The sequence below is a fragment of the Lontra canadensis genome, unplaced genomic scaffold, assembly GCF_010015895.1.
Source record: "Lontra canadensis isolate GAN:19392208 unplaced genomic scaffold, GSC_riverotter_1.0 scaffold2, whole genome shotgun sequence".
NCBI lineage: Eukaryota > Metazoa > Chordata > Mammalia > Carnivora > Mustelidae > Lontra > Lontra canadensis.
The window spans coordinates 63,505,724-63,794,081 of record NW_022630996.1 but is presented as its reverse complement, the minus strand read 5'-3'; the positions used below and the strand labels follow the sequence as shown (position 1 = coordinate 63,794,081).

At 36.7% G+C, this 288,358-nt stretch overlaps 3 protein-coding genes across 11 annotated transcripts; 1 reads left to right on the top strand and 2 right to left on the bottom strand.

The window, feature by feature from the left end:
* Positions 1–51,253: 51,253 nt before the first annotated feature.
* MTERF1 (mitochondrial transcription termination factor 1) lies at positions 51,254–57,998 on the bottom strand. 2 transcript variants are annotated; one of them, XM_032875488.1, is made up of 4 exons: positions 57,976–57,998; positions 57,337–57,400; positions 51,593–52,784; positions 51,254–51,364 (listed from the first exon to the last, which is right to left on the bottom strand). In XM_032875488.1, the coding sequence occupies exons 2-3, from the start codon at positions 57,366–57,368 to the stop codon at positions 51,617–51,619; spliced, it is 1,200 nt and encodes a 399-aa protein (XP_032731379.1). In that variant the 5' UTR covers positions 57,369–57,400; positions 57,976–57,998; the 3' UTR covers positions 51,254–51,364; positions 51,593–51,616. The 2 variants fall into 2 exon arrangements, with proteins under 2 accessions (XP_032731379.1, XP_032731371.1); XM_032875480.1 differs by lacking the exon at positions 57,976–57,998 and adding an exon at positions 57,929–57,974 and having other exon boundaries at positions 57,337–57,398.
* A 1,372-nt stretch (positions 57,999–59,370) lies between these two features.
* AKAP9 (A-kinase anchoring protein 9) lies at positions 59,371–257,210 on the top strand. Of its 7 annotated transcripts, none has more exons than XM_032875423.1 (52): positions 59,371–59,389; positions 98,770–98,834; positions 120,540–120,770; positions 123,818–123,862; positions 134,503–134,556; positions 134,923–135,093; positions 135,812–135,967; positions 136,837–137,034; positions 142,778–145,162; positions 149,145–149,358; positions 151,439–151,518; positions 154,609–154,747; positions 155,655–155,740; positions 160,554–160,665; positions 161,132–161,330; positions 168,437–168,533; positions 169,719–169,811; positions 177,762–178,100; positions 179,348–179,572; positions 180,640–180,780; positions 181,265–181,368; positions 183,857–184,062; positions 190,760–190,992; positions 207,537–207,699; positions 208,937–209,149; positions 210,114–210,152; positions 211,548–211,780; positions 212,704–212,823; positions 215,843–216,019; positions 216,663–216,767; positions 221,795–221,947; positions 222,305–222,484; positions 223,289–224,368; positions 225,712–225,852; positions 226,336–226,824; positions 227,236–227,299; positions 227,637–227,758; positions 228,321–228,509; positions 228,777–228,965; positions 233,765–233,909; positions 237,477–237,696; positions 238,412–238,562; positions 239,964–240,632; positions 241,047–241,255; positions 241,552–241,657; positions 244,130–244,312; positions 245,295–245,495; positions 246,404–246,636; positions 249,140–249,225; positions 250,433–250,562; positions 251,892–252,031; positions 256,672–257,210. In XM_032875423.1, the coding sequence occupies exons 2-52, from the start codon at positions 98,787–98,789 to the stop codon at positions 256,704–256,706; spliced, it is 11,721 nt and encodes a 3,906-aa protein (XP_032731314.1). In that variant the 5' UTR covers positions 59,371–59,389; positions 98,770–98,786; the 3' UTR covers positions 256,707–257,210. The 7 variants fall into 7 exon arrangements, with proteins under 7 accessions (XP_032731314.1, XP_032731326.1, XP_032731323.1 ...); XM_032875435.1 differs by lacking the exon at positions 59,371–59,389 and adding an exon at positions 97,958–97,976; XM_032875432.1 differs by lacking the exon at positions 59,371–59,389 and adding an exon at positions 98,063–98,125.
* A 3,939-nt stretch (positions 257,211–261,149) lies between these two features.
* Positions 261,150–281,834, bottom strand: LOC116878181 (lanosterol 14-alpha demethylase). Of its 2 annotated transcripts, none has more exons than XM_032875401.1 (10): positions 281,500–281,834; positions 279,746–279,844; positions 275,632–275,808; positions 274,315–274,441; positions 272,592–272,766; positions 270,647–270,766; positions 269,810–270,005; positions 268,501–268,596; positions 267,172–267,340; positions 261,150–261,408 (listed from the first exon to the last, which is right to left on the bottom strand). In XM_032875401.1, the coding sequence occupies exons 1-10, from the start codon at positions 281,671–281,673 to the stop codon at positions 261,230–261,232; spliced, it is 1,512 nt and encodes a 503-aa protein (XP_032731292.1). In that variant the 5' UTR covers positions 281,674–281,834; the 3' UTR covers positions 261,150–261,229. The 2 variants fall into 2 exon arrangements, with proteins under 2 accessions (XP_032731292.1, XP_032731300.1); XM_032875409.1 differs by lacking the exon at positions 281,500–281,834 and adding an exon at positions 281,476–281,494.
* Between the last annotated feature and the right edge of the window lie 6,524 nt (positions 281,835–288,358).

Sequence of the window (288,358 nt, the reverse complement as noted above, 5' to 3'; positions counted from 1 at the left end):
TTGATCTTGAGGGGTGTTCTCTCTGCCTGTAGGACATGAATGCTTGTTTCATTCCCAAGATTAGGGAAGTTCTCAGCTAGGATTTGCCCAAATATATCTTCTAGTCCTCTCTCTCCACCCGCCTCAGGAATCCCAGTAATTCTGACATTGGAACATTTCATGGTATCATTTATTTCTCTCATTCTGTTTTCATGAATTCTAAGCTGTTTGTTCTAGGCTTCCTCCTGATCCTTCTTTCCTATCAGTTTGTCTTCCAGATCACTAATGCATTCTTCTGCCTCATTTACCCTAGCTGTTAGAGTATCTAGATTAGATTGGATCTGAATGATAGCATTTTTAAGTTCTGCCAGATCAGCCCTCACCTCTGCCCTTAGAGAATCTATGTTGACATTAATGGTTTTCTCCAACCTAGGTATTGCCTGCATAACTGTTACCCTGAAGTCTATTTCTGACATCTTGCTTATATCCATATACATTAGTTCTGTGGCAGAGGTCACAGTGTCTGAATTTTTCCTGTGTTCCTGGTTCCTTCTCCTATTCATTCTGGTGAGGGGTGGTTGAGGGAATGTATGGAGTCCAAACTATTGACCACAACCCTATCAAGATGCACCTGTTTTGTAGGGATGTTAGGGTTGTCAGCCTCTTGTTCTTCCAGTCTGTCTTATGGGGAAGGGGCCTGCCATGCTACTACTCAGGCAACCCTGTTTGGGCAGAGTTGCCCTGCCCCCTGTGGGGTGGGGGGATGGGCTCAGTGAAAACCAGTTTGGGGGGGCTTTTGTTCTCTGGCGGCTTTCCCTGGTGGCTTTCTGCATCTCTTCTGAGATTTGGAGCAGAAGTGACCATATCCAAACTTCTGTCTCAGAACAGGGAGATCATGGTCTGTTCTCAAGAAAGCCCTCCAGGCCACACTAACTCCGCTTTTGTCTGTGCTGCTAAAAACCTCAGCATCCTGAGTTGTGCACCCCACAGCCGCACTGCCAGCCCTCACTTCCAGGTCCAGGCACATCAGTGCCTTTCATCCTTCTAAAACTACCAGCTTCCCCTAGTTCACACACACATGCCCACAGCTCCAGGTTTCAGTCTGGGGGACTTCCCTAAAGTCCTTTCCCTGTGGCTACCAGCATGTGAGTCTGCGCCCAGTCCCGAGCACAGGAGGCTTTTGTGCTCCTGTGTTATTTCACCTTCCTGGTGCCAGCACTTATGGCACCTCCCTCCCCATTCCATTCATCTTCCAATATCTGCTGGAATTGTGGCTCCCTGCTTCATACATTGAAACCAGCCACTGGAGATATTCTGTTGGTATAGACCTGGATATATCTTCTTGCATCTCAAGCTGATTTCATGGGTGTCCAGAGTGGTCTGGTAGACATCCAGCTTTATTCAGGGGACTGGTTGAAATAGGGGCCCCTACTCATCCACCATCTTGGGCCCCCCTCCCCCCTGCTTATTTGTTCTTCTTGTCTGATTGCTGTGCTTGGACTTCCAGTACTATGTTGAATAAAAGTAGTGAGAGTGAACATCTTTACGTTGCTCCTGGTGTGAGGGGAAAAAACTCTCAGTTCTTCACCATTGAGTATGTTAGTTGTGGGTTTTATATATAAAGGCCATATGGCCTTTATTATGTTGAGGTATGTTTCCTCTAAACCTATTTTGTTGAGGGTTTTTATCATGAATGGATATTGTACTTTGTCAGATGCTTTTTCTGCATATATTGAGATGATCATATGGTTCTTACCCTTTTTCTTATTGATGTGATGTATTACATTGATTAGTTTGAGAATATTGAACTACGCTTGCAGCCCAGGTATAAATTCCATTGATCATGGTGAATGATTTCTTTAACATATTACTGGATTCAGTGTGCTAGTATTTTGTTGAGAATTTTTGCATCTATGTTCATCAGAGATAATGGCCTGTAATTCTCTTTTTTAGTGGTGTTTTTATGTGATTTTGTTATCGGGTTAATGTTGGCCTCATAGAATGAATTTGGAAGTTTTCCTTCTTCTATTTTTTGGAAGAGTTTGAGAAAAATAGGTATTAACTCTTTTTAAATGTTTGGTAGAATTCCCCTTTGAAGCCTCTGGTCCTGCACTTTTGTTTGTTGAGAGTTTTTTGATTACTGATTCAATTTCCTTGCTGGTAATTTGTCTGTTCAAAATTTATTTCTTTAAAAAAATTTTTCTATTTCTTCCTGCTTCAGTTTTGGTAGATTATGTTTCTGGGAATTTATCCATTTCTTCTAGGTTGTCCATTTTGTTGGCATACATTTTTTTCCATTATATTCTCTTATAATTGTTGTATTTCTAGGGTGTTGGTTGTTATTTCCTTTCTCTCACTTAGGACTTTGTTTGATTCCTTTGTCTTTTTTTCTTGATGAGGGTAGCTAGAAGTTTATCAGTTTTGTTGATACTTTCAAAGAACCAGCTCCTGGTTTCACTGATCTGTTCTGTTGTATTTGTGGTGTTTCCCAATTTTTTCTTGTGGTTGATTTCTAGATTTGTAGAATTGTGGTTGCAAAAGATGCATGCTTTGACTTCAGTCCTTTTGAATTTGTTGAGATTTGTTTTGTGGACCCATATGTGGTGTATTCTGGAGAATGTTCCATGCACACTTAAAAAGATGTGCATTCTGCTGTTTTAGGATAGAATGTTTTGAATATATCTGTTAGATCCATCTGGTCCCATATGTCATTCAAAGCCTCTATTTCCTTATTGATTTTCTGTTTGGATGATCTATCCATGTAAGTTAAGTGTTAATGTCTCCTACTATTATTGTATTACTATGGATTACTTCCTTTATATTTGTTATTAGTTGCTTTGTGTATTTGAGTGTTCCCATGTTGGGTGCACACATTTTTTTAAATTAAAATTCAGTTAGCCAACATATAGTACATCATAGTTTCAGACGTGGTGTTCAATAATTCATCAGTTGTGTATAATGCTCATCACAGTTACAATGATCATATCTTCTTATTGGATTGTTCCATTTATGATTATGTAGTGTCCTTCTTTGTCTTTTGTTACAGTCTTTGTTTTAAAGTCTATTTTGTCTAATATAAGTACTGCTACCCAGCTTTCTTTTTACTTCCATTTGTTTGGTAATGCTTTCTCATCCTTTCACTTTCAATCTGCATGTATCTTTAAGTCTGAAATGAGTTTCTTGTAGGCAGCATATAGACAGGTCTTTCCTCCTCCTCCTCCTCCTCCTTCTTCTTCTTCTTCTTCTTCTTCTTCTTCTTCTTCTTCTACTTCTACTTCTCCTCCTCCTCCTCCTCCTCCTCCTCCTCCTCCTCCTCCTTCTTCTTCTCCTTCTTCTTCTTCTTCTTCTTCTTCTTCTTCTTCTTCTTCTTCTTCTTCTTCTTCTTCTTCTTTTTCCCCATCCCTCACATTATGTCTCTTAATCAGAGCATTTAGTCCATTTATGTTTAGAGTAATTGTTGATAGGTATGTACTTGATGCCATTTTGTTACTTGTTTTATGGTTATGTTTGTAGTTCTCTGTTCCTTTCTTCTCTTCCTCTCTTCTCTCATGGTTTGCTGGCTTTCTTTAGCAAAATATTTGGATTTCTTTATTTTTCACATATCTATTACTGGTTTTTGATTTGTGTTTATCATTAGGTTTGTATATAACATCCTAGGCATTTAGCAGTCTATGTTAAGATGATGGTCACTTAAGTTTGAACTCCTTCTTTACCTTTCTGCCCCCACATTTTATTTATTGGTATCATACTTCACATCCTTTCATTATGTAAATCTGGACTGATTTTTATAGATACACTAAATTTTACTGCTTTTGTGCCTCCTACTTTTCTTACTCCTAGTTATGGTCTTTCCTTTCCATTGAAAGAGTCCTTTTTAACATTTCTTGCTGGGCTGGTTTAGTGGTCATGAATTCCTTTAACTTTTGTTTGTCTGGGAAACTCTTTATCTCTCTTTCTGTTCTGAATGATAGCCTTTCTGGATAAAACATACTTACCTGCAGGGCTTTCCCCCTCTCTCCGCCCCACCCAACATTTTCAATATGTCATACATACCCTTCTGGCCTGCAAAGTTCTTGCTGAAAAATCAGCTAATAGCCTTATGGGGTTTCCTTTGTATGTAATTGTTTTCTTTTCTCCTGATGCTTTTAAAATTATCTTTGACTACTTGTTGCCATTTTAATTACTATGTGTCTTAGTGTGGTCCTCCTTGAATTGATTTTGTTGGGATCTCCCTGTGCCTCCTGGATCTAGATTTTGGTTTCCTCCCCCAGATTCAGGAAGTTTTCAGCTATTATTTCTTAAAATAGATTTTCTGCCTCCTTTTCTCTCTCTTCTCCTTCTGAGATCCCTATAATGCGAATATTATTATGCTTGATGGAGTCACTGAGTTCCCTAAATCTATTTTCATTTTTCTCTCTCCTGTTCAGCTTGATTGCTTTTCATTATTCTGTCCTCCATGTCACTGGTCTGTCCTTCTGCTCCTCTAGTCTACTATTTATTCCATCTCATATATTTTTAACTTCAGTTATTGAATTCTTCATCTCTGATTGGTTCTTTATGTTTTCTATCTCTTTAAGGCTCTCACTGAGGTCTTCCACTCTTTTCTCAAGTCCAGTGATTATCATTTTTTTTAAGATTTTATTTATTTATTCAACAGAGAGAGATCACAAGTAGGCAGAGAGGCAGGCAGAGAGAGAGAGGAGGCAGCAGGCTCCCCACCAAGGAGAGAGCCCAATGAAGGGCTGGATCCCAGGACCCGGGATCATGACCCAAGCTGAAAGCATAGGCTTTAACCCTCTGAGCCACCCAGGCGCCCCCAGTGATTATCTTTATGACCATTACTTTATATGGTCTATCAGGCATGTTACTTATCTCCATTTCATTTAGCTTTCTTACTGTGATTTTTGTCTTGTTCTTTCATTTGGGATATATTCTACTGTCTCCTCATTTTGTCTAATTCTCTGTGTCTGTTTCTCTGTGTTAGGAAAGTCAGCTATCTCTTCTGCTTTTGAAAGTAGCGGCCTTAGGAAGAAGAGTTCCTTTGGTGCCCTGAAGGGCAATGTTCCCTGTTCACCAGAATCTGGCACTTCAGGGGTACCTCCTATGTGTGTTGTGTCACCCCCCTACTACTGTGGCTGAACTGTGTTAGCCTTCAGTCCAGTCATCTACAATGACTATCTTTGCTTTTTGTGGGCTTGAGTTGAGTCAGACCAGGCATTTTCCAGAAATTCAGTAGCACCAAACTGCAGTGTGCTTTCCCTGTGTCATCCTCTGAGATGGGACTGGGGCTGCAGTCAGACTGGTATGTGTGGTTATCTTCTCTCCCCATGGCAGGAGTCACTTTGGAGTAGCAATGACCCCTTTTGGAGCTGCTATCACTCTTTGCCAAGCTTATGGCACCTCTTTGGATGGATTCTGGCCAAGGGCTTCTTTGAGGAGGCAGGTCCACAGGAGAATGTGGGGGTAGTGCACACAGTGTTAGCAAGGTTTGCATGAGTCTTCTGTGGGGGGGAGATGTGGAACCAGTGCTAGAGGGGCATATCTACAAAAGAATGCAGGGGCAGGATACACTGTTAGCAAGTTAGGTAGTGAGTGTTGGTAGAGCACTAGTTCCCATAGGTGTTCATATGTCTAGGCTGGGGGATAAGGAAGGAAGTGGAAGAGGGAAGTGGTACCTGCCAGCTCCTTTATTCCTGGAGAAGTCTCCCAATGATCCCTGTCCCTCTAGCAACACTCTGAAATTAGTAAACAAATCTCCTTCCTGTATACCCCAGGCATTTTTCAAGCTATTGTTCCTATGTTGTATTTCAGTGGGACTGCTTCTTGTGCCATCTCTTTAAGGGCAGGGACACCATTTCCTCTAACTCTCTAGCTCTCCCAGAGCTGAGCCTACTGATTTTTAAAGTTCCAGGTGTTAAGTTCCACTGATTGTAAGAACTCAAGAAATTAGGCCCCTCTGGTTTTCAAAACCAAATGTTACAGGGATTTGCCTTCCTTATACTGATTCCCCATGTGTGGGTGCCTGGTGTGAAGGTCTGTTGCTCTCCCTTCTCTACACCCATTGCATCCTTCTCTCCTGCAGGCCATCCTGTGGATCAAGTTAGCTCTTGACCATGTCTATGACCTTCCTATCTTCTTTGATGTGGCATTTTCTCTACATTTAGCTGTGGAGAATCTGTTCTACTAGTCATCAGGTTGTTTTGGGGTTATTTACAAAAAAAAAAAAAAAAACAGGGTGTTACCTAGGTGTATCTGTGGGATGCGCTGAGCTTATGATTCCCCGTTCCTCCATCCTGGAAGTTCCTATGACTTCTTTGCACATATGGCTATACATGCCCCACTCTAGTTTCCTTGGGTCTCGTTTTGGTGCCCTTTGCTCTAATCTCCTTTCTTTCATCTTAGGTATCTACTATTTCTGAACATCCTGTGCAAATTAGTTTCTGGATAGCTTCTGACAATTATCTCAATTTATAACAAGAATTGAAAACAAATTCCACAACTGAAACATAAAACCATGCCTTAATTTATGGTTTTGAAAGGTCTTGAGATGTTTTCTCATTGTGCCACGAATAGAATTTCCTTCTCAAGTCTGAACTGTTTTTTAATATTAGTTGAAGCCTTTAAAAGTTTTGAGATTCTTCCTGTTTGTGGAAGGTTTTTATTGGCTGTAAGTTATGATTGAAATCATTTCCTTGCTGTTCAGTTTAGCTGAATAGGCTAAAATAGGCTGCCTCAGGCTTTTTAGTGCTATCTAGAATAATGATATTAAAAACTGTACAACTGTATTTTGGGAAACAAAAAACAAGGTCAGAAAAAAATGGCTCAAGTTACCCCCCAAGAATTTTGTTAATAAGCCCTTCTATGTTTCTGTCATCTATATTGTCCCCTTGCCTTTCAACCCTAGTATCTATTGTCCCTGAATATGGAGTTTCCAGGTGTGGTTAAGGAATTCTGGCACTTCTGTGTATGTATCTGTGTGTGTGTGTGTGTGTGTGTGTGTGTGTGTGTGTGTGTGTGTGTATAACTTACATATAACATATATATGAGTTGGTGGCACATGAGACCTATCATACCTCCTTCAAACTTCAGTGAAGAACAAAAATATATATATTTCAGAGAAACAAACTGATATTTGTGTATAGATAGATACTGATACATTGAACTCCCAGCTACTGTTCCTTTCATCCTCCTGAGTCCCTGTAGCAAAGGTATACCCAGCACTACAGACTATTTTTTCTCCATCTCAGAAATTCTGAGTTTCCACATGTGAAAACTGAAGGATATCATGAGTTTACAATGTAAAAACCTTCATGTGTAGGAAAATGCAGTATTCATTATTGTCATCAGAAGAACTGAAGAGTCACATAGGAGAGGACATTTAAGAAAAACTATGATAAAGTATTGACTGAGATTAAATGACCCAATCTGGTATTTCTGTAGTATCTAATTCAAAGGGACAAGGTGTCATTCCAGCAAATCAACTTGAAAGAAAATAGGCTTATTTTGATAATCCATCTTTTCCTCAGTAAGTTTGGTTTCCATAGCTACAGGCTTATCAGCCAGCTGGTTTGGTTAATGATGACCCTGGGGAAGCAACATTGTGGGTCTCCATTTCTCCATCTCTATTTGCAAAACACAGCCAAATTGGTTCTAAAAGTTGTCTGAGAAGGAAACTCTTATCCCAGACAGAGATAATACTTGACTCTCTGATCAGCAACATCTTCAATAAAACAGGAAGATAGCAATTCTTGGGTTTTTCTACAATTGAATACCCTCTTAGGGAGCAGTAATAGTGTCATGAAATTCCCCTCAGTCTGAGGATAAGGGAAAACAAATCCATTGCCCTATCATATAATTCAGATATTTTTTCATTAATACTCAGAAGTCCCCTGGTTTCTTTCTGAACCTCAGCTGTCTTATCTATAAATAGAGAGGTTTGCTCAGTCCCTTCTGTTCCAAGATGCTGAGATTTTGTTTTCTGGCCAAATAATTTCTGTTCTACCATAAATACTTCTCATGATCCTTTCTCTCCCATTTCTTTTTTCCAGTGCTGCTATAATACCAACCTCTAGTATCCAGTAGGACACCCTTCCAGTTTATTAAGCCAAACGCCATATGATTTCTCCACCTTTGTAACTCACTCTGTTAGATAAGGTAATTAGGATAAGTCCTAATCCAAGTTGACTAGTGTCATCTAGTCATCCAAAATGCCACATGGAGACAGAGACACACAGAGAGAACACCATGAGACAATGGAATAAGAGACAGAAGTACTGCGATTACAAGCCAAGGAACACCTGGGCTTACTAGAAGTTGGAAAGAGCCAGGAAGTATCCTGTATTAAAAGCTTTGAAGGGAGCATGATTTCACGCTTTTGGCCCCCAGAACTGTGAGAAAATAAATTTCTACACAGTTGCTTTTTTTTAACCCAAGTAATAAAATTTACTTCTACACCGCTAAGATTTCCCCAATACTGTCCATCTCATTCCTATTCATCCTTCAGTCATAGCTCAGCTCTCATTTCTATAAAGCCTTTTGTCTTCACTACAATGTATGATTCTATTTCACCAACATATACCTAGTACCTACTATATCTGATACATTATGCTAGCTAGTACAGATAAAAGTATTTATCGTAATCTTTTTTTAATCAAAATATATCTGACATGCAGTATCCTATTCATTTCAGGGGTACATCATAGTGATTTAATAATTTTGTACATTACAAAATGATACCCATGATAAGATCTGATGGAATCCAATAAAAATGACTAGAACTAATACATAAGTTCAGTAAAGTTGCATGTATTTCTACACAGTAGTAATGAGCAAACCAAAAGTTGAATTAAAGAAAAAATTCCATTTACAATATTAGCATAAAGTAAAATACTTAAGAATAAATTTAACAAAAGGAATATGAAACTTCTACTGTGAAAACTATGTAATATTGTTGAAGAAATTTAAAGAAGGCCTAAATCAAATGAAAATACATCAATGTTCATGGACTAAAAGACTTAAGATGGCTTTAGTACCCGCAATGATACATAGATTCAACAAAATCTCTATCTAAATACAAGCTGGCTTCTTTGCAGAAATTGACTAAATTTCATGGGGAAATTAAAGGAACCCAGAATAGCCAAAACAATCTTGAAAAAGAACATTGAAGATTCACAGTTCCCAATTTCAAAGTTTACTTTGAAGCTACAGAATCAAGACAAGATGGTTCCGGCATAGGATGGATATGTGAATCAATGGGATAGAACTGATAGTCTAGAAATAAATCTTCACTTTTATAGTCCACTGACTTTGATATATGCACCACAGCAAATAACATGGAATGAAAAACCTTTCAACAAATTGTGCTGGGAGGGACAACTGGATATTCATATGCAAAAGGATAAAGTTGGACCCTTACCTCACATCATATACAAAAATTAATTCAAAATGGATCATAGACCTAAATGTAAGAGAGAAAATTATGTCTTTTAGAAAAATATGGGAATAAATCTGACCCTGGATTAGGCAATGATTTCTTAGATGTGACACCTGTAAGTACAAGAAACACAACAAAATTAGATAAATTGAACTTCACCAAAACTAAAAAATTTTGTGCCTCAAAGGGCACCATTAAGAAAGTAAAAAAGATGGATGCCTGGGTAGCCCAGTTGGTTAAGAATCTGCTTTCGGATCATGTCACAATCCCAGGGTCCAATCTTGCATCAGACTCCTTGCTTAGCAGAGAGCATGCTTCTCCCTCTGCCTGCTGCCTCCCCTGCTTGTGCACTTGCTCTCTCTCCCTCTGACAAATAAATAAATAAAATCTTTTTTAAAAAGAAAGTAAAAAAGAAAACCATAGAACAGAAAAATATCATAAATCACATATCTGATAAAGGACTTGAATTTAGAATATATAAAGAATGCTTACAACTCAATAATATAAAGACAAATAACCCAATTTTTAAATGGACAAAGAATCTGAGTAGACATATCTCCAAAGAAGATATACAAATGCCTAATAAAACATCAAAAGATGATTGGCATCATTAGCCATCGTGGATGTGGAAAAGCTAGAATGCTCATACATGGATGGTGGAATGTAAAATGATGCAGCCACTATGGAAAATAATTTAGCCACTCCTCAAATTGTTAAATATGAAGTTACCATATAAACCCAGCAATTCTACTACAAGTTATATACCCAAGAATTTAAAACATATGTCCATACAAAAACTTGTACACAAATGTTCATAGCCACATTATTCATAATAACTAAAAACTGGAAACCACCCAAATGTCCATCAACTGATGAATAAATAAATAAAATATAGTATATCCATACAATGGGACATTATTCAGCAAAACAAAGTAATGGAGTTCTGATGGATGTGACGAGTGAATGAACCTTGAAAACATTATGCTAAGTAAAAGAAAGCAATTTTAAAAGACCATGTATTCTATGATTCCATTTATATGAAATGTCCAGAATAGGCAAATCCACAGGGACCAAAAGTAGAATTGCCTAGGGTTGAGGAGGTTAGAAGAAATGGAAAGTGGCTATTTCTTTTTGAGATGATAAATGTATTTTTAAATTGATTGTGGTAATGGTTACACAATTTAAAAATATACCAAGAACAAATGAGTTGTATACTTTAAGAGGGTGAATTGAATGGTATATGAATTATATCTCTATAAAGCTGTTATATTTTATGAAATTGATTGATTGAGCCTAAGTCATGGGCCTACATTGTAGCTGCAAAGGAAACGGGGAAAATGACTATCTGGCTTTTCTTTCTTCCTCCTACCAAAACACCTATGGTAAGAATTCTCCAAAATCTGGGAGGATAATTCAGAAGCTAGACAGCCCCCAGAAAATTGGTAGGTATTTCCTAAGGCAGCTAAGAGTGTAGTAAGTGCTATATGAGTAATACCAAGTGCAAAAGAAATGAAGTCTCCTGGGGGGTGGAATTTTTTCAGAAAAGGAAAGTATTGGTAGTGCCCCTTCCCTAAGCTCATTCATTAAATGTTGTATTCTGTCTTCTGGGATGTGTGTGAGTCTTACCTCCTCTAAGAAGTTACAAGCTCCTTGAGATCACTTGAAATTATATATAGACTCCTTGAGATCTACTTTTCATGCAGACCTCAGCCAAATCTAGCAAGTGTTTAATGATCAGTAATTGATTTAAATAGTGGTAATGTCCTACATCTGCACTACAACTGTCAGTTTTATTATGAGTTTAAGGTTTTTCTTTTCAGGTAAGTTCTTTGCCCAATGTGGGACATGAATTCACAGCCCCAAAATCAAGAGTCACATGCTGTACTGATTGAGCCAGCCAGGCGCCCTAGTGTAGTTATTTTTCATCTAGCTTTTTCTTTTATTATATATCAATTGAAAATTTTTGGCCCTTTTAAATATTGAGGGGGCTCTCGTCTGTAATTGGTTGATTAGGTTGCCATATGCCTTTCAAAATATAACTAAAATTGACTTTTTAGTAACAACCTTCTTTGTGACTTTTGCTTACAGAAATGTTTTCAGGGGCACCTGGGTGGCTCAGTGGGTTAAGCCTCTGCCTTTGGCTCAGGTCAAGATCTCAGGGTCCTGGAATCGAGCCCCACCTCGGGCTTTCTGCTTGGAGGGGAGCCTGCTTCCCCCTTGTTCTCTGCCTGCCTCTCTGCCTACTTGTGATCTCTCTTTCTCAGTCAAATAAATTAATAAAATATTTTTTTAAAAAAGAATTTTTCAATTCTTAATTAGTTGATTTATAATGGATTTATAATAATAATAATTGAAAAGAAGTTTTCAATTAATGAGTTAGCTAGTTTGGCTCTTTTCAAAACATCATATCTTCTTAACTTGATAAAGCTCTAGGACCAAAGATTCCTATATAGACTGAAAATAAAAATCATGTAAATTCCTCCACAGTTTGAGCAATGGGGAGAAAACCCAGAACATTGTGATTTGTAATTTTGAGGAAATCCAAACAAGTGTGCTTTTTTTTTTTTTTGAAGTATTTTATTTATTTAACAGAGAGAGAAAAAGAGACCACAAGCAGGGTGAGCAGCAGGCAGAGGGAAAGGGAGAAGCAGACACCCAGCTGAGCAGGGAGAATCCTAGGACCCTGGCATTATGACCGGAGCCGAAGGCAGCCACTCAACCCACTGAGCCACTCAGGTACCCCAAAACAAATGTGTTTTCATATGACCCTAATTTATCTTAAAAAAAATACATACTTCTAATACTGATGGAAGAGGACATAAAGATTCCTGACATGTGTCCCTGTTTAATTTCCCAAACCACGGTAAATGGATTATCTGAACTCTCTATTAAAATACACAGACTTACAGTAGTTGTTTAAGCCAGTTTAATTGAATTTTCTCACATATTTCTATGCCTATAACATTCACACATAACACACATTTCAGCCTATAACAAAACAAAAAATTTGTTAAGTGTTTGAATTTTAGAAACTATAGAACAACAATGTTGTGGGCTTGCCCTTTCTTTAAGTTTGTATTTAAGTCACTTTTAATTTCTTCAAAATAATCGCATAATTAACTTGCTATTTAACCACTTACAGGCGTTGAAGTGTCATTTTTTTTTTCCACATCATCTATACCTAGAAAGTCTTAAGGGAAATAACAATAAACAAAAAAGGCAGGTGTCTTCAAATCCTCATTCCAACTTCACTTATAGGATCCTTATACAACCTGATACAGTTTCTATTCAAGCAGCCTAATGTTATAAAATTCCAAATGTTGGCATTTTAATCTGTATTAAGAAAAAGCGCTAAATAATTTATGTTTACACTTCTTTCAAGTTTTATGTGCTTAGACTCTATTAGTCTCCTTCAAAAGCAACAGAGAAACAGCATGATTTTGTCAATGAGATGAGTGCTTCAGTGGCAAGAATTTAGTTAGGAATCTTGTGTTTTGATTTTCCTGTAACCATTGCTGTGCTATCATTCACAAGTGTTCTCCTGCTACACAGCCAGTGCCTGCAACAATGGAATCTATAAATTGTGATTTGCATTTGTTCATTGAATATTTCCAACTGAACAGTGGCTATTTTGTGTCCTTGATTTCAGTCCTCCTTAGTTTTCAGTATGGTTGGGTTTTTTGACTAGGATAAAACAAATAATCTTGGGAAGATAGATTATACTGGGTTGCAGTTTCTTTTCTTAATGAACTCTACAAACTGAGTAGCTAAACCACGTCAGCCATTGTGGACAACTTCTGCTAGTGCTCTGAAAGCTCGCATATATGGGGTGCGGGTGGGGGGGATGTACAAAGAATGGCATGGCTCAGAGGGACCCAACTGCAGAACATTTTTCTTTGGTATTTTGGTATTTTCATTCCACACTTGAGAAAGATAGCCTTCTCAACATACCATATATGAAACCCCATTCAGTCATGATCGTAAATTGGGGCATATTATTCTCTGGCCAGCAGCTCACTCTGTCCCATGACCAGCAATCCTGCAGCGTGACACTTTCAGTCCAGTGACCCTACCACACTTGCATTGTCCTTGCCCCTCAGGCACTCACTTCTCTCCTTACACAGCCTACATTCTAGAGTCAATCACCAAATCACTGCCATGCATGACCCTCAATTCCCTTTCCCCACCCTCCTCTTAGTCACTTGACAAAACCTCAAACCTCATTAAATCCTACTCTGCCTGCTCCACGTGGCTGACTGATCTCACTTTAAATTCATGACTATTAACCCCAAGTGGGCCCACAACACTATGTGGTAATCACACTATATTTTCCTAATCAAATCACTGTCCCACTCTCCTAGACAACCACATCATAATCTCTTCCAGCACCTTCCCCTTTATCCTCACCCCCAGCTGATGACTTTGATTCCTATTTCACTGAAGGAGACCTTGCCATTGTTTTAAAACATAAATCAGATAGTGTTATTTCTCTGCTCAGAATCCTCCAGTAGCTCCCCTTCTCCCTCACAGTAAATACCAAAGTCCTTACAATGACTCACAAACAAGATCATGTCTCCCTGTGCCCTCTACTGCACTACTGCTCCTGTCTTACTAGGCTTCTTGTTGAGCGAACACATCAAGCCCTCTCCCACATGGCACTTGCAGTTTCCTCTGCCTATAACACTCTTCCCCGGATGGATTTCGATGGCTCACTCCTTTGCCACCTTTGTCTTTGTTCTCAGTGAGGTCTTCTCTGGCTAGTTTATTTAAATTTGAATTCCCCTCCTTAAACCTGGAAACTCCCTCTACCCTTTTCCTCATTTATGTTTCTCCACAGAACTTACCTCATCTGCACACTGCGTTTTACTTCTTTCGTTTATTGTCTACGTCCATCCACTAGAATATAAGCTTGGGCCTATGGGCCAGGATGGTGGCCTATTTTGTCCACTGTTGAAACCCCAGCACCTAGAACAGTACTTGATATATAGTGGGATAGATAGTGGGTGCTTGATAAATATTCACAGGGAGGATTGAATGAATGAATGAATGAAGCATCTTATTAAAGGAGGTGTGTCTAACCATTACCTATCAACTTGCTAGTTTATGTCAGGTTGTTGCTTCTGTGATCATTAGCAAAGAACACTTAAATCCAAATTTGTATTTGATTGGGAAAAAAAAGATAAGTTGGAGAATCACAAAAATAATCTTACCCTGCTGGGGCAGAGCAGCTGTGACCAGTGCTGTGCCTAGCAGGAGCATCTGTGTACTGTTTCCTTTGCCCGGAAAAGAGGACCTGCTGTAGCCCATTCTCAGCAGATAACTCGGAAATAATGGCTTATAATTCAAAGCTGCTTTTTCTTTCTTTCTTTTTTTTTTTTTTTTTTAGAAAATCATAAGACTCAAAAAAATTATATAAGGGGCCATGAAATTTGCATAAGTCCCACTCACAGTCATCAGTACTACTTACCTTGCTACAGGAGTGTTTCTTAAGTAACCAAAGTTTGCCTTCATGTTAGTCAACATTAATGGCATGTCTAAGCAATGCAAAATAAATACATAAATAAATAAGATATTTTACCAATATATAAATATACTAAATTTTATTATATCATAAATCACTCAAAGTGTTCTCTGATAACTATTTTTAAAGAGAGCATCAAATTATGTAGGTCTAAGTCATTAATATGGTACCAGCTGGGTTGTTGGGTTGGAGATTTTAATTGAGTAGTGGTTTGGGAATTTTTTTGAAGGGAAAAAAAAAGCAAGATCAATTTTTTCCTTGCAGACTTTAGTAGGTAATATGAATGTCACAGATATTACCACTTTATAAATCATTTTTTAAGTTCCTTCTTCCATCTGAGCACTCAGAACAGCAACCCAGCAAAGCACTGAAAAACTGTTCAAATTTAAACCATTAAATGAAATCTGTCTCTGAATGTGTGAAAGGATTTACTGTAAAAATGTCAGTCTGAGATTAAGTCAATAAAATTAATCATGACCTTGAAAGAGGAAAATGGGAGGGACAGGGGGCCCTAGAAAACACTACACACTTTAACAATGCTATAAAGGAAGGGACTTGGGGTTGCTATTAATTCACCATAGCTAAATTCAAATACAAGCTTTTCTTTATATATTCAGTTTGTCGTGTCATTTTTTTCATCATCAAAATTAACCAAAAAATAGCCATGAGAATTTTTTTATTTGAAAAAATTAGCTACATAAGCTTCCTGAAATCTATATAAAAGTTTTAAGACAAATTAGTGATTTGAATGCCAATGAGAGTGACAGGGCCAGCTTTTTTTTTTCTTCTTTTCTGTAAAGCTGCTGTGTTGCAGTTGATAACCATGGATATGAAAAACAGCTAATTGGTTGCTCCTTCTACATCAACAATTGTCTATTGTTTGCAAAACATGCAGAACTAAGTAGGGAAGGCATAGAGTACTGAGTGCCCTTTCTGCCTTGTTGTAGCAGAACAGAACTTGTGGATGGAGCCCTGGGGCACTCGGTTGAGCCACTGCCTGCCATTCCTCTCTGTCTTGTGGGTGTGTCCCATCTCCCTTAGTGAGAGGGCACCTAGAGCAGTACTGGGACTTTTCTCTCTCCCCTGCTGAAGTTCCTTAAGGTTAGGACGATATCTGATTCACCTTTCTAAACCTCACAAAACTAGTTTCATTAAATAATAAGCCCTTAAAAGAATAAAAATCCAGTCTGATTAATCTTTCATTGCTTAGCACAGTGCCCTAAACCTGGTTGGCACTGAATAAACAAACAAACAAATAAATAAATAAATGTTGGCTCGATGTTGAATGAATGATGGAATAATGAATGAGTGAATATCAAATACTCTCCAACGTCAGAGAATAAGCAGAGCGGTTTTGTGGTCCAAGCCTCCTATCCCAGCTGCCTGCTTCAGAAATGGGGAAAGCAGAACTATCTGTGCCACAGTAACTTCAACGTGGCTGAGGCGATTCCCATTAGAATTTACAATAACATGCAACATTTATGGTCTCAGAGCTAGTCCCTCAAGCTGGTTACATAGAAAATCAAATTCCCTAGTATTTTTTAACAAAACCTAGTTAAAATTATTTTGGCCACTAGATGGCACTTGTATTAGCCATGTTTGGAAATTTTGGAAAGGGGCCCTGTTCCAAAAGTCCTTTGCTAAGTAGTATGTAGCTTGAAACTGTAAAAGCATTCATAAAAAAAAAGAAAACAAAAAGACATTATGGAGTGCCTGGGTGGCCTAGTCAGTTGAGCAGACAGCCCTTCATTGAGGTTCATGTCACGATCTCTGGGTCATTGGATGGAGGCCTACACATCAGGCTCTGCATTCAGTGTGGCATCAGCTTGAGATTCTCTCCCCTCTCCCTCTGCCATGTGTTCTCTCTCTCTAAAATAAATACATAAAATCTTTGAAAATAAATTAATAAAAGTACATTAAAATAAAATATCTTTAGAAAACTTACAAATCATAACTAAATTTTTGGTATGCCAACAGTACTGTAATTTATTACTACTGTATATTTTTAAAATTTTTTATTTAAATTCAATTTAATCAACATATAGTGTATTATTAGTTTCAGAGGTAGAATTTAGTGATTTATCAGTTGCATATAACACCCAGTGCCCATTACATCAAGTGCCTTCCTTGATGCCTATCACCCAATTACCCCATCCTCCACCCACCTCTCCTCCAGCAACCCTCAGTTGTTTCCTATGATTAAGAGTCTTTTATGGCTTGTCTCCCTGTCTTTTTTTGGTCTTATTTTCCCTGTCCTTCCCCTGTGTTCATCTTTTTTGTTTCTTAAATTCCACCTATGAATGAAATCAGATGATATTTATCTTTCTCTGACTGGCTTATTTCACTTAGCATAATACCCTCTAGTTCCATCCATGTCATTGCAAATGGCAAGATTTCATTCTTTTGGATGACTGAGTAATATTCCATTGTATCTTCTTTATCCATTTATCTGTCCATGAACATCTGGGCTCTTTCTATACTTCGGCTATGATAGACATTGCTGCTATAAATATTGGGATACCTATGCTCCTTTGAATCACTATGTTTGTATCCTCTGGATAAATATCTAGTAGTGTAATTGCTGGGTCCTAGGGTAGCTCTATTTTTAACTTTGAGGAACTTCCATATTGTCTTCCAGAGTGGCTGCACCAGCTTGCATTCCCACCAAACCGTAAGAGGGCTCCCCTTTCCCTGCATTCTCACCAACATCTGTTGTTTTCTGAATTGCTTATTTTAGCCATTCTGACCGGTGTGAGGTGGTATCTCACTGTGGTTTTGATTTGTATTTCCCTGATGTCCAGTGATGATGAGCATTTTTTCATGTGTCTGTTGGCTATTTGGATATCTTCTTTGGAGAAATGTCTGCTCATGCCTTCTGTCTACTTTTTTACTGGATTTTTTTTTTTTTTGGTTTTTGGGTTTTGAGTTTGATGAGTTCTTTATAGATTTTGGATACTAGCCCTTTATCTGATAAGACATTTGCAAATATCTTCTCCTATTCTGTAGGTTGCCTTTTAGTTCTGTTGACTGTTTCCTTAGCTGTGCAAAAGCTTTTTATCTTGGTGAGGTCCCAAAAGTTCATTTTTGCTTTTGTTTCTCTTGCCTTTGAAGACGTGCCTAGCAAGAAGTTGCTGCAGCCAAGGTCAAAGAGGCTGCTGCCTGTGTTATCTTCTAGGATTTTGATGGATTCCTATCTCACATTTAGATCATTCACCCATTTCGATTTTATTTTAGTGTATAGTGTAAGAAAGTGGTCCAGTTTCATTCTTCTGCATGTGGCTGTCCAATTTTCTCAACACCATTTGTTGAAGAGACTGTTTTCCATTGGATAGTCTTTCCTGCGTTGTTGCACATTAGTTGACCATCTATTTTTTTTTAAATCAACCCTATCGATATAAAAATTTATCCAATATTTTGCTTTCCAATGTATAGATTCATACATTAAAAATAGTAGTTCGGGGGTGGGGTTATTATGGACATTGGGGAGGGTATATGCTATGGTGAGTGCGGTGAAGTGTGTAAACCTGGCAATTCACAGACCTGTACCCCTGGGGGAAAAAATATGTTTATAAAAAATAAAATTAAAAAATATATATATATATATATAAAATAAAATAAAAATAAAATAAAAATAGTAGTTGAAGTTAGAATATCTGTTAATACTTCCCTTAATAAAAGTGGAAAATGGCTTAGGTTAGTTATTTTAGAAGAAAATTCAGTAGATATTTTAGAAATGTAGATATTAGTAGATGTTTTAGAAACTATTTAGTTTTAGTAAATTTTTACATATTTTTATAATTTATATAAAATATATATTATAAATTTATATATTTTTATATCTTTATAATTTATATATTTTTCCAGAAATCTGCATTTTAAATATGCTTTTTAAGTGAGTAGTATAAACTGGAGATTACTCAGCATTGCTTCAGTGTGAGAAGAAATGTACAGGGGTACCGAATCAAGGGAGATGAACAAGGACATGAAGGGGGCAATATGCTGTGGCATTTGGATCTTATCCTGGAGGTAATGGAGATTTAAGATAGGCAGCAACATAAATTAACTGGATTCATTTGTGTTACTTTTATAAATTATTTGTGGAGTTAATTTCACCATCAAGAAAGATGGGTGAGGCTAAATAGACATAGGGTTGTGTTCTTACATAAAATTATTTTGAAGGATATCAGATATATATGATTTATTCCTCACTATCCTGGTATTAATGGCTCCAAATATTTTACTTGTGAATGACAAGCCATGTAAACTATTATTTCTACTTGTGATTCATATAAAAATTAATGTATGGAAAAAGAAACTCAGGAATCAAAATGATAATATTAATAATATACATTTATAATTATAAAATCATTGATAACTATAAATGCCATCATTATGCTGATAAAATGGGAAACTTTCCTGAAGCACTTGGCTTAAGGCTGGTATACTCTTTTTTTTTTAAGATTTTATTTATTTTTTGAAAGAGCAATAGCAAGAGAGAGAAAGAGCAGGAGCAGGGGAGAGAGGAAGAAGTAGGCTCCCCACTGAGCAGGGAAACATACAAGAGGCTGGATCCCAAGACTCTGGGATCAGGACCTGAGCCAAAGGCAGATGCTTAACCGACTGAACCACCCAGGTACCCCAAGGCTGGTATGCTTTTTATAGAGTCCATTTGTGTAGCAATTTGTATCGATTTGAGTATATTTGCAATTATAAGTTATCTGCCTCCTGCATTAATAAAAAATTTTGGTAGTTAAGTTAGTCTCCTGAAATAAATAACCCAAAACATGGCTCAACACAATAAAAAGATTATTTCTCACTCATGTCACAGCTAATGCAGGGTGTCAAGCATAGATTGGAGCTTTGTACCATGCAGAGATCCAGGCCTCAGTCAATCTTCATCTTTCAGTCTTTCCATCTTCAAAGGCCTTGAAATGTGGTCTGTGTCCAGTATTCAGACAAGGTACAGAAAGAGCGTGGAGAGTTGCATATGCTCTTAACCACCTCACTGGAGGTGACATACATCATCCCCTCTCCCAAATGCCCCTGGTGAGAATCAGTCATGGTTCCATTCAGCTGCATGCATCTGGGAGCTGTGGTCTGATCCTTCATTGAGAAAGAAGAGAACAGAGCCAGTTTCTGCCACAACAGACCATTCTTACAGATCATTCAATACCAGAGATATATACTAGTGAGTAGGAACTGCTCAAATAAATAAGTTAACATACTATAGGTATTTCCTAACTTATGTATGTTCCCTATAGTCAGGCATTCATTGAGGGCAACTACCTTTTTAGGTCGCCCAAAGAAGTCTTTATCAAACTTTCTAGACTGTACTTCAATAAGGAATATATTTTACATGGTGACTCATTACCAATATATAGGTACTGAATCAAAAATTTCATATCTATTGTTAAGAAAATAATAATTACTCTTACTATATGTGGTGTACTCTGGGATTTGCTGTACTGTTTTCTAAAGTTTCATTCTATTCTTGTCTACCTCAACACTAGGCCTCTCTGTAATACTGGGAGGCTCCCTTCCATCTCTAGCAGTCTCTACTCCTGAGGGGAGATGCCCAGAAGAGTTTGAGTCTGGGTTTCCTGGTATGTAGATGATTCTCACTGCAGTCTTTTAAACACCCCAAAGACCATTATCACTTGTGATCATTTGTGTGTTTTCTTTCCCCTTACAGCTAAGGTTTGGGATTTCTCAAATAAACATATAGAATGTTCAATGAAATCTGAAGTTCGGACAATGAATAATTTTTTTGGTATAATGATATCTCGTGCAATATTTGGGACATACTTACATTACAAAAATTATTTGCTGAAATTTAAATTAACTGGGTATCCTATATTTTATCTGGAAATCCTGCCTACAGTGAATGACACAATGCAATGGGATTTCTTTTTAGCTGCTATTTATTTCTCTTGGTTGCTGATAATAAGGAAATCAGGCAGGCATTAGATACAGACTTTGGGGGTAGGAGAGGAGAGGTTGTGAGTTTGGGGCCGGTTTTGTAGTGAGACAGGAAGAAAAGAGAAATTGTAGTCAGTCAGTGGAAGGTAGCAGAGAAATGGGTAGCTGGGGATGGGGTCACACTGACCCATACGAGGGAAGGGACTGGCAAGAAAATGAGTGTGTGCCAGGAGTGTTCCTATAGTCTTTTAGTGACAGGAGGTCCTGGCCCCCCAATGCCTTTATCCCTTTCTGTAACTTGAAAGCTTGTCCTTCCTCAATTTCCCTTACTGTCACTTGAGCTTTGTTGGAGGCTCTCTCCCAGATGCAAACCACCAACAGGAACTTGGAAGATATGGGGTGGGATATCTCTAATGCAGTAAGAAGGTGCTTTAGTTAGCGTTGGAGAAGGAGAGGGAGGATTTATTCTTCGAATCCTTAGTTGAAATCCTTAGTTGAAATGAATGTGGTCTTAAATGGTGGTATTTTCTATGGAAACCATTCTGTAAGAGATTCTCTGGAAGCTTACTAAAATGCAGATTTCTGTGCCCCTTGCAAAAATTTGGACTTAGTAGTTCTGTGATGTAGATTCCAAATATATAATGTATATACATATATAATTTTCAAGTGTTTATTTAAATTCCAGTTAGTTAACATACAGTGTAACATTAGTTTCAGGTGTACAGTATAGTGATTCATCACTTCCATTTAACACCTGGTGCTCATCACAAGAAGTGCGCTCCTTAACCCCCTCCATATTTATTTTTTACAAGTGCCAGGAACATCAGTTTGGAAAATATTGTAATGAAGTATAGTATAGCATGGTCTAGTCTAGTCTAGCATAGTTTAGTATTATATAAGAATATATAATGTTATGAAAAAATGCTCAATAATACTTAGTTCCCAGAATAGGTACTTTTAGTGAACTTTGGAAACATAAACTTAAATTTTCATTCTCCACTTCTCTTCAGTTCACTGTGAGACTTTTTGCCAATTACTCCCTTTTCCTTTTACACTCTTCATCTGTAAAATAGGACTAACATTTGCCAGTAACCTTAATGTTGAGGGGGAAAAAATACCATAATCATGTCTCTGTCAAAATTGAGATTCTAGGAAATAAATCACTGGATATAAATGCAAAATGTAATTATCCTGAAAGTTTTCCCTGTTGCAGTATTGGTAGAGTATATATTGTAAATGTAAATATTGAAAAAGATCATTCCCATGATTAACATTAATAAATATTTATTAAGGTACCTATAGGGTATTTGGCAATGTACTAGTCAGTCATCTTACATCAAATCTGAAATAGATTCACATTGCAAAGAAATATATAACCTAAATTAGAATTCCACAAATTGGAAACTGGCCAGTTTCTCCCCTGGAGAAAAAAGGGATTCAAATGCAAGAAGAATGGACTGGGCACATGAGAATTGGACACAAATCTCAACCACTGAGTGAAGCCACTTTCTCAGATGCCAATCTTATAAGCATCACTTTCGGATTTTTTTCTATAAAGAGATCCAACTTTAATCCCCAGAAGACCTGAAGGAGTACCTCATCTGAAGCATAGTACTTCCTTCTCTCAAGTCTGTGAACCACATCTGCTCTTCTCCACAGCCTCCCAAGCATGGTGGCCCAGAGGAATCTCAGTTTCAATAAAACCTCAAGACTTCCCACAGAGGATTCTCTAGTTAGAATTCTAGACTTGGCTTCTTAGATTAAGAATCTTTTTTAACCAATTTGTAGAGCTTTAGTCAAGACGGGAAATAACATGTTGCTGAGCAATTAAGCCAAGAACTCTGTGGCAAAGGTTCAAAACCTCATTCCACCTTTGACTCACCCAGGGACTTGTGAAGGTGACTTCACTTCTCTGGAACTCCTTTTTTCTCATCTAGAAAATGGAAAGATGAAAAGTAACCTGCTTTGATCAGAGGCTTGTATATTGGGGGGAAGTGCATTTGTAAAGGTCTTTGGAAAATACAAAGAGCTGTAGAGAGGTTAGATAATGAAGGTTTTGTCTAAGCAAGACTGGAATGGCTACCTCTCTTCATTTCTACCCTCTGTTAAACTCACCTTTCTCTGCAGGCTATAAAAGAAGGAATCCTATATTTCTTCCCTAAGGACTTTTTTTTCACATAAATTTTTAAATGCCTTTTGTATTCGTGTTTCAAGTTCTCCTGGAATTGGCTTTTTCTCCTCCAGCATTATGTATCCAAGATAATGAGGAATTCAGAAGAACCACCTGCTGATTAAAAAAAAAAAAAAAATCCACAGGCTGGCCTGATGCCCAACAAAGATGAGTCCAATCCATGAGCAACCAGAGAAATCTGCCTCTTTTCTATACAAGTAGTTGGGTCCCTCATCTTTTACCACACCTTTAAGGCCCTATGACCCTTCATCAAATTCTCATGGAATAGGAGAGCCTCTCCCAAGGGGTCTGAATTTTGAATAGGTTGAATTTCTCACCAGCTTGAAGGTTTTCTTTCTCCAGTTAACTTTCTAAAAATACTCCACTTCCTTCTATTATACAGCTTACAAAGCACTTCTGCACATTCTGAGAGTAAACTGAAATTCAGTGGAATCTAAGGACATGCCCTTGTCTGCTTCGTAATAAGTAGTAGAGCTAAAAGTCAAAACTATGAGTGGACTTTCTGTACTGCACAGTGCTGCTTGCCTTGGTTATTCTAGAAAGAGTAGAAAATAAGATCGTAAAGGCAGGCAGGGGTCAGATCGTGGAGGGTCTTGAATGCCAGGCAATACCAAATCACTCAAGGATGGTTGTTGGGTTTTTTGGGGGGGGGGCAGTGTTGATTTGTGTCTTAAATAAGAGTTGAGCTGTTAGAAGACTAATCTGGGAAATGTATGTGTAATAGATTAAAGAAAGGATAATATATCAGTCTGGTGTAATTAGAAGTTAGAAACCATACAATAAATTGAATAGGAGAAGTTTAGTGTTAAAAAATCATTTAACTATGATAGAGAAGTAATTATAATGATGAAAGAGAACTCTAAAGAGAGCATTATGGTTGGTGGAAATTATGTAAGGAAGAAGAAATTTGGACAGAGGGCCTCCTCCCCAAGGCTGGGGTAAAAATCTCATTGGAGAAGGTATGGCTGTAGCCCACTCAACAGTGGAGCTGTTTGCCAAACTGGACAGGCCACAGTCACTGGACAGCCAGAAATAACCCTCTAGGGAGTAGGCAAGTCAAGGCTCTGGGTGAGTTTAGAGAAGGAATCAGGGTATTACTGCTGGTACAAGGCCTGGAGCACATGGTATCTATAGTGAGACAGTTACAAGAAACAACCTTCTGGAGTAAAGCAAGCAAGGAAAACACATGAAAGAAATCAGGTTCCACAGCCAGCCAGCATTAGACCTGAGCACACAAGTGTCCACTTTGGGAGGGCGGAAGCAAGATAGTCACTGGGTCCAACCCAGGCCTGTAAGGTTACCAAGGGACCCCATATTCTGGGGCATATTTGGAGTAGAGCACCAGTAGATGGCCCATAAACACACACCACTGGCAGACCTCAAAGCAGGAGCAAAGAAAAGCCAAATGCAGCACATGGGACCAGGAAGAGAAGCTCTTGTCTTCCTGCAGTGTCCCACAGGCAAGCTCTATTGACAAAGCTTAATGTTGTGTTTGTTCACTGGGACAGAAAAATGTTTAAGAGTCTAATCTATTATCCCAAGCATATGTTGAAAAGTAAATTTGGAGCTCAGAAACAGTAAATCGATAATTGACACAGACAGTTTGGAAGTCTTCCCCCTTCTTACCTGAACAAAGTAATGACAACAGAAATTGTCTTTGATTGGAACCATGATTGAGTAAGGGCCCCCCTACTCATTTCCCCGGCAATTCTATTTGAGCTCTTACAACCATGACCTTTATGTGGTTCCTTAAAAATATTCTCCTATTGGATCTTTAATGATAATTCTAATATAATTCTAGCTTTTCAAAAGCTTTCTACATCTTCCTTTTTGGGGAGAAGGCAATTAAAAAAAAAAAAAAGAAGAGAAAGATGGCATCTGGGGAAGTGGAGATTTTTGTTCCAGCTTTCTTCCATGGACCACTAAAACTGACCATGGTAGTAAGATCAATTTGAAAGCAACTGGAACTCACTTAAGAACAGTACCAGTGACTGATTCTCTTGCCTGCTCCAAAACACTTCTTGCTTAAGTTAGGGGGATCAAAGCCCATTTCCCATTGATCTCTTCAAGCTAGTCACAACCCCTCAGGGAATGAAACAGACCAAAAGGAACAGGGGAATTAAGGTGGATAGTACTTATTAAGCAAACATTACAAAAAGTACATTCTTGCTCATGGATTTGTAAATAAGGGAATGTCTGGTGCGAACTTCTCCACCCAGAATATATGTAAGTGGATTTTTGGAAGCTCTTTAATGTTTACTATTCTAAAAGTCTCTAATGGGGGAGGAAAATCCAAAAGGGGAAGGACAAAACAAAATAATGGAAAACTCTGAGTTATTCCATCTTCCATCTTCCAGAAATGCACTGCTTTTTCACAGGCCATCAAACCATTTACTTTCTTTTTCTTTTTGATAGTTATATAACAGTGATTCATCTTTTACTGTAAGTGCATCTCTCAAAAATTCTAATATACATAATCATAATTTAATTCACCAGGTTCTTTAATGAAGGAATTCCATTTGATGTATTGACCCTTAATTTCTTCTAGTAGCTTCCATAAAACAGTGTTCTCCTAATTTTCCTCCTACATCTCCATAAAGCATGGAATTTCTTGGGATTCTTCTGTGGGCCTCTTTTTCCCTCATTCTACTCATTCATCTCCTCAGTCATCAATTCCATGATTTCAATTACTACCTACATGGAAATGACTAAATTTATTTCTGCAGCTGTGATCTGTCTCCTAAGCAACAGATCTGTATATCTAACCACCTCAAAACACAAGGCTTCCCAAGCACCTCAAAACAACATGTACAATACTAAAGTCATCACATTGTCTCCAAACCTTTTCTGGCTCCTTTATTCTTTACATCAGTGAATGGTATCATCATATACCCAGTTATCCAAACTGGAAACCTAGAAGCCATTCTTGATGATTCTTCCTTCACCCTCAACTCCCACAGAAAATTCTACTTCCTAAGTATTTCTGAAATCTATCCACCTCTGTCCATCCCCTTGACAACTCCCCCAATTTGTGGCACTATCATCTGATGCCCTCTTAGTCAAGGTTTTTTCATCCAACCCATTCTTCACACAGCAGCCAAGGACATTCTTTACAAATCAGAAAATCACATAATATAACTCCATGATGAGAAGGGCTTAAAAGCCTTCAGTCACTCTTAGGATAAAATCCAAACTTAACATGACTTTAAATAAAAGTCCTTATATCGCCCTGCCTACTTCTCCACACTCATTTTTCCTTCCTCCTCCTTCACCAACATTTCCAAAGTTCCTTGTTTTCTCTTGCCTCTGAGCCTCTGCTGCTGACTCTGTTGAACCTCCTTCCCTTCCACCTAACTCTGTGCACTTGGCCTATTCATAGTCATGCTGAGAGCCAGTGGTTCATCCCATGAAAAGTCCCCTCAGACTCTGCTGGATGGTGAGGTGACCTATATTGTGCTCCCAGAACACCCCTTGTTTTTCTCAATCCAAGCATGTATCACACATCATTTTTCTTTTTTAAAACTTAGCTTAGTTTAGGTATAATCTATACACAAATTAGACAATTTAACTGTATAATTTAACACATTTTGACAAATATATCAATCATGTTACAAACACTACAATCAAAATATAGAATATTTCTATCTACCCAAGTAGTTTCATTGTTAATCGTTCCCCCACCCCCACCTCCCCCACCTCCCCACCCGCTTCAGATTAACTACCGATCTCCTCTGTCACTGTAGTTTTGCCTTTTCCATAATATCACATAAATAGAATCATATGTGCACTCATAGGCAGTCATTTGTAGCTGGCTTCTTTCACTTAATGGAAGCCTTCTGAAATTTATCCTTGTTGCATGTAAGTGCAGTTCATTCCTTTTTTTTTTTTTTTTTTAATTGCTGTGCAGCATTCTTTTGCATGGTTGTAACAGTTTGTTTATTTATTACCCTGTTTCCAAAATGTTTGCTTCTGGTTTGGAGACATTAGGAATAAAGATGCTATGAATATTCACTTACAAGTCTTTGTCTGGACATATATTTTCATTTTTCTTAGGCAAAGACCTCCAAGTAGGATTGCTGGGTCATATGATAAATATGTGTTTAACTTTACAGGAAACTGCCAAATTACTTTCCAAAGTGGTTATTTCAGTTTGCATTCCCACCAATATTTGAGCGTCCCAGTTGCTCTGTCTTCTTGACAACACTTGGTATGGTCAGTCATTCTAATTTTAGCCATTCAAGTGGCTGCATAGTGGTTTCACACTGTGGTTTTAATTTGCATTTCCCTAATAACTAATGATGTTGAACGTCTTTTCATATACTCCTATGACATTCATATATCTTTGTTAGTAAAGTATCTGTTCAAATATTTTTCCCACTTTTGTATTGGGTTGACTATTTTTGAGTTACAGTGTTCTCTCTATATTCTGATACAATCCTTTATTAAATATATGTTTTGAAAATATTTTCTCCCAGACTAAGGCTTATCTTTTCACTTTCTTAGTAGTGTCTTTTGAAAGCAAAAGATTTCAATTTTTATGGGGCCCCACTTACCCATTTTTCTTTCATGTGACCCCCTATTTTAATGGCTTTATTAATTGCCTATCTTTCCTACTACAGAATAAGCTCAGTGAGGGAAGACTACATGTTTCTCTTGCTTACTGTTTACTGCACCTAACATGTAAGCACTCAATACCTGCACATGAAGCACTCAAATCAATTAATTATAATTAGTAAAAATATAGCCTTCTGTACTAGACAAACCAATCCTATTACCTACCATACCCACAGCCTGTTAGGCTGCTGCGTTTTATACCATGTGGTTCTGTTCTTTCTACTTCCCTTCTTCTTGGCTACGAATCATTAGGTTAGAGAGAAAGAAGGGCATTCAATCTGCAAGCTAACTGTACAGGGCCCTGATGTGAGAAATCCATTCAAACAGAAATAAACTAGACCAATGATTCTTAGAACGAAGTTGTATGTGGCTAATAGAAACTTGAATTGAAGTATACAGAGAGGGGCGCCTGGCTGGCTCAGTGGGTTAAAGCCTCTGCCTTTGGCTCAGGTCATGATCCCAGGGTCCTGGGATTGAGCCCCGAATCAGGCTCTCTGCTCAGCGAAGAGCCTGCTTCCTCCCCTCTCTCTCTGCCTGCCTCTCTGCCTACTTGTGATCTCTGTCTGTGAAATAAATAAGTAAAATCTTAAAAAAAATACAGAGAAATAGGCTGTTAGTATGAAATATAGAAATATATAATATATTAGAAATATGAAACTGAAATGATGCAGAAAAGCAGGCCATGAAATAGAGCAGAAGCCATGAACAAGATGACATTCTGAAGATGTACCTGTAAAGTAGCTAAAAGAAAGCAAGTATACATGGTAGTGGTCAACCTGACCACATAGCTAGATAACTTGAGAAACTTAAAAACTCAGTCATCTGCGTCCCAGCCCATAGACTGTTGTTTACTCAATACACACTTTTTGAAAAGTGCCAAGCACTGTTCTAGGCATAGGATAAAATAAATAAAACCATTATTTTTATTCAGTCTGTATTCTAAATTAGAATCTACAGGTATAGGATTAGATGTATATATTTGCTACAGATTAAATGCCTTTCTCACCCTGCCCAAGATTTCTCTTTTGAAATATTAACCTTCGAGGTGATGGAATTAGAAGGTGAGGACATTGGGAGGTGATTAAGTCATGAGAGCAGAGCCCTCATGAATGGGATTAATGCCCTTATAAAAAGGCAGAAAAGAATCCTTGCCAGAACTTGGTCATGCTGGCACCCTGATCTTGGACTTCAAGCCTCCAGAACTATGAGAAATAAATTCCGGTTGTTTGTGAGCCATGGATTTTGTTTGCTTTGTTAGAGCAACCCAAATTAAGATAATTTTTAAAGCTCCACGGGTGAGTCTAACTCAGACTCAAGAACTATTAAAGAAAAGGAGCAAGTTAGAAATGGGGAAAGGGAGAGAACATCAAAAAAAAGAAGCACAGAGAATTGCTTAGTTATATCAAAGTCAGAGACCTGGTCTAAAGATCTGTGAACTCCATGTACTGAGATCCAAAGAGCCACCTGAGATTTCTATTTCAGCTTCATTGAGACTCAGTGGTAGTATGGTTTCTGCTTTCTCTTGAGGCTTAGGTCATCTCACAGACTCCTATGAGGCCTGCCCACTCGGCTGAAATTCTTGTCTGGCTTACCTCCTTCCACTTTATTTGAAGTACCTTGAGACCTTCTTTTCCTTAGAAGGACAATGAGTGAATTAAACCCACATGTTAAGCTCAGGTCCCTTCTTGCCCTAATGGAAGGGAGATGGCTGACAGCAACATCCCTAGCCTCTTCCAGGCCTTCTAGTCTATTCCCCTAGACACTGACTGAGGACCAATAACAACTTAAGGTAGTTCCAAGTAGGTAAACTAGGATACAAGTTCTGTGTGTGAGTAGCCCATATGAATATGACTAAGACATACCCACTGCCCCACAGACTCCTATTGCCTTTTCTTAACTCACCAGAACAAACCTCTTAGACAACAGTTGAGATCGAATCTGAGTCATCACTCTACTTTGGATACTGTATTTTGACTGTTGAGCACTAGTCTTGGGGTTTTCAGATAGTCTGACCTTGAGCTCAGACCACGCCCAGACCCAGCTTAGTCCCCTGCCCCCAAGATATTTCCCTCCAAGTTATGATTAATTCAACTTTTATTAAGTCCCTGATATGTGTCAGACACTAGATCCTCATGGATCTCACAGTTTAACTAGAGAGAAAAAAGTACACAGAATAATTCTCAATATGATGAATTATAAAAACAAAGAATTAAAAATAGAAAAAAATTAAAACAGGGAAACCAACTTTAAATAAGTTGTTTAGGGACTATATTATGAAGAGATGACATTTTCCTAGCATGAGGAAGAGGCCCTGAAGCAGGATAAACATGGCTCATTTGAAGAACTGGAAGAGCTCCCAATTGAGAGGAGTTAGGAGGACATCAATATAATTAACTGATTCAATCTGAGTCTTTAAAAAAGTCTTTGTTTCTCTCTATAGTCATTTCCAGGAGATCTGCCTTTTTTTTCCCCCAGAGCAATAATGATGTAGGCCTGATCAAATGAGTGAACATTCCATCTTGACTGACCACTTAACTAATGCAGCAAATGCAATTCACCTTTCAGTGGGAATAGGGAAAGGGAAAGCTACTGAGGCTTTTAAGCCGTAGGTGCTGAGACCTGATGGTTTTACCTACCTCGTATTGACCAAAGCAAGCCCCAGTCAAGCTCAGATTCAAGGGTGGGGGGGTAGTCTCCACCTCTGCATGGAAAAAGCTTCAGAGTCACACAGAAGTCTGCGGGCACAGGAAGGCCATTAATTTTGCCATTGGTATATTCAGTCCACACTGAGGGTGCCATGCTCTATCAGCTACCACCTGTTGTGCACAAACTCTTGACTTGCTCTGCTTCCTCATTGGAGACTGCTTCTGCAGCCTTAGTCTCTGCAGCTTGATCACTCCTCTCCACACCTGTCCTGCCTTCCATACAGACTCTTCTACTGGAGCCACTTCCCTCATTCTATTTCCTATTGCCCTGAACAGACCACCAGGCCTCTCACTCTAGTTCAGCTGAGTTGTCAGAGACTTACAATCTTGAAGCCCAGCCTCTGCCCTGAGAACAAACTGGGGCTGCCTTTGGAGCAGACGGGTAAGAAAGTAAAAGACCAACCTATCACCAGCAGACATCAAAACATGTGAGTAGGCCCCAACAAGGTCAGCAGAGCCACCTACCCAGCCCGTAGCTGTGGTCAATTACGGGCTGGGTAGGTGGCTCTGCTGACCACAGCCTCACAAAGGAGCCCAGCGGAGACCAGAACTACCTGACCGCTCCATAAACTCCTCAGCAGTTATAAACAGAAGCCAAAGCAGAAGTGCAGGCTTGTTGGACTAGCCCACACTGGGGGAACGCGGGAGAAAGGAGAACAACAACTTAGTGGCAACGTGGGACTCAGTAGCAGCAATCCCCCAAGAGAAACTGGTGAGAGGATTTCAGGGAGTAGTTCAGGTAACAATTTAAGATGCTGAATCTGGGCAGAGATTGGAATGTGATTCTGGATGTTTGATGCAGATGGTAGAGATGTTCGACAGCAGTTGGAAATGCAGGCCTGGAGCCTGGATGATCGTTGGGAGTAGATGAGCTTGCCAAAAGAGTAGAGGAGGAAAAGAAAGCTGAGGCCTTAGTTTTGGGTAATGACCAAATTAGAGAATATAAAAAAGGTAAGTCAGTTCTAAAAAGAAGAAAAAGGGCAAAATAAACAAAAAGAGAGCCAGGACAATGTAGTCATAGAAGACACGAACGCAGAGCGTTTCAAGAAGGAGGCATTAAACAATGTCCAAAGCTGCGGCAACATGAAGGAGAGTAAGAACTGAACAATCCTGTCTGGAGCTCAGTGATTGAGAACGAATATTTTAAGACTGACTCACAATGAAAAGCATCAGTAAAGTAAGGGCTTTAATTAACAATTTGGAAATATTTAACAAAGTTTTCTAAAGGTCACACAAGCCCAGAATAAACAAAATATAATAGATTGGGGGGGGGGAGGGAAGTGACCAGGAAGTAAGTGAAGCAGCCAGTGCAGGGGCCTCAAGAAGAAAGGCATTTATCAAGAAAATATAACCACTATTTTTCTGTAATTCCTGCTATTGCTTGTAAAAACCACAATACTCCTTGAAGTTGGGAAACATTTTGAATATGCTTCACTTTGTGGATTTGGAAACAGTACCCTAGAGAGAACTCAGTTTGAAGGAAAAGGAGCCTCCTGCAAGAATGGATTGCATAAGAAGCCAAGTATAATTTTTCTTTGATGGTCCTCACTGGGTGTTCTCTGAATTTACAATCAGGGGCTTCTAATTGATAAAGCTTTGATAGCACGAAAGGTCATCATGGATTACTCAGTCCTGCTTTGCAACATACTGTGCTCCCCACAAACATTAGCAATTAACCGCGATAAATAATGGCATGATTCATCCGTTTCAAACACAGGACAGCATCCTGAAATCCCTTACCTGCAGTAAACACCAAGTAGGAACTGCCCTTTTATGTAAACGCTTTCCATACCACAGTTGAATTTGTCTCTAAAATTTGTCTGATACTTTTTTCCATTTAATATACATTTATATGGGATCTAAATCTATTTCCCCACATAACAAAAATCATATTTTTAAAATACTCTGTATCACAAGTGATATATGTATGAACCTGCCATTTAAAAAAAACTTTTTAATTAAATTATTCCTTCATTTAACCAAGAACCCTTTATTGTCCTAATGATTTATTATTTTAATTCAGTCCAAGTGGCAAGAAGAAATTTGGTACCATTCTGTTGTAACCTGTCACATTCCCATTCCAATTTTGTTTGCAATAAATGTGTTACAGTTCTTCCGCTGGCAGTCAAGGAAACTTCATACAAAAGCAGCATTTACTTGCAGTTATAACAGAGCCAAGTAATACATATGCTGTTCGACCGTTTGGAGTATCTGTTTTCCCGCATTCATCTGGAGCTGTTATTGGAACCATTAAAATTATTTTTTTATAGTTTTTAAAGGCCCAAGACATATTAATTTGTCCTGATGGATGGTATAATGTGTTCATGTAAAAGAAAAACTCGTGTTACGTAAACCATGACTAAATTGTCAACCACCTCCTCTTTTACCTCACTTTTGACTCCACATATTTAATTTATTTTCCATTGAAAATGGCAACCAATAAAAAAAAAAACCCTCTTTTTTATTTACTTTTTACTTGATGATACTCACACCCTTTATTACAATGAACCATGCCATTTTTGACCCAAAATAAGAATGAAACTTTTGCCTTCAGATGAAAGTAAACACAGATGGTTTGGTAATATTACAGAACTTTGTACAAAATGTTTCATTTAAAGCAGGCCCATTTAATGCCACATTTCATTAAATATGGCCTGTCTTAAATCAGACAGGCTCTCCTACAAAGAACCAATCTTTATCTTTATTTAAATTCAGAGTAGGTGGCTTATCTGTCACTATAAAAGACTTTGCCTTCTTTGTACAGGGATAGACATTAAAGCTGAGAAGCAGGGTGAGCCTCTTTAACCCAGCCAGGCCAATCCAATTTGCAAACAGATTGCAAGCAAAGGTTCTTTTGTCAGTCTATTGTGGGATTTTAAAAGCATTTTACCATAGAAACAATGGTACACTCAGTGGTTAGGTTCTTAGGAAAGGCCATAAAAGCCTGTTTAACCCACCATATGGTTGTGTTAACAGTTAAACCCAACCAAAATGCACCTGTGCTAAATAATACTATAGAACGATGCATAGTATTTCAATGAGAAAATTCATGGAGAGTTCCACGTTTTTGGCCTGTAATACAGTTTCAGTAACAACACCCTCTTTCATTCCCTTTGCAGACCTCCTTCCTTGTTGGGCAATAGGACGTGGACTTCTTTGCCCTAGTTACAAGCCACCAGTGCTGGCCAGTATTATTTGGAGTCAGGGTTCCAGCACAGTAGATGAATCACATACAGGAGGTAAAGACAGAGACTGGGGATAAGGGGTAAATGTCTGGGATGGCCTAATAGGTAAAGAAGGGACAAAGTCTCTTGCCAGCATACACCTCAGGCCCCACTCTTTGATCTAGCCTGTGCAACATCATTCCTTTCTCTTGCCATGAGCATTATACTGTCTAATTCACCTTTGATTGCTACTACCTATTGCTCCTATCAAGGTTTCTTTCTTCCTCCTGGTCTACTGCACTTCAGAATAGCAGTCTTGATTTTTTTCCTTTGTTCCTATGTGTCCTTTTGAAGTTTCCTAAAGACTGGTAGAGCTGCTAGCAAAGGAAGTCAAAGGATAAAAGAGTGCTCCTAGGGACGCCTGGGTGGCTCAGTTGGTTGTACGACTGCCTTCAGCTCAGGTCATGGTCCCGGAATCCCGGGATCGAGTCCCACATCGGGCTCCCAGCTCCATGGGGAGTCTGCTTCTCCCTCTGACCTTCTCCTCGCTCATGCTCTCTCTCACTGTCTCGCTCTCAAATAAATAAATAAAATCTTTAAAAAAGAGTGCTCCTAAATTTACTTTCCACATCTTTTTTTTTTTTTAATTTAGATTAAGCTGAGAAAGACAGAAGTATAGCTGGATGATAACAATAAGTTCTAGAGACCAAAACAAGGTATGAATTTGTTCTATAACATTCAAGAGTAAGATAGATCACATTAATGGATATGCACCACTTGGAAGCAAATCTTGCTCAGCCCCCACCAGCCAGAGGTATCAGGATATTCCGGCTCACATTTGGAAGACTGCCTTTTCCTCCTCAGCTCTCCCAGAATTGGTGGGGCAGGGTGGTGCCCTGAGAAGAGGGTAAATCTCTCCTGATCCTCAGGCCATCATGGTCATACACGAAGTGCTTATTGCTTAAGCCCACCAGTTCATCCAAAGATTGGCCACACCATTATTCTCTGCCAGAGATCTCATAAGTCAGCTTTTAAAAATTATTACTAAGTTTTACACCCCCCATAGGGCTCAAACTCATGACCCTGAGAGCAAGAGTCACATGCTCTACCAACTGAGCCAGGCAGATGCCCTTAAATCGGTACTTAAAGAGTCATAAATTTTCACCATCAACATGCCCCACTTTAACTCCCCATCTAAAGACCTTACTAGGAGAGCAAGGAGGACAGGTTCCCAGTATTCATAAGACAGGCATGCTACCCCAATCTCTGAAAGCTAATCTACACTCTTGTCAGTTCTGTATCCTCTGCTCTCCTCAACAACCCCCTGCCACTTTGTGCCCCCACTGCCACTCTCCTCCTACATCTATATCCCAAAACAAAAACTTGAGTAGTGAGGTTTTATTCCAAGTAGCAAGAAACTCCCATTTTCATCCATGTTCTTTTTTTTTGGACCTTCCATATAAAGGCTGTTTCTGGTATCCTGAAGCTAGAAAGCCCAGAATCAGAACATAACAGCTTCTGGGGATGGTGGAAAAAATTAAAAAATTATGACAATATATTATCCTCCCAAATATATTTCAGAGGGACTCTCAGACTCAGTTTTTTCTGTTTCTTTTTTTTCCCATAATAGGTTGGCTGTGAACCAAGCAAGAGATATAAATGATACAGTGAGAAAATCTAACAATTTTGTAGTTAGAGTTGCACAGGAAGGGATGGACTAAAGAGGGCAGAAAGAAAATTTGAAGAGATAATGTCTGATTATTTTCCAAATTGAAGAACCATATTAAGATACAGAATCAATATAAATTTTAAGTAGGGTAAAGAAAAAAGAAGACCACACTTAGGCACAGCTACCAGAAATCATTAATTTTTTTTAGGTGTGATGATGGTTTTGGGATGATGGATAGATTGATAAAGTTAATAATAAAAATTTTTAGAAGTCCTTGTCTCTGGGATATACTCAGATTTATGGATGAAATTATATGATGTCAAAATAACCAAGGATGCAGGAGAAGGTAGGGACATAGATTAAACAGGAATAAACTGTTAATCTTGTCATGAGTTGATCATTGTTGTTTGGGTGATGGGTAAGTCAATATAAAAACTAAACGAGAAAGTCACCTGTTTTGAGGCTTTTTTTAATTACAGTAAAACACACATGCATACTTTTTTACCATCTTAACCAGTTTTAAGTGTGCAGTTCGGTAGTGTTAGGTATATTTACCTTGTTGTGCAATAGATCTTTACAACTGTTTATAATTCTGCAAACTGAAACTCTATACCTCTTAAACAACTCCCTATTTCTCCCTCCCCACTCCCAGGCCCTGGTAACTACCATTTCTACTTTCTGTTTCTATAAATTTGACTACCTTAATGCCTCATATAAGTGGAATTATATAATATTTGTCTTTTGTGACTGGCTTATTTCACATCACATATTGTTCTCAAGGTCTATGCATGTTGTTGTGTATGACAGGATTTTCTTCCTTTTTAAAGCAGAATAATATTCCATTGTGTATATAGGCCACATTTTGTGGATCCATTCCCCCATCAGTGGACATTTGGGTTGCCTCCACCTCTTGAGGCTACTGTGAATAACACTGCTATAAATGTGGGTGGGCAAATATCTCTTCAAAGTCCTGCTTTCAATTCTTTTAGACATATATGTAGTAGAATTGGTAATTTATGTTTAATTTTTTGAGGAATCACCATACTGTTTTCTATAATACTGGCACCATTTTACACTCCGACCAATAGTGCACAAGGGTTCTGATTTCTCCACGTCCTCATTAGTGCTGTCATTTTTCAGCTTATTAATAGTAGCCATTTTAATGGGTGTACAGTGATAGCTCACTGTGGTTTTGATTTGCATTTCTCTAATGATTAGTAAAGCCATCTAGCTTTCTAAGGTAGACCTGATGAGTTTATGAGAGTTGTTCGGCTGGAAACATGAGGGTCACAGTTAAAGGTCAATACTGTAGTTTGCCTCAACTGCTGCTTAGAGTGCTGTTGATAAGTATGTGTTTGTATGAGACAAAGTGAATGCATTTGGTTCTAATTTCTTCAGATTAATCAGAGTGGCCAGTAGAGTGGCATATTCTTAGGGAAAATCTCTAGAAGCCAAGATGGTGTAGAAACAAAGAATGGATATTGTTGGAAAATAATTCTTCATAGGTCTCTCACATTTCTACACTCTTGCAAGCGGTAAGGCACTAACTTCCTTTGTCCTAGACTATCTATTGAAGGATGTTTGTATAGTGAATAGCCTTGGAAAGATCTTGGAATACCTCCCTTTGAACATATTCTCATGTGTCTATTGGCTATCTGTATGTCTTTTTTTTAAGATTTTATTTATTTATTTGACAGAGATCACAAGTTGGCAGAGAGGCAGGCAGTTGGGGGAGGGCAGTAGGCTTCCTGCTGAGCAGAGAGCCCGATGTTGGGCTCGATCCCAGGACCCTGAGATCATGACCCAAGCCAAAGGCAGAGGCTTAACCCACTGAGCCACCCAGGCGCCCCTATCTGTATGTCTTTGAAGAAATGTCTGTTCATGTCTTTTTAATAAGCTTTTTTTTTTTAAGATTTGTTTTATTTGTTTTAGAGGGAGAGCATGTGTGCAGGGGTGGGGAGGGGCAGAGGGAAAGTAAGAATCTCAAGCAGATTCCCTCTTGAGCATGGAGCCCCACTCGGGGCTCTGTCTCATGATACATGAGATCATGACCTGGCCCAAAACCAAGAGTTGGCCACTTAACTGAATCAGCCACCCAGGTGCCCCGTCCATGTATTTTTAATTGGATTATGTGGGTTTTTGGCATAAGTTGTATAAGTTCTTTATATATTTGGATACTAACCCCTTATTGGATATATCGTTTGCAAATATCTTTGGTTATGAGAAATTTTAAAATATATATTTGGCTTGTATTTGTGGCTCATTATATTTCTATTGAACAGTGCTTCTATAGTGTATCCATCAACATCTCCTTAATCTACTTAATCTACCACCTTATCCCAAGTCACTATCATTTCTTGCCTAAACTACTACAATGGTATCTTTATTGATTTTCATACTTCCTCAATTGTCCCATTCTAATTGATTCTCCTCACAAATTACAGATTTTTTAAATATAAATCTCATTATATTTTTACTTGCGTAATATCTCTCAGTGGCTATTTTTCATTATCCTTAAAGTCCAAGCTTGCTATCATGGCCTACATATGATATGACTCCAGTCCCAAACATCCCTGCCCATCACTATCTCCTCCTCTAAAGTCACTCAGTAGACACTATTCTCTAGCAGCATGTGACATCCTTCAGACATATAAAGGGTATAAGACATATACCCACTTGGCCCTGTGTAAGGAATGTTCTTCCTGGCTCTTTGGCTGTCTCCTTCTCATCCTTCAAGTCTCAGTTTATACATTAGTTCCCTAAGAGGTCCTCCCTGATCAGCCAGTGTAAGGGTTTGTGCCCTTTAATCCCCATCCTAGAAACAGTTTCCTTGAAACATGTTTTCTCAATTTATAGTGAGATACTTATTGGTATGTTTAACTTTGTCTTTCTTCCTCTGCTAGACTGTAAGTGCTGTGATAAGGAGAGACCACTGTGCACAGCCTACCAGTACAGACCCAGTTTGGGTAAAGAAAATTACTTTAAGGGCACTGCATAGAATATTTAAGAATAGGGATTGGTTAAAGAGTAAAAAGAATGAATCTGGAATTGCCTAGAGAAGAATATGTCAGAATTAAAGTTAATTGATACTAGAAAAAAGCTTTAAATTTGAATTATCTTTGTGAAAATTAAATTAAAATATGTGATCCAGAAACATTGGCCAAGAATCCAGTTTTTTTTTAAGATTTTATTTATTTATTTGACAGACAAATATCACAAGTAGGAGGAGAGGCAGGCAGAGAGAGAGGAAGGGAAGCAGGCTCCCTGCTGAGCAGAGAGCCCAACGCGGGGCTCGATCCCAGGACCCTGGGATCATGAGCCAAAGGCAGAGGCTTTAACCCACTGAGCCACCTAGGCGCCCCAAGAATCCAGTTTTTTAAATTAGAATATTAATTCAATGTGTGATTTGGAGATGAGTCTCAAGTTACAACTCCCCAAGTACTCCTCCTGCTTTCCTGTTCTTGATATTCATTCCAGGAACTTCTATCCTGCTGTGTGGAAACAAGATAGGATTCCCGGACCAAGCTCTAAGTACAATACCACATGGTGACCTGATAAGCCCTTCTGGGAGGGCAGTCCTCTTCCCTATAGTTCTCAAATGACACATTCTCTTAACCACAGTGTACCAGGGCTGTCAAGTCCCAAATTTATCTAAAAACAGGTCATAAATGGTGTGTGATGTGGGAAAATGCTCATAGAATATTTATTAAAATGAGTTTAAAACAGTTACTATGTAATAATCTGTTGTCAGACACAGTAGTGCATAGTAGGTATTCAACAAATATATTTTGAATAAATCATTAATTTAAGCTAGAAAAGATACTGTATTTATTTCTCATACATAATATATTCATAAGAAAAAAAGACTAGAAAGTTATACAACCGTATGTTAACAAGTACGATTTCTAGGGTATTGGGATTATAGAAACTTTTTGTATGTGTTTTTCTGTATTTTCCAATGTTGTGAAATTACAATGATTGTTTTGCAATCAGGAAAAAAATATTATTTTTATAAACCAATAAACTATCAAAACTAGTCCTCTAGGCCCTCTGTGGTCTCAATTTGAGTCACCACAGTGACTCAAACTGTGATGATTACATAAATATCATTTTGATTGGGAAATGAGAGAGGAGTGAACTTAGGTTTTCTGAAGAATCTAGTTGGTCACACAAGCCATTACCAAGGTGACTTCTTTGCTCACTGACTCTAAGGAAGAAAGTCAAGGAAAACAAAGCAAACCTTATTGAAGTAGGTACTAATTTCTTCTTGAGAGGATGGGCAGCGGCTGAGGGAGAAGGGACCTTCTCTATCTAATGACAATTCTGTTCTAGAGTTTGTTCTCAAGTTTTCAGATGTCGGGTAGAATGTGAACCAGAATTCAGCTCAATGGAGGTATGATGCAGACAGTAAAGATATGATAAGACATGCTTTACCTATAGAGGTTTCAACCTCTTTTGTGGCTATCATAACCTCTGGTGCATACATTATACACACAGTGCTTTATACTGAAGGTATTTTATATTTATTTCCAATTCTGTTATCCTCCCTTACATACTGATTCTCAGATCAAGAATTGTTCACCCGATCATAGTTAAATGGGCAACGTCATTAAAGCTGCTGTATTAGATGCCCAAGAGCACATGCATGCATATTTGAATATCTTCCAAACAATAAACCAAGGACAGTTTATAATTTGTCTATTTGATATAAAACTATTCTCCCAACAAATTCTGATTTCCTCATTTCAGATGACATCATTAAGATCTTAATTTTCTAAAAAAAAATCCTCCTCAGGGAGTGCCTGGGTAGCTCAGTCATTAAGCGCCTGCCTTCAGCTCAGGTCATGATCCCAGGGTCTGGGATTGAGCCCCACGTCAGATCCCTGCTTAGTAGGAAGCCTGCTTCTCCCTCTCTCACTCCCCCTGCTTGTGCTCCCTCACTTGCTGTGTGTGTCTCTCTCTTTGTCAAATAAATAAATAAAATCTTTAAAAAAAATCAATAAAAAATAAAAATAAATAAATATTTGAAAATCCTCCTCAAGCCACCATATGAAGGAAAAAGTTAACAAAGTAATTAGATCAACTGCAATGATGTGGAGACCACACTGTTTTATGATGGGGTTTGTGTACAGACACAACCAAAGATTGCTTTACATATAAAAATGAAGTCAAGGAGAGGATCTGGCGGTGGTAACTGAATAAGTGCAAAGATATTGCTACAGAATATTTTTAAGCACTAAGTTTGTATAACAGACAAGAGGAAAGTTTCAACCTAAGTAGAAATGCAAAAAGTACCCTAATTGTATCGTTTCAGAACTGTCTGAGACAATTAAACAGTGGTATCTGTTTAAAAGGAATGCATAACCATTCAAGTAAACTGCTTTTGCATTCTTTAAACAGACATTAAATGAGCAAGGGGACAAACTGTATATAAGAGTTACCGGTTTCTTTTCTTTCCAGCTTGAGGCTGACAGAACCTCCAGATAAAACGGTACCCTACAAATTCTTTTTTGGTTTTTAAAGGAGTCTTTATTTAGTTTGAATTATCAGCCAGACTTACACCTAGCTGACTTCAGGAAACCGTGTAACCAAACCTCTGTCTGCAGTTCCCCCTGTAGTTCATGAAGTTCTGTGCACAAGTAAACACAGGGTGATTAGGACCAAATGGTAATTCTTTTACCAGTTATTAATTACTTTGACTTATTACTTAGCCATGTAATTTACACAGTTTTAATTGTTTATCAGTTATTCATCATATACATTAAGTTAAACTTTCATTCTGTGAGTCCTTTATCACATTTAGCTAAATCAGTAAGCTGCCACTGTGTGTACTGTCCTTCCATGAAGTGCAGTCCTGTAGCTTTGGTCAGGCTACACGGGCATTCTAAAGAAGCTGAACAGGTCTGAGAGATACATTTAAACGTGCAGGGTGGGATAATGCTGATCTAAGTGCACTGATTTTGCTATAGATACTTCAGTAAATATTCAAAGTGCCACATGACAATCAGTATCCCTCGACTGCAGGAAAGCAAAAAGGAAGGAATGCCTCTCACTTGGGTGCATGCACCCCATTTTCCTTAGAAAATGAGGCTGTGTGTGGCTGCCAAGAGAGTAAACGCAATCAGGTTAGTAATCAAAGAAACACAGCACTTCTCCAGGGGCCATAGGACTTCATCAGAGGCCTGGCTCTTGTGGAAAAAAGCTGATATCTAGGGGTGCCTGGGTGGCTCAGTGGGTTAAAGCCTCTGTCTTCGGCTCAGGTCATGATCTCAGGGTCCTGGGATCGAGCCTGGCATCGGGCTCTCTGCTCAGCGGGGAGCCTGCTTCCCCCTCTCTCTCTGCCTGCCTCTCTGCCTACTTTTGATCTCTGTCTGTCAAATAAATAAATAGAATCTGAAAAAAAAAAAAAAAGCTGATGTCTAACTTTATCTGTACCCATGGAAGAGCAAGAAAAAACAGGGGCAGCTGCCCTCTTGATAAATTCTAGCCCTGGGGGAGGGGGTTCCCAGGAAGCCCTCTAGAATTAAAAAAAAATGCTGATATTATATGACAGATGGTAGCTACACTTGCAGTGAGCAGTCGAATCACTATGTTGTATACCTGAAACTAATATAGCATTGTGTGTCAACTATACTCCAATTAAAAAAAAAAAAAAAAAGATGCTGATATTAGTGCCAGAGCCTAACATTTGCCATAGCCCAACTTGAGTATCGGTCATTAGGTGGTAGGCCAAAGCAGGGGTTGAGTGGTGCAGGGCTCATTACTGCTCTGCTTGAAGTTTATCCTGGTGTGTGAGAATAAATCCATTCGTATTTTTTTTCAGGTGGCTTCCCAGGTCTGTCAATGCCTTTACTAAAAAGAGATGCTGTTTAATTCTTTTGTTTGTTTTGGGAGAATTTTTGTTTGTTTTTAAATCATCTTTATGCTCAACATGGGGCTCAAACTCACAACCCCAAGATCAAGAGTCACAAGCTCTACGGACTGAGGCAGCCAGGCACCCCTGATTCTTGATATCAGTATAGAAATATAAAGTCAAATACATTTGTTCAATAGAATTGAAGAGTATCTAAATAAGCACACATATTCAGACACCGAATTTAGTATTAGATAAAGATTGCACTTCAAGTCAATGTTGAATGGATAAATCATTCAACTTTACTGAAGAATAATTGAAGTATACTAAACTGCACACACTTAAAATATACAGTTTGATACATTTTCACATATGTAAACACACAAAACCATCACTATTATGAAAATAATTGATATATACATCACCCCCAAAGGTCTTTGCCCCTTGGTAATGCCTCCTTCATGGTTCTCCCCACTCTACCCTACTGCCATCCCAGACAACAAAGGATCTACTTTCTGTCACTACAGAGGAGTGAGCATTTTCTACAATTTTACATAAATGTAATCAAACATATTGCACATGTGTGTATTTGTGTCTGGCTTCTTTTTTTTAAACACAGGAACACGGGGCTCAAGCTCACAATTCTGAGATCAAGACCACAGATGAGATCAAGAGTTGGACACTCAACCGACTCAACCACCCGGGTGCCTCTCTGGCTTCTTTCATCCCATGTAACTGAGATCCACTCAGGTTGTTGCATGTATTAAGAGTTAATTTTTTTGTGTGTTGCTGAGTAGTATTTCACTGCATGAATATATCATAATTTATTTTTCCATTCACTGTTGATGGATATTGGATTGCTTCCAGGTTTTGCTTAAGAACACGTATGTACAAAGTCTTTTTATAGACAGAAAGCAGGCAATGTTACTATCAATGTAGAATTCAAACCAAAACAGGGGCGCCTGGGTGGCTCAGTCAATTAAGTGTCTGCTTTGGCTCAGGTTGTGATCTCAGGGCCTTAGGATCAAGCCCCCATATCGGACTCCCTGCTCACTGGGGAGCCTGCTTCTCCATTTCCCTCTGCCTCTCCCCCTGCTTGTGCTCTTGCTCTGTATCTCAAATAAATAAAATCTTAAAAAAAAAAAAGAACTCAAAGCAAAATGCATTAACCAGGACAAGCAAGAACTTTATACTGATATTTACAAAAAGATAATGGTAAAAAAACCTTTAGATAAGCCTTCACAGCAACTTTCCGTTGTTGTCAAGGATCTATCATGAACAAGATACCAGTCCTAGCTGATTTTACAGGCAAGTTCTGCCAGTCATTAGGGGATAGGAAGTGCCCACCATTTTCAAATGGTTCCAAAGCATAGGCAAAAAAAAAAAAAAAGTAATAATCTTCCAAATTAATTTTATGAGGCTGGCACAATCCTGATCCAAAAACCTGACAAAATGTTGATCTCCCTCCCCCTAAAACACAAAGAAACTACCCATGGAACTTCCTTAATAAGGTGAGAGGGACAGGAAACCTGTAGACCACTTCCCCCTTGTGAATACTAATGAAAATTCCTAAGTCAAGTATCAATAAATTGAATATGACATAGGTTTTATTTCCATAAAACAAAGGATAACATGAAGAAATCAACTGATGGGGGCGCCTGGGTGGCTCAGTGGGTTAAGCCGCTGCCTTCGGCTCAGGTCATGATCTCAGGTTCCTGGGATCGAGTCCCGCATCGGGCTCTCTGCTCAGCAGGGAGCCTGCTTCCCTCTCTCTCTCTCTGCCTGCCTCTCTGTCTAGTTGTGATCTCTCTCTGTCAAATAAATAAATAAATAAATCTTTTAAAAAAAAAAAAAGGAAGAGCATGTAAAAAAAAAAGAAATCAACTGATGTCATTCATAAATGGATTGAAGAGGTGATTTTTAAAATTTTTTTCAAGAATTATCATTTATCTCTGATTTAAAAAAAAAAAAAACCTCTTTGTGGACTAAGAAGAAAAGGATATTTCCTCAACTGCATGATAAATAGGCTAGGTGGGACTTTGTTTCAGTGTACTGTTTGAAGGCTTTTATAATGATTCTATATTTTCAGAGAACAAATTTATTTCCATTGTAAAATAAAAAGAAGGTAATGACTGTAGGCATAAATTGAAGGTTACTTGACAGATGTGAAGGTGGCACAGATATTAAAAATGGACATGGAAGAACTATCATATGATCATATTAGAATTTTTCACAATTAACATAAAGTAGTTCATGAACATAAGCTCATTAATCTTCACACAATATTGCTATTAAGGAAAAACAAATTCCAAATATCTGTCTGATTAATAGTGAAACTGAGACAAAAAATGGGATTCTATCAAATATTTTCTCTCTACCAAATTCCACTCAGAAATTAGTTAAAAGGCTAAAAAAGAAATTCTATACACAATTTGGGGTTTTTTTTCCTTTTATTTAAAACCCTTGTGAATGGAGAGAGAAAAGTGTGAAATCAAAAAGGTAGACATCAGCTATCTTCAAAAGACCAGAGGAAAGTGAAGATGCAAGACTGTCATTAGGGGGATACTAGAAACATGAAAATAAGTAAGAAGATACAGATGGCTTGATATAACATTCATCATGAGTGCCTTCCTCAACACCCCAAAACTGATCCTACTGCAGCTGTCCTGTCTCGGGTTCCTGAGTCAACAGGGAATAAACTAAGGAATGAATGAACAGCCTCAGTCCAAAAACCTCTTGACTAATTTAGAGCACCCATCTCCCAAGCAACAGGGGGCCAATCAAACCCCAGACCTCGTCCCTCCAGAGATGATCCCTTGAGGACTATGATGAGTGAGTCACAGCTCAACTCTTCCCTCCCCAGTGTTGGGCAACCAGGCTTCTGCTTTGATCTCTTCCCAAAATCCAATAAACAGTCCTGCTATCCTACCTTGTTTGCCCCAAGTTCTTCCTGAACTGTGTAACAGCTTATTAGTAAAGTCTATGGCTAGAATTCTGCCATCTCCACTAAATCATACTGTTGGTATAATGTGTGGAATATTATGGTGCACAGGGAAGGAGCCAATAGTCTGGTTTATCACATGAAAGCCATACTATTAGATCTTTAGCCGCAGACCATGTACCCACAGAGGCCTTAGAAGCATATGGTTTAAGGAGAGAAATAATTGGTATAACAATGATGAACTCTTACAAATAATACTGATTTTTTATTCCTTCCTGCTACATTCATGATGAAAAACTAATTTTTCTTTAATCTTTGCTATGGTCCTGATTCCTGCAGTTATGTGAAAGTCCTCATGTTTACACCATTAATTTAGAATCCACAAATAATTTCTATTTAAAAAATGAAGTTTTGTGATTCACTTACTTTGAAAGACCAACAACATCAGTTATGGATCAACTAATCAAATAATGTGTATCAAATAATCTCAGAAGATGGTTTGATTGTGCTGACAACTTCAGAAAGTTAAGAATATTCAGGTTTCTTGTTGTTGTTATTGTTTTGGGAGTTTGGGGAGTTTGTTTGCTTTTTTTTTAAATAAAGAAGTTACCAGAAGGAAAAAAAAATGAAGTTTTGCAGACACATCTGATATTTGGAGAACAGCAAAGTGCAGCATTCTTTTTTTTTTTTTTAATTTTTATTTATTTATTTTTTTTAATTTGTCAGAGAGAGAGAGAGAGAGTGAGCACAGGCAGACAGAGAGGCAGGCAGAGTCAGAGGGAGAAGCAGGCTCCCTGCCGAGCAAGGGGCCCGATGTGGGACTCGATCCCAGGACGCTGGGATCATGACCTGAACCGAAGGCAGCTGCTTAACCAACTGAGCCATCCAGGCGTCCAAAGTGCAGCATTCTTAACATTCACATTTTCAAGAGCAAAATCTCAACTTATGAAGTATACCAATGGTAAAATGAAAATGATATTATATATAATACTGTGGAATACTAAACTAATTTGGGCCTTTTCAAAAAATTAGTAATGTACTAAAAATTACTCACTCTGTTTAATAGTAGGAGATTGACTAGAGAAATTCTAGTTTATCCAAATGACAGAATTTCATGCAAACATTAAAATTTGTTATAGGTGGGGCGCCTGGGTGGCTCAGTGGGTTGGGCCACTGCCTTCGGCTCAGGTCATGATCTCGGGGTCCTGGGATCAAGCCCCGCATCGGGCTCTCTGCTCGGCGGGGAGCCTGCTTCCCCCCTCTCTCTGCCTGCCTCTCTGCCTACTTGTGATCTCTCTCTCTGTCAAATAAATAAATAAAAATCTTTAAAAAAAAAAAAAAAAAAAAAATTTGTTATAGGTGAATACTTAATTAACTCTGTAATTAATTGATTACTAAAAATACTTAATACATTCAGGAGTTATTAGTTTTTTTAAAAAGCAACTTATAAAATACATAGGTTAGTCTTAATTTGAATATATATGCCACATACCTACTCACTTTACATCCATGGACAGATATATTCTGGGAAACACACACACACACACACACACACGCACGAGAAAAGTCACAAAATGCTAATCAGTTATCTCTGGGAGATAAGGTTATAGTTCTTCTTTTTTGTGATTCATTTATTTTTCATTTTTCCCGATTATAAACATGGATTTTATTTTTACTCATGAAAAAATATTACTTAAAATTTTACTTAAAAATTTTTTTTAAAGATTTTATTTATTTATTTGACAGAGATCTCAAGTAGGCAGAGAGGCAGGCAGAGAGAGAGGGGGAAGCAGGCTCCCTGCTGAGCAGAGAGCCCGATGCTGGGCTCGATTCCAGGACCCTGGGATCATGACCTGAGCCAAAAGCAGAGGCTTTAATCCACTGAGCCACCCAGGCGCCCCAAAATTTTACTTAAAATTTTGTAAAATTTTATGATTTTTAAAATTCATATAACTTTTATAAAGTTTTAAAAGAAGAATTGACTGTCCCTCAGACTCAAACCTCGTAAACCTAAAAACCTTAGTCTTGCCTGATAGGCATTATCCATGTTGTTACAAAGGAGGTGTCCCTCCTCAACCTTCCAAAGATGTGCAGTGTTGTACTGCTGTGCATCCAACTTTTCATTGGCCACAACTGCTGTTCTATCACCTACTGCCATCTCAGGTATAATCATGGCCAATTAAGGACCAACATATAGATATGTATACCCCCTCTATAAATGCCTAGGGTCCCCTCTTTTTCAATGTTCTTTTGTATTTACTGTAAACTTGAAGAGAATAGAGCAAATACTAGAGAAGGGATTTTTAATAATTTTTGGATGTAAAGCTTAAAACTTAAAATTATACTTACTCCCCCCATCCACCCCAACTCAACAGATACTGTTTAATTTCATATATGCTGATCCTAGAGATATATCCTCTATATGCTTATATATAGATAGAGAGGAGGGGTATATAGAGAGGTATATCAGCATATACAGGTATAATCCTCATGACAAATAACCCCTTTTTCCTCTCCATCAATACTGTTTATTAAGTTGAAGTATAAATAACATACAATGTTATATTTGATGTACAAGGATTCAACAGATCTATACATTACTCAGTGTTCACCATGGTAAGTGTGGTCATCATACAATGTTAGAAATTATTACTGACTATATTCCCCATGGTATATTTTTCATCTCTATGACTTCTCTATTTTATAACTAGAAGTTTATACCTCTTAATCCCTTTTATGTATTTTATGTCCCCACCCAACTCAACTCCCCTCTTACAACCACCAGTTTGTTCTCTGTATTTAAGAGTCATTTGGTTTTATTTGGTTAAGATTCCATATACAAATGAAACCATATGATATTTCTCTTTGACTTATTTCACTTAGTATAATATCCTCTAGGTCCCTCCATGTTATCATAAATGACAAGATCTCATTTTTATCCATTTATCTATCAATGGATACTTGGGTTGCTTCTGTATCTTGGCTATTGTAAATAATGCTGCAGTAAACATAGGGGTGCATATATCTTTTCAAATTAGTGTTTTCATCTTCTTTGGGTAAATACCCAGTAGTGGAATTACCAGATCATATCGTATCTCTAATTTTCTGAGGAAACTCCACACTGTTTTCCACAGCGGTTACATCAATTTATAGTCCCACCAAAAATGCACAAAGATTCCCTTTTCTTCACATCCTCACCAACACTTGCCTTTTTGATACCAGCCATTCTGACTGGTGTGAGGTGTTATCTCATTGTGGTCTTAATTTGCATTTCTCTAATGATTAGTGATGTTGAGCATCTTTGCATGTATCTGTTGGCAATCTGTAGGTCTTCTTTGGAAAAATGTCTATTCAGGTGATCTGCCCATTTTTAATGGGATTGTTTTAATTTTGGGGTGTTGAGTTGTATTAAGATCTTTATATGTTTTGAATATTAACCCCTTATCAGATCTATCACTTGCAAATCTCTCCCCCATCCACTAGGTTCTCTTTTTGCTTTGTTCGTTTCCTTTGCTGTGCAAAAGCTTTTTATTTGGGTGTAGTCCCAATAGTTTATTTTTGCTTTTGTTTTCCATGCCTGAAGAGATATATCCATAAATATGGTGCTAAGGCTGATACCAAGAGATTACTGCTTATGTTTTCTTCCAGGAGTTAATGGTTTCAGATCTCACACTTAAGTCTTTAATCTATTTTGAGTTTATTCTTGTTTATGGTGTAAGAAAGTGGTCCAGTTTCATTCTTTTGCATGTGACTGTCTAGTATTAAGCCGAATAATCTTTTATCTCCTCTGCTACCCACCTCCCTCAAATTCCTTATAAACTTCTTAGATTCCAAAGAAATGACTCAGAAAATGGCTCTCATAAAATTCAGAATATGAAGGGAATTAATACTTGGTTAACAATAACAATATTTACTCCCATTAATGCCACTGTACCCATACAATGGACTATTATTTGGGAATAAAAAGTAATGAAATACTGGTATGTGCTACATGGACAAAACTTGAAAACATCATGCTAAGTAAAAGAAGACTGTCACAAAAAAACATATTGTATGATTCCATTTATTTGAAATGTCCAGAATAAGCAAATTTAGAGAAAGAAAAAGTAGATCATTGATTGCTTAGGCCTAGGGAAGGGAAGGTAATGGGAATTTACCACAAATGGGCAAATGATTTCTTTTAGGGAGCAAACACATATCCTAATTTAATTGTGATTATTACACAGCTCTATGAATTAAATATATATATACATATATTGAATAATTTGGTGAGTTATATGTGAATTATATATCAATAAAGCTGTTTTGTAGAATATTGTAACTTTATCATACTGTCACTGAACAGTTACTACCTACAAAAACACTTAGAGACTCTATGTCATCTGATTTTTGCCAACTCTTCAAGGTCAATTTTTAATGTTAAAGAAGAGAAAAGAAGTTCAGTGAAATTGAAATATTTACACATACAGAGCTAATCAGGAATGATGCCCAGATATTAAAGAAGTATCTCTCTAAAGCCCATGTTTTCTTAACCCTGCCATGCTTGCCATCAGATAGTGTACTGGCAATAATTTTAATATCATTGACGTCAAATGGACTTCAAAAAACAGGCATTTTGTTTCTATAGGTGGCAGGAAAAAGCTTTTTTGAAGCATCATTTAGGAAATAAGGCTTCAAAGGTTTAGCACTATTGTTATTTAATTCAAAATCTACATTTGGAAAACAAATGTCTCTGGAAAACACCTGGAAGTAATTAAGGTCATATAATTTGTCACTTGTTTTTCAATTTATATCAGAGCAAGGTTGTGAATGTCTTCAAAATACAGACATCACCTGATTTGTCATTTTTTAAGTCGGTGCATCTAAAATTCCTTGTTCTTTATTTACATTAGATAAAATGCACATCAAATATAAAAATATAGAAACTACAACCATTTCTTTAAGCTACATTAAGTAAAAATACTTCTTTATTTAGATTTTATTACTTACATTTCATTTTTTATACAGACATTTAGAGGTCTTTAAAAACAACAATTTGCTAGTCACTCCAGAAAGATATGTGGATAAAACAGGTAATTACAAGAGGAAGAAACACACTAAAAGAACCACATGATTGTGACTCCTCCCCCTATATTCATCTATTTGCTGCTATAACAAATTATCACATACTCAATGGCTTAAAAACAACACAAATTTATTATCTAAGGGTTCTGTTGGTCAGAAGTTTGACAACAAGTCTCGTGGGCTAAATTCAAAGTCCCAGCAGGGCTGTGTGCCTTTCTGGCGGCACCAGGGGGAGAATGTTTCCTTGCCTTTTCCATTTTCTCAGAGGCCACCTGCATTCCTTGGCTCATGGTAATGAGCCTTCTTCAAAGCCAGTAATACGGTCAAGTCCTTATGTCATATCCCTCTTCCATTTTAAGAACCCATATGGTAACACTGGCCCCACACAGACAATTTGGAATCATCTCCCTATCTTAAGGTCCTTAACTGCATCTGCAAAATTCTTTTCCAGTGTAACAGAACAGATTCAGATTCTGGGAGTTCAGACACTGACATCTTTGGGTGGCCATTTTTCTGCCCATAATAGTTGCTGTTGTCGTTAAAGAAATCAAGATATTCCCACAGTAAATTAACCCTACCTTGGAGGGAAAGGGGAACATACTAATGGTTTAAATGAAGAATGCAGAACTTGAGATGAAAAGCCCTCCTTTTTGGTTTGTCAAATTTTTACTGACATTCTTTTTGAAGGTGAACCACAATTAGATATGTGGCAATAACAAGAAAAATCAAGTGCAATTCAAAACCCTGAGAGGAAACAGAACTATCCAAATGAATCTGTTGATTTTTTTAATCTGAACAGAAACCAAAAAAAGCTTATTTTGTACTTTCTATCTTTCTACATATTGTTCCACCCTGGCACTCAGGAACTACCATTCATATGACAGCCAAAAGCCTATAGCATATAACCAGATGTTGTATTAATTCGAACTAGAAAAAGGTAGCTGGGAAGACTATACTAGAGCATAATGACCATGAGTTTTTATGAACCTTTAAAATAAAATATCCAGGGGCGCCTGGGTGGCTCAGTGGGTTAAAGCCTCTGCCTTCGGCTCAGGTCATGATCCCAGGGTCCTGGGATCGAGCCCCACATTGGGCTCTCTGCTCACCAGGGAACCTGTTTCCTCCTTTCTCTCTCTGCCTACCTCTCTGCCTACTTGTGATCTCTGTCAAATAAATAAAAATCTTAAAATAAAATAAAATAAAATATCCAAAGAATCATTATGTATGTATCTATGGTTAAGAAACCAAAGCTCTCCTTTTTGAAAGGCCCAAATTCAAAATGAAGTATCACTACATTGTTAAGACTGACACTTTTTATTTTTTTTTTAAGATTTTATTTATTTATTTGACAGAGAGAGAGATCACAAGTAGCCAGAGAGGCAGGCAGAGTGAGAGGGGGCAAGCAGGCTCACCGCTGAGCAGAGAGCCCGATGTGGGGCTCGATCCCAGGACCCTGGGATCATGGCCCAAGCTGAAGGCAGAGGCTTTAATCCAGAGGCTTTAATCCACTGAGCTACCCAGGCGCCCCAAGACTGACACTTTTTAATTTTCCAGAACAATGTTCTATTCAATGTTTAATTTTTTCAGTTTAGCTTTATATCTTTTTTGACTCCAAGATAACAGAGCGATGTTTGATGTACTTAAGTTATAGCCAGCATTTACCAATTCTCTGATTCGACTTTTTAAAGTATTTATGCTTGAATCCAAAATCCGAGGATTTTCAATTATTTGTGATATGCTGAGTTTTTCTTCTATGAGGCAGTCTAATTTATCATTGAATTTTTTCTCTCCCAAGAAGATCACATCTGGATAGCGTAAGATAAACTTGTGTATCTCTTCTTCAGTACACCCAAGAAAAAACAGCTTCTCTTTGATATTTGTGTAGTTTCTGTTGACATAGTCATTGGAAAGGTCTAGAATTTTAGCTCCTGGACCACAGAGCAGAATAAGCAGCTTCTCATTGTTCAAGCTGAAAGTTGACTGTAAAAACTCAATGTTAGTTTTTACCCGTTTGGTACTCTGAATTAAGATGAAAGGGTTTTTTAAAATTATCTTCCTAACAAAATCTCTGGGCTTATTGTAACCCAAAGACAAAGAGACTTCTTGCAAAAACTCAATCATCTGTTTATTCAGATCTAGACTGTTGGAGAAGGTACGTGGGGCATTGGTCAATAATCGAGAAAGGCATTTATGGGTCAATCCAACCGAATAGAAGAACTTTATATTATTCTCTAAGTTTAGGTTATTACTAGACCGAAAAAAAGATTCGGGAGAACGTTCCAAAATATTTATAATTTCAAGGTCTGATGTCATAATTTTTCTCCATAGATCCCACCGTTCTGAAAGACTTTCAGGTGTGCGTGTTATGGCTCGTGGATATCTTGATATAACGCTAGCAATCACTTCTTTGCTAGCTCCTTTGGACAGAAGGAACATCTTCAGCTCCTGCTCTTTAGTTCCCGTCCTATTAAAAACTCCAGGCTGTCGTTTTTTCGCCATGTCAACATCTACTCCCATTGTAAGTAAGTTATTCAGTAATTTTTCATTCTCCAAAGGCTCGCTGTCTGCATTACCACACTTCACACTAAAAAGTCTAAATGAAACTGATTTGAGGAGGATTTCTGCTGAAAATCGGATCATCCAACATCTTGAAGCAAAGAGAAAGTTACTTCTTGTACACAGTAAGTTTCTTGGTGGCATAATGGTCAGGTATCCCAAACCTTTTGGAATGCTGTGTAAAACAACATACATAATATTATGCAAATGCATATGTTAAAAAGCTAAAAAGCCTTATTAAAGTCCTGTAAGCATCATGGCCATGTCCATGAGAAAGTATGTGTAGCTCCAGCTCTCTTGTGCTGCAGTAACAACTCAGCCGCCGCACTTCCACTCTCCAGTTTATGCCTTCTGATTATCGTGGGCCTGGGGCTGCTTCCATTCTTAATGTGAAGAAAAGCAATAGAAGCATCATCACTGTCCTCCAACTATTCCTGCCTTTAATTTGCTCTTTATATTTGGACTTGCCTGTTTGCTACCAAAACCAGTTGCCCCTCCCTACCTCTGCTTTATCCTCCTAGCTTTCAAACCTTTGGCTTATTCCTATTAACCAATGCTTTCAATTCTGCCTTGTCTTCCAACTTCCCGATCTTTGGCCTTGCTTCCACCCAGATACCAGACTACTTTGCCCCTGTTCCCCCTTCCTGGTTCCTCAAACTCTAAATATAGCCTTTAAAATCAACACTTCAGACTACCTAATTTCCACCTTAAACACCTTTTTCTAGACTCATGGTTCTCTTTAAACTCATGCTATCATTAGTCTTATTTCTTAGCTTTATATAGACCTCTGGTCGACAGTTCCCAATCTCAATCTCCATGTCCTTCAGTTTACCCTATTGCCCTGGGTTGTAACCAACTACTCCAAACCAATTTTTATCTTCAAAATGATTTAGCTGAACTTTTTAATCTACATAGTTGAACTGTGCTGAGAGCCCATAAACTTTGAAAAGTTACTTTTACCATCCTCTACTACCCTGCCACATTATAAAAGATGAACCCAGGGCTCTCTGCATCTGTATCAGAACACATAACTTCAGGCAAGTGACTAAAACCTCAATAACTCATTTTCCTAATCACTTAGAAATGGGGAACAAAATGTATGAATTTATATATGATAATATCCATAGGTACCTACTAAAACAACTCTCTGCATTTATAGGAGATACTTTATCAGGAAAGCAACAGAAAAATTTTCATCGGTTACTCAATTTGTCAAATGATTTGTGTTCTTAAGCTAACTGTGGTCTGAGTCATAAAACAACATATATATATTTAATTGTACTTCTTCCTTTTTGACTATATAGCTGTGACAAACTTAGCTCTTAATTTCTAATTACTAACAACAGGCTCTTATCACTTAAAGGACACACGTCGCTTCTCACCTCTCCTAATCAAACATAAAATAGGGGCATCTGGGTGGCTTAATCAGTTAAGTGTCTGCCTTTGGCTCTGGTCATGGTCCCGGAGTCTGGGACCGAGCCCCACATCATCAGGCTCCCTGCTTAGCAGCAAGCCTGCTTCTCCCTGTGCCTGCCGCTCTCCCTGCTTGTGCTCTCTGTCAAATAAATGAATAAAATCTTAAAAAATAAAAAAAATAGAAATAGATGGCTCCAACTCACCACTAATATCTCTGGACTTGAGATACTGTTTTCAAGATTGGTATTAAAGAAAGCCTCTCTGTGTCTGCCCTTTTAATTACACTATTTTTTAAAAATACTTTATTTTTAAGTAATCTTTACACCCAACGTGGGTCTCAAACTCACAACCCCCAGATCAAGAGTCTCACACTGCACTGAATGAGCCAGCCACCCATCCCTCAGTTGTATCAATGTAACAAGAACTTAAGAGTATGCCTAGAGGCAGGGAACTCCCTGATACCTCAGGCAATCTACAGATCTTCAAAGAATTAGAAAAAGATTCCCAAACTACAGAATCAAGTAACATTCAAACAAAAATTCAGGACCCTCACAAAATAAACATCAAACAGCCTCACATTTTAGATTGCCCTATACTGTGAGTTCACTATTATTTCTCTATAATACCACATACTACTCTTTTAACTACATATTCTTCCAGAAATGCATGAATTTAGAATTTTAAAAGATCTTCATTCTAACTAAAGAATGAAGGCTCTACTTGTACAGCTCAACATCTGTTCTCTCTTCCAGATGCGCAAGGGTGACCTCTACTGGATAATGGTACAGAACACTGACAGTGGTAGGTAAGACCTGTGCTTTGGGAAGAGGGGTGAAAGATGATCCAATGAGATATAGGAAGCAAGCTGTGAAACTCCAATTTATATCTGTCTTAGCCATTTAAAAATTCCATTTTATACGTGTTTTATATATACAATGTAATAGTACTGTAAAACATGTATATAATTAGTAAATATACATACATTGGAAGTACATTATAAAACCTATTTTACTGAGAATGTACGCAATCAAAAGTCTGAAGACAACTACTCTAGACAACAAACTCTTGAAATGACTGACAGGCTGAGCATGCCACAGAAAGTTCAAAATGAACTGGATTAATAACAGACTAACAGTGAAAATATATGCCAGATTTCTTAACAAAGGAGTCATAAAATCTATTAAGGTTTCTCCTGAATCTATGTCTTGTGAATAATTCACTCTCTGCGGAAATATCTTTCACATGAATTAACATGTCTAAAACCAAACTGAACATCTTTCCCAGCCCCCAAACTAGCCCTCTTCTGTTAGTGGAATCACTACCACTATCCTAATAGTCACTCATGAGAAAAATCTAAAAGCGATTATTTTCTTCTTCTTCCTCAACCCCAGTCATTGAATCATGTAAATTCAGCATCTTCAATAGCATCTCTCATCTTTGCTGTTCTCCCTCACCCAGGGTGTAACAGCCACCTAACCTGCTGCTTCTCTAACATCAGTCATGCAAAACTGCCACCACAGGATACCTTTGAAACTAAGAAGTGAGTACATCCCTTACTCCCTGATTAAAGGCCTTTGTAGCTCTCCCTAGAAAGCAAAATCTTCACAAACACCTTCAAAACTCTCACCACACCATTCCAACTACCTTCCTAGCTATCTGTTCTATTCTACAACCTCACAACCAGGCATTATTGTCTCTTAGACCTCAAATTCTAAACATTCTTGCCCATTTTTGTCTCCTTGCCTTTGGGGAAGCTTTTCTTTCAAAAAAAGCCCATCCTCCCATATCTATCCATAGTTCAAGGTCTCATTCAAATACTACCTTCCCACGAGAATATTTAACTTAACAAATACTGCTGAAGTGAATCATTTGTTTTGTAACTTATTACTAAAGAATCTGAAACGTACGGGTGCCAGGGTGGCTCGGTCAGTTAAGCACCTGCCTTTGGCTCAGGTCATGATCCCAGGTTCCTGGGATCAAGCCCTGCCATTAGGTTCTCTGCTCAGTGGAGAGTCTGCTTCTGATCAAGCCCTGCGTAGGGCTCCTGCTCAGTGGGATGTCTGCTTCTCACTCTCCCTCTGCCCCTGCCCCCACCTTGTGCATGTGAGAAAATGCAGAAAATTCTCAAATGCCCCAGCTGGGGATTTGGCACCATCCACCATATCCTTTAACCCAGCATTTTCACTTCTTTAAGATTATCCAAAGAAATAAAAGGACAATACACATTTCTTATTAAAAAGGGTGACTTGGGGCGCCTGGGTGGTTCAGTGATTAAAGCCTCTGCCTTCGGCTCAGGTCATGATCTCAGGGTCCTGGGATCGAGTCCCACATCGGGCTCTCTGCTCGGCAGAGAGCCTGCCTCCTCCTCCTCTCTCTGCCTGCCTCTCTGCCTAGTTGTGATCTGTCAAATAAAAAATAAATAAATAAATAAATAAATAAATAAAAAGGGTGACTATCCTAAATATTTACTTTGGCAGAAAAGAAGAAACCCACCAAGAGAAAGATTCATAAATTGTGATACATCTATGTAACATAATACTGTACAACCTGATTTCTTTATAAAGAGGCATAACTAACACAATGGAAAGATATCCAAGATATTCTAAGTGGCAAATCACATAACCGTAGAGATAAAATAGTTAACACTTATATAAAGAGGGGGCATTAATGTATGCAAAGAGGTTAAAAAGGTAGTAAGAGTTATCTCTGAGAGATTAATGGGGGCTATGTACTGTTCCTGAAATACTGTGACACTATTTAATAAATATGTTATTTTGCAACCAGATAAATTAAGAACAAATTAAATTGGCTTAGGCGTGAAAAAAGTACTGGGATATATGTTATTACCTTTATCAGTTTTTCAGTTTTCAATACAAAAAAGTTAAACCTGAAAAATACTGTTTTACTTTTAGCACCTGATCCACATTCAAAACATTCCTGTAACATCTAGCATGGTAATAAATACATAAGCGGCCTAATGCAAAAAGTTATCAACTGTCTCAAACTACAAATTTCAAAAATAATTAATATTCCAAAATTTATTTGTCTCTCAATTCGCTCTTTAATTAACTAAAGCCATTATTCCAAGGACTAAAGTACAAAATTAACAAATACACCGAAAACCTCTGTACTCAAAACTTGTAAGGCCTAAGGAATAAAGGAGGATTTCCTTGTTCTCTGCTGCACAATTCGCTTGATAAAGAAACTTTAATGGAGATGGCTAATCACTGCCCCAGGGGACTACATTCCAATTGGTCTTCTTTTGATAAAACAAGAGAAGTTTGGAGATCTTACAGCAATCCATTTCTCACCTAATTTGTCTTAAAGAGAGAGGATGTTGCATTTCTCCTGAAGAGCTGGAAAAGAGTTGTCCCTAAAAATGGCCAAAAAAAAAAAAAAAAAAGGTGGGGGGGGACACAATATCGTCAGCACTTCCTGATACAGAATAAAGAAATCGTTCCCAGCTAACACTGAATAACGTTCTTGTGAGAAGCGTCACCTCTCATGTACCAAGCATCTCTCAGAGGTACCGAAAGGAAAACAGCAAGAACACGCCCCTAAGTATTAATGGGAAAAGGCAGCGTAATCACGCATTTGATTTGTAAAACCAGAGCTAAGTGCTTCCCATATTTTGTCTTACTTGAACCCCACAACTTAAAAGGCAGGGATTATTCCTAAAATTAGAAAATCGGGAAAAAGGCCGAGCTCTGTGACAAGTTTACATTAGTTCACTGAAGCTAATACAGATATTCCACGGGTTCCATTACTTGGGTTCTCCCCATCCTTCTTCCTTCCCAAAACTGACTCGCCAAGGCGCTGCGCGGGAAGGGAACTCCACCAAACAACAAAATCACCCAGACCCACTTCTAAAAAGAAAAAGCACAAGTGCAACGAGCCACAGACCTCAACCGGCACTGTATTAATAGTCCAGAGATGCCTTTACCTCCGCTCCGCCTCTACGGCCTGGGGCGGGACCGAGAGGCGGAAATGAACAAGACCAACTTCCGGTCGCGTACAGGTGACGTAGCCTTCTTTGCGCCCCCCGGCGGCGGCGCGACAGTCCTCTGCAAGCCCGACCCGAAGAGGCCAGCAGGGGGCAGCAATAGACCATGGTGAACGCTGGTAACGGGCCGGCTGGGGCTGGTTTTGGAGCAAGGCAGGACTCTGGGCTTCTCCGACGCACGGACTTGCTGCGGAGGTCTCTTGCCCGGTGGCAACGTGCGGTAGGAAAGTTGCTATTATATACATGAATTTTCCAGCCTGATAGGGTAATAATGCTTATTAATATGGGTAACATGCCGGTAAACTCCTCGGCGTTTGGTGTCGGAAGACGCGTGCAACCTGGGACTCTTCTAAAGAGTCCCAAATTCTCTTTCCTGAACTCCTGTGGAAATCCTGGAGTGTGGCTGCTAGTCCGATTTCAGCTTTCAGCATTCAGGCTAGGAAGCAATTCTGATAAACTTCGATTTAACTGCTTGCATCATGAATTACTTATGCTCCTGAAGTTGTGACGAGCCTAGGCTATTTAAAGTTTCAACAGAAACTTAATCTCCACAGCAGAAGCATTTTTGTCACCCTTGAAGGCGTCGTTTATTTAAACTTTCCTGGTCCTGTCAATCTCGCTTGACTGGGGGTATTAGCAATGGAGATTAAACTTGAAAGCAATTCCGTTACCTCCAAAAGAAAGATTATACATAAATTAATGAAATAACCACCAAGCTGCCAGGTTATCTTCCGGAGGAAGTGATTTGGTCTTTAGAAGAACAAAAAGTCGGGGAGAGGTTGATCCTGAATTCTACTGCAAGGAAGAATTTCCTGCTTTACCCTACTCCATGTAGGAGCATATGACAAATTTTTCTTTATCTCATTTCTGCACCGATTAATGTTTTCTCTTAGCTCTGTCCCTTAGACTACGAGCTAGCTGGTATATTGTCACTTTGTTTTGAATTAATGTTCTGTTTGATTGGCTTATAAGGGTAAAGAGTTACCTTTAAATTTCCAATAATCAGTCTTTCTGTTAAGTGAAATTACTCACTGCTGTCCCTCCAGGTAAAAAGTAGTCCTGAAATGTTAGAAATGGTCTTTGTGAATTTCTAAAATCTATTTCTGCATGGAATGAGCTCCTATATGAGATTGAATTTACTGTTATATTTAAATATATAAACTTATATGCATAAATATATAAATATTATATTTATAAGCTACATTATAATCAATGTAAAACAATAAAATTTATTTTAGGAATCATTGAACTTCAGACTGGAGAAGACCTTTGAGATTGTGAATCCCTCATTATGAATGAGACATTGAAACCCCTACATTAGAAGTCAGCAAGAGAATACATATGCTGTATCTCCTTAACCAGTAAGTCTTCTATGATTTATACCACATGCACTCACATAGATTATCAAAGGTTAGTTCAGACTTTCTTAGGTGACATCACTTAAGTTTGTTTTTAGTGGTAAGTGTAGGTAAAGGAGATTGGTTCTTGTGAAAATAAGTGCCATATTTCCTATCCAAATTTTCTGATTACAAATAAATTTTAAATGCCTATTATAAAACACTGAGAAGAATAGCAACAAAGGTATAATGATGGTTAGGTTAACATGGTGAATTAGCAATTTTTTCCTTCTCCTCTTTGTGCAAAGAGGTTTAATATTTAATGATTTGTATAATATCATTACCACCAGTAAGGCAGTGACTACTACCTCATTGTCATTAGTGTCTTACAGTATAACCTATATATACCTTGCCTGTATTTTATTCATTGTTTCAGTGAATATTTATGAAACACCTGTACATTCCAGGCCTCGTTTTTAGGATCAGGGGGTATAGTGGGAAAAAAGCCACAGCCCCTGCCCTCCTTGACCTTATTTCCAGTGATAGGTCTCACTCAGCTTGAGTATCTGCTGCTCTGCATAGACATCTTACATCCCCAAGACCATAGCTGATCCATGTTCTACTAAGCTGATGTAATTAAGAAGTATGATTGGAAACATTGGAGGGCTGTGTGTGGTAGAAGACCAGAGGCAGGGAGTAAGCAATGATGATGAAACAGAGAAGAAAAGGGATATGTAGTTGCAACATGGTGGAGGGAAGTTTTTCCTACTGTTACCCACTTGGTCTTTGGGCTCTCTAAACAATAGGAATTGATTAGAGGCCAAAAGGGAGTTCCAGGCAAGGCTTTTATTGGGGCTTATTCTGGAGCACAAGGGAGATAGCACAAAGGAAAGAGTACTTCAGACTCAATCAATCCCCTAATATAGGCCAGGGAAAGTTTTTAAGGGGACTAAGAAGAGAAAGGAGTGATGTTGAGACATATAGAGTTGGGGATTTCTTGGCACCTACACACTTACATTTTTTGCTCCTTCACATGTTGCAAGTCCATTTAGCATGTTAAATCTCTACTCATGTGCCTGGTTTTTAGTATTATAATGAAGGGTATAGTTGGTGAAAAGCCAGGGCCAGGGGTCCACCTGGGTACAGACTAGTTTGGTTCAGACTTCACCTGTCTTTGTAGTTTAGTCCCTCCTTGAGGTAATCATCCTGCTTCCATATTCCTGCAAGATATGCTACTCAAGATGCATAAAGTTTCAGCTGTCCAGAAAGGCTAGATTTCCCAGTCAGGGTTGAGGAGACCCAAGTCCAGTCCGTGCCATGTCTCACTAGAAGCTGTTCTAAATTTGTCTTCTTTCAAAGTTTTTTAGAAAATATAAAGTAACTCAGTTTTTAAGTTAAATTTGTTTTCTTACATATCTGTGTTACAGTTTTCTTTTCTGAAACCATGGTAATATTAGATGGCATATGCATTTTTAAATGACTTTACTTGAGAAAAGAAAAAGTTGCCAAGTCTGTATTGGAGCATCTTCTCACTCTTCTTTTCATCCAAAAGCCTTTGCAGGGGAAAGTGGGACTCTAGTACCCTCCCTCCCCAAGTGGGACTTAAGACACTGGTGGGCGGTGAGCTGAAAGTCAAGTCGGAGTGCAGAATCTGTGCTATATTCAGAAGCACCGCTGCCATTTTATAATTATGGTTTTTGTTTTTACTGTATCGAAAGTGCCTACCTGACTTCCTCTGCCCAGGAAGTATCCTTAGTTTTCCATGCAAATAGACTTTTGGCACACCCCAGCCCCTTGGTTGACCACTCATGTTTGAATCTCAGCAGAACCAATTAAGGTCAGAAAGGAAGTAGCCCTCTAGTTCCCCACCCTCTACCCACTATAGCAATACCCAGACTCCTGGACTCAATAGACAAATGCAACCCCCACTGCACAGCAGCTTCCTAGACAGTCCTACCAGCTTCCTACCAGCATAGTTTGAAGGCCCTCAGAGGAACATCATGTCTCCTCCCATTCTCTTCCCTGAGGTTATCTTGTGTGCTTATGAAAACACAGGGAAAGGCTACAAATTGCTTATTGCTGAGTAAACCAGTAGATACAGTTATGCTGATAATCACAGGTTAACAATCCTTCTGTTTGCAAACAACCAAAAAAAAAAAACCCAAAACAAACAAACAAAAATACTTAGCTTAATCTCCCCCCTTTTTAAAAACAATTGCTTTTTATCCTTGGATTTCTTTTGAAATCTGAAGATTTGCTAGTGGCAACTTTCTTTCTCTGAAATATTCCTGACTGGGGTCTAGAGAGATTTCTTTTAGCCTTCCCACTCCCACACTCATTACCACAAGGGTCTGTGGCAAGAACTGAGTACTTAGTCTGGCAAATTTGCTGATTCCAGACCTGGTTTGATCCGGGATTCCCACAGTAGTTTGGATAACCAACAACAGCATGACAAAGTAGGCCAAGAGAAACACAATAATCATTTGAGATCCATTCAGCCTTGATCCCATTCAGCCTGGTGAGTTTTTTAAGTACCTTTTGGGTTGTTTGATCCTACAGTACCACGCTTTCAATTACTGTGAAGCCATTCTTAATCACTGGTAGAAAAAAGTGATCTTACCACGGAGCCAGGGGAACAAATATTCACAAAATAGAATAAAATCTTTCTTGTCCCAAAACTATCTCCCCTATTTATAGTATTTCTTGAAATTCCACCCTTAGAAATTTATTCCTTGGTACTTATAGCATGGTGGTTTTAAATCCTAAACATATTTGAAAGGGGAAACAAATTAAGCCAACAAACTTTTTCTATAAAGGGCCAGAGAGTATGTAGTCCACAAAGCCTAAAGTATTTTCTATCTCTTTTGCACCTTCTTCTTTTTTCTTTCTTTCTTTTTTCACAACCCTTTAAAAATGTAAAAACTGTTAGCTCATAGAGCACCTGGCCACTGGTCATAGTCTGCAGACACCTGCATTAAACTAAAGTGAGCTACTGTATGCCTGTAACATAGCTTCTTGACTCAAAGCATCCATAGAATAGGCATTTTGAGGAAAATGACATAAAAGAGAAATATGTTAATATTTGAAAACATCATGGACACCTGGGTGGCTCAGTCGTTGGGTGTCTGCCTTCAGCTCAGGTCGTCCTGATCCCGGGGTCCTGCATCGGGCTCCCTGCTCAGTGGGGAACCTGCTTCTCCTTCTCCCACTCCCCCTGCTTGTATTCTCTCTCTGGCTATCTCTCTCTGTCAAATAAATAAATAAAATCTTAAAAAAAAAATAATAATAATAGTAATATTTGAAAACATCATATAACACTATCTGGCAGGTACTGTTCTAATCACATCACCTATATTAATCCATTTACATCTGTGATGGAAATAATATGATCTCCATTTTATGAATGAGGAAACTGAAGTAGAGGCTAAGTAACCTGCCCACGCTCATACAGCCAATAAGCAACTGGAACGTAAGAAGTCCAGTTCTAGAGTGTGTGATCATAACTGTGATGCTATGCTGACACAGAAAATAATATTTTAAATCACTGTAGAAACTATAAAAATATAAATATTTTTCTATAGAAAATAGAAAAAGAGGGCACAAAAAATTCACCCATAATTTCATCTGCTAGAAATAATCACTATTTATATTTTGCTTATATTCTTCCAGAATATTCCTATACATAAAATTCTTTACTCAACATGAGGTAGGTATAATTTTACAGATGGGGAAACTGAGGCTTGGAAGGGTTAAGTGACTTTTTTAAGAACATAAAGCTGACATGTGTGTGGAACCAGGATTTCAACCCAGGTTGTTGCTTCCAGAACCTGTGCTCTTAACCCCTGCTCTATACTGTATTTGAGTTTATACTTACTCCCTCTCTCTTTGCCTCCACGCTCCACCCCCCTCTCATGTACTTGCTTTCTTTCTCAAATAAATAAATAAAATCTTTTTTTTTAAATGAAGGTAAATTGGGCAAACAAAAACATATCTGTCTAATACTACAATTGGTGAGCCAGAATTGGAGTTGAGATCTTTGATCTCTCATTCCAATCCTTTTCTCATTCCTCTATTTATTCATTTAGCACATGTTTACTGACCACTCTATCAGGATTGTATTTAGCTGCACCCAACAGTGGTAGTTTACATAGCAAAATGTCTAGAGACGGAAGTGCGGTTTTGGCATTGTTTGCTAATACCAGGTAGTCTCGCAGTTTCCTAAGCAGAGCTCTGCCCTTCTTCACCTCTGATCCTTTGCTCACTCCTCTGCTCACCATATACCCCTTGTGAGGCACTCTCTTTGTGCAAGTTTATTAGGTCTGTGATAACATAAACTCCACAGACTAGCTTGTTTAAACAACAGACATTTATTTGTCACAGTTCTGGAACCTAGGGAGTCCAGATCAAGGTGGCAGCAGATCTGGTGTTTGGTGAAGTCCCACTTCCTGGTAGTTGACTGTCCTCTCAGTATGTACTCACATAGCAGAAAGGCCTAGGAGAGCTCTTTGTGGTTTCTTTCATAAGGGCACTAATCCTCTTCACAAGGGCTTTGGCCCCAAAACCTAATTACCTCCCAAGACCCCACTGCCTAATATCATTGCGTTGGATGTTAGGATTTCAACATATACATTTTGGGGGGAACATAAACATTCAGTCCATAACAGTCACTTAACCTGGAAGGGGTGATACCATTTCTCCCTGAACCTTTTCCAAACCCCTAATCAGAGGAAGTCTTTCCTATTTCCATATTTCTGTAGCACTTTGTGCAATCAGTATAACCCCAAATTTCTTCTACCTTGTGTTTAAATTAACATGGTGCATACAGTCTCTGCTGTTATATATGATTAAGAAATCATGATTTATTAAGGGCTCAGACTGTGTCTCATTCCTCTTCGTGGATCCCAGATGCCAACTGTTCTCCCATCCTCTGACGACGCCAGGCATACATCCTCCCTGCTTTGAGTTCTGCCAAAGTAAACCATATCACCTGAAAACATTAGTGAGCAAAGTGGACTTCACTGCAGGTTTTGTCATGGAGATGACATACCACATTACACAGAAAAACAGCTCTCAGATCTCATTAGAACCAGTGGCTCACATTTTCTTCCTTTTGGATTGTCCTCCTGACTTCAAACTCCTCTCCGCATTATTTTGCCTAAATTCAGAGGTGCTCCAGCCCTAGTCCCATTGGCACACCCAAACCCAGCATGAAGCTCAGCAAAATAAAGTCCAATGTAGGTAACAGGTCCCACTCTTCTCAGTAGTGGGGGTTCAAAACAGCAGATAATATTAAATAATGCTAAAAATAGTTAACATTTAATGAGTATTTATTTTGCGTAAAGTACTGCCATCCCTGCAAGGCATATTTTATTATTCCCATTTTACAGTTGAGAAAAGGGAGGAATGAAGAGGTTAAATAAATAAATATCACACAGTCAAAAAGTAGGAACCAGAAATCCAACCCAGGCACTTTGAATCAGGAACCTGGGCCCTTAATGATGAAACTCCACTAATGTTTATAGCACCTAACACAGTGCCTTCCCTAATAAGGACATCAAGGTGTTGGTTGGATTCAATTTACTTGTATTTCTAAGGTCATCAGAAATATTCAGTTTCTTATGTTTCTTTCCACCTGCAGACATTAATTTTTGTTTATGAAATACCAAATATCCACTGTAAGAAAAAAACACATTATTTATTATGTAAAAGCAAACATTTATTATGTTAAAGCAAAAATTATGAGTATGTTTCAACTTTTTGCTAGTTTTATTTTTCTTAGCTTTATTGAGGTATGATTGACAAATAAAAGTTGTGTAATATTTAAGTTGTACAACATGATGATTTGATATACATTGTGAAATGATTACCACAGGTGATTACAAACAAATTAACACATCCATCATCTCACATAGTTACCATTATTTTATGGTGTGCTAAGGATACTTAAATATTCTCTGCAAATTTCAAATATACAATATAGTATTAACTATAGTGGCTGTGCTATACATTCATCCTTATGGATATCTAAAGCTTTCTGTTTGTACTGGTATTAAGTGAATGAATGAACAGACTGATTTACTGACTATGCAACTCCGCTTCCTCATCTGAAAAATTGTTGAGTTTGTCATTTAATATTTATGCATAGAGAAACAGTGAAGCACAAGAAACACGCCTTGCCTTTAACAGTTCTGTGGAGATATTCACAGTCCAGGAGAGAAGTGTTGAACCAGATAATATTCAAGGTCCCTTCCAGCTCTAAAATTCTGTGATTCTGTTGAGTGGGAGGTTTGCTCTCCTTGTACAGAGGTGGTGGATTGCTGTCATTGTCAAGCCATTGGGAAGTGGAGATGGAGGGGGTCTCTTCAAATGATCGCTGAGGAGAGAATTTCAGGCTGCCCCCGAACCAAATAACAAGGAACAGGAAGCCTTGCCTACTGCCCACTGACCTTCCTCACTGCACCCCTAACTCCACTACCTGCTCAGATATCTGGTGTCCTCCTGCTGCCCTCTGAGTCCTCCAAATCCCGTTTTGACACTGGTTAAGCTGACTGAACATGTGTGTTCCCTACTCAGAGCTGCCTGTAGAGCTTCCCTCTTCCCTTTTCTCCAGGAGCTGGACACTTAATCTTTTCACTCTGTCACTCTCATAACCTGCTGTTTTGAGCCTGCACATTACCCTGGGAGCTCTTTACATAAGCTGAAGCCCAACACTCCACCTCTGGGGATTCTGATTTAATTGGTTTGACATGAGGCCCAGATACTGGTGTAGTTTTTTCTTTTTGTTTTATAAATCTACAGTAGATGAGGGTTGCCTGGGTGGCTCAGGTCGTGATTCCAGAGTCCTGGGATCAAGTCTCACATCAGGCTCCTTGCTCAGCGGGGAGCCTGATTCTCCCCTTGCCTCTGCCTGCTGGAAGTTCTCCCTGCTTGTGTTCTTTATCTCTCTCTGACAAAAAAAAATTATTAAAATATTTTTTTAAAAATCCTCAGCAGATGATTCTAATGTATAGCCAGAATTGATAACTACTATACTTCAGACGCTGGAGTTACTCAATTGTCCTTTGCTAGTTAAAGCCTCACTTTGGATTCTGGGACCAGGGAAAACTAAGGCTAGCAGCTCAGCAGGCTCAGCAGCTCAGGGCTTAATCCCACTGTGGCCTGGACTCCCAGTTCCAGCAATTAAAGTCGCTTGTTATTCCTTGTGATTAAGCTCCTACCCCAAAGGAATAGGGAGAGTAAAAGAAGGCGAAACAGTCGCTGGGGAGGCAAAACAGCAGGTATTTACTCTAATGCCCTCCCACTCCTTCTGCCTCTCCCACCATTCCCTGCTTAAACCTCAGTAATGAAGTTGTCCTGAGTAGAATGCCTCTTTGGTGATAGGCATGAATAGGAAATCATCTGACCTAACATCTCTGAGCCATACGTATGTCAACCTAGATGTTTCTCTTTATTTGACTACATACACCTCTGTTGGTGATAACTTAGTAATCTCTTTCCCAGAGACAGTTTGTCTTTAATCTCCTTTCCTTTCTTCTCCCTCTTTTAACTTGCATTTAGCTAATTCCAGAGTCTTCTCCTCTCTCTTGATCCATTTTTACAAACCTCCTTCATGCCTAAGCATAAGACTAATACCAGAGTAAAGGGAAGGCATTTTTTAAAGTACAGTTTTGATGTGAAAAGGAAAACAACCTCTAGAGTTCATGAAAGTGCTAATAAAACTCTTCACAATTCCCACAAAAATCTATACTTTATTCAAAAACCAACATTCAACATAAAAGTTATTTTTTTTTTAAGAGAGAGAGAGGTGGCGGAAGGGCAGGGGGAGAGGTAGGGAGAGAATGTTAAGCAGGCTTCATGCCCAGCATGGAATCTGATGTGGGGCTCAATCTCAGGACCGTGAGAGCATAACTTGAGCCGAAATCAAGAGTCACACATTTAACCAACTGAGCCATCGAGGCGCCCCATCATAAATGCTATTTTTAATCAGTTTGTTGTTTCCACTTTGATACTTGTTTTGCAAGGTGTTTTTTTTTTTTTAAGATTTTATTTATTTATTTGACAGACAGAGATCACAAGTAGGCAGAGAGGGGCAGGGAGAAGGCTCCCTGCTGAGCAGAGAGTCTGATGTGGGGCCTGATCCCAGGACCCTGAGACCATGACCCGAGCCAAAGGCAGAGGCTTTAACCCACTAAGCCACCCAGGCATCCCTCAAGTTTTGTTTTTTTAATATTTTTTTCCTACTACTATTTCTTATAACACTTCATTTTGTGGATTACAGTAGTCCCCCCGCCCCCCTTATCCTTAGGGGATATGTTCCAACACCTCCAGTGGATGCCTACAACTGTGGCTGTCCCTGAACGCTATATATACTATTGCTTTTTTCCTATACATTCTTACCTATGATAAAGTTTAATTTATAAATTAGGCACAGTAAGTGATTAACATCAATAACTAATAATAAAAGCAGTTATGACAAAACACATAAAAGTTATGTGAATATGTTCACTCTCAAAATATCTTTTTTTTAACGATTTTATTTATTTATTTGACAGAAAGAGACACAGCAAGAGAGTGAACACAAGCAGAGGAAGTGGGAGATGGAGAAGCAGGCTTTTTGCAGAGCAGGGAGCCCAATGTGGGGCTCGATCCCAGGACCCTGGGGTCATGACCTGAGCCGAAGGTAGATGCTTAACTGACTGAGCCACCCAGGCACCCCCTCTCAAAATATCTGACTGTACTCACCCTTTTTCTTCTTCTTGTGATGATGTCAGTTGATAAAATGCGTACATGAAGAGATGAAGTGAGATGAATGATGTAGGCATGGTGACATAGTCTTTGGCTACTGTTGACTTCCTACTGAATCGTCAGAAGGAGGATCATCTGCTTCCGGACAGTGGTTGACCATAGGAAATTGAAACCACAGATAAGGGGGGCCTACTGTATTCTTAGAAGATTAGCACCACCTATCACATTGTCCTAATTGAAAATTCCATTTGAGTACCAAAGTTTTGAAACCCACCTGAAGGGTTCCATTGAGGACTGCATGCAGATATCTAGGTACTCCCTTAATTAAGAAGTCTGCTTTTCCAGTGTCACAGGGGCTATTCTTAAGGTTTCCCAAAGGAAAGGAATGAATATGAAGGAAGATTCTAATGACATCCATTTCTTTTGATAACTCTGATGACTTCCCAGCTATCAGTGAGACGGCAGGAGTTACTCTCTTCTTTGGCCCTGGAGAATCTGCTGTATATATGATTTTCCTAATGTCAAGACAGTATCATGACACAGTACCCCTTGCACCCATTTAATTACTATGGCAATATGGAGAAGCAGTCCTTGTAATGTCTACAACTATTCTCAGAAAAGTGCTTTTACAAATCAAACATATGTCTAATTAAAGATATGTTCTAAAATGTGTTCATATTTCTTGACAGTAACTATAAATCTTAGTTTGATTGTTCTCTGTTTTGACCAGGTACTGTGATTCTTTGTGAACATTAGCAAAAGACAAAAAAGGAGAAAAAGAGGAAGAGCGAGAATTTTTAAATGTTTTTAAACATATAAAACAAAAATTTTTTTTCTGTTACATAATGAAGTATGTGTTCTGTGTTGCTTGAGAGTATCACAATTATGATTTACGATCCTGATGTATTTTGGTACATATTTAGATTAGTCATTGTGAGTCAGATATCCTAAGATCATTTAATTAATTACTTGTATTATCTAACCCCTACTTAAGTTTCTTTTCTAGACATATTACTCCTACAGACTAAATTATTCATCTCACCAAACTTTCTAAGCTGAAAAAGCTAGCTGAAGTGCCATTGTGAAAGCAAGTCTCCGCTCAACAAATACTTTTTCTTTTATTAAAAGATAAAAGCAAAGAACTAGAATGTCTAAAAATAGGCACTTGGAGCTTAAAATCTGTCAGACCATAAGTTGTACAACTCCAAGATCCAGGAAACAAAGACATCTTTCTCCTGGGGGTATGTATTTTCACTCATTCTAGGGAATCAGGTGCCAGTCCATGTGTATGACTATACAGTCATTTAAACATCATTAGAAGAGAAACAGATTATTAATTCCTGGGGATGGTGAAGGGAAAATATTAGTCAGTTGGCACTAATCTGATCTGCACGTATTTGTCCTTGTGTTATGAGAATGCATGTGACAGTGTGATTTTTTTCCCCCCAATGTCCTTGAAATTTCTTTTAAGGAAATTACTTTTCTTGTTTCTCTTTTGCAGTCAATGGAATGACCACAAAATATAAGGTTTGAGGCAATCTTTACCTATAAGCAAGATAGCATTTTATAAACTGTTAGATAATCTTTATAATTCTTTTTCTGTATTGAAATTTAACCTTTTTTTTCCTTGTGGATATGTCATTTTATTGTCTTAAAGTTTAAAAACTTTTAAAACCGAAATAAGTTTTCTAACCTTGCTGCCATTAATATCTAACTATGTTTTACATATGTGCTCTACATTCTGTAACATTTAGTATATTTTATATGGTGTAAACTCAACAATCTTCAGAAATTCAATTATAGTCTGATGCTAGAATATCATTCTCAGACTGTGTACATTATTACATTGAAGCAATGTGGCAGTTACGAAGTTCGGACCACAAACAATTCCAGCCTCCAGAGGGGATTCTTCTCTGCCTTTATAACTGTCAGATCTCCATTCTATTTAGATTGCAGAAACCCAACAACATTGGCATATTTACAAAGCCAAACACTTAAAATGTTAAGGGTAAGAGGTTCAACTGCTTTCTAATGACTTGGCAATGATTTCACAGGCTAGTTGTAAAGGTAGAAATGTCTATTCTTTGTCAACTAACAAAAGAACCTCAGCCCTCTTCAAGTGATGAAAGGGGAAGGAGGAAATGAAAAGTACTATCAGGCAGTGTATTTCTTCTGGGACATGAGACTATATTTCAGTTTTTAGAAATATTTGTGTGTACATATATGTATATGTAAAGAAGAGTGTATACACATGATCTAAAGATACAAAAGAATATATGATATAAACCTAAATCTCTCTTCTTTCCTCACTTACCCAGTTCCCCTCTCTGGAGGCAAACACTGATTTGGGTAGTCTCTTGAAGAGTCTTCCAACGATAATTCATGCATTTGCTAACATACACATATAAGTCCCCTTTCTCTCTTCCTCTTTCTTCACTCTAAGGGTAGGATACCATAGACCTTTCTCTGTTCCTTGAGTTTTCATTCTTAAAGATTATTTCAGGGGCGCCTGGGTAGCTCAGTCAGTTAAGCATACAAATCTTGGTTTTGGCTCTGGTCATGATCTCAGGGTCGTGAGATTGACCCCTGCCTCAGGCTCCATGCTCTGGGCAGAGTGCTGGAGATTCTATCCCTTTTCCTCTTTCTCCCTCTCTGCCCCTCTCCCCACTCAGGAGCATTCTCTCTCTCTCAAATAAATAAATAAATAAAATCTTTAAACAATAGATTGTTCCAAATCAGTATATATAAAAGTCATTATTTGTATACTGTCTATATAATAATCCACTGTATAAATGTACCATAATTCAACTAAACAGTCCATAATAGCATGTACTGTTTCTCATCATTTACTATTACAAATAGGCTGCAAAAAAAAATTTCATTTGCACATATTTTGTGTTGCACATATGCAAGATTATAGAATAAAAACCTAGGAGTTGAAATTATTGAGCCAAAGAGTATGAGCATTTTGAATTTTGACAAATAGAACCAAGATGTCCTCCATGAACATTGTACCAATTTTCACTCCTAATAGCAATGTATAAGAAAGAAGCAATGTTTTTGTTGTTGTTGTTGTTGTTGTTGTTGTTGTTGTTTTTAAGCAGCAATGTTTTTGACTAGGACCCACTTCATACGTACACTTCCAAAAGAATAAAAGCATAATGTTTTTTAACATGTTATAAATGTCAGGAAACTCTAGCATTTGGGAAATAATAACATGTAAAGTAAGAGATAGCAAGCTGACAGAATATAGTACCCATTTCATAGTTTGTTAATAAGCAGGAAAACTACCGTCATGTTACAAGAGAGAATTCTGAATTATATTTTTCAAAACCATGAAAACTGTTAAATCTTTCTAATTTTATGATAGTGCTATTATTAAAAGTAATACAGTTATTGCCAATAATAATGATAACAAAAGAGGAAATATTGTATAGAATATATAAAACTGTCATGACACATAACACAAATATACAATTGGACTGTGACTTTTTAAAAAATCTGTATTGCAATAATAGGTATCACAATATTCTAAGACTCAAATTAGCCCTCAAATTTACTAGTGGTTATTCTGGAAATACATCTTAAAATAATTTGGGGGGGAAAAAGGCCCTTGTTAGATATGTTTGGTTGTGCCATAAAACTTCTTGACCAAAAGGCCAGATACCATTTTATTCACAAAGTGAAAAAAGTTTTATAAACTTATAAAAATAGTAGAAATGGTACAGAAGAATCTAAGTGCATAGCTTTGGAGGTAAGAGCCTTAAGGAATATGAATATAAAAACTTTTCTCCCTTGGTAAGGTTTTTTTTAAGTACCAGGTAACTGTTCCATAAAAAGGAGAGTAAGTATGCATTGGCACCAGCTCAGATTGTCACTTCTAAATTTTTGTGATGTAAATAAGTAAAATGTATGAATTTATAAAGAATTAATGAATTTTATAATTAGAGCAATCAGTTGTATAAAATTTCATAATATGAATTATAATTTAAGACATTAGAAATAAAATTCAAGTCCCCTTTATTAAAAAAAGATTCTCAAGAATTCTCAACAATCTTGTTGTCATCCAAAGTTTATTTTGTTATTCAAAATTCATGCTTAACTGAAAGTTAAAATCACTATGTGTATTTTTCTGATAGTGTTACGGGGGTTGGGCCAGACAGTTAAGTGGGCAACCTCATTATTGAAACTGATTACAGAAGTGGCCGGACAAGCAGGTTTTTGTTTTTTTTATCATTTTTTTAAATTTATTTTCAGCATAACAGTATTCATTGTTTTTGTACAACACCCAGTGCTCCATGCAATCCGTACCCTCTCTAGTACCCACCACCTGGTTCCCCCAACCTCCCACCCCCCCACCTCTTCAAACCCTTCAGATTGTTTTTCAGAGTCCATAGTCTCTCATTGTTCACCTCCCCTTCCAATTTCCCCCAATTCCCTTCTCCTAACTCCCCATGTCCTCCAAGCTATTTGTTATGCTCCGCAAATAAGTGAAACCATATGATAATTGACTCTCTCTGCTTGACTTATTTCACTCAGCATAATCTCTTCCAGTCCCGTCCATGTTGCTACAAAAGTTGGGTATTCATCCTTTCTGATGGAGGCATAATACTCCATAGTGTATATGGACCACATCTTCCTTATCCATTCGTCTGTTGAAGGGCATCTTGGTTCTTTCCACAGTTTGGCGACCGTGGCCATTGCTGCTATAAACATTGGGGTACAGATGGCCCTTCTTTTCACTACATCTGTATCTTTGGGGTACATACCCAGTAGTGCAATTGCAGGGTCATAGGGAAGTTCTATTTTTAATTTCTTGAGGAATCTCCATACTGTTCTCCAAAGAGGCTGCACCAACTTGCATTCCCACCAACAGTGTAAGAGGGTTCCCCTTTCTCCACATCCCCTCCAACACATGTTATTTCCTGTCTTGCTAATTTTGGCCATTCTAACTGGTGTAAGGTGATATCTCAGTTTTATTTATTTTTTTTAAAGACTTTATTTATTTGACAGAGATCACAAGTAGGCAGAGAGAGAGAGAGGAGGAAGCAGGCTCCCTGCCAAGCAGAGAGCCCAATGTGGGACTCGATTCCAGGACCCTGAGATCATGACCTGAGCTGAAGGCAGAGGCTTAACCCACTGAGCCACCCAGGTGCTCCCCGGACAAGCAGTGTTTTTTGTTTGTTTGTTTGTTTGTTTGTTTTTTTAAGAGTGCTGGTGACTCCTGGTCTTTACGCAGGTGACAGAGAGGTCCTTTCCATCCTCTTGGTTAGGGGGTTGGGGGTGAGGTAGTTCTTTTTTTCTTTTTTTTTTTTTTTAAGATTTTATTTATTTACTTGACAGAGATCACAAGTAGGCAGAGAAGCAGGTGGAGAGAGTGGAGGACGCAGGCTCCCTGTTGAGGAGAGAGCCCGATGCGGGGCTCGATCCCAGAACCCTGGGATCATGACCTGAGCCGAAGGCAGAGGCTTTAACCCACTGAGCCACCCAGGTGGCCCCCGGACAAGCAGTTTTAAAGACAAAGTTCCATACAGCTGGTTATCCCACTTAAATTTTGTCTAAAAAATACCAAAGAAAACAATTTGGTCAAACAACTAGTCAAGTCAGTGAAATATAGAATCAGTCAGACCCATCTTTTGGCATCAAATAAAGAACTGTCACTTGACTGAGTATTTCATATTTCACCCAAATATTTATCATGCTGTAATTGTAGCTCTATCCTCAGATGACAGTGAAAAAAAAATGGGAAAAACCCTTCTTTGCAAGAATCCTTTAAAATTACCTAATTATGTAACTCTTGTCACATTTTTCAACACAACATACTAGTCACCACTTAGGACTACAATGTAAGATACATGCCACATGACAATGAAGAAGCACTGCTCTTTAAGAAGAATGGACAAAAATGTACTAAACTGATTGTATTTAACACTATATTAAATATTCTGTCCTGATTTTCTCACTATTGCATTTTCATCATCATCATCGTTACCATCACCGTTTCCAGCATCAGAATCATATGTGATACCAAAACATTAAGTAGTTTTGACTATAAAGGGTCAATTCTTTATTCTCTTGTCCTTTTGGCACTGATTTCACTTCTGCAGCTATTTGACGTTGGCCATCTGTAAAAATAGCCTGGAATTTTACACACTAATATCTTGTCTCGAGATGATACCATGCCATGCAATTCAGAAGTATAAAGTGATTGGATTTGTTATCTCTTCAGATAAACAAGGCTGCTCATACAAATGTAGGAGTCAACCTCGGGATTTCTAGAATAATGTATTTTACATGTTCCCCAGATGCTGCTACCATGGTGACAGACTAACTGGTAACATTCTGGACTGCTTTATTATAACAGCTGGTCACATTATTTCTTAAATCAGAAAAATTATTTTACAAAATGAATGTTGAAAATTCAATGTTTCTCAAGTCATCACCCCTTTTTCTGTGTATCTACGATGCTGTCCCAGCTAACCACAAGATCTAGACCTAATTAATATCCAATGAATTTCTCATGTGCAGTTTCTGCTGCTTTCTTCATCTTTATGCTAGTCTTTTGAAAGTCATTGAATTCAATAATAAACAGGACTGTTAGGCAACCTGACAATCAATATCTGTAGAGCCAACCAAAAAATCATCCATTGATTGGATTGGAATGGATTGGATTCAGTTATTAAAATATCCAGAAAAAAAAGGATGAGTTATTTCTTTTTAAATTATGTTTGGTTTTGAAGCAAAGATTACCAAATGAAGAAATTAGCCAGACATGTAATACTTTTCTTCACACTTTGCAAAAAGAATCTAAGATAAGATCACAATGGCTTATTTTCTATAAAATAGCTACAAGTAATGAATGCTCTACAAATGAGGAAATTGTGGCTCAGAAGAGTTAGATAACTTGTATACAGTTACACAGTTAGTAAGATTATGTCAGACCTGAAGTTGCCACCAGATCTATCAACTCTAAATCCTATGCTCACTTATTTGTGAGTCAAAGCAAAGGTGTTTCATAGATATGCATCTCCAGAGAACAGAAGCAGAGGAAACTAATTTAAATCATAACAGGAAGTATTGAAGTTAGTTATAGAGAAAGGTATTTTAACAATGAGTATGGGATGGGGAAAGGAGCATCTAGGGCATGCTAATATTGGTAGTGCATTGGTAGTATTCCAGTTCTTATATTGAGCAGTGGGTTGACTGCTACTCATTATATCACCATATTATATCCCTTGTGCATGTGCTACAATTTTCAGTCAGTATTAAAAAATGTAGTAAGGGGGGCCTGGGTGCCTCAGTGGGTTAAAGCCTCTGCCTTCGGCTTGGGTCATGATCCCAGGGTCCTGGGATCGAGCCCCGCATCGTGCTCTCTGCTCAGCAGAGAGCCTGCTTTTCTTCCTCTCTCTCTGCCTGCCTATCTGCCTAATTGTGATCTCTCTCTGTGTCAAATAAATAAATAATTTTTTTAAAAAAATTGTAATAAAAACATTTTTAAAAAATGAGTTACTGAGGGATGTGAAATTTTTGCCTCAGTATCTTAAAAAAATAAATATTTTCCCCTGGGTAAGCTCCATGTAATTAATGAGTGGGTTCCATGCAGCCCCCCATGGCACACAACGTTCTGACCAAATACTTACTTATCATTACTGTTTTGTTTTGTTTCCATGTCAGAACTCAAATGACTCCACTTGGTATTAGAGAAAATCTGCTCCTAAAATAAGATTAGAAAAAAATCCCAAGAGGATTAATTCTTCTAGGAAGGTCATTCCAATTCAAGTAGATAATTTTGAATTTGAATTTTAGTGCTTGGTTAACTCCTATTAAACCAACATGCACCTTTCCTTGATGTTAAGATACTAGATTGAGTTTTTAAAATAACAAACCATTGTAACATCATCACATTAAAGAGGGAACATGTCCATTTTCTCAAAATAGCAATAGTTTCTTTTTGTTAGCATAAGTGATCTTAATAAAAACAGGCTAATTCACACTTGCTATTCAGTATTACCCTGTTTTCACAGATACCTGATGGACCAACCCATATTGTGGTTTGGTTTTATTTATTCTTATTATAAAAGTAGTCGAGCTTATGGTCATAACAAGTCAGCCTCCAATCCTACCTTTCAGTGGTAACCATTGTCTTTTACCACTTTTTAAATCTTTACACCCACATGGGGCTCAAACTTACAAACCCCAAGACCAGGAGTCACAAGCTCTACTGACTGAACCAGCCAGGTGCACCTTTTACCTGTTTGTATTTGGTTCTCTTTATTACCTCTGTAACTCTAAATGACATATCTATAATACTATTTCTTCATTTTATGTGAACTTATTAAATTTTAATTCTTTACTTGTATTGAAATTGCATTTATATAATCTAAAAAGTCAAATAATACTACAAGCTTAAATGAAGAATAGTAGACTTTGAGGGTCCTGTTTTTTTCTGTCTCGCTGTGTCTCTTAACAGCTAGGCTCACAGGCAACTTCTTTCAACTCTTTTATCTCTTTCTTTAATTATTTCTATTTATAATTCTAAATAATATGCTTATACTGTTACTTTTATTATTTCATTTTAGATGTTTATATGTCACCTTTTTATTATGAAAAATCTGGATTCAGTTCCTATATGTTACTTACCCACATTCCTTGTTTTTTAAAAGAAGATTTTTAAAAGATTTTGTTTACTTATTTTATTTTTAAAAATTTAAAAATTAATTTTTTTAAATTTATTTGACAGAGAGACGGGGAGAGGGGGAGCACAAATAGGGGGAGTGGGAGAGGGAGAAGCAGGTTTCCTGCCAAGCAGAGAGCCCAATGCGGGACTTGATCCCAGGACCCTGGGGTCATGACCTGAGCCGAAGGCAGACACTTAAGGACTGAACCTCCCAGGCACCCCTGTTTTTCTTTTTCAAGGTTTCTTTGGCTATTCAGGGTATTTTGTGGTTCCATACAAATTTTAGAGTGGGTTGTTCTAACTCTGTAAAAAATGTCATTGGTATTTTAAAAGGAATTGTATTAAATGTGTAGATTGCTTTGGGTAGTATAGACATTTTAATAATATTTGTTTTTCTAATCCATGAGCCTGATTGTCTTTCCATTTCTTTGTGTCATCTTCAATTTCTTTCATCAGTATTTTATAGTTTTTAGAGTATAGGTCTTTCACCCATTTTGTTAGGGTTATTTCTAGGTATCTTACTGTTTTTGGTGCAATTATAAATGAGATTGATTCCTTAATTTCTCTTTCTGCTGCTTTATTATTGGTGTATAGAAATCCAACAGATTTCTGTATATTTATTTTGTAGCCTGTGACTTTACTGAATTCGTGTTTCAGTTCTAGCATTTTTTCAGTGGAGTCTTTCAGGTTTACTGTGTATCACGTCATCTGCAAATAGTGAGAGTTTTACTTCCTTGACAGTTTGGATGTTTTTTATTTCTTTTGTTGTCTGATTGCTGTGGCTAGGACTTCCAGTACTATGTTGAATAAAAGTGGTAAGAGTGGACATTCTGATCTTGTTCCTGACCATAGAGAAAAAGCTCTCAGTTTTTCCCCAGTGAGGATGATATTAACTGTGGGTTTCATATACGCCCAATAATGTTGAAGTATGTTCCCTCTAAGTCTACTTTGTTGAGGGTTTTTATCATGAATGGCTATTGTACCTCATCATTTGCTTTTTCTGTGTCTGTCGAAATGATTATATGGTTCTTATTTTTTCTTTTATTAATGTGGTATGTCACATTGATTGATTTGTGAATATTATACCACCTTTACAACCTAGGAATAAATCCCACTTGAACGTGGTAAAAAAATTTTTTAATGTATTGTTGGATTCAGCTTGCTAGTGTTTTGTTGAGAATTTTTGCATCTATGTTCCTCAGGGATATTGGCCTGTAGTTCTCTTTTTTAGTGGTGTCTTCATGTGGTTTTGATATCAGGGTAATGCTCAGCCTCATAGAATGAATTTGGAAGTTTTCCCTCCTTTTCTATTTTTTGGAATAATTTGAGAAATATAGGTATTAACTCAAGAACTTAGCTTTTTATTCCAAAAAAATTAGATGCTGTTGGATAGTTCTGAGCAGAAATGTGACTGCTCTGACTTTCCTTAAGCTGGGTAAATGATAACCTGAGGGCAGAGTAGGACAAGCCCTTAGAATGCTATTGCAGTAATTCAGATGAGAAGTAGTAGTGGGTTGGACCAGAGTGGAGTGGTGGTAGCAGAGATATAAAAAATGGTCAAATCCCAGATATATTCTAAACATAGAGCTAACAGTATTTGCTGACTTACTGTATGTGGAGTGTGAAAGCGAGAAGTCAAGCATGACTCTAATGTTTTTGACCTGCAAAAATAGAAAAAAGGAGGGACGCCTGGGTGGCTCAGTTGGTTAAGCAGCTGCCTTCGGCTCAGGTCATGATCCCAGAGTCCTGGGATCGAGTCCCACATCAGGCTCCTTGCTCATCAGGGAGCCTGCTTCTCCCTCTGCCTCTGCCTGCCATTCTGTCTGCCTGTGCTCTCTCTCTCTCTCTCTCTGGCAAATAAATAAATAAAATCTTAAAAAAAAAAAATTAAAAAAAAAAAAATAGAAAAAAGGAGTTGCCCTTAAATGAGATAGGAAAACCTGTGGGAGGAACATGTTGGAGGCTTTGTATCAATACTTCAGTTTTGGTCATATTGAATTTGAGATACCAAGTGAAGATAACAAAGAGAGTCTGGGGAAGAGTCCAAGCTGAGATGTAAACACAAAAATCTTCAGTATACTGATGGTTTTTAAAGTCATGTGCCTGGATGAGATGACCTAGGGAATGTAGTAGATGCAAAGGTCAAGGACTGAGCTTTGAGGCACTCCAACAGTTGGAGGTTGAAGCAATGAAAAGGAATTGGTAGAAAAGACAGAAAAGGAGCTGTCAGAAAGTTAAGAGGAAAACTACGTGAATGTCCTACATCCCTGCAAGTCAAGTAAAGAAGTGTCTCAAAGAAGAGAGAGCGATCGTGTTTGTGTCAAATCTTGCTGACAGATTGAGGAAGATGAGGCCCAAGAGTTGATTTTAGACTTGGCATCATGGAGATCATCAGAAACTTCGGGTAGAGAGTTTCAGTGACATAATAGAGATGAAAAAAATGATTAGAGTGGGCCCAAGAGAAATAGGCAGAAGAAAACTGGAGATAGTTGGAGTGTTGCTGAATAGAGAAGGAAAAAGATAGAGTAATGGCTGCAGAAGTAAAGTTAAGAGAAGGTTGGTTTTGTACACATACATAGAGAGACATGTTTGTATTCTAATGAAAAATGATGCTGTAGAGGGAGAAGACTTGATGATTCAGGAGAGAAAGGGGAGAACTCCTGGAGCAATCTCCTTGAGTAGGCAAGGAAGGACAAAAATCTAATGCACAAGAGAAGTTTGCCTTTGCTTGGGATCTCATCAAAACTAACGAGAGAAAGTAGGACAAATGCACATAGGAGGATGATGTGGTGGTATAAGTATGCAGAAGTTCTTTGTTTCCAAAAATTGTTTCCAAATTTTTCTCAGTAAAAGAAAGTGAGGTAGTTAGCTGAAAGTGAGGATGCTGGAAGAGGGTTGATGTTCAATAAGAGAGGAAATGGCATGAAGTAGTCTGTAAAAGAATGAATCATGGAAACATATCATGAGTAATGTAGTATTGAGAGTCCAGCAGGGGTTAGTGTCATTAATTTAAAGTGAAACAGTCAGCATGATTTTTCCTGCAGTCTTATTGGGAAGAGGTGGGTACAAAGAGTGAGCTTAGAGCTAGATTTAGCCAGAGTTGTGGCTTTCTCAAGCTAGGGCAAAGAAGGAAGAAGGGCAAGGGAGATGAGGATACAAGATCTCTTTATTCCCAGAGTTCTGTAATTTCTCAGTGACTGCCCTGTTGGCGTACTTGCATGCATTATGCTAGGCAGTCTGTGGGCTCTTTCAAAGTAGAATGTCATGCTCTTTTGTTCTGAGAAGTTCTCTTGTATTTTTTCTTTCATATTTATCTCCTCCACTTTCTCTGTTATCACTTTCTAAAATTCCTACTAGTTGGATGTTAATTAAACCTCTTATTTTCTAATTTTTTCTCATGTATCTCCTTCTCTGCCTTGTTTGCCAAGAAATTTTCTAGATTCGTTTCTAACTCTTCTACTGAAAATTTCATTTTCACTATTCTTTTTATTTTCCAAGAGCTTATTCTTAGACATTAAATATTACTTTCTTATAGCCTTCTATTTTTGCCTCATTTAAATAAAACAATACCCTCTCTTTATCTCTGAGGATATACATTACATGAGCTTAAAAACATTTTTCCCCTCTCTATACTGTCTCTTCAAAAAATTTTTTTCACTCTCTACACTCTGTTTTCTCTAAGTTCCTTGTTTACTTTGGCTTCCATTTTAAATGTTAAAAGTTTCATTCAAATATCTGGTAATTCTTGATTGTCTGTTTTTATGTGTATATGTATTGGCCAGGGCTTGTTGATGAGTGGGCTCCTCTAAGGGAGATTTGGAAGGGCTATTGAGTTAGAGAGCCTCCAATTACTTTCTCATCTTCTCTTGGGTTTATCCATTTCCTCAGGATTCTTGCAATATCCCATATGGGAGTATATGTCTAGTCTCCAGAATTCTGGAAGCCAAGAAGGGAAGTTGGGGCAGAGAGGTTTGCTAAATCTTGTATCAGTTGGGTGCCTCAGTCCTGACCTCAGCTATTCCTGGTGTCTACAGGTTCAGAACCTCTCTGATTCAGAATTTCTGAATGGGACTTCTGTATCCAGTTCTCCACATGAGGAGCTGGAAGTGTGTTCTAACAAGTAAAAAGCTGAACAAGCTGAAAAATCAATAATTCTTTGATCCATGAGAGGGGAGGACAAAGGGCAAGTAACTGCTCCCAAGATTGGAGAGATGGGTAAATACAGGAAAGTCATGCCTAGAACAAAGACTCAGGGATGGAACTGGGTGAGGGAACCAGTGCTGAGGTGGGAAAAGCTGAATTGTAATTGACGAATTGCTGGAGGTTCAGGGTGGACAAGTATGGGAGTAAATAACTTGGGTGTTTATGTGAAGTAGATAATTGAGGCTTAACCACTAAATATGTACCTATATTCATCATATAAGAAATTAAAAATAATTTCACAGAACAGCAGTTCTTTATTTCTTCATATTCTCCAACCCTGCAGAAAATGAATAGCAGGTTGTAAATGTTGTTTCTGTTTTCTGAGATTGGTGAAGTTTAGCATGATAGTTAGGCTTCGTGACTTGATCAAGAAGTATAATCAGGTGAACTATTTTTATGAGGATTTTCCAGATGCGTTCAACAACTGGGTGGGCGAAGGGGAGATGCTATTCTCTATTTGATTTTTTAAAATATTTTCTCAAAAGTCTGTTTTTTTTTTCCTTATTGGGATGAAAGTTTATTTAATGTTTTGAAACCACTTTATCACTGACCAGTTTTAATGAATGATTTTGCAATTATGCCACTACTGCATTTTAAAGGTTACAAAGATGAAATTGCAAAACTGAAAATATTCTAGTTACCCTTAGATAGAAAGTTTCCCTGTAGTCTTTATGTATCATTATCTTTTCAATTCTTTGAGATGTAATTATTCTTCTTAACAGATTATAACGGATCATTATTTTAATATCTTATATGAAGTTTACCATCATTTAAATGTTAAATGAGGGGGCACCTGGGTGGCTCAGTGGGTTAAGCCACTGCCTTCGGCTCAGGTCATGATCTCAGGGTCCTGGGATCGAGCCCCGCATTGGGCTCTCTGCTCGGCAGTGAGCCTGCTTCCCCCTCTCTCTGCCTGCCTCTCTGCCTACTTGTGCTCTCTCTCTCTCTCTCTGTCAAATAAATAAATAAATAAAAATCTTTAAAAAAAAAATGTTAAATGAGGACAGGTTATGGAATGTGTCAGAATTGCATGTGATCTACAACAACTAAGATTAATAGCTGCGATGTCTTTCTTTAGTTCAAATAAGATTGCCTTTTAATTTTTAGAAGGAAATCAGTTTTTAAATTTATAGTTATAAGAATACCCTAATGATATCAGAAATTGTCACGGTCCTTTCCATATATTAGAGAAAAAATAAAAATAAAAATATTCTGCTTCAGGGGCACGTGGGTGGCTCAGTTGTTAAGCGTCTGCCTTCAGCTCAGGTCATGATCCCAGGGTTCTGGGATTGAGCCCCACATTGGGCTCCACGCTCAGTGGGAAGCCTGCTTCTCCCTCTCCCACGCCCCCTGCTTGTGCCCCTTCACTTTCTCTCTCTCTTTGTGTCAAATAAATGAAATCTTTTAAAAAATATATTCTGCTTTAAACCTAATAAAACTTGATTCATTGCCCTTGGTGGCAGGAAGAAAGTGAATATAGTCACGGTTAAGGGTACTAAATTCTACCATCTGAAAGACGCAAGATTGAGTCCTGAGTCTGCTTTTTCTCAGCGCCACAACCTTGGGAAAATTGCTTAGCTCTCTGTAGCTCAATCTCCTCATACCAAAATAGAGATGATACATTCTTCATAGAGTTGTTATAATTATGTTGAGATAATGGGCATAAAGCATTTAGAACATGACTGGCAGGTATTTGGGAGACAATCAGCAAATATTATCTGTCACAATTTTTTTATGGTGGGCAGTTTGAACCTTTCAGCCTGCATAATTTCTTCCTATTTTATCATCTGTAGTTTTTTTCCCTTTTAGAAACTGAAATTCTAAAACAAAAGAATGTTGTGTAATATCTTGGTCTTTATTCTTACTTGTTCTCTTGTTTATTTTAAAAACCAATGCTTAAGTTTTGTAAATGTACATTCTAGTTTATCATTACTAATATTTAATCAATAATGAGGTAAATTTCCTTGATTGAGGCAAATTTTCTTGGTATGCCTATTTTCTCATGTCAGTGCTTTTATGATGATAAACTATTTAGGGCCATTGTAGAACCCCATTGGATGAGATGTGGAATGTAAACAGTTCACATAATATGAAATTATTACATCACCAGATTCATTCTGAAGTCCTAGTAAAGTGTATTTCTCACTTCATTGGCTAACCCAACTATGGTAGAGTAGAACAAATAAGACTTTATTTTTCTGACATAAGAAGTCTAGAAATGAACAGTTATTGTTAGTGGTTCAGTGGCTTAGCAAAGTTAGGTCAAATATCTCTGCAATTCTCTCTCTTGAGCACAGGTAAAATGAAATGACTGTGGCAGCTCTAGGAATCTTGTCTAGGAAGAAAGGGTATTAGCTGAAGAGCACATGAGCTACCTCTGGTGCTTTCTTTTTCCTTTTTTTAAATTGTGCTATAATTTATGTGTAGAAAAATGAATTATCTTAAACCTACCAATCAATGCACGTTGACAAATGTACACACAATACACAAATGTAATCATTATATAAATCAACACACAGAATATTCCTGTCACCCTTGAAATTTCCCTTGTGCTTCTTTCCAGCCAGTTACCTCATCAACCCAGAGGCAACCATACTTCTAATTTCTATCAGTAAAGCTTAGTTTTGCCTTCTTGAATTTCATAAAAATTCACATAAAAAACACGTAATATGTACACTTGTCTGCATTTTTTCACATAACATATTTTTGAGATTCTCCTATGTTATAAATATTAAGAGATTGGACCTTTTATTGCTAAATGGTATTCCGTTGCCTGTTCCTTTTTAGTCAGAATACCAAAAACTTTCTCAGATGCTTTCCTAGTAAATGTCTACCTGCATCTCATGGGTCATATCTGGTCACATGGCCAGTCCTTGTTGCAAGAGAGGCTAGGAAAGTACTTGTCCTTCCAACTTCTATCATCAGAGCCTACAAAGGTGGATCAGGTTGGGAATGGCTTTTGAGTAACCAAACAACAACATCTGCTAAAATGAATATCACAGTTTTAAATTTTATGATGAAACTTCAATTTCACTGTTTTTATTAAAAAGTGCTGATTATTATATTTATCTTATTTATATATTAAAAAATTCCAGAGTAATCTAAGTTTAAATTGGAAAGAAACCAGTGAAAAAAATTTTAATGAGAACTGTGAAGCTGCTTGCTTCACAATTAAGAAAATAATCTTAAATTAAAATAAGGAAATTGTTTAAAAAAGAAAAATAAAAACGTAAAATTATGAAACGTGAATTGGAATACTAAAAAATGGCATTTTCCAAAATTGTACTATCCAATAAAATAGCCACTAGCTACACATAGCTATTTAAATTAAAATGAAAATATTCAGCCTGTCAGTTGCACTAGCCACATTTGAAGTATGCAATAACTTCATGGCTACCATATTAGTGTGGATATAGAATATTTTTTCAGTCACTGTGGAAAGTTCTGTAGGACAACATTGCTTAAGATAAAAATAACAAATAATGATTATTTACCATCATTAGAATAGAATCAGTTGATTTGGAGAACTATCAAAGAGTGGGGAGTAGTTTTACTACAGAGAGATTTAGTTAATTTTTAAGTGAATATTAAAGCAAGAGAGAGAGAGAAGTGAAATATTCATTTTTTCCAATAAATACTTATTGAACACCCATAATATGCCAGATTTTGGGAGTATAGCAATAAACAAAATAAACAAAATCACTGTTTGGGGGGCATTTCTGGCATGAGCTGGGACAGAGACATAAAATAAATGATACCAGCTAATGATAGTGCTATGAAAAAAAAAAAATGAAGCCAGGCAAGGAATGGAGGAGAACATCCTTTTTTTTTTTTTTATTAAGATTTTATTTATTTATTTGACAGAGAGAGATCACAAGTAGACAGAGAGGCAGGCAGAGACAGAGAGAGGGAAGCAGGCTCCCTGCCGAGCAGAGAGCCCGATGTAGGGCTCGATCCCAGGACCCTGAGATCATGACCTGAGCCAAAGGCCGCAGCTTAACCCACTGAGCCACCCAGGCGCCCCAGAGGAGAACATTCTTATAGGGGGTTCAGGAAAGGCCTTCTCTGGTAAGATAATTGTGACGAAACCTGAAGGGTATTAGAGAGTGAGCAGTCTGGCTACTTCCAGAAAGAACATTCCAGGCATTGGCAATATCAAGTTTGAAGACCCTGAGTTAGATAACACTTGTTTTTTGTTGTTGTTGTTGTTGTTTTGTTTTGTTTTTAAAGAAAGACCAAGGAGACCAGTGTGATTGGATCAGAGTAAGTAAGCATATCTGATATCAGAGACCATATCTGATAGGTCTTACGAGGATTTGATGTTTTACTCCGTATGATATGGAATGCAATTGAAGGGCTTTAGCAGAAGAATGACATGATGTGACATATTTTATAAGGATCAGTCTGACTGTTGTATAGAGAATATGCTGTAAGGAGGCAAGGGGAGGAAACAGAGAGGCTAGTTTCATAACCTTAGCAAAAGTCAGGGTGAGAGATCATGGTGGCTTGGACCAGGGCGGTACTTGTGGAAGTGGAGACAAGTGGCAGGATTATGGATATATTTGAACACAATTTACATCGGTGGACTGAATAAGAATCATGAGAGAAAGAGATGGGACAAGAGTGACTCCAATATTATCAGTCTGAGGAACCTCTAACGTAGGATAACCATTCACTGGGAAATGGAAAACTGTTGGAACAGCAGGTTTTGGACATACCTAAATGTGTGTATTGCATATTCAAGTAGAATTATCAAATAAGTAGTTAGATATTTGAAGTTGGAGTTCAAGAGAGAGTCCTGTTGGAACTGTAAGTAGGCAGCATATAGCAACGTCACCAGGTGAGATCACCAAAGTAGTGAGTGGAAATAGAGGAAAGATCAGAGGACTGATCTTGGGTGCTACAACATTTAGAGGTCAGAAAAATAAGAAGGTGCCAAACCTGAACATTGGATTTGCCAACATGATGGCCACTGGTGACCTCAACAAGAGCAGTTTGGGTAGAGTTGTGTGGATGAAAGCCTGCTCCCCATGTCTAGTCCCAGTAGTACAAAGGGTCTTAGGGAGGAATAGCTCCCACTTAAGAGGATTGCAGGGAAAGCAGTGCAGTAGGGGAGAGTGAGTTTCAGGAGATCAAGAAGTGAAAGGAAAAGATCAGAGAAGAGGTTTCAGATATTTGGGATTTTGCTGACTACACTTGGTGAGTTCTAAAGGGCACATTGGAAATGTTTGATTTGAGAAATGAAAGAGAAATGGGGAAAGGAAGCAAAAGATGGGGGTTGTATTACAGAACATGTGAAAAGTTCTCTTGAACTTTAGTTTTAAAAAAAGTGGAGAATTGAAGCCATTAACTGAATGATTCCGTCATTTGCTCTATTCGTGTCTTCTGGATTATTGCATTAATTCTCATTTAGGTTGTATTATGCAGATACAACTTCCATAAATTATCAAAGATAAAACATGAAATTAAAGAGAGGGAGTCAAAACTGTATATAGGCTCTGTAGATTTGTTGTTTTCACTACTTTCTCATCTCTAGTTCCTAGGGGCTCCTATATGATTGCTACAATAAGTTGAATTAAAATATATAGAAAGAAATTATCACAACAAATTTATTGACAACCACTACATGTTTTTCATTAACAAAGGTAATTGGAAGAAAAGCAATCATGAAAAGTACAGCAATGGTGATAATAGAGTATGTGATCCATTTCCAATTTCATGTCTTCACATCTAAGCATTTTTATTATTATTATTATTATTATTATTGATTCCATTGGTCTGTCTAGGCAGGATTGAATTTCATTGATATGTAAATCACTATTCCCTATTCCATAAGAATGCAAAACTAATCAGACATACATACCAGAAATGAGGAAGAATTTTGTGAAATCATTACTTATACCAGTATATAGAGCATAACATGCTTAAAAATACATTCATACAAATGAGTTGTATATCTCTTATTATTAGGTTTCTTTAGAGCTGCTATTCAGATCACAAGTATCCTTATAAGTAAAATGAAAATCAGATATTGATTGGCAACATGCTTAATTGAAGTCTTTATAACCAATGCTAAATCATCATGTTTTTATATTTAAGGGTTGGGAATGGAAATGTTTGCTGGTGATCTCCCCTAACAGCCAAAATAAATGCCTTTTGAATTATAAAATATATTCTTTGAACATCACCTTTATTAGATTTTCACTGATGAGGATGTGTTTCACCAAGTTAGTACATTTGAAATGGTATCTGAGGATAGTTTTTTTTTTTTTAAGATTTTATTTATTTATTTGACAGACAAACATCACAAGTAGGCAGAGAGGCAGGCAGAGGGAGAGGAGGAAGCAGGCTTCCTGCTGAGCAGAGAGCCTGATAAGGGGGCTTGATCCCAGGACCCTGGGATCACGACCTGAGCCGAAGGCAGAGGCTTTAACCCACTGAGCCACCCAGGCACCCCCTGAATATAGTTTTAATTTGCATTTGTCTTATGAGCTAGGTCCTTCTTCCATACTTTAAAGTACTATTTACATTTCTTTTTCTGTGAACTGTTAATATATTTATTTTTCAAACCTAGATTATTTAAAGATGATCTTCCCATATTAAAATTATGTCATATGCACATTTCCCCAAATTTAAATTCTATAGCAATAGCTACAATTAAAATGGTAAAAAAGAAATGGTAATTTCATATCTGTGTTGCTACATATTTGGCATTATTTATATATAGAAGCTGTCTTGGTTTGTTTGGGTTGTGCTCACAGAATACCATAAACTGGGTGGTTTATAAACAAGAGAAATTTATTTCTCACAGTTTTGAAGGTTTGAAGTCTGAGATGAGGATGCCAGCATGGCTGGGTTCTCGTGAGAACTTTCCTCTGGGTTGCAGACTGCCAACTTCTCATTGTATCCTCACATGGCAAGAAATAAAGAGGGAAATTTCCAGGATCTGTTTTATAACGGCACTACTCCATTCATGAGGGCTCCACTGTGGAGATCTAATCACCTATAAAATGCTCTACCTTCTAATACCATAACAACAAGGGTAAGATTTCTACATAGGGATTTAGGGGGAGGGCAGACATTCAGGATATAGCATTAGTCTTGTCCTCATACTACCTGCGTCACTGTCACAGTGCACTGCCTGTTAAATGTGCAGATTCCTGGGTCCCTTAGGTCTGTCTCAGACCTTCTTACCTAGAAATTTACATTTCTAGTAAACATTCAATATAATTCATAGGCGCAATAACACCCAATATAATTCATAGGCACACTAAAGTTTGAGAACCACTATAGTAAAAGGCATAAAGTCAAGAAAGTAGCAAATGTGGACGTCAAAAGAAAGCTGGAATAGCAATGCTTATATCAGACAATTTTATTTATTTTTAATTTTTTTTAAAGATTCTATTTGAGAGGGAGCACAAGAGGGCAAAGGTCAGAGGGAAAAGCAGACCCCCTGCTGAGCAGGGAGCCTGATGCAGAACTCCATCTTGGGACTCTATCCTGGGACTCAATCCCAGGACTCCAGGATCATGACCTGAGCTAAAGGCAGTCATTCAACTAACTGAGCCATCCAGGCACCCAAGACACAATTTTAAACCAAAGCCTGTGACAAGAGGTGACGAAAACCACTATATCAAAATAGAGGGGACTATCCAATAAGAAGATCTAACAATATAAATATTTATGCCCCAGCATGGGAGCACTCAAATATATAAAACAATAACAAACATAAAAGAACTCATTGGTAATAATAAAATATTGGTAGGGGTCTTTAGCTCCCCACTTATATCAATGGACAGATCATCTAGGCAGAAAATCAACAAGGAAACAGTGGCTTTAAGTGACACACTGGGCAAAAAATCAGCAAATGTAATCTGGACATTAACAAAATACTAAAAAAATTTGAAGCTACTATAAAAATGTTTAAAAATGAAAGTTAAAATTGCTCTTATAAAGGAAAATCAGCAACATTTATAACTCTAAATCAATTTTATCTATAAACTTTGAGGTTCTGTATTTAAATTAGAAACTTAGGATTTTTTTTTCAAAAAGTGATACAGTCATACCTCAGTTTATCAATGTTGATGTCAGACTCAACTCCTTCTAATACATTAACTCTTTTTAAGCATTTAGGTAGTTTTTATAAATCATTGCTAGAGAGTTTCAAGTGGCATTCTAGTCATTAGATTAGAAAAAGAAGTTTGTGGGGCACTTGCTGGCTCAGTTGGTGGAGCTTGTGACTCTTGATCTTGGGGTTGTGAGTTTGAGCCCCATGTTGGGTATAGAGATTACTTAAAAATAAAATCTTTAAAAAAAAAAGAAAAGAAAAAGAAGCTTTTGGTGATTGTTGACTGGTAACTTATTCCAAGAGACTCTCTAGTAAAGTTTTATAGACTGCTATGCACATACACACATACACACACATACACATACACAAGGGTATATGAACACATTCAAGATTATATACCTTCACAATGGTGAGTTCTGTTCCTTGTTTCTTGGATGAATGATGAGGGAATAGAAATTAATGTGAAAGGATGCCTGCCTGGGTGGCTCAGTTGGTTAGGGATCTGACTCTTGATTTTGCAGGTCAATGATCTCAGGGTTATTAGATCGAGTCCTGCACTGGGCTCTGGGCTGGACATGGAAGCTGCTTAAGATTCTCTCCCTCCCTCTGCCCCACCCAATAAATAAATAAATAAATAAATAATTTTTAAAGAAAAAAATCAATGTGAAAATATATATTCTGGAAATATAGAGAAAGTTCTAATATTTTATGTTATTTTGCCCTTTTAAAAAAATTTTGTCCATTTTTAATGGCATATAGTTTAATAGGTTTGTTAGGTTCCTTAAAAATGAGAAGTTATACTCAGATCATCTTTGGCAATAGAGTTTTTGTGCATGGATATCCTGGGATATAAGGTAGCCCAAGACATTATTTCTGAGTCATAGAGTTCCTCCGGGAACTTCTAAGACTGGGAAGTATGGTATGACAGGTCTCATGGAAAACTGGAATCATGCCTAAATTCTCTTAGTTCACAAGGCATTTTACTTTACAGAAGGAGAAAATGTGACTCCATTCAAAATGGAGTGCTAAAATTGGTTGGAATTTTATGCCCCACTAACTCATAGGAGGTCAGCCTCCTTTGTGCCCAGTCTTCACAGAGGTTCAAACATTAGTAGCCCAGGAAAGACAGGCTGCTTTCACTCAAATCCAAGCCATAGCAACTCAGAGCAGTGTGCCTAAAAAAGGACCTCATAAGCATAGTGGGTGTACAGCATTTTACAGATTCATAGCTGCAACAAAAGAAAAACTGGAAGATTAATTATTTAAACTTTCCTTTCATGTTTAAACTACATATATCTTGATTCTAAAAACCACATGGACCCTTGATACAACTCTTTTGGAAACTTATATAGTTTACATGGCAATATGAAAATCCTTGAAGATCTGAAATTAGTATGTATTCTATTTAGTAATCAGTTGCACTGTTTTGAATTTCTGGTTTATAATTCCATTGATGGTAGATACACCTTCTATTTTTCTAACACATCATTAGGTTCATTAGGCCACTTTTATTTTTTTTTAAGATTTTATTTGTTTATTTGCCAGAGAGATAGCAGCACAAGTAGGCAGAGCAGCAGGCAGAGGGAGAGGGAGAAGCAGGCTCTCTGCTGAGCAGGGAGCCCAATGCAAGGCTCTATCACAGGACCCTGGGATCATGACCTAAGCTGAAGGCAGCTATTTAACCAGCTGAGCCATTCAGGCGCCCCTCATTAGACCACTTTAAACAAGTACTAGTTTCATGAGTCATTAATAATCTTTTGAAACCTAAAATATTAAGTGAAAATGTCCTAAATTTTATTTAGTACATTCTTTAAGCATGTACTGGTTTTGTTTGGACAAGCAGGTTAGCAAAATGGAGTTAACATTTAGATCATTCCGGGGCCAGGACATGGTAGGACTTTTCCTACCCAATCATGAAAAGTAGGGCAGGTTATTTAACCTCTCAGGCCTTTGTTTCTTATTCTATACAGTGTGGAAGATACATCACTATGCTTCCTCCTATTTTCTTTATTATATATCCTTCATCTCTATTAATAAGTAAAACTAACCATTTTTGGCTTTAGCATTTAATGTCTTTTTCTTCAGTTTAATTTAAGGGCCTAGCCACCTATCCACAAAATAAGCTAAATTGTATGTCACATAAGTATTTGTCTTATGAAGCCTGTAAGTTGTGTATGGGTTTCTAGCATGGCAGGAAATGTGACTGCTGAGTCAATGTATGGGGAGCCCCTTGAACACCTTTCTGACTAGAATGGGGAGTTGGTGAGGGAGAAGAATTGGAGTTAGGGGTCATAGTAGAATTGGGGCAAGTTATGGAAGGCTTTGAATAAATGGATTTAGGAGTTTGAAGTTCATCTTACACGCAGTAGGGAGTCATTTTATAATGGAATGACTTCATGAAAGTTGCATCTTAGAAAACTAATCTGACTTTTATGGGGAACAGTATGTAATGGGGAGGAATGAATCCAATGTACCATCTTAGTCTTCTGAAGTTTTCAAAATATGGATAATCAGGGTTTAGTCTATCGTGGAAAAGGAAAAACTTAGAGGAAATTAAAAGACAGTGGGAAAGAAAGCACAAAGGGACATGTTTCTAATAGATATGACAGATGAGGTAGAGAAGAATACAAGATGTCTCCAAAATTTTAAGTTGAGGAAACCAGAAGAGGGTCATTAACTGAAATAGAGAAGTTTGGAAATGTTGCTATTGGGGGGGGGTCTTAAATATTGTTTTAAGCAATTTGAATGGCAAGTGATGGTGAGAACTGTATAGTGGAAATGGTAGTTGGTCATGTCTTCTAATTAGGGAAGAAGCAAAGCTGTGAAGCTGGACAAAACAGTGAAACAATGAGGTAGATAATTACTATCTGGTTTAGCAGAAAAATTGGAGATGAAACTTTTGACTGAATAATTTTGGTCCAGGTTAGAAGAAGATAACACTGTTTATTATTATACGATCTTCTATCTGCATTCTCAGTGTTTTATCCTAGCCTTGGAAAAATTGAAGGAATCAATCAGTAAAATCCTCCGTATTTAGTTTCACAATGAACACTTTTGAAAAATGAGAAAGACAGATACCTGTTTGGAAAGAGTCATTGATGAGATATTTAAGAGAACCTGACTCATTTTAAATCTGAGTCATTTTTAAATGGCTTGCATAACAAAATACAGAATTCATCAGCCGGTGAGGTGCCTTAAAGAACTGTATTAAAATTTTAAAAGTCTATGTACATTTTAAAGATTTGTGGACAAGGACACAATTGAATTGCATATTGATACTTGATTCAGGCAAAAACTCCAGAAAGCCACATATTAAAACAAAACCAGAATTATAAGAGAAAAATGTGTCTGCATTTAAATGAAAATGAGGGGGGCGCCTGGGTGGCTCAGTGGGTTAAAGCCTCTGCCTTCCGCTCAGGTCATGATCTCAGGGTCCTGGGATCAAGCCCTGCATCAGGCTCTCTGCTCAGTGGGGAACCTGCTTCCTACTCTCTCCCTCTCTCTCTGCCTGCCTCTCTGCTTACTTGTGTTCTCTGTCAAATAAATAAATAAAATCTTAAAAAAAAATGAAAATGAGGTTAATAAATCAATCATGTAGTATTGTCATTAAAATAGGTGTGACATACAAATAGGAGTTAAGCACACAGGAAAATGCAAAATAACTCTGCTATGGTGAAACACATAGTTTAAACATTTAATGAAAATTACTTGGTTAACTTAAGTGAGTTATTAGAATTTGGTTAAGATCCAGTGAATGGCAACTAAGGTGATTAAATATATTTTAAATAGACCATATAAGAAAGAGCTAAAGAAAAATTATTTAATCTATTAGAGAAAAGGCTAAAGACAAACTGTAATGTCCCTTCTCCTGAATTTAGGAGTTATATTTACTTCCAAACAATTTCAGAGAGAACCATCTTTTTTTTTTTTTTTAAACACAGAATTTAAAGAATTGCCTCAGTTGCTGCTGCAGCTTTTGTGAGGTCATAGGTCAGGTTTTGACCTATATTGGCTACTAAAATGAAGTAACTGCTAGGTCTTATCTGACCAATTTGTGAAGGATCAATTAACATGGAAATGGCAGTCACAAAAGACAAGCATACCTTGAAGATACTGCCATTCAGTTCCAGACCACCATCATAAAGGGAGTATCAGAATAAAGCAAGTCAAATATATATTTTGGCTTCTCAGTGTATATAAAAGTTGTGTTTGCTGTAGTCTCCTAAGTGTGCAATAGAATTATGTCTTAATTATGTCTTAAAAAACAATGTACATACGTAATTTAAAAATACCTTTTTGCTAAAAAATGCTACCCATCATCTGAGCTTTTGGCATTTCATAATTGCTGATCATAGATCATCATAACAACTATTAACGAAAAATTTGAAATATTGCAAGAATTACCAAAATAAGACACAAGTGAGCAATTGCTGTTGGAAAAATGGCACTGATAGACTTGCTTGGCATAGGGTTACCAGAAACCTTTAAATAATTGGCAAAACACGTAATGTCTGTGAAGATCAATAAAATGAGGCATGGCTATACTGTGGGGAAGAATGGAGAAAGCTTCTCAAAATATGGTTTCACTATAGTTAGAGCAGTCTCTTGTTTGCTCTTCACAATAGGTACTCCTCATATACTAGTTTGCTATCTTGCCAATATGAACTAGCACTACAAACAATCCCCAATTTAAGATGGTTCAACGTACAATTTTTGACTTTACAATGATGTGAAAGTGATATGCATTCAGAAGAAACTGTTCTTTGAATTTAGGATTTGGATCTTTACTTGCTTTAGTGATATGCAGTAGGAGACTTTCTCATGATGCTGGGCAGCAGCAGCAAGCCACAGGTCCTAGTCAGCCGTTCTATTATGAGGGTAAAAAACCCATGCACTCAAAGCTATTTTGTACCCTTACAACCATTCTTTCAGTACAGTATTTCAATACATTATTCAATAAATTTTCACTTCAGTGTCATTTTCAATAAACTACATGGGATAGTCAACATTTTATTATAAAATAGACTTTAAATTAGATCATTTCGCCCAGCTGTAGGCTAATAGAAGTGTTCTGAGCAAGTGTAAGGTAGGCTAGGCTGAGCTATTACTTTTGGTAGGTTAGATGTATCAAATGCGTTTTCATTTATGTGGATTTATTGGAACGTAACCCATCATAGGTGGAGGAAGATATGTATTTAAATGGAAAATAGAAAAAGTACCTTCAGAAATCTTTAATTCCTTTTGGGAAACAGGTGTAGTGCAGTATTCTTACTATTAAGTAAACACTAAAAGCAGTGTAGCTAAATTATGAGTTGTACAGATGTTATGCAGGAGAATCGCTAGAATGTAATTCCAATCAGGAATGACAGATTTTCCTTTTCAATTCTGGTCCACTGGAAGTGACTTCCAAAGGGTCTTTGTTGAGAAGGATACTGAAGCAGAGTTTGCACTCAGCAGGAAAGAGTTAATGATTGATCCAAAACTTCTATAGAAACCTCGTTACCCACCTTTCTAAATGCAGCGGCCATTTCTCAGGTCTTACTTTACTTCACTTATTAGCAGCACTTGCCACAGTTCCTCCCTGTGAAGGCAATCAAAACCCTACAGGCTTAAGAGAAATTTTGCCCCTCCCTTAACTACCTGGGAAAGTCTAAATTGGGGGTCTTTCCTAGAATTTGAGTCATTACAAGATGTAAATGTTACCTGAATGACTTATCTGTATGGCAGGGAAAATATCTGATTACTAAACAACTTTTTTACTTATAAATTGCTCTCCTCCCCTTTGATGCCCTAGGCCGCATCTCATTCCTTCGCTCAGGATAGCGTATGTACCTCATTTTACCTTTCTGTCTTTGAATCTCTCATGTATGTGGGGCTCCTGTAGATGCAAAATTAAGTGCAATTCTCACCCATTAATCTGTTTATGTCAATTTAATTCTTAGGCCATCCAGAAGAACCTTTGAAGAGTAGAGGAAAATTTTCATTCCCTGCACTATCCACTGCAAGGAATTTGCAGTCTCATTTGCTGAGGCCTTTCCCCTTCCCTCTTAGAGGTGGAGTCTCTGAGACTGAGTCATTGAACCACATCTTCATCTAAACTTGCTCCCCAGGGCAGCAAGTTTCGATAGGAAAATAATGTGAGCCACAAATGCAAACCACATATGTAATTTGAAATTTTCTAGTAGGTACATTAACAAAAAAAGTAAAAAGAAACTGGTGAAATAAATATATATATTATTTAACCCAGTATACCTCTAATATTAGCATTTCAACGTATCAGTATAAAATATATTTTATATTAATATGAGGTATAAAATTATTATTTTTTTTCTTCAGGAAACATTTTATTTTTGCTCTAAGTTTAAGAATTTTTACTGACAGAAAATCAGCACTTTTGGAAAATCTCTCACATAGCCTTGCTTGGCTTCTGGATCTTGGTTTTTATAGAAATATCAACATATTTTTTCTTCAGTACAGTCATTCCATCCGTGATTGATGAATCAGTCTTAACTTCCAATTTCTGTACTTGGCTATGACTTATGAAGCTCTTCGGGACTTTTTTTAATTCCAAAAGAGTGACTTTTTCTAAAGGAGATGGAGTGGTAAATATGCAAGGTACTTTTTTTACTGTGGACACTCATCATTAATATTAATGAGATATTTTAAGTTCTTTTGTTTTAATTCTAAGTCTTTGAAATTCACTGTTACACTTAAAGCATACCTCAGTTCAGACCAGCTGTATTTCACATACTCAATAACCACATGTGGCTAGTTTGCTGCTGTATTGGACAGCATGGCCCTAGATGGTCTTATCCAAACCCTTAACTTAAAATGCCATCTATATGCTATTCTCAAATTTATATTTCTTGCTTGGACCTGTCTCCTGAACTCCAGGCTATGAGGGTCTATGAGATATCAATTCTTGGATACTAACTTATGTCCAAAACTAAATGAACTCTTGGTCTCCTTCAAATTAGCTCTTCCCCATCTCGGTTACAACCTTGACTCCTCTCTGTCTCAAGCTTCTCATACAAATACTGTGGCATTATTAGTTGCATGTGCAAGATATATACAGACTGTGATTTACTACTGCTACCATGGTCCGAACTCCCATTATATCTTGTCTGGGTTATTGCAACAGCATCCAGACTGATACCCCACAGGCTATCCTCATAGCAGTAGATATCCTTTAACAACATAAGCCAGATCATGTCACTTATCTACTCAATGTTCTCCAATGGCTCCCTGTCTCACTGAGAGTAAAAGCCAAAGTCCTTCTAATGACCTTCAGAACTCTATAGGATCTGGCCTCCTGTTACCTCGATACTTCCTCTCACTATTCTCCTTCCTCACTATACTCTAGCCGCCTTTACATCCTGCTTTTTCTTTTACATGACAGTCACATTTTAGCTTCAGGGCCTTTAGACTTGCCATAACCTCACTTATCCCCATGGCTCATTCTCTCATCTCTTTCAAGTCTTTGCTCAAACATCTTTTCAGGGAATGAATGAATGAATGAATGACATGACATTACATGACATGACATGACATGACATGAATAGGTGCCATAAGGAAGTATCAGAGCACAAGTGCCACACGCCCTTCTAACAGAAGTCAACACACAATTAACTTTCAACATCTACTGAGCGTCTATTATATATAAAACAGGTGTATATGATTGGTCTGTCTTAGTGAAGGGAAAGTTTGAAATAATCTTGTTGCTTTAGAAGGTTTTTGGACATTTTTAGTACATAGTGGAACAGCTGACTTCTTTTGTCATTGAGAAAGCAGTATCTATTAACAAACATCTTGTCAGATAATTTAGGGCTTCCTCCTTTTGGCAATCAGAATCTAGAAACACAATCCCTTAATCCAGGCAGTATTTAAATCACGGCAATATTATAACACATGATTGTAGTCCTAGTTTGACTCTTTAGCTATGTGGGTGACTAAATAAATCACTTCTCCTTTTACTGGCTCAATTCTTTTATTCCTATGATAAAATGTCTAATCTTACCTATTGCCGAATTCAGGTTAAAAGGTCAGTATATACTTGAGTGTTACAACTGGCACAAATATGTATGCATTGTACAGTTTGAGACTAAAAAGTCTTTTTTAAAATCTAAGAATTTATAAATGAGAGGTCTTTAAACCTAGTCTTCAGGTAGTGGTAGACTTTAGATCTTTGGTCTTTTCATTTTTCAACCCTATTTTCACTAGCACCACTTCTATGATTGAACTCATAGCTTATTTTAGTTCACACCTGCTAGTTTGAATCCAACCTAGCTCAAAACAGAGAAACATGATCAGCCTGAGTAATCAACCTGAGACATTAACATGTGTAGCTTACCACAGAAATGGATTTGAGAGTAAGAGGGTGGGGAGAAAAAAAGTATTGAGGGAAGAGATGAAAATTATTAAAGTGGCTCAATTCAATCTAACAAGTGTTATGGGGTGCAAAACACTATGCTAGTCATTTTAGTAATGTCAAGATAAGCAAGACAGCCTCTGCCATGAAGGAATCTAGAGTATGAGGTGGACTAAAAAGTGGTGCATAAATTAGTAAAATATCATGCAGAGTACATAAAGGAAATACGAGGAGTGGAAGAAAACTACCATTAATTAAGGACATTTTAGTATGTCAGAGGCAGTCACATATATTGACTCACATATATTAACAACCCTTCCAAAACTTCAGGTAAACTGAGGGAGGATAGGTAACTTGTTCAAGGTCATTCAAGCTAGAAAGAGTGTTCTCCCCAACCCAGGTTCCAAAGCCTACGTTCTTTTTAGGACGTCATTGTTAAGAGGGAGATCGAAGGAGGAGTGGAAGGGGAGGGAGTACGTTGTGACTGGATACTCCTAACTGCGGTGGAGGGAACAAAGAGATCAGAAAAGCCCTTTGGGCGGCGTGTGAGGTGGGCCTTGAAGGATTGAATCGGAGATTGGGCGGGCCGGTGTGGGGGAAAAGGGAGGGACTTTGAGCTAAAAAAGTAATGAGAACTGCTGGCTGATTTCCCAATTCTTCGACAGGAGGAATCCATCTAGATCCAAAAACTAACGTCCAGTGGGTCTTTTCCTCTCCGCCCCACCCCAGTCTTTTCCTTTGGGCTCTTCATCGGTCACCAAGTTCGCCGTTAAATATATATTATTTTTGTAACTTGAAAAATCTCAGGGTTTTAAAAGCGAGTCCCTAGCTCGGTGGGTGGAATCCTGCCGGCGCCCCTGGCACACCCCCTCTCTCCCAGCTTCTCAGCCAGACCGCCACCTGGGGAGCGTGCGTCCCCGAGGAAGGACGCTCACCCTCGCGGGTTTTTCGCCTGTGGGAGCCGGAGACTGAGCGGGGCTCCCGGGCCGGGTACCCCCGCAAAGACACGCGAGCCCAGCGGGGGCGGGGCGGCACGCGGGGCGGGGCCGCGGGCGCACCTGCCCGGCGCGGCAGGGCTCGCGGCGGCTGCGCGGACCGACGTGCCCCCCCTTCCCACTCCCGCCTTGCCGTGTGTTTACGTGGAGACGAAGATGGCGGCGGCGGTGACGGCGTTCCCTGTGCGGCTGAGGACGGTCAGCCAGTGAGCGCGGAGACTGGTTCCACGCCGGGCGGGGGGAGCGCCAGGCCCGGCCCTGCTCCCTAGGCGGCGGATCTTGCGGTCCCACCTCTGTCGGAATCGACCTTCCCTTTTTACCCCCGACCCTCTCCCTGTCTTCCCTCAGCTTTCCCTTCAGAGGCCATGGAGGACGAGGAGAGACAGAAGAAACTGGAGGCCGGCAAAGCGAAGGTAAGAGAGCCGGAGGCTCTAGGGCCCGCGGTGGGCGGCGGTGGCTGGAAAGGGGTGGGAGAGGGCCTGGCAAGCGGCGGTCGCAGCAGCCCTGGTTCGCTACCCGGGAGCGAGGTGCTTCAGGGTCCTGAATTTTACGCTTGCCCTCTCTCTTTTTTCCAATTGAAAAAGCCTGGTGTTACTACCTAGCAGATGATACTTCCGTGATGATTGGCTGGTGTGGCTTCTTTCTTGTGAATGCTCAAATAAAACCCTTTCTTTACTGTATAGCTATAAGCTGGTGTTCATTGCTTCTAAATCTCCAGCCTTTCACTGTTTTAGGGAGTTTCCTGGGTAGTGCCGGCATTGTGCTTTTCAGGGTGGGGATTTAGGGCTTTTCTTTATTTAGTGGGGGATTTGTACGCCGATCATCAGCTTAGCTTTTTTTGGTGGCACGCTGGCACTTCTGGGTGTGTGATTGGCCTGTGACAGCTGCCTTAGTGGTGGCTTGAGTGTTCCACAAGTGCCAGCTGTGAAGTTCGCGTTGGGGGCGTTTTTAGAAGCATAGCTTTATATGTTTGTGTTTGGAGGTCTTTGTCGTGGCATGCTCTTTTGTATTGTATGGAATGTTAGTGCAGTCTGTGAATGGAACAGCGGGGGACGAAAGGTACCATATTCTAAGCAACCTATAGAATCCCTGCTTCAAATAATTGAATTGTTATGTGTGTCTCAGGGAGTCACTATTCTATGTCTGCGTGAAAGAGAAAACCTGTAAAGCGAACAATACAAGACTATAAACAGATATTACTCACTGGGCGTCGTGAAAAAATTGATGGAGACAAGGTGTGAATTAAATAGCGCATTTCTTTTAAAAATCACATATTCGAGCATATTTTCTGGCTGTTCTCAAAGGCCCCCTTCCTCCGTTATGACGACGTTACCTTTTATAGATTATATTCTGTCCTATTAAAGATTATTGTTAGCAATCATACTTGGACCACAATTAAATTATAATATAGTTAACTGTTCTTTCTTCCTCTCCTTTCCTCCCTTCAAATAAAACGAATAAAGGAGGCTGGCTCCATGATTTTAGTAATACTCGAGGGGCCATACTGCAGAGATGCCTTGGAAGATGCTCAACACAAGTTTCTTAGATGAGTGTGCATGTACACTAGCTTCACATTTCTGAAATAGGGTTGGCTTTCCCCTAAGTTCCTTCTATCTAAGATCAGAGCTTGAGTGCTTTTATGTTACCTGGTAGATTATTACTTTAAAATCTGTAAATGGTGAAAGGGAACCAGTACATCTTCAGAAGCACAAAGTTGCTTACATTTCTGCAGCCTGAGCTTCTCAGCAGTCTCTGAATCCAAGAAAGTGGAGGTAAAGTGTGTGCCTCCTTTGGAAAGCATTGATGTTCTAGTTAGACATTTTGTTAATTCAGACTTTGTGTTGCCTGCCCCCAGAAGTGTCTTTCCTAAAGGTAATGCATGAAGCAGTCCTACAAAATATCCTTTACTTTGGACGATACATATTGTAACAGAGGATTTATTTAAATTGATTTGGCCAAAAAAAATTCTGGTTTCTTTGTGTGTATGTGTGTTCTTGCCTGTCCTTCAACTCTGCCTATGGGGTGAAAATCTTTTTCTTTAATATTCACTTTTATTGTAGAAGATTATTGTCTTCTAGAGTTGAGCCCAATTTTTCTAGTCAGAAATAAATCTGTCAGATTTATAAGGCAGGATATGTTTGCTGGAACATCAGCTGTACAATCTAAAAACACTGGAAACAGCATTCAAAGAGAGTATTAGAATAATTGTTTTCTAAACCATATCATGTAAGTGCCATGGAATATTATGCAGCCATTAAGATTTTGAAGACCAATAGGAATATGGGAATAGAATGAAACAGAATCATCAAAATTAGTGTATACATTATTCCATTTGTTTAAACTTGTATGCTTTTAGATTAAGACTTAAAATTTTTGTATTGTAAAGTCATTCAGCAAACCTTTACTGAACTGTTTTATACCAACAGTTGGAAATTTAGAGGGGATGTCGGTCTCTGTTGTCAGGTTGTTCACAGTTCAGTGGAAGAGACAGACACTGGGTAATAAGTACAATGAGAGAGGAGGTACAGTGGGATTTGGGGTGAATTTTTTCATTTGTAAAAGTGCGTTAAATGCTGCTACCTTGTTTTTGAGACTGCTTTACAAAGAAGGCTCTTGATATTAATGCAGCCAATCATGGTGCCTACCCCGTAATTGGAAGTCTGTTATTGCTGGCATCAGAAATCACTTAAACTGATCAATTCCAAAACTTATTTAGAAACTTGGCTTTCTGAATGTCTTATTTGTTCATTGAACTTGGTTTTATGAACCATAACTTTTAAAATTTTTTTCTTGGTGTTCGGTAAGCTGATCATTCAAAAATTTCTTTTTTGTATCTAGATTTTATAAATGATTATTTTTTATGGTGTGTATGCAGTATAGTATGCTTTATAAATAACAACCACAATCTGCAATGATAGAATAAATTCTGGTAATGTAGCCATTAAAATAATGCTATAAAGACTTTTTGAGTTGGGAAAATGTCCACAAATAATGCCAGCTTAATAAAAATGTTATCATATAAAATATATATACATACTTATATATGAAGATGCCTGAAAAAAATGCACTAAGATGTAAATGATGGCTATCTCTGGGTGGTGGGTTATTGGCAATTTTAATTTTTTTTTACACTTTCAGTATTTTCCAAATTCTCTATAATATTTCTTTTAGGATCAGTAAAAAATGTTTAAAAATCATTTTTAAATACAATAAAATGTTATCAAATACAGTATGATGAAGAACTTGTTATACCGTATGGTTATTAAAGAGAATTAAAAAATGAGACACAGAAAAGGTAGGTTTCCTAAGGGCCGTCACTTTGGTGTAGTCCTGCAACTGTCATTCTTATTCCAGTGCTGCTTGCATTACATAGTTGGGGGAGCCACTATTAGACTTGCACAGACTTCCTTTCTGTTTTGTAGTTCTTTTTTCCTTGCTGTCTGTTCTCATTGCCATGGTCATACTTGTCTTGCCTTGCTCCATTTCATCTGTCTCTTTTCCCAATTTGCTGTTTTAGATTTGCTGTGACTAGAAAACTCAGTCCATTTGATAGACTGGTTTATAAAAATCAGAGCTAATGGAGACCAGTGAGTGGGCTTTATGATAGTTCAGTTTTTCTACTTGTTGTTTTTTTGGTTGCTGTTAAGTACTTCCTCGGTGTTAATGTAGCAAGAACCCTGGCCCATGGAGATGTGAGACATTACTGCATTATTAAGTAAATATTTTCAGAGCTGGGCTAACCCCATTTACAAGGTGCTGATGGGGATGACGCTACATAGGGTGTCTTTGTGTTAAGCTACTTTGAATGACTTCATTTTTTCCAAGTGAAATTATTTATGCTGTTATATAGAGAAAGTATTATAATATTAGTGAACAAAATTAGGTGACAGTTGGGTACTTAGTATTATTAATTAATGTTACTACTCCTATACATTCACATTGGGTATACTTAACATTCTGTTCATGTAGCAGAATTCAGTAAATCAATGTTTTGCACCAGCTATTCAGCATAACTGGTATTATTTGTTGAATAATTATTTAAAAATTTGCCTCGTGTGTTCAGTGAGTAGTAATTATATGATTTTTATTTGTTTAGTGAGCATTTTCAGTTTGAAAAATAGTACCAGTCATATGCAAAAAGGGACAGAGCTTGGTGCAAGCTGTGTTACCTTATTGATAGCTGGACTTTTCAATTACTGTTTACATTCTGATAGACAGAGTTACTTGTGGTGCAAAATTGTTCTTTGCATATTTCAGATACATTGCTCTACCACTAAGAAAATTGCTCTTCATCCTTGTTTCTTTAAAACTTTCTAGTTTTTTGTTTGTTTTTGAGCTCTGCATGGGGCTTTTTAGACATTTCATTTAATTCAGACTTTGTATTGCTTGCCCCCAGAATTATCTTTCCTAAAGGTAATGCATGAAGCAGTCCTACAAAATATCCTTTACTTTGGACAATACATACTATAACAGAGGAGTGCAACAGGAGTTGCATGCTCTGCCACTGAGCCAGCCAGGCACCCCAAAACTTTCTAGTTTTTTATTCTTATATGTCACAAGCTTACTTAGCTTCAGAATGGATACAGGAGTATCCTGTATTGATACCTTCATCATCTTTTTTTTCCCATCATCATTTATTCAGGCTTGGTTTTTAATATCCTCGAGAGGGATAATATGGAGGAAAGTATGGGCAGAATAGTCTTTTTTTTTTTTTTTTTTTTTTAAGATTTTGTTTGACAGAGCGCAGGTAGGCAGAGAGGCAGGCAGAGAGAGGGGGAAGCAGGCTCCCTGCTTAGCAGAGAGCCCAATGCAGGGCTTGATCCCAGGACCCTGGGATCATGACCTGAGCTGAAGGCAGAGGCTTTAACCCACTGAGCCACCCAGGTGCCCCCAGAATAGTCTTTTTAAAGAGTATAATGAAGAAAGGCTTCTAAAGCAAATCCAAGAAATGGCAGGAAGTGGGTGAAAGAGCCATAATAAGATCCAGTGAAGAGAGACTTAGCAAAGAGGTCTGTCATGTCTCGTCAGTGAAACTGAAAGTTGAATTGAGCACATGGAAGAGAGGAAGTGGCAAAGATAGGATATATCCAAGTGACGAGAATATGACAAGTTGGGGCAGGAATTATTTTCAAACAAAAACACCTCTTATCTTTATATATAAAGTTTGTAGGAAAAGCTAAACTATGACTGTAAAATATCTATTATGGGCTACTAATTATTGAAATTAAGTAAATTTCTAATATGGAACTAGAAAAATTTCTCAAGGAAAATTGTTAAACAGTAAATGATAAGGAACATTATTTAAATTTCTTTAGATTCCACTAAAATGAAAATTAAAATTTAAAACCTTAATTTGGAAAAACTTATAGAGGTTGTTTTGCATCTGGGGTATATATGTATGAGAATTTATAATATAGCTATTTGGCATACTATAAAAGACACTAGGACTTTTGGAGACATTTATTTGCTTATTTGTCCAGTTGACATTTTTGAACACCTACAGCTGCAACTATGGACTTTTACTTAGCAGGCATTTATTTAAATTATCACAAATTCTTTAGTTTATTGTCTATGGGAATAATCCTGTTGCAGGACATGAATCTCAACAGGTATTTTGGAGAATAAATGAGATCGTGATTGAGAACTTCTTAAGTTCTGGTGCTAGATACAAAGAAGCTCTGATTTTTTAAAATTGAGATGAGGGGCGCCTTGGTGGGTCAGTGGGTTAAAGCCTCTGCCTTCAGCTCAGGTCATGATCCCAGGGTCCTGGGATTGAGCCCCACATTGGGCTCTCTGCTCAGCAGGGAGCCTGCTTCCACCTCTCTCTCTCTGCCTGCCTCTCTGCCTACTTGTAATCTCTGTCTGTGAAATAAATTAAAAAAAAAAAAAAAACTTAAAAAAAAACACTGAAAAAAAATTGAGATGAAATTCACCTAACAAAAATTAATCATCTAAAAATGAACAATTTGGTGGCATTTGGTAAATACAGTTTGCAACCACCGATTCCATCTAATTCCAAAACATTTTTATCATCCTAGAATAAAACCCTTTACATTAAGCAGGTACTCTTCTTTCCCTCCTTCCCCTAGTTCCCAACTACCACCAGTCTGCTTTCTGTTTCTATTGAGTGTACCTATTCCAGATGTTTCTTATAAATGGAATCCTATAATATTTTACCTTTACCAGCTGGCTTTTTTCATCCATGCATCTATACTTCATTCCCTTTTATGGTTGAATAATATTCTATTGTATGTAGCATTTACTGTACTTTGTTTGTTCATCCATTGATGGGCATTTGAACTGTTTCCACTATTTGGCTATTATGAATAGTGCTGCTGTGAACATTCGCATGAAAGTACCTGTATTCATTTCTCTTGAGTATATACCTAGGAGTGGAATTGCTAGATCATAAGGTAATTCTGTGTTTTTTGAGAATTGCCAAACTGGATTTCCACGCATTTGTACCATTATACATGTACACCAGCAGTGTATGAAAGTTCCAGTTTCTCCGTATACTCACCAACACTTACTGTTTTCTTTTTTTTATTATAACTGTTCTAGTGGGTGGCAAGTGATATGTCCTTGTGTTTTGATTTGTGATTTCCTAATGACTGAGGATGTTGAGCATCTTTTCATATACTTTTTGGCCATGTGTCTGTTTTGGAAAAATGTCTATTTAAGTCCTTTGCCCATTTTTTAATTGGGTTGTTGCCAATTGTTATATATATATAATATTAGGTATTGTATGCATTTTTTCTGTACGCAGGGACAGAGAGTGAGAATACATGTGCTCAGGTGGAGAAGAGAGAGGGGTAGACAGAGAACCATACATCTCCGTAGGATTATCTTCCATCTTGCTTTTTTCTTTTTTTTAAAGACTTCCAAAATTTAAAAATTTAAAAAAGAGCCCATTTTTAAAGGGCTCTTCCAAAATTTAAACTATTGCTTTGAATAATAGGTTCTAAGTGAATTGATAAGAGCCTGATACAGAAGTTTGATTTCTGTGTGGGCCATTGAGTCATTTCATTCCATGGCCAGCTGTTTTACAAGTGTATGCAGTTAGTCAGAAGAGCACCTGTTGGGTTGTTGGCTTGGTTATTACCAATCCGTTTTCACTGTGGGAACAAAATAACTTAAGTCTTGTTCAGTAACAAAAAGGCCTGTCATTTTCATATGTGAGCACAGTATTTTACTAGTATAACATATTTTTGTTGTCATTTTGACTTCCCTTTTACTTCTAGTGTTTTTGTGGTAGTAATCACCAAATATTCTTAGCATACGTAATGCTTATCTTGTATGCTACACAAAGTTTTGGTTGATTTGCAGATGGATTTAATACCATTCATTGTCCCAGAAGTAGTTTTGCCTAGGTTATTTGTTTAAATCTGTAGATTTTTTTATATCATGAAAAATTCCTTTATCCTCTGTTCATGAACAGTATAGTGTCTGTTTTAAGTTGCCTTCAGGGTTATGATTATTACTGTGGAGTACAGTTCACTTAGATTTTTATGTGGTCTAAATCCTGCAAGCTTGTACCCAATCCCATTCTTTTTTTTTTTTTTTTAATTCAAAATATGTGTCTCATACTTAGCCTTTTTCTTCTCATTCTAACACCATTCACTACCCAGTAAAACCAGGCCCACTTTACCTCACATTCTATTTGGTTTTCCTGGCACTCTCCTTAATGTTTCAGATCCAACCAGTCACCACATTCTGCTAATTTTACCTTCTAAATATCTTCTTCATTTATCCATACTTCTATTCCTACCTCATTATCGCTCACTTGGACCGTGGGAAGTTTGACAGTGGAAGAAAGAATATGAGTTCGATAGTAATAGTAGTTACCAGTTAAAGAGTACTTTTGAATGCTAGGCTTTATGCTAAGGGTATTTATTACCTCCTTTAATCCTTGTAACTGTTCTAAGAGCTGTGGATACTGTTGCTATCCCTATTTTATAGGTGGGAAAACTGGAGAGTTTTTAATTTAATTAACTAATTTAATTAATTTGCACAGTGTCATAGTGGCAGAGCAAGGGTTTAAACCCAGTCTGTCTGACCAAAGAGATTGTGTTCTTAACTTCAGTCCTACACAGGCCCTTAAATCTTTGATCAGTGTTTAGGAGATAGGATTGAGATGCTTTGGTATTGGTTGTAGGCAGAGAGAGAGGGGGAAGCAGGCTCTCCACTGAGCAGAGAGCCCTATGTGGGGCTCAGTCCCAGGACCCTGGGATAATGACCTGAGCTGAAGGCAGAGGCTTTATTACACTGAGCCACCCAGGCGCCCCTGTTTCTCCAAAATTCTTAGGTTGAGATCCTAACTTCAAGGTGATAGTATTAGGAGGTAGGCCCTTTGGAAGGTGATTAGGTCGTGAGGGCAGAGCCCTTATGAATGTTATTAGTTCCCTTATAAAAAAATAGATCTCTTGCTTCTTCCATCATGTGAGGTTAAAGCAAAGAGATGACCATTTATGAACTAGAAAGTGGGCTCTCCCCAGGTCCTAAATCTTTGGCCCCTAATCTTAGACTTTAGCTTCCACAGCTATCACTAGCCTCCAGAACTGTGAGAAATAAATTTCTGTATATAGCACTAAGTCTATAATATTTTTTTACAGCAGTCCAAATAGGCTAAGGCAAGAGATGACTCTACTCTGACTTGAGCAACTGAAAAGAAGTTGGATGCTAATCTCTGAGATAAGGAAGATGAACATATGTGGGGGAAGAGAAGAGTTTGAGTGAAATGGGTATCTGAGAGGGGAAATATGGGCATATTTGGAGGGAAACATATTTGAGTAAGATAAAGATGAGTTTGTATTAGATATGTTGAATTGAAGGTGCTTATATGGCATCCCAGTGTAAAATTGAATGTGTATTTGGAGCAGAAAACAGAAGCCCATGCTAGAGATCAATACTTGGTTTAAAAATACTAGCGACACTGTGGGAGTGAGGAGTTCACTCAGGAAGAAGACTAATGCAGACTGAGAGTTGAATCCTGTGGAAACACCCATGTTTAAAAGGCAGGTGAAGAAGTATCTACAAAGGACGCTGAGACACAAACTTTGCAAAGCTAGAAGATGATGATGTTTGTGAAACTGAGGGAAGACAGAGTTTCAAGTAAGGGGGAGTACTAGTCAAAAATGAGAAATCAAGTATGAAGGAGACTTGAAAAGTGACCATTAGCTTTAGCAGTAGTTGATCGGAAAGGGAAGTGTAGATTCCAGATTGGGGAATGAATGGGAATCAGGAAAAGTTTGTGTGTGCTACCTAATTTTTCAGAGTTGTTTTTGTGAAAAGCAATATAATCGTAGTGGTTATGAGCTTAGACTAGACCATGCCATCTGGGATCAAATCATGGCTCTGCCATTTTCAGCTTTGTGACTTTAGGCAAGTTAATTAACCTCTCTGTGCCCCTGCTCCCCATCTGGAAGATGAGAATGGTAATAGTACCTGCCTTGGGTTTATTATGAGAATTCAGCTAATACTTATAAAGCACTTAGAATATTGTCAGACTATGAAAAGAGTTCAGGAAGTATTAGCCACCATCATCCTTCTCTTGTTGGAGCATAGAGAATCAAGCTACATAGCAGAAATTAGTTTAGAGAAATAGGCTGGGATCAGATCATGAGAAGCTGTATGTATTATTTAAAGTGGTATGGATTTTATCCTAAAAGTAGCAGAAGACTATTAGAAGAATACATATTTGATATGTTTAACTTTTGAAGAGGTTATTCCTTTCCAAAAAATAAATCCTATAGTCCAGTAGGTATGCTGCCACCAGGTGGCAGTTCTGTTGTTACTATATAGATGAAGCAGTTAAACCATTTTTTAAAAAATTATAAAATACTGATTTGAATAATATAGCTAAATGTAAATATAAGTAGCCTAATTCTAGGCTTTTATCTTTTTAAAAAAGATTTATTTATTTATTTATTTATTTGAGAGAGTGCATGAACAGGGGGAGAGGCAGAAGGAGACAGAAAGGGAGAGAGAATCTCTAGCAAACTCCCTCCTGAGTGGGTGAGAGGGGAGGTGGGCAACATGGGGCTTAATCCCACGACCCTGAGTTGGTGACCTGAGCCAAAGCCAAGCGTCAGATGCTTAACCCAACTGAGCCACCCAGGCACCCTGGGCTTTTTTATTTTCAAAAACCTATTATTATTTAAGTGTAGGAGAGAAAATAGAGGGTTATTACAAAGATAGATTTCAGAGGAAGGTAAATGAAATATAGTTGGGCCTCTTGGGAAACTGAAGAGGCATTTGGAATCAGTGCTGTTCTCTGTATCATCTCTTATCTTTCACAGTATCTGATACTCCTCTTTTTTTTTTTTTTTTAAGATTTTATTTATTTATTTGACAGACGGAGATCTCAAGTAGGCAGAGAAGCAGGCAGAGAGAGAGGAGGAAGCAGGCTCCCTGTGGAGCAGAGAGCCCAATGCAGGGCTCATTCCCAGGACCCTGGGATCATGACCTGAGCTGAAGGCAGAGGCTTTAACCCACTGAGCCACCCAGGCGCCCCACTGATACTCCTCTTTTTGCACATCAGCTTCCTTCACTTATACATCAGTTTACACATGACCAAAAATTATGGGATGAATCCCTGAGTCCTATTTAATGAGGTTTTTTCTCACTATATACACTTTAAAAAAAAAAGATTTTTATTTATTTATTTGGCAGACAGAGATCACAAATATGCAGAGAGGCAGGCAGAAAGAGAGCGGGGAGTAGGCTCCCTGCTTGAGCAGAGAGCCTGATGCAGGGCTCATTCCCAGGACCCTGAGATTGTGACCTGAGCCGAAACTATATACACTTTTAAACAAGAAAAGGAGGGGGAGAGAAAATTTATTCAAGTATTGGGAGCCATCTCTTCATAGAATAAGCATCTAGCATAGTGGTTCCCAAACTTTGTTGCACAGAAGCACCTGGAAAGCTTCAAACAATTGTGAATCCTAGGTCACACTTCATCCCGAAATCAGAATATCTCACATGGAGCCAGGACTTACTTTGTTGTTGTTGTTGTTGTTGTTGTTGTCGTTGTTGTTTAGAAAGAGTTAGTGAGTGCACGGGTAGGGGGGACAGAGGGATTCCACAACCCTGAAATCATGACCTGAGCTGAAATCAAGAGTCGGACGCCCAACCGATTGAGCCACCCAGGTGCCTGTGGACTCACTGTTTTTTGTTTTTTTTTTTTTTTAAGATTTATTTATTTGAGAGAGAGAGAGAGTGTGTGGGGAAGGAGCATAGGGAGAGAATCTTCAGGCAGGCACTGAGCACATAGCCCGACGTGGGGCTCAACTCATTACCCATAAGATCACGACCTGAGCCAAAACCAGGAATTAGACACTTAACCAACTAAACCACCCAGGCAACCCAGGACTCATTATTTTTTAAAAGATCCTCAATATGTAGTAAAGTTACTGATCCAATAACATCATCACTATTTGTGATTCTGCAACACTGAGTGTGTGTACATTATGAACTCTCATATGCCAGCTACTTTCCTTAGTTTTAACTGAAGAAATAGGGATGATATATGTCAGGAGGAAAACAGCAGAGAAGAGTATTTGAATCTGCAACATGACTAGTAGGTTTATCGTGTAAATTGTACTTTATGGTTGATTTTAGGGATGTTTATAGATTTATATGGTTATATCATTCATGTAAGATGCACCTCCCTTCTGTTCTTTTCTGGACATCTTTCTTGCCTCCGTGTTCCCTAATTCCAGGAGAAGAATTGAATTGACTCACTTCTTTTCTCAAACTATAGTGACAGGAGAGACCTGGGTGTCATGGATGGTAAGAGCACTGGCTGATTTCTTCAGAAGGATGTTCTGCATACTTTAGAAATACCTAAATTAATTATGTTTTATTTACAAAAGGATAAATATGAAATGCATAGGTAAGGACCCCTGGGTGGCTCAGTCATTTAAGTGTCCAGTTCTTGATCTCAGCAGGTCTTGATCTCAGCGTCGTGAGTTCAAGCCCCACACCCAGTGTGGAACCTACTTAAAAAAAAAAAAAAAAAAAGGATAAATGATTAAAAACAACAGCAGGGGTGCCTGAGTGGCTCAGTGGGTTAAAACCTCTGTCTTCGGCTCAGGTCATGATCCCAGGGTCCTGGGATCGAGCCCCACATTGGGCTCTCTGCTCAGCAGGAATCCTGCTTCCTCCTCTCTCTCTGCCTGCCTCTCTGCCTACTTGTGATCTCTATTTGTCAAATAAATAAAATCTTAAAAAACAACAACAACACAAAAAACCCTAACTTTATACTTATTACCCAACTTAAGAAATATGCACATTCAAATACATTCAAATACATTTGAAAATCTAACCCCAGCTTCTTACCACCTCAGGTAACTGCAATTCTGAATTTTGTTTATCATTGCTTTGCTTTTCTGTATCTCATATATATGTGTGTGTATGTGTGTGTGTATATATATACCTATATTATCTCTCTCTCTAGATATAGATATATATATATCTATATATATATAGTTTGTTGGTTTTCCCATTTTTGAACTTAATGGTATCATGTTGCAAGCAGTCTTTAGTGATTTGCTTTATGTTCAATATCATGTAGAGTGTTCACTCCTGCATAGTATTCCATTATTGGCATTGCCCCAGTATCAGTGAACATTTGGATTGTTTCCAGTTTTTTTGTTGTTACAGACATTGCTGCTGTGTTACTTTTTGTCCATCTTCTGATACATAGCAGAAATTCTGCAGAGATTGTGATCTGATCCCAAGGTCTATTCAGTTCTTGGGGAGTAGTGACTGTGTGAGAGAATTAGGTGGGAAGAGGAAATGAAATGGAAAAAAAACCTGATACTTGTGTGTTTATTATATACCTTATTACATCACATAAGTGATCTCTGACAGATGTCCTTTAGAGCTGCTGATGGACACTGGATACCTGACCCATCAAAGGGTGGCCTTTGAACTGACCAGATGTAGCAGTTCTTCCATTATTAAATTGAGAATTCCTGCAAAAGAAGATACGTGTATCAGAAGGAATAATAGTCTATAACCTGTGGCTTATAAATGAAACCTCAAGTAATAAACTGGTGTGTATTTATGTTGCTGAGAGAGATAATATTTGTTACAGATACAACTTGGTTTAAGGATTCTCCTTTATATGGTATGTACACTGCTTTTTATTTATTTTTAAAGAGATTAAGCTTCATAATATGGAGAGAGTAGATAAGATTGGGGCAAAGTACCATTATTTTCACTGTTCATTGTTAATAACTGAGGTGACAGTGAAAGGAAGCAGAGGTAGATGGCATGTGAAGTGAAGATGTAATGGCCTGTCAGTGTTGGCAATTAGGCTTATGAGGTTTGGTAACCGTGTCTGGAGAGGCTGATGAAAGTGGCTAGATCCCAGGACAGCATATTCCTGGAGCTGTGCCTTCTCTCTGCTTTTTGGGATGAGATTTGTGGTAGATGTGTAGTTGTATTATGTCCTTTAAAAAAAGGGTGATATAAATTTATAAGTCCATGATAATTTTATTGGTGAATACTCTTTACAGATCTGTGGGGAATGGAGGCAGTGAAGATTTTTCAAAAGAAGAAAATAATCACCCATAGTCTCCATCCATAAGTAATCATTATTAGTTTGTTGATTCTTTGTTTCTGTGTATGTTTTTAAACTTAATTTGAATCATAATCTATGCAGTTTTGGGCTTCTTTTCTCCTGACTTTATGTTGAGAACATTTTCTCACATTAAAATTTTTTTTGAAAACATTATTTTTGACAGTTACATAAGTTGCATTGTATGGTTATACAATAATATAACCATAGACCTGATATGTCATCTTTTTCAAGAAAAAATATTTTAAATAATCTCTACACCCAGTGTGGGGCTTGAACTCACAACCCCATGATCAAGGGTCACCTGCACTTCCGACTGAGCCAGACAGGCACCCCCTTTTTTTTTTTTAAGAAAGTGTACAGATGTTCTGAAGTTCTGAGACATAATGCCTAAAATTATTGTTAGTGGTGCCTCTTTTTATACAAAATAAATTATCTTGGGGCACCTGGTTGGCTCACTCGTTAAGCATCTGCCTTTGGCTCAGGTCATGATCGCAGAGTTCTGGGATCGAGCCCTCCATAGGGCTCCTTGCTCAGTGTCCAGAAGCAGAAGCCTGCTTCTCCCTCTCCCACTCCCCCTGCTTATGTTCCCTCTCTTGCTGTCTGTCAGATAAACTCTTTAAAAAAATAAATTATCTTCTTTTATTCAGTAAATATTCATTGAGAACCTATGTGTAGGGACTCTTCTAGACTTTTAGAGTATTATGTAGGCTTTGATTTTGATTAAAAATCCCTTCCCTCCTGGAGTTTAACATCTAGTTATTCTGAAATAAGTTAACTTCATATAGTCAGTAACATTAGCCTAAAATAATATTTTAATAATTTTGTGTACTTAGAGATTTATTCTAAGCTCTATAAAGTAATCATTCTAATTTGTATTCCATATCTATCATCTTTTTTCACTTGGGATCATTTAGTAATAGGTACTGTTTATTGTTTTTCAAATAATGATTTTTGTTTGTTTGTGTTTATTTTTTTTAAAGAGGGAGAAGGGAGGGGTAGAAAGAGAGGGAAAGAGGGAATCCCAAGCAGGCTGCACACCCAGTGCAGAGTCCAACACCGGGCTCAGTCCCACAACCCTGAATTGTAACCTGAGCTAAAACCAAGAGCTAGACGCTTAACCAAGTGAGCGCCACCCCCTCAGCCACCCCTCAAGCAAAAGTTTTTTTAAAAAGCTCTTATAATGTAAAATTCTAGCTTTTCCTCCTTTATAATGGAGAGTAGGAAGAGGAAAAAGGATAGGGAAAAGTTGAAAACAATTTTTCAAGAGAGCCCTTAAAAGTGGAAGAAATCTTTATTATTTAAAATTTATTTGTTTGAGAGAGAGAGTGTGTGCACGGACATGCATGCCAGCAGGGTAGGGGCAGAGAGAGTGGGAGAGAGAATCTAGAGCAGACTCCCTGTTGAGCGTGGAGCCTAATGCAGGGCTCAATCTCACGACCCTGAGATCATGACCTGAACTGAAACCAACAGTTGGACACTTGCTTGACTGAGCCATCTAGGAGCCCCAAAACTGGAAGAAATCTTTTTTTTTTTTAAAGATTTTATTTATTTGACAGATAGAGATCACAAGTAGGCAGAGAGGTAGGCAGAGAGGGAGAGAGGAGGAAGCAGGCTCAACGCTGAGCAGAGAGCCCGATTTGGGGCTCGATCCCAGGACTCTGAGATCATGACCTGAGCTGAAGGCAGAGGCTTTAACCCACTGAGCCACCCAGGTGCCCCAAAACTGGAAGAAATCTCAAAAAGTCCTTCTAACCTACCTCTTCATTGTATAGTTGAAGAAATTGGGTTCTGCTGAAGTCAAGTGTCTTGTTCAGTGTCACAAAACTAGCTTATTAGACTCTTTTGACACATAATGATTCAGTACTCTATCATATGTAATCCATATTCTTTTTGAAATATTATTTTTCATTCAACAAATATTTGTGTGTACTATGTGCCACACAATGAAATGTGTTAAAATATGCAAAATTAAGATGATTCCTTAGGGTGCAGGATCTGTTTTCTTCTTAAACATATAGTGTTCCAAAACTAATAAAAAATCTACATTGAATGATAAAAGTAAGACAGCTCAGTAATGTAAAGTTCTGAGGTCTTTTCCATATCTGATATTTTTGGGGCTTTTTGGCACCGTTATTTTCCAGTAGTTTGTGATAGTGTTGGAAAATATTGCTTTTGTCTTCTTTGCTTTTCAGTTGGCCTACATACAAATTGTCTTTGGGTCAACTGTTGTAATCTTCTTTTTGTTTCCATAGTTAGGCCCCTGGAGTTTTGTTGTAAGTTTGTACAACATTCTTGTGCAGCATTCATTAAGGAATATTAAAAAGGTTTAAAGGCAGCACTGACAAGTACAAATAGTCACTGTAATTAGAATTAATTAGGATTTCTTAAATTTTCTACAGCAAAAACATAGAAAATGGCTCAACTTACAGCTGTTTATGGAAACTGGAGAGACTAGATAACATTTTAAAAATATTTTGCAGTGTTCTCTCTTGGGGGTGTGTGTGTGTGTGTGTGTGTGTGTTATAGTTGTTGTGGGTGTGTTTTTTCCCCCAGTTTTTCAAAAAAGTATTTCTTGGTTTGGAGATTTCATGTATGCATGACTTTGAACTTAGTGTCCTAGGATTTGAAGTACAATGACAAATGAAGGAAAAAAGGGAACTCAGTGCACGGAATATAAATTGGTATAATGGAAAAAATACTGGATTTGGTGTCAGGTGTTCTTGTTCTATTTTGACACTTAGCTGATTATGATCTTAGGCAAGTACTCACATTTATCTTCAAATCTCGGCTTCCATATTCTTATTTCCAGTGGGGTATTTCCTGATTTTTCCCAGCATCCCCAACCAAGTTAAATCTCTCCATTGTAGGCTTTCTCTAGTACCTACACTTTATCTTCAAGGTACTTTTTATCTCTTGAAATGATAGATTTTTGTGTTTATCTATATTTGTTTAATTTGTTCTTCCAACCTGAATTACAGTTCATGGGAGTATGGTGTGTATCTGTTTGATTCATTACTACCTGTATTGCCTTTAGCACAGTGCTGGATACATAATAGGCAGTCAATAAATATTTTTTAAATAAATAAACTATTTAATACTTGTCATATGCCGAGATATCCTCACAGATATAAAACTCAACCCCCACATCACACCTCTTCTAAAAAGCTGCCTTTGAAAGTCATCAGAGAGGGAGAAAAACCATGAGACTCTTAACTCTAGGAAACAAACTGAAGGTTGCTGGAGGGGAGGAGGGTGGACGGATGGGGTAACTGGGTGATGGGCATTAAGGAGGGCACGAGATGTGATTAGCATTGGGTGTTATACACAACTGATGAATTATTCAACTCTACATATGAAACTAATGATGTACTACTATATGTTGGCTAATTGAATTTAAATTAAAAAAAAAGAAAAATTTTATTTAAAAAAACTGTCTTTGAGAAAATCAGGCTATGAGAGGCTCCCATTACCACCTCCTTAAAGATATGTAGGAGTACTTTTGATTATGAAATTGTACACTATTATCTTATTTGCTTCACACAACTCAGTGATGTGATAGGCTGGCCTTGACTAATAGATCCTATTAGTAGGACCATATATTTTGATTCGTGTCTAGCACAGGGCCTGGCCCATTGTTAACACTCAGTGAACACTTGATAAATAGGTTATAATTTGTAGTTTTTTTGGAGTGCCATTATAAAAACTTGGCAAGTTTTTATACAGCATTTTTTAAGTTCTTTGTTTTATTGAGAATGATTACATACAAAGTTATAAATATTGAACTTAAGGAATAAATTATCATTTTTGTTTAGTCATTTATTTATGTTCTGGTCAGAGTAAGATATTGAGATTTGAATTAGTTTTGAAAAACAAGTGTATGTGGACATGGTATCTTTCCAGTAAATCTTGCAACTATTTCTGTGCCTACATATGTTAACATTTTTATAATTGGCTTCCAAATGACAAACACAGATGGCCATAGTCTGAATTTTCAGCATGTTTTAGAATAAATGTTTTCCCAGTAATTTAAAGTTTATCATTTCAATATCAGATGATTAGCTAATTGAGTAGAGTTTTTGATTTTTGCTTATCTGCTAGCTTGCCACTGTTCAGATTTAAAATAAAAATAGCTCAGTTAGGTATAAGGAATTAGACTTATGTTATGGTCTTACGCCTCTCGCATTTTTATGAAATAAAACTCTTGCTGAAAAGCTATTCTGAGCATTATATATTTATTTTTAAAATAAATAGTATCATTAACATTATTAGTTTCAGTTGTACAATATGATTAAACAATTCTATGCCTATACAAGTGTTTTCTCATTCACCTTTACCTGTTTCACCCATCTCCCTACCCACCTCCCCTCTACAATTTCTTCTCTGTATTGAGAGTCTTGGTTTTTTATCTCTTTTTTCTGTTTGTTTTGTTTTTCAAATTCCACATATGAGTAAAAATATATAGTATTTATCTTTCTTAGTCTGACTTATTTCACTTAATATAATCCCCTCCAAGGCTACCCACACTGTCTCAAATGATATTTTTTCTCTCTCTTTTTTAATCTTTCCTTTTTTTTTTTTTTTGGAGAGGGAGAGAGATGGGGGTAGGGGCAGAGGGAGAGGGAAACAGAATCCCAAAAAGGCGATTGAGATTTAGCACGGAGCCTGACACAGGACTTGACCCCACAACCCAAGACCATAACCTGAGCAGAAATTAAGTCAGATGCCCACCTAACTAAGCCACTGACACCATCTCATTTTTAATGGCTTGTAATATTCCATTGTATATTGTTCTACATCTTTCTTATCCATTTATCTATTAATGAACTGTTAGGTTGCTCCTGTATCTTGGCTATAGCAAATAATGCTGCAATAAATATGGGGTCTATGTGTTTTTTTTAAATTAGTGTTTACGATTTTTTTTTAATTTTATTTTTTATAAACATTTATTTTTTTCCCCAGGGGTACAGGTCTGTGAATCGCCAGGTTTAGTGTTTACAATTTCTTTGGGTAAATACCCAGTAGTGGAAGTACTGGATCATATGGTAATTCTATTTTCATTTCTTTGAGGAATCTCTGTACTGTTTCCCACAGTGGCTGTGTCAATATGTATTCCCAGTAAACATGCATAGGGTTTCCATTTTCTCCACATCCTCAGCAACACTTTCTATTTCTCTTGTTTTTGATTTTAGCCATTCTGACAGGCGTAAAGTGATATCTCATTGTGGTTTTGATTTGCATTTCCCTGGTGATGAGTGATGTTGAGTAGCTTTTTATGCACTGTTAGCCATCTATGTGTCTTCTTTGAGAAACAACTATTCAGAACCTCTGTTCATTTTTAGTCTGTTTTTTTGGTGTTGAGTTGTAAAGTTCTATGTAAATTTTTATGAAATAGAACTCTTGCTAAAAAACTATCATGGGCATTATTTTTGAGAATTAATTTTGTCTTGCTTTGTATTGTTTTGCCTGATGGAGAAAGAGATGATGAGAGGGATTATTTTGTATTTTGATTCATTTAATTGCCAATTTTAATTCCAAGACCATGAAACTTTTCTAGATAGTAGAATTAGATATGCCTGTTATATCGTATCTTAATTGTCTGGTTCTTTGGAACAGTGCTTAAAGTGATGTTTTTAGTGGTGATTTTTCTGTAAAAAGATAAGTTATCTTTTTTTACTCAACATGTATTTTTTTAGTACTGTTCCAGACTTTGAATATATAGCATTGAACAGAACAGAAGTCCTTACCCTCATGCTGTTTACCTTCTAGTTAATTGTTCTGAAAAAAATAGTATGACTTTGTGTAATCAGTACAGGGCCTAAAACAATGTCTTGGTAATTTTATGTCCTTAGAAATGATTTGTTCTAAACACCATAAAAAAAATTCTACTCTTTAATTTTTATTTATTTATTTTAAGTAATCTCTATTCCCAAGTGGGGCTCAAACTCATGACCCCAAGATCAAGAGTCACATGCTCCTCTGAGCCAGTCAGGCACCCCAAGAACCATTCTGCTTTTTATTCACTATCAATAACTTTCCCATTTGGGTTCATTTAGTAATGGATACTGTTGTCTCAGAGGTGTTTTTTTAAAAATCAAGCTTTTGAAAATACAGCTTTAGTTTTCTCCTTTGTTAGGTATTTGTACATAAAATAATTAAATATAAATTATGTATCTAATTCAACAAGTCGGAATTTTAAACAGAATATTCATCTTTATATTCTGTGCTCTCGGGACATATTTTCTAACACAGACAACATGGAATTTTAAGAAGTTTCTGAAGTCGAACTTAAATACCAATAATGTCATTATTAGTATTTTTCTTGGTTTTGTGTTCTGAGGTATCTTTTTAAAATGATGTGCCTAGACTTTTGATTCTATTTTCAGATAATATGTAATAGTGTTTCAGTTGGTTTATTTTTAAGAATGAATTTACTATCCTCCAAAGTAGTTTAAATGCATTCCAGTAGCTTAATAATGTACAAATAGAGGCAACTGGTCTTGCATCTGTTCCTTAAGCAGACATGAGGTAGAATAACAGGCTAGTTGCTAAATAAACTAGGGAAAAATTTTAATGTGATATATTTTTTTACATTTTACAAGGTCAGTGATTGATCAGATATTTCCGACTTATGAGTTAGATGTCTTTATTATGTAATCACTACTGCATAGCTGTATCCTTTTCATCTGCAACAGACAAAATAAGTATAAAATATGCTGTGTTTTATTCTCTAAGTTCTGGTATTTGTCACATATTTTGGTAGTTAATGATACCAACATCATTAAGACTGTTTTAATACTTAATATCATAAGAAATTTACTGGCCATCTTTATGCTTGGTCTAACTAATAGTTACATAATTAATATGCTGGTAGTAGATTTCCTATTTTTAAGGCACAACGTAGCTTACACCTATTCTTATGCTTTTGTTCTCTCAGTGATCAAGCAGCTCAAGTTAAATTTAAGAATTGGTGGTTAGTTACTTCATTAAAATTTAGAAAATGTGTTGCATAAAAAAGGAAATTTCAAGTGAGCATAAGGAAAAATACCTATAATCTCCACTCTGTAGAGATACCAAATTTGTGGTTATATTCTTCCAGAATTTATCTGTGCCTGTATGCACAATGTTATTTAAATTCAAGCTAGTTAGAATTACTGAAGGCTATGAGACTGAGCCCTGCTTGTCTTAGTTGAAAGAGATGCACATCATTTTCCTTTTATTAAAAAAAGATACTGTTGCAATATTATATATACCACTGTCATAAACATCTTTATTATTTTTCCATATATACTTTTTATATAAACATCTTTAAAATTGTTTGCATTAACATAATTTTAATTGAGTTAATCCAGTGTTACCCAAAGTATGTAATGCATACTTCTGATTTTAGGTGACAAGATATTTTAGGTGATGGCCTGATCCAGTATAAATAATAGTGAGTAGTATCATAAGGAAGTTAATACTTTTCCAGGATGTTTTTTTAGTCAATATGATTACAGTTAGCCAGAAGTCTGTTTGATGCTCATGTATCCTTAATACTCCTTTAACACTTGCCTGTTTATCTTATCACCTTCAGCAGTAATACCTAACTAAAATTTTAATAATGTAGTGTTAGTTTTCATTATATTCATTTCTATTTACTATTTTCTTTTTTTTTTTTTTAAGATTTTATTTATTTATTTGAGAGAGAGACGTGACAGAGAGCATGAGCAAGGAGAAGGTCAGAGGGAGAAGCAGACTCCCCTTGGAGCTGGGAGCCCGATGCGGGACTCGATCCCAGAACTCCAGGATCATGACCTGAGCGGAAGGCAGTCGTCCAACCAACTGAGCCACCCAGGCGTCCTATCTATTTACTATTTTCTTTAAGGAAATCACAAGTGATACTGGCTTTTAATTTATACTGGAATAGAAAGTCTCCTTTTAAAATAAATTTAGATAAGTTCACTAGTTAAAACATGTTAAGTTAATGATAAGTATACATGGCATTAGGAGATGGCAGAAATCCTTATGATGATACGAAAGTGATTAGGAGATAGGAAGCACTGTTGTTTGACATTTAAATTATTTCAGTGTTTTTCCCATTAGAAACAAGGCTTCAGTGATTATTTGTAAAACTAAATCTTTTGCATGGACTAATTACGTTTAGTACAAATTAGTAGAAGTCCCAGAAATTTCACAAGATAAACACATTTAGATCTCTTATATTTTTGTATAATTTTGAATAATCTAACAATACTCTCACCAAGCAGTTTGAGTACCTGTTTTCCCTATTTTACGCAACTCTGGGCTAATTTTTTTCTTTAGATGTGACATTTTCAGTTCTTCTTAGTATTTGAATAGTAGTTATACAGAAGTACCTAATTTCTTTGCAATTCAGTCGCTGTATCAAGGACTATAACACCTGTCCTTTAGTTATCATTTAATAATGGTTTGATCTTATAAAGAAAATGACTCCAAAGATGCTTGCTTTTTTCACAGTGGTACTAAAGAAGTAGTATCTCTAATGATAAGGACAATGTCTTTTTTTCTGTAGCTTGCCCAGTTTCGACAAAGGAAAGCTCAGTCTGATGGGCAGAATCCTTCTAAGAAGCAGAAAAAAAAGAGGAAAACTTCAAGCAGCAAACATGATGTGTCAACATACCATGCTTTGAATATTGAGCACTCACAGAGTGATGAAATGTACATAAATAGTTCTCAGAGGGTAGGAACAGCCGTGACTCCCGAATCCACAATAATCAAACGTGATGAGGTCTTCTCTGTTGAAGTAAGTATTCATCTAGATTTTTTGAAAATTAGAATTCTAGCTGGAAAGTTGTAATGACAACACTCATTATCACCCTGTGCAATTTTTATGAGCTTGATTCAATAAACATTTGTAGTACAACTGTAATAACATCAAGGATTCAGCACCAAGGATACAAGGGTAAATGTGACATTCTCTGTCCTTTAGGAAAGTTAGTCAAGTGGGGAAGGCAGATGTAAGATAGTCTGTGTATTCTGATTACAGCTATGGTAACAAAAATGTGTATGGTACCCTAGAGTACCACGATTTGGGGAATGCTAAATCAGTATTAGCCATCAGCAAAGCAGTACGCAAGGCAAACTCTGTGATAAAGAAACAACATCCACAAGAACATGAAGTTATGATGTGACTTGGAAACTGTAGGAAGTTTAGTTTTAAATGAATTAGAATGATGGGGATGGGATGGTGGTAAAGGGGAGAGGCAGGAGATTGCACCTGGCCCATAGAAGGCCCAAAATAAAAGCTAGCGTTCTTCCTCTCTTTAATGGTATAATTTTCCAGAATAAGATGAGGCAGGACAATTTAAAAGTGGATTGGAATTGTGGGTGGGATGGAGATACCAACTAAAACCAGGAGTAGAGAAAACTGGGATGCTTAGGAGAAAGAGTGGTGGATGAGACAGATAATAATTATAATTTGGATTGTACCTCAATATATTTATATGGAAACAAAGATTTAGATAATATGTAGGATTTGAGCTTTATTCAAAAGGTCAGGGGTGTTAAGGATTTGCTAAGAGTGGATCTTTTTGAGATTTTCCTACTTAGAATTTTTTGAGCATCTTGGGTATGTAGTTTAGTGTTTTTCATCCAATTTGGGAAGTTTTGGGGCATTGTATCCTCATATATTCTGTCTACTTTCTGTCCCCTCCTTTGGGTCTCCTATTATGCATGTTAGTATGTTTGATATTGTTGCACAGATTCTCATGCTCTGTTCATTTTTCTTCATTCTTTTTTAATCTTTTCCTCAGACTGCATAATTTCAGTTAAACTATATGTTAAAGTTTACTGATTTTTCCTCAGATCTGTCAAGCCCCTCTAATGAATTTTTCATTTGTTGTTTTACTTTTTAAAAAAGTTTATTATTTTATGGGGTGCCTGGGTGGCTCAGTGGGTTGGGCCTCTGCCTTTAGCTCACGTCCTGATCTCAGAGTCCTGGGATCAAGCCCCATGTCTGGCTCTCTGCTCAGTGGGGAGCCTGCTTCCTCCCATCTCTCTCTGCCTGCCTCTCTGCCTACTTGTGGTCTCCGTCAAATAAATAAAATCTTTAAAAAAATTTTATTATTTAAAAAAAATTTTTTTAAGTAATCTCTACACCCCACATGGGGCTTGAACTCACAACCTTGCGATCAAGAGTTGCATGCTCCACCAACTGAGCCTGCCAGGTGCCCCTCTTTGGTTCTTTCATAGTGATACTCTTTATTTTGTAAGGTACTATCCTTATACTTTTCTTTAGGAATTTAGACTTAATTTTATTCACTTATTTGACTATATTTAAAATAGCTCGTTTAAAGTCTTTGTATATTAAGTCCAATATTTGTGTTTCCTCAGGGACTGTTTTTACTGACTACCATTTTTTTTGTATGTGGGCCATACTTTTTCTTTGTGTATCTTGTTATTGTTTGTTGAAATCTGGAATGATATGATACATTGTATAGTGATATGGTATGAAAACTCTGGTGTTTGGCGTGGTTTGCAGATGTATTTGTTATCTTTTTCTGGATAACAAATCAATGTTTGCACTTCTCAGTGGGTTTATAGCATTTCCAGTGCAAAGAGTGTCTTGTTCACCATTTCATCCTTAGTAACACAGTTCTTAGTACACAATATACTATAACTGTTTAAAAGGCATAAGTGAATCAATCATGAGAGTTGATGTCATGAAAGAATTTTAGATTTAAAAGAAGGTCCTATAAGTTAGGAAGCCCTGTGACAGAATTTTAGAATAGGCATGACTTACTACATCAGAGAGGAGGCAGAGTTTGGTACTGAGTGATGAATAAAATTTCCTTAAGTATAGATGGTAAAGGAGACAGTGATGGTTCATATTTGTTGAATGAAAAGATGAAATCTCTAGGTCTCTTTTCTCACCTGTAAATTGAGATTCTTAGATGAGTGGGTGAACAGTGGAATCAGTGAAAATTTAAGTTTCCTCCTTGAGGAAACTTTCTAATGGTTCTAAACTGAGGGAAGCTCAGAAAAGCCACTCACTTCATATCCAAATCCCAGGGATGTATGAATGAAACAGGAATGTCTTAGAAAGTGTTTTATAAGCTGCAAAGGCGTTAATAACAGCAAAGATTGTTACTTTTCTTCAAGTTGTTACTACTTTTCTGGCATCAAGATTTGGTGATTTTTTTAAAACTTTTTGTTGTTGTTTATATAATCTTATCTAAGCCCAGTGTGGGGCTTGGACTCACGACCCCAAGATCGAGAGTCTCACGCTCTACCAACTGAGCCAGGCATGCCAGTGATTTTTCTTTTTGAAGAAATTGGAACTCTTTTGAGTAACATTTTAAGAGTTTCTCTTATTTAAAAGAGAGATAAGAATTAGAAGGATGATATCTTATTTAGTTCTTTTGTCTTACAAATGATTTGTAATATATATAAGACCCTGTGTGAAAGTGCCTCTTGATACACTTATATTTAGAAAAATGCTTTATGTTAAATATCAGATGTGTTAGTTAGCCATTGTGATTCCTGGAGTGAAAATTCTAAAGCTTTAGGGGCATGTGGCTGGCTCACTTGGTGAAGCATGTGACATTTTGATCTCAGGGTTGTGCATTCAAGTCCTAGGTTGGGCATAGAGCTTAATTTAAAAAAAATGAATAAAATAAAATTCACATACTTAAAATTTTTTTTTAGATATTTGAATAATTTTTACTAGTTTTTAAGTGATATTTTTATGTGAATTTTCTGTCACATGTTACTAATAGTAATGGGTAAATAAAGTACCATGTTTGGGGGTGGGGAAGCTCTTAATGTAATTGGTTTTTATTTTTGTTTTAGCCAGAAAGTGAGATTTCAACTACAGCAGATGATTACAGTTCAGAGGTAAGAATAAGTAATATTATGGTAGGTTGACTTTGTGTATTATTTTTGCGGAAACTTATTAATACTTTATTTCTTGCAACTCACATGCTTATGTATTTTTATAAATATAATGAAGTATAGCATAACAAAATACAGTGTAAATGATCTAGAAAACCTGAAAGTTATGTATTTCTCTATATTTTTTTTCATATTGCTAAGATCTTAAATCTGTTTGAATACCTTAATTAGAGGCCTTTACGTCTCTAGGAAAATGATATTGAGATTTTAGGATTAATGATTGTCATAAGGTTTCCGTATTAAACACAGTAAATATTTTATTATACAGACTATTTCATATTCTGAGTAATGCTTTTTACAAATGCTCGAATTCTATATAATTACATATATTCATTTGATGAAATTAATGCTGCAGTAGTGATTTTTAATTTAGCTGATAAAAGCTAATGTAGACATTGGCCACATTAGGAAATACCTTCTTTATGTGTTATTAATAAATACATGCCATGCTATTACCTTTTTCTTATTGTTTTAGATATCATTGTTGTTTCTTTGTCCACAGTTTGAGGATTTGGTAAATTATGAATGGTCAGCAACTCTGTTTTCCATAAGTTTTGTTACATTGTAGGTTTCTAATACCAAAAAAAAAGATAACTTCATGTTCTGAAGTGAACAGATTTCTGTTTTGAATTGCAAATGGGAGTAAAAACTTTGACATTTCAAAAGTTTAATGTGCTTAAAAGCTGGGAATATACTTATTAGTAATCTGATCAGGAAAATAATTAACCAGGGTTGAATAAATAAATTAGTACCTGAATTATACTATGTAAAGTTGCCTGTAGGGGAAGTATCTCAATTTAAAATCACAACTTGCAATTCAGAAAATCTGGCCTTGTGACTTTAAATTTGGGGCTTTATATGAAAGCAACCCTGTTTCCCCCCCCAACCCCTATAATGGCTATATTCTTTTTTTAAAAATTAAGGAGGGCCTGTGTTGTGATGAGCATTGGGTGTTATATACAACTAATGAATCATTGAACACTACATCAAAAACTAATGATGTACTCTATGTTGGCTAACTGAACATAATTTAAAAATTATTTTTATTCATTATTTTTAAATTGAAGTATAGCTGATACAGAATATTTTATTCGTTTCAGGTGTGCAACATAGTAATTTGACATTTATATACATAATAAATGGCTCCCACAGTAATTGTAGTTACCACCTGTTACCATACAAAATTATTGTAATATTAGCTCTCTTCCCTATGTTGTGGGATATTCCACATCCCTGTAGCTTATTTATTTTATAACTGGAAGTTTGTACCTCTTACTCCCCTTTCCCTATTTCACCCATTGCCCTGTGTTTCCTCTCCACTGGCAACCACCAGTCTAGTCTGTCGTCTGTATTTGTGAGTCTGTTTCTGTTTTGTTTGTTTGTTCTGTTTTTTAGGTTCCACATATAAGTGAAATCATATGGTATTTGTCTTTCTCTGTCTGGCTTTTTATTTTATTTTTTATTTTTTATTTTTTTTATTTTTTTTATTTTTTAAGATTTATTTATTTATTTGACAGAAATCACAAGGAGGCAGAGAGGCAGGCAGAGAGAGGGGAGGAAGCAGGCTCCCCGCCAAGCAGAGAGCCAGATGCGGGGCTCGATTCCAGGACCCTGGGATCATGACCTGAGCCGAAGGCAGAGGCTTTAACCCACTGAGCCACCCAGGCGCCCCTCTGTCTGGCTTTTTAAAAAATATTATTTATTTATGTGATTTCTACAGCCAGTGTGGGACTCAAACTCGTGACCCCAAGATCAAGTGTCCGATGGCTGTGCTAGCCAGGTGCACCTTTCTCTGACTATTTCATTTATCCGTGTTGTCACAATGGCAAGATCTCATTTGTTTTTACGGCTGAGTAATTTTCCATCGTATAAATCTATGTATATACATATACATACATAGACACATGCACACATATATATATGCCACATCATCTTTATCCATTCATCTGTTGATGGATACTTAGGTTGCTTCCATGTCTTGCATATTGTAAATAAAGCAATAATAAACACAGGGATGCAATATATATTTTCAAATTGGTGTTTCATTTTCTTCAGGTAAATACCCAAAAATAGAATTAATGGATCATATAGATCTATTTTTAATTTTTTGAGGGGCTGCCGTACTATTTTCCATAGTGGCTGCACCAATTTACATTCCCACTAACAGTGTACAAGGGTTCCCTTTATCCCACATTTTCACCAACGCTTGTTAGTTTGTGTTTTTTTTTTATTTTTTATTTTTATTTATTTATTATTTTTTTTAAGATTTTATTTATTTATTTGACAGACAGAGATCACAAGTAGGCAGAGAGGCAGGCAGAGAGAGGAGGAAGCAGGCTCCCTGCTGAGAGAGCCCGATGCGGGACTCGATCCCAGGACCCTGGAATCATGACCTGAGCCAAAGGCAGGGGTCACCCAGGCGCCCCGTTGTGGTTTTTTTTTTTAAATAGCCATTCTGACAATGGAGGTGATATACCTTTGAGCTTTTAATGTGCATTTCCCTAATGATGAGTGATAATGAGCATCTTTTCATGTGCCTTTTGGTCATGTGTATATCTTCTCTGGAAAAATGTCTATTCAGGGCCTCTGCTCATTTTTTTAATTGGATTGTTTGGCTGTTTCCTTTTTTTTTCTTTTTTCTTTCTTTCTTTCTTTTTTTTTTTTTCCTTTGGTGTTGAGTGCTATGAGTTCTTTTTGTTAAATTTTTTAAAAAATTTATTGGGGTGCCTGGGTGGCTCAGTGGTTAAAGCCTCTGCGTTCGGCTCAGGTCATGATTCCAGGGTCCTGGGATCGAGCCCCGCATCAGGCTTTCTGCTCCACAGGGAGCCTGCTTCCTCTTCTCTCTCTCTCTGCCTACTTGTGAGCTCTGTCTGTCAAATAAATAAATTAAAAAATCTTAAAAAAAAAAATTATTAGGTTTTTTACTTTAGTGTAGTTAACATACAGTGTTATATTGGTTTCAGGTGTATAATATAGCAGTTCATGAATTCTAAACATTACTTAGTGCTCATCATGATAAGTGTACTCTTTAATCCCTATCCCCTATTTCACCCATCCCCCCCATTCCTCTCCCCTATGTCTCTCCCCTATGATAATGATCAGTTTATTTTCTGTAGTTAAGAGTCTGTTTCTTAATCTGTCTCAGTCTCTTTTTTCCCCTTTGGTCATTTGTTTTATTTCTTAAATTCCACATATGTGTAAAATTGTATTGCATTTGTTTTTTTCTAACTGACTTATTTCACTGGGCATTATACACTTTGTTATGAGGTTTTTAAAATATATTTTGGATGTTAATCTTTTAATGGATATGTCGCTTACAAATATCTTCTCTGATTTAGTAGGTTGCCTTTTAGTTTTGCTAATGGGTTCCCTTCATTGTGCAGAAGTTTTTTAGTTTGATGTAGTTTCAGTTATTTAGTTTTGCTTTTGTTGCCCTTGCCTAACAAGACAGATCTAAAAATATATTCCTGAGACTGAGGTGTAAGAGTTTACTACCATGGGTTTTTTTTTTAGGAGTTTGATAGTTTCAGATCTTTAATCCATTTTGAACTTATTTTTGTATATGGTATAGGAGTGGTTTCAGTCTTTTGTATGTAGCCATCCTGTGTTTTCAGCATCACTTACGGAAGAAATGGTCTTTTCCCCATTGTGTATTTTTGCCTCCTTTGTCATAGATTAATTGACCATATAAACATGGTTTTTTTCCCTAGGCTCTCAATTCTCTTCCATTGATCTATGTTTCCATTAGAATGTCAGTACCATACTGTTTTGATTACAGTAGCTTCACAGTGTGGCTTGAAATCTGGGACTGTGTTCCCTCCAGCTTTGTTCTTTCTCAAGATTACTTTGGGTATTTGGGGTCTTTTGTGGTTCCATACAAATTTTAAGATTATTTGTCCTAAGTTCTGTGAAAAATGGTATTGGTATTTTGACAGGGATTGCATTGAATTTGTAGATTACTTTGAGTATTGTGGACATTTTAACAGTATTAATTTTTTGAACCCATGAGCATGATATATGTTTCCCTTCATTTGTGTCATCTTTGGTTTCTTTCATCAGTGTCTTAAAGTTTTCAGAGTACAGGTCTTTACCTCCTTGGTTAGCTTTATTCTTATATACTAGAGCAGGAGTCATTCTTTGGAAGGGTGCTTACCAGGGCAGTTGGGTTGCTTAGAATGACTCTGCAGGGCAGGGTAAGTGGTGCTAGGAAGAGAGTGTGTCTAAATGGGGCCCACCAGTGTCAAGCCAGTTGGGCTGAAGGAAGGCAAGAAAAATAGTGCCTGCCAGCATTTCCATTCCCAGAGAAATTTCCTGCAGATCCTTGCCCCTGTGGCACATGCCCTAAAATTAATAAATCTCCATGTAATATAGTCCAGGCACTTTTCAAACTGGTACCTCTGAGTTGTGTCTCTGAGCAGGTGCTATTGTATATTGGCCTTTTAAGACAGAGTATTGGTTTCTTACTGCCTTGCTCTGTCCCAGAGTTAGGCTCATTTAAATCCAAATATTTATGGAGGCTCATATTCCCAGTCAGATCAATAGGATGAGGGGTGCTCAGTGGGGGCTTGAGCCTCTCACTTGTCAAGCAGGACTTTCACACCTGTGTTATATCTCCTACTTGTGGGTTGCTGCTTGGGATGTTTAGTTTCTGATTTCATCTCTGCCCCTCCTACCCTTCTCCATGTGGCTTTTTCTTTCTGTCTTTAGCTATGGAAGAGCTGTTTGCTAGTCTTCAGGTCATTCTCAGTGAATTGTAGTATATGTAGTTGCAGCCTTGATGTGTTCATGGGGAGAGGTGATCTTGGGATACTCCTACTCAGCCGTCTCCTCTCTCTTGCTAATGCCTTACTTCTCATAGTTTGTCTTTCTTGATTGAAAGTTTCAGGCATTTTTTTGTGCCTGAACTGCGTATGTCTTTGGGACACCCCAGGACTCCACAAAGTACATTTTTCTTCTTTACACTCAGGTGAATTTTTTTTTATAAGCCAAGTGGCTATAGATCAGGCCATCTCTTAGATGCCTATGAAATTTGGATAAAATTTATATAGCCATTTTCTCACTTTGAGATAAGAGAGTAACTTTAATTTTTATTAATACAGCTTTTAAAAGTAAGGACATCAAAAGATTGTGGTTTTCAAGTTCTCTTTTTGAAAACAGTAATATAAAACTGGTGGGAATTATGAGGCCCAGAAGAATGTATTGAAACTATTTGTCTGTGATACCTAGTAAATCTGATGTGTTTTGAAGTAAGGTACAGTAATATTTAAATGTAATTCCTACAGTAAAAGTTAGAGTATGTTGACCATTGTTGAACAAGAAATCTTTACTACATGTATATGTGTGTAATTTCTATGTATTTGATATGTAATCAAACATGTTTTATTGTTATATACATGAATAAGTATATACCTATACATACATATGTATTTTTTTTTCCAAACAAACATTTCAGGGAAGAGACATCCTTTACTATGTGACATATCCTTTGATACTTTCTCTTTTTAATGGTGTTCACAAAAACTAAATTGATTAACTGATTTATAATTGGACAAAAACAGTTACTTAGAAGATTACACTGAAAAAAGATATTTCTGAAATAATTTTTGACAGATTGACCTGATTTGATCATATCCTTTGTGATATTATATAGTTTGGGCCTGGAATCATGATGAATTATTCTGTGACAAAGTTACATATTCTCTTTGTCCATAGAAAACAGTAGAAAAATTGATTGTGAAATGTTTGAAAACCTCATTAAGGTTGCCAGTGTGGAGCCTGGTTGAATCCATGATACTCTGGCCTAGTTTTGAAGCTTCAGCTATTCCTGTTAATGATGTTAAAACTGATTTGACTGAGCTAGACTTAAGAGGGACTTCTAAGCCATAGTCACCTTTTCAGGAGGCAGAAGAATCATCAGTAAGCCAAATTTGTAAATTGAGGAATAAATATCACCGTTAAGATTTTCCTATTAGAAATTTTAAGGAATTATCTCTTAGTATCACACCCTCCCTGCCAAAGGAAATTCCTTCCTAGATTATAACTTCATTATAATTGCCAGATTTGCAAAGTTTAATAATCTTGGCTTTGTTTGCATTGGAGCATTTTTAAAATTTCAGAATTAACAGTTTTGAATTGTAGGCCATATAATTATCCTGTATGTTTTTAAAATATTGCTGTCATTTTTCTGATGTGTAGGGAAGTAAGGTAATAAAAAAGAACAGAGGCTCTGGAGCCTTGTGTTCAGATTTCACCGTCATCACCACCAAGGTGTTATCAACCCGGGCCCATCACTTTAATTCTGATACATAGTTTTTTCACATGTAAAACAGTGATATCTACTTCACAGTGTAGTTGTGAGGGTTATATTTGATAATATTTAGTATGGTGTTTGGTATAAAAAAGATAATCAACAAAGTTTGCAGTTTTTTTACTGCTCTTCAGTAGAAATATGCTTTCTTTCTTTTTAAAGATTTTATTTATTTATTTGACAGAGAGAGATCACAGGTAGGCAGAGAGGCAGGCAGAGAGGGAAGCAGGCTCCCCACTGAACAGAGAGCCCGATGTGGGGCTCGATCCCACGACCCTGGGATCATGACCTGAGCCGAAGGCAGAGGCTTAACCCACTGAGCCACCCAGGCACCCCAGAAATGTGCTTTATTTTCCCACTAAATAGATGGAATGTGTGATGAGAATTCTTTTAACAAATTATTCTCAAAAGGATTTCAGATTCTGATTACGTTACTTAGTTTGGGAATTTTATGCAAATAGATATGGTACACACTTAATTTTCTTGACTACTTTGGCTGGTATTCTCATTGGATTGAATAATGAATTCAGGCCTAGAAAGAATTGACTAATATTATCCTATGATACCTATGATATTTAATGAGATCTCTTCTGTATAAATATACACTCAATTACATGTGCCAGAGAAATCAGACTGAATAAAAGATGCCCTTCTTGGGGCGCCTGGGTGATTCAGTGGGTTAGAGCCTCTGCCTTCAACTCAGGTCGTGGACCCAGGATCCTGGGATCAAGCCCTGCGTCGGGCTGTCTGCTTAGTGGGGAGCCTGCTTCCTCCTTTTTCTCTGCCTGCCTCTCTGCCTACTTGTCATCTCTGTCAAATAAATAAATAAAATCTTTAAAAAAAAAAATGCCCATCTTACAAATTAATTTAAATTATACATAGTATACTCAGTCCCCCGTGAAGGGACATTTCATATCCAAAATGATGTATGTACATGAAATATTTTTTAAAAAAGATGCCCTTCTTGGGGCGCCTGGGTGGCTCAGTGGGTTAAGCCGCTGCCTTCGGCTCGGGTCATGATCTCAGGGTCCTGGGATCGAGTCCCGCATCGGGCTCTCTGCTCGGCGGGGAGCCTGCTTCCCTCTCTCTCTCTGCCTGCCTCTCTATCTACTTGTGATCTCTCTCTGTCAAATAAATAAATAAAATCTTTAAAAAAAAAAAAAAAGATGCCCTTCTTACAAATTAATTTAAATTACACATAGTCTACTCAGTCCCCCGTGAAGAGACATTTCATATCCAAAATGTTGTATGTACATGAAATATTTTTATGGATACCCTTTGAGCAGGGTTATTTGGAGAAAGTTGCAAATGCTAGAGGCAAACTATATACATGACAGGTAAATAAATATGCTTTGCTAAGTATGGAAAGATGAAGTGATAGTTGGGCAAAAAATCTCATTATGGATTTCATGTGATTATTCAGTGCTTCTTAACCAAGTCACCTGTACAATTCATGATATTTATGAAATGACTGGAGTTAGAGACATAGCCTATAGCCATAAAGTTATATAAACTTGGCCTTTTCACTTTTTTTTTTTTAACTTCACCTCATTTTCTTTTTCTCACTCCCTGCCTCAGCTCTTTTGAGGTATAATTGACAGTTAAAACTTAAATATATTTAAGATGTACAGCATGGTATTTGATACTCAGCTTTAACTTTAAGTGGATGATCTTAACCTCATTAGTTACTTGGCTGCAATTCCATGAGTCACTGAGGCACATTGAAGTCCTATAATTTTCATGAACTTTTATGAACCATCAGATTCTTATTTTATTAAAATATACATTATTAATATTTTTTAATGTAAATAGTACCACATTAAGTATAATAGGATAAGATATTAATAGTGAATTAGTCTTGGAGTGCCTGGGTGGCTCAGTGGGTTAAGCCGCTGCCTTCGGCTCAGGTCATAATCTCAGAGTCCTGGGATCAAGCCCTGCATCGGGCTCTCTGCTCAGCGGGGAGTCTGCTTCCTCCTCTCTCTCTGCCTGCCTCTCTGCCTGCTTGTGATCTCTCTGTCAAATAAATAAATAAAATCTTAAAAAAAAATAGTGAATTAGTCTTTTTTGTTTTTATTTTATTAATTTATTTTATATTTTGTCTTTTGTGTTTTTAAACTAACATCCACTGGAAGGAAAAGGTTTTGGTGTAAAGGCCATGTTATGGTTATAAAAATTATCTTCCTCTGATTCTTTCTGAATTGGTATCTTTATGAGGTGATACTTACCTATACAGAACATTTTAAATTTGAAAATGTACCTTACTTATACTTTCCCAAGTCTTCACGTTGTCCATACAGATTGAATAAATCTGTAAATTCAGAAAGAATTTATTAGTATAGCCTAGTGGTTAAATAACTTTGATAAATGCCACAGGAAGAAAAAAAAGACACTAAGAAAAAGGCTTTTTCTTCACCCGGGTTTATCAATCTGATCTTCATGTTTCAAGTTACTAATTTACTTTCATATTAAGGTTTACCAGACATAGTGTTAGAAGACTAATATAAGAAGAAGGGATGAGGGGCGCCTGGGTGGCTCAGTGGGTTAAAACCTCTGCCTTCGGCTCAGGTCATGATCCCAGGGTCCTGGGATCGAGCCCCACATCGGGCTCTCTGCTCAGCGGGGAGCCTGCTTCCCTTCCTCTCTCTCTGCCTGCCTCTCTGCCTACTTGTGATCTCTGTCAAATAAATAAAATCTTAAAAAAAAAAAAAGGGGGGATGATGCTCTACCCTTTAGATATCAATAAAGTAATTATATACATTAAAAAATAGAATAATGCTAACTAGTAATGATCCCAGTAGTCTGCTGGGTATTTCTATTCTAACTTCAGAATATAGTTTGTATTAGTTTAGTTCTGGTGAATAATCTTTTATTACCTATTTACATAGTATTAATTTTTTAAAAAATGTATTAATGATTTTTATGTTTGTTATAATAATGCATAATTAAGTTTAAGAAGCCAATACATAGGAGTTTTTTTAGTGTAATTTTCCTTAAATTAGAGAAAAATTAAGCTGAACTTTGGCTATATTATGTGTTAGATACAGTCATTATAAACTGATAAATTATTATAGTTATATTATTTCCACCTAAAGTTGTATCCTTGCTTAATATGATATTTGAAGATATTCATAAAATCCATTTCATTTAACTATAACTAAAAACTTTAGTAGATGCTTATCAAAGTGCTTCATTTCAGAATCAAGAAAAGCTAATTGAAATTTAGGAGGATTTAATTGGAAAATTATTTCAAGTGACTTGATATTAATAATTTAAATAGAGTTAGTACTCCTGTCTTCTGACAGTTTTCACAAATTGCAAGGAATCAAGTTCTGTTATGGAACTCTTAGCTAGTATCTTCACTTTTTTTTTAAATTTTAAGTAGGCTTCACACCCATAGTGGGCTGGGCTTGAACTCATGACCCCAAGATCAAGTCATATACTCTGCTGACAGAGCCAGCCAGGCTCCACAGTATCTTCACTTTTAAAAAAGATGTAGTGCATATCCTAACTCTGGGATAGTCTAGTCTATGTATTCCAACAGTATAAACTTTATTATCTTGGATTCTGTTAAGGTAGAATTATGAATAACTAAGATGTAAGCAGAAGTGAAGTTCTTTTGTGCACTGTTGAGGGAAAGAAGGGTTTGTTAAATAGATTAATTGATCTGAAATTAATCTCTGGCCAGGTCAACCCAGGAGACATATGTTGTCATCCTTCTTCCCATCGTCAAAGTCTTTGATAGAGAGAGGCAATAATATGTTATGGAAAATCTCTGCATCATTCAGGGTTGGCATGGCTGGGAAAGTTGGGAGACTGTTTCTCAGCTATCTATCTCATACCTCTTGACAAATTCACCAACCTTCAGTGAATTTGCACCAGTAAACAATTTTACTTTAAAATGAATAGAGCTTAATCAAAAAACAGTTATTTAAATGATTATAAGGCAGATGAGAATTTAGTCACTTGAGGTTTATAATTACCCCTGTGAGGACAAACTGGAAACTGCTCTTAGAACTTTAATTCACTTAAATGAAAATGTATAGTATGGTGTTTTCTGCATTATAAGCACTCAAATGTTTTGGGAATCATTGGCATTTGAAATGATCATAATATCTTTTTAGATTTAAATTTAATCATTGTGTCTATTTTTGCCAATGAGGCAGTTTCTTTGTGCATAAGATATGCGTGAATAAGGTTAGCAGAAATATAACTGTTAGCTTTAAATAAAATTCTCTCTAAAATCATAATATATCAGGAAATTGTTTTTGTACAGGTAAATGGTTGCAGTTTTGTGGTGAGAACAGAAAAGCCTACAAGTTTATTAAGGGTACAGTATTTAAAACTCTCACGATACTAATGTTTTATACTATTTAAAACCATCTGGCTCACTAACAAAGCTTTTTCCTGCATGTACTTCTTTCTGTGTGTGATTTCTAAATGCTTTTAATGTTTAACAAAACAAAATTAGCCACCTTTTGTTGTTATAAAAGCTCAATTATAACAGATTTCACAATATGTTGTTTTTGCTTTTAAGGTTATATCACAGTAATAACAAAGTAGGTTGTCATTCCTGTAAACCCTGAGGTGATAAGTGATATTTCAAACTGTGTTTTGCTATGGAATTCAGTGTTTAAATCCCTCTTCCTGAGGAATGTTGTTAATATGAATTATTAAAAATTTTGGATTGATTTAGGAAGAAGAATTTGGTGCTGATGACTCTTATTCTGAACATGGAGCACAGTACAATCAGACGCACCTAGAGATGATGGAAAATGAATTGGCTGGCAAACAGCATGAGATTGAAGAGCTGAACAGAGAACTAGAAGAAATGAGAGCCACCTATGGGAGTGATGGACTGCAGCAGGTATGTTTACTTTTGTTTTTGTTTCATTACTGAGACAGAAATAAGAAATTTGAATGATCCTGTATGTACATTCTTTAAAGATGAGGTTTTTAAATAGTAACTTAAGTCATCTCATCATACATGTCCTTATACATACCACAAACAACCTTGCTTAATTTTTTAACTTTATGAGATAGCTAGGCTGACATCACTTTGGTAGGATAGGTGTTTTTGTAATCAGCCTGAGAGAAAATTATGGTGCAAACCACATCAGAATATGATGACCTACACTCTTTAAAAATGTCAGTGAGTCCTTGTAAAAGTAGGCATTTGTGGCAATTAGTTATAAAAACAAAGTGGAAAAGGCCATTGATGAGGATGACAGAATACATTTCAGTTTCATCCTCTCCAGAAACAAGTAAGAATTGAACAAGTCTATGGTGATGTTGCCTAGGAACAGGTTGGGACATTCCTAAATATAAAGGCACTTGTCCTTCTAGAAGCAGATAAATGGATAAGTTAGACCTAGTAATTTTTTTAAAGTTGATTTGGAATTAAAGCCCATTTCTGCAAGCTGATCTTTCAGATATGGACAAGAATAGATAAGGTTACTTAAAAATTATCATAATTCTGTCAGTGCATTTTGAATATTGTTTTTGAAGAATAGTTACCTATAGTAGTAATCAATTTTGTTTAAAAAATAAGTGTGGCACTTTTTATTTTCACTGATGTCTTTTAGTTACAAGAATTTGAAGCTGCCATTAAGCAAAGAGATGGCATCATAACCCAGCTCACTGCTAATTTACAACAAGCAAGGAGAGAAAAGGATGAGACAATGAGAGAATTCTTAGAGTTGACAGAACAAAGTCAAAAATTACAGATTCAATTCCAGCATGTAAGTATTACTAATAGAACAAAATTATTAGATTTTTAGTAATGAATTATTTTAAAGTGCTCTAATTTTCAGAACAAATTTAAGTTAGTTTAAAATGGATTTGGTTATTATGTATCATGTTGGAAATATGTGAATACCTGTTGTTACGTTAACCTGAAGTTTAACTCCTAGTTCTTGCTTGGTTTCTTGCTGTTATTTTCTCTGTACTTCTTCCTTGTCTATATATTGAAAACCTACAAAATCTTTTAAGTTTGATTGGGTGGATTTTTGCAGAAATTAACATGTAGTCACATCTACCTTTTGCCAGCCTTGCTATGATTTTATTTTAGTTTCCAAAATGGTAACTAGACAGTGTTCCATTTGCCTTTAATCAGAGCTGTAAGAATCTAATAGTATTAATCAAGTTTCTGATGGCAAGTACAGAAAATAATTTAAGGTAGCTTAAGCAAAAAGAGAGGAATCTAATGTAAGAATACAAGCTTATCTAAACAGAATGCAAGGTGAAGAAGATACAACCAGACATCTGAAAGGGATTAGAATCACAAATTGAAAAATCATCTGGAATCCAGGAAGTACTGTTTTTTAGTCCCCATTTCTTTCTGCATGTTTGATGTAGTCTTGGCTATCTCACTAGACTACCTTCTCTGCTTTACGATGGGAAAGATAATCGTATTTGTTCAGCTTGGATCTTATTGATCAGCCCACAGTCAACTGATAAGCTACGGCAGTATGTTTACTGGAGTTTCAAGCCTATGAATCTAGTAGATTTCCCAGATAGCAGTTGTGGCCCAAGTAATACCCTAAAAGTCATCTCTTCCTTAGTGCAATCTCTTCAGAATTTAACTTGGAGGTTTCCTTCTGTTTTCAAGTTACAGGCTAGTGAAACTCTAAGAAACAGCACTCACAGTAGCACAGCTGCAGATTTACTACACGCGAAACAGCAGATCCTCTCTCATCAGCAACAGCTGGAAGAACAAGACCATTTATTAGAAGATTATCAAAAAAAGAAAGAAGACTTCAAAATGCAAATTAGTTTCTTGCAAGAGAAAATTAGAGCATATGAAATGGTATGTTTATTTTAAGGAAGTCAGCCAATGTGTAACAGCTATATAATTGAAGTTTTTTATACAACTGTTTATCCTTTTTATTATGTACATGAATTACAAAATTTCATAATTAAGAAAAGCTCTTTAAGTATGCAAAACAATTTTCAAAAGCAATTGGGAGTCTCATAATAATAGTTTTTAAGATAATACTCATTACTGAGTTCCTTTGGAAGTGATCAACCTATGTTAAAGTGAGTTCTCAGGAGAATCTAAATTTATAAACAGAATATTCCATTCTTACTGTTTTTTCACCTAAAGATATTCCTACTCACTTTACCAGTAATGAAATTCTGAAAATATTTCCATGACAAAATGAAATTTTATGGATTTTAATTAGAAAAAACTACAGTAGATTTTCTGTTTATGGTAGTTATGTTTTATAAAGTTGCTTAGCAAATAAGTGCTCATAGGGATAAAAGGGGGAAAATATATTTATTTTAAATGTTTATATTTGTTTATATGTATATACATACATACATATATATGCATGTATGTGTTTATACATGGGCACACATATACCCTAGGGACTATATTTATATATACATATATGGATATGTACACACACAACATATCTCATAGATTATAATCTTAAATCCTAAAAACAACTCATCCTGGTAGATTATATTTTGTTTACTTTCAAAAGAGAAAGTGCTGGGGCGCCTGGGTGGCTCAGTGGGTTAAAGCCTCTGCCTTCAGCTCAGGTCATGATCCCAGGGTCCTGGGATCGAGCCCCGCATCAGGCTCTCTGCTCCGCGGAGGGCCTGCCTCCTCCTCTCTCTCTGCCTGCCTCCCTGCCTGCTTGTGATCTCTCTCTCTGTCAAATGAATAAATAAAATCTTAAAAAAAAAAAAAGAGAAAGTGCTAAGTTACTTGCCTGAGACTGCCCTGCTGACACCTGTCAGAGTTGTGATTCAAACCCGCACAGCAGGCCCAGAACCCATATTTCTTGTGCTATACTGCACTGCTCCCTGTATTCTCCATCCTCTTCTCCATCCTTGCTCTCCTAATGAGCGAAAACATGAAGTCAGAGTGTAGTTGTGATGTTCGACGTCAACTTTGGAAGCATACATATCCAGCAACTCAAATTTTTTGCTGCTCTATGCATTTCTGTAAATGACTATGAGTATTGATTTTGGATTACAAATAAATTTTAGCAAGAAGATGGATTCGCAAGTAGGGAGTCTGTGAATAATTAGGACAGACTGTATATATAATATAGTACTTATTACAAACTTAGTTCTTCTGCAAGAAATTGAAAAGTAACGAAGAAAAAAATATTGTTTAGATTATAATAAAGTTATTTGCTAGTATTTGTTTTGTTTACCTGATGCCAGGCAATATTCAAAGCATCTTACACATATTAACTCATTGAATCATTGTAATAACTTTATGAGATAGCGGTTGTGTCATTGCCCCCATTTTACAGATGAAGAGATCAAGGCAAAACAAGGTAAGGTAAATTGCCTAATCAGACAGGTAATAGTTGGTAGAGCCAGATTTCAAACCTAGGCAGCCTTATTCCAGAGACTATACCCTTAGGAAAATATGAAACATATAAATTTAAGATACTGAAATTATGAAATGGTATGCTTTACAACCAATGTAACTTAAAAATCTTTAGATAGGTGTTTCCAGAACACCTATTTTGTACCAGCCTCTTGCAGAAGATAATGATGCCTAAAATGTGCCCTTTTCTTCACCGGACCTCATGGTTTAGTTTGGCACATACACAAGATAGCACAAAACAAGGGCAAGCATAGATAAAAAGTGTTTTGAGTAGGTCTGACTTTGTAAGGGAAGTGACTCAGGATGGCTTTAGGGGTAGATGATATTTGAGGCAGGGCTGTAAGTTGGAATAATTTCTCTATAATTATATTTTATTTTCTCAGCAGTAGGCATAATGTGTGGCATATTAACAGCTAATTAATATTCATTTGGTAAATAAGCAAATACATTATGAATCTGAGCTGATTGATAGGAAGGACTTTTTTTTTTTTTTTTTTTAAGATTTTATTTATTTGAGAGAGAGAGCATAAGCAAGGGGAGAGGCAGAGGGAGAGGGAGAAGCAGGCTCTCCACCGAGCAGGGAGCCTAACGTGGGGCTGGATCATGACCAGAGCCAGAGGCAGAGGCTTAACCAACTGAGGCACCCAGGCGCCCTGGAAGGACATTTTAGATAGAGGATGGAGTGTATATAAACATCCAGGCGGACCCATGTTAAAAATGTCTAGGTAGAAAAAAAATAATTTAACTAGAAATAGTCTTTGAAAGTGAGTCTTTACAGGACGAAGTGTAGAAAGGTAGTCTAGGCCTAGTTGGAAGAGCCTATAGGTTGGATTTTATTGTATTTATTATATTCAGTAGGCAGTGTTATTTGAAATTATTTTAATTTCCCCTTTTTTTATCCCCACTTTGTATGAATCCCCCTGAGTAGTAGTTCCACCAGTGCACTTGAGGGACTAGTGCATTAGGATGATAGTTGAAACTGTCATGGTCCCCTAGACAACTACACTTTTTTAAAAAAAATTATTTTATTTCTTTTCAGTATTCCAGAATTCATTGTTCATGCACCATACCCAGTGCTCCCTGCGATAATACCCACCACCAGGCTCACCCAACTTTCTACCCCCCTCCCCTCCAAAACCCTCAGTTTGTTTCTTAGAGTCCACAGTCTCTCATGGTTTGTCTCCCCCTGCGATTTCCCTCAACTCACTTCTCCTTTCCATCTCCCAATGTCCTCCATGTTATTCCTTATGCTCCACAAATAAGTGAAACCATATGATAATTGACTCTTTCTGCTTGACTTATTTCATTCAGCATAATCTCTTCCAGTCCCTTCCATGTTGATACAAAAGTTGGGTATTCATCCTTTCTGAGGGAGGCATAATACTCCATTGTATATATGGACCATGTGTTCTTTACCCATTAGTCTGTTGAAGGGCATCTTGGTTCTTTCCATAGTTTAGTGACTGTGGCCATTGCTGCTATAAAAATTGGGGTACAAATGGCCCTTCTTTTCACTACATCAGTATCTTTGGGGTAAATACCCAGTAGTTGCAGGGTCATAGGGAACTCGTGTGTGTGTGTGTGTGTGTGTGTGTGTGTGTGTGTGTTTGAATTTGAGTATCCTTTTTTTTTTTTTTTAATTTCTTTTCAGTGTTCCAGAATTCATTGTTTATGCACCACACTCAGTGCTCCTTGCAGTACGTACCCTCCATAATACCCACCACCAGGCTCGCCCAACCCTGCCCCTCCAAAACCCTCAGCTCCGTTTTTTTCTCAAGAGTCCACAGTCTCTCATGGTTCATCTCCCCCTCCAATTTCCCCCAACTCACTTCTCCTCTCCATCTCCCCATTAGACAACTATACTTGATTCCAGCCTCATTCTCATTGTCCTTAATCCTCTGAACTTCGCATGGTATAGTGGTCACAGGCAGAAAGTCTGTTATTCCCCACTCCCTCAGATCTGTTTCCAAAAACAAAGGGATTGTATCTTCGACCACAGAGCTGTCTTTTGCAACAGAAAACAAATATTTTAAAACCTTGTATTTTGAAATAAACAGTACTAAGAAAAATGAGCCATGATTTTGTATTATTTCACAATTGAATGAAGAATTGTCATTGTTTGCCATTATATCACATATTGGACAATTTTGAATTAAAGGTTTTATGAGGGTTCCTCCCCCAAACTGAAAATCAGGAAATAGAAGTATTACAGATTTTACAACAATATTAACATTTCCAGACTAATTACTTATTTAATAAATCAACTGAAGTTGACCTGAATTAATTTTACTTTCTTACAGGTTCCAAATGCATTATAGACACTTTCTAGCATATAAATGTATCGCATTTGTACATAGCACAGAGAGCATAAAACACATTAATATATTTATTTTCTTTCAGCTTCAAGCATATTCCATGACATAGAAGAAATACTACATTTATTTTGCAGATGAAAACACTGAGATTTAAGAGATTAAACTGATTTAAATGTCATATTGTAGTATAGAAACTAAAGTCAGAAGGCTCAGCTCTTGATGTAATAACTTATGGCGAAATTGAATGGAATATAGGATGACCAGGAAAAAAAGTATAGAATTTTGCTCAAGAGACTTCACAGAAGGATATTCATTGCCTTAATTTATATAGTGCAGAATCTGGCCTTTGACTTGTAGGCTGAGAAGTCTGGTTTTTATCTCCTATCAACTGAGTCTTGAGCTACCTCTGAGATAAGCTCAGGTTTTTCAATTTGAAGAGGCCAACATTTAAACCTTGAATATAAGAGTATTAATTTACAGTGAGAAATAATTATCACAGAGACCTGTATACTTCAAGTTCATTGGATTTTACTTTCTTTCCATGAGCAAATGAATTTGAAAAGCCAAATAATAACAGGAAATTGTTTAGTGAGCATGAGATTGAAGGATATTGGAGTCAAATGTTCTGTAGCATTAGGCTATGATAACTTGATGTATCATCTCTCAATAGGAAAGTCATGTTTGTGGATTGAAATTCTTAAATTCTGTTTGCTACAACCCCTTACATTGCTTTCTACATTAGATATGGTTTTCCAAGAGGGATCAGAATTTTCAGCCTCAAGGCACCTTGATTCTCTTCTCTGGACGAGAAGAGTACTTCTCGTATGGATGAAATGAGTACTGCCAACTCTCTGAGGCTTTCCTTTTTCTAGACATAAAATTTTTTCTTTAGAGATGTGAGTACATTCATTCAGGCTGCCTTTAAGTCATCTTGGCCTGGAACTGCTGTCTCAGTAAGATGATTTTACTTACCTACTTATATTCTGTTCCACTTGTTGGAACGTTGTACTTTCTTTGTACTTGGGACCTCGCCCTAAACTATTTAGGCAACTAAGAAACAGTAAAAAATTTGTTTCTAAGGCTTCTGCTTGACTCCTTTATGCTATACCACTCTTATGAATGATTGTGATTATGGATGTACCTTGACCTATGTCCTAGATTTGGGCTTATGTACAGTTCCAAAGTAGAGGCCCAAGTCAGAACTAGAAGAAAATATCTGTCCTGCTTTCAAATTTCTGTTCAAACCCAAAGTCTAGGATGAAGTGAATGTGCCATAAATGGTATAGTGGTCTTACATGTTGTTCCAGATTTAGCCACTTAAGTGTTGGATATCTCTAAATTTCTAATTTTACTTAGCCACAGGAATGAAGCTAAGGCAGACCCATAGGAAGCTGTTTTTGTTGTTTAGTCTTTTCATAGCACTTGCCCATCAAACACCTTCAAGTCACTAGAATACATGGAAGGAATCTTGAGTTATATTTAAGACTTTGTTCTGGAGTTATAAAGAGTACATAGTACTATAGCTACAGAAAATACTAAGTTCTTAGAATGTTCATCAGTTAATAAGAAAGATGAAAACGTAATGGCCTAGACATTTTAATCCTACTAATTTTGAAATTAATATTTTTAACCATAGCAGTGTAAGAATTTCTTTCTTCCAGGAAGACCAACACTGCTGTAGTGTTTGCTCACAAATAGTGTTGGGTACACAAATCTTATCTCATTGACTTGGGAAAAATTAAGGGGCAAGCCTTGCAATTACGTTTTATAGAATTTTGAACAAAACCAAATGTTTCTCAGTCTTTTGGTATTGAGGTTAAACAATGTAAGTTGCCAGGAACTAAAAATGCCATTTTTACGTTTTCATTTTTTTCTTTCTAAAGGAACAAGACAAAAAAGTAGAAAGCTCAAATAAAGAAATACAGGAAAAGGATACAATCATTGAAGAATTAAATACAAAAATAATAGAAGATGAAAAAAAAACTGTAGAGCTAATGGATAAAGTCACAGCTGCTGATAAATTACTGGGAGAATTACAAGAACAGGTTGTACAAAAGAACCAAGAGATTAAAAACATGAAATTAGAGTTGACTAATTCCAAGCAAAAAGAAAGACAGTGTTCTGAGGAAATAAAACAATTAATGGGGACAGTTGAAGAACTTCAGAAGAAAAATCACAAAGACAGCCAATTTGAAACTGATATTCTACAAAGAATGGAACAAGAAACACAAAGAAAATTAGAACAGCTCCGGGCAGAGCTGGATGAGATGTACGGGCAGCAGATAGTACAGATGAAACAGGAGTTAATAAAACAACACATGTCACAGATAGATGAACTTAAAATACGACATAAGGGAGAAATGGAGAATGCTTTAAGATCATGTCCAAGTATTACAGTTAATGAAGACCAAATAAAGTTAATGAATATGGCAATAAATGAACTGAACATAAAATTGCAAGATACTAACTCTCAAAAAGAAAAACTCAAGGAAGAATTAGGTGTAATTTCAGGAGAAAAGTCTGCGCTACAGAGACAGCTTGAAGACCTTTTTGAAGAATTGAGCTTTTCAAGGGAACAGATTCAGAGAGCTAGACAGACAATAGCTGAACAAGAAAGTAAACTCAGTGAAGCACACAAGTCCCTTAGTACAGTGGAAGATTTGAAAGCTGAGATTGTTTCTGCCTCTGAATCCAGAAAAGAACTAGAATTAAAACATGAAGCAGAAGTTACAAATTACAAGATAAAACTTGAAATGTTAGAAAGAGAAAAAAATGCTGTATTAGACAGAATGGCTGAATCGCAAGAAGCTGAATTAGAGAGGCTGAGGACACAGCTTCTGTTTAGTCATGAAGAAGAACTTTCCAAACTAAAAGAAGATTTAGAAATTGAACATCGAATAAATATTGAGAAACTTAAGGATAATTTAGGCATTCACTACAAACAGCAGATAGATGGCTTACAGAATGAAATGAGTAAAAAGATAGAAACCATGCAGTTTGAAAAAGACAGTTTGATAACTAAGCAGAATCAATTAATTTTAGAAATTTCAAAGCTAAAAGATTTACAGCAGTCCCTTGTGAATTCAAAATCAGAGGAAATGACTCTTCAAATCAATGAACTTCAAAAAGAAATTGAAATACTCAGGCAAGAAGAAAAGGAAAAGGGTACACTTGAACAAGAAGTTCAAGAATTGCAACTTAAAACTGAATTATTGGAGAAACAAATGAAGGAAAAAGAGGATAACCTTCAAGAAAAATTTATACAACTTGAAGCAGAGAACAGCACTCTTAAAAATGAAAAGAAAGCTCTTGAAGACATGTTGAAAATGTATACTCCTGTTAACCAAGAAGAAAGATTAATATTCCTAGACCCCATTAAGTCCAAATCCCAAGATTGTAACTGGCAAAAAGAAATAGAAGTACTTACTGAGGAAAACAAGGACCTCAAGAAACAATGTATTCAGCTAACTGAAGAGATTGAAAGGCAAAGGAACACTTTTTCATTTGCTGAAAAAAATTTTGAAGTTAACTATCAAGAGTTACAGGAGGACTATGCTTGCCTTCTCAAGGTAAAAACTGACTTAGAAGACAGCAAAAACAAACAAGAAGTAGAGTATAAAAGTAAGCTTAAAACACTTAGTGAAGAGCTTCATCATTTGCAAAGAATAAATCCAAGTATGGTAAAAATGAAAAGTTCAGTCTTTGATGATGACAAAACTTTCATAGGAGAATCATTGGAAACCGGTGAGGTCGTTGAGAAAGATACAACAGAACTTATGGAAAAACTTGAGGTCACCAAGCGAGAAAAGTTAGAACTGTCAGAGAGATTGTCTGATCTTTCTGAACAATTAAAACAGAAACATGGTGAGATTACTTTTCTGAGTGAAGAAGTAAAGTCTTTAAAGCAAGAGAAAGAACAAGTATTATTGAGATGTAGAGAGCTAGAAATCATCATTAACCATAAACGGACAGAAAATGTAGATGTGTGTGATGTTCAGTTAGACTCTTTAAAAGATGGTAGTATGACTATGACAAGCAAGGATTCTGGAGGATCAGTTTCTAAAATAAATAAAGATTTTGTTGAATCAAAAATAATGGAGGAAGATAAAATTCCTTTTGAAAATAGGACTATTGGAAAAGAAGGCAAGCAAGAACAGTTGTTTTTGGATCACTTGCCATTAATGACAAATGGATCATCACTTGGGACAGCTGAACCAAGTAGAAATGATAAACTTCAGTGGGAACTCAGTGTACTTAAATCAGAACAGGTATGTTTACTTATTTATATGTATAGATGCTAAAACATAGTGAAAATGTATAATTCATGCAAAAAAATGTTTCATCTTTCTAAAACACAATTAATCTTACAAAACAATGAAAATGAACCCTATAATGTAAGTCTCATTTGGGCCTATCAGCTATTTTTTTGTTACTGTTAAGATTTTATTTATTTGTCAGAGAGAGAGAGAGAGCACAAGCAAGTGAGCACAAGCTGGGGAGTAGCAGGCAGAGGGAACAGGGAACAGCTGAGCAGGGAGCTCAATGCAGGACTCCATCCCAAAACCCTGGGATTGTGACCTGAGTTGAAGGCAGACGCTTAACTGACTGAGCCACCCAGGTGCCCTAGCTGTCATTGCTTTTATCTCTTTTCTTAAACATTGTTGCCTTTCTTTCAGTTAATTTATGTTATATATTCTGTTAAGGAAATAAAAACATGGGAATGGTTTCATACTTTCTTTGGAAAGGCAAGAATTTCAGTAACTTGGTAGAGAAGCTGAGCTTTAAAGGAGTTATTTTGTCATATTTTGTTGTAATCTCAAAGCTTGGTTTCAGCATTTTGTTTTATTTTAGTGTTTTCGAAGTTCCACAACTAAAAATTAACTCTTAAACTTTTCAGTACTTTATACTTATTCAGTAGTTTCAACACTGTATTTCCTTGAAAAAAATCTCGGGGCACCTGGGAGGCTCAGTTGGTTGGGCATCTGCTGTCCATCTGCTGTCATGATCCCAAGGTCCTGGGATTAAACTCCGCTTTGGGCTCCCTGCTCAGTGGAGAACCTGCTTCTTCCTCTCCCTCTGCCTCCTGCTCTCACTTCTTGTGCTTGCTTGCTCTCTCTCAAATAAATAAATAAGATCTTAAAAAAAAAAAGAAAAAGAAATCTCAAGTCCTAGGATTCTCTCAGAGTACTGTATAAAGCTGAAGGGGCAAAAAGTATTAATTCTAACTATAACTAAAGAATGCATATAATGAGTAATAATCATTCTTGACAATTTGTATTTATCGGATACTGATATTAGAAATAACTGGATTATGGACATTGGGGAGGGTATGTGCTATGGTGAGTGCTGTGAAATGTGTAAGCCTGATGATTCACAGACCTGTACCCCTGGGGCAAATAATACATTATATGTTAATAAAAATAATTTTTAAAAAAAGAAATAACTGGAAAATTCCGCTAGGCATCTTGTATAATGCTGCTAAGTAAAACTTTGTTTCTTAATTTATGCAACAGGTATTTATTGATTCTCTAGTCAGGTATAGGGTATGCTAGTAAGCAAGAGAGCAGAAGAGCTTTCTTTGAGAACAGGAATATATTCTAGTCAGGGAGGCAGATAGTAGACAAGGGAACAAGTAGAGTAGTTAGAAGAAGTGGTAGGTCCTATAAAGAACGTGATAGAGAATGATAGGTAGTGGTGGTGGAAGCATTAAATAGGAGAGTCAGGAAAGTTCTCTCAGAGGAATTGACATTTGAATTGAGATCTGAAAGACTAAGGGGGAGCCTACCACATGCAAATTAGAGCAATTGTGAAGACTTAAATGAGTTTCAGGAACTGAATGAAGGTGTGTTTAGTTGAGTTTGAAAGCAGGAGAGTGGAAGAAAAAGAGTTTGAAAAAGAAAGAAGAGACAAGATCTTGGAGAGCCTTACAGACTTGGTAAGAAGTTGAGATTTTATTCTGTATACAGTGGGAAGCCTTTGGAAAATGTTCTCTTTTTATTTCTAATAAATACAGATCTTATTTGGAGTTACATTACAATAAACCTATTGCAAATTGAAGTATCTTAAGTTGAAAATGAAGTTAATGCACTTAACCTACTGAACATCATAGTTTAACCTTGTCTACCTTAAACATGCTCAGAACACTTATATTAGCGTACAGTTGGGCAAAATCATCTAACATGAAGCCTGTTTTATAATGAAGTGTTAAATATCTCATGTAATTTATTGAATACTATACTAAAAGTAAAAAACAGTGCTTGAATGGGTAAGAATGGTTGTTACTTTATTGTTTGTTTATCCTTATGATCATGTGGCTGGCTGGGTGCTATGGCTCCCTGCTGCTGCCCAGCATCATGAGAGAGTATCCATATGGCCTGTTTAGCCCAGGAAAAAATTAAAATTAAGAATTTGAAGTACAGTTTCTATTGAGTGTGTATCACTTTTACACTTTATAAAGTCAAAAAATCCTAGGTCAAACCATTGTAAGTTGGGGACTGTGTGTATTCACATTTTGATCTTTTATCAAATGTAAAGATATTTTATATTTTAATAACCTAAATAGAATTTAAAAATTCAGTTTGCATAACTATGAATACTTTGTTAAATATCTGGCATTGTCTTCAAAAGCATGATGTGGTTTTAACTTAATTACTCCTAAAAACGCCAGAGATCATTTAGATTTTTTAAAAAGACATTGAGAGAGGACCTGAATTTGAAGCTATCAAAATGGTCAAATTTTCTCAGTAAAAATTTTGTTTTTCCTGCTAAAGACATTTTCATTGATGTTCAGATACCTTCTCCTTGACATGAACTTACATAAAGGAAGGCAAACCTGAATACTGTCCCTTCCCAGTTGTTACTACCAAGACAAACCTATCGGTGAATAGGGGAGTAAAATATGTGTGTGTAAAAGGAAACTTACAGAAGAAATAGATAATTTATACATTAGTAACATCTCAGAAGAAAGTGTATATGCTTAGAAATAATGCTGACTCCCTAAAAAATACCTTGTTCTTATTACCTAGCTACTTGGCTAATAAACATGAAGATACTTTCAGCCTTATAAATTGATATAACAATAAGTTAATATTTTATACCCATCAGATTGGCAAAATGAGTCCTTCAGTAAAAAGTGTGGGGAGATGAATACTCACATATGCTATTAATATCAATGTAAGTTGGCACAATTATGTAAAACATAATTTGTTAAAATTTAGTGCATTTGATGTACATTTCCTATCACCCAGCAGCTGCATTTCTAGTTGGTTTTCAGTGTGGTCCCTGACTAGCAGTATCAGCAGCACTTGAAACCAGGGTAAAATTCAAATTGGGGGGCCCCCCACCAAACTTCCTAAACCAGAAACACTGGGGAAAGGGCCCAGCAGTTTGTTTTAATAAGCAGTCCAGATTATTCTGATGCCTGCCAGAGTTTGAGATCCACTCTACTAGGAAACATTAGTGTATTTATATAAGGACATATCTGTAAGAATTTAGTGCAGTATTTTTGAAATATGAAAAAATTAGAAATAATCCAGTTGATCTCCAAGAAGGAAGTTGACAAATTTTCATGTATTCTTAGATGCTGTACCACAGTTAAAATAAATTAATCTGTATCTGCATGGAATAGATCTCAAATTGAATGAGAACAATTTGCAAAATAAATACCATTTTACATAATTTATGTAAATTCTTAGAAATATAAAATATAATGTATTATTTATAAGTACTGAAAAGTGATAGTATAAGAAATGTAGTGGACTTGTTGCAGATTTGTGAAAATGTTTGCCTTTGGGAAGGAGGAATGGGAACATAGTGGATTAAATCTTATTTTCTTTCTAAGCCAAAAAAATATGTAGAAAGGAGAGAAATGGGAAAGAAAAGACAAAAGAATTATATTTATTAAATTGGGGTATGAGTAGATAAGTGTTTATTACATTATTCTTTGCATTTCTCTATATTTAAAATATTTTTAAATGAAAAATAAAGGTGAGGCCATACTAAGCTATACCATATATCAAAATTTACCATAAAGTTGAGGTAATGACAATATTGTGCTACTTTCCTTGGAAAAGATAGGTAGATCAACATAATAGAAGTGAGAAAAAAAATTAGACTTATCTTACATGAAGTTTTAAACTATAATTTCATGTATTTTCCCCTTGTCAATAATGTAAAAAATAGAAGTTAAATTATTTTAAAATTTTAAATAATTAAAAAATGTTTCTAATGTGCACATACATTCACTTTAAGAATGATTTAAGGCTACAGATGGAAGCTCAGCGTATATGCCTCTCTCTGGTTTATTCAACACATGTTGATCAAGTTCGTGAATATATGGAAAATGAAAAAGATAAAGCTCTTTGTAGTCTTAAGGAGGAACTTATTTCTGCCCAAGAGGAAAAGATAAAGGAACTTCAGGAAATACACCAGCAAGAGCTACAGAATATAAAAACACAAGGAACAGGTAAATGATTTCTTTTTTTTTTCTTTTTTTAAGTTTTTTTTATTTGTATGAGAGTGAGCAAGAGCGGGAAAGAGTGTATAGAGGGAGAAGGAGAAGCAGACTCCCCGCTGAGTAGAGAGCCTGTTGCTGGGCTCCATCCCAGGACCCAGAGATCATGACCCGAGCCAATGGCAGACACTTAACAACTGACTGAGCCACCTAGGCGCCCCTGGGTAAATGGTTTCTAAAAAAAAAAAATTATAAATGCTATGATACAAATAAGTATCATTTCGAGCCCACCCACCCTTCCATAATTTTGTCCTTGCCTTAGAACCCATAGAAGAGGGTAACTATACCCCAGTCCTGGATTCATTTGTTCATGTAATCATTGTTCATGTAATCATTTTTTTAAGTGCTTGAGAAATCTAAAATCACAGAATCATTTTCCCCCAGAAGTTAGAATCAAGTGGGAAAGCAATATAAAATAATTTCTTAGAAAGCAATAGGACAATTTCTGTAATAGAAGAATGACTAGAAAGAAGAGAAAAAGAAAGGAGAAAAGTTTCATAGTTTCTGGGAGGGTATGTGGGGTGGGGCAGCAGGCAGAAGGAGGAGGTTGGAACTTTAGAGAAGACTCCTGAGTCTTAAACATAGAAGTGTGAGAGATTGTATCCATTTTGAAGAATTGAGAGTTCAAGTTTTGTGAGATAGTAGTAGGGAATAAAGCTGGAAAGACTGACAGGAGCTTGATCAGAAAAGGCTTTATTTATATACTCTGACTGAAGCATGTGTAAGTCTTTTGCTACTGGTGATAAGACCTATAGGATTTTAAGTAGTAGGAGTAACATTAAACTTTTTGTTTTAAGGTAACACCATGGGGCAAAGTGGAGGAGGTAACTATTGATGGGTAATCCAGTTAAGTAACTTTGGCAGTAATTCTGCTAATAATAATATTTATAACAGTAAAGTTTAAGAGTTAAAAGAGGTAGGCTGTAGTCTGCAGTTAATATGAGGAGGAAAAGGGAAAAATTAAGAGTGATCTTTAAGTTTTTAGCTTGGGTAATTGGATTGAAAATGACTGTAGTCACAAAGAGGATGCAGAGCTATCTGTGGGAAAAATAATAAATTCAGGTTGCTACATATTGAGTTAAAGAGACCTACTGACTTTAGAAAAGAGTTGTCTTGTAGATAGTTAAAAATAGAAGTCCAAAACACAAGAGGGAGGTTTGGGTTGATGATAAAGATTTGGTATCAGAAGATCATTTGAGGCCAGAGAAAAGAATGAGATGTCCTGGGAGACTGTAGTTTGGGCCAAAAGACTAAGATGGCACTGTGGGAAGCAGGAACATAAAAGGAACCTGAAATAGAAGACTACTTGCAGTTAACTTTTATCTTTAATAATTATTTAATCACTAAATGAATTAGACTTCTTCTGTTCAAGGCATCTCTAGGCTTTCACCCTTGACAGATTTGCTTTTGAGAATGAGGTGGTTCGTAAGTTTGTGCAGTTGCTCTGTTGAACAGAGTAGAATTTAAAGAGTGACTTAAAAAAGAATACCATAGTTTTCGCTAAAGGAGTTCCTTGGGTTTGAATGTAATAAGATGTTAAATGTTTGTTGTTTTTATTGACATCCTCTTTAGATAGAATCTGTCCAGTGATTTTTAGCTACAAGTTAATTAATTGATCTGCTAATGGCTGATGAAGTTAGTTAGTAATCACCAGCATTTTTTAAATAAAAGAGAACAGGAGATCAGGAAACAATAAGAGTATATAGCATGTAGAAAGGGCAGATAATGATTTGTAAAATTCTTATGTCAGTTTTTCATGGATGTATAAATAGATTATGATATGTGATGTATTTCTTGTATTGGGTAGTAGTAAAAAATTTTGTAAGTCACTGCTTTATGCCAATTTGTAGCATATAAACAATTTTACAAATTATCTGGAACAGTTAACAATGAGCAGTAGAAAAGGACTTTAAAAGAAGGAATTTAAAACTAATGTTATTGTAAAGGAAGCTTCCAGTTGATATAGGTTTAATATAATAATAGTACTTAAGTATGTGAATTAAATGTTTAATGCAGTTATCTGTTCTGTTAGGTGGTGAAGCAAAGCCTTTACAAATGCTCATTGGAAAACTACGCAAGGCGGTGTCTGAAGAATGTTCTTATTTTACACAGGTAAGATATTAGTTAAAAAGTCCTTTTAGAAAGGAAATGCTAGACTTCAGAACTGCACTTAAAAAATATTCCTGAGTTTTTAAGTTTAAAATGAACATTTAAATGTTCCCTGATAATCTTTTGAAATAAAATAAAGTAAATTATCTTAACAGTTGAACAGAAAAAAGGTATACCTAATACAAAAAGAAGAGTGGACCAATAAAACCCCAGACAGGTCTTTCTCCTGCCCCTGCCCACTCGGTGGTTGAGTGTATCTGATAACTTTCTTGGGGAGATTGCACAAGACCATTAAGTTACAATTTCATATTTCAGATTGCCAAAAACTGAACACCCTATTTATGCCAGTATAATTATATTTGTGAAGATGGGCTGAAATAGAACCTCTTATATACTGCTAGTGAGAAAGTGCTACCTTGAGAAGCAAGTTGACAAGGTCTATTTTTGAAGTTATATACATCCCATAGCCCAAGCATTTGTGCACAACCAGATCTATTCATTGCTTAAGTGTTTTTAAGTTAAAAATGGGAGGGGTGCCTGGGTGGCTCAATCCATTAAGCACCTGCTTTCAGGTTGGCCTGTGATTCTTGGGTCCTGGGATCGATCTCCCTGTCCCTCTGCCTGCTGCTCTGCCTGCTTGTGCGCGCTCTCTTGCTCTCAAATAAATAAATAAAATCTTTTTTTAAAAAAATAAGTTAAAAATGGGAGACAGATCTGATTACTGTGAATAAGGGCAATAAATTGTGTTACTTCCATGCAGTAGAACTCCATTTAGTAGTGTTTGATATCTGTATTAATATCAATAAATCTCAAAAAAGTATAAAGCTTGTATGCTAGATTACTTACCTCTGGGTAAAGGGAAAGGTAAATAAAATGGGTAGGCAGTACTTAAAGAGCTTCAAATCTCTATGTACTTTTCAGTTTCTTTTAAAAAACGTGGAGATAATATGAGAAAATACTACTATTTGTTTAAGTTAGGTAATAAATTATTTTTTCTGCATATTTGAAATAGTTCAAAATTTAAAATACATGCTTTGGCTTGTCCCTGATTTCTTCCCAGGCTTTTGTATTTATAAACTGAAGGGGGAGAGGGTGGTATTAGTTGGGAGAAGTAGAGTTCCCTTACTGATTCTTTTTTTTTTTTTTTTTAAAGATTTGTTTATTTGAGAGTGAGTGAGAGAGAGGTGGGTGGGGGGTGGGTAGAGAGCAAGAGAGAGAATCTTGAGCAGCCTCTGCACTGAGCATAGAGCCCAACCTGGGGCCCCATCTCATGACCCTGAGATCGTGACCTGTGCTGAAGCAAGCAGTTGGACACTTAACCAGCTGAGCCACTCAGGGGCCCCAATTCTGATTTCCTATAATATTGTTCAAAAAATGTTTTGCCAAAAACTCAAAAAGTGAGAACTAAGCCCACCTAAGGCCTGTCTTCCTTCAGCTACTCAGCAATCTCCACCTCCACCTCTGCCAAAGGGTTCAGACATTGTCCTTGTGTATCTCTTGTTGGTAGTAAATAATGGAAAGAGGGCCCAAATCATAGTAGTTCATTTATAAGCTGACATTACATGTTCCTTCCTTTTGTAGTTGTCTTTACCTGATTGCTCATCTCAAGTTAAAATATGAATCAGCTTGTTCTAATAAAGTGTTCCTCTGGGATTCTTCATGAAACGTGGTTTTGTCACTAATTGTTGATGTTGCCATGGACTAGTTAACTTCATCTTTTTGAGTGTTTCTTTATCTGTAAATGGGGTTTCTATCAGCTCTAACATGATAAAATTCCATCTTAGGAACTGTGCTGAAAATTTAATAAATTCAATTATTAATTGACAGTATAGTTTAACTTTTTTTTTTTTTAATTTTTTTTTAAAGATTTTATTTATTTATTTGAGAGAGAGACAGTGAGAGAGAGCATGAGCGAGGAGAAGGTCAGAGGGAGAAGCAGACTCCCAATGGAGCTGGGAGCCCGATGCGGGACTCGATCCCGGGACCCGGAATCATGACCTGAGCCGAAGGCAGTCGTCCAACCAACTGAGCCACCCAGGCGTCCCATAGTTTAACTTTTAAGCAAATCTCAAAAAATAGGAATAATAAGCAGTTTGGTTTTTAAGTCTAGAAGTTAGAGGTTGTTTGCAGTTGTATGTGAGGCAAAGGTGAATCTCAAATGATTATGGGTCATGTATTGTTTTTAAATGATGGTAGAATTGTTTGTTGCTCAGGAGAAAAACCAGAATAATGTGTCAAATATTTTTAATTTGTTTGTATATATAAAGCACAGGATACTACCTTTGTGTTACAGAAAAGTATATGGACATAATCTCCTACATATAATTTCTTTTTTTTTTTTTTTAACTTATTTATTTGAGAGAGAGCAAGTGAGTATGTTAAGCAGGGGGAGGGGCTGACGGAGAGGAAGAGAATCTCATGTAGACTCTGCGCTGAGTATGGAGCCCAACTTGGGGCTTGATATCATGACCCTGAGATCACAACCTGAGCCAAAATCAAGAATTGAACATTTAACAGACTGAGCCACCCAGGTGCCTCCATATATTATAATTTCCGTAGAATTTATAGACTACTTTCTAGTCACCTTTTTTTTTTTTTTTTTTTTTTAAATAAGATCTGTGCCCAGCTTGGGGCTTTACCTCATGACCCCAGGATCAAGAGTCACATACTCTTTCAGCTGAGCCAGCCAGGCGCCCCTATAGGGGTCATCATTTTTTAACTTCTGTCCTTGTCTTCTGGTATTTTTTCAAGGGTGGTTAACATTACAGAGAGAACGTCAGTCTAGGATCCAAGCTAGAAAATGATAGATTAAAGTACAAGCTATATTCTTTATTAGAAGCAAAAAAATAGTGTAATGCAATTAATATTGTAAATATTTTCCTGCTCTAAGAATTTCATGTCCTATATAAAGGGAGAAAGATCTAGACTTAACCGTTTCTTTTGCATATTGACAGGGTGTATAGAAGAGTGTTTTCCTACTGATTTTTCTGTGCCATTTTGACTGTCTTTTGCATTTAGGAAAATAATGTTTAATGATTTTCAAAGGTAGACATCAACATTTTAATTCTGTAAAATATCTAATTTTGTTAATAGACTTTTTGCAATGTCCTTGGTGAACATTATACTCCTGCTTTAAAATGTGAAGTAAATGTAGAAGAGAGAGAGAGTGCTGGTGTTCACACTTCTGAAAATCAAGAACTAGAATTGCAAGATTATAGATATGAAGTTCAAGGTAATAAAATCTGATCACATTATTTTCTTAAGTCATTTAATGATAAACTTTTACTTTTAATCATGATTCAGTCACTTAATTGGATTCATGAAATCTTATATTTAATACAGATTTTTATTTTTTTAAAAATGCAATAATTGTGATATAAAGAGAACCAAAGATGTCTACAAGTTTCTTGTCTCTTTATCCTTTATCCCTCTACTCCTGTGTTTTTCCCTGTGTAGTTTTTTCCTTAATTTTACACCATAGATCCATGCCTTTGAAAGTTATTGTATTTATTAAATACATTTATGTCAGTGATTTTTTTTTAAAGAATAAGAAGACCTAAATTATCATTCTTTTTTTTTTTTTTTTAATTTGACAGAGATCACAAGTAGGCAGAGAGGCAGGCAGAGGCAGGCCGAGAGGCAGGCAGAAAGGGAGAGGGGGAAGCAGGCTCCCCGCTGAGCAGAGAGCCCGATGTGGGGCTCAATTCCAGGACCCTGAGATCACAACCTGAGCTGAAGTGGGGAGAGGCTTTAACCCACTGAGCCACCCTGGCACCCTCCTAAATTATTATTCTTAAAAAGAATCCTATATTTATTTTTACAAATTGTGACCTCAGTTAATTTTTTGGTATTTTTTTCAGAGGTAAAATTTTTTCTACTCCTATCCATTTATATGAATAGTGAAAAAAATGTATACAAATTAATGAATACCAAAAGAAATTAGCATATTTTAATGTGGAATCATCAAGTTATCTTTCTAGCACATCTTTTACATTAATGAGATAAAAATTTGGGGGAATTAAATATATGAAGTTTACTTCTAGCAGGCAATTTTCTGAAGTAATGAATAGATAAATAATACTGAAAGAAGCAGACTTACTATAAATTGAAATTATTATAATTGTTTATTTATCATCTAGACTTGCAAGAAAATATGGAAACTCTTCTCAACAAAGTAACAGAAGAATACAATAAACTCTTGGTACTTCAAACACAATTAAGTAAGGTCTGTGAAATGGAAAATGTATTATGTTTTCCTTTATTGTGTTACGTACTATTTTGTAAGCATCTTCATCAACCAAGAATTTCTAAAATAAGTGAACGTGATAAAGATGAGGGAAAAGTGACATATTTATAGTATCAATGAGCTAAAGGAATTTCTGCAAGTTGAATACTTATTTTACCCCTTTAGGGAGTTTTGGAAATCCTGATAAAATAAATATAAAATGTCAGATTGTAAACTTGGCGAAACAGTTGTATTTAATTTTACATGCAACAGTTTTAAAGTAGTGAGTCTGTCTGTTTTAGAGAAATATAGAATTAGTGTAGTTGTTAGAACATAGCTAACGTGTTGTATATGTCAAATTTCTTTCAAATAGTTGTTTTAGAAATGTGTGCATATAAAACTCAGAGTATAGATGGCATAGTATAATTTATTAACTATATCAGGAAAATAAACAGCATATATTGGGAAAGATAAGTGTTGGAATCTTCATGTTGTAGATGAAATTTCAGAAGGATCTCTTTGTTTGCGATACTTTTGATGTCATTATATTAAGTTGTGTGGATTTAAAAGATTTAATAGGGAGTGAAAGTTCTATCGGTGATGAGGGATGCTGTAGCTGAAATTCTTGTTTCTCTTCCCTTCCTTCTTTCTTGCCTTCTGTCTTCCCCTATTTCTCCTTCCTCCTTTCCATCATTCCTTTTCTCTTTCTCTTCCTGTGCAATTAAGCAAACTTCATGTTACCTTTTCTAAAACTTGTGAACCTACCCCAGTATCTTACAGATAACTTTGTAGGAGGTCAGGTGGATAGATAAAAATCCTTTTTTAACTCCACATTTCCCTACAGTAATTACTTTTCTGTTTCCCTTCATAGCCAAAATGTTGAACCCTATTCAGAATCATCATGCCATTTCCTTACCAATAATCTTAGCGGTTTGGATTTTTTGTTTTTCTTCTGCCCTCATCCTGTTTCCAGGGACCCTTCTTCTCTACTCATATTTGGGTTTCTGAGGGCTGCTAAGAAAATTAGATGCAGATGTGGTTTGGTGACACTACGTGAGGATGGTAGACATCAGTTGGACCCTCTGGAACACTTGACAATTCTTTTATGTGGTCTTTTATCCTTTCATAGTCCCTTCAGTAGATTTTTCCCAACTTCACAACTTTTCCTCAAGTCATATATTCCACTTCTACTCCCCTTTTTTCTTTGCAGTTGGCCTTAGCTCTTTTTTCTCTGCAAGTATTAGAACTATCGATTATAAATTATCTCTGCTTGCTGCCTCTAGACCATATATATTTCTTTAAATCTGTGAATGCCCTAATTTATTTTCCTTCTGTCTGTGAAGATGTTCCTCCTTTTCCTAACCAAGGTTATTTTATTTCCTATTCTTTTGTTATTATCTCCTTCTACCTCCTCTAAGATTGATAACCTGTCCCTTCCCTCTCTGTTCTGTGATTTTAGCTCCTTTGTTTTTCTCTATTTCTGTTCCTTCCCCTTACACATTCCTCAGATCTCTCCTATTGAGAACATAACCCATCCTCAATCCTTTATCTTCCTTTGTGGTCTCTTTCTCCTTCACTGTCACCTTCTTTAAAAGAAAGAATAAACTATAGCCAGAACTTCCCATCACCTCCTCTCTTCTACTCCTTGAAAGCAAGCTCTCAACTAGTACTTTACTATGTTTTCTTTGGCAAAAGTCAGCAGTGATTTCCTTCCCCCCTTCCAAGTTTTTAACTTAATTTCAGGTTAGTTAACAGTGAATCATTCAAGTGAAGTGAAGTGAATCATTGCCAGATTTCCTTTGTTTTCTGACTTCCTTGTTTTCTTTCTTTTAAAAATGTTGCTTTTCCTATGGCAGTACACAGTTGAAGCTATTAAATAGTGTAGGAGGGCTTATAGTAAGTAATCCACAGTGATGAATTTGTGAGTAAGTGAGTGAGTTGTCATTTTGCCTCTTTGCTTTTAGGACAGTGAGTGGGCAGCAGTTTGCTTTGATGAGACACACACCTCCCTTCCCCAGTGCCAGAATGTAGGAGGCCTAATCTGGAACGCAAACACCCGCACTAACTTCTTTAGTTCTCCCCAGGAAAAAAAAAAGTGAAAAAATGAATTTCACCTTTTTAACCCCATAAAGGAGCTACAACCACTGAGGTATCCCAGAGGTTTGTTGGGCTCACACTCAGCACTACAGTACATCACTGCCTAACCTGTTAGCTTCATCTTCTAATCCTGTTTTAGCCATACTGAAATACTTAGAGTGTCCCAAATGCACCTGATCTTTCACCCCTGGCCTCTATTGCATGTTGGTTTTTCTGCCAAACACTGCGCATCTACCTCCAATCTGCTTGGTGTGTTCCTACTTGATCTTCTAGTTGGTTCAGATGTTACTTCCTTTGTGTCCTTTTTACCTATCTTTTAGACTTCTGGCATTTCTTCCTCCATTTTCTTAGCATCTGTACAAGCTTTTGCTTATTGCACTTACCTCTTTCTGTTATTTTAAGTATTCCATGACCCCCGTCTTTTTTCCCTGTTCCCATAGCTCCTTGTACAAATTTGCATTTATTTTTTATTTTTTAAAAGATTTTATTTATTTATTTGACAGAGAGAGATCACAAGTAGGCAGAGAAGCAGACAGGGAGAGAGAGTAGGAAGCAGGCCCCTCGCTAAGCAGAGAGCCCGATGCAGGGCTCGATCCCAGGACTCCGGGATCGTGACCTGAGCTGAAGGCAGAGGCTTTAACCCACTGAGCCACCCAGGTGCCCCAAATGTTTGCTGAATGAATTAAGTGAGGGAATAGAAAGGTTAGGCTGGAAAGTGAAGAATTTACCTGACGGGTTTTGTTTCCTTTGGGAAGTAAGTGGCAAGATCCTCTGCTGAAAGGTGCTCAGGGGGTTAGGCATGGGGTAGAGGACTTGATAAGTGTAGTACCAACTGAAATAACCTTCATCAGAAATAGCTTTTTTTTTTTTTAAACATATAATGTATTATTTGCTTCAGGGATACAGGTCCATGAATCATCAGTCTTACACAATTCATAGCACTCACCATAGCACATACCTCCCCAGTGCCCATAACCCAGCCACCTTATATCTCCCCCACCTCCCTCCAGCAACCTTCAATTTATTTCTTGAGATTAAGAGTCTCTTATGGTTTTTCTCCCTCCCCAGTCCCATCTTGTTTCATCTTTTTCCCTCCCTACCCCCACAACCCCCCACCCTTTCCCTCAAATTCCTCATATCAGAGAGCTCATATGATCATTGTCTTTCTCTGATTGACGTATTTCGCTTAGCATAATACCCTCTAGTTCCATCCACGTTGTTACAAATGGCAAGATCTTGGGTTTTTGATGGCTGCATAGTATTCCAGTGTGCGTGCGCGTGTGTGTGTGTGTGTGTGTGTGTGTTCACACACATACCACCACATCATCTTTATCCATTCATCTATTGATGGACATCTAGGTTCTTTCTGTAGTTTGGCTATTGTGGACATTGCTGCTATAAACATTTGGATGCACATGCCCCTTCAGATCTACATTTGTATTTTTAGGGTAAACGCCCAGTAATGGAATTGCTAGATTGTAAGGTAGCTCAATTTTCAACTTCTTGAGGAACCTTCATACTGTTTTCCAGAGTGGCTGCAACAGCTTGCACGGAAATACCTTTTATCCTATTACTCACCTGCTTTTTGTGGTGTCTTTTGTTCATCTAGTATAGCAAGTTTAAACTCTTTCCCCTTTTCAAGTGCTTTCAAGTTCTTATCTAGCGATCTTCCCCCATCCTTTCTCAAATGAAACCCTCTCAACAAGCTTATTGTCTTCAGTAGTTATGTGATAGGCCATTCTTTCACAAATGCTTACTTTTTCTTCCTTATAGCCTTTCCTAATCATTGCCCAAAATGATTGAGACCCAAGTCAAGTTTGACTTACTCCATAATTACACAGTCTTTCTGTTATTGCCCTTAAAGTCGATTATAGTTTAGTGCTTCTCTAATTTTTTTTTTTTTTTTAAGAGAGGGATGATGGGGGCCAGGGGCAGAGAGAGAGAGAGAAACCCAAGCAGGCCCCATAAGCGGTACATAGCCTGAAGGAGTGCTTCATCTCTTGATCCTGAGATCATGACCTGAGCTGAAAGTAAAAGTCGGACACTTAACCAAAACTGAGCCTCAGTTGCTCCTCTAATTGTTTAATTTCCTTCCCTCACTAGTTGATCAATTCTATAAGGGCAGATATGGTATATCTGTGTCACAGTGCTAGTCCTGTAGTAGATAATTATTGAGTATTTGATGAAGAACTAAATTAATACACACATGCATCTGACAAATTGCTGCCTAATTTTAAAGTAATTAAACAACGTGATATTTATCTGTTTTCATTATTTTCCTTACTTTTATGTGAAGAACTGCATACCAGTTGTCAGTTACCTGGAGGTACATAGATTAGATTCATAAAGTTATACTATCAGGTATTGATAAACATAAAATATACTATGTGTAAGTTGAAATTCCAAAGACCAAGTCATATTATAAATATTACCTGAACTTTATACCAAAATTTCGTACAGTTTCTGTTTTTATGTTAAAATGCGCTTCTTTCTGGGTATGACCAAACAATATACTTACTAATTGCAGTGCTGTGAAGGGAATGTGAGTCATTGTCAGAAGAAAGCAAAAAATAAGTTGGAAGGGAAAATATTTGTATCAGAGTGTTATAATTCTAAGTGATTCTGAATAACATTTGTTGTATAAAGCTGCTTTAATATAGTTTTCAAAATGCTGAATCATATATTTATGTCACTCCTTTTCTGTTATTTTCAATAGATTCAGGGACAGGAGACAAATGATGTAAAACTTGAATTTGCAGAAGGAAACCTACCAAAAGAGGAAACAGAGTTTTTATCAACTTCTCAGATGACCAATTTGCAAGACATTGGTAAATTTTGATTATATACCACGGTGTAGTATTTTTATACCAAATATTTGGTCATTTGAATTTTTACTTTAAAATTTGAGATAACCTAGTAGTCTTTGGCATTTCATTACAATCACTCTGATCTTAGTTTTCTCATTCTCAAAGTGGAGGGTTTGGACTATTCCTTTCTTTGATCCCTTCTCACTTACTTGTTCTGTGATTCTCAATTGTTTTCAATTTAAAGACATGATATTGGTAGATTTCAGGGTACTACAGACATGAAGTTAGAAGAAATGATCTTGAATTACACTATTCATTTTTTTTTCATCAGTCAAAATGAGTCTAAATGAAATTCGTTACTACTAAGAAAGCATTATTTTTTCAAAGAAGAATGAATAATCTCTGTAAACACAAAAAAAGTGATTGTGCTACTTCAGTAAGAAAGTTGTTTTGAAATGGGTATTTTTCTTCTCTTCCTATAACTTAGATGTCACTTGTAAAAGCAAGTTATCTACGCTGCAAGATTATGAAAACATTAAACAACTTGAAGGACAAGTTCAAGAATTAGAAAACCTCATATCCTCTTTGCAGCAACAGTTGAAAGAAACAGAAGAAAACTATGGGGCAGAGATCCATTGTTTGCAGGAAAGGCTTCAAGCTGTTACTGTATCCACAGTTCAGCCAAGGTACCCATCCATTTACAGTCTCATTCAGCAGTATTTATAGCTTAGTAACAATCATAGCATAGTTGTTTTTCAGTAGCAAATGTAACTTAACCAAAGTTCCTTGAAAGAGATGGGATGCCACATTATCAAGAAATAAGAACAGGAGATAATACTTTGAAATGTCTGAAGTAAGTATTGCTATAAACCAAAGATACTCTATTATAGAGATTTTACTTACACCTTTATCTAATAAAGATGGTGGTTGTTGTTAATCTGCTGAATTAAATCAGTGTGTGCTTGTATTATTTATTGTATGCCTGGTCTTTGCTACTTTGATGTGGGGCATACCCCAGAAATATAAGATATGATCATTTCAGTCATGGCTGGACTTTCTCCACCTAGTTGTCTAATACTCAGATTCACTATGTCCAAAATAGAACTCTGGATCTTCCCCTGGAAATTTACTCCTTCTGCAGCCATCTCCATCTAAAGTGACTCTTCTTTCTCTCCTTTTCCTTCTAATCTTTCAAGAAATCCTCTTATCTCTGCCTCCAAAATACATCTAACTAGACCACTTCTCAGTAGCTCCCTGCCATCATCATCTCTTACCTGAGTTACTACAACAACTCATCTCCCAGTTCCTACCCTCTTTCCTAATGTCTGTTCTCGACACATTTCCACAACTTTGCATTTAAAATTTAAGAATTTACTTTTAAAATTTAAGACCGATCATGTTAGTCCCATACTCTTCTTTCCTAACAATGCCTTACTCAGTCCTACATGATGGTTCCTTGTTACCACTTGGACTTTATCTCCTTGCCTGTCTTTATTGTCACACCACACATTTTCCTTGAGATCCTCAGACCTTCGGTATGCTCCTGCTTCAGGGACTTCTCATTATTGTTTCTTCTACCTAGAATGCTCTTTCCCCAGATATTTGCATGCCCAACATGCTTACCTTCTTTGGGTCTTTTTGCAGATCTCATACTCTCATGAGGCCTATCCTGATCACCCCATTTAAATTAAAATTGCTGTTTAGAACTCTGTACACTAATTTCCTGCTTAATTTTTTCCCTATTACTTAATATTGCCTGTTATATGTATGTAAAGCTCTGTATGTATAAAATAAAAAAAAAAACAAGTCTATTTATATTTGTAGGGGACTTTGTTTTGTTTGCTTTATTTTCTGCCTTTTATGAAAGACTTCAGGCTCTGTAATGGTGGGGGTTTTGATCATCTGAGTTGTTGATGTATTCCAAACCTTATAATAATTCCCTCCATGTGGTAGGTGCTCAATAAATATTTGTTAAATGAATGAGAGAACAGCTCATAACTTATTTAGAAAGTATGCTTTAATGTTTAAACTATCTCTATAAAGTGCTCAGAGACTTCATCTAACTGTGGCTGGCTCTGCTGTTCTAGGACTGATATCTTCATAGGCACTTATTAATGGAACCTCAAGCCAAAAAAATTTTTTTTTCTTTGAGACAAAATGCTGAATGTCCACACTTGTTTGGAAGCAGTCTGTTTCTCCTTTTTTTACTCAGTGCCGGTGTATAGGCTTTGGAATTATTCATCAGCCTTGACATAGCCTTATAAAGCCTTCATCTTATTTGAGATCGGTGTTTCTTAAACTTGGCCATGCATCAGAAACAGTGGAGGTTTTTGAATACTTAAAATTAGATTACTGGATTATACATTTGGAGAGTCAGACTCAATAGCTTTGAGATGGACCCTGGACATTTGTGTTTTGTAACAAGATAATTCTAATGCAGATAGTTTATGGATTGACATTTTGAAACTACGACTTTGAGTTTTCTGATATGAAAAAATAAGTAGAGAGCAGGAAGTCGCTAATAATCAGCTACAATGTTTCAAGTAACCTTCCTTTAATTAGTGATGCTTTCTCTCTGAAACATGAAGAAAAGGGAGTTTTCTGGAAATGAAGACTTAGTTTGCATTTATTGAATTTGAGCTGTTGCCAGTTAACCGCCCTCTCTCAGAGGTTTCTGTGATATTCAGTTGGAAGTGTGTTGACAGTACCTTTAAACTAAGACCATTAGTTTTCTCCCACCCTCCCATAAAAGAGGTTTACTGACCCATGCTCACTCCTACTAGTGGTGATGAGTCAAAGTTATTTCTTGTAAATGTCATCACATTTTTGGGTACAATTAAGATACTTTTTGAATAAAGAGTATGTGAATAAAGAGCATGCTGTTCTTCTAAGATTTGAACTAGTTTAAAAAATATGTAAAAAAATAATTGAATCATTCATTTAACATATATTTGGAGCTGGCCTACTAAAGCCTCTTACAGGTATGCTAGAGCCTCATGGAATGACTATTGGCTTTAGAGTCAAATCTGCATTTGACACCTGGTTTAACTTTTTACTGGCTATATGATCTTGGGCAGATTGTTTTAATATATTTAGGTAATAATATTAGGGACAATAAAAGTACCATTAAGATTGTGAGGATTAAATGAAATAATGACTGGAACCAGCTTGGCTAGGTTCATGGAGGAAGCTTTAGATCTATATAAAGTGGCTTTTCTCCCTCAAGGGACTTCAATCTAATCATTGAAATAGACTTACTACAAAACAATTTTTAAGAAGTAGTGGGTTAAGGCATGTAACATGGTGATGGAACCAGAGTGCTGGAATTTAAACCCGTGTTTGTGTGGCATCTTTCACTGCACATTTTTGTAATAATTGCCTATTGGAGTTCTAGGGGAAATGGAAATGAAGGGATGAATATCAGATAATGGATTAGAAGGAATGTTGAAAACAAAGTAAAGGGGAAAAATAAAGATGACCTTGTGTTGTTTGAGATAGAGAACATGGAAAACAGTGCTATGTTAATATAAATAGAGAAGTAAGGCCAGTGGGGAGTAGTACCTTAATTATAAGAGGGGAGCAGTGAGTTTGGTTTTAGCCAGATTTTTTGAATTTCGGATAAACATTTTCAAATGCTGTAAAGGTATAAAATGGAGTCATTGTGAACAAAGTACCATTTTTTATTAGAGTTTGGGTCTTAATAATGATAAATAATCAGGAAAGTTTTTTAAGCTATGAGAAAGGAATCAAAACATGGAACCAAGGATCAGAATAGTTGTATGCAAGAAGAAATGAGGAAACAGACAAAATTGTGAGATAGACAAGAACCAGGGAAGGGCAGAGAAGAAACAAAAGGGAGATGAGTTTTTACAGTCATTTAACATGAACCTAGAACACGAATAGGCAGTTCACAGCAGAGGAAACCTACAAGGCCAATAGAAGTCGAAGGATATATAATCTCAAAGATAAAACCATCATGTTCTAACAAAGTTCTAAAACTCTTAAGACTCTGTGTTGCTGAAATTTTGGGTAAATATTTAAATGACACTGTTACGGGAGTAAAATTAATATAACTCTTTGGAATATGGCATTATGTTGAAATGTTAAATATTAAATATTTTAATCTTATTTGTGAGATTTATCATACAGAAAATCCACAAATGTGTGCAAGACTTATTTATGAGGATTTATGTTGTAGCATTATTTGTAATAGTGAACATTTGAAAACAACCAAATGTCTGTCAATAGGGGTTAGTTATATAAGTTATGAAATGAGTTGATGATAACTTGTATCTGGCCAATTTGGGACAGAATGAAAGAAGAGGATAGGAGAGAGAAAGGAGAAGCTGGGCAGGAGGGGGTTCGAATAAAGAAGGCAGCATGGGTGCATATGAAAATAGAAGTGAGACAACTGAACCAGGAAGAAATAGAAAGCCTGAACAGACCCATAACCAGTAAGGAGATTGAAACAGTCATCAAAAGTCTCCAAACAAACAAAAGCCCAGGGCCAGACGGCTTCCCAGGGGAATTCTACCAAACATTTAAAGAACTAATTCCTATTCTCCTGAAACTGTTCCAAAAAATAGAAATGGAAGGAAAACTTCCAAACTCATTTTATGAGGCCAGCATCACCTTGATCCCAAAACCAGACAAAGGATCCCATCAAAAAAGAGAACTACAGACCAATATCCTTGATGAACACAGACACGAAAATTCTCACCAAAATACTAGCCAATAGGATTCAACAGTACATTCAAAGGATTATTCACCACGACCAAGTGGGATTTATTCCAGGGCTGCAAGGTTGGTTCAACATCTGCAAATCAATCAATGTAATACAACACATTAATAAAAGAAAGATACTCTCAATAGATGCTGAAAAAGCATTTGACAAAGTACAGCATCCCTTCCTGATCAAAACTCTTCAAAGTGTAGGGATAGAGGGCACATACCTCAATATTATCAAAGCCATCTATGAAAAACCCACCGCAAATATCATTCTCAATGGAGAAAAACTGAAAGCTTTTCCGCTAAGGTCAGGAACACGGCAGGGATGTCCATTATCACCACTGCTATTCAACATAGTACTAGAAGTCCTAGCCTCAGCAATCAGACAACAAAACGAAATTAAAGGCATCCAAATTGGCAAAGAAGTAGTCAAACTATCACTCTTCGCAGATGATATGGTACTATATGTGGAAAACCCAAAAGACTCCACTCCAAAACTGCTAGAACTTGTACAGAATTCAGTAAAGTGTCAGGATATAAAATCAATGCACAGAAATGAGTTGCATTTCTCTACACCAACAACAAGACAGAAGAAAGAGAAATTGAGTCAATCCCATTTACAATTGCACCCAAAACTATAAGATACCCAGGAATAAACCTAACCAAAGAGGCTAAGAATCTATACTCAGAAAACTATAAAGTACTCATGAAAGAAATTGAAGAAGACACAAAGAAATGGAAAAATGTTTCATGCTCCTGGATTGGAAGAATAAATATTGTGAAAATGTCTATGCTACCTAAAGCAATCTACACATTTAATGCAATTCCTATCAAAATACCATCCATTTTTTTTCAAAGAAATGGAACAAATAATCCTAAAATTTATATGGAACCAGAAAAGACCTCAAATAGTCAAAGGAATATTGAAAAAGAGAGCCAAAGTTGGTGGCATCACAGCTCCGGACTTCAAGCTCTATTACAAAGCTGTCATCATCAAGACAGCATGGTACTGGCACAAAAACAGACACACAGATCAATGGAACAGAATAGAGAGCCCAGAAATAGACCCTCAACTCTATGGTCAACTCATCTTCGACAAAGCAGGAAAGAATGTCCAATGGAAAAAAGACAGTCTCTTCAATAAATGGTGCTGGGAAAATTGGACAGCCACATGCAGAAAAATGAAATTGGACCATTTCCTTACACCACACACAAAAATAGACTCAAAATGGATGAAGGACGTCAATGTGAGAAAGGAATCCATCAAAACCTTTACGGAGAACATAGGAAGCAACCTCTTCGACCTCAGCCGCAGCAACGTCTTCCTAGGAACATCGCCAAAGGCAAGGGAAGCAAGGGCAAAAATGAACTATTGGGATTTCATCAAGATCAAAAGCTTTTGCACAGCAAAGGAAACAGTAAACAAAACCAAAAGACAACTGACAGAATGGGAGAAGATATTTGCAAATGACATATCAGATAAAGGGCTAGTGTCCAAAATCTATAGAGAACTTAGCAAACTCAACACCCAAAGAACAAATAATCCAATCAAGAAATGGGCAGAAGACATGAACAGACATTTCTGCAAAGAAGACATCCAGATGGCCAATAGACACATGAAAAAGTGCTCCACATCACTCGGCATCAGGGAACTACAAATCAAAACCACAATGAGATACCACCTCACACCAGTCAGAATGGCTAAAATTAACAAGTCAGGAAATGACAGATGCTGGCGAGGATGCGGAGAAAGGAGAACCCTCCTACACTGTTGGTGGAAATGCAAGCTGGTGCAACCACCCTGGAAAACAGCATGGAGAGTCCTCAAAATGTTGAAAATAGAGCTACCCTATGACCCAGCAATTGCACCCCTGGGTATTTACCCTAAAGATACAAACGTAGTGATCCGAAGGGGCACGTGCACCCAAATGTTTATAGCAGCAATGTCTACAATAGCCAAACTATGGAAAGAACCTAGATGTCCATCAACAGATGAATGGATAAAGAAGATGTGGTATATATACACAATGGAATACTATGCAGCCATCAAAAGAAATGAAATCTTGCCATTTGCGACGACGTGGATGGAACTAGAGGGTATCACGCTTAGCGAAATAAGTCAATCGGAGAAAGACAACTATCATATGATCTCCCTGATATGAGGGAGAGGAGATGCAACAGGGGGTGGTTAAGGGGGTAGGAGAAGAAGAAATGAAACAAGATGGGATTGGGAGGGAGACAAACCATAAGTGACTCTTAATCTCACAAAACGAACTGAGGGTTGATGGGGGGAGGGGGGTTGGGAGGGGGGGTGGGGTTATAGGCATTGGGGAGGGAATAAAAATATATTATATGTTTATAAAAAAATAAATTAAAAAAAAATAGAAGTGAGAAATTGTATTACTCAGAAAAAAATATAATTAGCCCCTTTGTTCTTTTTCCCATGGTTACTAAATATTAATCTTACCTTGTTTTTATGACCCAAGTTCAACATTATAAGAAAAAAACCACTTTTTTACAAAATAGTACATGTAAAACAATATAGAGTAAAGACATGAACACCAAAAAATAAATGAATAGATTAAAAACAAAAAATATCTGGAAGTTTCTGTTTAAATTAAGAATCTTCCTTTTCTTGCCTCTGCTCCCCAGTTCTGCTAGAGCTAATCATTGTTACTTTTGACATGTATTCATCCAGATGTTTTTTCTGTGTGTGTGTAAATGATTTTTAATAAAAAAATGAGATTTACAGACTTTTACTCGGAATAAAACTTTTTTAAAATGTATGTCTGTACCTGTAAATAGCTCTACATCATATATTTTTAGTACACTTTCTAAAATGGCATAAAATTCAATGGTGATTTGTTGAAATATTTCTCATTCAATTGTGTTACTTTAGTTTTAAATGAAAAAACTAGTCAAAAATACTATTTAAGTCACAATACCTGTAACTCTTGATCTGTCCTCTTTTTTGCCCCTGCCCTAATACACATTTTATGCATGCTGTAAATTTGAACTGACAGTAAAACTCACAATTCTAATTCCTTCACTCTCTTTTGTTTAGTTTCTCCATTGATTCAATGGTAATAACTGAATCTGATGTCCAGAAAACAGTATATCCTGGAAGTCGTCTAAACGAGAACATTGATGGTACAATAGAGGTATTGTATCTTTAAACTGTTGTGTGCACTGATTTTATTTTTCTTACTGTCATTTTTATATCTACAGTAATTATCCAATTTAATATTTGCTGAGAGGTAAGCATAATATATAAAGTTTTATATAAAAGACCCAGAATAATATATAAATAAAGAAATTTAATGTATTTTTGTAGCATAGGACTAACACAGTTAAAATTGAGAGTTTTTTTCTCTCTAAAAATGTTCTAATTTAAAATTTGTCTTCGTTTATATAACATTAGCTATATTAACAAATTAGTTTCAGTGCCCTTGCAACAGCTTTTCTTGCCACCATAGGAAGTTGAGCCAGTCCACGTCTAGAATAGTATTTAGGAATCCTCAAAATTCCCAAAAGAGGTTATGGCTGGAACAATAGACAAGGCTTCCTTCAGCACAGGCCATCTGATATATAAAAGCCCCTCATCTTTTACAGTATAGGCCAGCACATTCTGCCTGTCCTCAACATTTTATATACTCCCATTTCGTAGCCACTTTTCTGAAACTTGCAGCTGCAAAACCCTTATCTTAATTCAGTAGATTTTTGATTCTTAACTCCTATAGAAAACAAAGATCATTGCATTCTCTTGTTTTGGATAGAGAGTGGCTACATATCTTGATTCTTCTATACTCATCCTCTATGGAGTATTCAGATAATTAATAAACAGCTTTGATGCTGAGAATGTGTTTCTATTTTTTTTTTAAACTTTATGTTTTTTTCTAGTTGTAAAGGTAATTTGTATTTGCAGAGAATTGGACAGTATTAATAAATATTAGGAAGATAAAAATTGCTTATAATTTCATAAGCAAAGATAGCCACTGTTAACATTCTTAAAATTAAATACTTATATTTATGAAGTGTCTTTATTGCACTGTAGAACTGTGTATTGGTAATTAGAATATATAAATATCTTTCTCACTTTGCATCATTAAGTTCAGTGTAGTAAGTACATTTTTTGTAAGTACATTATTTAGTAGAATTATACACTAGAATTATTCACCAGAATTACTATTTTTAAGTAAGAGCAGAACTAAAACATACTTATTGGAACTTCGCAGAAGTTTTCTAAGAGACATTGATATTTTGAGGATATTTGAGGGTAGAAGTTTAAAAATAAGTGATGTATAATTAGTATAAACAAGTATGTTATATTTTGCTTTTTAATTTAGTTTTCTGGTGATTTTGGAGTGAAACAGGAAACAAATATGGTTAAGTTGCTGGAAAAACAGTACAAAGAACGATTAGAAGAAGAAGTAGCTAAGGTAAGTTTATACTTTGGCAGGTTATTATGGTTTATATTCCCTTCAAGCTTCAAAAAACATAGATTTTAGGGGTGCCTGGGTGGCTCAGTGGGTTAAAGCCTCTGCCTTTGGCTCAGGTCATGATCCCAGGGTCCTGGGATCAAGCCCTGCACCATGCTCTCTGCTCGGCGGGGAACCTGCTTCCTCCTCTCTCTCTGCCTGCCTTTCTGCATACTTGTGATCTCTGTCTGTCAAATAAATAAATAAAATCTTTAAAAAACAACAACAACATAGATTTTATTGATAGTAATGCACTTTTTTTTTTAAGTTTAACTATTTTAGTAGTCTCTACACCCAACATGAGGCTCGAACTCATGACCCTAGAGTCAAAAGCTCCACTGATCAAGCCACCCAGGTACCCCTGCACTTTATTTTTTATCAACCGCATTTGCCTTTAAATGGATTATTCTGTGAATTTTTCTTTAAGAAAAGCATTTTTCTTAATATGGGATAGTAATTAGAAACTTTTCAGGGACGTCTTGGTGGCACAGATGGTTAAGCATCTGCCTTCATCTCAGATCATGATCCCAGGGTCTTGGGATCTAGCCCCATATCGGGTTCCCTACCCAACAGGAAGTCTTCGTCTCTGTCTCCATCTCCCTCTCCCCCTGCTTGTGCTCTCTCTCTCTCTCTCGTGCTCTCTTTCAAATAAATTAATAGATCCTTAAAAAAAAAAGAACCTTTTTAGAATGCCATAACAAGTCTTTATAAATTTGTTGCCTTGTGAGTAATATCTTGTAATGGAGTTTCACCTCTCCTGAAGGTGGGGAATATGGTAGGAAATGAGATAGAAAGTGGTTAGTCTTCTATATATTCTCTTTGCTTATCTCCTCCCAGAGAAATTACTATAATGTTAACTATAGATACCATTAGCTGCTATGCCCAGAGGTATTCTTTTAAACTCTTCTTTCTCTCTCTCTCTCTCTCTCTAATAAATAAATAAGTAAATCTTTAAAAAAATTAAATGCATATGCCTGATTGGGGTCTTATATTGGAACAGTTAAATTCTGATTTTCTTTGCTGCTTTTTTTTAATACTTCAGCTGTTCCAGTATAACAATCCCCGTGGATATGGGCACTTTAAAGGAGGAGGATTGATAAGGTATACAAGAAATACATAAGGAATTAGGTTAAACATAAATTAGAAGGGGAATACCCAAGGAAATATTATGGACTGAAGGACTTAATCACTTCTGTATTTGTATTGAATGTTTGCTTCTTGGAGATCAAAGTAGAAAGTGAGGCACCATAGCTCTGCTTATCTAGTTCTTTAAAGAAATGCAGATTTTCTCTTGCACATCGCTCTTAAAAAAATTTCCCAAGTGAAATGTGATAGCAGGGCATCATAGCAATTATGAGCATGAGGCTTGATACAGGATATACCATGCTTTAAATTCTTGTTCTTCTGACTTACTAGATTTATGATCTTAGGAAAGTTACTTAACTTCTGAGTCCATTTTCTCTGTGTGAAAAGAGGGAAAAAAAGGAATAAGTAATTTTTATAAGGATTCAGTGAACTAATCTACATAAACCACCTAGCAGATGATGAAGACTCATAAATGAAATTTTTAAAGTAGTCATATTACTGTGATAATGGTGATGTTATAAATATGAATTTTTTAAAGATTTTTTTTACTCATTTGAGGCAGAGAGATTGACAGAGGATGAGCAGGGGGAGAGGCAGAGGAAGAGGGAGAAGCAGAAGCAGACTCCCTGCTGAACCAAGAACCCAATGGGGGACTCTACCCCAGGGCCCAGGGATCATGAAGGTAGATGTTTAACCATCTGAGTCACCCAGGTGCCGATAAATATTTTTTGTAAGACATTAGTCAGCTAAGCAGATGGCAGAGCACCAAATTGCTCTGACAATTGAAAACTGTCCCTAAGACATCCAAGGTACTGTAGTCCAAGAGATTCAGCTTGATTCTAGAATACAGATTGTTGACATTCACTACCAATACTGATAGGATTATACTCTATACTCTTAGATAGGATGTTGGAAAAAGATTGAGAACCCTTGTTTCAAAAATATAGGGTGTATAGAAGAAGCCCAGTTAGGGGTAGCGATTCCTAATATACATCATATTAGATTCAACCTGTGATTTGTGTACTTACTACTGAAAATAAACATTTATTTACATTTCACTGCCAGACAGTGTTTTAAGTGCTAGGATATAGCAGAGGTAAAAGGAGATGAAGTGTTTACTCCCATAGGTCTTGCATTCTAGTTGGTGCAGATAGACCCTGTATAGATGGTGGTAAGTACTATGAAAAGAACACAAACCTGGATAATAGAACTATTAGGAAATCCCATGGTGTTATTGATACAAGGTTATCACAGAAGACCTCTTAAAGTGGTAGAAGAACCCTCAAGGAAATGGGAGAGTAAATCACGAAGGTAACAGATTGAGTACCTTTTGAGAAAGTGGAATGCAAGAGAAAGAAAAAGTCAAGAATTACTCTAATGAATGTTTCAAAGAGGTGGCCAGGAAGAATTGGTAGGAGTGTGAAGACTACTTGCCCAGCCACAGCTGCGCTGAATTAGAGGCCAGTTTGATTCAGTCCTACCACCCTCACAGTTAGGGGACCCATTTGGTGAAATATTGTGAAATCCTGGCACAGATTTATCTTCTCAGCAGATGTCGCTGGATACAGGAGGAAGAAATAAAAGGGAAAAAGGCAAAGGCTTGCCCTTCAGGGGAAGTATTGCTCTAGGTTATTTGACATAAGCAACTGGGAGAATGAAGTTGCTATTAGGTGTCAGAAAAGACTGCAAAACAGTAGTTTTTGGAGAGGAGAGGTAGACCTTCAACATAAGAATACAGACCCATTAAATGCAAACACTTCATAAATGTTTAAAAATAAATAAAGAAATGGTTGGTTATATGAATCTAGAGTTCAGGAAATAGATAAGACTAGACATGAAAATATGGAGGCCTGTAGGGCAGTGTTTTTCAAACTGTGAGTTATAACTCATCTTTAAGTTATAAAAACGGTTTATTAGTTTGGGTCCAGGATTTTAACATAATAACATAATAGGAAAGTTCAATTATATAAATACACACACACATAAGGGTGCCTGGCTGGCTCAGTTGGGGAGGTGCTCTTAATCTCTGGTTTTGAGTTCAAGCCCCATGTTGGGTATGGAGCCTACTTAAAAATTAATAATAATAATAAACACGGGTACCTATGTATGCTTTGGGTGTCAATATAAAATATTTTTTATTGGTATATATGTGTTTACCATGGTTACAGTGAAAAAATTTGAAAAACACTAATGTAGTGACTATATATAGAAGAGAGGTCTGGGGGCTGAGTCTGGATAATGCTAATGTTGAGAGGTCAGAGAAATGAGGAAGAAGAAAGAAGATGGAGAAAAAGCAGTGAATTAAATATGGGAAGAACAAAGATTGCATTACAGTAGACAAGTAATAAAAGTATATGGCGAAGAGAATGTATTAAACTGTGTCAAAGCTTTCTGATAGGTCAAGAATGATTAGAACTGCAAATTAATTATTGGATTTTACAATGTGAAATCATGGGTGACTTTCACAAGAGCACATTTGATGGGGTGATGCAGACGAACTGATTAGATTGGATTTGAGATGGTGAAGGGGAAGAATGAAGAATGAATTTTACTTGAAAGAGGATCAGAGAAATAGAGTGATAGCTCAGTGTAATAGAGGGAGCCAAGCAGTACATTTTTGTTATTGCTGTTTTGTTTCTGTTTAAGAAGAAATATATCATATTTCCTTGTTAATAGAGATGATTAAAGAGAGAAGGAAAAAAATAGCTAATTCAGGAGAGAGAGAAACAGTTGTTGGAGCAGTGTCCTTGAGAAGAGAGGAGACGCAATCCCTGGAAGGTTGCCATTAGTTAGATAGGAGCATGACAGTTTAATCCATAATAACAAGAAGGAAGGCAGAGAATATTTGCTTCATGATTCAAGATGTGTTCAGATACAGTATTTGGAGCTTTGGAAGTTCTCTTCTGATTGCTTCTATTTTCTCACTAAAATAAGAGGAAAGGTCAGCACCTGAGAATGAGAAAGGAAGAGAAGACACTGAAGGTTTAAGGAGAGAGGGCTGTCTAGGAGAAGGAATAAAAAATGGAAAAGACACGGGAAACTGAGTAGATTTGGCCAGTGTCCTGAAGGGCTCATGCAAGGGTAATAGTTACAGATAAAAATAAGACCAGTCAGCTTGGTTGGATTTTTTTTTTTTTTTTCTCCTCAGCTAAGCTCATTTTACACAGGCAGAGAGTACACAGAGTCACCTGTAATCATAGGTGGAATTTCCTTAGATGGGATAGTGAAATGGAAAGGAGAGAATAACGAGGTAATTGAGTCTTCCGGTTGAGTTTTTTAGTTTTCAGACCATACAGCTCTTTTAATTATTTGTTACTCATTTCTAGCCAAGGAAAGTGATCTTTATGATACAGACTTTTCAGAATTTCAAAAGCTTCCTTTGTGACCTAACATGGCCAGATTTTTGTTGTTGTTATCATCTTTCCTGAGGTATAATTTGCATATAATGAAATTCACTAGCTGTAAGTGCAAAATTTGGTGAGTTTTAACAGGATGTTTAGTTATGAAACCAACTCAAAATGGAGATATAAAACATTTCCATCACCCCCTAGTTTGTTCATATTCTTTTGGAGACAATCACCTTCTTTTTATATTGCTGGATTCTGTTTGCTAATATTTTGTCAAGGATATTTATGTTTGTTTTCGTGAGGAACATCATCCATAGTTTTGTTTTCTTATACTGTCTTTGGCTATGATATCAGGATAACGCTGGCCTTGTAAAGTGTTGAAATATATTCCCTCTTCTCTTTTCTGGAAGAATTTATGTAGAATTGGTTTTATTTTATTTTATTTTGTTTTATTTTATTTTATTTTATTTTGGGGGAGAGGGGCAGAGGGAGAGGGATAAGCAGACTCTGCACTGAGCATGGAGCCCAATGCGGAGTTCAGTCTCACGACCCTGAGATCATGACCTGAGCTGAAATCTAGAGTAGACACTCAACCAACTGAGCCATCCTGGCATCGTAATACTATTTTATTCTTAAATATTTTATAGAATTTGCTAGTGAAACCAACAGGGCCTGGAGTTTTCCTTTACAGAAGGTTTTGTTAATCTAGGAATTCAGTTTCTTTAATAGACTTTTTTTTATGGTAATCTATTTCTTTTAGAGTGAGCTTTGTTAGTTTGTGTCACTCAAGGAATTGGTCCATTTCATCTAAACTGTTGAATTTATGTTGGTGAAGTTGTTTAGACTATTCCTTTATCACTTAATGTTTGTGGGATCTGTATGTTATCTCTGTTTTCTCTTTTTTCTTTCTCATTTGGGCTAGAAGTTTATCAGTTGTATTGATATTGTCAAGGATCCAGCTTTTGGGTTTTCAAAAAATTGCTTTTGTTTTACTTTCATTGATTGCTTTTCTTTATTTTTTACTTGTTTCTGCTTGCTTTGGGTTTAATTTGCTTTCTTTTTCAGGTTTCCTAAAAGACCTTTCCTCTTTCCTAATACATATATTTAACTGCTATAAGTTTCCCTTTAAGCACATCTTTAAACTGCGTTCAACACGTTTTCATTCAATCGAAATATTTGATTTCTTTTGTGACATCTTTGATTCATGAGTTACTTAGAAATATGTTGTTAAATTTCTACATTTTAGGGGTTTTCAGATATTTCCCTGTTAATTAATGTATAATTTTTAATTTCTTTGTGGTCAGACATACCTTGTATGATTTCAGTTTACTTTTTTTTTTTTTTAAGATTTTATTTATTCATTCGACAGACGGAGATCACAAGTAGGCAGAGAGGCAGGCAGGAGAGGGGGGAAGCAGGCTCCCTGCTGAGCAGAGAGCCCGATGTGGGGCTTGATCCCAGGACCCTGAGATTATGACCTGAACCGAAGGCAGAGGCTTAACCCACTGAGCCACCCAGGCGCCCCTCAGTTTACTTTATTGCCCTAAATATGTTCTGGTTGAATGTTCCGTGCATATTTGAAAAGAATGAGTATTCTGCTGTTGTTCAGACTTCAAGTTTTCCTCTGGTATTATTTCTCTTCAGCCTGCCATGGCAACAAATTTGGCATACAATATACTGTATGTCATCTAATTTTTGAATTGTATATTGAATATTTTGAATATTGTATGGACACTGGGTCTTAAAATATTCTGGAAAATGTGAATTCTTTTTTAAAAATAGTCCAAAGAGGGACAGACCACAAGTTCTGTTTCACCTTCCTCACGCAAATTTCTTCACCTTTTGATGCCCTCTGCAGTTTGCTTGCTTTTGTTTACTTTTCAGATCTCTCTGGTAGTTGCTTTTATATTTTGTTCACTTTTCAGTTGTGGGAGAGAGGGGCCATAGTGGGTTTCGTTTGTGCTAACTAGAATTACAAATCTTTGTCTTGTGTTTTTTATTCCACAATTTAGATTGAATTATTGCTTCATACCTTTCAGCATTTAGATTTATCTACATATTTACAAAAAAATTTTAATGCTCTAATCCTTTTTGCATCTAATGGCTGCCTTCTAGGATCTTTTTCTGCCTTTTGAGGGACATCCTTTAGAAATTCTTTTACTTACAATCTACTGGAGTAAACTGTTCTTATTGCATGCTTTTATTTTGCTTTTATTCCTGAAAGATGGTTTTATTGACCATTCAAATCTGGGTTGACAGTTATTTTAATGTCAGAACTTTAAAGATAACCTTTCATTGTTTTCTGATTTCCTCTTGTTTCTGCTAAAAAAGTCCTTGTCATTTTAATTGTTGTTCCTTCATAGGTAATACATCTTTTTATTATGGAAACTTTTAAAAACTTTTTGATGTTCTCTTTATTTGTCCTTCCAAGATTCATTTTTCTTCTCCATTAGGAGCGATGCCTTATGTATTCTCATCTATACCCATGAAAGAGTTCCTTTCCATTATTCTCTAATATATCCTCCTGACACAGTGGTTAGATGTTGGATGAACATTCCCACTCTATCCTTCATCTCTCTGCTTCTCTTTCATATTTTTAATCTTTTTGTCTATGTTGCATTCTTAGTATTGAGAGACAAGCAGATCAGATTTAGGACAGGAAATTAAAGTAAAAGCTAGTCTTGAGGTCTTACCACTAGTTGGAGAAGATTAAAGGCATGTAAAATAGAGACTATCTCTGTCACTTTCTGTAGGATTTCTTTTAGTTTAAAACCGTTTTGAGGGGCATCTGGGTGGCTCCATTAGTTAAGCATCTGCCTTCAGCTCAGGCCAGATCCCAGGGTTCTGGGATCAAGCTCTGCATCAGGTTCCCTGCTGAGCGGGGAGTTTGCTTCTCCCTATCCTTCTACTCCCCCCCTTCCCCTGCTCATACTCTCTTTCTCTCTCTTTCAAATAAATAAAATCTTAAAACTTAAATAAATAAATAAATAAATAAATAAATAAAACCATTTGACTGGTAACTTGCTTTTTAAATTCTTGCTGGTATGATGTGGATGGAACTAGATGGTATTATGCTAAGCAAAGTAAGTCAATCAAGATAGACATTTATTATATGATCTCACTCATATGTGGTATTTAAGAAACAAAACAGGAGATCATAGGAGAAGAGCGGAAAAAGTAAAACAAGACAAAACCAGAGAGGGAGACAAACTGCAAGAGACTCTTAATCGTAGGAAACAAACTGAGGGTTGCTGGAGGGGAAGCAGGTGGAGGGGAAGCAGGTAGACAGATGGGGTAACTGGGTGATGGACATTAAGGAGGACGTGATGTAGTGAGCACTGGGTATTATAAAAGACTGATGAATCACAGGCCTGTACCTCTGAAACCAGTAACACATTATATGTTAATTAATTTAAATTTTAAAAAATATTTAAATTCTTGCTGATATTTATAAATCTAATCCTTTTTATTTCTTTAGGTCATTGTGTCAATGAGTATAGCATTTGCTCAACAAACTGAACTATCTAGAATAACTGGGGAAAAAGAGGATACTACATTGTCAAAACAAGCACATGCTTTCTGTCAGCAAGAACATTTAAATGAAATGAAATTATCAGAGGGTCAAACTTTTGAAGCAATGGACATGAAATTTAAAGAAGAATTTAAACCACTTAGTAAAGAGTTAGGGGAAGATGGAAAGGAAGTTCTGTTATCGAACAATGATAATCTTGATGATATACTAGAGTCGAAGGACCGTGAACTGACTATTTCAGAAGAAATGTTCTCCAAAGATAAAACATTTATAGTCAGAGAACCTGTAAGTATGTTTCCTTGTATAAACAATTGTGGCTTCCTTCATGGTAAAAATATTACCAGTAATTAATGTTCTTTAATGGGAAAGGAAGGTATCTAATCTAGTCTTGACTTAGGGATTCGAATTATGAATGTTTTATTACTTACATATGAATAAATGATTTAATACTGTTATTAAATAAAACAAGTCTGGTTCATAGTATTGTTAATCTTGTACATATTGTGAATGGTAAAATCTCATTGTAAGTTATACCTGCATTATTTTTGTTTCAGGCAATTTAAGATTAATTGTCTTATAGTTTAGCAATATGTATGAATAAAATATTTGCTTCATTTAATGTGATGATAACATCACAAGGAAATAGCTACCTGTTTAAGAAGAAATTTTAAAATACTGTACTCTATCTACTAATTCTCTTCTTCTTTGCTTACTCATTAATGGAGGATCTATTCTGTCTATACCACAACCATTTGTGCATTTAGCAAAGTAGTAAATCCTACATTTTAAAATTACTTGAATCCAAATTTTTTATTAATGTTCAGGATGTGTTGTCTTGTTTAGAGGCATATTCAAATAAAATTGCCAACTTCTACATGAAGTGCAAAACTAAGGTATTTGTGAAAACCTCTTTAGTTTACCAGCAACTGTTCATTTAAGTAGCAGTTCTTTGGGAATTGAAGTACTTGTGAACTTCATTAAGGAGTTGATTTCTTATGAGTTTGAGAAAGTAGAATATAAAGCCTTTATTTCCAAATAAAAATTATTAAAAATTGTTTCTCTGTAGTACTGTGATAACCATTGCATAATATAAGTAGGTAAAATTTTTCATGTTTTATAAATATAATTTTAAATTATAAATATTCCATTTATATTATCTCCCCATCATAAAATGTCAGGAGGGATAATGGAGTTATAGCTTCATTAAGAGCAGAGGGCATCCTAAGGATTTTTAATTTTTATTCTCCTCCTCCCATAAAATCAGATTGCATCTAAACGAACTGCTAAACAACTCTTCTGCTTTTAGAGGATAACGTGTAATGATAATAAACTAACTCTACACTGAATTGGAATTATAATGAAGACAGATTTCTTTTTTTTTTTAACTTTATGTTTTAGTTTAGTCATGGGGAGAAAACATCAGGTTCTTTGTGGGTTAGAATTGCTTTCATATTTGTTTCTAATGATGTTGATGCTGACAGATTTCTATGAAATGTTTTATGTATGCTGCCTTTTTTTTTAAAATATTGTAGATCCATGATGAGATTTTGGTATCGAGTATAGATGCTTCTAGACAACTAATGTTAAATGAAGAACAGTTGGAAGATATGAGGCAGGAACTTGTACGACAATACCAAGAACATCAGCAGGCAACAGAACTGTTACGGCAGGCGCACATGCGCCAGATGGAGAGACAGCGAGAAGACCAGGAACAGCTGCAAGAAGAGATTAAGAGATTGAACAGACAATTAGCCCAGGTATAGGACTTAGAGGCCCTTTTCTCCCCAATTAAAATAACAATGTTCTTTATGTAGCCTTTTTTTGAAAGTCAGAATTATTGCCAAGATACGAATAAATACAAATATTTAGCATTAGGAACAGACTCCATCAGCACAGCAGCCTTAAATCTTGTTAGGAACACCTGACTCAACTTTGGAGTGCCTGTCCTCTGTGCCATTTTATTTATCTGCCTTTTTTGCCATTGGAAAAGTGGCTACAAGGTTGTTGGTATGTTTGTTTTGAATCATTCCATTGACCATACACAACAAAAGCACTTTGACAATTTTGGAAATTCTTTGTGCTAAGATGCAGTTGATAGTCATTTTTCCTATATTCATTTCTAGTTTTGTGAGTCCACCAATTAGCATCTCCAAGATTTACCTTTATCTATCTTTAATCTGTCTTTTTAATCATGAATGGGAATCTGAAGTAGTATGTTTCTGGAACTTTGTCCAAGGAAACATCTCTTCTTGATTTCAGAAATGCAGATTTACATAACATTCTTGCCTCTTTTCTTACTCCTTGGTATTTGGGAGCTGGATTCTTGTCAATTGCTATATACAGTGTACTCACAAAATCATTACAGAAAAGCAAGAAATATCTATATAGAAGTTCCTATAAAAACAAATTTATTCAATTTATCTTGGAAACTTAAATGAGATTAAAAAAACAGAAATCTTGAAATGTGTTCTTTCAAATATAGAATAATAAGAAAATTGGGAGTTGAACATAAAACATATCATTTGGAAAAATTGGTGTTGCTTTTCTTCATCGCATTTTGTGAATTTAAACCTGATTTTTCAATGCAAAATTGGCATATAAAAATAATGTTAATTGAGCTTCACAAATTCCTGAATTAGCTTTTTTAAGTTTCAAATTTTGCATTGAACTTTATATATGCTTTCAACCCCTAATCATGGGATGTAACTCATAGGTAGAAAGGGCTTCTTGGTTCTAGGGGGTTAAAAGAAATCTGCTAATTATTTCTGCTTTTTTTTTCTTCTATCGCAAACAATATTCTCTCATGACCTTTTTTCTTATTTAGAGATCCTCAATAGATAATGAAAACCTGGTTTCAGAGAGAGAGAGGGTGCTTTTAGAGGAGCTGGAAGCACTAAAGCAGCTGTCTCTAGCTGGAAGAGAGAAGCTGTGTTGTGAGCTGCGCAACAGCAGTACGCAAACACAGGTAGTATGGACTTTGGCCCACCTAGGAGCCGTGGATCAACAATGCAGTAGGATCTGTTTGTCTTTGTTGTTGGTATGAATGTGTTTTTATAGGTGTTGAGCTTAATGTATTTGTGATTGTTTACATCCAAGGTAGGTGGAGTCAAGATTTTTACCTTCTATTTAAGGTAATTTGCATAGGACATTACTATAGCAGCAACTATTGTTTCACCAAGGAGTAACCTAACAAACTTGATGTCACACTAGAGCATGCATTAGTTTGAACCCATTAAACTTCTTTTCATCTCTGCATTAGGTTGCTTATCTTTTTTGATAATGCTAATCCCTTTATAAAATGTAGTTAAATATTATTTGGAAGATTATCTATTTTGCCTGCAGAGTTTTCTGTCTCACCTCATAACAATGTAGAAGAATGACATGGTTTTTCCCAGATGACAGGTTTTCTTTCTGTTTTGTCCTCTCTACCTTTACATAAACTTAAGCAGAATGGAAATGAAAACCAAGAGGAAATTGAAGAACAGATCTTTAAAGAAAAGGAGTCAGACAGAAAACCTGAAGATGTGCCTCCTGATATTCTGACCAATGAAAGGTATGCAGAATGTGTATTTTTTTGGTACAAAGGGAATTAAATAGTTGTTTCAGTGTGGTAAACTTTGTCCTTATTTTGATCTTGTACATTTATTTGTCCATTTTATTGTGTATGTAAAGAATTGTCAGTTTTTGATTGTTAAATAGAACAATTTTTAAAAATCTTTTTTATATGTAAAGTAATTTTTGTTTGGATATTGACCATGTACTTATCTCAGCAAATGATAAGGCATTATTTAATTATTGAACCTTTCTCAATTAATTTTATTCTGCTCATATGCCATTTTTTATCCTAAAAAACACAGTTGCACTTGTGAGTACATTTCTTCACTTCATGGACATGCATTCAATATAAGTCACCCACTTGCTTGTGATGAGGAAAAAAAATGAAGTGTGATAGTCTGCGATTAGCTTCTTTCTTTCATTTACTGCATATCAGATGAGAACTTTTAATCCATATCCCACTTTTATAGAGGAATAAATTAATGATCCGATGTTAACAAAACTTTCCCTGACTTGATTTTGTAGATGTTAATATATAATTGTCAAATATTAAATGAGAATTTACCCCCATATTAAGGAATGTAAGCATAATATTTTAAAATTTGTTTTGTTCAAATGAAAATAATTTCTTTAATTTTAAATTAAACTAATACCTACTAACTTAATTTCCTCCTTTTCCAATTTCTGTGACTGTCAACCCTCTGTGTCCTCCTAACCTCCTTCCTCAGCTTGCATGGAGGAATTTGGCCCCTAAGATTTTGGCTTCCCCATTGGATCATCAGTATGGAACACAGTCAGTATGGAACTCAAACAAGAAAGACAGTGTATGAAAATTAGAGTTACCATGGCAATATAAAATAAACCTTGTTTATTTTATATTATTTATCTCTGATTGGTATATTTTTAAAACAATGTAGTGTTTAATTTTTAGGAATTTTTGCAGCAAGTGCTAATAAATGAATATTCATATTTATTTCTCTTTACCATCATATTAATTTTAACTACTTTTCTTACTTAGAAATATTTTCAAATTATCCTAGTCCTGAGGCATTTGGGGCTTTAACAAAACCTAAGAAAAAATTAAATAAAACCCTTGACTGACTTACTACTAACTGAATTACTTAGAGTTTTATTTTTAATGCCTGGTCTCATGTAAGCAGAGAACTTGATCTAGGTACGAAAATAGAACTGTCTCTTTCACTTGACAAATACTGAAGGAAAACTTGTCCTTTTATTACCTTGTCTTAAAATAGTTATGTCATGTGCCTGTGAAAATAGATATCCTTTAACCTGATTTTTGGTGATCTCCCACAGTGTGAAGTTGAGAGAGCAAACTGTCTTAAGACAGAGGACCTTTACCATGAAAGTCTCTTACTTTATCTATATGTATTAAGTATAAAGTTTGCCACTGTTACAGTACTCTTACTGAATTAAGCTATTAGGACAAGAGAATTGTTTAGCTATTCCAAAAGTTAATCACATAATCTTCTGAATCAGCATTTATGGAAGTATATTTCTTGACATGAAAAGGTATTTGTGTCAAGCAAAAAGCAAAACAAAACAAAACATAAAAACTCTTTGTCCAGGATAATTCCATTTTTGTTTTTAAAATGAATATATTTATGAGGTAGAAGGGAAGGCTAGAAAGATATTAAAATGTTATCAGTGTTTATTTTTGCTGAGATATTTAGGTGGGTGGTTAGCAATATTTTCTTGAAAATGAAAATGTTTGACATCTTTTTAAAAAGACAGATGTACTATTAATTCCATTTGGTTGAAAATGAATTCTTTCTACTGGCTGAAATGAATGTGGTTTATATAACTTGAGAAATCTGTGTCTCTGGAGCAGATAAAATAAAGAATGTCCTATGATATTCCCTCTGCTGTTGGCAAATAGTGTTATTGCACAATAGACCTTTTTAAGAACAGGTCTCTGCCTGTTTTTGTGATTTATTTAGATTATCACCAGGAAGTTGTAGAAATACACATTTTTCTGGTGGAATTTTTAAATTATATTTTAAATTATAGGTTTGCCACAAAGAAGATTAAATGTGAAACATGTATAAGAACCATAAAGAACCATAAAAACACATATCAGCTTGCATGTGCTTTTTACTACCACAATTTTTAAAACTTAACTTTTGTGTCTCCTTAAAATCTTCTTCTAGTTTAGAAACTTTACTAGCTTAAAACTTTAGTTGTATGATTTCTTTAAGGTCATTACAGTATTGCACATTTGTAAAAAAAAAAAAAAAAGTTACAATTTACTGATAGACCAAAAATTTTTAGAAGAAAACAAATTTTATAATGTAATTATTAAATAAAAAACAAAAGCACCTCATTTAAGTACACTAGCACATTTTAGTAGAGAAGAACATATGATATTTTATTTTTTAAGTCCTATTTTGTGGTACATTTTTTGTGGAACATAGCAGAGTGTTTCAAAAAGATTAAACATTTTAATAAATGTTTCTTTATTTATACAGATTTGCGCTTCAGAAAGCTAATAACAGACTCCTAAAGATCCTCTTAGAAGTTGTAAAGACAACAGCAGCTGTTGAAGAAACAATTGGTCGCCATGTTCTTGGTATTCTAGATAGATCTAGTAAGGTCCAGTCATCTGCCAGCTTGATTTGGAGGTCAGAAGCAGAGGCACCTATAAAGTCATGTATCCATGAGGAACACACAGGAGGTACGAGTTATATATGCCATTGAGACTACCATAAATTATGCTCAGTAAATCTTTCTGAATTCAAGACAGTTTTGCTATGTGTTGAAAATACAGAAGAGACAATATTAAAGTTTTTTCCAACAAAAAAGTCTTCAGACACAAATACTTGGGAGCCAGTATTCTCAAAACACCATTATTGTATAGTATTTGCAATGTTATCTAGGAGTTGTTTTAGATACCCAGATTTAACTACTTTGTTATATAAACCAGAGACTGTTTAATTTCTCCACCATAAAAGAAAAATTCCATATCACTTCTCAGGACTCTTATCAATAGCCATGAGATAGTGGGAACATCCTGAAACCACCCTATAAGATGAGTAATAAAGAGCTTTTAAGAATCAAGCATCAGTTTCACATTTCTGTTGAGATGGTTAGAAGGAAGTTTTGATAAGAAACTGAAGACTTGATCTTTAGACTGTCCTCTGTTAGCTCCTTTCTTCCTCTCGGAAAAGTGTTTTTGAAGTATGACAATGTGTGTGGATCTAAAGGTTAGGTCCTAACATGACATAGCTCTCTTCCTAATTCTCCCTTCTTCCAGCTGTGTGGGCTGGGCTCCTCTTTGAATGTCTTACTTTCATGCTACTGACATCTACCCTCTTGTTTTTTAATTCCTTATTGATGAGGGAATCAGACAATCAAAAGGGGAGAAAGTTTTTGTCAGATGGGGAAAGATAGGGTCTGGACTCTTGGATCAGCAGATCAGGTCCATACTTTACTACCATTCCACACCCAAGCATTTCTCCCCAGTTAGAGGCCAACCTTCTAAAAATGCCAATATTTGCAATTTTTGAGAGCATTCTGTTTAAGTTTTATATAGAGAAATGAGAAGAAATTATCCCACTTACAGAAAGTTTACCTAATTACAAGCTGGCCAGAGCCTGTTTCCAAGTGCAGAGAAAACTCCATCAGTTGAGTACAAAGATAATTTTAAAAACCTCTTGGGGCACCTGGGTAGCAGAGTTGGTTGAACCTCTGACTTTGAGTTTGGGCTCAGGTTGTGGTCATATATCAAGCCCTGCATCAAGCTCCACCCTCAGCATGGAATCTTCTTGAGTTTCTCTCTCCCTCTCCCCCTCTCACTCATGCTGTCACTCTCTCTCCCTCTAAAATGAATAAATAAATCTTAAAAATTTTTTGAAAGAAAAAAAAAAACCTCTTAATAAAATAAGCTGAAATAATACTGAATTTTTAAACTTTCTTTCAAATTCATTCAAACTTTGTAGAAGTATTTTTTCAAATTCACTCTCTGTTAAGCTCTCAATGAAGGGCTATTTTATTTCTACATATAGATCTTGATGTATAGAAAAGAATTAGGTAACACTTTCTTGGTCTTACTGTAAAAGTGTTTATCAAACTAGTTAGGATGACTACTAATATCATTTGGGGACATTTAGAGATACATTTTGCATCTTGAAGGAAATATTGGATTAATAGAATTTATCATTTAAAACTGAATTTTCTGGGCGCCTGGGTGGCTCAGTGGGTTAAGCCGTTGCCTTCGGCTCAGGTCATGATCTCAGGGTCCTGGGATCAAGTCCCGCATCGGGCTCCCTGCTCAGCAGGGAGCCTGCTTCCCTCTCTCTCTCTCTCTCTCTCTCTCTGCCTGCCTCTCTGACTACTTGTGATCTCTCTCTGTCAAATAAATAAATAAAAATATTTAAAAAAATAAAACAAATAAAACTGAATTTTCTGATAAACTTAGAAGAATATATTGGCTTAAAAAAATTGACACTGTTCCCTTTGTAAGATTTTTTTTTTATGTTCCTTCATATTTTTCATGGAGTCTTATTGTAAAAACTCAGAGGAACTTGTGAAATATTTCTTTTATGTCTCATTTAATATGACTGAAAAAGTTCAGTCTTACTCTGATTATGAAACATTTGCTTTTCAGTTTTTATGTATGACTTTTTAGTGTAGGTAATAGCACTTGTGATCTGTTTTCAGCTTTCAAGTCCAACCTTTTTAGATTTTACGCATGTATGGACTTGTTAACTCTCTAAAAAAGTAAATAATTGATTTGCTAATGTGTGCTTCCTCATAAGAGTAACCTAGTTTATGAAATTAAAGGGAGATTTTGAGCCACTGTGAAATCAGTTGAACTTGAATGAATATTAAAGTAGTTCATAACAGTAAGTTCCCTTAGAATATGTTGAAAGAAAAGTTCTTTGAGGCCTGAACTGTGATGGCTCAGTGGAAGAATGCTCACCTCTGTTACTTTTGCAATAGGAAAATCAATAAAGTTAATACATTTTTTAAATCGTAAAGGAAGGTGACATGAGTACTTAACCATTGACGTGAGTGTGCTTCTTGCTAGGCTAAACACCTTTGGAAGCCTTCCACTTTCAGGGGAAACTAAAGTATTTGAATACCTCCTGGGAAACTTTCTGGACCTTCAGCCCAGGCTTCCAGTCTCCTCGATGACTGCGTATCTTAAATATTCTTATTGTTTCTAGGATAAAGGCCAAATGTATCTAGCCAACAGTAGTTATTTCCTAGAATACTCTTTAATTGATGCTTCCTCAGAGAGGTCCTCCTTGACCACTTCATCTCATTTAGGCACTCCTCATTTTCCCAGGTGACCAGGCACTGAATCTCATCTGCTGCAGCTTCCTTTTGGAGTAGTGTGATGTGATAGAAAGAATGCTGGGTTAGTATCAGAAGGCCCCTGAATCTTACTCTAGCTCTCTGCAGCCCTGGGCAAATCTCTCAGTCTCCCAGGGCTTCAGTTCAGTTTACTCACCTGTCAGGTATAAGAGGCAAAGTAGAGTCAATAGTTTTCAGTTGGAGCTCTAGAGACCTTAAGAAGGCCACTGGGGTAGGGGAGGCTCTATCAGATCACCTACCCTACTTAATCTGGGAAGATAAGGAATGAGCATGGTATAAATCTGTAAAGTAAATGACTAAAGGACTTTTGAATAACCATCATCTGCTGTGTTTAAGACACAGATCTGAGTGGTTCACCAATCTGAAATCATGAGTCACTTCACCAAACTGGCAATTCTGAGATTTCTATCAGCATTTTATGAAATTGCCCTGCCATTTGTTTTTCTCTGATTTTTCTCCCAAAGACTAGTTATTATAAATACAGTGTAACCTTGATGTCTTTCTCATTCTTTTATTTCGTCGAAATAAACAATAACAATGAAAGTTCTCTTTCCTCATTGGAACATAATTCGCATTATTTTTGTGTAAATCTTCAAAATGTTACAAATGAGATACATTAAGCTAATTGACATCTTCACCTTTTCTAGATACTTTAATTATTTTTTCATTAGCATTTGAAAAAATTAATTTTTAGTGGCTTATCCATTTTGTTTTAAGTGTCTTGTAGTTTGTGCTTGAGATTTGTTCCTGTTCAGTACATAGTATCTTTAATTTTTTTTCTCACCATTGATTTCTTCTCTTTCTTCAAAGCATGTTTATGTCTTCACAATGTGTGTGTGGGGGGGTGCATTGGTTCTTCTTAACTTTGCTCCCCAATCAAGGTAAACCTTGACAAACTCAATGAGAGATTAGACCAATTCCTACTTTTATCAGCCTACAGTACACAGCTATTCTCTCTCAGGACGACGGTGACCTCCCAGTTGTCAAATCTAATAGCATCTTCTCAGTCCTTGTCCTGTTTGAGTGTCTAAACAAATAACATTACTGACATCTCTTCCTTTTTTGAAATATTTTCTTCTTGTCTCCTGGAGCATCTTCTTTCTATGACTTTCTTTCACACAGGTTCTGTTGTTAGCTTATTATATTATGTTTGTCCTCCTTCTCTCCTGAAACAGGAAAGCAGTTTACTGCTCATGAAATAAATGTATCCACTTCCAGGATTTCAACTCTTACCTTAATACAAATGACTTCTAAGGTTCTGCAGACCCGTATTTCCAAAAGTCGACTCATCTTCTCTACCTAGCCCATTAACACTTCCATCTTCATTTTTCATGCCTACTCTATATATTTTCTCCTGATTTTTAAAATATTTCTCTTAATGACTCTTCTGTCACCTAAGAATGATCTATACTTGAACCCCATCTTTTACTACTTTCTTTCTCCCTTATCCATTTAGTCTTCTCCGACCTGTGCCCAGCCCCCTACCTTTCAACACTTCTCATCTAGGTGATTGGAATAGTTTTCTCCCCCCCCCTTTTTTTTTAAGATTTATTTATTTATTTGAGAGAGAGAGCAAGCGTGCACACACAGGGAAAAGCAGAAGCAGACTTCCTGCTGAGCAGAGAGCCAGATGTGGGGCTCCATCCCAGGACCCTGGGATCATGACCCAAGGTGAAGCCAGATGCTTAACCAACTGAGCCACCCAGGTGCCCCGATTGAAATAGTCTTCTAACCTGTCTTCTTCAGCCTGTTTGGTGTATTGCTGCAGTTTGTTTCCTGATTTGTAGATTTGATATCTTCCTGTTCAAAAAATTACTTACTACCCCAATATTTATAGCAAAACCCCAAGGTTCCTATGAAGTTAAAACCATTCACAACTTGGATACAACCTCCTTTCCAACTACCATTTTTGCCCTCCTCTCACCCCATCCTAACTCCTCCACATACTTTTACTCCATTAAGCCTTAGCTCTCCATTGTGTCAGACTATTCTCTTTACTCAGATTTGTCAGATTATCTGTATTTATTAGAAAAGGTCACTAGAATGCATTTAATTCCTTAAAGATGCTATATAACATATTTTTAGTTTTAAACACCAATTATAAACTATTGATATTTCTTCCACAGCTTCAAAAATATTTTTTCCTAGACTACCTTCATTTTGTTTAGTAACTTTGTAATATATACATTGTACTATACTTTATGTGAATTCATTTTGAATTCCAAGATCATTTTGAACTCATGAATACTTGTGAAGTATTAATCCGTATTACCAAGACATTCAGTTTTGAATACATGGAATAATACAAGGAAATATTGGTCTGGTTGCTGTCTGTTTTTAAGTTTTGAGAATAAAAATACAAAGTGAAAATCGTATTAGCTGTTACATTAAGAACTTAGATAAACTGTGTAATAGCAGACATTTAAAATCACTTCCTAGAATACAGTTTTGGATTCTTTAGCCAGTGACTTGTACAGAGGAGGTACTTAGTGAATATTGGACTTTTCTGCATTCATAGAACTTGTCTAAAGTTGTATCTGATATTGTTAATACATGACATTGAGAGAAATGCATGGCACCAGCTGCATCAGCTTAGCAGACATTTTAATAAAGAGCTCCTATTCTCCTGGATGACTATATCAAAACGAATATTCTGAGTACTTTAGAAATTAAAGTTTGATGTTAATTTATTAATTTTCTGATAACTTACTGATAAGAAATACACATTGTATGTAATAAAAGAATAGGTAATTCCTCATCAGGATATTTCACTATTGGGTTGTACTGTGCTGCCACAGACAAATAACTGTATTCCATGACAGCAATGAATAACCTATACTTTTATTTCAGTTTAGAGAAAACACTTCCAAAGCTTATTCTCTGCTCATATAAACTCAGTTTTGTTTAAGTAAAAAATCAGAATAGTGTGGATACATATACATCCACTATTAAATTAAAACTGCTCCTCAATCTATTACCCTCTTTGTACTATAGCTCTTAGAAAAGTTTCAGGCTGCAAAATGATCTTCGTCCCTTTTACTGTCTAGCCTGAGCTTGTGTTGCTACCCAGTACAGTGCTCAGAAATCAGAGGACCCATGGGGCGCTGGGGTGGCTCAGTCCATTAAGCACCCAACTCTGCTCTTGGTTTCGGCTCAGGTCATGATCATGAGGTCCTGGGATCAAGCCCCGTGTTGGGCTCCATGCTCAGAAGGGAGTCTGTTTAAGAATTCTTTCTCTCCCCCTCTGTCCTTCCCACTGCTTGCTCGCTTGTGCTCTCTCTCTCTCTCTCAAATACATAAAATAACTAAAAAAAAATTAGGATCTTTTCTAGACAAAATCTAGCACTTCTTCTATCCTTATTCCTAGAATATCCCATTGCATAGTGTTTTTCTTTCCATTATCATATGTATTTATTTCCTCATCATATAGTCCTTGAGGATAGGAATCAGATCCCACCACCTATGTGTCTCCATTACTTAGTAAATCCTGCATGGTGGGCACTTGGTAAATAGCGTTAAAAGTTGTTTTAAAAGTTTTTATCACAGAAGGATGCCTAGGTGTCCCATTTGGGTGACCGACTCTTGATTTTGGTTTGGGTCATGATCTCGGGGTCTTGAGATTGAGTCCTGCATAGGGCCCTGTGCTCAGGAGGGAGTCTGCTTGAGATTTTCTCCATCTTTCTCTCCCTTTGCCCCTTCCTCCTTTGTGTGCATGTGCATGTACTCTTGCTCTCTCTCTAAAATAAATAAGTAAATCTTAAAAAGTTTTTTGTCAAATAAAAAATATTGTATAACCCAAGTATTAATTTCTGCAAAGCCCTCTTAGCAAAGCATTATCCTTCTCATTCTTCTACCTGCTTGGTTATTAAAGAGTATTACATTCTGTATTTGCCTATTTGTTTTATTGCAATGTTGTTATTAAAAGGCCTTTAATAAAGATCTCGTAGTTCAATGTCTTCAGCTTTTAACTTGATTTTATTTTGTAACTTTTTTTTACTCTAATTATTAATTATAATTGATTTATGAATTAAATAAAAATACTATTATTTCAGTTACAGATGAGTCTATACCCTCTTATTCTGGAAGTGATATGCCAAGAAATGACGGTAGTATGTGGACAAAAGTAACTGAAGAAGGGACAGATCTCTCAGAACGGCTTGTGAGGAGTGGTTTTGCTGGAACTGAAATAGACCCTGAAAATGAAGAACTTATGCTGGGTATTAGCTCTCGACTACAAGCAGCAGTTGAAAAACTCCTGGAAGCTATAAGTGAAACTAGTAGTCAGGTAACCTCTTTATATTACTAATCTGTACTACATTTGCAGGTTTTCTTTTAAGCTAGTGAACAACTAAGTGTTTTCTCACAGAAAGTTAGTTACATTCCTCTTTAATAAATAGTTGTATTTGTCACAACTGATACTGATATCAGCAGGTTTCTTTTCAGGTGATAAGTGTTAATTTAATGTCTTGATGGACTTTTCAGGTTCTAAAATTCAGTGTTGTTTTAATTTTAAAATATTCTAAATTCTTACACATTACTTTTTTTATATCAAGAGATTTTAACTTTATCATTAATGAAATATTCCATTATAATGTATATTATTTATTTGAAGGAATAATATAAGGAATCTCTTAAACTGTATGCTCTAGTATGTCCTAACACACTGCTATTGTAATATGATAACAAATCAGACCTACAGTCCTTCACATGATTTTCACATCCTTTTCATGAATGTTAATAGATGATCTCACTTTACTCTCTCTTAGTAGGCATTTAGATGAGGGACAGTTTCTACATTGAAGTACCGTTTTTATAGAAATTTTAAAGGGATATAACCATTTATAACTTACAATGCAATTTTGTCTGTCTCTAACATTTTTACACTATGTATGGTAATTGTCTCAAGTTACTGTATGTGGAATTGAAAAAACTGTTGCTTTAAAATAAAGCAAATTCACTTATTTATTTTAAAAATGTTTAAAACAACTGTAGAGTCATAGCTGTTATGTAGATCAAATGAGTACTCCATTGTCATCAGTTACAGGTCCCATATTATTAACATTTTCATTGATATCTTTATTCACAGTGTCCTAAATCCATGTGTATTACAGACAGAAGTTGAGAAGTTGAAAGAGTGTCTTTGTTGTCTTGTTATTTCTAATGTCTGGCTTTCACTGATGTTACTTTTTTTCCTCTGAAAGATTAATTCTGTTATAGAATGTTTCTCCAATAGCGATGATTATTGGATTTACCATATTTGACAAATATCATTATATATTTCATGTTTTAATGCCAAATTTATTTATTTTCAGGTTAAGTTAGTGATTGAGTCCTTAGTTAGTGACCCTTAAAATCACTTGTTAACCACCTACTATTAGGCTAAAGTTTCAATATCTTTTTTTTTAAAGATTTATTTAAAAAATTTTTTTATTTTTTTATTTTTTTAAATATATTTTATTTATTTATTTGACAGACAGATCACAAGTAGGCAGAGAGGCAGGCAGGGAAGGGGGAAGCAGGCTCCCCACTGAGCAGAGAACCCGACGCGGGGCTCGATCCCAAGACCCTGAGATCATGACCCGAGCCAAAGGCAGAGGCTGAACTTCCTGAGCCACCCAGGCGCCCCTTTTATTTTATTTTTTAATTTAAATTCCATTTATTAACATATAGTATATTATTAGTTTCAGATGTAGAGTTCAGTGATTCATCAGTCTTACATTATCAATCCATTTTTTTTCTCTTGGCAACTTGCTTTTGGTATTTAACAAAGAAGGCATTATCAAAACAGCATATATTACCAGCAAAATTTTGTCTTCTGGATAGTCTTCAGACAAAGAGAGTTTTCTCATTTTTCCTTGTAGGGAAGGCCTATTCTTCCTTGTAGGGTCAGGTTCACTCTTCCTTGTAGGGAGACAGTTTAAATTTTTTCTGTGCTGGAATGTGGACTGTTACCTTTTTAAGAGCACATTACCATACTTTGCAATGAGAATTCACTATTTGGCCAGCAGAGTGTATCATAATACATCTACTGTTGATTTTCTGAATTGTACCTTGATTGACTGGCTAAACTCTAAGGTATTCATATTCAGTTAAATCGGTATCAGAAATGTTTTCATAGATAAATTGCTGTCTTTGGGCAATTCTTGTTTTTCCAGAGCTTTCTTTTACAGCAGGTACAAAATGATTGAAAGCCTTTTGCTTCAGTTACTTAAAGATTTCCTTGAGCATCACAAAGAACTAAAAGAAGTAGGTATTTTTTAAAACTTGCATCTTTGTGTATTTACTAATACACAGTAGAAAGGATAACTACACAAATAACAATAGTGGTTTCATCTCTTGCTAAAACCACAGTGAGTTACTTTTCATTGCCAACATCCTAAGTGCTGATAGGAAGAAGGCAGCAATAAAAACCAGCTTCATTTATTTTATTAATTTAAGACATTAATACTCTTGGATCAAAGAATTTTTAATATTTACCATATTTTTCTTCAGCCTCAGGTAGACTACTAAAGCTCAAACATTGAAACTATGAGTGCTATGTCATAATATGAAATTCCATAGCTATTATAAGAAAACATATATTTTTGACTAAGATTTGCTGTTTTTTTAAAGTCCTTTTTTTTTTTTTTTTAAGATTTTATTTATTTGACAAAGAGAGAGATCACAAGCAGGCAGAGAGGCAGGCAGAGAGAGAGGTGGAAGCAGGCTCTCCACTGAGCAGAGAGCCTGACATGGGGCTCGATCCCAGGACCCTGAGACCAGGACCCGAGCCTAAGGCAGAGGCTTAACCCACTGAGCCACCCAGGTGCCCCTAAGTCTTTACTTTTCTAATTAACATAAGCCCCGGATTGGCTTTCTTTTAGAATGCTTGCAAATATGCCACTTTAATAGTATGCTACTCTACTGAGTTAGCTGAGCCAATTCAGACATTTTCAGCTGTTGCTTTTCAGCTCTTTTAAAGTTTGAATGCATATGCATCATAATTATCCCTTTTATTCTGTGAAAGGAGTTTAAATAATTCTGTATGGAGTCTCAACATAATCCTGCCTTTTTTTTTCTTTTGTTTATATCAGCTACATTAGTATTTAGTTTCTGTGATTTATACTCTTCCATACTGTAAAAAAACTAGTAATACTTTTCCATTCTTAGCACTATTCAATACGTTTGAGCTGGATCTTGAACACTGTTAATACTCTTACTGCTACTTGATACCACTGTAAATTATGGACAGTCTAGTTAATGCAGTATAGTTGACCTTTGAACATAAAGCTAAAGTGTGCAGCTCCATTTATATGCAGATGTTTTTCAGTATATACAATACAGTACTGTAAATGCATTTTCTCTTTATGATTTTCTTTTTTTTGTCATTTTTTTTAAGATTTTATTTATTTATTTGACAGAGAGAGATCACAAGTAGACAGAGAGGCAGGCAGAGAGAGAGAGAGAGGGAAGCAGGCCCCCCGCTGAGCAGAGAGCCCGATGCAGGACTCGATCCCAGGACCCCGAGATCACGACCTGAGCCAAAGGCAGCAGCTTAACCCACTGAGCCACCCCGGCGCCCCTCTTTATGATTTTCTTAATGCCATTTTCTTTTTCCTAGCTTACTTTATTATAAGAATACAGTATATAATATGTAATATAATGTACAAAATAAGTGTTAATCTATTGTTTAGGTCATCAGACTTCTGGTCAACAGTAGGCTATTAGTTGTTGAGTTTTCAGAGAGTCAAAAGTTCTGTGGATTTTTGACTGTGTGTGGGGTCAGCGCCCCAACCCCTGCATTGTAAAAGGGTCAACTGTATAATATTTTTCTTTTGACAAGCACCATGGAAAATGGTAAATATAAGAAATGATCCATGGTTAGACTTGTTCCTATAGACTACTATGGAGAAACTTGCCCCATAATCCATTAATGCTGCCAACAGACAAGCATGTGGAATCTATCTGAAACACTAATTTTTCCAGGCCAAGATCACACCTCATCACGTCCACTTGTGTGACCAGGTTGTGAGATACAATAGGAGCTTGACCATGGCATTTTCAAAATTATTCTCAATTTGTAAAATACTAGTACAGCAATATGTTTTTTAGCTTTTACTGTATTGTTTTAAGTATTAATGAACAGGTCACAAAAACTTTACCTAGAGCACTGAGCAGTTTTCAAACTGCAGTGTCTAAACCAGCAACATCAGCATCATTGAGGACTTGTAAATTTAAATCCTCACTTCCCACCCCAGACCTACTGAATGATGGAGACCAGCAACCCGTGTTTCTGCAGGTCCTTTAGGTGATTCTGATATACACTGAAGTTTGAGAACCATTGATCTAGAAATTATTACTACATGTTCACATTATTCTAGCTGAAATTTGAAGTGTTCTACTAATATGTTAGAGAAAAGGTTAAAGTGGTTGTTTGCCATTTGGTATAAAAATCAGATCTTTCTTAGGTGAATTGTATTTTTAAAGTAATGAGAATAGGAACTTTGTAAAAATCTTCTTTTAACCCAAATTTATTTCACCTACTGCTCTTCCATAGACAGATGTTTAAAGCCATTGACTGCTTCAGAATATTCTCATTAATAATTAAAGTTATCTTGAACATGATAAATATTTTTAACAGTTCATTAGATTGTTACAAAGTAATGTGTAATCACTTTGTGAAATAACTTGTATTCCATTTTCATTTTAATGTGTCATTATTTGGTTCTTCATAATGGGATAGTTCTCTTTTAATTTTTTTTCATTTGTTAAAACAAAAAAATTCTAAAATAGAACTGAAAGACACTGCTGTAGTCTATTTGTCCTTGCGGTGACAGATAAGTTTTGCCGAGTAGCTCTCTACAGCATTACCCTGAGACTAGGAAGGAGAGTAGTATCTCATACTTTGGAGTCACATGGGCCCAAGTAAAGTTTATTGGAAGACTTGATGCTTGGGATGAATCATTCATTCATCATATTTATTGAGCCCTACTATATAATAGTTAATATTTTATATACCAGAAGTACAGCATTGAACAAAATAGATGAAATCCTTGCTCTTATAAAGCTTTACAGTTCAGTGGTAGAGACCAACAATACATAAACATATAGTATGTCAGGTGGTGATATTTGCTGGGAAGAAAAATAAAATAGGGGGAGATAGATCATAATGGGGGAAGAGGACATGTTGTATAGGAAAATTGAGGGAGACCTATCTGATGATATAATATTCAAGCATATTTCTTGAGGAAGATTAGGAGAGACAGCCATATAAGTAAGTAGGGGAAGAATGTTTTAGGCAAAGGACAAAGAAGTATGAAGGTCCTGAGGTGGTCTTGTGCTTGTTCTTTGTGTGGCTGACAAAGAGGCCAGTGTGACTACAGCAAGGAGAGTGAGGAAAGTGAGAGATGAAGTAAAATGGTATCTGAAAACCAGATCACATGGAACTTGGGATTTAATTCCTAATGAGGTATGGAGCTGTTGTGTACAACTTTCTAACTTTTTATTTAGAAATAATTTTAGACTTAGAGAAAAGTTACAAAATAGAATGAGGAGTTTCACTCGACTTCACCTCATATTAACATCTCACATAATTGTATTATAATTATCAGAACTTAGAAAATAAAACTGGTACAGTTCTATAAACTGAAGTATAGATTGTTTCGATTTTACCATTTTTTCCCCACTAAGGTCCTTTTCATCTTCCATGGTCCCACATTGCATTTGGTTGTCATGTCTTTGTTAGCTCTTACCTCTTCTTCAGTTAGTACCTGAGTCTGTCTTTGTCTTGTGTGACCCTGACACTTGAAAAGGACTGGCTACTTATTTTATAGAATGTTCCACCATTCAGGTTTGTCTGGTATTTTTTCATGATTACACAAAGCTTATGCATTTTTTATAAGAATACCACAAAAGTGATGTGCCCTTCTCAGTGTATCATATCAGAGGGCACGTGATGTCCATGTATCTTATTACTGGTAATGTTAATCTTGAGTGCTTGTGGTATCTGCGGCATTTCTCCACTATAATATTACTATTTTTCCCATTATAATTAATAAATATCTTGAAGGAGATACTTTGAGATTATGCAAATATCTTGTTTCTCCTTAAACATTCACCCACTAGTTTTATCATTCATTGGTAGATCTTGCCCATACGATTATTACCATGGTATTGTGACAATGATTTTCTATTTTCCTCATTCTTCCATCTATTATAATTATTCTGAAAGTGCTATTTCTTCACTCACTTTTATAACCAGGATCCATACAGACTTGTAGCTATTTATTTTTTTTCAACATGTTATAATCCAATACTACAGTAATTGGTTTTGTTCAGCTTTGGTGTTGAGAACTTTTTCAGGAGGTTTTTGTGCCTTTTTGGAAGTGCTTACTTTTTTGAGCATTTGCACTCTCAGAAGCTCCAGACCCATCTTATGTTATTCCTGTCCCAGTCCTAGAATCTACCACTCTTCCGAGGAAATTAGGGTCTTCTTACTAGATAATTATATTTGGAAACCAAGATCACTGTTACTAAAGTGTAATGACTTGTAGGTCCTCTTAGTAGACAGTTTGAAACTGTATGGGGTATATATAAATACATATAGTATTTATTTGTTTATCTCTGAGTATATATAGTAAAAATACCAGTTCATATGTTCCATATAATTCTGATCCAGTACCACAGCATTCATTCTACCCTTCACCCCTTTCCTTTGTAACTTTGTTCTCCATCAGTGAGAAATCAGGCTCTTATTATCTGCATATTTTTACTTATTTGTTTAGCCATATATACCCATAAAATAACTTCACAGTTGTAAGCCTATATCCCTGTGAAGAACAGATTTATTAGAGTACAGTATTAATGTGCAGTACTTTTTGTCTTTAGCCTTATACAGTCAATAGTACCGTTTTTCAGAGTATGTTAGGTTAACTCTTCTCTCTCACTTCTTCAATGTGATTTTGTTATTCACTTTTAATACAGTTACAATCATTTGTTACAGTTTTTATTCCATTTTGAGTTTGCCCATTTTCTAAAAATTCACAAATGGTAAGTTTCACTCTTGGTATGGGTAGATCTTTTGGTTGTGACAGATGCATAGATTGTGTATCTACCACCACAAACATGACATAAAATTGTTCCATCCCCCAAGATACCCTGCTGCTGTCTTTTGTAGTCAGCCCTTCTTCTGCCTTCTGCCATTGGCAGCCACTGGTTGCTTTCCATCCTCCATCCTTATAATTCAGCTTTTACCAGACTGTTGTGAAATGACACATTATATATTCTTTGGGATCTGGCTTCATTGTCCTAAAGTTCATGTAAGATTTGTCAGTGTTGTTGCATACATTAAAAGGTGGTTCCTTTTTATAGCTGAGGATTATTTTATTGTATGGATATACCACAGTTTATCATTTAGAGTACGTACATATTGTTTCCAGCTTAGGATCATTAGACATTTTTGAGTAACTGATCTAACTTATATTTTTCAAAAGGATCATTTTTGACCACCCTGTCAAAAATAAACTAAGGGGATAGAGGAGTCTAGGGCAGAAGCACCAAAACCAGTTAGAGAAGTTACTTGCCCAGATACACAAGTTATGTAGTGGAATTAGAATTCATACCCAGGCAGTGTGGCTTCAGAGTCTGCTCTTTGCTACTTTTTCTGCCCTTTGCAAATGAGTGAATCACTTTATCAATTACTGCTGATTGCTCGTGTTATCCACAGGCTAAGGAATAGATTTTGAAATCTGGGGTGTCCCTGGTAGCCTTATAAGAGCAGTTTGATGAAGTAATGGGGATGAAATTGTAATTCAAGAGAAAAATGAGAGGAAAGGAAGTAAAGACTTAAAAGACAAGTAGAGACTAGGTAGGTAGGTCAAGGAGAAAATTTGTGGCAAAAGGCATAGCATATTAATGTAAACCAGCATGATGTGTATGAGGACGGGATAGTTTCATGTTATACACATCCAAGATGGAAGGTGGGAAGCTAATAGAGTAGAGGAATAACCAGTGGTCACATGTCAAAGTCCCATGTAAGCTAAGTTAAGGAGTTTTAACTTTTTGCTATAAAGTGTGGAGAGTCATTGAAATATTTTTGATGAGAAAATAATACCAAATTTGTGCTTTAGATTCTTTTGGCAGCACTGTGATAAGTGGATGGGCAGGAAGATTGTGGGGAGAGATACTGAATTTAGGGAAACAAGAGACATTTAGAATATTCCTGATAAAAAGTGATAGACATCATGAGGGAAGTGATTTTAAAACTTTGAGGAAGCTGAATTTGATAGAAATTGGTATGACTCAACAGATACAGGGGATTAGGAAGAGGGAAGGAAACCAAGCATAAATCCTTGGTTGAGTGAGTTGTTGGTGTATTTTGTTTATTGAGATAGGGGATGCAAAAGAAGTGAGTGATGAGTTAAGTTATAGACAATCTGAGTTTGAAATGCATAGAGGTAACCTCAAGTAAAAATATTCACTAGAATGTAGAGTTTTGGTAGAACTATATTGGAAGTTATTATTCCTTTAAGACATTTGAAGCCATCATCTTTAGAGTGTATACAGAGCTATTTTTTGTGTTGATAGAATGCTGACATTTCAAAGAGAATAAAGGTAGGTACATGTACAGAGGATAATGAGAATGAGAAGAGGAAAATCAAGAGAACAGTTCCAGGAAAGCCAGATAAGGAGTGATTTTCCAAAAATTGTCAGTTACTATGGAAAATCGTAGCTGCTGAGGATTAGTGTTCATTGGATATTTCAATGTGAATGCCATCCGTGACCTTGATGGGAATAGTGTCATAGAATTGGTAAAGGAGAATTCAAAATTCAGAGAGTTGGAGAAATAGAGACAGCAGTTGTATGCCTACTAGCTGTGAAGAAAACAGAATGCTAGCTTGAGAACAGGAAGGTTTTTTTGGTTTTTTTTTTTAAGGTTGGAATAGTGTACATGGAGTAACAGTGGGGAAGCTGAAGATTGCAGGTCAAAATGGATGGGCTTTCTGGGGGCCAGGCCCCTGGAGTGGGTTAGGATGGAATCCAGAACACAGGTAGAAGGTGTGGCATTTGGATCAGAAAGACCTTCCCTTGTTTAAGATTGGAGAAAGAGATTATTGTGGGTTATTTTGGGCTTATGTTTGGGATGGAGGAGTTTCATTGAGGTCTTCATAGTCTAAGTAAATATTGTGAAATATTCAAGGTTTTTCTTTTTTAATGTAGATTTATATGTTTTGTGATTTTAGTAGAGGATGTATGATTAGGACTTGTACTTAGTTTTAAGATTTAGTTTGCTTTTAAGTTCTACAGATACATTCTGCTTTGTGAGCATTTTCTTTACCATGTACCAGGTTATCTATCTTATAGGCTGATATGATTATATCTATTAAAGAAGTATTTTACTTAATGTATTTGATTTGACAAGTGATTTACCCTAAAGTATGTCCAAAACCATGTAATAATACACTTATTATGATGAATTTTATTTATCGTTTGCCCAGACAGGCTACCATAAAAATCAGGCTTATATTCAGCCTATTGCAGTTTCCTCTTGGTTGGGAGAACTTTCCTTATGATATGAGGAAAAGTGCTTAGAGACTCCCTGCAAGCCCTTAGAAAGGTAATCTCTTTAACATAATCTGTATTCAGTAGTCTCTTTGTGATTGTGCAGAAAAGCTATCTTTGAAAGTATGGTTTCAGATTCTTGATTCCTGAATTAGAAAAAGAATTCAGTCTGTTCCATGGGAGTAGTCTTTCAGTAACTAAAGTTTTCCAGAATTCACAGGTACTATCAAGAGATACCTTTATGCCTTGGAAGAAATTAATGGGGAACTTATTCCCACAGAATGATGATTGCTATAGACAACTCTTTTTTTTTTTTTTAAAGATTTTATTTATTTATTTGACAGAGAGAGATCACAGTAGGCAGAGAGGCAGGCAGAGAGAGAGGAAGGGAAGCAGGCTTCCTGCTGAGCAGAGAGCCCGATGCGGGGCTCGATCCCAGGACTCTGGGATCATGACCTGAGCCGAAGGCAGAGGCTTTAACCCACTGAGCCACCCAGGCGCCCCTGCTATAGACAACTCTTAATGAGTTTATTGTCATTTTTGAGAATAATGAAACCTAAGCTGTGTGTTTCCATATTTTCTCATAAAGGGAGACTTCCTGAGGATGAAACAGTAATTTAAGTTAAGATTTTGTCATTGTTAAGTTTTAAGCGTCACTGTAATCCAAGTGTTGAAAGGTATTTTTCCATTAGGATTTCCCCCATTGTGCTTATTATATATAATAATATATATATTATTAGGTCAGGGTTCTGTCAGGGCTCTGTCAGAGTACTGCATCCAGTATTCAGCCCCTCTATTTAAGTAATTTACAGAAACAGGTGAACATATCAATATCCAAAAGAGAGGAACAGAAGTGTTTTACAGTTTGAGAGAAATGTTTATGGGGGGAAAAGGTTAAGTATCTTGACACTGTATGATTAAAGATTAAAGTAAAACTACTTAGTTTGGGAAACATAGCTCTATACCCCAAATTAATAATCTACATATGTGCATTAAAATCCTGATTATCTGGAACGTGGGAATAATGACTTAGTCTGAATAATTAAAAGGGTATCTTCTTAAAAATTGAAGTCATTTTGCTTTAACTGCCCCCCCCCTTTTTTTAAAGATTTTTATTTATTTGACAAAGATTACAAGTAGGCAAGAGAGGCAGGTGGGGAGAGAGAGGAGAAAGCAGGCTCTCTGAGGAGCAGAGGGGCTGGATCCCAGGACCCTGGGATTATGACCTGAACCGAACCGAAAGCAGAGGCTTTAACCCACTGAGCCACCCAGGTGCCCTGCTTTAACTGCTTTTGATTATAAAAAGTTTTATGTGCTTTCTAAAATTTAAATATAATAGAATACAATTTGAATTATTCTAATGCAGAGTAATCTGTCTGAATGTCAATTAACATACCATCAATTAATATACTCTTACTAAGGGAGCTATTTGCCCCTATCTTAAATCACCTTTACTGCTATTCTGAGTCCTTTTTGCCCTCCCTAATTTTAACTGGGTTTTGTTGGTTTTTTTGTTTTTGTTTTGTTTTGTTTTTTTGTGGTTAGTTTCTTTAACCTTGACTTATATGTTCCTAGTTATAAGGGAATATACCCTACTCTTAAAAGTTTTGGCTTTACATGGATGGAAGTGAGTTTTACATGCTTTCAAAAATGGGAAAAAATTTAATTTGGATTATTTTAATTAAGGGCCACCTTTTTGAACATGAATTAATATAATATACCATCAGTTAATATGCTTTTGTTAAGAGAGCTGTTTGCCTCATTCTAAATCATCTTAATCTACTACTTTTTTGAGTCTTTTTCTCCTCCCTGGGTTTTTTCTTTTCTTTGTAGTTAATTCTTACCTTGACCTGAATATTTCTATTTATAAAGAGATACTTCTTATTCTCCGAATTTTTTTTTGCTTCGAATAAGAGAAGTTGGATACTGCATTATCCAAATAAGCTGTAATTTCCAGAAGGAGCCAGGAAAGAGTATTTTGAGAACTACATGATATGGTTAGCGTGGATCCTCTCATTTCATAAAGCCGATTGGCTAGGATATAGATGATTTTGTATCTGGTAAAGATCCAGAAAAATCATATTTAGCTGAACCAGTGTAGGGTTAGGCCTCCATTTTGTACAGATATTCAGACTTATTCACAGACTAACTGGTGGGCTCACATAAGCATAATAAACAGAAATTTGTCATTGCCTGATCGAGAATTGTAATAGGCAGCTGTCCCCCGCTCAACCCCTACCCGAGGCATCTACCTGTAGATTCTGGGATTTCTGTAGAAAATCTCATTTTCTCTTCCCTAATTATTAGCCTGCTATGAATGCTTTGAGTGTTGACTCCTTTAAACGATTTCGTGTAGTGGAAGTGGCTATAAAATGGATTTTTGTTGATAATCACCCGCTGGCTTTAGTATGGGTTTTTCCATAGTAGATAAAAGGTTTTAGTTTTATGGGTTTAGGATATTTAGTTACTGGACAGAAAAAAGGCACCACAATGAAAGCTCTTTCATTTATTTGAAACAGCTCTCACTATTAAAGATCTTTTGATGTTAAAAAGTAAGTTGTTCATCTTTTAAAATTCTGAGTGTCTAGTTTATTCATTGTTGCCAACATTTCTGGAGCTACCAGAAGACAATTATAGGCAACTTGCACTTTTTAGTTTTAGTCAGAGTTCCTAGGATACCTTAAATGGTATAAGTTCCAAACATATTCTATATAATGCAGCTTTTTAAAAGAGTGGGGTTTTTTTTCTCCTTAACATTCACTCTGAAAACAAATCAATGTGGAAAAAGGTTATAACTGAACTATCTGTATTTAGTTCTAATGACTGCTCAAAAGATGAGTATTATTTAAGGAAATATCAAAAGGAAATACTAAGTCTTCCAGAAATAATTATGATTAGATATACTTTAAGAACTATTTGGTAATGTGGACTCAAACCTAGTTGATTTCATGTTTTCACATTAAAACAATTATTTAATAGGATGGAAAAATACTAGCTTATCTTAGAAACATTATAAACTTGTCTACCCTTTTCAAAGCTCTGACGTGGAACTTGGATCCTGTTAGGCAAGCTTTTTTGTGGGCGTATTAATTCACATTCCACCTGTCAGTACCTATAGGTAAAGACAAGAAACCACACCCTCTGTTCTGACCTTTCCCTCAGGGAACACTGACTAGAATCCTTTGGCTCAGCCTGCGAGGCTGTTTGAATAGCTCAGTTCAGAAGAGCTTTTACTTTTGAATTGAGTGAAGCAGCAAGAACAAGGGAAATAATGTTGCAACTACATTTCTCAAGACTGCTGCTATGGAGATTTCAAACTTGACTTTCCCTGCCAGATTCTTTTTGGAAAGCTTGTTTATTTCGACAGATATATTTGATACCGAAAACAGTTTTATGGCTTGGCTAATTAGATATTTATATTTTCATTCTTCCATTCTTTAAAGATTTAATTATTCTAGGTAAAAAGGTGTTTTTCTGCTTTTTTGTTGTCTTTGTTTTGTTCCTTTTTTTTTTTGAGGAATACTGGTGGAAATATAGATTTTTTAAATAGATTGTGCATTTTTTCTTTTGTTCATTTATATGAATTAATGCTTATTTGATAGTACTAAAAAGAAATTTTCATAATTCTATGGTGTATCTTGATAAACTAAAAAGAACTTTTTAATGTAGTGGAAAACTGTTAAAGCAAGTGAAGAAATTTGGCAGCTGCATCTACTAGCATGGATTCCTACCGTACTTATTTGGCAACTGTCAAACTCCATGGCTCATGGTTGGAAGAACAAGATGAAGACATTTATGAGGTTGAATCTCGTGTGCCTTTACCACATCCTTTTCCTCTCTGTGAACATTTGGATGAAAATAACTCTGTCATTATTAATACTTCTATTTTTCACTTTATTCATAAAAGAAATGGGCACATATTAAAGCTTATTTCTAAAATTTCACTGCCTACCCCTCCTTATTCAGTAAGTATAAAAAATTTGATTTCTTATACTTTTAGTTTATACTTTCAGTTTTTTATGCATTTAGTTAAAAAAAGACCTGTATAATGAGAAATGACCTTTAAATGTCCTTAGGTAAATGGGGTAGAATCTAGATTTGTTACTGTTTCATGTGTTAATACTCATTTATCCTGATATATTGAAGAGCTAAATTTGGTCTGAGAGCCCCAACTTGGCTATGTTTTTGATTCCAGAAAGCAGAGTGAGATAGTATTACAGTTTTCCATGGCAGGCAAGCTGTTTGAAAAAGATCCTGCTTGTCCTTAAGAATCTTGCTTTTATATGTTGATGATGCCAATCCCAAGTAAAAATGGAAAGATTATATTTGAGGGAATGAGCATTGTGATACTTAAAGCAGCTAAGTCCATTGAGCCAGTTAGGAAATGTTTACAATCATATGGTATATTGGCTGTAGTTCAGACAGGGAAAAAGAAAATATGGATTCTGATTTTAATTTTCTTGTTAACTTATAAGGAACTTAAGGTTTAATATGCTTACTAATCCAGTGAGGAGATACTGTTTTCTTTATGTGAAATGTATTTTACAAACATTATTAAGAGTATTTAGCATGAAAAAAAAGAATATTTACCATAGTTAGTATTTCAGGCTTATTTAACATGTAAGTATGTTGTGAGTAATTCACTACAAGTTATTCAATATAACTACAAGATATTTTCAGCACTTTTTATGACTTTCATGGCTTTTATTGTAATACACTAGCTAATATTTAATAGGCCAGATGATTTTCAGAAGAGTTTTGTTACCTCTCCTGAAACTTTTATATTAAAGTGACAGAATATTTATTGATGCTTTATACTTACTTTTAATGTAATGAGTTTAACTTATTCAGAAAGGCTGAATATGACATTTTAATATATATTTAGATGGACATTTGAAGGGACTCTCTTATTCCAGCAAAGTAGGAGTGCCATTTGCTATATTAAATGAAATTTGTTTCACTAGCTTTACTATATTTGATTCTTCTAACTTTTTAGTTTTGTTTTGTAAAACTGAAGTTATTTCTTGTGGTTTTATGGTAAATGTTTAAATGCACTTTAAGGTTGCTTTAGATCTTACCAAGAAGTAGAACATTAGAAGCAAAAACTTAATTTTTTAACTAAATCAAGCATTTTGTTGTAAATGCTAAATGGCCTTGTTGTGTTTGTACAGTAAATTTGAAAAAGGAGAAAAAACAAACAACACTCCTATCCATTTAGTGAGAACTTCGAACTCTTTTTGAGATTTCATGTATTTATCAGGCAACCAATTTATAATGTACAAAAAAAAGTTACATATCTACATATGTAGAAGCAATTGATATGCTTTAAAAATATAGGCTGTGACTATAAATTCAGGAGAGTAGTTATATATAAATTAGGTCTTTATGGTTATGGTTTTTTTATAGTTAAAAAATCAATATATATTAGTTATCCACATTTAAAGGAAAATACTGTTTTGCCAGTCAAAGTGAAAATATAAAGTTTTGGGGCACCTGGGTGGCTCAGTGGGTTAAAGCCTCTGCCTTCGGCTCAGGTCATGATCCCAGAGTCCTGGGATCGAGCCCCACATCGGGCTCTCTGCTCAGCGGGGAGCCTGCTTCCCTTCCTCTCTCTCTGCTTACTTGTGATCTCTGTCAGAAAAATAAAATCTTTAAAAAAAAAAAAAAAAGAAAATATTAAGTTTTATTTTTGTTGAGGTAACAATGTACAGATATTTTAGGAAATATTTTGTAATTTAAAATGTATGCTCATTATCCATTACAAGTCATAAATGTGTATTCATCTTATCCCCAAATAATAGTTGTAAATGATATTTAATACATCTTATTAAATAAAACAAGAATAATCACATACTAGATATTTTGGAAATTGACATAGAGTGACCATAAAAATCTCTAGTTAGTAGTTCTAAAATCTGTTTGCTATGGTAAATACTACTCAGATATGAAGAGCAGAAGTCTTTAAAATACACTTAAATATCATAATTTTATAATATATTATATTTGACTATAAATTAGAAACCACTACATTTTGGTGTAGTGGTTCATGTTTTAAACGTAAAACATGATAATATCTTTCTAATATATTAAGTACTTTGTATGTAATTTTACAAATTCTTACCTGGTGAGCCTATTTTTAATATACATGGTAACTGCTTTTTTAAAAAAATTTTAAATAGTGTTAATGTTATAAGACTACCTACTAGAAACATTTGAGGCCATTTTTTTTCTTATGTAGTTGTTTAAATAATAACAGATAGGGGCACCTGTGTGGCTCAGTCGGTTAAGCATCTGACTCTCGATTTCAGCTCAGATCATGATCGTGGAGACCCCACATGGGCCTTTGCGCTGGGTATAGAGCCTGCTTAAGATTCTCTCTCCCTTTCCCCCTGCCCCTTCCCCCCATGCTTGCTTGTGTGTTCTCTCTTTTAAAATAAAAATAAAAAAAGATAAGCCGGTGCTGGCAGTCAGAAGTTCAGAAAGCTAAGGCAGAAACAGTGCTTTTCTATACTTTCATGGAGCTGGTAACAGTGATCACTCTTTCTTGAGAGCTTTGGCCTGTACTTGACTGTCATCTTTTAAAATTGTATAAGAACTTAGCGATGCCAATAACAGCAGGTATTAAGGAGGCTATATTTATGAGTAATTATGGATAATGCCTCTGTATTCTAATGTTTTGAAAATAAATTGAATATTCATATAGAGCCCTGTAGATGTTTCATAGATGGACAGAAATATAAAGCTTTTTAGTTAAAACATGGGTTATAATAATTTCATTTTGTTGTGCCACTATGATTTTGTTAATTGATCCCATTATATTAAGCATATATTAGTTCCCCATAGTATATAGCAAGAGTCCGCAATCAACAAATGTTCAGTATAAAAGATTCTAAGTTTTTCATACAGTACGATTAGAGAAAATTCTTCAGAAAATACAAAAAGAGCCTGTGTGTCATTAACTTTATGTTTCTCTTTATGTGATGAAATACAGATCTACTGATATGAAGTGGTTTATTTCCAAAAGATACATTTTTTACACCAAATTAAAATACATCTCTTTTGTAAAGTTGTATGTAGCTAATCTACTTGTGTACTGACTTTTTCCTCCTACTAATATTAGTATGCACTAGAAATATTACGTGGCTATAGTTCAGCAGTTCAACAATATGTCTTTATTTTTATTTAAAAATCCTTTTTTTTTTTTTTTAAATAAACCTTTAGTGGGGAATGACATTGGCCTTCCCAACACTTAGTTGTCTTCCTTCATGTATGCTTTCCCTCCTTGTTTAGCTGGAACATGCCAAAGTTACACAGACAGAGTTGATGCGGGAGTCATTTCGACAGAAACAAGAAGTGACCGAGTCTCTTAAGTGTCAAGAAGAACTGCGAGAGCGCCTTCATGAGGAGTCCAGGGCCAGAGAACAGCTGGCTGTGGAGCTCAGTAAGGCTGAGGGTAAGCAACTTGCCATTGGCAACCGAGGGAGGAAAACTTTCAAGTTTAAAAAGAATTTTTTGATGCAAAACAGATCTGGACATTACCTGTCTACTCTAATTTAGGAGTGACCACTGAAATGTAGTTGTAGTTTGTCTTCGGAGTTTCTCCAGGCAATTTTAAGAACCATATATGCTTTTAATTATTAGAAAGTATTTAATAGAGGGGCGCCTGTGTGGCTCAGTTGGTTAAGTGCCTGCCTTCAGCTCCGGTCATGATCCCAAGGTCCTGGGATGCAGCCCCTTATAAGGGCTCTCTGCTCAGTGAGGACTCTGCTTCTCCCTCTCCCTCTGCCTAGTGTGCTCTCTCTCTCTCTCTGTCAAATAAATAAATATTTAAAAAAAAAAAAAAAAGAAAGAAAGAATTTTTTTTTTTTTTAAAGATTTTATTTATTTATTTGACAGACAGAGATCACAAGGAGGCAGAGAGGCAGGCAGAGAGAGAGAGAGGAGGAAGCAGGCTCCCCACCAAGCAGAGAGCCCGATGCGGGACTCGATCCCAGGACCCTGAGATCATGACCTGAGCCGAAGGCAGAGGCTTTAACCCACTGAGCCACCCAGGCGCCCCGAAAGAAAGAATTTAATAGAATTACAGAAAGCATTGAAATTTTTGGAAAATATAAAAACTTATAATAGTCATTTGTTACCATAATCCCACAATCCTAAAGCAAATTTAATGAAGTAATTTAGGGATGAAAAGACCAAAGCTAAGAAATGTTAATAAATTGTTCAAAGCCACCATTAAATGGTGATGCCAGGCTTTATGCCTCTAAAGCCTCATGCTGTTTATATTCTGCCATACTGTTGTGGGTGTTGGCCTGCTAGAATCACTTAAAATAGCAACTTTCTCTAGTATATTTAAAACGAGGTTTGATTCACAAGCATCTGATTTATATTGCTTTCCAGGAACCTGTCTCTTTATATCTGTGTAATAAAATGAGTTACACCTACATGATGTAATGCATTAGCATAGCAAAATAAAAGTTCAAAGGAACTTCATATTTAGGCACAAAGGTTAACAACAAAAAGGTTGCATTGAACGTATCGTAATTGCTACTGCTATCAGCAGCAGATTCATTCAGAACATTTAATATGTTGGAATGAAGTTTTGCTAACAGTATACCTGTTACTTACATAACACCGAATGGTAAGATTTGAAATAAGTTATAATCCCATTCCCTGTTAATTTTATCTTATAGGTGTCATTGATGGCTATGCAGATGAAAAAACTCTTTTTGAAAGGCAAATTCAGGAAAAAACCGATATAATAGATCGTCTTGAGCAGGAATTGTTATGTGCAGGTAATAGATTACAAGAATTGGAAGCAGAGCAACAGCAGATCCAAGAAGAAAGAGAACTACTGTCGAGACAGAAAGAAGCTATGAAAGCAGAAGCAGGCCCTGTTGAACAGCGTATGTATTTTTTAGACTTTGTATATGAAACACTCCTTAAAAGTTCAAGGTGGCTCTTTTCCCCTTTCATTGTCTTTATTCCTGTATTTTATATGAGGATTGAAAAATTAAAATCTACCTCTTCGGTAAATGTTTTATAAGCCAACCATGTAGAGTCAGGGGTGTTTTGTTTTGTTTTGTTTTGTTTTGTTTTGTTTTGTTTTTCCTTTGGCTGATTTTAACTAGAAAAGATAATCCTTTATCCTTGAATTTCTACCTTTAAAGAAAGCTACATATAATGAAGAAGGATATTTCTCAAACCATGTAAGATTAAGTACTTTTAATAGTAGAAAGGCAGGAAAAATGTGTACTTGGAATAATAACTAAGAGTACTGATCAGCACTTCGGGCAAGCAGGTAGGGGTGGATTTTGGCCTGCAGGAGAATAGATTGAAAAAGGTCAGTGACTACTAGAAGCAGGCAGACATCGGGTTTAACCTGTGTAGGAGTTCAAAATGTACAACTTATAAATAACCTTTAATCTTTTCTTAAATGAGAAATCAGATGTGATATCTTTCTTTGGCAGAAAAGAATGTCAGCCATTATGACAGTGGAACTTAAAATCCTTTTTATCATATCCTCTCACTTTCATAGTACACATGCAGTTAGAATTATAAATGTGTAGTTTCACTAGTTGAATTTTACCAATTTAGAAATATGTACAGCAGACATTTTTGTAATTTCGTGCAGTTGTTTCTGGTGCTTAAATTTGTTTAACATAGGTTTAGAGTTGGAATTTTTTAATATGCAAAATATATAGATCATACATGTAAAATATTTAAGAAATACTGAGACATCAAGTGTTACTAGTGGTTTTAACTTTTACTTCTGATTCTTTTGTGTATACGTATTATCCTATTTTAGGAAATAGACATGTAAATTATATCTTTGTTCTGTATGTGTGTGTTTTCTTTCTATTCTTATAGGACTAGTAGATGCTGCAGTCGATGCAGCACCTGGAGCAGGTGTGTTTTTACAGTGGCATGGCCAGTCTTTGGGTGGTAAACTTACAACTCCAAAAATTGGGTGACCCTTGGATTTTCAATCACATACCTCTACTTTTTCAACTAACGTACCTCTGATTTTACTGCTGTGTTTCATACTTACAGCTTTTCTCTTTAACAAAAAACTTTACTTGCAATAAAATACATATTTACATTTGAAATTAACAACTGAGATTCATAATGATCATCATCTTATATCTGTTTTTCCACAGAGCTTAAGACCATTTCAATTTTTTACAGAAACAAATACATTAAACTCTTGGAGCCTATAACTTTAAAGTGCTCTTTCTAAATCAGAAAATATAAGATGATGGTAACAATAGGATCAATGAGATTTAGTAAAGTAAAGAGACTTTCTGGTTCACTTACTTTTATATTAACGTCTACATCAGTATTGTTTTAAAAGAAAAGCTATTTTCTATAGATTCCTAGTCCTGAGTATATTGTTGGCAGACTGAGTAGTATAAAGACTCTCGGGTTATGTTCCTTTATTTTTTCATTAGAGAATTGTTTTACTTTGCTATTTATACTTAATAATTGTATTATTAATATTAATAATAATAGCTAACACTTATATAGTGCTTACCATACTCTAGGCACTATTCTTTTTGTATATTAACTCATTTGATCCATAATAACTGTTAGAGATCAGTACTATTACTACCCCCAGTTTATGTATAAGGAAATTGGAGGACATCATACTACATTTCACATAGGAGATAAGTGGCAGAGCTGGGATTTGAATCCATAGTCTCTGCTCTTAAGCAATACACCATACTGCCTCTCATACTTGTCAGTTTTTTCTTGATACATTTATGTGTGAGCATGTAAGACTAACTCAGGAATATGGATCTAATAAGGAAAAAGACTAACAGGAAATTCTGATTGTAGTTGTATTTTTTTTTTCTATAACTCTTACTTGCCTTGGTTAAAAATGTACAGTATTTGATCTTCATGTGTATTATGTATGCATATAAAAGTGACTTTATTGGCTTGATTTTTGCCTGAGGTGAGTTATTTCTGTGCTTAAATTTAATTAGACTTTGTTCTTTTCCTTATAGTGCAAGTGGATTTACTTATTTTTTTCAGTCATTTGCTATGGCATTTTCACAAGTATTGTTTTTAGTGATAGGATCATTCTTTTTGTTAATACAGTATAAGTTTTGGTATAAGCTTGCTTACTTACATAGGAATGTGATAATTTGATATTTTCACAGGAACATTTTCCTTTTTTCCATGAGTTTGAAATAAAACTCAGACCTCTTGTTTCATAAGGTAAAATCTGAGCATAGTTATCAGTGATTTCATTATTATTAATTATGATTTAACTTAGAATATTTTTATATTTATAAACAGAATTACTACAGGAGACAGAAAAACTAATGAAGGAAAAACTAGAAGTACAGTGCCAAGCTGAAAAAGTACGTGATGACCTTCAAAAACAAGTGAAAGCTCTAGAAATAGATGTTGAGGAACAAGTCAGTAGGTTTATAGAGCTGGAACAAGAAAAAAATGCTGAGCTTATGGATTTACGACAGCAAAACCAAGCACTGGAAAAGCAATTAGAAAAAATGAGAAAATTTTTAGATGTAAGTATTCTCAACTTGAATATTGATTTTCTCAGTGTAATGCTTACTTGCTGTCACTCTAAGTTATGACTTTTAAATTATGAAGAGACTCTTGAACTCTAGCATTTTCATATGTATGTGTTTTCTACCAATTAACTGAAAAGTGCTATTCCAAATAGTTCACCTATCACAGTTAAAAGCAGTGCAAGCAGATTATGAATAAACCCTACCAGTTAGCCTTTTCCAAATTCAGAGTTAAGAAGCTTGTCCTAGTCTTTCCTTTAACCAACTGCAAAAACAGGTTGAGGATCCTGGATAAAGCTAACTGGCCAATACTATTTGACCCACAAAAGATATACGTAGTAACAGTGTGCTTTGGGAAACAGGGGATTGGAAGTTGTTATGCTGTCATTATTGTCTTCCAAAATGATATTAAGTCTCTAATTTCACATGGATTTTCTTCTTTGAGATTTCATTTAAGGCCTGATATTCTCTTTATAGACCAGGGAATCAGATTCTGACACATTTTATAACTTTAGATATGAAATCTAGGTTAGGATAAAAGAACTTTATTTACTAAATAATCTGCTCTGCTTTTTTATTTTTTTTAAATGACTGAATAACAATGGAAGTACTCTTTTGTTCCAGAAAAATAAACTCACTTTTGGAACAATATTTTTATATTAGTCTATATTTAACATTCAATTTTTTAAAATGTGCTTCAAATAATATTTAAATACATAAAGTTTTATCAAAGAGTCCAAATAGGCTACGTACCATAGAAAAGATGGTATCTTTTTAAACCTTTTGGTTTGGGCTAGTCTGTGGTCATCAGTTGTTTGTCTTCAAATAAAGCTATGTGTGTAACTAAAGGGAAGTAGCAGAAATAATAGCTTCAATATATGTTGTTTCATATGTTACTGTTACTGTTATTTAAACTTCAGGAGCAAGCCATTGATAGGGAACATGAGAGAGATGTATTCCAACAGGAAATACAGAAACTAGAACAGCAACTTAAGGTTATACCTCGTTTCCAGCCTATCAATGAACATCAAACTAGAGAGGTAAGAACTTTACTGATGTTGTCTGCCTTACAATAATTTGTATATTAATGTGTAAAATAAGATGTGTATTGTGAAGAACTTAAAGGAAATTCTTTCTATTATATATAAATCTTCAAAATCAGAAAATTAAAAATGTCTTCAGTGTGAAAGAATCTTGAAACTCTAAAAATTGTTTGCATTGAAATTTATCTTCCAGTATTACCCAATTAAATAAACTTCTCTGCTTCTTTTCCTATTCCCATTCCCAACAAACCTGATCAAAAGAATTGTCCGTATTCACTCTTTACTTCCCCATCTTAGGTTCTTTTCTCAATCCTATGCAATGAAGTTCCAACCCCTCTGTCTCAGTGGGGTTTTATATCCTCTTTTTAATGGAAATGATTCCTGTGAAGGTTACCAACCTCATGGCTATGTCCACTGATCATTTCTCTGTCTTCTTCATACACAGCCATTCAGAGGCTTTCATTACTGCCCCCTTCCATAAACAGTTGACTTCTGTGACATACCTACTTCATTGGTCTCTCTCTAATCTTTGTTTTCAACCCAAATAAATGATGGAGTACCCCAAGACTTCATCTTGGGCCCCCTTCTTTTTTATTAATAGTCTCTTCCCAAGTAGTTACAGGTAGAGGACTATGCATTTATATCTCTATCCCTGATACTCTTTTGAACTCTGGACTTGAATATTCAGCTGCCCGCTATATCTCCATTTAGATGTCTCAAAATTAACGTGTTCAAAAGGGGGCTCTTGATTCTGAATGACTAGCCCCCAGCAGAGAAGGACAAGAATAAAACATGTTCCTTCTTCATTTCAGTAAGTGTTATACCATCTTCACCTTCCTCATTGCTAAGATGCAGCCATTCATCCTTGATTCCACTCTTTTTCCCAACCCCTGCTTCCAATCCATTGGCGGTCGGGTTGCACTACATCTTAGATCTTCCTGTTCTTTTTATCTTCTTAAATCTTAACTGATACTGTTTGGCTGGGTAATTTTGGTAGCCTCACTACCACTCTCCCTGCCTCTACTTTTTCATGCCAATTGTCTATTTCCTCATATAGAAACATAGAACTCCAAATTTACTGAATGAATTCTACATGAATGAGAGAAGACTTACTGTATAAATTCCTAATGTTGGCTTTTTATGGATTATAAAGAGATCGTGCTTACGCATTAGACCATCCTAGTTTGAATCATGGCTCTGCCATTTACCAGGTGTATGACAATGGCTAAGTCACTTTTTAAAACTTTCTAAAATTGTTTACTCACTTCTAAAATAGAAATTGTAATAGAACCCACCTCATAGGAGTATTGGCCTACTACATAGTGAAGTTATAACATTGTTTTCAGAAATAGTAACAGTTAATTTTTTTCAAAAATCTTATAGTATTGGGGCACCTGGCTCAGTGGGTTAAGCTTCTGCCTTCGGCTCAGGTCATGATCTCAGGGTCCTGGAATCAAGCCCCACATCGGGCTTTCAGCTCAGCAGGAAGCCTGCTTCTCCTTCTCTATCTGCCTGCTGCTCTGCCTGCTTGTGATCTCTCTCTGTCAAATAAAAAAAATCTTATAGTATTTAATTTCTATGCAATTTACTAGATTTCATTTCTCTTCAAAGAATTCCAAAGTGCATAAAATGTGTATAAATTCATTATAATAAAATGTTACCTACATTCTCATTGAAGTAATCTGGTATAGAATAGCCTTATCTATTTATTTTATCTATATTTTTCTATAACGAGAAAAATTATCAATCCCCACAGAGTTTGTAGTTCCTGATCTTATTCCTAACATAATTTCAGCTTTTGAAAAATAGCTGTGTTTGTTGAAACTCAAAGGAATATTAAAGCTCTAGAACTTCCTATCATTTCCTATTATTTGGTTTTTTACATTTGAAAACTGTGACCTGCCTCATTCACGAAACTTTAAGAAACTAATAAGGATGTGTATATTTTATTTTCTCCTGGAACAGTGTGATCTATTTGTTCTATCCTTACCTTGTCAAATCTGATTCCCCAGATTCTGATTTCCTCAAGATCAAAATAAGCTAACTCTAACAGTATATTGTACTGTTTTGCTGCTTTGTTGTCTTCCTTCCTTGACTGTACTTTCAAATCTTAGTCCACCCATGACTATCAGAGTTTCTCCTGAGTGGCTTTGTTATTGTCATTCTTGAATATGTAATTATAGGTAAGTTTGCATTTGTTTTAATGTTTTGCACAATAAATATCATTTTAGATCATTTCCTTAAAATACCTCCTTGAACTAAGCTAGAATTCCTTTTATTCCTACCATCACACTTCTTTTTCTAGTAAGTTTTCTCTCCTCACCTGATGAGAATGAATTTCTTAAGCTATTTTATTATGCTTCCTGAATTCTACCATCACGGAGCCATTCTCTTGAATAGACCACGAATATCAGGATTACTTAGGGAAACTATCAGTGTGCACAGGTCCCTCTCGTCACTCCACATTGTCATCTCTGTTCTGCAATGCTAGAACGTATAGGCTGAGAAAGCTTTCTAAGTGACCGTATTAAAGCTCTCCCATCCTGTGGTGTTTAGAACCATTGTTTTATTATATGTATGAATTATAACCATTTGTGGAAAGAAAAATAGAATCCATGAAAGATTTTTTAAGGTTATCTTATCTCACATAAGAATGTAAGTCAGTACTCTGTAAACTTGTCATTTTTATTAGGTTTTAGTGTGGTTGAACTGTTAGAGCTTATACTTTATTTATACTTTATTAAAAAATGTAATTTTTTTTCTCCTCCTAGCTGGAGAAAATCTTTGTCTTAAGAGAAAGAACTTTTTGTAAAGGGGTGATGAGAACAGTATTATTTCTGTTTTGTTAGTACTGTTTTGTTTTGTCAACTCAGAAAATGTCACCATAGTTGGAGATGATCATTGCTATCCTTATCAAAAATAAAATTAGCATAATGTCTGAAAATACTTTTTGAAATGGGTTATTAGCTTGTTGAAATTTTTTTAAATTAACAGTTTTTGCTTATTATATTTCCAGGTTGAACAGTTAACAAATCATTTGAAAGAAAAAACAGACAAGTGCAGTGAGCTTTTGCTGTCTAAAGAGCAGCTTCAGAGGGATATCCAAGAACGGAACGAAGAGATCGAGAAATTGGAATTCAGAGTAAGGGAACTGGAGCAAGCCTTACTCGTTAGCGCAGACACTTTTCAAAAGGTGTGCCATTTTCTTTAGGTTAATTTTATCAAGTATTTTAATGCCAGTTACTCTTCGTTACATGAACATCAGTTCCTTTAAATAAAAATTACTGCTGACTTTTTATTGATATTATTAAAAATATAAATATACCTTTATGTCTTTAGTGACATCATAACTGTATCTGTTTATTCCTATCTCCAGATGTTACTTGCATACCTTAGTCCTGAGAAAGGAAGATTAGCTAAACCAGAAGAATTAATGATCCTTTTAACAGTCAGTAAGGTTGTAATTGTAAAATAATAGCCAAGTGAAAAAGCTGTGGACACCAGTTGAGGCTGATGCTTTATCCCAGACTAAGGAATGAAGTGTATTCCCATTATACTGCAGAAAGCAAGAATGAAAGAAGAAGAGCAGGATAAGGAAGGTTAGGAAGGGAGCAGTTCAGGGGATAGCCTCCGTTTTACCTGAGGAATGAATTTTAAAAATGTCAAACATTCCTGTTTATATAAAAATGCATTCAAACCTGCGTATCTATAACTTTGATTATTCACTCATGTAGATTATCAACTGCTAATTGGAGAAATGAAAGTGCTACTTCTCTAATTAAAATGAATCATGATTTAATGTCTGAAGTTTTGAAAAAATTCTTATATATTTAAAGGTAGAGGACCAAAAACTGTGTGGAGCTATAGAAGCTAAAGCAGAATTGTCCCTAGAAGTACAGTTACAGGCTGAGCGAGATGCCATAGACCGAAAGGAAAAAGAGGTAAGTGGTTTACCTTTAATGACAAAATGTGGTTTGAGATATTTTTAAATAATTTTAAATAAGTTATTCAAGAATATCATTTGTATAGAATGGAGTTTATAATCTAAAACCAAAGTTTAGATGATTTCTTAGCTCATTGCTTAAGTTGACCTTGAAGACAATAAAGATTTGAACAAATACGTTGGTATGAGAAAGAGAGTTACAGGTAGAGGGGACAAATATAAAGGCCTTGACACAGGAAGAAGTTTTAAAGACAAAAAGAAGGTAAATATGAACTGAGTGAAGAGGAGAGTGTGGAGAGAGTTGTGTTAGGACAAAACTTTTTCTTACTTACCATGGGCTTTGAAGTATTGCTAGTTTGCTGTAGGGTTTGGTTTTTTGTTTTTTTGGGTTTTTTGTTTTGTTTTGTTTTGTTTTTTAAGTTACATTGCCCTGGGAGGTTATTATTGTGGTATTTTACAATATACTAAACATGTTCTTAAAACAAAAGTTTAACAATACAGTAATTATATAAAGTTTTCCTGTGTTTTTCTACTGCCTCCCTTCTCAAACAAAAAGAAAATCACTTTTGGGGTGCCTGGGTGGCTCAGTGGTAAAGCCTCTGCTTTCAGCTCAGGTCATGATCTCAGGGTCCTGGGATCGAGCCCCGCATCGGGCTCTCTGCTCAGCAGGGAGCCTGCTTCCCCCTCCCTCTCTCTCTGCCTGCCTCTCTGCCTGCTTGTGATCTCTGCCAAATAAATAAATAAAAAATCTTTAAAAAAAAAAAAAAAGAAAGAAAATCACTTTTAATACAGTAATAATTTCTAATTTAAATTTAAATTAAACTTATTTAAATCTTGGTCTACTATTAGCTTTTCTAAAACATATTGTACTTTGCATTACCTAGCTATATCATATCATTTAAAATACTTAAGGTGTTTTAAATTACATTTTTATTTCCATATAATTTTCTCAGGATATTTAATATATTTTAACAAATATCTATTGAACTTAAAGAGTAAATGAATATTAGTAAGTCCTTTGTAAAATATAAGAATGATTTAGACATCAACTAAAATCCAGCTCAGAAAAAAGCCCTCTAAGTGATGAATAGAAATGATCATCTCCATGAGAAGGTTTATTTTCTCACTATCATATTATACCGACTAATGTTTATCTAAAAGGTTCTTGATTATTTTGCTTTTTTGGTTTTTCTGCAACAGGCAGGCAACACTTGTTTATCTGTAACCACTTTTATGTGTTTTGAAAAGAACATTTAAAGTGCCTTACAGTAATAGAGAAATTGCTCTCTAAAAAGATAGACTTTCTTTTCTTTTTTTTTTTTTTTTTTAAAGATTTTATTTATTTATTTGACAGAGAGAGATCACAAGCAGGCAGAGAGGCAGGCAGAGAGGAGGAAGCAGGCTCCCTCCTGAGCAGAGAGCCCGATGCGGGGCTCGATCCCAGGACCCTGGGATCATGACCTGAGCCAAAGGCAGCAGCTTAACCCACTGAGCCACCCAGGCGCCCCAAAGATAGACTTTCAAAACTGAATCCTGAAACAATGATAGTTGATTGTGGATAGTTGATTAACTTTACTAACTTTATATTTTAATTATCTTCTGAATTTAATATAACATTACTGACACTTCATATTTTGAGGCCAGTATTTGGTAGCAGTCTACCTTTTACTCAGAATCATAACTACTCAGAACTACAAGGAGGCCAGTCAGCCAGCTTCTATCAACCAACTCGCAGTGTTTTATAGATAGGATAGAGCCAGGTGTGTTGAGTGAGTAAAGGGTTAAAATGATAGTTCATCCTAGTCTACCTAGTTTTTAATAACAGTGACAAGTACGCTGTCAGAACCCATTCATCTATGACTAAAGACTGAAAGAGAGGAGGAACATAGAATTAAAAGATAAATCTTTTAATGAAAATAACTTCTTAAGCATTCTCTCTTGCGTTAGGCAAATGTTTTCAGATATCTGATGGAATATCAACAGAAGATGTCTATATGTGTCATTTTATTTTTTCTACTATTCTCATAGCCTTAATCTGTGCACAACTTTTTTTAAGTTTACCGTATGTTTAGAAATGCAAAATGAATAGAGAAGAAACTTTAAAGATAGGATGATAAGAAAAAGGAAATAATGTGGGGAAAATAGAAGGAAGAATTTCTTTAAGAAAAAGATGCCTTCAGTAGGTCTTAACTCTATAGAGCTAATGAAATCTAGCTCATAGATGGCAGTAATAAGTGATCATAGTTAACTTTGTGGAGGTCTGTGCTATAAAGTGGTATTTTAAAAGCCTGTTGTCATTAATCTTTACAGTCTCCCTGAGGATAGGCTCTAGGGGTTACCTCCATTTTACAGATGAGTAAACTGAGTCTTAAGAGAGGTTAAACAACTTGTTCATAGTCACACAGTAGGTGGTTGAGCAAGCATTCCTCCTAGATTTCTCTGATTCTGGAGTCCTGTGATGCTGTACTGCTAAAGAATTAGGGAATATTTTGTCTTGTTGGTAAGAAGTATTAAAGACTATCACTCAACATTTATTAAGACCGTAGTACATGTTGATTACCACTATCCAGTTGTAAAACTAGCAGATTTCAAAGATCTAATGTCTAACTAAGAAGGCATATACACATTTGAAAGCAATAAAAAAAGGTTTAAAAAGAAAACACAAATAGTTGCAAATTAATATAATCCAAACAGTATAGATAACATTTAGTAGCTAAAGTAAACAGGATTAAAACAAACAGCCACCGTTCTGTTTTAAAACCCTAGTAATATTCTTGTGGTTTTGGTTGTTATAGGCTCAGTAATAGGACAGCCTGGGACTGAAACTAGAGTCTGGCTGAACAGGAGAAAAGAATGCTACAGTTGTTGTCTTTGGGAATTGAGGTCTCTCTTGTGATGACGCAAATTCAGCTTCTTAGATCAGAAATGTTAGTACTTTAGGCCAATGTTTCTCAGACTTTAGTGTGCACAAGAATCCCCTGGGGATCTTATTAAAAAGAAGATTCAGATTCAGTAGGTCTGGCGTGGGGCTTTGGAGTTTGTGCATCTCACATGTTCCCAGGTGATGCCAGTTGTGCTGCTCTAGGGACCACGTTTTGAATAGCAAGACTTTAGATCAAATTTAGAATTTGACCATAAACTCTTGTGTCAAGAAAGTAAAACAAAACAAATAAATGAAAAAACAGACTCTTAAATACACAGAACAAACTGATGGTTGCCAGAGGGGAGGTTGGTTTTGCGGGGAGGGTGAAGTAGGCAAAGGGGATTAAGAGGTACACCAAAAATCAAATAGCTTTTGAGGTGGAACATCATTTTTGAACTTAAATGTCTACATGTATATTAAAGTAATACCTTTCATCAAAAGTAGCTGTGAAAGATAAGGATATGTATAATTACTACTGCATTAGATAACTTTGAAGAAGATAAAATCACCATAGTTTTCAGCAAACCAACCTGATAATTATATATGAGCAACTATTAAATGTGTTTAAGGTGTGTCTACTGAGTTTAATACCAGTGCACAGAAAATGAGTTCCAGACATTAGTTATTATAAGCAGGATAAATGATAGTTAAGAATGTGAGGCTCTAGGAGCACCTGGGTGGCTCAGTCATTAAGTATCTGGTTCTTGATTTAGGCTCGGGTCACGATCTCAGGGTCACAGGATGGAGTCCCATGTTGTGGGGTTCCTCACTCAGGGGACTGCTGGAGATTCTTCCTCTCCCTCTCCCTGTGCCCTTCCATCCCACTTGCTTGCTCACACTCTCTCAAATGAAATCTAAAAAAAAAAGAGAGAGAGAGAATGTAAGGCTCCAAAGGTAAACTCCTCACCACATACTAGTCTTGTGACCTCAAGACAAGGTACTCTGTGCTCAGTGACTCCCTCCTCATTTCCAAAATGGGAATAATCCAAGTAAAGATCTCATAAGGTTGTTACAGAGTTTAAAAAATGATACCTATAAAGCGCCTTATGGAATGCCTAACAACAAATTGTCTATAAATAATGGCTACTATTATTAACATTAATACTATTTCTGTTAAGGGGCTTTGCCTTGTTAGTGCTAAGATATGATTCTGATTACATGTCTGGGTGTAAGCAGCATATGGTTCCTTTCAAGTTCTAAGGAAATAAATGATTTATAGGCTACCCTCTGAGCCAGCTACTACTGAATAATGTTGCTTCTACATTCTAGGTTGCTGTTAATGCAGCAATTTTGATCATTCATTAAATATTTATTAAGTAGCTAAAGTAGCTACAAAGCATTGAGTTAAACGACTATTCCTTATTCAGACCCAACTTTTAAAATATAATGGTAACAGCTCTTAAAACTCATTAGTTTCAGTCTCTATATAACCATTTCAGAGTAATTGCTTTAACATTAACAGGAATCTGTGCTCAGAAAAGAGGTAAATTTCTATTGTCCTAATGTATAGGAGTTCTCTAATTTTATCCTAAAATGGTATTAATAACTTGCTGTTTAAGCTTCTGTATTTCAGACATAAGGATCTCACAATCTTAGTGTCTACCTCTCCTTTCGTCTACTTAAGCAAAGCACATGCAGCCAAACCTTTCATTAGGTTAAGTTTTAGTACTGACTGATTTGAGCTAGTCTCATTTGGTAGCTAAAACAGCTGACTTAATTTTGCAGCTTTCTTGAACCTTTTGATAGCAACTAAATTTAACATGAAATAAGATTTAAAATGTGGACTCTTTCCCTTCCTTCCATGACTTCTTCTGCTTTGTCAGAAAATATTGTAGGTAAGAAATGGCCCCTTGAATCCTTACTTCATCTGAAGTTCTTCTCTTTGCTTTAAGTGGAGTGATTTAAGGGTGATCAGTTTGAAAATACCTAGAAACCACATAGTTATATACTGGCTTAGAGAAACCCCTTTATTCTCATGGTTCATATGTGTTAAGTGTATATGTTTTATACACCTAATTCAGCACTTTTCACTCTCTTTTCACAAACATTTGTATAAACAGGTATTTTTTTTTCTCTTCCCTTTTGATATTTTGGTATCAAAGATTACAAACTTAGAAGAACAATTAGAGCAGTTTAGAGAGGAACTGGAAAATAAGAATGAAGAAGTTCAGCAACTCCATATGCAATTAGAAATACAGAAAAAGGAATCTACTACCCGCCTTCAAGAACTTGAACAAGAAAACAAATTATTTAAGGTAATTCATTAAGAAAAACTTTGTTCATAAATAATTCATAATTTTTGTCTTGTCTTAGTATCAAGCACTTGCTGAGTCTAGCTGCTAAATAATTCTTGACAGAGGAACATTCGCTGCAAATGGGTTTGCATGGAACTTATTTTCAACCCAGCATAATATTTGAATTCATCACAAATGAAAAAAGTTTTAGAACTTTTATCAAAATATTTTAAGAATTATTGACTTAAAATTACTATATGATTGCTCATTTTATTTGTACATTTTGGGCACTTTATCTTTTGTAACACTTAATTGGAAGAGTATTCAGAAAATTACATGTAATGATCTATCCAACTGATTGGGGTTTTTGGTCCCTAGGATGAAATGGAGAAATTGGGATTTGCCATAAAGGAATCTGATGCTCTCTCTACTCAGGACCAACATGGGTTGTTTGGAAAATTTGTTCAAATAATGCAGGAAAAAGAAATAGAAATTGACCAATTAAATGAGCAAATTACAAAACTTCAGCATCAACTTAAAATTACAACAGATAATAAGGTACACTAGTTTTAAATTATTACATGAAATTAAGCTAGAATTTTGAAGGGCAAATGCTGTTTTTCAGCTTCTCTTTGAGTATAAGAACTGAATAAAACTTAATCCTCTTTTACCCATTAATTTTATTTTATTAGGTACATTGGCTTTGGGCACCTGGTTGGCTCAGTTGGTTAAACGCATGCCTTCGGCTCAGGTCATGATCCCACTGTCCTGGGATTGAGCCCTGCTCCTCCTTCCTCACCCTGTTCTTGCATGCTTGTGCATGTCATGCTCACGTGTGCTCGCTCTTCCCCTCTCTCTCCCTCTCAAATAAATAAATAAAATCTTAAAAAAGAAAAAAAGACACATTGGCTTTACAAGCTATGTGTATTTTTTATTTGCTCCTAATACTGTCAGGATTTTTGATGTTTTCCAGAGAATCTCTGGTGACTCAGATTTCATCATAATCATTCTAATAAAATTCTATTTGATATGAATTAAATAAGATAACACCATCTGTTAACCATTTTTATTTTACTACTTCATTCTTTTCAATTAGAATGTATTGATAATGACTATAGGAAATCAGCTACTAATGTTTAAATCACTTTATATTTAACAGAACTTTCTGAACAAAGTTAGAAGTAAGGTCCTTGTTTGATATGATGGGGACTGTTGGTTTATATCAAAATTAATCTAACATATCTGAGAAGTGTATTATTTGTGTGAGATCAACCCTTTGAGATCCTGCCCTTAAAATAAAAAATAAAATTCCCAAAATGCAAATACATATTTATTATGTCTGTTATTTGTTTTCATTAACAGGTTATTGAAGAAAAAAATGAACTGATAAGGGATCTTGAAACCCAGATAGAATGTTTGATGAGTGATCAAGAACGTGTGAAGAAAAGTAGGGAAGAAGAAATTGAACAGCTCAATGATGTGATTGAAAAACTTCAACAGGAATTGGCAAATATTGAACAGAAGACATCAATGGATGCCAGCCCTTTCCCAGAGGAAGCAGATAGTTTAAAACATCAGTTGGATATGGTAATAGCTGAAAAACTGGCTTTGGAACAGCAAGTAGAAACCACTAACAAAGAAATGGCTTTTACGAAAAATGTACTTGAAGAAACCAATTTAAAAATGAACGAGCTAACACAAGAATTATGCAGCTTAAAGAGAGAACGTGAAAATATGGAAAAAATCCAAAGTGTACTAGAGAAAAGCGTTAATATGGACATAGATGACCCGAGCAAAACCAAACCTGAACTGGAAGTTCACCTTACTGAGAATGCCTTTAAACCCCTAGAAAATCAGACTTACGTCACGTCTTTTGAAGAAAACAGCAGAAGTTCCATAAAGTTTGGAAGTTTGGAAACAAAGGTGCTACAGCTTGAGGGCGCTTTGAGTGCAAAGGACTTGGAACTCACCCAGTGTTACAAACTTATAAAGGACATGCAAGAACAAGGCCAATCTGAAACAGAAATGCTTAAACGGAAGATTGTAAACCTACAGAATATACTTGAAGAAAAAGTTGCTGCTGCTCTTGTGAGTCAAGTCCAACTTGAAGCAGTTAAGGAATATGCAAAACTCTGTCAAGATGAACAAGCAGTTTCACCAGAACTTGAAAGAACAAATGTACAGAATTTAAATCCAGTAAGAGACAATGAGATGGACCCAGATGTATTAGCGTTAACCTTGAGAATATCAGAATTAGAAAACCAGGTGGTTGAAATGCAGACTAGTTTGATTTTAGAAAAAAAACAGGTAGAAATTGTGAAGAAAAATGCTTTGGAGAAAGAAAAGAAGCTACTAGAACTAAAGAAGTTATTGGAGGAGGAGATAAACCAGGGAGGTAAAGAAAGGAAAAGAAGCCCTGAAGGAGATTTTGAAGTTTTCAAGGTTAGGTTGTTTTTTATTTTTTTCACTTAAATGCCATAAGGAATTCTCTTTTTCTTTGTTCTTAAACTGATTACTAATTTAAATTAAATATGGTGTTCTTTACACCTAGCAATTCATATATAGAGGGTTTTTATAAAAATACTACTTTTCTGTACAGTCATAGTATTATCACTAAAATAATGGATACAGACTATATTGTGATCTCGAAATCATGTTATTTATTTCACTAGCATACTCATATTAAGTAGAGCAGTCAAAAGAAAGTTAGAGATGTTAAGATTAGCAAATGTCTTTTGGAACTTGTGTGGTTTTTTTTTCCTGTTCCATCTAACATGCACGTTATTTGATCATTCCTTTTAAGTAATTGAAACATCAAAATATATTAGTATTCTACTGAAGTAACATATCAGTGATAAGTCATTAGCTTTTGAGATTTTATACCTGATAATAGGTTCTTTCCTTTCTTAGAAATATTTTTATCTTACCTTTTAAGTCTACTTATGTAAAGATCTGAAATGGCCTTTATTTCTTAGCATAGGGCAGAGATAGTAGAAGGACTTTAATTTTTAAATTCACACTTTATATATTTATAATTTTGAGTAGTAAATGTGTGGTCTTATCTGAATACTAGGCAATTAACTAACAGCAAGATTCTATAAATATATAATTTGCTTGACAAAGTATGATAATTTTTTCCATTTAATAGACTTTATTGTCCTAGCTCCCTGGAAGTATAAATTCTTATAGTCATATTAAAATATTAACATGACTTTCTATGTATATAAAACTTGTAAGAAATATCTTAGTAAGACTTGGTATTTTTTGAGGAAAGTGATACAAGTATGAAAGTGTTCTGGGGCACCTGGGTGGCTCAGTGGGTTAAGCCTCTGTCTTCGGCTCAGGTCATGATCTCAGGGTCCTGGGATCGAGTCCCACATTGGTCTCTCTGCTCAGCAGGGAGCCTGCTTCCCCCCCCCCCCTCTGCCTGCCTCTCTGCCTACTTGTGATCTTTCTCTGTCAAATAAATAATCTTTTTTTTTTAAGTGTTCTGAATGGTAACAATACTTTCACTAATAATTTATAAATATTTAGGATTATATATACTAACATGATGTATCTTTGACTCCTAGAAAATAATTTTTTCTTTACTGTCTCAAGAATATAAAATGATAGTTCCTAAAAAAGTTTTCCTATTTGTTGAAAGAACACGAATCATTTCTACACCCTTTTATCTGATAAGCAGTCATTCTGGAAAAAGCTTCATTAGAATGTATAAGTGCTTTTGAACTTGGCTCTATCTTTTGAAAATAATGTGTTTTTAAATGTTTTCCACTGCAATTCAGGTAACTGCTGAGCTTATTGATACCAGTGAAGAAAGTGGATTTTGTTGTCAACTTGAGGCTCTTAGAGCTGAATCATCAGCTATCAAAGAAGAACTTGCCAATTACAAAGAGAAAGCAGAAAAGCTTCAGGAAGAGCTTTTGGTAAAATAAGTAACATACGTCCTATTTAACTTATTTTTACATATCTTAATTTCATTTTGAAGTATATTCTCTTCTGTAAAAAACAAAACCAAAAAGCTGGGAAAAAAATCTTTTGTGGCTTTGATGAAAAGTTACTATAAATTTCTTTACTAGCATGTTCTTGCTTGGTTTTCTTTGAATCTTTTATAGAAAGATGCTTTTAGTCTCTAGTCTGTTAATGAATGAGGAGAAAGATACTAAAGAGAGCTCTTTATCCCACGAATACCAAAAGAGGCTGATAAAATAATTTCACTTCTGTGGTAACTGTGACTATACATATATACAAATTTATATAGAATCTATGGGTGTTTCTGAAATATTTATCGTATTATTCTGAGGAAAATGAGCATATTAATATGCATGAATAGTTTCTCCTCTCTACCCAAAATTCTACATTTAATATTTTTTATTGAATGTTCTACTATTTTATTCATTATGTTTTAGGTAAAAGAGACAAATGTGGCATCTCTTCAGAAAGATTTAAGCCAAGTTAGGAATCAACTAACAGAAGCAAAAGAGAAATTATCCTCCTTCTTAGGAAAAGAAGATAAGACTGTGGTACAGGAAAACAGAAAAGTCTGCATATTAGAACCACTTCCTACTAACGTGGATAAAAGTTTGGCATCCGAGACGGAGGGGACCCTCAAGGTTAATAGCAGCAGTCAGACTCCACAAGTTCTTGTTAGAAATGTAGGAATCCAAATTGATTTACAGAGTGAGTGTTCATCAGAAGAAGTCACTGAAATAATCAATCAGTTTACTGAAAAAATTGAGCAGATGCAAGAACTTCATGCTGCTGAAATTTTGGATATGGAATCCAGACATATTTCTGAAACTGAAACCTTAAAGAGAGAGCATTATGTCGCTGTTCAGTTGCTGACAGAGGAATGTGGTACCTTGAAGGCAGTGATACAGTGTCTGAGATCTAAAGAGGTATTTGGTTTTCAAAATATGTGTTTTTTCAACGTTGTGTACTTCACCCCTACCAATTCTTTGTTTTTAACAAAAAAAGAAATTTGGGTAATCTCTTCCTTAGATAAAATTGCAGTTTTTAATCTTTCCATTGTGAAGTCAGATAATAACTTTCCACAAAGTTCTTCTGCAAATTTGGAGCACCATATTATTCCTTAACTCATGAATGACTTCTTGTGGTAAATCCATTTGGAAAAAAACTGAAGACTTTTAAAACACGGATAGTTCCATTTATTGTAAAATGTATGATTTAATTGAGTCTCTTATTTGTGTTTTGACAGCACTATAAAAGATCACAACTATTCATTGGGTCCTATTTTTATTTTTATTAAAGCAAAAAACATTATGTATTCTTCTGTGTTCTCTAATTAGGGATCCTCAGTTCCTGAATTAACACATTCTGATGCTTACCAAACTAGAGAAATATGTTCCAGTGGTAAGTTATATACATTTCTTTTTGTTTGTTTGTTTTGCTTTCTGTTTTTTGTTTTTAAAGATTTTATTTATCTATTTATTGGACAGAGAAAGAAAGATCACAAGTAGGCAGAGAATCGGGCAGAGGGAGAGGGGGAAGCAGGCTCCCTGCTGAGCAGAGAGCCCAATGTGGGGCTGGATCCCAGGATCCTGGGATCATGACCTGAGCCGAAGGCAGAGGCTTTAACCCACTGAGCCACCCAGGCGCCCAAGTTATATACATTTCTGACATTTTTTAGTACTTACTTAAAAAGTATTTGTTTCTTTTTAATAGTCAGTGGTCATTTTCTTTATTTTAGATTCTGGATCAGACTGGGGTCAGGGAATTTATCTTACACAAAGTCAGGGATTTGACATAGCATCAGAAGACCGAGGAGATGAAGGTGAAGGTTCAACAGATTCATTTCCGAAGAAAATAAAGGTACTGAAAGACAGTCTTTTAGTGAAACTTAGTCTGTGTGGTTTCTGTATTGAACATAGCAGTTTTTTAGAACGTATATTGTTCACTGAAGAGAGAATCGCAAGCAAGAACGAATCTTTAGAATCTGTTTAGTGTAATTCCTGCATTTTGCAGATAATAAAGTACAATGTATTTAATAATTATTTATCTAAAGATTTTTTAAAAATAGTTTTTATCCCTAGTATTTTTGAGTGCCAAAATTATTAATGCAATCCCAGGAGTAGAATTTATCTCTTACTTCTTTTGGTTAGATTAGTGGCTAATCATTAAATCCAAGAAAAGCATATTAGTTAAGTAGAAGTTCTGACTAGAACTTACAGGTGAGAGCTACACAAAGTCATAGACTTACATCCCCTCCATAAGAAAAAGTTAGTCAGTAGTGGTAGCCTGGTGTTTTCTTCCTACAGTGGCTCTTCCAAGTAGTCTAACTACATAAAGCCACCTTCCTTAAAATTTATATTTCTTTGTATGTCTGTCTTTGAAGAAGTTGTCAGAATTCTGGCCTTTGGGTTTTTATTTCTAGGGATTACTGAGAGCTGTCCATAATGAAGGCATGCAGGTGCTCTCCCTCACTGAGTCTCCCTATAGTGATGGAGAGGACCATTCTGTTCAAGTGTCAGAATCTTGGCTAGAAGAAAGAAGAGCTTATCTCAGTACAATCTCATCTCTTAAGGATTTAATTACCAAAATGCAAGTGCAAAGAGATGCCGAGGTACTCAATATTGTGTATCTTAATAGTTTTATATGACTTTTGCTAATAATAAGGCACTTTACAGGTGAAATTATTGTCTTTTCTTATGTAAGTACACATGAATTACTACATATCATTTAAATGCCACAAGCCACACACTTGGAAGCAAATCCGTGCTTTACTTTTGGCCTCTACTATTTATTTTGGTTGGTAGATAAGTATCATTTTTAGAGTTTTTTTAAAACATGCTTATTTGAAAACTGACTTTTGTTTTTTATACTCTGCTAGGTTTATGATGGTTCCCAGTCTCATGAGCACTCCCCAGATTGGCGAGGCGAACTTCTGCTTGCTCTTCAACAAGTTTTCTTAAAGGAACGCAGTGTTTTACTAGCTGCATTTCAGACCGAGCTGACAGGTCTATGTACTAAAGATGCAGTTGGATTATTAAACTGTTTGGAACAGAGAATAGAAGAACAGGTATTAAAATAAAACTTTGAAACAAAGAATGCTTTTTAATAGTAATAAGCAAGTGAGTTATAGATTACTTTTGGAGAAGGTCTGAAAGTTAGAATTTTAACAGGATCCACTAAGAATATTGGAAAATTATTACCTTAAATGTTTTATCTTGTGTTAGAAACTAAGCAACACTGAAAAATAAGGAGCTATTCATCCAACTTAGTTAGAAAAGCGCAACAGAATAAGCCCAAAGAAGGTAGAAGTAAGCGATGGTCAGTTCTCGTTATCTGCAGTAATTAGATTCTGTAAAGTTGCTGTGACTACTGAGCCATTGCTACTAGGGAAAATACAGCGGGTGGGTTCCTGTGAGCCGCTGGTCATGTCATTTGTCAACCAACCAATACATAATTCTGTTTTGTGTGGGTTTCTTTTTAAAGACACTTTATGTACTAGGTATCACTGATTCATTAATGTCGAACTCATGGCCAAGAGCACTGTATAACTCATGCCTAAACGAAGCTTATCACATATATTCTCTGCATGAAATACAGGCTTTTTGTGATGAGTAGCACTAGATAGTTCTTCATCTCTGTGCGTAGGGACCTTTTTAAATAGAAAAGTCACCAGTAAGGAGTAGAAAAATGCAAAGAAACAAAGTACTGAATAGATGGCACAAAGGACACGTGTTTGCAATTAAGAGATGAAAGAAAACAGCAGAATGGTACCTAGTTCCACTTCAGCTGCGCACACGCACAGCTGGCACTTTAAATATTTGCCCCTCTTTGTGTATTTACAAATTACTGTCAAAGCACCACAAGTATCGATTCGGGGTTACAGATAAATTTTAGTGAATAGGCAGATTTGTAGATACATAATCCACATATAATGAGATTCAGCTGTAATAAAGAAAGATGAAGTTAGTGAAATGCAGTATGTTGGTACAATAGAGAGGATAAAAACTTATAAAAGTTTCTTCTTTGAAAGGCTAATAAGATAGAAACTTTCCTGGAGAACTGCTTAAGGAAAGAAGTAAAGCACATTTTTATAAAGAAATGAAAATGGGATCATAACTAAAAATAGCTGAGATGTAAAATAACAGAATATTATGAATAATTTTATATCAATTCAAAAACTTAGGTGAAATGAACAGATTTCTAGAAAAATAATCACTTCTCAGAACTCATACAGGAAGAAATAGAAAAACCTGAAAAGATCTATAGTAAAAAAAAAAAAATTGATAGTTAAAAAACTACTAACAACACTTATTGCCCAGATCTTTTTTTTTTTTTTTTTTTTTAAGATTTTATTTATTTGTTAGAGAGAGAGCGTGAGCACAGGCGGACAGAGTGGCAGGCAGAGGCAGAGGGAGAAGCAGGCTCCCTGCCGAGCAAGGAGCCCGATGTGGGACTCAATCGATCATGACCCAAGCTGAAGGCAGCTGCTTAACCAACTGAGCCACCCAGGCATCCCCAGATCTTCATACATTCTCCATTAAAAGGTGCTAGGACTCCTTGGAGAAATGACTGATTCCTGGGCTGAAGCAGAGGGACATATAAGATGAACCGAGAATATCTTGTTTTGCTGACTAGGACTTGCTCAAAGAATGAAGGGGAGACTTCAAAAGATCACAGAAGCCAACTTGAAGGAGTTTCCAATGTCCGCATTTAGGACAACTGGAACATCATACTAAATAATGAGAGTGACAGATTATAAACCAAAAAATGAAATAAGAACTCATGGATTCATACTAATATAAATAAATGGATAAAAATTCTTTCTTAAAATAGAATGCCAGAGAGTGGATAGAAGAAATGATGGAGAAAGATCACACTTTATTAAACATCATAGTAATAACTCAAGCAGTAATTATTCAGTGGAAAACCTTACAGATACCACCTTAATCAAGTGATCAGAATTAATATCACCAGTAATAGAACAACCAGACTGAGGAACAAATACTTCCTCATATGAAGTATACTACCTCACTTTTGTGCATAACTGAAATCTACGCATAAGCATATATTAGACCAAAACAAATTGAGGCCACTATATATCTATCAGAATGGCCAAAATAAAAATTAGGGGAAATATCAAGTGCTGGTGAAGATGTAGAGAAATTGCATCGCATACATTGCTGAATGGAATGTAAAATGGGAGAGTCACTCTGGAGAGTGACAGTTTCTTATAAGGTTAAATATATGGATACTTACTGTATGACCTAGAATTCATGTTCTCATAGGTGTTTATCAGAAATGAAAACTATATCTCCATTAAGATCTATACAAGAACAGTCATAGCAGTTTTTACTTGTAATACTCTAAAACTGGAAACAACCCAATGTCTTTCAGCAGGTAAATGGATAAACCAAGTACATCCATACAATGAAATACTACTTAGCAATTAAAAAGGAATAGACTATTGATACTCTAAACCTCTTATACAACATTTGAAATGCCAAAGTTATAGTGATAGTGAACAGATCAGCGGTTATCAGGGATTATGACTGGGGAAAGGTGACTACGAAGGAGTTTCTTTGTGGTGATGAAACAGTTCCGTATCCTGATTATGGTGGTGGTGACTAAAACCTAGGCATGTGACAAAATTTCAAAGTACTATACACCAGGAGAGTGAATGACTAATGAAACTAATGAAATCTCAGTAAGCCTTGTGATTTAAATAGAATTGTACCAATGTCTAAACCTAGTTTTGATAATGTACTATAATTATGTTAGATGTGATCATCAGAGAATACTGGCTGAAGGGCACATGGGAACTAATAAGTTTTATACATTAAATAATGGTATTATGTAGATTAATTTCTACTTTTATAATTGTACTGTGTTTGTAAGAGAATGTTCTTGTTTTTAGGAAATATATACTACAGTTCTTAGGGGTAAAGGAGCATCTGTCTGCCACTTATCTTCACACATTTTAGAAAAGAAAAATAAGGATGTGTATGTGTGTAGATACATACATACAGAGATATATATACACAGAGAGAGTGATGAAACAAATGTAGTTAACATTTAGAGAATTTGGGCGAGTGATACATGGGAATTCCTTGCACAATTTTTGGAGCTCTTCTGTAGGCGAAATTATGTCAAAATAACAAAAAATAGTTCAAAAAAATTTACCCAAAAGAATTACACCAAGTTCAAATGGTTTTACAGGTGAAGTCAGCATACAATCAAGGAATAGCTAATTCCAGTATTAAACATACGCTTCCCATCGTTGGAGACTGGGGGAATGCCTTGCAGTTATGTTAAGAGTCTAATAATATAACCCTGTTACCAAAGTCAGACAAAGAAAATATAAGAAAGAAAACCTATGGGCCTGTTTTACTCATGAACATAGATGCAGAATTCTTAAACAAAATGCCAAACCAAATCTTTGTATATTTTTTAGAGACACAGTCACCTTATGCTTACTCAGGAATGCAAAGGTAGCATACCATTAAAAATAACTCATGTGGGGTGCCTGGGTGGCTCAGTGGGTTAAAGCCTCTGCCTTCGGCTCAGGTCATGATCTCAGGGTCCTGGGATCGAGCCCCACGTCAGGCTCTCTGCTTGGTGGAGAGCCTGCTTCCCCCTCTCTCTGTGCCTGCCTCTCTGCCTACTTGTGATCTCTGTCTGTTAAATAAATAAACTCCTTAAAAAAAATACATTTTAAATAACTCATGTGACTCATTACTTTAATGAAGGTAAAATAAAGTCTATGATCAGATGGCTTCGCTGGTGAATTCTACCAGATGTTTAAAGAATAATACCAGTCCTTCACAGACTCTTTTAAAATTAAGAAGAGAAGGGAACACTTCCCAACCCATTCTATGAAACCAGTACTGCTCTGATTTTTCTTCTACTTTTTTTTTTTTTTTTAAGATTTATTTATTTGAAAGAGAGAAAGCACATGTGAGGGGGGAAGAGCAGAGGGAGAGAATCTCAAGCAGGCTCCATGCTGAGCTCGGAGCCTGACATGTGGCTCAGTCTCAGAACCCTGTGATCATGACCTGATCCAAAATCAAGAGTCGGACACTTATCCGACTGAGCCACCCAGGCCTCATTATTGCTGAATCTTAAACCACACAAAGACATTATAAGGAAAGGAAACTACTGACCAAATACCCAATGAGAATAAAACAATCACTGGAAAAATGAACAAATGATACAAATATGTGCACAAAAAAGTATCCAATAAATGTATGAAAAGATACCCAAAATGTACTGTATACTTCATACTATGAAATACTACCTAACGTTGAAAATGACTGTGAAATAGAGCTGTATGTGCCAACCCAGATGGTTCACCAACATGAAGTTCACTTAAATTCATTTAGTGAAGACAAATTATGCAAAGGTGAATACACCATATGATGCCATTTATATAAAGTTTTAAAGCATGCAAAACATACTGTACGCATGTGTGTATATAAGATAATGCACAGAGCACATGAAAATAACACCAGACTTAGAATTTGAGTATTTCTCAAGCAGGTGGTACAGAGGAAATGTTCAGGGAGTTATATAGAGGTAGCTTTAGCTGATAGGTGCTATTTCTTGGGCTGTGTACATGAGTGTTTATTATATTTTTCTCGTTTTGTTGTATGTTTGAAAATTTTCAAAGTAAATGTGAAGATTAATAATTAAAAAGTAAATCCTAATGAATAGGAAGAGAAAATTAACATCTTTCCAAAATTTCAGCATGTGCGTTCCATTTGTGTTTTTGGTGGTGGTGTTTTTTTTTTTTTTTCTAGACTTCCTGATTGTTAGTATTATTGTCTTTATAACTCTCTTCGTTTGATTTTTTGCTTTGCATTATTATAGAGTATTGAATATCAAGCAGCTATGGAATGCATCCAAAAAGCAGACAGAAGGAGTTTGTTATCTGAAATTCAAGCACTGCATGCTCAAATGAATGGTAGGAAAATTACTCTGAAAAGAGAGCAAGAGAATGATCAACCAAGCCAAGGTATGCTGTATGTCAGTCTCACATGATGGCAGAAAATAAGTGAACTATTTCACTCTCTTTTCTTTCTTTGTATTATTATTCATCTAAAACACGTTTCCTTTTAGTCACATTTTCTTCTCATTCTCATTATATTGGAAATAATCTACATTAATGACTCTGGGAATTAAAGGATTGTCCAGTTGGTTTTTAAACATATATATTTAAAACTTAAGATGAATAGGCATTGCTTTGATTACGTTGTTTAAAAGTAGCCCATTAAGCTCATTATCTTTTTTTTGTTTTGAAGTTCTTTGTGAAGATAACCACCTAAAAGAAAATGAAATCTACAATGAAAGTAACTATTTCTTTTTTAATCTTTGTTTATTGTAAACTTAAGTATACATATGGGAAAGTGCAAAATGCAAAAATATACAGGATAACATCTTTAAATGAATGTCTTTGGAAACTTTACCCATGTCAAGTACCTCAGAAGCTCCTTCCCAAACACACTCCACTATGGTAGTCTAGAGGAAACCATTATCCTGATTATTCTTTAGTTTTACTACCTATTTGTGTATTCCTAAACTATGTAAGTTTGAAGTTTTCCTGCTTTTGAACTTTATTATTCTGTATGTATTTGTATCTTGCTTCTTTTACCTCTCTATAATATTTTTCTAAGTTACTGCATTTATCTCTAGTTCATTTGCTTTTGTTACTGTACAGAATTCTTAGAATTTATATATCCATTCTGTGGTTGACTGTTTGGGTTATTTCTGGTTTTTAGCTATTAAAACCAGTGCTATTCTGCACATTGTTACACTATTTTGCTACTGCATACATAACATGAGTTTTCTGGGTATATATATTCACTCCCAGGAGTGGAATTGCTGAGTCATAGACTACATCATTTCACATTTATTTTGTAATCCAAAGTGGTCCTGTCAATGTGTATGCTTGCCAGCTGAGTAGCTGAGTAAGAGTCCTGTTGCTTCACTTATTTGTTGGTAGTTGACATTGTGAGACCTTTGCTGCCAATCTTACGGATATGCAGTGGATTGTTACTGTGGTTTTAATTGTGTAATTTTAATGTAATTTCTCTAATTACTGAAGTGGTTTCATTCATCATATCATATTGGCTAGCTGGATTTTTTGCCTTTGTGGTATGCTCATTCGTGTATTTTCCCCATTATTTAGTAGGATTGTCTGTTAAAATAAATTGAGCTGTGGATGGAAATCAGTAGTGATTAAAATACAATCTAATTTTCACCAGATCTAGCGAAGAGACATTTTAGTCTTCAGTTTTGTTTGCTATAATGGCAGAAATACCTATGCTTTTACAAATTTTGAAAGTTATACCATAGTCTCATATTTGTCATTGAACAACTAAAAATTTTACAGATCTTAAAATATCTCAGAGAAAAAAGGTGTAATGAGGTCATATATATCTTATATTTAGATGTAAGATTAATTGAAGATTATTTTTGGAGACTGGATTAATATTATTTTACTTTGTAATTATTTAAGTTAAATAGAACCCCATTGAAAATATAGATACATATTTATATTTGTACATCCTTAGCTTCTTCTAAGAAACCGTTTTTTTAAAAAGATTTTATTTATTTCTATGATAGGCAGAGATTACTAGTTGTTAGAGAAGCAGGCAGAGAGAAAGGAGGAAGCAGGTTCCCCGCTGAGCAGAGAGCCCGATGCAGGGCTCGATCCTAGAACCCTGAGACCATGACCTGAGCTGAAGGCAGAGGCTTTAACCCACTGAGCCACCCAGGCGCCCCTAAGAAATAGTTTTAAAAGCTTACACTAGGGGCTTGGGATCGAGCCCTGCATCGGGCTCTCTGCTCAGCGGGGAGCCTGCTTCCTCCGCTCTCTCTCTGCCTCCTTGTGATCTCTGTCTGTCAAATAAATAAAATCTTTAAAAAAAAAAAAAAAAAAAAAGCTTACACTAATGGGTGCCTGAGGGGCGATTGGTTGTGCGTTCAACTCTTGGTTTTGTTACAGGTCATGAACTCATGGTCCTAAAATAGAGTCTGTGCTCGGCACAGTCTGCTTAGAATTCTCTCTCCTTCTCCTTCTGTGCCTCATGCTTGTGCTCTCTCTTTCTCTCAAATAAATCTTGAACAAGAAAAAAAGCTTAAAGTAACATGATTGTCTTCTAAGGCCAATGTTATTCCTATCTCCTAAGATCAGTGAATCGTAATATCAAGTGATGAACTTTGATAAAATTTTTTAAGTTGAAAATACATTCAAGGTAGAATGGAGAAACAAAAGAATAAAGAATAGAGTACAACAAAAGTAGAGTAAACAAGTAAATGAGTAAAAACAAGTAAAAGAGTAAAAAAAGTAAACAAAAGAATAGAATAAAACAAAAGAATAGGGTACCCCCTTAAAATCTCCTAAATCCTACTGTTAATCCAACTCTTAACACCTAGGTAAATATATTTATCTGCAGACCTTTATTAATGCCTTATGTGTACAGGTTTATATTTTTTGCAAAAGCAAGCTCCTGGTGCATATTTCTTAACATTTTTTTCATTTATTTTACTTAGGGATTTAAATATTTTCATTTGTGGGGGCGCCTGGGTGGCTCAGTGGTTTAAGGCCTCTGCCGTCAGCTCGGATCATGATCCCAGGGTCCTGGGATCGAGCCCCGCATCGGGCTCTCTGCTCTGCGGGGAGCCTGCTTCCTCCTCTCTCTCTCTCTGCCTGCCTGCCTCTCTGCCTAGTTGTGATCTCTGTCAAGTAAATAAATGAAATCTTTTTAAAAAATAAATAAATAAATAAATATTTTCATTTGTTTTCATTGTAACAGACTTGTAGGAGGGGTTTTCTTGGTGTTTAAAGAACAAACTGTGAGGGGCGCCTGGGTGGCTCAATGGGTTAAGCCGCTGCCTTCGGCTCAGGTCATGATCTCAGGGTCCTGGGATCAAGTCCCGCATCGGGCTCTCTGCTCGGCGGGGAGCCTGCTTCTCTCTCCCTCTCTCTCTCTCTCTCTCTCTCTGCCTGCCTCTCTGTCTACTTGTGATCTCTGTCTGTCAAATCAATAAATAAAATCTTAAAAAAAAAAAAAAAAAGAACAAACTGTGATCCAATCTTATATGACAGTAAAGTTCCTAGGGACTGTCTGCAAAGGTGTGCTAAACAAAACCAGCAAGCCGTGCTCAGCACTGTAGTCATGGTTACGTACCAAACTCCTGCAAGTGCTTTGTGTGGCTCTCAGTAATTATTGGCGTTTTTTAGTGTGAGCTATTGAAATTCTACTTGAGCAAATACACACTTCTGTGTATAGTATTTGTGAACACCTGGCGTTTCTTTTATTTCATATCTTGCATTGATTAATATATTTTGTTAAACTGTTATCATTCTTATGTATTTATAGTTTTGAAATCTTGACCATTAACACTATGAGGAAAATAGTCATGATACGTATTTTTATAAATTGGCAACTTTGTAATCTTTTCACATTTGCTTTGCAGCTATCTCCTAAATCAACAATCAGTTCTCATCAATAAAATAGTTATAGACCAAATATGGGTTGTAAGATTGTAATTTAGGTATTAATAATTTTCCATTTAGAGCTCTTGGAGTATAATATACAGCAGAAGCAGTCTCAGATGCTGGAGATGCAAGTGGAGCTCAGCAGTGTGAAGGACAGAGCAGCAGAGCTGCAGGAACAACTGAGTTCTGAGAAAATGGTGGTTGCTGAGCTGAAGAGTGAACTTGCACAAACTAAACTGGAACTAGAAACAACACTCAAGGCACAACATAAGCACCTAAAGGAATTAGAAGCCTTCAGGTGTGTCAGGCTTCCTTATTATAAACCTATTTGGTGAAGGAAATGGAGTAATTTTAATCACAGACATTGTGCAGATCTTATAAAAGCATAACATTATACATACAGTGTAAATAACTTGAAACTTTGTTATTTGTAGGAAAAACTACAGTGGAAAGGAAAAACTCCCAAATTTTTCCAAATGATAAATTCATTAGGTATTGGCATATTCTCTGCTGTGAGTTCAGTTCTACTGGACGCTTATTGCATAAGATAAATAATTTTGACTTCTGTTTTACCACCAAGTAATTTGAAGTGATATGTATGATGTCAATAAAATTTGTGGTTCATCTACCTAAAATATACAGAATGTTTTTAAAATATAATGCTTGTGAAAAGGACAAGTTGTTGGTGTAAATAGTGAGATATTCTACTTGCCAAGGACACATTAACAGTGGTGATTCCCACTGTTTTCCCTTCAGTAAAAGACAGAGAAAAATTTCTATTAATGTTATTTTGGAAAAAGAAATTGTTTACAGTGCTAAATAATAGTTAAAAGTTGTATTACTAGAAACAGTTAATTTGAAATAAACCACAGTCAGAAATCTTTAATCTTCATGTGGCTAGTATTTTCCTATTAAATAGTTTATAATATGCCTCCACTTTCAGTGGAAGTTCTTTCTCTCAATATAAACTTAGTTAAAGTGACTTTATAAAAGTTCAGTTGTCTCTCATTTAGGTTGGAAGTCAAAGATAAAACCGATGAAGTACATTTGCTTAATGACACATTAGCAAGTGAACAGAAAAAGTCCAGAGAGCTCCAGTGGGCTTTGGAGAAGGAGAAAGCCAAACTAGGACGCAATGAAGAGCGGGATAAAGAAGAACTTGAGGTATTGTTACCTTTGTCTTTAAATGTCTGTGGAAAATACAAAACAACAGAAGAGAGAGAGTCTTGAGACTTTCCTCTTTCTAAAATGTCAGGCTTAGACTCTACGAGGTACAGTAAGTTGTTTACCGTATATGGAATACTATTATGTTGTCTAAATATCTATCTAGGAAATGCTAATGGTGTGATGCAGTTTTGTTTTGCTACATCGAGGGATGCATACAGACTGTTCTGCTACAATGTGTGTTTGGAGAATTTGAGTTAGTGCATATACAACTTGATAAATAGCGCATCCATTTCAGTTTAACTCCAAGCAGTTTTGATTCTAGTTTTCTCCTAGGAAGGGGAACAGTGACACCTTTCTAGCAGCAGGCGCCCTCACGGTTACATTTTTAAAAATTGAAAATGAAGCCTCTTCACTCCAAAGAGGCACAGCCCAGCCTTGCACAGCTCACAGCTCAGGGCTGGTTGTACTGCAGCCACAGGGCCCATGTTTATGGTGGCCCCACTGGCTCAGAGCTCTTCTTCCATTCACATGTGGTGCTCACTAGCTGTATGCTAAAAAACCAAGTAGCTGGCATTTCTGCCCTATAACTTTTTGTTTTGTTTTGTTTTGTTGGGGTTTTTGGTTTTTGGTTTTTTGTTGTTTTTTTTTTTTTGAATGTCCATCTTAGTAGCCTTCAGGCATAGTGAGCTCTCTGCCTGGAAGGACAGGATGTCCCCTTGAGTACTGATTTCTGTTTTTTATTGTTAAAATTTGTATAAGTTTTCAGTAGTTAGTCCTTAACTCTGCTTTCCCCATAAGCCCTGTTATTTTTAATATGTGACATTGGATAACATGAGACTTTTCAGGAAATCATGTCACATTATATTAGAAATATTTATATTTTTAATGGTCATTATTTCGAGGGTGCCTGCATGGCTCAATGAGTTAAGCCTCTGCCTTCGGCTCGGGTCATGATCTCAGAGTCCTGAGATTGAGTCCCACATTGGGCTCTCTGCTTGGCAGGGAGCCTGCTTCCTCCTCTCTCTCTCTCTGCCTGCCTCTCGGCCTACTTGTGATCTCTGGTCTCCATCAAATAAATAAATAAATAAATAAATCTTTTCTTAAAAAGTCATTATTTCAAGACGGAATATACCCTGCTTCATATTCCTTGACTAGATATGATTAATGTTTGGAGAGAAAGTATTATTTAGCTTATCTATATTTTGTTTATATTCTTTGATGAAAATCATCTGGCTGTCCAAATAATTAAGCTCTGACCATTGAAAATTTAGTAACCTGGATAATCCGTTCTATTACCAAATACTACCAACTTAGTATTAATAAAGGATAATTATAGTATACTTATAAAGGATTTTTAATAATATTAACAAATTCTTAAATTCAACTTTCTTCTACAAGGATTTGAAATTTTCACTTGAGGGTCAGAAACAAAGGAATATTCAGCTAAATCTACTTTTGGAGCAACAGAAACAACTACTTAATGAATCACAGGAGAAAATAGAATCACAGAGAGTGCTACATGATGCCCAGTTATCAGAAGAACGAGGTCGAAACTTAGAGCTTCAAGTACTTCTTGAATCTGAGAAAGTTCGAATACGGGAAATGAGTAGTACCCTGGATAGGGAGCGGGAATTGCATGCTCACTTGCAGAGCAGTGATGACAGTGGGCAGCCTCGGCCCTCCCTACCCTCTGAGGACCTCCTTAAAGAGCTACAGAAACAGCTGGAGGAGAAACACGGTCGCATAGTAGAATTGTTAAATGAGACCGAGAAATATAAACTGGATTCTTTGCAAACAAGACAGCAAATGGAAAAGGATAGGCAGGTTCACAGGAAGACGTTGCAGACAGAACAGGAGGCCAACACTGAGGGACAGAAAAAAATGCATGAGCTCCAGTCCAAAGTGGAAGATCTCCAGCGCCAGCTGGAGGAGAAAAGGCAACAAGTCTATAAGTTAGACCTTGAAGGAAAGCGACTGCAGGGAATTATGCAGGAATTCCAGAAACAAGAACTAGAACGAGAAGAAAAACGAGAAAGTAGAAGAATTCTCTATCAGAATCTTAATGAGGTAAATTGATACTGTTTTAAAATATTTTTAAAAAGAATACTACAGCCCTTTGAACATATAATTTAGTACTGGACTAAATTATTTAAACAGTTATGGACAGGGCGTCTAGATGGCTCAGGTCATGATCCCAGGGTCCTGGGATCGAGTCCATGTCAGGCTCCCTACTCTGCAGGGAGTCTGCTTCTCCCTCTCCCCCTCCTCTCACTTGTTCTCTCAGTCTTTCTCTTTCTCAAATAAATAAATAAAATCTTTTAAAAAATAAAAATAAATAGGAACAAATGATTTTTTTTAAAAAAGGAAATTCATGGAAATTTATTTGGAGTATAAACCATAAGCGTGTTCCCTTGAGAAAAAATGTGATTTGCTGTTCATTTGAATTAACTGCTTTTTTCTTTTTCTACCAAAAATTGCTAGCCAACCACATGGAGTTTAACCAGCGATCGAACTAGAAATTGGGTTCTTCAACAGAAAATAGAAGGAGAGACAAAGGAATCAAGTTATTCTAAGCCGATTGAAATGAATGAAGGAGGAACTGGCTATAATCATGAATTAGAAATCCTCAGACAAAAGCTTCAACTTGTGGCTTCAAAACTGCAGCATCTGGCCCAGAAAGCCTCCAGCAGGTTTGACCATTCCTCCTGATGTTTGGAAGTGGCATTCTTAGACAAGCTGGGTAGAGCCTACCCCTCACTAATAGCTGGCCAAGGGTGGGGAATTGAAATTTTAAAGTTAATGCGTGTTCACATTAGGAGAGGGTATTCTTTTAACATATCTGAACACCTTGAGCCCTGGAAAGAGAGCACTTTAATGTAAGGGAGAAGATGGGTGAAACAGAGTGCCACCTAATCTGTTAAGTTTGTGCTGGTCAGCACCACTAATTGAGAAAGCTATGTTTTGACTTTTTGTCTTTCTCTTGAAGACTACAGTTTGAAACAGCCGATGATGAAGATTTCATGTGGGTTCGGGAAAATATTGATGGAATTATTTTACAACTACAGAAATTAACTGGCCAGCCAGGGGAAGAGGTAAGACTTTAAAAATTCTTTTTTTTTTTTTTTTAACTTAATTTTACTTCTTCAGTGTTCCAAGATTCTATGTTTATGCACCACACCCAGTGCACCATGCAATACATACCCTCCTTAATACCCACCACCAGGCACACCCATCCCTCCATCCCCCCTTCCTTCCAAAACCCTCAGTTTGTTTCTGAGTCCACAGTCTCTCATGCTTCTTCTCCCCCTCCGATTTACCCCAATTCACTTTTCCTTTCCTTCTCCTAATATCATCTGTGTTATTCCTTATGCTCCACAAGTAAGTGAAACCATATGATAATTGACTTTCTCTTCTTGACTTAGCGTAATCTCCTCCAGTCCCATCCATGTTGATACAAAAGTTGGGTATTCATCCTTTCTGATGGAGGCGTAATATTCCATTGTATATATGAACCACATCTTCTTCTTCTTTATCCATTCTTCTGTCGAAGGGCATCTTGGCTCTTTCCACAGTTTGGCAATTATGGCCATTGCTGCTGTGCACATTGGGGTATATATGGCCCTTCTTTTCAGTACGTCTGTGTCTTTGGGGTAAATATATCTGTGTGTAGCACAGGCACACACTTCTAATGAAGTACTCACCTATAATGTGGTTCTCTACTTGAAAACAGATTATTCCTCAAAATATGTGGTATCAGTTGTCTCTGTATGTCTGTGTGTGTATAGATATATGGATGGCGTTTATAGTATAGATATGTATGTGTGTGTATATGCATGTATGTACATATAAAATATATTGTACTTATCTATAAGTATTCTTTTTTTAATTTAATTTTTTAAAAAACTTTATGAGATATCAAGAACAGTTTGGATGGAGCTGTATGAATCATTTGAAACTGGCACCATATTTTCTAAAGCATTTTAACTTGATCTTTTCACTTACTTTAAACATTAATAATAATTTGCTTTTCCATAATAGAAGAGAGTGAAAATTTGAGGGGAAATTAACTTTCATTATCACTATTGAATAATTATAGTAACATTTTATTGTGTTATGATAAGGAAGTTTTTTGCAAGAATAGTCTGGCTTCTACCCTCACCACTCTCAAAACCACCCATAGAATGCCTCCAGTGTCTTCAGTTGACTAATCTGATAAATCTTTTCATTCTCTGTCTTTCTTGACTTCTTTATAGCATTTGACACTTTTGACCTCTCCCATCTTAAAAATCCTCCTTTTTTTTACCTTTTGTGACAATATTCTCTTTTTTCTTCCTTTTCTTTCATCAGTCATCTTCATGAATTCCTCCTCTTCCTATCCTCATCATGTTTTTTCTCTGTGAAAGCTCATTCATTTCCACAGCCTGAGTTCTCAGTAGACTTATTTATTGAACAGAAGATAGTTGTATCAGGCACTTTTTATATGCCAGGTACTATCCTGAGCTACAATGAACAAATCTGATAAAAGTCTCACCCTTGGGGCTCAGTGGGTTAAAGCCTCTGCCTTCGGCTTGTCATGGTCCCAGGGTCCTGGGATCGAGCCCCGAATGGGGCTCTCTGCTCAGCAAGGAGCCTGCTTCCCTTCTTCTCTCTCTGGCTGCCTCTCTGCCTACTTGTGATCTCTATCAAATAAATAAAATCTTTAAAAAAAAAAAAAAAAAAGTCTCACCCTTATGGACCTGATCTTCTAGAGGCCTGGGGTTCTAGTCTGTATCTCTATCCTGTGGTCCAGGTTTATATTTTCCATGAGTTACAGGAACTCTTTGCTTGGGGAAATGGACCCCATAGTTATCCCTTAGGAACCTCATAGGCACATTCCAAACTGAGCATCATCTTTCTTTCCTCCTCCTGTCCACAACCCATGTTTCTGGTCCTGGTACCACCCAGTTTATAAAGTTGCAAGTCACCATAGACCACTTTCCTTCACTCTCACTTTTATGTCCTAGTGGTGACTACGTCTCATGCTTTTACCTCCTAAATATCTGTCCAATGTGCCCTTAGTTATTGCCTTTATTCAGGCTTCTAATATTTCTTACCTGAACTGTTGTAATGACTTCCTGATGTGTCCACCTAACACTGGGATGGTCTTCCCTAATTTACTGTACTTTGCATGCTGCTACCAAAGGAATTTTTCTAAAACATAAATTTTGTTTGTGGCACCTTCTTGTCTAGAGGCCATTTATGGCTCTTCACTGCCTACATTTAGGTCTGTTACCTATAAAGTGAAGGCAGCCTTTACTCGTGCCTTACCAAGCCACTTGTAGCTCCCTAAAACCAACACTCTCTCAAGCAAAACTATTGTACCTTTATACATGCTATTCCTTCTGCTTCAGATGCCCTTCCCTTCCTTCTTTCCTACTTGTGAAATTCTTCCTAGTTATTTAAGACTCAAATCAAGCACCACTTCTTCAGGAAATCTGTTGTTCTCAGTACCCGTTCACATGTTTATGTGCATTGTTCATAAACATCTGTGCTTCTATGACCTTAATACCATTTTATCTTTCTAGCCTGGTTTAGTGTCCCCAGGTGGTACTTGTGGCTCATTGACTGAAAGACTGCTGAGACAGAATGCTGAGCTGACAGGACATATCAGCCAACTGGCAGAAGAAAAGAATGATTTGAGAAATATGGTTATGAAGCTAGAAGAACAGATCAGGTGGTATCGACAGACAGGAGCTGGCAGAGATTATGTACGTCTAATTTTAGCATGGTCACGTGAGAAATATTGCAGGATTATAAGTTCTGCTCTCTAGTTTCAATTCTTAACCCTAATATAAAAATATTAAATATCTGATTCTTAGTAAGATCATGTTATAGAGATGACAGTAATAGTAATAATAATAATAATAACAGATATTCTTTATTGGGAGCCTTCTCTGGGCCAGATCCTGGGTTCTATACATTTAGAGTCTTTAATCCACATTCAGCCTTACACATGGGAAAACTGATGTCTGTAGTCAGACCAAGAACTGCTTATCTTAACCAAAGCCAGATACTCTGTTACCTATGGACCACTGGTAGATCCATGTAAAGAAATATTCAAATGTGAATTCTTTCTGTTCTTATCAGTTAGTTATCAGTTGTTATGTTTGTGACTCAAGTGGAAGATGCTATTAAATTCTGTGTTTCAGTCTAATAACCACTCTAGCAGTTTATTTAAAGTTTTTCAGTTAAAAGCTACGAAATAAACTGCTAGCTTCTGTAATACAAAGATAGGAATATAATATAAAGCTAGGAAAGACTCGTGAGACAACTGTGCAGTCAAATACACAATAACACATCCACACTGCTTCTGTAGCGAACCATATCCCTGTGGGCAGGGCGAGTGGTTTTTTCCCCCCATTTCTGCAGTGGGCTATTTCAGGCATAGGTCTTACGTTTGAACCCACATGGTCCATTTATTAAGTCTCTAGACTTTTTTATTTCAGAGGTCTTTCCTCCTTAGGGCTAGGCTCTCATAGGGATTTTTAGTTTTAAAATTAATCTACTAAGCAAAGGACCATATAATTAAAGTTAGTGTATGTTCTTTACTGTCAATTGAGATTGGCTTTGAACGCTCCCTGAGACTGGAAAGCTCAGGTTCCCACAGGGGATACATTTAGTGTGTTTAATTTAGATTTTTCTTCAGAGACTTATTCCTAAAAGTCATTAAGTAGGCTCTGGTCTCTGCAGTCTTCTAGGTTTTCAGTCACTGGTGGTGCCAACATTGAAGCCATCATTGCTTCCGAAAAAGAAGTCTGGAACAGAGAAAAGCTGACTCTCCAAAAGTCCTTGAAAAGAGCAGAAGCTGAAGTGCACAAACTGAAAGCTGAGCTAAGAAATGAAGCTTTACTTCAGAATCTGAGCCCTGATTCTGAGCATGCTGCTATAAAGGTAGGAGCCATCTTCCTTCGAAACAAATACCAAAGCTGGTCTTCTGTTCTTGCCTTGTTTCATCTCTCACTAACCCTAACAGAGTAAGGAAATTTAGGTGGCATTTAGGCACGTCTCTACGTCTCACTATTCAGTGTGTGTCATGAATGCAGGTCTCTAGCTGGTCACAGAACCTTAGTGGCAAGGCATGCCCTATTGGCAGCATGAGCTCATGATTTCGTTTCCCCCCATCTCATTCCTAATAGATTACAGAAAGTTCTCTTTTCCACTGCCAACACAAGCTCTACTACTCTCAGTATCAGAGCATCACCATGCTCTGTAAGATGGTAAGCCCTCTGAATAGCCTCTCTACTGACGCTAATGAATATTGTAATAAAACTACTTTTAATCTGTTAACATAAAATCCAAAACAAAAAGAAAGAAAAATGTTTGGAATATTTTTTTAACTGTGGAGTGAACCTAAGCTTATGACTCTTAAAGGGACAGAGGACATTAACATTGAAAACATTAAATAAAGAAAAAAAGGTTAAATAAATTAGTGGGCCTAAATAATAAAAGTAGCTCTATGCAGTTAGAGAAGAAAAACTAAAATGATAATGGAAGGACAAAAATATTTGCAGTAAACATGATGAATTTTAGCGGCTAAAATCCAAAATAAAGCAAAAACGTAAGTATAAGGTTTGTATTCACGTTCCACTGACTAAAAAGAGACAGAAGTGTAAAATTTAAGGTTGGTTATCTTCACCTTCAACTTTGCTGACCGAGTAGAAAACAGTAGGAAGGTGTCTGCCACTCTGCTACTACCCCTTTTTTAAAATAAAATCTAGGTTATCTTCCTCTAGAGAACAATTTGAATGGCTTCTTAATAATGGCTTTATATTCTTTCCTTTTTTTTTTTTTAACATTAGAGAATTTATGGTAAATACCTTCGGGCAGAAAGTTTCCGGAAAGCTCTCATTTATCAGAAGAACTACCTGTTGCTGTTACTGGGTGGGTTCCAGGAATGTGAGGATGCCACACTGGCTTTGCTTGCCCGGATGGGGGGGCAGCCGGCCTTCACAGACCTCGAGGTGCTCACCAACCGTCCAAAGGGCTTCACCAGGTTTCGGTCAGCCGTCAGAGTGTCCATGGCAATTTCAAGGTAAAGTGCTGGGAGGAAAATGCATTTTAATAGACCCTAAAAGGATTTAGATTTTTAATCCTTTCTTTTCTCTGCCTATTGTGCTCTGTATTCATACAGTAGGAGACATTTGCCATCATTAAAACATGTGGGCTTCTTTCTTTCATCCTTTTAGCCAGTGGTACTTTATGCTATACCATGGGGACCCTCTGAAAAGTGCTTCCCAGAGTCAGGGAGCTGGTAACTCATCGCTGGCATGTCCAATCTGGATTTTTTGTTTGTTTTATTTTATATTTTAACTCTGAATAAGCCCATGAACTAGCTCAGACATATAAATAAAAGGGATCACTAAAGGGAAAAAAAAGTTTTTGAAAAATTACTTAGGCTACACATTCATTTTCTTCATTGCTAAAATAACCCACTCTTGGAGTTCAGCTACACAAAGCCCTGGCCTAACTCTATATTTGAATCCAAGATTAGCCTTGAGGGCATTGGACTGTGCTAGTGCTTTTGTCACTCTTCTCTGGTAGTTAACATGCTAGGAACTCTGGTACTCATTCTGATTTGTGGTTGGAATGGAGCCACGACTCAAACTCCCTTGAGGACCTGGCCTTCTGCAGTACTCAATCACCTGAGTGATAAATACCTAGATCCCTAGGCTTCTCCATGCTTCCCCTCCTTTTTATTTATGTCGGAACCAGCACAGTTTCAAAAGAATTTCAGTTTTTAAAATTCTTCCTATCAGGTCACATCTGATACATTTTGAGAAATATAACAGAAGTTTTTAACTAGAAGCTGAAATCACCTAGCTCAGAATACCATCTCACATATGAGGAAACCGAGGCAGGGAAAGGTTGCAAAGCCCGTAGTGATAGAGCTAGGACAATTGGCCAAGTCTCCCAAGTCTCACCTGTGTGGGCTCTGTAAAGGAAGTTCACACTCTATCTTATTAATAGTCCGAGACCCCCCTTGCCTCTACTGTTCCACGTTGTTGCCGGGTGGTCCCAGTTCCTCCTTCCTCATCATCCATTCCTTTTACCACCTTGTACGCTCTGTATAGGGCTGAGTGCTGGGAGATGAAGAAAAAAAATATATAAAGCTTGCCTAAATCCCTAAAGGCAGCTCCCTTCTTAGTGGGGAAGACCAGTGTGCTCCTAACTTAGAAGACACTAAATGACAGGTCACAGGAGTTAGTTATTAATTTTATTGGAAGAATTTGGGAAGGTTCTATAAAAGCCAGTCGTCACTAAAGGACTTCATTCTAACTGCCTCTTTTTCTTGTCCTCTTACATGTCTGTTGTATTTTCACTGTCCTAAAACTGAGTTTTGTAACTGATTGGAATTGAGAAATCAAAATTGGCGTTTAGAAAGTTCCTTGGGCCAGGGTAGGGCAGGCAGCACCTCGCTACAGCTGGTGTGTTGCACTGCCATCCCCCTTCCTTTTAAAGCCTCACTTTTTTTCACCCCCGATCCCAGGGCCTCACTTCTCTTCCAGCTTTCCCAGCTCAGTCTCACTGCCAGAGTAAGGGTCTTTTTATTCTCCTTCCATCTCATTTGCCTTGTAGTCTCCATTCTTTTCATTTATTTATTTTTTTTAAAGATTATGTTTATTTATTTGAGAGAGAGGGAGTGAGAGCACAAGCAGGGGGCAGAGAGAGGGAGAAGCAGGCTCCCGGCTGAGCAAGGAGCCCGATACAAGACTCGATCCCAGGACCCTGTGATCACTACCTGAGCCACAGGTAGACACTCAACTGACTGAGCCACCCAGGCACCCCATTCTTTTCTCTTTTCATTATTTCTCGCCCTTTCTTTGCCCATTCACTTTTCTCTTTTGCTTTTGTTCTTCATCTCTTTTGAGTCCTAAATCTCTAAAGTCAGAACCTGGTGCTGGCAATAGGTAAGATTTTTGGTGCCTCTTGGGAAGCCAGTCTGTTTTGCTCTAGTTTATTTTGCCACAAACCAGGAGACATTTGTGTTATTTTATTTTATCTTCTTAAAGATGTTATTTGTCAGAGAGAGACATAGCGAGAGAGGAAACACAAGCAGGGGGAGTGGGAGAGGGAGAAGAAGGCTTTCAGCTGAGCAGGGAGCCTGATGTGGGGCTCGATCCCAGGACCCTGGGATCATGACTTGAGCCAAAAGCAGACACTTAACAACTGAGCCCCCCAGGCGCTTCTACATAATTTTTTTTTAAAGATTTCATTTATTTATTTGGCAGACAAAGATCACAAGTAGGCAGAGAGAGGAGGAAGCAGGTTCCCTGCCGAACAGAGAGCCCGATGCGGGGCTCAACCCCAGGACCCTGGGATCACGACCTGAGCTGAAGGCAGAGGCTTCAACCCACTGAGCCACCCAGGCACCCCGGCACCCCTTCTGCATAATTTTAGATTAGGCAGTCACGTGACTGTTGAAATTTGTTCTGTGTTCATATTCAAATGTATGACTTTATTTTTGTGGGAAATGTATATTTATACTCTTTCCATTATAGATGTGCTGTGAAACTTTTTCTTGGCATCTTTTTTAGAATGAAATTTTTGGTTCGACGGTGGCAACGAGTCACAAGTTCTGGTTCCATCAATATTAACAGAGATGGCTTTGGACTGAATCCAGGTGACGTCAAAATAGGATTTCTTGTGTTTATGATTCTCTTAATATTACTATATGTGTAATAACCTTCCAAATAATGTATTCTGGTACCTGTTATCCAAAGACCAGAACCCTGTAACCGACAGAGCCAGGGGCCTTACTGTTTTAAAGAGTAATGAGAGTTGATTTTTATGGGCCACTTAAACTAGGTCCTGCTTTGTCCATGTACTCTCATGTATTCTTCCAATCCTATGATGCAAGTGTGGTTACTATTATTCTCACTTCATAGAAGAAAAACTGAGGCATGAAAAGCATTTGTTGTTTGTCTCAGATTACCTGGTAGGAAGTGGCAGAGCCAGCATTGAACCCTGGCAGTCTGGCTCTAGAGCCCAGTCCTGTTACAACTGCATTTAAGACTCTGATTCCAAATAGGATTGCTGTTAGTCATATGGTAGTTATGGTTTCAAGTTTTGCAGTTTAGCAGTATTCAGGTTTCTGAGTTTACAAATAGGTTGTATATAATGGTTACAGTTAAAATTCCTTCTCTCTACACCTCAAAGTGGAAACAAACATTAGAACTTCAATATTTTATGCATATGGATGAACTCAGAAGCTGGAAGTATACACAGTTTCAGACACACAGCATAACTATATTAATGCAGCTGTGTATTGATATTAAACCACCTTTACACATTCTACCAGTAACTAAGCAGAGAAAGAGGAAATATATTTGGTACCTTAAGCAAAGTGCCTTGAAATATGCATCCTTACACAGAAACAGCTGAAATTTGTACCATAATGAGTTCTGTATCGTCAGTTAGCAAATCTTGATTTCAAGTTTTTTCTAGTAAAAGTCGGTAGAGTAGTTTGAGGTTATATTTTTTATCCACATCATCTTTTTCCCCAAACCACACATACTCAGACACCCCTCTCCTCACCTCTAATTAAGAAGAGGTCTTTTAAAAAGAAAATATTCCAATTAAGTAATGTATTTTCTTTGAGGTATAGTTCCAGATTATCAGAAATACTTATATTCAAAGGAAAACAAAATCATAGTTAAACTGTTTTTTCTCTTTTTTAGGAAGAATAATTGAAGAAGATGACTATAAGTAGGAGATAGTATTGTATAGTGCAGTATAATAGTCTTTTGAGCCCTTCTCTGTTTTGTAGAAATTTTTCAAGGGCTTGATATTTTTTCTTTTACAATATGGTACATTTTGGATTACTTCAGGTGCTGAAAAGACTGACCCATTTTATCATTCTTCTGGCGGCCTGGAGCTATATGGAGAACCGAGACACACTACGTATCGCTCAAGATCAGAGCTGGACTATTCTAGGTCTCCTGTACCTTTTCAAAATAGGTAAGAATTTGATAAACATGCCTAAGAGTTGTTACATGTGCTAATACTTAACAGACAAAAGAGGACAGTATTAGGGTTTTGACTCCTTTGTGTCTAAGTAACTAGGTTTATGTTTAGTTGCATATGATGTATATAACCTAAGACTGAGAAGCAAAAACAGTTTTTGGATATATACCTGGTTTCCAAGAGTGTAAGAAACTAACACTGGGTATTATATACAACTAATGAATCATGGAACACTACTTCAAAAACTAATGATTACTATAGAGTGGCTTAAGTGAACATAATAATGATGATAATAATTTCTTAAAAAAAAAAAAAAAAGGAAACTGAACCAACCAAGTGTTATTTTAGTATGTTCTATGGTTGAACATTGGGAAAAGCATTAACTAAAATTGACAGTCTCTGGGGATTATGAAAGAAAACTCTAAAGCCTACATGACAAGCTGTATTTGTACATACATGGTGTTTATTGAAGACTTCTGCAACAAGCACTGTACTGGATGCTTTTATGATGACTTAGTAGCTGCTTTGAGTTTATTAGAAGTTTTTTCACATATACATCACAAGCTCAGACATTTGGGGGATACAGATTAAGCCTGGTTTAGTGTCCCCGAGTACTTACTGAGACAAATTGACTGAAAGACTACTGAGGCAAAATGCTAAGCTGACCAGACATGTCAGCCATTGAGTGAAGAAAAGAATGATTTAAGAAACATGGTTATGAAGCTGGCAGAACACATCAGGTGTTATCAACAGACAAGAACTAACAGATTATGTATGTTTATTTTTAGCATGGCTATATACTAGAAATATTGCAGTTACAGTTTCTGCTCTCTAGTTTCAGTTTTTAACCCTAGTAATGTAAAAATAGTAAATATCTGATTCTTAATAAGATCACTGGAAAATATTATAGGGATGGCATTGGTAATGATATTTATATTAGACACATATGTTACATAATTAATAACTTACTATAATTATTATAATAATAAGTAATTATTATTTACTGGGAACCTTCTCTGATCCTGGGTTCTATACATTCAGAAACCTAATCTACATTCAGCCTTGCATATAAGAAAACTGAAGTTCATAGTCAAACCAAGAACTACTTAGCTGCAAAGTCAGATATTTGCTACCTATGGACCAACAGTAGAGACATGTAAAGAAATGTTCAAATGTGAATTCTGGCTGTTCTTGCCAGTTATCAGTTATTATGTTCATAACTCAAGTTAAAGATCTACCTTTTGAGGGCAGGGTGAAGGCAGGTTGTTAGGTTACTTGCTTTGTGGATGATTTGGATTCATGTTCATATTTTCAATCTCATAGGTACCCAGGCCCTCCAGCGGATTTAAATCCTGGTTCCTTAGCATGTTCTCAGCTTCAGAATTATGACCCTGACAGAGCCCTGACAGATTATATCACTCGGCTAGAGGCACTGCAGAGACGACTTGGAACCGTGCAGTCAGGTACTCCCAGCTTCACCATGTATTATTATTGGCAGCCCCGTAGTGCTGGATGGACCCAGAGCTCTCCATTCTCTTTCTGAAACTCCTTGACCTTCCTCATTAGATAATCAAATCTTCGTTTAGTTTGTGAGTTACCAGGTTAGACTTGGGAATTTAACTCAAGACATAATTTATCACCTCAGATTTCACTCTCACAATAAAGATTCCCTACTCAAATTGATTGGACGAAATGCACAATAGGCACCAGTGTACACAGTCCTGTGAGGCTTACGGAGTCTGCTGGCTGGAGACTCTTACAGAGTCTGCTGGAGAACCTGTTCGCAAGTATAGCTGACTTCTGAACAACAGGTTTGAACTGCACAGGGCCACTTAGATACAGATTTTTTTCACTGAATACAATGCAGTACTATAAATGTATTTTCTGTTAGGATTTTCTTAAAATGTTTTCTTTTCTCTAGCTTACTTTATTTTAAGAATATAACATATAATATAGAAATACGTGTTAATTGACTCTATCTTACCTATAAGGCTTTTCTCAGTCAGGAGTAGGCTATTAGTAGTTGAGTTTTGGGAGAATAATGTTACACATGGATTTTTGACTGTGTAAGGGTTCAGCATCCTTAACCCCCACATTGTCCAAGGGTCAACTGTAATATGTGCTGAGGCATGCAAATTAGGGGTGGGGAGATGAGAGAAGGAAGGAAGTGATCTTAAGCATTTAATGCAGCCATTATCTTTACTAGGACCCCATGGTCATCTGCATGATCCACAAAACCTGTTCCATTCAAAAGACTTTATAAGAATGACCTTTTTTCCTCTGTTCAGAAACACACAGAAATTCATGCTTAATGGACATACAGATTCCCTGTTCATCGTGGGAAAATCTCTTTTCCTTGTCTCCCTTCAGTTCACTCCTGATTCAGAGGTTTTAATTTTAATTTAATGTGCTTTAAATTAAGTTTAAATCAACATTTTGTTTTTACTTTTAAGACCTACCCTTTTTTTCGTTCTATCCCCACAAACTAGATAGGGCTAGTAGCGAGTTATTTTCAGTAGTTTGGCTCCTCATACAAGAAATCATCTAACTCAAGCAACTTTTAGTCATAGAAAACTGTTACCATCATAGCTGGACTTCGGTATTGTTTGGTTTTTATTTTGTTTTGAGCATCTAGATTTCACAAGACTCAGATTTCAGTTTATTTTTATTTATTTTAATTGGAATTCAATTAACATAAATTATTAGTTTCAGAAGTAGAATTCAGTGAAGACTCAGATTTTAAAGACTGAAAGATTTTTCAAGAGGCAGGAGGTATAGGGTATAGAACATTCAACCTGGTGGGCACTTTGAAGAGAATCTTAACATTAGTCTGCCCTTGCTACAGATCAAGCCATAGTGACTTTTAAGTATATATTCAACATCTCTTTTAAAAATCATTCAGGGATGCGAGAGTGGCATGGTCAGTTGAGCTTCCCAACTCTTGGTTTCAGCTCAGGTCGTGATCTCATGGGTCATAAGATTGAGTCCTGCACTGGACTCTGCTCTTAGCAAGGTGTCTCCTTGAAGATTCACTCCCTGTGCCCGTCTCTCAACTCGTGCGCATGTGATCTATCCTTTTCAAATAAATAAAGCTAAGAAATAGAAATCCATTCAAGTATGAATAAGACTTTTTTTTAGAAAAATAAAAAGCGGGACGCCTGGGTGGCTCAGTTGGTTAAGCAGCTGCCTTCGGCTTGGGTCGTGATGCCAGGGTCCTGGGATCGAGTCCCACATCGGGCTCCTTGCTTGGCAGGGAGCCTGCTTCTCCCTCTGCCTCTGCCTGATACTCTGTCTGCCTGTGCTCCCACGTGCTCTAACAAATAAATAAAATCTTTAAAAAAAAAAAAAAGAAAGCATTTTTTTATTGCATATTTTTTTTAAATAGGCTCTGCGGCTGAGCACAGAGCCCAACATGGATGGGGCTCAAACTCATGACCCTGAGATCAAGACCTCAGCTGAGATCAAGAGTTGCATGCCTAACCAGCTCTTTTTATTTTAATGAGTCACCCAGGCTCATTAAAATAAAACACTTTTTTAATGGAGAATAATAGTAATCTTCTGCCCTTCATGAACTAGTTAGTCTGGTATATAGGTAGCAATCTCATTTGAATTCACTACAGGCATACCTCGTTTTATTGTTCTTTGCTTTATTGCAATTTTATTGCATTTTTTACATATTGAAGGTATGTAGCAGCCCTGTGTTTGAAGAAGTCTCTTGGTGCCATTTTCCAACATTTGCTCACTTTCATGTCTCTGTCACATTTGGTAGCTCTCACAGACTTTTTCATTAGACCTATGGTCAGTGATTTTTGACGTTACTGTTGTAATTGTTCAGGAGACACCATGAACAGTTCCCATATAAGACAACAAACTTAATTGATTAATGTATGTGTTCTGACTGCTCCACCAACAGACTCCTCTGTCTCCTTTCCTCTCCTTGAGCCTCCCTATCCCCTGAGACACAGCAACATTGAAATTAGGCCAGTCAGTAACCGTACCATGGCTTCTTAGTACTTTACTGAAAGGAAGAATCACACATCTCACTCAAAATCAAGAGTTAGAAATGATTAAGTTTAGTGAGGAAGGCAAGTCAAAAGCCAAGATAGGCCAAAAGGTAGGCCTCTTGCACCAAAGAGCCAAACTATAAATGGAAAAGATAAGTTCTTGAAGGAAATTAAAAGTGCTACACCAGGGCATCTGGGTGGTTCAGTCGATTAAGCATCTGCCTTCAACTCAGGTCATAATTCCAAGGTCCTGGGATCAAGCCCCCTATCAGGCTCCCTGCTTCTCCCCCTCCCTGTGCTGCTCCCCCTGCTTGTGCTCCCTCCCTCTCTCTGTGTCAAATAAAAAAAATCTTTTAAAAAAGCTGAAATAAAAGTGCTACACCAGTGAACACAAATGATAAGAAAGCAAACCAGCTACAGGATTCCCTTATGCCAAAGCCTAATCCAGAGCAAGGCCCTAACTCTCCTTGATTCTGTAAAGGCTGAAAGAGGTGAGGAAGCTACAGATGAAAAGTTTGAAGCTAGCAGAGTTTGGTTGATGCATTTTAAGGAAAGAAATCTCCATGGCATAAAAGTGCATGGTGAAGTGACAAATGCTGATGGAGAAGCTCCCAAGTAATCCAGAAGATCTAGCCAAGATCATTCCTGAAGTTGGCTACACTGAATAACAGATGTTTAATGTGGACAGAATAGCCTTTTGGAAGAAGATGCCATCTAGGGCTTTCATAGCTGGAGATAAAGAGTCCCATGTCTAGCTTCAAAGGATGGGATGACTCTTGTTAGGGACTGATGGCAGCTAGTGACTAAGTTGAAAAAAATGCTGGGGCCCTTAAGAATTATGCTAAATCTGCTCTGCCTGTGTTCCATCAGGATAGAACACCCCAACTATTTACGTGGTATACTGAATATTTTAAACCCATTGTTGAGATCTACTGTTCAGGGAAAAAAGATGCCTTTCAAAGTATTACTGCTCATTGACAATACTCACCCAAGAGGTCTAATATACAGCGGGGTTAGCATTTACATACCTCCTAATACAATATCCATTCTGCAGCCCATGGACCAAGGAGTAATTCTAATTTTCAAGTCTTAGTATTTATGAAATACATTTTGTAAGGTTCTAGCTACCATAGATGGTGATTCAGCTGACAGATCTGGGCAAGATTTTGGTTTTCCAAAAACCTTCTGGAAAAGATTCACCTTTCTGGATGCCACTAAGAACATTTATGATTCATGGGAAGATGTCAAAATATCAACATGAACAGGAGTTTGGAAGACATTGATTTCAACCCTCATGCATGACTTTAAGGTGTTGAAGACTTCAGTGGAGGAAGTAATAACTGCAGATGTGATGGAAGTAGCAGGAGAACTAAAAGTGGAGTCTGGAGATGGAACTGAACTGCTACAATCTCATAATGAAACTTTTTAATGTTTTCGGGGTTACTTATGGATGAGCAAAAACAAGTGGTCTCTTGAGATGGAATCTGTTCCTAGTGAAGATAATGTGAAGATTGTTGAAGTGATAACAAAGGATTTATACTATTACATAAACTTAGTTGATAAAGCAGCAGAGTTTGAGGATTGATTCCAGTTTTGAAAGTTCTACACTAAAAATAAAAGTTCTACACTGAGTAAATGCTGTCAATACAGAGAAATTGTGCATGGAAGGAAGAGCCAATCAGTGGAGCCAGTCGTTGCAGCAAATTTCATTTTTATTTTATTTGAAGTTATTGCCATAGCCACCCCACCCTTCAGCAACCACCACCGTGGTCAGCAGCCTTCAACATCAAGATAAGACCCTCCACCACCAAAAAGATTATAAGCTCAGACGATGATTAGCGCTTTTTAATAATAAAGTGTTAAAGGTATGTACACTGTACTTTTAGATATAATGCAACTGTGCACTTTTATAGTGTAAACAATTTTTTTTAACCTGGGAAAACAAAAAAAATTATTTGACTCTGTATTGCAATATTCACTTGATTGCAGTGGTCTGGGACCCAACCTGCAGTGTCTCCAAGGTGTGCCTGTACTAAGTGGTCTGGCATAGGTAGAAATTTAATTTAAAATCATTAATGTATCTTCTTTTTCTCTCATAGGTTCAACCCAGTTTCATGCTGGCATGAGAAGATAATCCTTTGAAACATGAATCAACGTAATTTTAAACAGATTGCCTTTTGTAAATCAGTCATTCTTTTGTGCTTTTGTATTGTGGATATTCAGTGGGACCAATATGAACACAGCTTATGATTGTATACAGATCCCTTGCCAGCACATGAAAACAAACTGGAATTTGTACATATTAGCATTGTGTATGTATTCATGCACAATAATCATTAAATTACATGTATATTTGTGGAATGCTAATTTAAATGATTAAATTATAAACCTTGTGTATTTATCGGATGGGTGAAAAGATTAAACTTTTGCGCATTATGATACTGCTGAATGTGTAGCTTGAGGTGTCCTGCACTTATAAGGCTACTGAATTACATGTTTCTGCCCTAATATATTTGCTACTGGTGATGAAGACAGATACTATCACTTGTAGAGACCTATTTTTGTATAATGGTAGAAGTTTTGAATTTTATGGGGTATTTTGTCAAGTACTGAAATAAAAATGACTTCACCATTTTAACCACACTGTATTTGAACCTTTTTTGGGGGAACCTTCTTTTTTTTTTTTTTTTTTTTTTTTTTGGAACCTTCATTTTTAACTGAACTGTAGTGTTTGGTGTATGTCTTAGTTCATTCAGGCTGCTGTAACCAAATAACCATAGACTAGATGGCTTATAAACAACAGAAATTAACTTCTCACACTTCTAGAGTCTGGGAAGTCAAAAACCAAGGTGCCAGTAGATTTGATGTCCAGTAAGGGCCTGCTTCGTGTTTCATAGAATACCATCTTCTTGCTCTATCATCACATGGCAGAAGGGACGGGAGCTATTTGAGGTCTGTTATAAGGACATTAATCCCATTCATGAGACATCTGCCCCCATGACCTTACCACTTCCCAAAGGCCCCACTAACAAATACCAACAAACTGAGGATTGGATTTCAACATAAGAATTTGGTGGGGGGATATGGACACAAACATTTGGTCAGTGGCAGTGCAGATGATCTCATCTCAAATACGTGTATTTTGAGATTTAGAAAGTTGTTCTAATTTTAGATACTATTGGGATTTTTCTCTCTCTCCCTTAAGAAGTTTTCTGTATCACTCTATGTCAACTTTACATCTACTTATATTGTTTTTTAAAAGCTATATTGATATTTTCATGAGTAGTCTATAATTGCCCAATTATGTTTAGTGTTACTTGTGTCCAAAGATGTGTCTTCACAAAGCGATGCCTACTAGGACAATGCAGAAATCATTTAACTGAAGGAATCTTAAATTGTATTAAGCATAATGCTAAATCCAGCAGAATTAAGCAGTATTCTTGCTGTCCGAGCCAAATTCCAGATTGGGAAGCTCTCATAATGTAAATCTCAGCATTACTGAACCAGGATCCTCCCTGAAATACGGCATCTCACTAAAACAGCAAGGAGAGTAGTGTTTAATGCTTATATCCTGAGGATTTTGTCTTACCCCTGGACAATCTGTGATTTTATACCAACAAACAGGCTATGGTAACAAGTTCTACATTCTCAAAGATTTCAAATTACCTAATTTTTCCATATGAGCAACTGGGTTCTAAGTAAGAGGAGTTCCAGAAATAACAAATGTATTCCAAAGCATTTAGTTGAGGAGGACCTTTTTTTAGTGAGCATAGCTTGCCATTCAAGGCCCTTCTGCTATGAAAGAGAATGGAGAAGGTGGTAGACGCACAGATGTCCCATTATCTGACCATCAGGCCTCTGCAGTCCACATCTTATCGATGCTTCTCAGTCATGAGTCAGTGGTTAAAAATGAAGTTTGTTCAAAGCCAAACTATGGAAAGAGCCCAGATGAATGGATAAAGATACGGTGTATATATATATACACAATGGAATATTATGCAGCCACCAAGAAATGAAATATTGCCATTTCCAACAACATGGATGGAACTTGAGGGTATTATACTAAGCAAAATAAGTCAATCAGATCAGAGAGACAATTATCCTATGATCTCACCGATATGTGGAATTTGAGGAACAAGGCAGAGGATCACAGGGGAAGAGAGGAAAAAATGAAACAAGACAAAACCAAAGAGAGGGAGACAAACCATAAGAGACTCTTAATGTCAGGAAACAAACTGAGGGTTGCTGGAGTGGAGGGGGGTGGAAGGGATGGGGTGGCTGCGTGATGGACACTGGGGAAGGTATGTGTTGTGGTGAGCACTGTGTATTGTGTAAGATTGATGAATTATAGACCTGTACCCATGAAACAAATAATACATTATTTGTTAATAATTTTAAAAAATTGTCTATTCAAGTCTAAAACAAACTACTCACTAAGCACAGAGTAGCCTTACTCAGGGTTTGAACATTCTTTGTGCCATGAACCTCTCTAATAGTCTTGTTGAAAACTATGGGTCCCTTCTCAGAATAGTGCTTTTAAACACATATGTATAGAGTTGCGAAGGAAACCGATTACATAGAAATAGTATGTTTTTAGAAATAAGAATCTAGCAGTTGATCTAATAACTACCATAACTTTAAAATAATGATGGAAGTAAAAGACATTTCAGGAGATCTGAAACATCTTTATGTGATATGGAAAATCAGTGATTTTTGTTCTCAAAATCCTGGGTACTGCTAAGGCTCATATAGTTTTTTGCTTCATAAATAAAGGAAATACTAAATTACAGTTTGAAATTAGTACAAAGATGGATTTTTTTTCCCCATACAAGTTCCTAGATTCCTGAATTCTACTCACTGAAGCACACCACTTTACAATTAGTGAATAGACTATTTTTTTTCTCAGATAATCTTAATGTAAAAATCTCTAAAAGCAGAGATTTTTTTTTTGCCTTCACAAATAGTTTAACACAACAACCCTTCTAGCATCTTCCCCTTATACATAAGGGAAGATAGTTTGGCCTCATCCAGCAAAAACAGATCATGTCAAATTACAAGTATATAGTCAGGTCCCCAGTTACACTTTGAGTTGATTCTTGAACACAGGCTGCACACAGTGCAGCCAATGATACTACTCCCAAAGACCCTATACTCCATGCTACCTTAAAGCCAGAGTTCCTGATCTCTGATTTTGTATTTTTTTTAAAGATTTTTAACCTAAATTAAGTTTTAGTAAACAGAAGTAATAACAGAAACGTCCCTAATTAGATTCAAGAGAGGAAGCAGGAAACCACCGAGAGCCAAAGAGAACAAAAGCTATTCCTTAAGGACTTTATTTCAGGCTTTCACATTTATGTCACCATGTGGAACCAGATAGAAATTTATCAGACAAATATATAGCATTTAGTAATTAGATTAAGATACTTGTGCATTCTTTAGTATTATTATTTTTTAGGAAATATAATTACTAAGTCATCATCAGATCTGTTAATTTCCTGGAGACAATGCTTCTTCCAGTTAAAATTTCAAAGGACAGACGTGGATGGAACTAGAGGGTATCATGCTTAGTGAAATAAGTCAATCAGAGAAAGACAACTATCATATGATCTCCCTGATATGAGGGAGAGGAGATGCAACATGGGGGGTTAAGGGGGTAGGAGAGGAGTAAATGAAACAAGATGGGATTGGGAGGGAGACAAACCATAAGTGACTCAATCTCACAAAACAAACTGAGGGTTGATGGGGGGAGGAGGGTTGGGGGGGTGGGGTTATGGACATTGAGGAGGGTATGTGCTATGGTGAGTGCTGTGAAGTGTGTAAACCTGGCAATTCACAGACCTGTACCCCTGGGGATAAAAATATATATTTATAAAAAAATTTAAAATTTCAAAGGACATTTTTCTACAGCATAGCTCCACCATCGCTGGGTATCATCATACCAAAACAACTGATGAGATTCTTTTTTTTTTTTTTTTTCCTAAACATTTTATTTATTTATTTGACAGGGAGAGAGATCACAAGTAGGCAGAGGCAGGCAGAGAGGGAGGAGGAAGCAGGCTCCCCGCCGAGCAGAGAGCCCGATGCGGGGCTCGATCCCAGGACTCTGGGATCATGACCTGAGCCGAAGGCAGAGGCTTTAACCCACTGAGCCAGCCAGGTGCCCCTGATGAGATACTTTTTTATCAAAGGCTTTAAATGGGAGTTCCCTATCCACCCATCCTCACACACACAAACATTACTCAGTATAAATAACCTGAGTTTCCAAGTATCTCCCTGGGCCTCTGGGCTTTTTTCTACTTACAGATCTAGTCTAAGATGTAAATACCCCAAACCTACTTTCCAAGAGCTATGTTAAGATTAATACCTGGAAACTGTGTTTAGAATCTGTCAATTACCAAGATCCTAAATAATTTCATACTAGTGAGTTTGGTTTCCTTAATAGCCATCATAAAACTATTAGGAAATATCTGAAATGCCATTAGATTTGATGGAACCATTCAGTTAAGAAAATATAAAAACTGTAAGTTAAGCTAGTTGTCCTTTAAAATTCAAAAAAAAAGTATAAATACACCAGGAGTTGTTTCGTAAACTTCATTCTCTTCAAATGCTTTTGCGGTTTACAGTGATGTTTCACATGTTAGTTCCTTGTGGCCTTTTTCATTTTGATCTTCGTTTGTATCGGATAACTGGGTTTTCAGGGGTGTGAATCATGGTTGTATAATTCACAGTGGGAAAATATCCATCAATGAGATCAAATTCATATAAACGAAGCATAGTGGACCAAATTGTCTTGATCTGAACGTAGGCAAAATTCTCCCCAATACAACGATGACGTCCTGTTAAAAAAAGGAAAATTTTTTAAGAATCAACTGAAATTCTTTTTCCCATCTTTTCTCCTGGAGTGATAAATTTGTTTACACTTTGGAAAGATAGCAGATATAGAGATTATATAGGGGAAAGATGACATATTCTTTTCACATAAAAGAAGAATGTAAAATAAAATAGTTAATAAAAATCTCAGATTTTCAAGGTTTCTTTTTTAAGAGAAACAGCACTTGGATAATTATATAATGACTCTTCTAATTGCTTTTTTTTGAAATGTCACATCTAAGTTTAAATACATGTAAGATTTGAAATCTATGATGACAATCTACTTTGGAAATACACTAGAATATTCTTAGCTTCTGTCCCAAGAGAGCCCTAATTAAAAGTCAATCAAAACTTTAAATGCCAGGGGCAACCTGGCTGGCCAGTCAGGGGAGTGTGTGCAATTCCTGATCTCACGGTTGTGAGTTTGAGCCCCATACTGGGCGTAGAGATTACTTAAAAATACAATCTTTAAAAAAAACTTTAAATGCCATTTCAAAAGAACAATGGAATAAAAAGGGATTTAATAAATCAAAATAGCAACACATACCAAGATCAAAATTTAAAAGGTTATATACACATAAAAACTGACAAATTGATTCAAAAACAAATGGATAAAAAATACTAATTCAAAAGGATACATGCACCCCAATGTTTATGACAACATTACCTACAATAGCTAAGTTATGGAAATAGCCCAAGTATCTATAAACATGAATGGATAAAGAAGGTGTGGTACATATATACAATGAAATATTACACAGTCATAAAAAGAATGAAATCCTGGGGCGCCTGGGTGGCTCAGTGGGTTAAAGCCTCTGCCTTCGGCTCAGGTCATGGTCTCAGGGTCCTGGGATCAAGCCCCTTGTTGGGCTCTCTGCTCCGTGGGCAGCCTGCTTCCTCTCTCTGCCTACCTGTGATCTCTGTCAAATAAATAGATAAAATATTTAAAAAAAAAAAAAAAAAGGAATGAAATCCTGACATTTGCAACAATATGGATGGAGCTAGAAACTATTATGCTAAGCAAAATAAGTCAGAGAAAGACAAATGCCATCGGATTTCACTCGTGGAATTAAAGAACAAAGGAGCAAAGGGGAAAAAGAGGCAAACCAAGAAACAGACTCTTTAACTATAGAGAACAAACTAAAGGTTATCAGAATGGAGGTGGGTGGGGGGAAAGGGAGAAATAGGTGATGGGGATTAAGGTATGCACTTGTTGTAATGAGCACCGGGTGTTGTATGGAAGTGTTGAGTCACTATATTATACCCCTAAAACTAATATTACACTGTATGTTAACTAAGTGGAATTCAAATGAGAACATTTTTTAAAAATGCATATAGAAATGCAAAGGAGGACCTAGGATATCCAGAGCAGTCTTGGGGAAAAAAAATAAAATAAAAAGTTGGAAGACTTAAACTGACTTCAAGTCTGACTTCAATACTAAAGGTACAACAGCTGTGATACTGTGGTTTATAATAAATATTTGCTCTTTCTCCCATCCTTTGCCCAGAGCTCCTCAAACACCTTGGAATTTCTTAAGAGCAAAGAGCAATAAAAGAAAAAGACTTTTGTTATTCAAAACAAGCCCCTTTCAACCACACCTGGGTTTGTAGATGAGGGGACTTCTAGAAATCCCCTCAGAGTAGGGCCTGGCTGCCAGGGGAACCAACCATGTGCTTAAAGGGTTAGAACTTACAGCCCTAACTCCTGACCTCCAGGACAGAAAAGGGGCTGGAGATTGAATTAATCACCAAAGATTTAATCAATCATGCCTACATAATGAAGCCTCACCCCTATAGTATGGAGGACTGAGAGCTGTATTCAGAGAGCTTTCCAGAGCGGTGAACATATGGAGACGGTGGGAATGTGGCATTCCCAGAAAGCATGGAAGCTCTGTGCTCCTTTCCCCATACTTTGCCCTATGCATCTCCTCAAGAAGCTGTTCCTGAGTTGTATCCCCCCGCTTTGTAATAAACTGTTAATCTAGTAAATAAACTGCTTTCTGGGTTCTGTGAGCCATTTTAAGAAGCTGTGGCACCCCAAAGAGGAGACCAAGAAAACTCTGATTTATAGCTCAGCAGTCAGAAGAACAGGAGACAAACTGGACTTGCAACTGGTATCTGAGGTGATGGAGGGCAAGGGGGAGTCTTGTGGGACTACGCCCTTAACCTCTGGGGTCTGTGATTACCCCCGGTGGATAGTGTCAGAACCGAGTTGAACTGCAAGACACCCAAGTGGGTGTCCATAGAAAATTCGTGTGGGAAAAACACCCAAACATTTGGTGGCCAGAAATGTTGTTAGAAGTAGAGTGTAGAGTAGAAAGTGGGGTTCTTTTTCTTCCACAGCAACCAAGACAATGTGGTCCTGGACAGGGCTCAACAAACAGAACAATGAAATAGAGCAAAGGGCGAAGACATACTTTTATGGTTATTTGATTATCAGCAAAGGCAGTAAATAAAGCAAGCCAAGGAAGAAAAAGTCTTTTTAACACATGGTATGGGAATAACTGTATCTAGCATTAAAAAAAGGGGAGGTGGTGCCTGTGCGGCTCAGTTGGTTAAGCATCTATCTTCGGCTCAGGTCATGATCCTGGGGTCCTGGGATAGAGCCCACATCAGGTTCCCTGTTCAGTGTGGAGCCTGCTTCTCCCTATCCCTCTGCCCCAACCCCCAATATATACTCTCTTGCTTGCTTTCTCAAATAAATAAAATCTTTTTAAAAACGACAAACCAAAACCTTCAATTCCTGTCTCATACCAACTCAAAAACTAATTCCAGATGATCATAGACCCAAACATAAATGCTAAAACCATCAAAAAAATCTTTTAAGCTTTTATTTATTAAGCACAAGAGAGAGCAGACAGCACAAGCAGCGGGGGTTGGAGGGGAACAGAGGGAAAGCAAGAAGCAGACTCCCCACTGAGCAGGGAGCCCCAAGCAGGGCTTGATCCCAGGACCCTTAGATCATGACCTGAGCCAAAGGCAGATGCTTAACCAACAGAGCCACCCAGGTGCCCCAAACCATCAAATTTTAATAGGGAATAAGAGAGGAGAATATCTTCATAGCTTGGGGCCAGGCGAAGGTTTTTAGACAGGACTGGGAAACAATAACAATTTTAAAAATCAGATTTGGTTGAGGTTATTCATTTGTCAAAACAATGAATATTGACTTGAATATTTCACTGTAAAATCTTACATCAAAACTAGAATACTGAACTGTAGTTTATTATATACTTGCTGAAAAATGCAGGGTGACAATATACTGATGTATATATAGTTTACTTTAAAATGCACTTGATAAGTAAATCGAGTGATGGATATGTGATAAAGCAAGTATAAGTAAAATGCCAGTGGCAGAATCTAGATAACGGGTATATGAATGTTCAATATAAAATTCTTTTGACTTTGCTTCGAAATTTTTATTAAAATGTCAGGGGAATTTTAATAATAGGAAATATAATTCATGTATTTTTAAAAGGTTATATATAAAAGCCAGAGAGACAAACTTAATAAAAAAGGGTATCAGAAATATTTAGAAATGACCAATGCCTTCCAATCTCTCCAGCCTACCAAAACCTCATAAAGTAGTAAGCTCAGTAACAAAAGATAGCTTTTCCGGGAATACAAAAAGATCAAATTACTGGAATTGAAAAAAGCCTTGTTGAGCCTTGGTTTCCATTTCTGAAAAATAAATGACAGTCCCTAACCCTATGACAGTCATAGTGTGGTTGTGAAGATTAAATAGAGGAAAAATTTTAAAATGCGTATTACTAGCACAGTGCTGCATGGCCCATAAATGCACTTACTTCTAGGAGCCCTATTTAAGAAGGGTGTTTACAAACCATTCCATATGCAAATATAACATCTAAGGAGAGGGTTGGCTTACTCACAGGAAGATTAAAGGATTATTTTTAATAGCAGGAAACTAGAAGTACCCTAACTATGAATTAATAGGAAAATGGATAAATTCTGATGATTCACAAAGGTAATATGACAATGAATAAGCTACATGCTACATGCACCAACACAGAAAAATTTATACAATTACAAAGTCATGATTAAAGAAATTGGGACACGTTTAACATGATGATCATATGGGGTAGAACAGTGTCCCCCCAAAATTCATATCTACTCAGAAATCAGACTTTGCAGATATAATTAGTTACGATGAAGTCATACCAGGTTAGGGTGAGCCCTGAATCCAATGCTGGTGTGTCCTTCAAAGAAAGCCATGCACAGATTCAGAAATACACCCACAGGGCAGATGGCAAAGTGAATGAAGATAGGCATTGATGAGAGCAACAAGCCAAGGAATGCCAAAGATGGCCAAGAGCCACCAGAAGTTGGGGACAAGCAAGGAAAGACTGTCCGCTAGAGCCAACAGGAAGAGTATGGCCTGCCAACATCTTAATTTCAGACTTCCAGCCCCCAGAAATGTGGAAGAATAAATGTCTATTGTTTTAAGTCACCCAGTCTGTGGGAGGTACAGTAGCCCTAGGAAAGTAGCACAATGGTGAAAAATTTGAGGGAACATTATATCCTATATTCAGATAGCTCAAAGATATACAGTATAATTTCAGAGAAAACAACTAGGGGATGTTTTAAACACAATGGGATGTTAAAAGGAAACATTACAACTTTTTTTTAAGTAGCCTCAACACCCAACATGGGGGCTTGAACTCATGACCCTGAGACCGAGTGTCACATGCTCTACCAACTGAGCCAGCCAAGTGCCCCCAGATTACAGATTTAATGTTAAGTTTTTAAAAATGGAATCTGTCCAAAGAACAAAATGAGCTGCCACAGAAGGTAACTGAGCAATCTATTACCTAAAGAAGTTCAAGCGCAGCCCAGGCAATTAGCAGTTTAGAAATGACTCCTCTTTGGGGCAGACTTTGCGCCATAGAACTAATGCCCCTTCCAACTGTTTGAACAATCTACGACTCTTACATATGTGATGTTATATACCATATTATTAAATTTATTTATTAAAGTTATAAGATCTGAAGTTCCTAAAGTACTTTATACTTCCCTTTACATATGGAGACAGTGTGACCAATGACAAAAAAAAGTTGTGCCACTTCAAATCTCTTTGGAAAGGCTAAACAAGAAGTCATAAAATGTAGTTTAATCTGTAGAGTACCAGTGAAGAGAGAGATTATCGCAGGAACAAGGGTTTGCCTGCATAATTTAAGGATGGTAACTGAAATGCGTAAGTTTGCAAACCTATTCAAGACCTGCCCAAATTTAAAGATCATTTTATCCTAAGGATACAGGCAGAGCACCAAAAAGTTGACTAACAATCCAGAAAAGCTTCAATTTTAATAAGACTGCTTTTGCTCTTTTCTGAAACACTGATAATCTCTTACCATGTTTAGCCTGAAATAATTGCCCAAATGGTGTGCTAATTTCTGTGGCTCTTTAAAATAATTCACAAAGAGCTTTAAATACTGTTATAAGGGAGAACAGGGTGTACTATAAAAATTAAACCTGAAAAAACTAAATTGGTCAGAAGGTAACAGGGCATTATACAAGGATTCACTGAGCTATTTCCTTTAGAACAAAGAAAATACTTTTTCCAGTTTGGCAAAGATTAAACTCCTACAAATGTTGACAGGAATGTCCCTATGAGGAAAGGAAAAGATATTTTTAAATAAAATTCATATGGATTATTTTGACAGACATAAATATATTATCAGAACAAACATTTCAAATGTAAAATGGTATCTTACCAGCTCCAAATGGCACATAAGCAAACTTCTCTCCTGATGCTGGATTGTCCTGTAAGTAGCGATCAGGATTAAAGTCCAGACGTTCTACCCATGAGTCTTTAAGTCTCTGATTGACAGTGGGAGAGACACACACCTGATGTCCTGGAGGAATGGTATACCCTGCCACAGTCTACAAACGAAACCAACACATTTCGTTAGAGAACATAAGAACTATTTTACCAAATAACCAGACTATTGTGTAATAAAGCATTAACACATGTGATCCACATGTATTTTTAAAACTAGCTAGATGATAGGCCCGCTAAAAATTATTTTCACTCAAGATGATTTCCAAGTGACCCAACACCGGGCTGAAAACTTTAGAAAGCCGAAATACCTCAGAGGTAGCCGAGGGATATCAATGAGCCTTTCACAATCTGATCTGTATATTTCCACACTAACAGAATTTTTAACAAAACAAGCTTTTTTAAAAACCAGGGGAAAAAATATACTACCTTTTTTTTTTTTTAATTTATTTGACAGAAATCATAAGTAGGCAGAGAGAGAGGAGGAAGCAGGCTCCCCGCTGGGCAGAGAGTCCGATGCGGGGCTCGATCCCAGGACCCTGGGATCATGACCCAAGCCGAAGGCAGAGGTTTAACCCACTGAGCCACCCAGGCGCCCCTATATTACCATTTTGAAAACCCTAATTGTCAGGGCACCTTGGTGGCTCAGTCGTTAAGCGTCTGCCTTCGGCTCAGGTCATGATCCCAGGGTCCTGGGATCGAGCCCCGCATCGGGCTCCCTGCTCAGCAGAAAGTCTGCTTTTCCCTCTCCCAATCAACTGCTTGTGTTCCCTCCCTCACTTTCTCTGTGTCAAATAAATAAATAAAATCTTAAAAAAAAAAAACAAACAAAAAAACCCTAATTGTTAAATAAAAATGCAGGGAACAGATTAGCATGTATACTCTCTAATTATATAAAATTATCTATATAATCAGAATATGTAATTATATATTAGAACATAAAAAATTGAAATTATATGGGAATGATTATTCTACGTTTTTAATTTAAAAAATTCTCTTTGTGGGGCGCCTGGGTGGCTAAAGCCTCTGCCTTCGACTCAGGTCATAATCTCAAGGTCCTGGGATCCAGCCCCACATCGGACTCTCTGTTCAGTGGGGAGCCTGCTTCCTCCTCTCTCTCTGCCTGCCTCTCTGCCTACTTGTGATCTCTGTCCATTAAAGAAAATAAATAAATCTTTTTAAAACATTCTCTTTGCTGTTATATTTTTCTTCTTTTTGATAAATTAAACAGGAATGGAAAGGGAAATCTAACCAAGAGACTCACCTGAGGAGTTTTGGCCATTCTCATCATGGTCATTATAGGAGGTCGAAGTCTTAATGTTTCTTTTATACAGCGATCAAGTAAATTTAGATCCTTCAGCTAAAAAGGGAAAACATTTCCCGAGTTTTAGAAATATCTTAATTTACTTCAGCAGTATGTGTTTAAATTTCTGGGTTATAATAAAATAGATTATATTGCAGTAAAAGTGCAGAGGTAACTGGTTCAGTGTCTGAGATTATCTCATTCTGTCATTATCCATGGTCAACAAGGGAAAGAGGCCAATATTCCATCAGTATAAGCCGTAATCACTCTGAAGAATGGCACAGTAAGGGCCTGCAAAAATCCACTTGTCTAAAAAATGAAAACACTAGCAAAAATCATGCTACCACATGTATGAAACCTGAAAATATGCTAAGTGAAAGAAGCCAGTCACAAAAGACCACATATTGTATGATCCCATTTATATGAGAATGTCCAGGATACAGAAATCCATACAGACAAAAAGTAGATTAGTGGTAGCCGGTGGGGGGAAATGGCGCGTTTGACTGCTAATGGGCACCAGCTTTCTTTTGGTAGCGATTTAAATGCCCTAAAATTGTGATGGTTTTCACAATTCTGAATATATCAAAAAATAGCAAGTTATATACTCTAAATGGACTGATTCTATAGTATGTAAATTATGTATCAATTAAGTTATTATTTTAAAAGTTATAAAATCGGGAATGAAAGAGCCATCACTCCTGACCTTACAGAAATAGAAAGGATTATAAGAGAATACTATGATAACTGTAAACCAATGAATTAGGTAACCTAGAAGAAAATAGACAAATTCCTAGAAGGACAAAACCAAAGACTCAAGAAACAAAACGTTTGAATAGATGTATAACACATAATCAACTTCCCACAAAGAAAAGCACAGACTCCTATGGCTTCACTGGTGAATTCTAACCAAACATGTAAGAAAGATTATCAATCCTTCGCAAACTCTTCCAAAACACTAAAAGGGGAGGGAACACTTGTAAACTCATTCTCTGAGACCAGCATTTCTCCATACACCAAAACCTGTCAAAGACCTCATAATAAAACTACGCATCAATATTCTGTATGAACACAGATGCAAAAATCCTCAACAAAATACTAGCAAACTGAATCCAATGTTAAGACAGTTCACGGAGGTCTGTAGGGAATTTTCTAAAAGAAGCTAAACAATTTAATCTATAGTAAATAGAATATATCAAATTGTCCCCTTTAAAAACTAGCCATTCATTATATACTGCAGTCACAAAGCAATGAAAGGAAAAATGCAACAAACCTGGTCATAAGATAAAGGAGGGAGATGTTCTCCACAGACTGTTTTCTGTTCTAAATAACATTTCTCTTGAAGTGTTTTGTCTCTGGCCAAAAAAAAGCCCATCCAGGCACTAGTAGTTGAGGATGTGTGCTGGCCAGCCAAGAGCAGTCCAATAAGCATGCCCGCCACTTCATCATCTGTCAAAGGACGCCCATCCCTGTGGAAGGAGTCACACACGAATTTAACAGTTCGGCAGACCCACTCCATGCTCCACATTTATTTATTTATTTATTTATTTATTTATTTTTAAGATTTTATTTATTTATTTGACAGACAGAGATCACAAGTAGGCAGAAAGGCAGGCAGAGAGAGAGAGGGGGAAGCAGGCCCCCCGCTGAGCAGAGAGCCCGATGCGGGGCTCGATCCCAGGACCCTGGGATCATGACCCGAGCCAAAGGCAGAGGCCTTAACCTACTAAGCCACCCAGACGCCCCCATGCTCCACATTTAAATAAAGGGTCATAGTGAGTGAATTTTTCAGGTGTTAATAGTCTTGCATTTGCCCAACACAAATGAGAATTTTCTCCTGAGGGGAAAGAGGCAGACAAAAGAAAAGTATGATTTTCATTACAAAAGATGTTGCTGTGGTTTGTCAGCAGATGTTTCCCCATATGTGGTCCTCAGGCTCCAGGAAGGCGATGGGATCCCAGTAATTCATGTCTCATCCATTTAACAAGCCCAAGGCTCATAGCTACTAATTTTGTCAACATCACTACTTTTTAACTGGACATATTATTTAACTTTGTTTTAATATACAATTTCCTGCTTCGGCTTAACATGTGATCCAAACATCTCTTACTTGTAAGTAGAATCTAGTAAAGTTTGGAGAATGTCATCAATTTTTTCTTCTGACTGTCTGCGCTTCTGGATTGCTTTATAGAAAATATTCTTGATCTCTCGATGAGCTCTGTCCCTACGTCTGCAATTCAAAGACAAAAATGACTAAAAAATAATGTCATACTTTCTGGCATTAAGATTCATTTTGAAAATAACCAGGACCTCGCTTACAGCAACCTTATTTAACTAATTTAAATGACTCTAATAAAACAACTGATAAAAAAAAAAACTCAGAACCAAAAGAAAAAGAGAAGCTGTAAAAATCTCATACTGTGAGAAATTTCTAGGATCCTTAAAGGCAAGAAATGTGTCCTAACATATATATCCCTGATTCCTAATATACTTCCTGTGTTCTAACGCAAGGTCTAAAACAAGACTTATGATTATTACCTCAGAACCATTTTCCAGTTTAACAGAAGAATACTCCTTTAAATTAACAAAATTCCAATTTTAACCAAATTAATTTTTGAAAAAGATGGAGAGTCATTCTGGTTTTTCTGTAGGAGTCAGAATTTAAATAAACCTAAGATTTATTTAGGATGATCTAAATCTAGGATTTAGAACACAACTACAGTGTATAGGATTTGATTCTACTTTTGATTTTCTGAGACAACATGGTTTTATAGAGGCAAAAATACTAGTATAGTCAGAAAACAAACTTCAGGTCCCCAAATCTTAACCTTTAAAGTAGAGTGCTCATGTTTGAGAAAGTTAATTACCCACTTTTACCTCCTGTGAGGTAGATGCTCTTAGCCTCACTTAACAGGCAGCTTCATGTTACACACAGCCAGAAAGCAGTGGAGCTGAAATTTAAAACCAGGCAACCTGACTACCTAGCCTCTACCTAGCCTCTTAAAACCAGGCAACCTGACTACCTAGCTGACTGCCTAAGCCTTCCAATAAAAACTGCTGCTCCGCTGTGTTTGTAAGACTGTTACTGAGGATCTGCTGAGACAATGTGGGAAGATGTTTCCCAATATGAACACAGCAGTGCCAGAAAAACAGAAGGCTTGTTTTAAGAAAGGGAATGAATAATCTGGTTAAATCATTTGGTTCAGGTAAGACAGAGAAAGACTTGGGCTAAAGTGGGAAAGGTCTATCATACCAAGCTCAGGCATTTCTGACTTCATATAGGAAATAGAAAAGGGAAAAATGACTTGTTGCACGTTCCTGGAGACCCCACTACAGGTTATGGATGAAAACATTTTGAAAACTGCAAAGTTCCTTACAAATATAATGTTTTACAAGTTCCAAAGAATTCCAGAGAATTTCTCCTGGCTTTCTCTTTTTCTCCCCCTCATTAACCTGAAACTATACAAAACTATGTAGCAGAAGCAGAAAAAGGTAGTACCAGTTTAAGTCCTCCCATCTCTCACCTGAACGGAAATGAATCAACAGGTATAGAAAGCCCACTAATATGCAAGACACTAAAATATATGTCAAGTCCTATAAGCAATATTTCTTTGTATCAGATGGTCCCCACCTTTAAGGAAATCACAGTAAAGTTGTGAGAAAAGCACTAATACTTCAAAACAAAGAAATTTCACAACAGATTATAAAAACATAAAAACTATAAAACGGTCATATTTTCAAATAAGTGCATAGAGGGGTGTATCACTGTTAGGTTGATCCCAGAGACCTTTCTGAGTAGACGGGATATGTGAGATAAGTAGGTTTTAAATGAGAACAGCTACACAACACATGACCTCTTATCAACTGAAACTGAGCTTAAATGAGCTCACTAGATAAAGAAAACCTGTCTTGAATTCTTACAGAAGAAGGGGGCTCATAATCTCCCCTAATTTGTCTGTTTTATGTTTATTTTTTTTATCCTGGTGAATGCAAAGCATACCAACACTGCAGCATTTCTACAGTTAAATAAGCAAGTACGGTGTCTTTATCCATACCTGAAACTAGGCAAAGGGAGCCAGCCTGGCAGCAGCCAGGCCGCATGGCTGAAACCTCCATCCAGATCTGCATACAGCTGTGCCACTTTCTCATTGAGTTGACTTCTGATTTCCTTTCCATGTAAACAATGGCTAGCTGTTAAAATTATGAGCTCAGAAAGAGCCTCAAACAAATCTAGAGGAAAAAAGATCATTCCCATTACTACTGCCAAATAGTCTTTTGAAATTTTCACTTTCTTAGAGATGTAAAAGTATTACAAAGGAAAACCGAGAATACAAACTCAAGAACCAACAATATCCTGTTTGTATCTTCAATTAAAAAAAGAGCATACAGACAGACTTGGACACAACAAAGAGAGGCAAGAAACTCATGATGGGAAGCATCTCTGAACAGCCAAAATGGAAGCCACAAAGGCATCCCTGGACCTCACTCATAACTCTTCAACTTGAAAAGATAAATTGAAGATAAAAATGAATACAGTGAGGGGCACCTAGCTGGCTCAGTTGATAGAGCATGTGATTTTTGATCTTGGAGTCATGAGTTTGAGCCCTGCACTGGGTGTAGAGATTACTTAAAAATAAAAATTTTTAAAAAATTAATAAAGTTACAGGAGTTCCAAGTACTTCTTTCCAATAAAGTTACAGGAGTTCAAAGGTCAAAAGCAGTTAGACCAGGACTAAAATTTGAGGTCTTGCCTATATATGTAAGAAAACTGTAGCTAATCATCAGTTGGTATATCCCAAACTGGAGACAGATACGTCAGAGAAGCACATATGGATGACATTTAAAAGTCATAAAAATTACCCAATGCCTTGTTCTTTAATTCTGTGTTTACCAAATGAACTTCCAATTATCACTTGGCTTTGCAGTTAGATTTGCCAATGAAGTTTAGCAAATTCTGGTGTTCTTGGTACTGTAACTTTGTCTCACTTATACTTATTAAGTTGGCATTTTGGTTTATACATCAGCTTCTTAGATGGTTAGAAATATATCACATCAGCTTTAGGTGGCTTAAAAACAAAATGAAGTTTCTGGACCATTTAAAAACTGAAGACCACACCCAAAATATGGAGACCCACACAGAGGTCTTGATGCCCAGTGAGGCAGATGTTGCTTCCTGACTTGGGGTGGGAATTTTCTCCTAGAGGAACACTTATTGTCCAATATAAATAATGGATTCACATAAATATCCAAAGAAGATCAAGTTATACTCATTATATGCTATACATAATGCAAGAAAGCATATAGTAACATTTGGTGGTAGAGTAAGCCTATGTATTTAAATTTACTCATTTCATTAAATAAATCATTTCCATACAATATCAGATAGATAGGGTATGACATACAAAATTAAATCATTTAGACTTTTACTTGCTCGTGGTGAGTTAAAAAAAAGTTATTTTACTTTTTGTCTTAAAATGACCTTGCCAAAAGTCTTACGTTCAGTTTATTTCAAAATTTAACCATGACTCCTATTTGTACAAATACGTGGACGTTAATTAACCCATTCTAAGGTTTTTGCTAGGTGAACAGCAATAATCACTTCCTCTCAGGTCTTTTTAACTCTGTGGTTATCAAAACATATTCATTCCAATAATCTGAGGTGGTTTTTACATACGCTGCAGATGGTTTTTCATTACACACACACATATTCTTATATTTCTAGTCATAAAAAAAAGTAGAAATACTAGGACAAATGCAAAACCAAAACAGTTTGCTTACTTTTTTCTCCACTTTCTCCCCAACTCTGGAAGTATTCCTTTGTTTCTTTCTCAATTATAGAAACATGCTGTCTAAAGTGGGCTATGTTAAGGCCACTTTTTAACATTTTCTTCTGCTCCAAAAAAACCTTCAAAATATTAACAGTATAATACCAAGCATTAAAACACAATTTTCTTTTATCGGAAGATTCATTTGGGTTATTATAACTCTGTAACATTCGAAGAAAACAATATTCTAAAAAAAAGATATTGAAATCAAAATAATAAAAGGATTTTTAAAAACTACACCAGACATGGATCTGAAGTAACACATACAGAGATACCTGCTATGCAGGCCCTCAACTAATGATAAATTAGGAATCCCACTGCCTTTCCTTCCTACATATGCATTTTCCCACTCCTGACCCGAGGGCTTCCCTTTCCTATCCTGTTATGTTCTAGCATCCCAACCCAAACCAGATACTAACACAAGTCCCCAAATGTTCATTATGTTTCCATATCATTTTTATCCTACTTCATATATTTTCCCATTCCATTCCCAAACAACTATCATTCTTCTCACTATCTTCCAGAAGTTTAACGAGAATTTCAATATAGTCTGACTGAAATAAATTCACACTGAGACAACCAATGGTTGTAAACCATTGGGACATTTCTATTTTAAGAATCTGATCATCAGTGTGAAAAAATGAGTAGATATATTTGACCAGAGGGATTTTCTAGGGTTCTTGCATTTGGCCTTGAGGAGCCATTCATTCCCCCGCACCTCGCTCATCCCCAGAAATAATACTTAATGTCAACTCTTAACCACTATACTAGGATACTAGGTCATGTGTGGTACGATCTCAGCCAGAGCCCACACCAAGCCACAGAGCCAATGATCTCATCTGTGTTTTGCATCAATTTGCACCACTTTAATATCTGACTTTAAGAGGGGAAAAGAAATCACACCCACTTCTAAAGCCAACAATCTCTAGCTCAAAAGAGTGCATATGCTAGAGTTTCAGGTAGTAGAGTCATAGGAGGCCCTTCCAATGAAATAATGAGATTTTCTTGTTACCCACTCGAATCAATGCCCTAAGTTATCATCAATTCTCTTTGTTCAGGCAACCTTTAAAATTGCTTAGCCCATGTCTGCAGCTATAAAACAATAACCCATTCCTCATCAGTTACCCAGGCCTTTCCTTTTAAATCTCTCATTCTACAATTTTTTGAACCAAGGAATGTATTTCTACATTCTAAATGTACAATATTATACTATCAGCTGTAACTATTATATTACAGATTTGTCTTTCTTGAAGATACCGGTGTCACCTACCGGATTTGGCACATCATATGCAACTCCCTTCCCAAACACAGGTGTTGTCAGACGACTGTAGACATCTTCTGCATTCAGGTCCTCATTTTTACTATTAAAAAGCAGTGCAGCAGCATCACTCCCCAGAAGATAAGTAAATGTCTTGCCCACCATGGTAAAACTAAATACAGGTCCATACTAAAGAAAGAAAAGTAGCCATAGTGATGATACTGAAAAATATGTACCCCTAGACAAAACCCTAATTCATTAATTCACAAAACATTTTTGAAAATTAAAACACGCATAAACTTTAATGCAATTATTCACCCAGTCTTTGTCCAAATTTGTAATTATTTTCATCCAGTTGAAAGTGAAATACAAACTTTTTATTCTGCTTTTTTTCAGTTTCTACTGAAAATATTCTCTATCCTTTACACAGACATCATAATTTTAGGAATTATTCTTTCATTATTGGACATATGGATGATATGTCAGTTCTTTATTTATTACGGATAATTCTGCAATGAGTATCTCTGAGAATACAGACCTTTTTCCCCCTTGATTAAAGATAAATTTACAGGAGTCACCAAAGGTTATGACCTGTCCTATTGTGCTTGCTGTGTAAAGACATCCGAAGTTTATTTAGTTACCCAGTTTACTACTATCCCACCAACACTAAATTATTTCATTTTTAAACTTTTGTTAATCTGGTTAGGTGTTAAATGCTTTACCTTGAAGTTTTCTGATTATTAGTAAAGACCAGGCTCTGGGGATACAACTAAATCAAATAATCACATTAACAAATGTAAAAGTGCAAATGTGATAAGTACTATTGGAAGGAAAGCAACTCCTTGAGGAGAGAACTGATAAAAGGGAGACCAAAGGGAGGAAAGGCCACCTGAGCTGAGGCTCAAAGGATGAGACACCCCGGCATGCACGAAGATCCGAATGGGGGGCGGCAGGTGGTGGGGAAGGACAAGATGAGAGCTGAGTCTGCAGGGCCTAGACCATACAGAGTCTCATAAGCCATATTAGGAAGTTTTTTCTTACAAGCAATGGAAACCCATAGAAGATTTTAAACTGCATGGGAGGGACACACTGGTATATGCATATTTTAAAAGAAAGATCCCTCTGGCTCCTATAAGGAGGAGGGTGAAACAAGAGCAGAAGGAATGTCAGACGAGTTAGAGCCTATTGCAGGAACCTGATGATGAAAACTTGCCATGTGGTAATGATGGGACAGTGCACACAGAAGCAGATGGATACTGAATTATTTTGAAGAGAGAATCTGCAGACATCAATGGATTGAGAAAGGGAAGTATCAAGAATGAATCCTAGGCTTCTGGCAAACAGAAAAATGGTGAGAAGAGAAAACAAGACAACCAGGATTGGAGAGAGAAAAACCAAGGGTTAGCCTTCGGAAATGCTGGATTTCAGGCACCTGTGAGACAACTCAGGAAGAATCATGTGGAAGTTGGGACATCTAGGTCTGGAGCTGGAGAAGAGACCTTAACCAGAGACATTACTTTGGGTGTCATCTAGCTATGTCTAGTAAGTGAAGCCACAGGTTAGAGATGAAATCACCTAGGAAAGACTAAAGGCCAAGGCCCAAACCTCCATGAACCCCAACAGTAAATGCCCAGGCATGAGCCCACGAATGAGTTAGAGAAAAAGCAGTCAGAGAAATAAGGGGGCAAATGAGAGAAGACACATTTAAGAAGGAGGGAGTAGTCACCAGTGACAAATACAGCTGAGGGGTCAAGTTCATTAAACTAGGACATGGAGCTCATTAGTGAAGGGGCTGACAGACAGACTAGGGTAGACTGAGAGTAAGTAAACAGGAGATTTGGATTTGGAAACAGTTAAGTACAGAAAATTTGCTAATGGGGGAGGGGCATGAGAGGAGATCTGTAAGTCAAGAGAAGCTCTAGTCTTTTTAAATGAGCGACTTTTGAAAATTTTTCAGAGAAAATGGGAAAGATCCAGTTGAAGGCAGTCACTACACAAAGAAGAAATAATTGCATAAGGTTCCTGAGATCAAAGATGGATTGAGACTTTAACTTCCAAAAGGAAGCAAAATAGTATAAAATCAACATGATAGCCCCTGCTGGGCTCAGAGCACAAGATTCTAGAGCCAATATTTTTATTTCCTTTGCATTATTTTGATTGACACCTTGAATGGAGAGCCAAACATTCCCTCTTCATCTGACCAGCAATGGCCCTCTAACTGTAGTAGGAAAAAACAAAACAAAGCAAAACACAACATTTGGTCTGAAAATTGGTGACAACTGGCACTTAAGATCAGAAAAAGAGTTGTTTATACTTGATGCCTTAAGATGCTGTCGGCCCAAAGCTCTGAGAGACTTTAAGATAGAAAGTAATACTTAACCACGGTACTAGAGTTTTCGTAGAATTGTTACATTTGATAATAAAACCCGCCTGTTTAATCTCAAAAAAAAAAACTAAAAAAAAAAAAAAAAAAAGATTCTAGAGCCAAACTGCCCAGGTCCTCTACCTGTTAGCTGTTGTGACCTTGGTCCTACAGTCAGAGAACTTAACCTCTCTGTACTTCAGTTTCCCTCATTCATAAAATGGAAATAACAGAACCTATTATCAAGACTAAATATGTATCACCTTATCCATGATGTGTGGGTGTGTGTACAGAGAGATATATAAATAGATATAGATATTTTAGATATATTAGAAAAGAGAGTGTTGGCCATAGTAAATTTACTTGTGTTTACTACTACTACTACTACTACTACTACCACTATTATTATTACAATTATTATTATTAAAAGCACAGACTCAGAAATTAGACCATGTTTTATTATTATTATTAAAAGCACAGATTCAGAAATTAGACGATGTATAAATCCTGGCTTGGCCACTAGCCAGTAGTGAGCCCAAGAACAAATTATGTAACCTGTTTTCTCAGTTTTATCATCTATACAATGGATATACCTGAAAGGATTTTTGTGGAACTTCAGTCAGATAATCTATGTAAAGAACTTAGTGGTACAAAGTCAGTGTTTTATAATTAGTGTAACAGGAAGAAAAGAGAATGATGTTTGAAAGTGGGAACATGAGAAGTTTCTCTTTGGATGGTTTTACATCTCTAAAGAGGAGACAAAGTCATCTACTTTGATAGGAAGAATTAGGAGTTTAGAAAAGTGAAGGTTTGAATCATCATTGTGAGGAGTAGAAAGTATGCCAGACATACTTTGGCATAACACGATTGTTGAGCAGTGTTCAAAGTTCATTCACGTAGGGAATCCTGATGTTAGGAAGGAACTAATCTGGTGCGAGGAAGAAAAGAAAAAGAAAAATCCCCACAAGTTTGGGGTTTTACTAGGTAAGCAAAATGAAAAGATCCAGAGTATGTATGGTATTGGCCACAGTGGCACTGAAATGATGGACCACTGTACCAAACTGGAAAACAAAGGAAAGTGAAGAAAAGAAGCTAACCGGTCAGGAGAAAGTAAATGGGACAATGGATTGGAAAATCTAATAAGGTCAAAGAATGGTTCTAATGGAAGGAACTGAAGAAGAAAGCCAGGAAAAGAAGTTGTGGTCTAAGACTAAAGTGTTTAAATTTATATTGTGGCGCTGAAAGAGTTAAGAGTGACAACAATTCACAGTGGAACTGTGGGATAAATGGCTGAACTGGTATTGGAAAGCTCACTAGAGAGAAGAGGGACAAAGATCTGAGTGGCCATGGTACCCTGTGGGTCATCCAAGTGAAACTGAAGTCACAGATATGTAGAGCAGGTTAGAAAATTCCACAGGGGACCGGTTAAGAAAAAGAAGGATCGATCAGTATCAATTTTAACTATGATCAGTAAGTACAAAATTTAGGCAAGTGGTTTTTTTGTTTTTTTTTTAAGTAAGCAAGTGGTTTTTAAATCACAGCTGCCAGAACTTTCCTCAGTGATGTCTCAGAGATCACCCAAGACACAGAAAAAGTTACAAGAGTCTCCAAGACCCCGCCAGCTTAAACAGGAACAGCTCCAATTTAATTGGTTTCCTATACTGGGGATAAGCCTAAGATTACACTTTTTTTTTAATGTTCTGCCATTTAAAAAAAGTTTGAAAAGCACAAATTTCTTTTCCTATAATTATTTGGAAGACTTACCTTCTCATATGCATTTTCTAGGAATTCAATTGGACTTTTCCCAAATGCTATGGCATGTCCAAGGAATGGAATTGGAGAGAAAATGTATGGTGGACTTTTCTGCAAAAGAAGACAAAAAATTGCGGGTTCAGATTTCATTTTGAGATATCCTGTTTGTTTTAAGACTTTATTTATTTGACAGTGAGAGACAGAGAGAGGGAACATAAGCAGAGAGAGTGGGAGAGGGAGAAGCAGGCTTCCCACCGAGCAGGGAGCCTTATGCGGCTCGATCCAAGGACCCTGGGATCATGACGTGAGCCAAAGGCAGATGCTTAACGACTGAGCCACCCAGGCAGCCCGAGATAACCATTTTAGTTTTTTAGTTTCCTGATCAAACACATGAAATTTACCACTAATACTAAAAAGTTACCTAACTTAAAAACTGCCAAACTGCAAATATCTTTGGAGAGTGGCCATAGTAAAAAGAACCGAAACTCAAAACATGGTATAAGTGACTAGACAAACACAAAGGTATTGTAATTACACATGCTGAACACTGTCCAGTGTATGTCTAGTATTATTTATTGGTGGCTCTAGGTAACGTTCTTAACCATTAGCCCCCCCCCCAAAAAAAAACCAGGAAAATCAAACTGTATTGTCTTTACCACTACCACGCACAATTTTAGTTCCAGAATCTTGCCTAAAGAAGGTATAGAAAAAGACAAACAGTAACTTGAGGTATAGAAAGATGTGAAATGTTTAAGAAGCTACATTTATGAGGAAACAGAACACATCTCATCCACTGATTTTATTTTACTTTTTAAGTAGTCTCCACACCCAGCATGGGGTCTAAACTCAGGACCCTGAGATCAAGACCTGAGCTGAGATCAAGGACCAGATGCTTAATCAACTGAACCACCCAGCGCCCCTCATCCACTGATTTTAGAGTAGATCAGCACTAGCAGGAACTCCTTCTCACTCACTATAAAAGGTACTTCCGATGCCCTAGGTTTTAAAAAACGACTTGGTCAAAAGTTCATACATTCCATTGCCAGTAAAAGGGCAGTTTTAAAAGCTACTTGGTGTTGTTTGGTTAAGGATGCATTCATCAAATATTATTAGGTAAGTATGAAGCTAGTGGTCAATAAAAACACTAAATTAAAGAAACTGACACTTCTTAGCATCATAAGAAGGGACAATCCAGTCACTCCCACCCTACCAAACACGCCCCCCACCCCCATACAGATAGAAATCGCCATTAGGGGCAATACTACAGCCCAAAGGATACTGAACCCCACCAGGGCAATCACCAAGATGACGACCACCAAGGCGCTCAATGCTACAGCCGACAGTCTGGCCTCGGCCATTTGGGGCACCAGCACCTCAGCCAGCACAACCACCACTAAGACCATAAACGCGGCAAGCACGACGCCCACCAAGACCAGACACGCGGCCACCGCCAGAATCGCTACAGATTGCAGGACCCCCAGCACCCCCAGCGATGAGGTCAGTCCCATGCCACCCCAATTAAGACGAGTCTGACAGGTATTAATGTATGGCATAACGATAAGCCAGCAAGACCAAGTAAGTCGCGACCACAAGCAGCAGAGGGAGCAGCCACTTCCCCGTCCCCAGTGCGTCCGCCCCCGTCGCCCATCTGAGCACGGCTGCGCCGCCACTCCCGCTAGCACTTTGGCCGCCTTTGTCCTCGCCCCGCTAGCCCTTAGACCAGTGGTCGCTGCGTCCCCCACCCGGATCCCCTAGGGTGCACGTACCGCCCCCGCGGGCAGGGGGGCCAGGTGGCCGACTGCGAGGCGGAACAGGTAGACTAGGCCAAGGGTGAAGGCGCAGGCGATCAGCAGCATGGACAGGAGGTTGCCGCCGGTCACCCGCTCCATCGCCTGCCCCAGCACCGACCCGCCCGCCTGCAGTAAACCCAGCAACACCATCCTGACCGCCGCTGCAGCCACTACAGTTCGCCAGAGACGCTGGAGGCCGAGGTCGCCACCGCTCTTCCGACTCGATGGAGCGAGTAAAGCCGGTAGACTGGCGTCCGGAGGCGGCCCCGGCCCCCAGGTCTCCTACTAAACCCAGTCCCACCCCCTACTCTCGGCTCCCACGCGCGCCACTGTGCGTCACAGAACGGGGCGGGCCTGATGCTAACCACGCCCCCAAGTAGGTCTTAATATGGCCGAGGTCTCCTTACGCCAGGAGAGAGGCCCTGAAAAAAACAGGCTGCACTTATGGAATGAGTGGTACAGAGACAGAAAAGAACGAAAGCTAAAGAGACGGTCACCCCCTGAGAATCGCGGGCCACCTGAGCCTGCGTGGCCCGGGGTGCGGGGCACCACGATACAGCGCCGGGAAAGGGCGGGCGGAGGGATCTCAGAGCGGAGTTTGCTGAGGGATGGCAGCGGAGGCGGTGCGCTCTGTGATTGCTCCGCTCGCGCGTGAGGTGATCTCAGCTTATGTGGCGTCAGCTAGGCAGGTGGCTTGAGCACCGCCCTGGGCCTGGGCAAGCGACCCGCTGCAACCGAGCTTTTCAGGGCCCGCGTCCTGAGGTACTGGAGAGACAGCCAACAAGCTCGGGAGAAGGGAGATTGTGAAAGAGGCCGTCTACACACGGAAGGGTGGGGCGATGAGGTCAGTCCCATGCCACCCCAATTAAGACGAGTCTGACAGGTGTTAATGTATGGCATAACGATAACAAAACTTAGTTGCTGTCTGGATTATACGGAAACAGGTTTTCCGAAATAAATTTGTATGTTTTAGGCCAACGCCATGTATTGGAGGCAGCCCTCTGTCCAGAAAGATTTTAAAGCGGAACTTCAGTCCTAAAGCTACAGTCACTTGGCCACCCGCTCCTGTGGTCTCAAACAAGCATATATATATCACGACCACCAAATTTAATTCGCGTCCTATATCACTCTCATGAGCTCCTGACCATCCTCATGTATTTGCTCAGCCACTATAAAGAGCTAGGTGTTGTGCAGGATAGGCGCTGGGGATACAGCGGTGGAAGAGAACTGCAGGGCCTTCAGGGAAGGAGCAGGAGTATCTAATTACCTGCTCAACACCTCCACCTAAATGCCTTTCATCTCCTTGTCGGTAAATCCCGAAATGGATTTCCCTCCTCCTACCCCGCTGCCAACCTCCTATGAGGCCCATGTAGTATGGGCACCACTATGCATCGCATTGCCCTCCTCCATTCCTCATATTTAATCTATCACCACATCTTACAATTCCACCACTTTGTTTCTCCACTCACCACGACCTTAGGTCAGGTCTCCTTGTTGCTTCTCTGCATTGCAAAAGTACCCTACCTGGTACTTGTCCATTCTTGTCCTTAATCTGTCCTCCCCACTGTTGCCGTTTCTTGCTCAATCCCAGCACCCTGGGATCTCTAAAAAATGTTGCAATCATCTCTGTAGGTTTCCTCTATTAGAAAATGAACTTGAGAATCGGGATCATGTCTTAATTGTTTTTATATTCTGCTTTTATCCTAATACCTACCATAGCAGTTCTCAAAATTGTGGTCCATAGCCCTCTGGGTATCCCCAAGAGCCTTTCAGAATATCTACAAAGTCAAAGCTCTTTATAATAATACTGTTATTTTCTTTATCACTGCTGGAATTTGCCCTGATAGTGTAAAATCAGTAGTAAATAAAAACTTCTTGGGCTTTGGCACAAATCAAAGGCAATGATACCAAACTCGAGCAGTTATTATTCTTCACTGCCGTGCACTTGCAATAGGAAAAAAAAATTACCTATTTCACTTAAGACTGTCCTTGATGAAATTGTGAATATTAGTTTTATTAAAGTTCAAACGTTGAGTACATGTATTTTTTAACTAGCAGACTTTTTTATGGAATAACATTTTGCTTGAAAGAATGACTACCAAACTCAGGTCATTCACATTTATTTGACATTTTCTTGAAAATGAAACCAGTCTGTCCTTTTAAAGAAAATCATTGTCAATATTTGTTGTCAGTAATAAAAATTAAAGCTTTCCAGGGCACCTGTGTGGCTCAGTCGCTTATTGATTGATTTTGGGTCACGTGATTTTGGCTCATGATCTCTGGGTCATAAGATCGAGCCCCAAGTTGGGCTCCATGCATGCTTAAAATTTTCCCTCTCCTGACCCCTTCCTCCCAACCCCACCCCCGGGCTCGCACTCTCTCTCTCAAAAAACAAACAAACTTTCGAATAAAAATTAAGAATTTTAGGAAACTTAGCTACTACTGTAAATTTGACAACATAACTAATTCTTGAGACTTTTCTGCAGAGGAAGATTTAGTAAGGATTTTGTGTAATAAAATGTGTCAACTTTAGAATCTTTGCAAAATTCATTGAACCAGTATTTTCAAATGACCAATGCATGATGTTACCAAATCATGCATGGGTAAAATATTTTTTGAAAGTACAAGTTAGACCAAAAGATTTTCATAGAATATAAAAAGTTCATTGATCTACCTCTAGATTCTACATTGTCACTAACTTTTAAGATACTACCACTTATAAAGAAAATTACCTATAATTATCTGGAAAAGTTGTTTTTTTTTTTTTTTTAAGATTTTATTTACTTATTTGACAGACAGAGATCACAACTAGGCAGAGAGGCAGGCAGAGAGAGAGGAGGAGGAAGCAGGCTCCCTGCTGAGCAGAGAGCCTGATACCCAAGCCGAAGGCAGAGGCTTTAACCCACTGAGCCACCCAGGCGCCCCTATCTGGAAAAGTTATTAAAATATTCCTGCCTTTTCCGACTATATAGCTGTGTGAAGTTTATATAATTCAACACAAACAATGCACATGATTGAATACAGAAGCACATATGAGAATTCAACTATCTTCCATTAAGCCAGGCAGTAAAGGGATCTGCAAAAATCTGAAGTAGCACCATGTATTTCCCTATTTTATTTTTTTATTTTAATTTTTTAGAGAGAATGAGCACAGGGGAGGGGCAGGAAGAGTGAGAGATGATCCTAAACAGGCTCCACATCCACCACAGAATCCCATGGGGGGCTTGATCTCACCACCCTGAGATCATCAGCCAAAATGAAGAGTTGGAGGCTTAACCAACTGAGCAACCCAGTGCCCCACTCACTATTTTCTTTTATTTGAAAACATAACTATGTTCATTAAAATGCATTGTTTATGTTAACATGGGCTTGTTATTTTTAATAAATTAATATTTTTATTTCTCCACCTTAATTTGTATTACTGTAAATATGTATAGATATACACATTTTTTAAGTTCCTTAGGGTTCTTAATAATTTATGAGATTGTGAAAGACTCCTGAGACCAAAAAGTTTGTAAACTGCTGACCTAGAATATGAGTTGTGAGGCTTTCAATTTTTGTGCTCTATGAACCGCATCCCATACCATTAGTATGACCTTCCTATGAAATAGTTTTAAAACAAGACATTTGATTAATTATAACTCCAGGGTAGTTCTCATTATTATATAGCCATAGCTTTTGTTATTTTAATATGAGTTTGCCAAAGTGATATTTCAGAAGCACATCATAAAATGAAAAGGGAGATTATTGATTCACCATGGATTCAATCCTACTATTATCTTATTAGTTGAGTATGATAATTCATCTTTTTCCTGTGCTGTCCATACTTTTCATCAGACCACTCTTAACGTTATTGAAATTAAATTTAATTCCTTATCGTGAACTGAAATCCTGGGTGATAATCAAGCATTTGTGAGCAATGCCAATTTTTTTGTTTGTTTGTTTAAATATAAAGTTAAATAGTAAGATCTTGACTGAAAATTAGGATAATTTTATTGGAAAATGTATTTTTTTTTTTTAAGATTTCATTTGACACAGAGAGAAGGAGGGGAGAGAGCAAACACAAGTGGTGGGGGGAGGGGGAGAGGGGAGAAGTGACAGGCAGAGGGAGAAACAGGCTTCCCACCGAGCAAGGAATTGGATATGGGGCTCAATCCCAGCACCCTGGGATCAGGACTGGAGCCAAAGGCAGCCACTTAACCAGCGAGCCACCAAGGCATCCCAGAAAATGTTTTCTTAAAATAATAATAGTAGTAATAATAATAATAATTTTCTTTCTGTAATCTTCCTCAGATATATTTGGAAGGGGAAGGAGGAGGATCATATTAAGTACAATACAAACTACAGCCATTTCTCCAGAGAGCTCTTCTCCCTCTCAGCTTGGCCTTGAGCCTCTGCTCACTTTCCCATAATTCCTCAATAAAATGCTGCTCTGACAAGAAGGGTGATTCCCTTAAAATCCCCAAAACCACACTTTGGACATATGACCTTACCTTTACAACTTTACTGAAGGACTGTAGATAACAAAGTAAAATTTTAGAACCTGAAAGAACTAAAACCATACGCTAAACATAACTGTTTCTAAAGAAAAAGAACAAAACGTTAAACATGTCATGGGGAGCAGGAGTTAGTTTCCTTCATAGACACAGAACATTATGTGGTTTTCCTTTTGAAAATTTACTACTATGCTGCTCCTCACTGAAGGGGTTTTCTTTATTCTTTTTAAAGATTTATTTTATGTATTTTAGAGAGAGAAAGAGAATGAGAGCAGAGGGGCAGGGAGAATCTCAAGCAGGCTCCAGGCCCAACACAGAGCCTGACACAGGGCTTGATCTCAGGACCCTGAGATCATGACCTGAACCAAAATCAAGAGTTGGTTGCTTAACTGACTGGGCCACCCAGGCACCCCTGAAGGTGGTTTCTTTAATCCCTAATGTCAAAAAATCTCCATTTCAGTGAATTCTAATCCCTACTCACAGAAATTTATTTCACCCAAGGATCCGCAACCCACCCACACCCAAACCCTAACCTGCCCCTCCCCAAAAGGGCCCCCAAAAGGGCAGTTCACAGGGCACAATTACACAGAACATTTCCCTAAGTCTGCATTTTTCAGTAAGAGGCAGTTAAGCAAAGCTGTCTCATTTGACACATCAAGTTAAGACCCCTCAAGTTTCTATGCCAGTGTGAAATAAGATGTACATCTTCATTTCTTCTGTAGTTTTCTGATAACTTATTGGACCAAATACACACACCAAGAACAAATATCTTTCAGCCCTGGGACAAAGACAAATAAAGGAAGAGAAACATTTTCCTAAACGCAGCTAAATTCACAGATTCCATTGCTTTTAGTAGAGATGGTACTGTATGTGATTATGCAGAAAGAAGTGGTTTTCCCATTGTGCATCTTCAGGGTTTCAGTCCTTGCCAACTAGAGCATTGGAAATAATAGGATTATATATTGCTGATGGATACTTTTCAGGAACACAAAGATCTGGGTAACTTTGAAATTATATCTTTATAATAATAGGCCAGAGAAAATTATCACTATTTTCTCTTTGTTGCTTACACTTTGGTGTCATATGTAGAAACCACTGCCTAACCCAAAGTCATGTAGTTTTATGCCTATGTCCTCTTCTGTGATTTTTATAGTTTTACTTCATATGGAGGAGTTCGGTGGGTTTTGAGTTAATTTTTGTATATGGTATGAAATAGGGCTTTAAATTCATTCTTTTGCATGTGGATATTCAGTGGTCCCAGTACCATTTATTGAAAAGACTGTCCTTTCACCATTGAATTATCCAAAGACCCTTGTCAAAAATCAACTGACTGTACATGTTAGGGTTTAATTCTGGACTCTCAATTCTGTTCCATTCATCTATGTATCTATCCTTATTCAAGTGCCACGGTCTTTTTCTTCTCAGTAATATATACACACATTCATAAATGTTTATTTATATAAACTTACAGTGATTTCTTTTAATGAGTGACTTCTAATTAACATGTCATAAATCTATATATATGTGGGTGCATTTATGTACTTATTTATACAAAGCTTGGGAACTTGATAAAATAACTTTTAATGGTCTTTCAGCTCTGTTAGGTAAAATAGGACTCTTAACAATTTTATGTATGTTTTTAGGTTAACAGGATTCCATCTGCTTTTCTCATGGCATTTGACCACTGATTTTCCAGTTAGTGCTCATGGATTTAAAGTTTACTGTGAAGGTAAGTGATGGTAATGTAAAAGGACCATTGCCCAGTTTAATGTAATCAACCCAAAATTCTCCAGAGTGGAAATGGAAGAACTACAAGGAAGGAAGATATAGTTCATCTTATCTCAAATCTTGTTTTAAGATTCACCTTCTTATTAATTATTAATATATAATAAAATATTAAAATTAGTGGGCTTTAATGTTTTGTCATAGTCATGTCATAGTGTATCTAGACAGAGGAAAATCTTTCTTAGGAGACGAGACTATGAAATAACTATAGACCTAGAGATTAACAAAAGGAATTGAAATGTGAGACTAACAAAAAAGTAGGCCTATTTGAGTTTTGGGCTCACAGACTCTACCCTATTCTCTGTGCTCCACCACTCAGCCAGAAAATAAGCTAGTTAGGACCAAGAGAAAAAAGTCCTGTAAGAAACAAGAGTTGACATCTTCCATTCCAAACCAGCCTTTTCAATCCCACAGGTCCATAATTCTTTAGCCACAGAGAGAAATACTAAAAAGCTCTTGAGACAGTTTTTATTTGGAAGTTTGTTACAAAGTCATGGCATCAAAACATGACCTAAATTGATTAGGAGGACATTTATAATCTCTATTTATCCCAT

What these genes read in the sequence shown, in the direction of transcription:
- MTERF1 (XM_032875488.1), bottom strand. Translation starts at nt 57,368, where the DNA reads ATGCAACATCCTCTCTCTTTAAGACAAATTAG. An exon ending in CTCTCTTTAAGACAAATTAG is followed by an intron (nt 52,785 to 57,336) that starts GTGAGAAATGGA and finishes TGTTTTACACAG; the next exon opens with CATTCCAAAAGGTTTGGGAT.
- AKAP9 (XM_032875423.1), top strand. Translation starts at nt 98,787, where the DNA reads ATGGAGGACGAGGAGAGACAGAAGAAACTGGAGGCCGGCAAAGCGAAG. An exon ending in GATATTCTGACCAATGAAAG is followed by an intron (nt 181,369 to 183,856) that starts GTATGCAGAATG and finishes TTATTTATACAG; the next exon opens with ATTTGCGCTTCAGAAAGCTA. An exon ending in CGATGCAGCACCTGGAGCAG is followed by an intron (nt 210,153 to 211,547) that starts GTGTGTTTTTAC and finishes ATTTATAAACAG; the next exon opens with AATTACTACAGGAGACAGAA.
- LOC116878181 (XM_032875401.1), bottom strand. Translation starts at nt 281,673, where the DNA reads ATGGTGTTGCTGGGTTTACTGCAGGCGGGCGGGTCGGTGCTGGGGCAG. An exon ending in CCCCCCTGCCCGCGGGGGCG is followed by an intron (nt 279,845 to 281,499) that starts GTACGTGCACCC and finishes CTTCTTTTGCAG; the next exon opens with AAAAGTCCACCATACATTTT. An exon ending in CTCCCTTTGCCTAGTTTCAG is followed by an intron (nt 270,767 to 272,591) that starts GTATGGATAAAG and finishes TTTGAATTGCAG; the next exon opens with ACGTAGGGACAGAGCTCATC.